Source organism: Meles meles, chromosome 7 (assembly GCF_922984935.1).
Source record: "Meles meles chromosome 7, mMelMel3.1 paternal haplotype, whole genome shotgun sequence".
Taxonomy (NCBI): Eukaryota; Metazoa; Chordata; class Mammalia; order Carnivora; family Mustelidae; genus Meles; species Meles meles.
This window is the reverse complement of record NC_060072.1, coordinates 5,502,367-5,781,739: the sequence shown is the minus strand read 5'-3', so window position 1 is coordinate 5,781,739 and position 279,373 is coordinate 5,502,367. Positions and strand designations below refer to the sequence as shown.

At 56.6% G+C, this 279,373-nt stretch overlaps 6 protein-coding genes across 12 annotated transcripts; 3 read left to right on the top strand and 3 right to left on the bottom strand.

The window, feature by feature from the left end:
- Window positions 1-21,273: 21,273 nt before the first annotated feature.
- Window positions 21,274-37,886, top strand: BIK (BCL2 interacting killer). 5 transcript variants are annotated; one of them, XM_046010833.1, is made up of 5 exons: window positions 21,274-21,332; window positions 34,374-34,514; window positions 35,843-35,950; window positions 36,650-36,767; window positions 37,351-37,886. In XM_046010833.1, the coding sequence occupies exons 2-5, from the start codon at window positions 34,381-34,383 to the stop codon at window positions 37,438-37,440; spliced, it is 450 nt and encodes a 149-aa protein (XP_045866789.1). In that variant the 5' UTR covers window positions 21,274-21,332; window positions 34,374-34,380; the 3' UTR covers window positions 37,441-37,886. The 5 variants fall into 5 exon arrangements, with proteins under 5 accessions (XP_045866789.1, XP_045866785.1, XP_045866788.1 ...); XM_046010829.1 differs by lacking the exon at window positions 37,351-37,886 and adding an exon at window positions 37,071-37,342; XM_046010832.1 differs by lacking the exons at window positions 21,274-21,332; window positions 37,351-37,886 and adding exons at window positions 24,692-24,709; window positions 37,071-37,342.
- A 3,576-nt stretch (window positions 37,887-41,462) lies between these two features.
- Window positions 41,463-50,594, bottom strand: MCAT (malonyl-CoA-acyl carrier protein transacylase). 2 transcript variants are annotated; one of them, XM_046013382.1, is made up of 4 exons: window positions 49,900-50,594; window positions 48,201-48,288; window positions 45,376-45,593; window positions 41,463-42,723 (listed from the first exon to the last, which is right to left on the bottom strand). In XM_046013382.1, exons 1-4 carry the CDS (start codon window positions 50,317-50,319, stop codon window positions 42,310-42,312), a joined length of 1,140 nt encoding a protein of 379 aa, XP_045869338.1. In that variant the 5' UTR covers window positions 50,320-50,594; the 3' UTR covers window positions 41,463-42,309. The 2 variants fall into 2 exon arrangements, with proteins under 2 accessions (XP_045869338.1, XP_045869339.1); XM_046013383.1 differs by lacking the exon at window positions 45,376-45,593 and having other exon boundaries at window positions 42,511-42,723.
- On the top strand, window positions 50,318-51,600 carry LOC123946293. Its single transcript, XM_046011768.1, has 3 exons — window positions 50,318-50,438; window positions 50,592-51,108; window positions 51,317-51,600. The coding sequence occupies exons 1-3, from the start codon at window positions 50,318-50,320 to the stop codon at window positions 51,540-51,542; spliced, it is 864 nt and encodes a 287-aa protein (XP_045867724.1). The 3' UTR covers window positions 51,543-51,600.
- Window positions 51,601-55,855: 4,255 nt separating this feature from the next.
- Window positions 55,856-66,547, top strand: TSPO (translocator protein). The gene is made up of 4 exons (XM_046013128.1): window positions 55,856-55,942; window positions 63,653-63,866; window positions 65,480-65,618; window positions 66,108-66,547. Exons 2-4 carry the CDS (start codon window positions 63,685-63,687, stop codon window positions 66,294-66,296), a joined length of 510 nt encoding a protein of 169 aa, XP_045869084.1. The 5' UTR covers window positions 55,856-55,942; window positions 63,653-63,684; the 3' UTR covers window positions 66,297-66,547.
- Window positions 66,548-70,219: 3,672 nt separating this feature from the next.
- TTLL12 (tubulin tyrosine ligase like 12) lies at window positions 70,220-87,240 on the bottom strand. The gene is made up of 14 exons (XM_046013127.1): window positions 86,746-87,240; window positions 82,892-83,064; window positions 80,846-81,044; window positions 80,043-80,202; window positions 79,823-79,956; window positions 77,531-77,607; window positions 76,092-76,208; window positions 75,806-76,000; window positions 75,388-75,499; window positions 74,542-74,693; window positions 74,067-74,148; window positions 72,101-72,169; window positions 71,465-71,603; window positions 70,220-71,209 (listed from the first exon to the last, which is right to left on the bottom strand). The coding sequence occupies exons 1-14, from the start codon at window positions 86,923-86,925 to the stop codon at window positions 71,058-71,060; spliced, it is 1,941 nt and encodes a 646-aa protein (XP_045869083.1). The 5' UTR covers window positions 86,926-87,240; the 3' UTR covers window positions 70,220-71,057.
- Window positions 87,241-99,145: 11,905 nt separating this feature from the next.
- Window positions 99,146-237,969, bottom strand: SCUBE1 (signal peptide, CUB domain and EGF like domain containing 1). Of its 2 annotated transcripts, XM_046013125.1 has the most exons (23): window positions 237,784-237,969; window positions 233,978-234,109; window positions 215,792-215,920; window positions 185,970-186,104; window positions 160,173-160,298; window positions 156,040-156,156; window positions 153,307-153,396; window positions 138,124-138,240; window positions 131,649-131,771; window positions 129,489-129,605; window positions 127,832-127,954; window positions 118,944-119,063; window positions 118,557-118,661; window positions 117,586-117,699; window positions 116,654-116,791; window positions 115,762-115,965; window positions 112,519-112,680; window positions 111,041-111,208; window positions 109,449-109,610; window positions 107,878-108,075; window positions 107,062-107,214; window positions 106,630-106,709; window positions 99,146-104,718 (listed from the first exon to the last, which is right to left on the bottom strand). In XM_046013125.1, the coding sequence occupies exons 1-23, from the start codon at window positions 237,869-237,871 to the stop codon at window positions 104,566-104,568; spliced, it is 3,054 nt and encodes a 1,017-aa protein (XP_045869081.1). In that variant the 5' UTR covers window positions 237,872-237,969; the 3' UTR covers window positions 99,146-104,565. The 2 variants fall into 2 exon arrangements, with proteins under 2 accessions (XP_045869081.1, XP_045869082.1); XM_046013126.1 differs by lacking the exon at window positions 153,307-153,396.
- Window positions 237,970-279,373: the final 41,404 nt, after the last annotated feature.

Sequence of the window (279,373 nt, the reverse complement as noted above, 5' to 3'; positions counted from 1 at the left end):
GAGTCCCACGTTGGGGGTAGAGATTTCTTAAAAAAAAAAAAAAAAATTTTTTTTTTTTTTTTTTTAGGGGCACCTGGGTGGTTTAGTCATCAAGCATCTGCCTTCGGCTCAGGTCATGATCCCAGGGTCCTGGTATGGAGCCCCGCATCGGGCTCCCTGCTTGGTGGGAAGCCTGCTTCTCCCTCTCCCACTCCCCCTGCTTGTGTTCCCTCTCTGGCTGTGTCTCTCTCTGTCAAATAAATAAAATCTTAAAAATAAATAAAAATAAATTTTTAATTGAAATTTGTATGTATAAGCATCACATAAAATTTAAGAAGCATAAAAATTAAAATTAAAAAATTAAAATTAAAAAGCATTAAAAAGTCTGAAAAAATATGCACAATACTAAATCGTTTTTTTTTTTTAAAGATTTTATTTATTTATTCGACAGACAGAGATCACAAGCAGGCAGAGAGGCAGGCAGAGAGACAGAGAGGAGGAAGCAGTCTCCCCGCCAAGCAGAGAGCCCAATGCGGGACTCCATCCCAGGACCCCGAGATCAAGACCTGAGCCGAAGGCAGAGGCTCAATCCACTGAGCCACCCAGGCGTCCCTATACGAAAGCCTTTCTAATATTAGTTGTAACTATATTTTAAACGCTTGCTGATATAAAAGAGTCCTTCTGGGGCACCTGGGTGGCTCAGTGGGTTAAAGCCTCTGCCTTCGGCTCAGGTCATGATTCCAGGGTCCTGGAATCGAGCCCCACATCAGGCTCTCTGCTCCGCGGGGAGCCTGCTTCCTCCTCTCTCTCTGCCTGCCTCTCTGCCTAGTTGTGATTTCTCTCTGTCAAATAAATAAAATATTTAAAAAAAAAATAAATAAAGGAGTCCTTCTTTTTGGAAGTTGGGATAGAAGGTAGTTTCTCTTTTTACAGCCTATATTTTTTGCCTGAATTTTAGGAGTGCAAAAGTACTACTTTGTAATTTTTTAAAGTTTAAATAAAATAAAGAAACAAACTGTTTTCAATTTTGAAAGGGCAGACTGAACATAATGTACTTCTCTTCACACCCCGAAATCTCACTGAAATGACAGAAGAAATAGAAAAATACAGAAGATAAAATCATTCAAGAGTCTAAATAGCAAAGGCATCCAAATAGAGAAATTCCCCTAAAGGTTAAAGGTTTTGTCTTAAGGGCACCTGGGTGGCTCACTGGGTTAAGCCTCTGCCTTCGGCTCAGGTCATGATCTCAGGGTCCTGGGATCGAGCCCCACATCAGGCTCAGCAGGGAGCCTGCTTCCCCGACCCCCACCTCTCTCTGCCTGCCTCTCTGCCTACTTGTGATCTCTCTCTCTCTCTCTGTCAAATAAATAAATAAAATCTTTATTTAAAAAAAAAAAGGTTTTGTCTTAAGATCATCTGTCTCTTCCGGGCGCCCGGGTGGCTCAGTCTGTTGAGCATCTACCTTCGGCTCAGGTCATGATCTCAGGGTCCTGGAATCTGGCCCCGTGTCAGGCTCCCTGCTCTGCCTCTTCCTCTACCCCCTGCTTGTTCTCTTCTCTTCTCTCTCTCTCTCAAATAAAATCTCTTTTGAAAAATCGTCCGTCTATATCAGGCCATCTGTAGTTGCTAAGGACAGATTTGCTCTATGGCGTTGTCCCTGGTGCTGGTGGGTCCGGCAGGCAGGGCAAGATTCATTGCCCACATCAGGGATTCCCCTGGGTAGAGCGACATGGGAGCTGTGGACATGGGAGCTGTTACGTCGCGGTGTCACAACACAGGTAACTGCAACTCCGGTTTGTATGTCTTGAAGGGTAATAATTGCACAAACTACTAAGTTGAAATTGTGCCAATGTAAATACATTGGTTGTTAAGTTCTTTTCAAGGGCATTATTCTCTTGAAATGCTAAGGTATTTAAATTACAGAAACAGCCTTTACCCAGAAAAGATCAGTTTCCAGACGGGGTTTCCGCATAAATGCCCATCTCTACCGATCTGTGACATCGCTCCGAAACTAGAGGAGATACTCCCGACAGACAAAATACTGAGGAATTCTTGCCAGATGATGTAAGAACAGATGAATGGGGCAACCCCCCGTAAAATGAGGACAAATATTCCCAAAGAAGCAAAAGAGGGCCGCTCCAAAAAACGTGCATTTTCTGAACAAAAAACCCTGGAATGCCCTGGAGATAAGAAGCAAGAGGGAGTGTGGGGAAAATACACGTGCGGACAGTTGGCCAGAAAGTTTATTAATGGAATGAATGAATGGGCGGTTGGTCTGCCTCCCCAGAGAGCAGTCTCACATTTAGGCTGAGGCTGTGGTCTTCGACGACTCAGGCCACCATAACAAATCACCAGAGACTGGTTGTCTTCCACACACCACGAACTGATTTCTCGAAGTTTTGCGGGCTGGGGAGCCCAAGATCAAGGCACAAGCAGATGTGGTGTCTGCTGAGAACCCCACTTCCTAGTTCATAGACAGTCTCCTTGCCTGTGTCCCCACGCGGCAGGAGGAGGCGAGGGAGCTCTCTGAGGTCTCTTTTCTTTGTATGGGAACTAATCCCATTCATGAAGGCTCTACCCTTGTGACCTAATCACCTCCCAAACGCCCCACCTTCCATCAGCATCACACTGGGGATTAGAATTGCGGCTCCTGAATTTGGGGGAAATGTAAGCATTCCGTCCATCGCCCCATGAGAATAAATAGTTCTTAAAAGACAGAGTTCAGGGGCGCCTGGGTGGCTCAGTGGGTTAAAGCCTCTGCCTTGGGCTTGGGTCATGATCCCAGCGTCCTGGGATCGAGCCCAGCATCCGGCTCTCTGCTGAGCAGAGAGCTCTGCCTACTTGTGCTCTCTGTCAAATAAATAAATAAAATCTTAAAAAAAAAAAGCAGCTCAGACAGAAATATTAAAGAACACAAAGGCACAAAACTCAGCAAAAGGAGATCTGCATACCAAGGAAATAGAGTTAACAGAGTTACTATTCTAGGTCAGGAGATAGCAAACCACCGGCCAAGTCATGCCTGCCATATTTTTGACAATTCAAGAAAACTAAGACCGGTTCAATGATTGGACAAGAGAGCACAAGAGAGCACACTAACTTTGAACCGCAATTAAGCGAAATCTATCCCCCTCCTGGTCCCCGCCCCCCCAAACTCCCTTACTCTCATTGGTGGACCTGTATTTACTAAAAAAGAAAAAATTACATTCAATCATGTTTTTAATTTCATCAATTAAAAAGTGAAAATTTGGGGCACCTGGGTGGCTCAGTGGGTTAAGCCGCTGCCTTTGGCTCAGGTCATGATCTCAGGGTCCTGGGATCGAGCCCCGCATTGGGCTCTCTGCTCCACAGGGAGCCTGCTTCTGCCCGCATCTCTCTCTGCCTGCTGCTCTGCCTCCTTGTGATCTCTGTCTGTCAAATTAAAAAAAAAAAAAAAAAAAAAAAAAAGTGAAAATTTGTTTAAGTTGTGAGTGGTACAGCCTGGATTTGAAGCCCAGAAACCCGACCATTCACACTATTGCCTGGAAAATAAAGGCCACCTCCTGGAGAGACTGGTGCATTTCCTAGCCTTGATGGGAGGACTCCCCCACCCTCCCGACAAGCTCCTCCAAGGGTCTCACCATTTCCACTCAGCGCCATCTAGTGGAACCAGCGCGACGCGCAGCCCCGGGGGCTCTGAGTTCCCACCCACCAAGGTGCGGTCACTCCGGGCCTGGTCTCTCCAGGGGCTCCAGGCCTCAGTGTTCTGTCCCTGTATTTATTGGGGAGGGGGGAGCACAAGCAGGAGGACCTGCAGAGGGAGAGGAAGAGGGGAGCCCGACAGGAGCCTCAATCCCAGGACCCTGAGATCATGAAATGAGCCGAAGGCAGGTGCTTAACCGACTGAGCCACCCAGGCGTCCCTGTACCCTCCCACTTTTTACAAAAATTACGGCAAAATAAATATAACATAGAATTTACCATCTCAACCATTTTTAAGTGTACGGTTCAGGAGTGTTAAGTGTATTCAAACTGTCGTATAACTAATCCCCAGAACCTCATCTAACCTTGCAAAACTGAAACTCTACCCAATGAACAATGACTATCCGGGTCCTCTCCCCGCCCCACCCCTACCCCAGGCAACCGCCGTTGTACTTTCTGTCGCTTCGAATTTGACTACTCGAGCGACCTTATATAAGTGAAATCAGACACTATTTGTCTTTTTGTGACTGAACACAAGGCCCTCAAAGTCCCATCTGTGTTATGGCAGGTGTCTGGATCGCGTTCTTTTTTTTAAAGGTGAATAATATTCCATTGTGTGTATAAACCACATTTTGCTTGTCCATTCATCAGGCCACGGGCATTTTGGTTGTTTCCACCTTTTGATTACTGCGAATAACGCTGCTCTGAGCACGGGTGTGCAAATATCTGTTCAAGACCCTGCTTCCAGTCTTTCCAGATATCTACCCCGGAGGGAGCCGCTGGCTCACGCGGTAAGTTAATTTTAATTCTTTGAGGAACCACCGTACTGTTTCCCACGGCGGCTACCCCATTTTATATGCTCACCAACAGGGCACAAGGATTTCAGGATTTTTTCCATATCCTTGGCAATACCTATTTTCTGGGTTTCTTTTCATTTTTGTTTTAAATAGCAACCATCCAAATGGATGGGATAAAAAAGCAGAGTCAAGGACTTTGATGGAGCCCCAGCCCCTTGCTCTGAGGCATCGTGACCCCCTCCCACCCCCGTGCCACTGTAGGAGCCGGGTCCTCACCCTCCCCAGGCCCAGGATCCAACCACCCACTAGCACCCAGCGCTGCCCCAGGGCCACCCCCAGGCTCTGGCTTATGGGTGTTTCTAACTCCCCAACCTCAGCACCTTGTGGAATGGAGGCCAGAAGGCGGGGCTTGGTGGCCAGACAAAGGGGTTCCAGACTGAGGGGCTGTGCACCGGGAGCCCAGCTCTGGCTTTGTTATGACCATTTCTGGCAAGTGGGGGGGGGGCGGGGTTGGGGGGGGAGGTAGGGGTTGAAGTCCTGAGAGCAGGCTGCCTGGCCTGGGGCCAAAGGAATAGAGTCCGCGGGGGGGGGGGGGGGTCAGAAACGGGGAGAACAGAGATGGGGACGGCGTGGAAAGCGGGGTTACCTGCTGGAAAGGGCCGGCCCCCGAATAGGCCCTTTCTAGGAGTGAGACACAACCCCCGTGGGCTGTGAGCTCTGTTTAGTGGGTCGTGACCAACATTAAAAAGCAAACATTAATTCATTCAACAAATAATTACTGAACGCCTATCCCAGGCTCTGCTCCGGTGGGAACAGCACACATTCCTGCGGGCAGAGCGAAGGATAAGCTGGTAGATGAATAAAGGCAAATGAACCAACTGGTGTATGAAGAGATACTCGCAGCTCTGCTGGGCCAGCGACTTCTGACCTCCCCACACCCACACTCGCGTCTGGCCTTCATCCCCTCCATCGTCTGCAAGTTTCTCCTGCCCAGTCCCCTTTCCTTCCTCTCTTTTCTTCAGAATCAGTGGTGTGTCTTCTCTGACCCAAGCCCCTTGCACACCTGTCCTTTCCGGCCATCCCCTGCCATGCTGTCCCCCAGAGTGTCCCTACCTCCTCTCCCACACACCAAGGCCCCCTCGAGGTCCACATGGCTGAGCAGGAAAGAGCACTGGATTGGGAGTCCCACCGGCTTCCCTTCGAATCTCAGTTGCGCCAGCTCTCTGGCTGCAGAACCCTGGACAGAAAACGCAGTCCCTGAGCCCCTCGCTTTCCTGTCTCACGACCCTTGTCCCAGGCTTGGCACATGACCGGGAACCTGGCCTAGGAGTAGTGGGAAGGGCCTAGGATGCCGCGTGGCCCCGTCCAGGAGCCTGGGCTTGTGGGAGCTGGGCCCAGCTTTCCTCCTGTGCCTAGGTCAGGGCTGGCACAGGGTAGCTGAATGAGGAAGGGGTTTGGGGACCCCTGGGTCACATGGCCTCTCCAGCCTCATCTAGCTAGGTGGCCTGGACCAGAGACAGCCGAGGGTGGAAATCATTCACCGGCAACGTGGGCCTGAGAGGACCTTACGGGGTCGAAAGCCGTCCGGCTTCTGTGCTACCCTCCGGAGACCATCCTCAATGCCGGGAGCTGGCGGGAGGCATGGGCTGTGTGCTAGTGAACAGCCGGCCGGCCAGGCCGTTTCTGTGGGGGCCCAGTTTTCCCTCCTGGCCCCCCTCCTGCCCTTCCCTCCCATTCCTGAGCCTGCGGGGACCTTGCCCCCATTGCCCTCAAGTTGGGATCCCCCAACTGTCCCCTCACCCTGGGGGGTCGCAGGTGTTCAGACCCTCCAGCAGGTGAGGCTGAGTAGGTGTTTGTTTGGTCAGCGGTGGAGGAAAAAACAATGACCAAAGAATCGATTTATATCCCTGAAAGCCGCCCACAAGCTCTAGTTTTGAATACTTCGCTTCCTCTTTAAAACAGAACCATGGAGGGGGGGCGGTTTGCAGGCCACGTGGAATCCCAGGCGCAGGGGGCGGCTTCTAGTAGCATTCATGTCACTGTTATTATTCATTATTAATGAAAGAGAAGCACTCAGATGAGGACCCGTGTGTGTGTGTGTGTGTGTGTGTGTGTGTTCCCCTCACGACAAGCCCCGGGTTTGATGGGCAGGGATGGGGGTTGAGGAGTCCAATGGAGTCCAAACCTTCCCTCCAGACAAATCTCAGATTCGTGGGAGATCGCGTGCCCCACCCCACCCTCAGCACTGAGCCAAAGCCAGTGAGAGCGATGGGGGGGCTGCTTCTCCCAAGAACCGGGGTCCTGCCCACCCCCCACCCCCCGTCCAGTGCCAGTGAGGCTCAGGAATGGAGCCCTCGTCCGCACCGGTGTCCGGTCCAGTCCTCTGCGCAGGGCTCTGCAGGGAGCACTGCGGGATGGAGGGAGGGGACGCCAGATCCGGGGGGCTTTGAGCCCAAGTCCGGGGGACTCCGAGTTTGCCTCTGTTGCTCTCGTCGCCGCTGGCGGTGACCAGGCTGTGCACGACCAGCAGGGAAGGCAGAGTGCCCGTGGACGTGGAGGAGGCTGAGAAGTAGGGACGCAGCTCCGGGAACTTGGAGCCCAGGTGGCGGGAGGGGGAGGCCAGTCACCCGTCTGCCTCGCCCCCTGCCTGCGACTGCTCAGTCTGGGCCCCTCACGACTGGGAAGGACAAAGGACAGCTCCCTGAGTGTGTGAGCCCCAGGGCTCCCCTCTCTCGGTGGGTACCTGACTCTCTCTCCAGGGCCCGGGCTCTGCTCTCCGGGCTCCGGGGGCCTCAGTTTCTCCAGCGAGAAGGATCCGCGCACTTCACCTGGCAGGACTTTTGACAAGATGGGGTTTAACCTGCGCGAGGGGACGGATGCTGATGTCAGGAGCCCTCGTTCCTCCCTCCAGCACCCCCCACTCTACCCCTCACCCCTGCAAACTGTACCAGAGGCAGTTGTGCCGGACGCAGGAGCGAGGAGGCGGGCAGGGGTTGGGTGTTGGTAAGAAGACCAGAGAAAATTCCTGCCAATGAGTGAAGCTACCAGACCGCAGGCAGGAAAATGTGAGGCCAGTTCCCTGCTGCGGGGTCCGTGACGTCCGGCGGTGGCCCTCTAAGGTTGACGCCTGTGCGGTACTGAAGGAAAATGAGGCAGGCAGAGGCGAGGAGGCAGGTGGAGATGAGGAGGCTGGCCCAGGCCCCGCAGGGCGTCAGGGGCCCGCACAGACCTGGCACAGGCGCCGGAGAATATTCTCCTGGGCAGACTCCCTGAAACAGGCGCACGCTCCTGGACAGGCTGTACTGGGTATTCTTTTTCTCCCGTGCCCCAAACTTCCAATTCCACCTCCAAAACGACCCACGTATCAGAACAGGATTCAGGGCCCTAGGCCATTTGCTGAATACTTTCCCCCAGTTTCATCCTCCCCTCTGGATGCTGAGTTCCCTGAGGCAGGGGCTGTCTATACCCCGTGTTGCTCCCAGAATCACACTGCTCCGTGGAGATGCCACAGGGAGGTTTGGGAATGAATGAATGACCTTGAAATTGGGAATTGGACATACCCGAGTTCACAGTTTTTTTGTGTGGAATATTTTTTGGTTTTGTTTTGTTTTTTTTGCAGTATAACTTTGGGGCAGTTGCTAACCCTCTCTGAAGTCAGCTTCCTCATCTGTGAAATGGGTTCACAATATACATTTCACCAGATTACACAAGAGAAATAGAATAGACCCTCCCAGACCCAATGCAGACTAAGCAGTGAGCCTCCAGCCCCCAGTGGGCACCCAGCCCAGGCCTCCTTCAGGCTCATTGGCTCCCAGAGCGCTCAGCCCAGTCCTTGATGGAGGTGATCCTTCTTGCCACCTGGCTTGGCTAGAAGCTCCCTCCTTTTTTTTTTTTTTTAAGATTTTATTTATTTATTTGACAGACAGAGATCACAAGCAGAGAGGCAGGCAAAGAGAGAGGAGGAAGCAGGCTCCCTGCTGAGCAGAGAGCCCGATGAGAGGCGCAATCCAGGACCCTGGGATCACGACCTGAGCAGAAGGCAAAGGCTTTAACCCACTGAGCCACCCAGGTGCCCCTAGAAGCTCCCTCCTTCTGAGGCAAAGAGCCAGACTGGCTTGGATGGTCCAGCCTCCATACCTCTGCTCACACCATTCCTTCTACCCAGACTGTCCTTTAGCGAGGATCTGGGAGCTAGGACATATGCGTTTGGCACATTCTGAGATACTTACCAGGCTGCCCTTCGAGCCGTGTCTATGTGTGTTCCCAGCACAGGTGCCCAAGAAGAAGGGGCTCCCCATCCCCCACGCCTTTGCAACACCGCGTGTCATCCAAAGCTTGATGGCTGGGTTGTACCTCTGTCGCTTTTATTTGCGTTTCCTTCATTTTAGTGGGACAATCATAACACATAGACTTCCTCAGAAGAGAGGACAAGCAAGATGACAGATCTTGAAGGAAAAAGAAGTTTCCAAAAACCTGTGGTCCCCACCCCCCCGCCCTGGTTTCTTCTCATTTTCCAAAGCTGGAGCGGGGATGTTTGAGACAGCTGTGCCTAGCAGTCCCGAGACAGGGAACCCTGCAGGCCTGGAAGGAGACACGAGGTCCCAGTCAGCAGCACCCTCCCCCATCACCTGTCCGACTTCACTTTCCTCCTCTGTGAAATGGGAACAACTGTACTTGTCCCATAGGTTGTGGTGTCCCATGGGTTGGGAAGGGCTAGGGAAGGCGACAATCACTCATCTGTGAACCACACAGCTACAGGGCACAATGGAGTGAAAGCGTCCCTGGGCCCCACCCTCTCGCGGTGTATGGACCACAGGAAGCCGGACTGGGAGAGGTCCTTCTTGGGGTGCCCCATCCCCCAGAGCAGAGATGTGGGCCGCGGCGGCCCGGATGGTGGGGCCCGCCCATCCTTGTGCAGCACGGGTGTGCGCCCTGGTCGAATCTGCTGTTCTGTTTTGAAAAAATCTGCTATCTCGCTGATAAACTCAGCTGTCAGAAGGGATGTTATTTCTGGGCGAAAGGAGATTCTGCACGACCAGGCCTCCTTCCTGCCCGCAGCCACGTGGGCCTGGGCCCTCCTGCCAGACCTGACTTGAGTGATAACCGGGGGCCTTGAACCTGCCCCTGGCAGGGAAGAGCGGTGGCCCCTGCTGCGGGTGGCCCGCAGCCCGCTGCCCGAGACCCCCACCATGCCTCTGCGGCGCGTATCACCCCCTGGCTGACCCCGGATTCCTGGAATTGTCTGATGGAGCGGAGGCCTGTTCTCCGTCCCCCTGACAGGCTGCGTGAGATTAGGTTATTTTGGTCAGCCGAGCCTTTTGGTTTTTTGGCCCGAGCGCGCGTCTATTAAATTCTCGCGGCCCTGAGTTGAGTGGCCTGGCTGGTTGAGCCTCCGTAATCTGCTTGAATGCACGGGTCCCGTTTTCGGCTGTGATGCTCTCCCTGTCCCCGGCGAAGCTGGCCCCTCCAGTTCCAGGACAGGCTCGCCCTGCCAAGTCCTCCTGGCAGCCGAAAATCTGGGACTTAATTAGAATCCTCACGCTGGGCTGTTTCGAGTCTGATGCAGTGGGCTTTGTTCTGTTTAATCTCGTTTTGTAGGATCACGTTTTAATTTACATACCAAAAAAACCTTACAAATTGCTTTCAGATCGTAAGAACTCAGCAGGATGGGTGTTTTATATATACGCAACCCGCGATCACCCTCCGTAGTAGCCCAGAACGTTCCCCTGTGCCCCTTCCAGCCCGTACCCACCCCCGCCTCCAGACCTCACCGCTAGTCTCCCTTCTACCACCATAGATTAGTTTCACCGGTCGTTGAACTTTGTATAAATGGACTTGCACAGTACGTTCTCTCCTTACGTCTGGCTCCTTTCAGTCATCATAATGTCTATTAAAAAGTTATTGTTTTATGGCCAGAAACACAATAGATGTTCACTGGAAAACTTGCAAATAATGTACAAGAAAGAGGTCGAAAAAAACTGCTTGATAACGTCCACGCCTATTAATCAGTCTTGACCTTCTGGTACGTTCCTTATAGATCTTTCAAGGAAAATGAAAAATATTCTTCAACTTAAATCAACTCATATGATGCATAGGATTCTCTAACATTTTTTTCTCATCCAGCCCAGCAGAGGTACAGATGTCTGTCTGTGTTAGCATGTGTCTGTCTATCTCAAACTTTCCTTGGCTGCGTAGAGACGACAAGGTTTATCCCCCGCTGATGGAGACTTGGGCTGGCCCCCGTACTTGATTTTCTCTCGTTTACCCATCTCTCTCACTCCCTGGACAGTACACTTCATAAGAACAGAAAACTCAGGGCGCCTGTGTGGCTCAGTGGGTTAAAGCGTCTGCCTTCGGCTCAGGTTATGATCTCAGGGTCTCGGGATCAAGTCCTGCATTGGTTCCTTGCCCAATGGGGAGTCTTCTTCTCTTTCTCTCTCTCTCTCTCCCTCTTCCCCTTCCCTTTCTTGTGCGCTCTCTCTCACTCATCCACTCTCTCAAATAAATAAAATCTAATAAGTAAAAATAAATAAAATAACAATAAATTGACAAATTGCTTTCCAGAAAGATCTGTTTAATCATGTGTTCACTCTACTCATTTTTAGTGAACACCTACTCTGTGTCAGACACGGTCCCAGGTGCCGAGGGCACCGCAGAGAGACGTCTCCGTGTTCGCGGAGCCTGTGTGCACCCCCCACACACTGGGAAGGCCTGAGGTCACTTTCCCACTGCCCACCCCCACTCAGTTCCCACGTGCTTTTGAAATACATTCCCCGTTGGGTGAGAAGGGACATCTCCTCAATGGGGACTTGTCTGTTTTGAGAGAGAGAGTGCACGTGCCGGGGGAGGAGAGGGGCACAGGGAGAGGAAGAAAGAGAGCATCTCAAGCAGGCTCCGCACCCAGTGCAGAACTCGATGCGGGGCTCGATCTCAGGAGCTTGAGTCAGATGCTTAACCAACGGAGCCACCCAGGTGCCCTCTCATCAATGTTTTTTTTTTTTTTTTAAATATTTTATTTATTTATTTGGCAGACAGAGATCACAAGTACTCAGAGAGGCAGGCAGAGAGAGAGAGGAGGAAGCAGGCTCCCCGCTGAGCAGAGAGCCCGATGCGGGGCTCCATCCCAGGACTCTGGGATCATGACCTGAGCCGAAGGCAGAGGCTTAACCCACTGAGCCACCCAGGCCCCCCTCATCAATGTTCTTTTTTCGTCAATGTTTTTAATTACATTTCGATTTCCCTTAAAGATGAGGATCATTTTATTCATTTTCCAGCCATTTGTATTTTTTTTTAAGATTTTATTTATTTATTTGACAGAGAGAGAGAGAGAGAGAGAGAGAGAGAACATAAGCAGGGGGGGAAAGGGAGGGAGAGGGAGAAGCAGGCTCCCCACAAAGCAGGGGAAGCCCGATATGGGACTCGATCCCAGGACCCTGGGATCATGACCTGAGCTGAAGGCAGTGGCTTAACTCACTGAGCCACCCAGGCACCCTGGGCCACTTGTATTTTATTACTTCCTTCAACACATATTTTTTGAGTGCCTACTATCTGTTAAGCTTTGTTCTAGGCTCTGAGGCCACAGTAGTAAAAAAAGGAAAAAGGTTAGGCATATTTCCCTGTCCTCGTGGAGCTTATAGGCCAGTTGGGGGAGACACACAATAAACAAAACTAAGAACCACAGGGCCAGGTAAGAGACAGTAAATGCAAGACAGGGAGTCAAGATCACAGTGTTCAGTGGGGACAGGGGATGGGTCCCTGGCGAAGGCGACGTTTGAGCCGAGATGAGAAGAGAAGACAAACTTGGCAGATTTCTAAGGAGAGAGCCATCCGGGCAGAGGAGACAACAGGTGTGAAGTCACTGAGATCCCTGAACCTGTGTTTGCAGAATAGCACGGAAGCCAGTGTGGCCGGAACAGAATGAGCAACGGTGTGAGCAGGTGAAAATGAGGCTGAAAAGGTAAAATTGGGTTGGGTCAGGTGGGGCCTCGAGGCCTTTGGCTTTTACTCTGCGTAAGAGGACCCGGGGTGTATGTGAGCGACGGAGGAACGCGGCGCACTAGGAAGGACCCACTTCCTACGGGGGTGTTGGACGGGGTGCTCACAGGGTGCCCGCTGTTGTGATCCAAGAGAGCCAGAGCCGGGAGAGAGCTGTCCTGTTAACATCCGGCTTGGGACATCCCAGAGTGTCCCCTCTGTCACATTATATTCACCAGAACTGAGTCCCCGAAGAGGGGCGCCTGGCTGGCTCAGTCGGTAGAGCACGTGACTCTCGATCTTGGGATCGTGGGTTTGAGCCCCACATTGGAGGTAGAGTTCGCTTACAAAAGGAAGGAAGGAAGCAAGGAAGGAAGGAAGGAAGGAAGGAGTCCCTGAACCTGGCCCACATTCACAAGGGAGGCGTGAGGGAAAGAACAGTGGAGGACAACCCTAGGGTCTCCAGCCTGAGCATCTAGAAGGATGAGGCTGCCATCAGCCAAGACTGATGGATGTGAGCGTGGGAGGGGATGAACCAGGTGGGCCAAGAGGGCCTTCAATGCCTCTTGCTGGGCGGGGAGATGAAGCAGCCTCCTTGACGTCTGTGGGTTGTCCACTTCTGTTCTTCCCCGGAGTTCGTTGGGGCCTCGGCCCTCTGTTTTTGGACAGCTCTGTCCCAGCTCTTGGGGGCACTGTGGTCCTGCCTTGCACCGTGGCCTCCCTCCACAGCCCCGAGGCTCTGGAGCTGGCCCTGGATGCTCCCGCCAGCTCATCGCTCTCAGGGGTCCTGGTTGAGCAGAGCGGGTGTGAGGCTGCCAGGAGGCCTTGGGCCCTGCCCATTCCAGGGGTTGCAACAGACAGAGGACCCTAGAAGGCTGGAGGGCAGGTAGCCTTCTGTGAATCCTTCGCTGTGTGGAGGCTCCCGCCAGAGTCTGGGGAGAGATCTGAGGGAAATGACAGCCAGGGTAAGTAAGCTCTCTGGGTATCCAAGACATAAATCAAGCAGCTAAGAACCAGCCTTGTCTTTCAAAAATAACCCTACTGGGGCGTCTGGGTGGCTCAGTCGGTTAAGCGTCTGCCTTCAGCTCAGGTCGTAATGTCCAAGTCCTGGGTTCAGTCCCACGTTGGAGCTCCGTGCTCAGTGGGGAGTCGGCCTCTCCCTCTCTCTCTGCTGCTCCCCCTGCTTGTGTTCTCTCCCTCTCTCTCAAGTAAAATAAGTAAAACCTTAAAAAAATGATCTGGGGCACCTGGTGGCTCAGTTGTGGGCGTCTGCCTTTGGCTCATGTCATGGTCCCAGGGTCCTGGGATCGAGCCCCACATCAGGCTCCCTTGCTCGGTGGGGAGCCCGCTTTTCCCTCTCCCTCTGCCTGCTTCTCCATCTGCTTGTGCTCTCTCTGTCAAATAAATAAATAAAATAGTTTTAAAAAATATTACTACTAATAAAATATTATATAATTATATGTTATATAATCTATAATATATAAAAATATTATATAATAATAAATATTAATAATAATAAAATAATCTTACTGCCATTGACTCTTGCCCCCAGAGCCCACTTACGGCCTGGATAAGGGTCTACTTGGCTCCAGGCTCTGGGCACCCAGGAACTCTCCCCCACCTCCAACTTCCCCTCAATCTCCATCAGCGTCCCAGAGGACTCACAGATGCTTGACTCTGGCCATTGAGCTTGATCTCAGTCATCCCTGAAGCTCCCTGGGAGTTCCCAGAGCAGCCAAGTGCCCTCCGCGGCCACACAGCCTGGACTCCATCCAGGTTCCTGTGTCCCAGGCCTCTCGCGGCTGGCTACGGGGTTACACAGCCCCGCCCTGATCTCTGTAGACTCTGCCGACACCTGCCCAGCAGCAATTCCAGGCAGGGCTGGCCTCGTGTGTGTGTGTGTGTGTGTGTGTGTGTGTGTGTGTGTGTGTGTGTGTGTGTGTAGGGGGTGGCTCTTAACCCAGGGCCCAGTGGAAACTCCCCGACCCCCACCATGTCCCTGGACTCCCAGGGGTTTGCTTTACCTTCCTCGAGGGGGACAAACCGCCTTCCGTTTCTTGAGAATGCTCACACCTCCTCCCCACAAAGCTCCGCAGACAGCAGCGTGAATATCTGTACATACTGCCCCCCCCCTCCGGGTTGTAACGCAGCAGGACCTCCCCCTACCCTCCCTTAAAGAAGAAAAGGAAGCTTCGAGCTGTCATAGAAACTATTTTAAAATGTGGTTCGAGGGGGAGAGGTGATGTAAGGACCGGGGAGGAAGCAGACCTAAAATAGGGAAGCCCGGAGGTGCTCACAGAGTCCTGACTGAGCACTTCCTCTCTGAGTCCTGAACACATCGTCTGGCTTAGTCTCCGTGGGGAGCGGGGTTCAGACAACAGACGGGTTTGTGAAAACAGAAGGTTCTGTGGGGGAAGGTAAAGCAAAGCAGGTAACAAGGGATGCAAGTCGCCCCACCAGCTACGGAGTGACCTGGGACAGTCATGACAGTCTCTTCCGGCACCGGCTGCCTTCCTCACAACAGCCCTATGAGCTGAGTGTCCCTGTCCCCGCTTCCCGGCAAGTGAGAGAAACTGACGCTTCCAGGCCTTAGACTGTGTTCCTGCTCACAGAGCTGGGAGCGGAAGCCCCCACCCCAACCCCTGCCGCATCCCAGTGCAACCACACCTCTCTGTCCTAGGGCTCAGTGGGAGCGCTGAGCCTCAGTCTCCGGGCCTGCAAAATGGGACCGTAGTGAGGTTCCCAGAGGCTTCCCAACAGCTCCATCCATAGAGGGCCTCGCTAGCTGTGGGGTACAGCACAGCAGGGCCAGATGTGCGGACAAAGTGGAGGGAATGCTGCCCGCCAGCTGCAGGGGGGGAGGCCAGGTGCAGGGGGGAGGCCGGCTGCGAGGGGGAGGGGCAGCTGGGCCTTTCCACTAGTTGGATGGAGGCTAGGCCCTCTCAGAGACTCAGGCCTTCATTTGCCCTCCAATACCAGTTCACATGGCTGGCAGGTCCAGTTTCTGAAGATCTAGTCCTTCTCCTGCTCAAAGCCCTTCCATGGCTCCCCAGTACCCACAGGGCAATAGGACAGAACCCATCTTACTCTTTCGGTCAAAATGCAGCCCCTTCTCCTAGCCTTCAAATCCAGCCCTTCAAAGACCTCCTCTTCCAGGAAGCCTTTCCTGATATGTTTGAGTCCTCTCTAAGGAGCTGGACTCAGTTTTCCCTTCTTTTCCGTCTCCTGAGGTCTAGCACTTTCTGCCTGAGACCCATTATGTACTTTCGTCCTGGTCTTATCTCACTTGGAGCTAGGGATTTGCCATTGTCTCCGGCCCAGCTCCACCCTGAGACAAAACCAATCTTCATCCTTGTTTTTAAAAAAAAAAAATTTTTTTTTGGATTACCAAGTTAATACACATCTGTAGAGAAAATCTGGAAAATACAGAAAACTACAGAAAAGCACAAGGCAGGAAATTATACCACTTATCCTTAGGCCTAGAGATGACCACTATTCCCATTCTGCAGTCCTATATTTCTTTCCAGACTTTTCTTTTTTTTTTTTTTTTAAGATTTTGTTTATTTATTTGACAGACAGAGATCATAAGTAGGCAGAGAGGCAGGCAGAGAAAGAGAGAGAGAGAGAGAGAGAGAGGAGGAAGCAGGCTCCTCACTGACCGGAGAGCCCGATGCGGGGCTCGATCCCAGGACCCTGGGATCATGACCTGAGCCGAAGGCAGAGGCTTTAACCCACTGAGCCACCCAGGCGCCCCTCTTTCCAGACTTTTCTATATGAATTTTTTCAAAAAGTGGGATTGTACTGGACACATTGGTTTATAAAAGTGTGTTATTTCATTTAATAGAACATGTACCTCCAAGATACCGCTTCTTTTGCGAACATGGCAAGTCAACTCCTTGAGAAAAAGCCTCCGGGCTCCCTGACCGCCTGCTGCGTGCCAGGCGCCACCCTGAGGGCTTCCTGTGCTTTTGCTCCCTCAGCAGCCGGGGAGGTGGAACACTCCAGAAGCACTTGGCTGTGGCCATACAAGGTATCGAGGCAGGATCCACGTTCAGTGCTGAGGGATCCTACGGTCCCGGGTCTCACTCACCAGGCCGCAGGCTCCCTCTCCAGAAAAAGCTTATATTATACCCCACATGAGATTCTGCTCCAATTGAAGGGGTTCAGACTTCCTGAAGCCTATCTACAGACCCCAAGTTAGACAGGACGGAGGGACCTGGGTTCAAGCCCCAGCCCTCTCATCTCCCGACTATGTGGCCTCAGACCCATTAGGATACCTCTCTGACCTCAGTTTCTTTATCTGTGCCATGGGGACACCTACCCTGCAGGGGTGCAGGAGGGTTACATGAAATCGCCCCGGCAACACGCCCAGCCCACACAACTCTCGACAGCCTCTCACCCCGCAAAGGTGCCCCCACAAAACATCCACTGGGCTGACGCGGGTGATGGGCTGCTGGGAGGAGCTGGCCCGCCCGGCTCCTGGAACTCCTGGCAAGGACCGCGGGTGTAACCCGGGAGAGAACAGCAAAGCCCTTTAATGGGTCCCTCCTGATATTACAAAGCCTCTCAAAGCTGGAGAATTTTCCAGATAAGGCGTCCCAAGGCGAGGACAAGTGTCTGGGATGGTGACTGGAACGACAGGACCGTTGGAAAAAACCTCACCAGAGTCTGGTTCCCCCACGGGGGCCCTGGCCACGGAGGCTGGTACTTCGCAGACATACCTTCTTGGCCAGCCCTCTGGGATGCTGCTAACTCTTCCTCCTCCCCTCTCCCGCTCTGGGCAGGGGACCGTTCTCTCCTATGGAAGGCCCTGTCCTCGGTTCTCGGTCTGTGCAGGAAGTCTCCTGTGGCCATCCTGGCTGTCCCTCCTTGAGCACCTGTGTGTGCCGAGCTGCCCAATGTCCTGTCTTCCTGTTGGCTGCTTTCTCCTCCGCCAGCTCCAAGATTTGGGTGGGGGCTCCCTGCTGGCCCGGGTCATCTCTAAACCCCCGTCAGCTACCACCCTGCCTGCCGTCGCTGCCAATCAATATTTGTTAAATGAATGATCCCCCAAAAAAGTCATATCAAGGACAAAACTCGACCCTAAGTGGGTGCCAGAGGAACTACCGGATGGTGGATCCCTAAACCACTGAGAGAAGGGGTCACAGCCTCAGCCGGAGGGGTTCAGCTGGTGCCGGAGGATCCGAGGCCCCTGGAAGCAGCTCCTTGGGGTGGAGGACCCCTGGGAAAGAAGGGGCTGTCCTCCGGGTCATGGTGTTCTCTTACAGGGCAGGATCCACAGCCTGATGGCCCTGGGACAGGCCAGCAAATCCCTATGGAGAAGGAAAAAACGGAGTCTCGGGAGGTTTGCGCCCAGCTGTAAAGGGGTGAAAAGGGTACAAGGGCACTGTAGGATGTGGGACCAGGACTCTCTCTGCTGCCCAAGGGCTGGCTGGGTGGTCTTCAGCAATTGGCATCCTTTTTTTTTCCTTTAAAGATTTTATTTATTCACTTGACAGAGAGAGAGAGAGACAGAGAGGATGGGGGGAGAGGCAGAGGGTTAGGGGGAGCAGATGCCCTGCTGAGCGGGGAGCCCGACACAGGGCTCCATTCCAGGACCCCGAGATCATGACCTGAGCCAACCAGACACCTAACCCACTGAGTCACCCAGGTGCCCCTATATTTTTAAAGCTTATTTATTTAAGTAATCTCTACACCCCATGTGGGTCTCCAGCCCAGGACCCGGAGATCAAGAGTCACACGCTCCTCTGACTGAACCAGCCAGGCCCTCCAGCCTCCTTTTTGAGAGCCTCAGCTTCTGGATCTGTAAAATGGGGCCATAAATCTCTTTGGGTTGTTCTGGGACCTTTGATGGGTGCTCTGGTGTCTGTGACACCAGGATGGCCATTTCTGCTGCAAGAGGAGGTTGTGAGAATTACAGGAGACAATGCAGAGTGGTCAGCCATGGGACTGGGGGACCCAAGCAGGCAGACAGTGGTGCCTATCACCCTTCTCCTTAGTGTTATTGTTGATTTCCTTAGACGTCTCGCCTGGGGCTTTTTCCTGGGCTAATAGGAAGCCAAGGCCAGATACAGGCCCCATTCTTTTTTTTTTTTTTTTAAGATTTTATTTATTTATTTGAAAGACAGAGATCACAAGTAGGCAGAGAGGCAGGCGGGGGTGGGGGGTGGGCAGAAAGCAGGCTCCCCGCTGAGCAGAGAGCCCGATGCGGGACTCGATCCCAGGACCCTGAGATCATGACCTGAGCTGAAGGCAGAGGCTTTAACCCACTGAGCCACCCAGATGTCCCCCCCCAGCTTTTTTAAAGATTTTATTTATTTATCTGACAAAAAGATAAAGAGCACAAGCAGACAGAGAGAGAGGGAGAAGCAGGCTCCCCGCTGAGCAGAGACCAATGTGGGGCTCAATCCCAGGACCCTGGGATGATGACCTGAGCCGAAGGGAGAGGCTTCACCCTCTGAGCCACCCAGGCGCCCCTACAGGCCCCTTATTCAGAAAACTTATTCAGAAGTTTTCGCCTCCTCCTCAACTATAGGATCAGCCTCTTATGTTAGGACCCTTGCAAAGCAAAATATTTTCACCCACCCCTCCCTTGGGGACTTCTGTCCCCCATCTATCCCGGATGGTGCCTTCAGCCTCGAGACCCCTCGGGAAGCAGTCTCAGCAGAGAGGTCACGCCTTTTTTGGCCCAAGGGACCCAGGGTCATTGCTTCCCTTCTTTGAGGCTCAGAGGATGCACTTGGAGAGGGGCTCCATCTTATAGCGCTCCTCACTCCTGCCTGTAAGGCAACCCATGGCTCTCGAGAGAGATGGGATGGTGCTGGCTTTCTGGAGCTTCGAGGAGATATGACCTGGGTGGTCCTCAAGGGATTACAAAATCCGAAGGTGTCCAAGAGCCTTTAGAGACGGGCCTTGAAGTTTAAAGTCTGTTGGTGTTTACTAAGGATTATCTGTTGGTGGTCACAGATCAGATCTCCTCGGATCCTCCCTACAGCCCTGGGGGGGTGGGCTGGCTCAGCCCATTTTCCTCCACAACACTGAAGGAAAACTGGGCATCACTGCCAGTCACTCCAGAAGTGGGAAGAAGGGATCAGGGGCCCCCAACAGGTAGCAAATGGCAGAACTAGGGGGGAGGGGAACTCCCTTGGACCTGCTGTTCCTCCTCCCTCAGAGCCTGCAGGACTAAAGGTAAACAAGCCTTGTTGTTGTGTTCTTGGGAGGGTGGTTACTTTGTAATCCCAGCCTGGCCTCTGCCTTCCTCCTCCGCCTCCTCAGCCAGGCTCTAGCACTCCACCTGCGGATTGTCCCTCCCTCTCCCTAACCCGCGGCGGGCTGATCCCACCCTACGAGAACCTTTCTGATTCTCCTTACCTCCTAGGGGCTCTGCACCCCCCCCCCCCATTTCTCCAGGCCCAGGAGCCTGAAGGCAGCGCTGGCGTGGAAGGTGGGGAATGGGGGTGCGGCGGTGGTACAGCTGGTAGGGTGGGGTGAGGGGGGTGTGGGATGCTGCTGATGCTGTTTCTACCAAAGCATCACTCAGTGTTCACATCTGTGAGATAGGCTCAAAAATACCTGATTCCGGGGGCACCCGGGAGGCTCGGTGGGTGAGCCTCTGCCTTTGGCTCAGGTCGTGATCCCAGAGTCCTGGGATTGAGCCCCACAAGGGTACCTCTGCTCAGTGGGGAATCAGCTTCTCCCTTTGCCTCTGCATCCCATCCCCCCCCCCCCCCCCCCCCCCCCCCCCCCCCCCCCCCCCCCCCCCCCCCCCCGCCACTATGCTCTCTGTCAAATAAATAAAATCTTAAACAAACAAATCCTAATTCCAGGTGGGGGTCAGGGCCAGGCCGGGGCGGGGTGGGGGTGTGGTGTGGGCAGAAGGAAATGGGGAGGTTTTTTTTGGTTTTGTTTTAGATAATCTTTACTCCCAGAGTGGAGCTCAGAACGGTGATGGGAGTTTTAGGAATCACCCCCTCTGACGACTGAACCAGCCGGGAGCCCCAGGAATGAGTTGTTGTTTTGTTTCTTGGGTTTTTTTGTTTGTTTTTTAAGATTTTATTTATGTACTTGACAGAGCGAGCACAAGCAGGGGAAGCAGCAGGCAGAGAGAGAGGGAGAAGCAGTCCCGGCTTCCCGCTCAGCCGGGAGCCCAAGGTGGGGCTGGATCCCAGGACCCTGGTGGATCCCAGGACCCTGGAATGAGGATCCCAGCCGAAGGCAGTTCGTTAAGCGTCTGAGCCACCAGGCGCCCCAATGGAGAGTTTTTAATGGGTATAGAGTCTGCTTTACACGATGGAATTGTAGAGACGGGGGGTGGTGAGCACTGCACGCTCTGTATTCAACGCCACTGAACAGTCCACTTAAAAAAGCTTAATACGGTAAATTGTGTTGTGCGTATTTTACCACCATAAAGAAAATCGAGAAAAACAGAACAAACCTAACTCCCCAAAGGGCTAGCGCAGAAAGCATGACTCTTTGAGGGGGAAATTCCCGCTGTCCTTCGGTCCTCTCCCACGCTCGGTTTTCTTATCCGTAAAAGGGACTTGGAAAAAAGCACCGAGCCCTGAGCGCCCCTTGGCGGGCGAAGGGGACAATCCGTGTCAAGACCCTGGATCATACACCCGGATTCGGCCAGCGGGTGCGTCCACTAGGCGCGGGCCGAGTGCACCGCGGGGCGCAGACGGCTGGCACTCCACTTGCCACCCAAGAGCGGGGCCGGATCCCGAGCCGCGGGGCGGCAGCGGGAACTGCAGTGGCGGCTCCGGGGGCGGGGCGGGCCGGGGGCGGGGGGGGGGGCGGGCCCCAGGCCGGCGGTTTATAAGCTCGCGCGCCGGCCGACGCCGCAGACAATACACCTCCCCGCCCGAGCCCTCCGGCCCACCGCGCTCGCCGCCACCTCCGACGCGAGGTGAGTCCGAGGCCCTGCCGCGGCCCTCACCCCGCTGCCCTGCGCCCGGCCCGCGTCCGGCAGATGGGCGCTCAGGGTCCTGCTCTGGGTGCCGAGCGGCTGGAAGCTTGGGGACCGGTGCCCAGGATTTTCCGTCCCGGGCAGCTGTTGGGTGTGTCCCTTTCGGGCGACCTTTCGGGACCCCGGCTCCGAAACGCCGTCTTCCCGGCGAGGTCTGCAGGCCCCCGCCGGAGATGGCCGCAGCCGCGGCCCCAGCGGGCCTCAGTCTCCGCGACCGTGCAATGGGGCGGCCCCCGAATGCCCCGTCGCCCCGCACGGCCCCTCGGCGCGGCCTCCCGGGGTCCCACTCCCACGCCCTCGGGGGGGGGGGCGGCAGGGGGGAGGCCGTGCGGGCCGGGCCGGAGCGCGGGGAGCGCCAGCCACGGGCCGCGGCCGCACAGCCGGGTGTCCCCCCGAGGCTGGGAAGATGGCGTCGGGCGCTGGTCCCCGCGGGGACCCGGGGCGCCCCGAGTCGCCGCGCACCTGCGGAGGGCCGGAGAGCGCCTTTGTCCGGAACAGGAACTGCGCGCCGAGCGGGGCGCGGCCGCCGCCCCGCACCTGCCCTCGCCCTGCACAGGTGCGCCCCGCGGGCACGTCCGGCCTCGCTTTGCAAACCGGAGCGGCCCGCGCGCTGGGCGCTGCAGTGGCCGCGGGCGTTCCATGCGGTGACCGGGCGGGGTCCCGCCGCCAGCCCTTCGCGCGGCCGAAGCGACCCGGGGCGGAGGGGCGGGGGGGACTCCAGGCTCCGCACGCTCTCCCGAGCCCCGGCCTCCTGGGCGCGAAACCGCTTTGTAAACCGTTAATCGTTACAGTAATTTTCGCCGGCCTGAGCCACTCCGGGGGGCGGGACGCTGTTGTTGCCGCTGCCGCGGCCGCTGTAACATTTTCCCCGAGCACCCGCGCTGGCCCGGCCCTTGGTCGGCTCTTCTGCCTGAAGCTTCGCTCGGGCTCCCCAGGAAGGGAGCGTTATCGGCGTTATCCTTCCCGCGGGAGGAGGGCGGGCCGTTGAGCTCTGTGCTGTTCCGAAGCCGGAGGCCTCATTCACAGGTGGAGAAACTGAGCCTTCGTTCCAAGAGGCAGCATAAAGGCAGGCGGAGCCGTTTTTCTGGGAGCCCCAACAAAAACTCTCCACGCAGCCACCTCCCAGCTGTGTTGTCTTAGACGGGCTACTCCACCTCTGAGCCTCAGTTTGTCCCTTCTGCAGAATGGGTCCGTGCGGTTTCCCACCCAAGTGTTGGTGGCTGATCGTGGCTTCCCTTAGAGCGAACACTTTAACCTTATTTCTGATTACCTTGGGCATGCCTTTGGGGTAAATTCTCGGAGTGGCACATTTTAGGCGGTTATGGGAATGGCTTTACACTTTGTTCCCTAGGCGGTCTGAGGCTGCAGCCGGTGGGGCCTTCGCACCTGGCTGTTGGTGCTGCTCTTGTCCACAGCTCCGGCTGTTCTCCACCCTTCCCTTCCCGCTCCCGGATTTGGGGATTTCCCACACTTTTAAGCTCAAGGTCACGGGGCTGTCACTGATGGCTTTAGCTGTGGTTCCTTCAGCTTTACCAGTGTTAACGTTGTATATGTTTATTTGTGCTTGTTTTTGGTTTAAAGTGTCTAGAGCATCTGGTGAGACTGGCTTTCAGTCTGTGCCTCAGAGCTCTCCAGGGAGGTGGGGGGCTATTTAATCAACCTTCTAAGCTGGCTGCCAGGGGATTTATTTTATTTTATTTATTTATTTACTTATTTTGGTGGGAACTCTGTCAGCAAGGATGTTTCTCCAAGCACCAGGGGTCCTGTGAGGCCCTTTGTGGGATGGAGTGATACACTTAGCAGCGTCCCCCTGGGCTCCTTTTTCCCTGTCTCCGTTCACTTGCTTGCCTCCTCTGAGAAGTCCTCCCAGACTACCTCATCTAAAGGTGCAGCCCTTCCTCTCTTCCTACTGATTCCCCTGTGCAAGGACCTTATTGGACCGTTTCTGGATGCTAGAGACAGATTGAAATGACCCATTTGTGGTCCTTTAGCGTGACAGTAGTTTGCAGCTCCTTGAGAACGGGAGACCAAGGATCCCACTCAGTGAAGTATCCCCAACCCATGGCGCGGCCTGGGCACATTGGGCAGAGGCTGGGCGGAGGGCCGTATGCAGGTTCGGTGTCCAAAGTTTTATTAGGGGGTTGGTAGGTATGAAAGCTGAAGTCTCTGAGCTGAAGAGAAACCAAAGAGCTACACGAGCCCATTTTTTCTCTTCTGCTCGGCTGACATACAGAAGGGGGTGCTTGGGGCCTGGCTCCATCCGCTCGTTGAGTCTTGAAGCTGACCTAGGAGGTGTTTTCCCCTCTCCCTGGAAAGCATCCTGTTTTTAGTGAACCTATGAAGTTTGTAGACAATTCATGGCTTCTTGCTTCCCCTGCCTCGAGCATAGTGGATCCCACGAGAGTCCGGCTGTTTTTTTTTCTCTCTGCTCAGAACAATTCCAAGAGGCTTCAAGGAAGTCCCAGGCACGCTCGGGTTTTGTTGTCGGCAGCCACCGGGAAGCCTGCCGTGGGTCGGGAGTGGACACGTGGAGCCGCCCCCTAGTCTCTTTGTCCTGCTGGGGCCAGGCCCTGGGCGAAAGACAGAGCGTAAGCAAATAAGGCCACAGCCCTCTGTTCCTCTTTGGCACCTCCCCGCGGGGAGGCCGGGGCTGGTGGTCAGCGGGCGCCGAGAGGCAGGCCCAGGGAGGACAGCTGATTTCCCTAGTGTCAGTATTAGGGTGTGACAACATGAAACACCCGCTGGGCCTTGCCGGGCCCTGCATGGTAAACCTGTTTTTCTGGAGGAGGGAGAAGACAGCCCATCACCCAGACTGAGAGGAAGTGCGCTCGAGCCGGAGCCACTGGGGCTGGGGCTGGGGCTGGGGCTGGGGGAGCATCACTGGGATACAGACGTTTAGAACTGAGCACTCTTGCCCCTCCCCCCCATGTTGGCATTTGTGTGTCTGTGGCTTGGAGCTCAGAAGAAGCTAGATCAAGGTGAGGACAGAAGCTGCCCAGTTTCCTGTGTGCGGACGATGATACATCAGGAAAATCCCGGCTCTCACTGAGGTGGTCAGCATGGTGTGCGCGTCTCCTGAGCTCACAGTCCTAGTGGCGCATTAGTGAGCGCCAGCTGTGTACGGCATTCCCGTCTCTGCCTGCTCCTCACAGCAACACTTCCTGCTGGTGAGGGTGTGGCCAGGCCAGGGCCTCTGAGGCCCGGACTTGGCTGTCCCTGTAGCTCCCTTGTTCTGTTTTAAACTATACTCTCTGCCCCTCCCGCCCCGACTGTCCCCGTGCACTAGGTCCCTGCTCGGAGCTGCAGCAGACAGACAGGTAAACATTTAATGAGACTAGAATGGGCCAAGTGCCCAATCCAGGTTTGTTTACCGAAGGTGCTGGGACGGCGCAGATGAGGAACAATGAATTCTGGGCGGGGAGGGGATGGGTTTTGGGCCAAGCCTGTGCCAGCCGCCTCTACCAGCCTGGGGGAACAGAGGGGCGCCAGTAAAGTCAAGTTAAGGGTTCAAAAGGGCCGGGGCAAGTCCAGTGAGGGACTAAGGACTTTGTCCCGGGGAGGAAGTGGGAGCCCCCAGAGCTGCTGACCGGAGGGGGTGTCAGGATTCAGTGAGTCATTGAAACTGCTCTGCCCTGGGACGCCTCGGGGCTCAGTCGGTGAAAGCGTCTGCCTTCAGCTCAGGTCATGAACGCTGGGGTCGTGGGATGGAGCCCCCGTGTCAGGCTCCCTGCTCATGGGGAGTCTGCTTCTCCCTCTCCCGCACCCCCTGCTTGTGTTCACTCACTCTGTCAAATAAAATCTTTAAGAAAGAGGAGGGAGAGACTCAAAACTCTGGAATAAAGGACCCCGAGGGCTGCATCTGTCTCTCTTGGCTCCTCAGAGCTTGAGTCTAGCAGGCACAATCTTTTACTTTAAATGCTTTATTTTTTAATTAATTTTACTTTTTATTTTTTAATTAATTAATTAATTTTTAAAAAGATTTTATTTATTTGACAGAGATCACAAGCAGGCAGAGAGAGAGGGGAAAGCAGGTTCCCCGCTGAGCAGAGAGCCTGATGTGGGGCTCGATCCCAGGACCCTGGGATCATGACCTGAGCTGAAGGCAGAGGCCTTAACACACTGAGCCACCCAGCGCCCGTTAATTTATTTTTTTAATGATTTTTTTTAAAGATTTTATTTATTTATTTGACAGAGATCACAAGTAGGCAGAGAGGCAGGCAGAGAGAGAGAGGAGGAAGCAGGCTCCCTGCTGAGCCGAGAGCCCGATGTGGGGCTCGATCCCAGGACCCTGGGATCATGACCTGAGCCGACGGCAGAGGCTTAACCCACTGAGCCACCCAGGCGCCCCAATGATTTCTTTTCTTTAAAGATTTTATTTATTTATTTGACAGAGAGATCACAACTAGGTAGAGAGGCAGACAGAGAGAGGGGGAAGCAGGCTCCCTGCTGAGCAGACAGTCGGATGCGGGGCTCGATCCGAGGACCCTAAGATCAATGATCTGAGCCGAAGACAGAGGCCCAACCCACTGAGCCACCCAGGCGCAGTAATCTCTGTACCCAACTTGGGCTCAAACTCACAACCCCAGGATCAGGAGTTACATGCTCTACCGACTCAGCCAGCCAGATGCCCGCAAAACTTCTTCTAAACACATGCTTCTCAAACTTAGAAACTACAGGCTCAAGTAGTATCTTGGCCGCTGTCCTTTCTGCTGGTGATGGAAAAGCAGATGGGCCCACTTGGGTCCCCTTTCGGGTGTCAACTGGGAACCCATGGGTTTTCCTCGCGTTCCCTCCATCCCTGTTTTCTGTTCACGTCGTTGGAGCTGTGCATTACAGCACCACAGACCAGGAGGCTTGTAAACCACAAAGTCATGTCTCACAGTTCTGGATGCTGGAAATCCAAGGTCAGGGTGCCGCTGACTTCCGGATCCTTGAGTGAGGGGGACTGGGGACCTGAAGGGAGCTCCCCAGGGCCTAATCCCATCAGGAGAGCCTGCCAGGTCTAATCCCTCTCAAAGGCCCAAGAATTTGGGAGTGGACACAAACCTCCAGGCCACGGGAAACGGGTGTAAAGCCACTTTCAGAATCCGTCACCGAGAATTCTTCATCCGTTCTGCTTTCTCCGGTTGGGGGGATCTTTATAGGTATTTGAGCGGGAAAGGACCTAGAAAGAAAATCTTCCCAATGTTTGTTTTGCAGACAAGGAATGAGGGGGTCTAGAAGGGCCAAGGAACTTGTCCAGAGCCAAATGGCCATGCTGGACTAGGACGCAGGTGTCCCCCTCTGTAAGTAATGATCAGAAACAGTGAGCCCTGGACATTTGCATAAATGGCGTCCCAGTGGCTCCTCATCTCACTCCTGTCACTCAGCAGCCAACCAGGACTTCAACCTGTTGTTGCAGAACCACCTGTGGCCAGCCTGTCCCAAGTGTGGATTCGGGGAGGGCGAGGGGGTGCCGGTTTGCCTCATTTCCACTAACGAACCTGAGTGCACTGAGCCAGGCGCGGTGTGGGGCCCTGGGGTCCTGCTGCCGAATCCGGCCTGAGCATCTCCCGCCAACCTTGGACCTGAACTGGGTGCACGACCCAGATCGCACCTCCCTGGAGCTGAAGGCCAGGTTTCGTGGGTGTGTGAAAAGGGGCTTCACTTAGACCTCTGGGCCAGCCTCTCCGCTCCCGTGCTGGAAGGCAGGATGCTGACACGACACGGGACAAACTGGCTCTGGCAGGCGTACAGGGCCCCGGTCTGTTGGGTCCATCGCTATCGGATTCAGCGGAAACTATTTGGCATTTCAGGCCTCAAAGCAAGGCTTTTTTGGGGATGGTCAAGGCGGCTTCCCCCCCCACCTTTTTTTTCAATTCATTTTTTAATTTTATTTGAGAGCACGCACAGAGAGAGAGAAGCTGACTCCCTGCCAAGTGGGGAGCTCAACATTGGGGTTGATCCTAGGACCCCAGAACCCTGGGATCCCAGCCTGAGCCAAAGGCAGACACTTAACCAACTGAGCCACCCAGGTGCCTTTTTTTTGCTGGTGGGCGGCTTCCTTTTCATTCCGCTGTCGGCCCGCACTGCTGGGCGGTGTATTTTTGGAGCCCCGTGGTGGGGAGCTTGATTGCATGGGCAGGAGGCTCTGAATTTCCGTTCTCCCCCCCTCCTGGGTCCCCATCTGTGAAGTGGGGCGACTTCTGGGGGAGGCTAGGCTGAGTGATGCAAATAAGGACACGGGGTCTCCAGGAGCAGTCACCTGCAGGCGGGAGAGGACAGTCCTTGCCCAAGGCCATAGAGGCGGGCCTAGCCCACCCGTCTGGTAGATGGCTCTGCCTGCAGCACCTGGTTTCCGAGTGACTCAGGCCTGCACCTGCGCTGGGGTTCTGGCGGGGGAGGGGGGGCAGTGCCGGTGAGGAGGCAGGATTGAGGGGCTGTGGCACTCTGGGCCCATTCCAGGATGACACTTCCCGAATCACTGAGCAGCCCCCACACCCCAGCACAGGTGAGTTTTACCTGAAACACCTTTCTTCTCTCTCCCTCTTTGTTCCTCCCTGTCTCTTCCCCAGTTGCTTCTCCATCTCCAGGGAAGTGAGCCCTGCCCACCTGGGAGGAGCACTTTCAGGCATCTGGGGTTCCTGATGGTGGAGGCGGAGGTGGGAATTTCCCACCAGGTGGGGCAGGCTGGTGGGGGGCGGCTTGATTCCTGAAATAGACCTTTAAGACAGACCTTTTCCAGGGGCTTCTGGGTGGCTCAGTTGGTTAAGCATCTGCCTTATGGTTTCAGCTCAGGTCATGATCTCAGCGTCCTGGGATTGAGCCCCCACCATCGGACTTCCTGCTCAGCATGGAGTCGGCTTGAGATTCTCTGCCTCTGCCTCTCCCTCTGTCCCTTCCCCTGGTCACACATCTCTCTCTAAATCTTTTTTTTTTTTAAAGAAACTTTTTTATTGCAACTTCAGCTCTCTTTAAGATTTATTTATTTATTTGACACACAGAGAGACACAGCAAGAGAGGGAACACAAGCAGGGGGAGTGGGAGTGGGAGAGAGACAAGCAGGCTTCCCGCCGAATAGGGAGCCTGATGCGGGGCTCGATCCCAGGCCCCTGAGATGACGACCCGAAGCGAAGGCAGATGCCCAACCATCTGGGTCACCCAGGTGCCCCTTGCTATATTTTTGGAATCCACGAACCCAGCACATGCACGGTAGTAAAAGTTCAAGAACCGAAGAGCAGAGAGTTACACATTCAGGCCCCTTCCCAAGTCTGTCCCAGAGAGACCCCCTCTCTCCTAACCTCCTGCCTCTTCAGGAGATGACCTCTGCGGATGGAGGTGTTTGTCTGTTATGCCCTTTATGTGCACACAGGGCTGCAGGATCGCAGACTTCCCCGCCGTGTGCGCGGAACCACGTGACTTCCAGGTCCCCGCACGGGAACGCCTACAGACCCCCCCCCCCCGCCCCGCTCATGGTTTTCAGGGCCACTGGGTACCTGCAGCGGGACATGCAGGATGCATCCTAGAAGTGAGGGGTAGGTGCACTTGAACTTCAGTGGCTCCTGTCTTCCACTCTGCTTTGTTGATGCCTTAGCCAGCCTTGGAGCCCCTGCTGGGTGGCAGGAAGTGGGCAGCATCCATATCCATATCTCCCTCTTAGCTCTGGGAGGCTGTGCTGTTTCCACGCTGGAGAGCCCTCTCTGAGCCAGGCTCAGAATCCGGTGACTGGTCGTGGTGGCACCTCAGAGCTGGGACTGGAGCCTGGCTCTGTCTTGCTGAGGTCTGGGCTTTGCTGCTCGAGCACACTGGCGCTGTGACACCGGGTGCTCCCTAACCCAGCGCACCACCCCGGTCCCCCGCAGCGGCAGGGCTGGTGGGGGGGCAGGTGTGGGTGGGAAGCTTCCATGGAAGAATCTGGTGGCTGCGTCTCAGCTGGGTCCACCCAGCCGCCGCTGGCCTGGCACCCAGGACTTTAGGGACCAGGCGCTATTCCTGGAACCCCCAGGTGTCACCGGCTGTTCCTGCTTGGCCGCCAGCATGCAGGGACACACAGGCTGGGCTGGGGGAGACAGAGCGGGCGCCTGTGCCACGCCGTTACGTGTGGGGGAGGTCATACGTCATGGGCAAGTGCGCACAGGCAGTTGGGAGCCTGCGCGCGCTCTCCATCTCCCAGCCCCACAGGTGTCCCTGTGGCTGTGCAGGCGACTCTCTTCTACCCAGAGGTGGGGTGGGCATCCTGAGCTCTGTGGGTAAGAGCGTGTTCCTGCCGGCTTTTTTTTTTTTTTTTTTTTTTTAAGATTTTACTTATTTGAGGGGCGCCTGGGTGGCTCAGTGGATTGAGCCGCTGCCTTCGGCTCGGGTCATGGTCTCGGGGTCCTGGGATCGAGCCCCGCGTCGGGCTCTCCGCTCAGCGGGGAGCCTGCTTCCTCCTCTCTCTCTGCCTGCCTCTCTGCCTGCCTGTGATCTCTGTCTGTCAAATAAATAAATTTAAAAAAAATAATAAATAAATAAAAGATTTTACTTATTTGAGAGTCAGGGAGCCTGAGGCTTGATCCCAGGCCCTGGGTTATCGACTCTGTGTAACTCTGTAACCGACTGAGCCGCCCTGGCGCCCCCGTGGGCTCTCTCCAGAGTGTGTCGGCAGGTGCACGCGTGGGCTGCAGCTGGGGTGGGGACACGTGGCCAGGTGCGCCTTGAATGGTCTGAAACTGCTTCTTTGCAAATCTGCTGGGAAAAAAAATGCTTAAAAACAGTGCAGGCTCAGGGGCCAGCAGCTTCCTTGGTGCTGGGCCGTGTTGAGTTATTTGACAAATGTGCTCTGTGTTGTGGGCTGGGGGCCAGAGACGAGTGACATGGCAGCTCCAGGTTCGTTGCCTTCTGGGGTGTGGGGGCGCTGAGACAGGTTCCAGCACGTGGTCCTCACAGCAGCTCCCGGAGACGTGAGGGAAGGGGGGGGGGGGCACAGAGAGTGTGCTCGAAGCCACAACAGTGGGAGAAGAGCACCCCACTGTGGGGTCGGTTAGAGATGGGAGGGGGAGCCCCCCCCAGCCTGGCCCAGATGAGCTAGGAAGGCAGGGCCAGGGCTGAGTTCCGTGGGGACCGATAGGAGTGCGTGGGCAAAGGGGACAGGATGGCGGGCCAGCAGCAGGGGCGGGGGCCTGACCTGTCTGCATGCTATCCTGCTGACCTGATAGCAGCATGACATGACCCCCGAGCGGAGCAATGACCAGGTCAGGTTGGAGAGGGGCCGGCGGGGAGTGGCGACTGGGCAGCCGCAGTGAAGCTGGACAGGAAAGGACCGGCACTGGCCTGCCGTGGCGTGGTGGGCCGCCTGCAGCGACCTTGCCGCCAGCTCCCTGGCCACACTCTGACTTCCCCCACTCAGACCTTGAGCCCCAAGGCCAGCCCAGGCCGGGCTGGTGGGTCTTTCCATGAGAACCTTACCCAGGGCTTGGATTGGGGCCCAATAAGGTAGGCGCTAAAACCTCAGCTGGGGTTAGAACAGGTGGTTGATACTGGTTCTTGCCAGGAAAACGAACCCCATTAGTTTGGGATTATTCTCCCCATTTAACGGATGAAACTGGAGGCCTTGCCTAAGATTCCCACTGCAGCTCAAGTGAGTGGTTGGGTTAGAAGGTTAACCCGGGCAGGATCCCCCCAGCTGTGTACGCGGAAGCACCTCCCCACCGCTCACCCAGCCCCAGGGCTTGTCAGACACGGGTCTCGGGCCCCATTCCCACTTGGTGCCCAGGGATTCTGCGACTGTCTCTGCTGGAGGCCGAGGGATGCTTGGACCGTGGGTCAAGGGGAGGCTCAGAGGCCACGTCCAAGCCCAGAGCCTGGGGCTGGTGTGGAGGGCCGGGGGGGGGGGGGGGGGGGGGGGCAGGGGGATGGGGGGGCGGGGGGGGCAGGGGGGTGGGGGGGCAGGGGGATGGGGAGGGCGCTTGCAAAGGAGGGCTGGGACTGCTTTTGCTGGGAAATTGCCATTTGCATAGTCATCAAGCCCCCTAGGGCCTGGGGGCAGCAGAGTGGGGGCTTGTCCCCAATCCTTAAATGCTACCCTTGGAGCTCCAGGGCACCCAGACCCCCAGCGCGCGCCCTGTGCGGTGTCACAGTTCTGTCTGGCTTCGGTACAGTTTTACGTTTTTCTCTGTCAATTTTAAAGTATTTTTTTTCTTTAAGATTTTATTTATTTGACAGAGATCACAGGTAGGCATAAAGGCAGGCAGAGAGAAAGAGGAGGAAGCAGGCTCCCTGCTGAGCGGAGAGCCCGATGGGACCCACTGAGCCACCCAGGTGCCCCTTTAAAGCATTTTTTTTTTTTTTAAGATTTTATTTATTTGACAGAGAGATCACCAGTAGGCAGAGAGGCAGGCAGAGAGAGGGGAAAGCAGGCTCCCCGCCGAGCAGAGAGCCTGATGCGGGGCTCAATCCCAGGACCCTGAGATCATGACCTGAGCCGAAGGCAGAGGCTTTAACCCACTGAGCCACCCAGGCGCCCCTAAAGCACTTTTTAAAAAAATCAGATTTCATTCCTGACTAAAAGCCTCTGTACCTGTCCATGCGTATCTGTCTGCTACCGTATTTTCTGGTTGCCTTGTGGTTATTGATTTCTGTATGTCCATCTGGTATCTGGCAACCTTGAAACTCTTGATGGTTCCAAAAAGTGATTCTCAGGACTCCTGGGTGGCTTAGTCTGTTAAGCGTCTGCTTTTGGCTCAGGTCCTGGGATCGGTCCCACAGGGGCTCCCTGCTCAGCGGGGAGCCTGCTTCTCCCTCTTCCCCTCCCCCCCGCTAGTGCCCGTGCACCCGCTCTCTCTCTCTCTCAAATAAATAGATAAAACCTTACATAAAAAGTACAAAAGGTGGTTCTGTGTTTTCTGTGTCTGCTAGAAGTCCCTCTTCTGTCTCATCAAAATAATCACGTGGTCCCTGGCGGCTTCAGTGTTCTCTGTCTTTCATTCTTCCAGCCGCTTCCTCTCACTTGCGGGGACCGCGTCTCACTGAAGTCAGCTCGTTGCCGTTTGTGCTGGTGCGCTGCCCTGACCCCGCACTGTTCTCCTGTGTGGAGGCTCCCTTTTCTGTTTTTATTACTTTATTATTATTATTTTCTTATTTGACAGAGACAGCGAGAGAGGGAACACACGCAGGGGAGAGCAGAGGGAGAGGGAGAAGCAGGCCTTCCGTTGAGCAGGGAGCCCGATGCGGGGCTTGATCCCAGGGCCCTGCAATCATGACCTGAGCCGAAGGCAGACACTTAGCGACTGAGCCACCCAGGCGCCCTCCTTTTCTGTTTTTAAACAAGCAAAACTGAAGTCTGACGGCTGGGTAGGGTGTCAGCGCCTAGGCTGGAGGTGGGTCCCTAGGGCTGGGGTCCTCGCTTTTAACTGCTGCCTAGCGATCTGGAACGGAGGTAGAAGGGTTCCGCGCTCCCAGCAGTCCCTGTGCTGTAGTAAAGTTGTTAGCAGCATTTGGGGGTTTTTAGAAACGCCCCCTGATCCTCCTCGTGGGGCCCAGGTTCATGCTGGTCTGTTGGTTTTGGGGGGGGCGTCATTGCGGGGTCTCAGGCCCGCACGCTTTTTAACCCTGTCCGCAGGTGCTGCCCTCACGGACCCCCGCCACCGCCAGGACCCCACAAGGGAAGGTGCTGTCCTTACAGGTGCGGGTGGCGTATGTCAGGCCACAGGCTTTTCGTGGCCATCGTGGCTGTGTTCACATGTCTGATTTCTCCAGCCCTCACTCCTGCTGGAGCTTGTCTTTCAAGCTGGGCTTTCATCTGGAACAGACCTGAGACTACCGGCTTTCCCCTAGGAAACAGAAACAGCCCTCTTGAGACAAATCCTGGGCACATATTCTCTCCGGAACAGTGCCGTTCTTCTGTACCCTGTCTCAAAGGCCCCGGACCCTCAAATACCTGTCTGTGCCCTCGACGACATCGCAGTGCGTCCATCTCTCTTGATCGTGTTTTGGACGCCCTGGTGACTATCCTGTCTCGTCTCGCCCCAAGACACCTGAAGTGTCCACCCTTAACCTCTGCGCCCCATGAGCTTGCGCCCTGGCTCTGTGTCTCCAGTCACCACGCTTTAATGGGGAAAGCATGTCATGTGCACACTCCGGCCTACACTCCTCATCCCGGGTGGGCACCTGTGTGTGTCCTGCCAAACGTGAACGCTGTCCACCCTGGCCTGGGGAGCAGGGGGACTTGGCTCTGGCCCTTCTTGGCTTCATCGTGAACTTTTCCAGGTCTCATCTTAATGAATATGTACCTTGAAGGTGAGGGATCCAACAAGATAATGAGAGGGTCCTATCCACTCAGAGCAGGCTAATGGGAAGAATTACAGAATTTTTAAGAGCCCAGGACAATAAGACAGTGGGTTGATGTGCAGAGGTCCCTCAGCATCACACAGGTGCTAAGTGACAGCTGGGATTTGAGCTCAGGTCTGTGGGTTCCATATTCGCCGTTATGTTCTAGCCCTAAGTCTGTTTGGTATAGTGTGGGCTAAGTTGCGGTGACCTCTGTCACGGACTCTCCTACTCCGCTATCTCAGGGGACAATTCCGACGTGGGAATCCACAGTTGTAACAGGAGGGCCTCTGGCTGCAAGGAACTGGAAACTCAGTGAGTTGGGTGTTATTTTTCCTACACAGCGAGGGTGGCTGCGACTTGTATTTTTGCAGGTGTCTGAGAAGGCCATCAGAGAGCCAAGCTCTGTCCCTCTCTCCTCAGCTTTCTTGGCATCTTGGTTATCCTTAATGTTCAGCACCTTGGTGTCACAAAGTGGCTGCTGCAGCTCCAGCCTTCCCTCCTGTGTTGAAGGCAGCAAGTGGGGGAGAGGAGCTGCCCTGGCTAAAACCCCCACATCAGACCTCTGAGACCCCGTTGCCCAGAACCGGGTTGCATGCCCACCACCAGCTGCAAGGCATGCTGGGAAAGTGAGGAGCAGGAGAGCCACAGTTGGCTTCGATGAATGAGGGTTCAATCTCTGTCTTTCTTCTCCCCTAGAGAAGAAATGTCCCACACAGGACCCCTCTCCAGGAACCTCTTTCTGAGCACCTTTCTGCAGGAGCATGGCCCGGAAGTGCTGGAGGTCCCCGGCATGACTGATCTCGTGGAATACGATGATCCGGGGCCCTCCCCTAACAGGTAGGTCCCATCAACACTCTGCGGACCCCACCCACGCCCATTTCTGGCCAGTGACCTTGGGGGTACAGTTGGAAGAGCAGGGCCCCAGGGCAGAAATTCCCCAGGTGTGCTCATGGAGGCGGGCGCCTTGGCGCTGTCAGCCCACAGAGGCCCTCGGCTTCCAGCATATTCCCAGGATGGACCTTGGGCACCGCTACCAAAATGGCTTAATAGAACCGGGTGTCTCCTGGCCCTCACTGACCATGATGCCTCATCAAGCCCTCTTGAAGAGATGGTTCTAACTTTGGAAAATCAGAAGTAGCCTGAGGAAGCCCCTTCACACACAGGGCCCAGGCTGCCGGGCCGGCCCCAGGTTCCAGGTGCTACCCTTCTGCTTTAGGCTCCAGGAGTCTCTTAGGCATTAGGGCCTGGGCCTGGGGACTGGGGCTGGCTGGGATTTTAGAGCTGGAGGGACCTGAAAATCTGCCTCTTGCCCTGTCCTGCTCCACTTGGAGATGACAACAGGGGACGTTCAGCGTGGGGCACTGTCTTCCTGAGGTCCCACGGGGTATGGAGATAGAGGTGGGACCTCAACCCCCCACCTGGGATTGCCAGCCAGACCTCCCCAGCCTCCCATCCAACCTGCGGGCACCTCTGGAATAGAGAGCACGGACCCCGGAGAGACTGGGCAGCTGGCTGGGGCTGCGCTGGGAGCCACGGGGACGCCTATCCACCTGGAAATGCCCAGATGGAATGTGGGCAAAGCCCTGAGAGCAGGAGTGAAACCAGCCCGGAGGGTGTAGGATCTGGAGGTCAGGTGTGCGTGCGCGGACCTCCTTCCCATCCAGGACTCGGTCAGTGAGAGGAGGGAACTGGCTAGCCCCTCCCTTCTGAAAAGGGTGACGACAACAGGTGGCTTCACGATTGGGGGCGCAGGGAACAGGTCCTAGAATCCCTCCCCACGAGGAGGAGGGAAAATCGAGACCCTGTGGGAAGCCAGTCCCAGTTCCGGGGGGTTCGGGAGCCCCGGCAAGCCTCCAGGTGGGTGGCCTCTCCCAGGGCTCCCCAACCCTCAGTGTTCCTTGGAGGGAGAGGAAGGCCGTGACAGGGAGGCGCGTCTGCTGTTCACGGGCCCTGATTGTGTCCCTGCCCTCCCTCCCCAGGGATGGGACCTCGCTGGTCTTTTCTGAAGCGAGGCAGGAGCCAGAGGTGGGGTGCGTGAAGGGTCCCACCTCGCTCGGTGCCGCTCCTTGCCTCCCAGAAACCTGGGGCCCCATCTGCCAGGCGGGCCCAGGTATGTGGGGGGTCACCACACAGCCGTACCCCTAATTCTCCATGCCCTCCCGCAGCAGCAACCCCGACGCTGTGGCCATGCGGCTGGCCTTCATCGGGGACGAGATGGAAGTGAGATGGATGCTGCCCCGCATTGGCGAGCTGCCCGGGATGGCCATGCACAGGTGGGCGGGCCCTGGGAGGAGACTGCTCCCCTCGCGGGCAGCCCTGCATCCCTACGCCCAGAGTCCCCAGCCCCTGCACCGTGGCAGCAAAGCAGAACTGAAGTGCCTTTCTCGGCTGCTTCATCAAGCCAAGACCGAACTTTTCCTAAAGGGTCTTGACTTAAAATGCTGACGGGAAGGTGGCGAGCTCAGCGGAGCTGTGTTTCCTGCTTGGTGGCCTCTGTCCCGAGCCCACTGTACTTTCATGGTTGGCCAGCATCTCTGTGGGTTTCCAGATGCTCAGAGGACTACTCAGGCTGGGGGTGTACGAGCCCACCTCGGGGCCACAGCGGTGTGGTCTCTTGGTCCCCAGAGAGGCAGCCTTCTGCTGGGGTGCCCGGGCCTCCATCAGAGCAAGGGACAGCTCCCCTCCAGCGGGGAGGACCTGCCTCGGGCCTGTGAGCAGTGGAGCCTTTTCCCCGTGGCCGGCTTGGGAACCCCAGACCAAACCCCCGTGGACTGGTGGGCGGAGGAAGGAAACAGGAAGTCAGATGTCGGTGGAGCGACGCTCGTTGACGGAGCCACCAGAGCAAGGGGACAGAGCGGCAGTGGGGGGGGGACACGGCCCTCTTCTCCCCACAGGGGTCCCCTAAAGGAAAGGCTGCAGCCCTGTCCCTGTTCCCGCAGTAATGGCCCTGCTCCCCCTCCCCTTTGTCACAGCTTGGCTTTTACCTACAACCAGATGGGCCTGAGAGGTGTCCTCCGAGGTTTCATGGATGGTCTCACTAACCTCAGGGAGCACATACGGATCTGGAGCTTCCTGACCTTCAGGAACAGGGTAACTAAACCTTGAGATTGACTTGCCTCCTGTACCTGGTGCTGCTCCCAGCTCTGGAGTGGCCGGTTGCCGCAGACCCTACCCTTCCCTGTTGTCTTGCCTGCTTCCCCTCTTCCGCTGGTCTTGGGCTTTGAGACCCAGGGTTCACGGACTCGGTGCTCGGCATCTTCAATGTGTTTGGCTGCTTCCACGCGTGTTCCCTGCTGTTCCCTCCCCTGGAAATGCCTCCCGCTGGCGAACGGGACTGGCCCCTCACTCATCTGCCTGAGCCGCTTTCCTGACCACTGCTCCTCCCTCCCGCAGCTCATGCTCCCACCTTCCCCAGCCGATGAGCAGCCTGGGTGGGCTGGCTTCTCCTCCTCTGTCCTCTGTCGCGTCCTCGGCCATCTCCCCACCTGCCTGTGCTAGTCTTCCTGGTTTTTGTCCCCGACCGGTCCGATCTGGAGATGCTCCTGCGTCCCCCACCTTCCCCGACTCGTCCTTCCCCACCCTGGCCTTGGCCGAGCGGGCACAGAAGGAGCCGCGGAAAGAGCACCCCTGCTCCGGCTGGAGGGCCTCACCTCTCCCCCCCTTCATCCCACAGGTGTCCCCCAACCCAGGGCGTGGGCTGGTGCTGTCCCTGCTGCTGCTGGTGGTGCTGCTGCTAGGCTGGGGGCTTCAGGTCCTCCAGTGACGCCCGCTGCTGCTCGGGGCCGGGGGCGGGGCTGGCCTCGCCCCCCCTGGCCGCCACCCTGGAGGTGGCCTTGTTGGGTTTTTGTCTTTTTAACGGTTTTCTGAGGATGCCTTTTTTATATTTAAAACTCTGAGTGCTGGGACACTACTGAGGTTTCATAGTAGTTTTTTTCTTTTTCTTTTTGTAAGAGAAATGAATTCATTATACCTCTGGGGTCGTTGCTGGTTAACTGCCCGTGCCAAGGCCTGGCTGGGCCTGCTCTCCTGGCCCCAGCCCACGTGTGGTGGCCTGTCCCGGGAAGGAGCCTTCCTCTCGCTGGGGGGCCCTGTGGCGGGCCGTGGGGGGGAGTGCTGGCCACACCCCCGTGTCTGTGATGCCCCGGGACAAAGAGAAAATCTGCTGGAATAGATTTCTGAGGGGCGAGGAGAGCTCAATAAAATGTTGGTTTCCCGCTGGTCTCTGGTCCTCTCTGGGGGTTTGTCGCATGGGTCTCCTCTTGCCCCAGGCTCGAGAATCAAGGGGGAGGGGAGACAAGGGGCAGGGCGTGCGCCTGGCCACCTGTGTGTGATCCCACACCTGCAGGCTCTTTCCTGCACCTGCTGTCACGAAGTTTGGCCCGACACAATCAGGTTTACGCCGCCTCTTGTCATGCCTGGTGCCTGAAATGTACCATTAGGGATTATTTCCTTTGGGCTGTCAGGCTCTTACAACTGGGCTGCCTCCCCTCCCCACATTTGCTCCTCCAGCACTCCCTGCTGGAACAGTGCAGCCTGGGGGGCCACTCACACAGGTGTGCTGCGGAGAAGGGGCTAGACCAGGGGCACCCACCGCGCGGGCTCAGCCCGCCCCAGACCTGGGCCTGGTGCTGTTCCTAGACCCCGTCAGGTCCTCTCTCCGGAACTAGAGCTCTGACTCCTTGACCCCCCACCCCTGCCCCAACAGTCCCCCCCGTCTCAAAAGCCAACCCTGGGCTGGGGTGAGTCCCCCGCTGTCTGCAGCCTCCTCTTCCTGTCCCCTTCAGGCCCTGGACTGGGAGAGTCTCCCGGCCCTCCACTCAGCCCCCGGGCCGCCGCGGCAGACAGTGACTCGCTCCCAGCTGCCCCTCTGACCCTCGTGACTGAAGGGACCCTCCCAGCCACCGCCAGGCTCTCCGTGTCACAGCACTCCAGAGTCTGGCCGCCTTTCCTGTGTAAATGGTCCCTTGGGGCTATGCCAGGCCCGCCCCAAGCCTCACAGGGCGAGCCCAGAGCCTGCCAGTTCCCAGGTCCTTGCTGGGAATGGTCCGTCCTGACATCCTGCTCCGCCCAAAGGACACTCTACCCCTGCACAGACACCCACCAAGTTACAGACCTGGAAGTGACCCAGGGCTTTCCCGTGTGGCTGCACTGACCCCTAGGCCCTGGGGATCCACTGGAGAATCCGTAGCTGGGGATGTGGTGAGGCTAAACCGAGATGAGCCTCTTCCAGGAAGTCCTCCCTCACCACCCGGGAGCAGCTTGCTCCCAAGAACTCGGGTCGAACTGCCCATGTGCCCACCCCTTTCTCAGTGTGGCTGGGGCCGCCTGCAGCTTCTCAAAAGAGCTTGGGGCCCTTCAGAGCGGAGGGGATGGAGAGGCCGATGCCATGGCTTCTCGGCAGGAGTCTGGGGACCCTCTCCCCAGATGTCCTAGGGTTTGCAACATTCTTCCCACCCATGGATGTCAGAGGAGCCCCTACTTTGCTAAGCTTGGCCACGGGTTCAGGGGTTGTGAAGATATGGTCCCTCAAATCTCACATTCTATTTACAAAGCACACAAAGCAGCTAAGAACTGGGGGCTGTGTTCGGAGAGCAATAAAGGACTGAGAAAATGGGGGGTGGGGTGGGTGAGCCCGGAGGACCAGGCCTGTCGAGCTGGCTGTGGAGAGAAGGAAAGCGTTCCCCAGCTAGGGGGAGCAGCACATACAAAGGCCCTGGGGTGGGAGACCTGCCCGAGCATGAGGAAGGCGGATAAGCCAGCTTGGGCTGGAGTCTGATCGACTGTCTTGTCTGTCCATGCCCACCCTGGGGCCACGAGGAGCTTGCCAGTTTCTGCACCCCCACACGAGGGGCAGCCTCCTGACCTCCGAAGCCGACGTGGAGCTGGCAGTTGACTGATCTGCTCAAGACGGCCCAGCCTGCAAGGGGGAAACTGAGGCCCAGAGAAGGAAGGGGTCAGACCAGAGTGGCACTGGGATCCTCTGACCACTGATGCCTTCCGGTCCAGCCTGCGGGGGGTGGGGAGACCAAGGCCCAGACGGGGAAAGGGTCATGGTCAAGCGGAGTATGGCTGACCCACGGGGCAACTTCCACAAGCTGCAAACAGGTGTTTAGCAACAGCGATAGCAGAAATCATCCAACCCCCAAAAGGAAGGACTGGAGGCCCATCCCTCCTAGGAAGGGGGCAGGGGTGACATGGTCACCCAGCAGCCTCAGGATCCCTAGACCATCGGCCCAGGAGGCTCCCATCTCCTGCGGCCCCTCTGCAGCGGGGCCCAGGGGCACTGCCACAGCTGGAGGGGGGGGACACAGACCCCTAGCCTTTGGGGGCCCTGGGTGGATGCCGCTGGAAACAGTGAAGCCTCTTCCCAAAGGAGGTGACGAGGCCGTAAGGGCAGGAGGCCCAGCATCTACGAGGTTTTAGAGGCTTTTGATCACGGCCCTTGGTCCAGTCAAGATTTCTGGAGATGAGGCGAGAGCTGATTCTCAGACAGCACGTGCCTAGGGAAACCCACTCCGTCCAGGCACCCAGTTCTAGGCTGGCTGAGGGAGGCAAGCCGCTGGGAAGAGAAACGGGCCCAGGGTCTCCACGGGTGTGGGCCACAAACGTGGTAGCAGCTGTGATTCCTACCTCGGGGCAGGCCAGCACCATGGGACCGATGATGGTGCGGGGTAGTCTCCTCAAGGGGGCAGACACTGGCCCAGGTCCTGCCAAGGAACAGGCCCTCACCCCGGACCCCGGGCTCCCCCCAGAACTCCCCTCCCACCCCGTGCCTCTGCCACTCACCACACTCAGTCTGCAGGGGTGGGGAGGGCGAGGGCCCATCCACCCCACCCAGGGCTCCCACAATGGAGGTGAGCACTGCCTGCCCGCACCTCCGCGTTCCCCCCTGCAGCGCTGCCAGAGACGCTGCCAGCTTTCTGGAAACAACCCTAAGGCAGCACCATACGCCCTTTGATTGCTGTTCCTTCTCCCTCCTCTGGCCTGGAGTCTGGCCTCACCGAGGAGAAGGGCCGTGCCCAGAGAAGCAGGAAGTCCCGCCACGCGGGGACACTCACCCTCCGCCGCTTCTCCGGGGCTCCCTTACGTGGGACCGCGCTCTGCAGAGCGTGACTGCGATGCCGTCCTGCCCACAGCACAGCCAGAGAACGTGAGCCCAGACTGCAGAGTCCCAGGGTCGCCGGCTACCGCAGTGCTTGGAAGAGGGTTCCCACAGACTCCGCACGTTTTAAAAATAATAGCAAGGTTCGGGCAACCCTCTGGGTCCCCTCCCTCTTGGGGAGCTCTGTACTACTCCGCAAACTTCGCTTTGCTGCCCACCAAAGATAATAACAACAATAATAGCAAGTTTCTTTGCGAATGTTTGAAAATTTCTTACAATGGGAGTTTTAAGAGCTCGCTCTCCACTGAACTCCAGAGAACACTCAGACTCAGGCCATGGGAAAGATCGGGTTCCCTCGTCCTATGCAGGGCTCTCGGCCAGGGCTGTGGACACACGTGGGCGTGTCAGGGGGATCACGACATCTGGAAGGGCTCCTGGCGCAGAGTGGCCGGGAGCCAGGACAGTGGCCCACACTGTGAGCGACAGTCCCATGCAACGAAGGCCAGTTCTGTGCAGAGGCTGACGGGGCCCCTGCTGAGAAACCCTGCAGAACTGAAAATGCGAAACCTACCTGGGATTTGACAGGTGTCTACACCACAGCCAACATTCGCGGACAAACACAGAGATCTCACACCCAGATGAGTTCCCCACTATCGCCGACGGGTGAAAAAGCCACCGAGACGTCCAGAACATGACTTCCGCTTGTTACCAGCAGAGCCACACATGTCCAGAACCTTCGTCTGCTCCCGGGGTGTGACTGTGCCACGGGAGGTCAGAGGCGCCGAGCAGACCCTTAGCGATCACCGTCCACAGGGAAACAGGGCTCTCAGCCAGCCTCCCTAAACCCTTCCTGCCTGGCAAAGGAACACTTCCCCCCGAAGGGGGGAGGCCACTCACTCACCGGCAGCCGGCAGGCGCTCAGTACCGTCTGCTGGGAAGATAAACCAATGCGGGGCGGAGTTTCCCAGCGACAGAGTGTGGGGACAGGATGGCTACCAAGGCCAGCTACGTCTGGAAGCCCTTTGCTTTCAGTGACAAAAGGGCTAAGATTCTGGCTGTGGGGGCGCACGGGCTCGTGGGGCAATGGGGGCCCCTCTGGCACTGGCCCGCCTGGTGGCCTCCCCAGTATGCCCACGGCCCCCATGTGGTGAAGGGGTAGGGCGCGACAGGCCACAGGCCGAGCCTTCCCAGCCTCCTGAGCACACCTGCCGGCCGGGTGGTCTCAGCCCGTTTTACAAAGGAGCCTCTGCCTCTGGGGTCCCTGGGACTCTTCTGGCCCTGCTGCGGCTTCCCCCCAGCCCTGGAACATATCTCAGGGGAAGAAACGGACCTGGGCAGGTCAAGAAATACTCGCTTTCGGGCTTTTTACGCGGCCTTCAAAGCACTTTGCAAACAGTGCCTCCCAGTCACGTGGACGAGGAGGCCTAGGGACAGACGGGGCAGGTCCGGGCGCCGACTCGGTCCCCTTCTCCCTCCTAAGCTGCGCCCCCACCACCCCAGGCACCAGGAGCTCCCACGGCGGGGGCCGGTCTAGGTCCCGTCATCCTCCAGCACCTCCACGTGCCGGTACGACTTCCAGGCCTGCAGGTTGCAGCTCCGCAGGACGGCTCCCAGCTGCCTCCCAGGCCCCACCTCGAAAGTCTGGGGGAAGGCCGTGCCTCTCCTCCTCTCGTAAACGGCGTGCATCGTCTGCTCCCACTTCACCGGGGAGACCAGCTGCCGCACCAGCAGCTTCCGGATGTGTCTGGGGTGCATGTATCTGTTCCCGTCGACGTTTGAGTGGACGGACACCAGAGGCTTCCGGACACCGATCGACTTTAGAACTTGTTCGAGGGGCTCCAAGGCCGGCTCCATGAGGCGGGTATGGAAGCCCCCGCTAACGGGCAGCATCTTGGTGCGCCTGAAGTGGTACTTGGAAGAATTCTCCCGCAGGAACTGCAGCGCCTAGAAGGAAGAAAGGAAGTTTTAGCCAGGGACATCTTAGGGGAGGAAATGCATGGCGAGGCAGCATCCACCGGCCCCGGTCCTGCGGACGGAAGATGCTATGGGCACGTCCACATGCTTCACCGCGCAGACAACTGTGAGGACGGGCTCCCTTCCCCTCTTTGTTCCGGTACAAACCAGTCGTGTACGTCGTGGCCCAGAAGTCCTCCTCTGGGGCCGTGACCGTTCACACAGCCCACCTGGGCAGGCGGCCCCGGTGGGGCTGAAAGGTCGAGGCTGGGGAGTGTGTCCACCCCAGCATCCCACTCCCACTCAGCCTCTCGCCATCTGTCACCCACAAAACGAGCACAATCTCAGCAGCTTCACAGGGTTGCTGGGAAGCGATGGGACGGGAGGTGTGAAGGAGTCTGACAACGTGAGAACACACTCTAGTGGGAGTTTTCGATGATGAGCCCACTACCCTTCACAGTTTCTAACAAATTTTCTTACTACGCCATAACCCTCGAGATGAAAATTCTAGAGACTCCAAGCCTTGTGTCTTTCGATCAGAAGCCCATCATCTGAGCTTGTTCTATAGAAGAAAGGAGCTCTGTCTCCTGGAAGCCAAAAGCCTTGCCTTGGGAAGGGCAGAAGGGGCCTCCCAGGCTAAGAGGCCCAAACTTGGCCCCGTTTGCAAACAACATAATTTGCAAATATTTAAAAATATTAGACATTCTTCAGAGACCCTAGGCCTCCAGGACACGGCCTGGGGCCTGTCATCCAGATGGCCCTTCCCGCCGAAGGGCTTCCTGTGGCTGCTCTGTTTGTCACTTTCTCTCTGGCCCTGTCTCTGGCCTGTCACCATCCACAGCGGCGCGGGGGCTGGACCCGCTGTTCCCGGGAAGACTGACGGTAAGTCAAGGTCCCAGCAGCTGCCTGACCTTGGGTGATTGTGCCTTACCTCTCCGTGCCTCAGTTCCCTCATCTAGAAAAGGGGGAGCACCCTAGTTATCTCACAGGTTCTCAAGGTAAACTCTGGCGCCCAAGTGCTACGTGACGGTTAGCAATTGTCTTGTATGCCAAGCCCATCCAGGTACACTGGAAAAAACCATGTGACGGGATGGCTGCGTGTGCCCCGATGGCTGTGTGTGCCCCTGGAGGGCAGGAAGGGTTCGAATGTCTGGCTGGAAGGCACTTGCTCACCCGTCTCTGTGGGCCCTGCCCCGCAGGAGGCCAACGCATCATTTCAGCATCTCCAAGTGCTTTCCACTTTTAAGGCCTCTGGACTTATCCGGCCCACATCCTAGACTGGGCCCACAGGAGTCAAGGCCAAGACCACAGCCTCAGGGCCCAGGAGGCAGAGGCCAAGGGTTTTTTTGTCCCATTATCCGTGGTTGCAAAGGGACCCTCCTGCTCAAGGAAGCCCTGCCCTCCCCTGAGCTCTTTGCTTTGGCACCGAAAGGCGAACGGTGAGAATCTGCGGGGTCGTCCACCCGCGCACCCAGCTGTCCGGGGACTGCACGAGGAGACACCAGCCCTGGTTTGGGGCCCCTCCCCACCCACTGCTGGGGTTTCCGAGGCCGTTAATGGGAACGAGCAATGAGCTCCACAAGCAGCGTGGGGCCACTGTCTCCCATCTTCCCGTCCTCTCAGGACTGTCACAAGAGACTCGCTGGTTCCGAGGAGATTCACACAGACACCGAGCATACGGGCAAGGCCTCATGGGATGGGAGACAGAGTGCTGTCGAGTGGACAAGGAAGGTTCTAGAATGAGACAGACTGGAGCTCCGTTCTGCTGCCACCATCTCTAAGCACTAGCCTCTCGCTCTGCCTCAGCTTCCTTGTGTGTAACACATGCATAGGACTCCCTCCTGGGGAGAACCAGGACGCGAGCAAGGCCTATAGGACTCGGGTGGTGTCACCAAGACATGGGCCTTGCAGCTGTAGCCCCTTGTGCGGGATCCGGCATGGACTCCCTCAGCATCCCGGGGCCAGGCCCCAGTTGCCCTTTGCCATCGGCTGGTCGCGGCCTCCCTGCTGGGGACAGCATCTTCCCGCAAAAACACCCCCCATACCCCATTCCCGGCGTCACCTCCTGAGGCCTCCTGGCAGCCAGCCTGACCCCCCCTGTGCCCCAAACATGCAGTCACCCGTTCCTGGCTTATCGGTCCATGTCCCCTCAGTGCTTGTTACAGAGGAGCTGCGTGAGAAATGTCTAGGGAAGCGTGAATGGAAGGAAGGACAGAAGGAAAGAAAAAGGACTTGAACTTGGATAAAAGCAGACCCCGAAGATAAGGCACAGTGGGGCGGAGTGACCTAGCAGGCATGGCTCCTCCTCCTGCTAAGGGAGCAACCAGAGGTTGTGAGAACCCCCGAGTTTACTACCGGAAGGCCCTGGGGATCATCTGGTCCAACCCCTTTACCTTCTAGGAGGGCTGGGTGATTTGCTCAAGGGCCTGGCCTATGCATGGTGCCGTGGGGATGGCATCCTGGCCTCTTGCCTCCCTCTGCGGGGCTCGCCCCACCTCCCAGCGCCCGGCCTCAAATCCTTCCCACAGACCACGGCTTGGCAGAGCAGCCATCACACCACCATGGGCTTCCTAGTGTGGGTGGGACAGTTCCTACGTTCTCTGTGGACTGGCGTCTAGGAAGGCTGTTCCCGTCAGCACCAACCTCCAGGTGTCCTGAGATCACCCTGCAATCAGGAAAGAGGTAGTTGGCCACCTCGCACACGGGGTTCTCTATGCCCAAAGTCCTGCAGTGCTCCTGGGCTTCCAAACACGCAACGTTGAACTTGGACTGAGGCTGGCCGAGGACAGACAACATCCCGCTGGGGACAGCTTCCGAGGCTTCCTGCATGGCCTCAGCTCGGACTTTCACTGCATACAAACCTAGCCAGAAAGAAGTGCATTTGGAAAAAATCAGGGCATGTGACGAAGGTGGGGGAAGCCCAGATCTGTGAGACGAAGCACGAGTTCACACAGTGTGCTAGAGAGGCAGACGCTGGTAGTTATCAGCAGTCCCCAGGGCCATGGTTCTCCTATCTTTATCTACTTCCCCGAGACGGCACCACCATCCTGAGAGGTGGGTGCTGTCTTTGGCACTATACACACGAAAACACGGAGCTCGCAGCCTTAAAGCTGGCTTGCTGTAGGATGGGGTTCCTTAGCCAGGTGTGATTTTGCCTCAAGGCAAGGTCTGGGGGTACTTGTGATTGTCACAACAGCCGAGTGTGTGTGTGTATGGATGCTACGGAGATCTGGGGGAAGTCAGGGATGCCGCCCCACGTCCTACAATGCAGGGCCCCACCACCAAGTTAGTATCTGGTCCAAAATGTCCACAGGCTGCCGGTGAGAAAGCCTGGTGCAGGGAGCGGGGTGCACAGGAGCGACTAGAGCCACATATACTGTTTTGGACAAGTCATGAACTTCCCGGTCAAATTTTCAGTTAGCAGAATGAGGATAATACTATCCAATCTGCTTGGATTGTTGCGAAAACTGGGAATGAAAGTTTCAATACCACCGGAGTCCCACACATCAGGCTTTACTGCCCTCACTTGGACCTGGAGAAGCTGCCGCTGCCAAGGGGAAATGAAGACCAACACAGAGCCCCTGGCACGTGTGGCTCAAGTGCAAGGTGAGGTCTGTGCCCGGGGCAGGCAGCCCCAACCATCACGATGTAAGAAGGCCTGTGACGACTGGACATCTGTCCTCCCGGTCCTGGGGGAGGGGATGACGGGGCCAAGGAGAGGTTAACGGACTAGTCCAGAGTTTCCTGGGACCAGAGAGAGGCTCTGAGGGCACAGCCTGCTCCCTTCCTAACACATATGCCTTCCCTTAGCACCTGCATACATTTGTACTGGACTCTTGGCCCCTTAGACAGACAGGGAGCAAACTGCGGAGCAAATACAATGACGGCCTGAGGTAGGAGGTAGCCGAGAACCCACAGGAAAGTGGAGGGGGCACGGGGACGTCCTCCCGTGCAGCTTAACAACTGCAAAATGTCAAGTGAGAAAACACGGGACATACACAGGCTCTCGCTCTGCATTTATGTGCGCAGAAAACTGTGTGTGTATAAGACAGTTTATTCGGAGATGAGCACATGCAGCATTTTTAGCATTTCCTTAACTGCGCTATAATGCTATTTTAAAAACACCGAACACTAAATTAAAATAAATACATAAAATACAATGTTTCAAATGTGTAGTTCACTGGTAAACCACCAGCCTGCTCTAGTTTCAAAGCTTTCCCTCCCTCCATAAAACACCCCATTAACACTCCCCATCCCCCCTGCCCTCTGCCCCCGGAACCTCTAGCTGCTGTCTCTGGATTTGCACATTCTGGACATTTCACACAAAAGGGGCCACGTCTCTCAGGCTTTGGAGGCTCATCCAGGTAGTGACACGCATCAGCCCTTTATCCCTGTTACGGCCGAAGGACACTCATTGCACGGCCGGAGCGCGATTTGTTCTGCTGAGCGGCATCTGGACTGTTTTCATCTTGGGGCTATTTTGAATGCTGTTGGGAAGGTCTGCGCACAGGTTTTTCTGTGTGGACGTACATTTTTATTTGTTAGGCATATACCTGCAGAACCACTGGACCGCACGGTAGTTCTGTGTGCAACGGCTTGAACCGTCAAACTGGTTTCCACAGTGGCTGCACCATTTTACACTCTCTCTAGCCACGTCTGCGGGTCCTTTGTTTTTCTTTCCTTTGTAAGATTTTTACTTATTTATTTGGGGTGGGGGAGAACACAAAGGGAGAGTGAAAGAGAGAAGCAGGCTCCCCGCTGAGGAAGGAGCCTGATGTGGGACTCGATCCCAGGACCCTGGGATCATGACCTGAGCTGAAGGCAGAGGCTTAACTGACGGAGCAACCCAGGTGTCCCTGAGGGTCTGATTTGTTCACATTCTTGCCAACACTTATTATTATTCTTATTATATATTTTTTAATTGAAGCCACCCTAGTGGGTATAAGGTGTGGTTTTGATCTGCACGTCCCTAATGATTAGTGATGCTGAACATCTCTTCTCATGCCTGTTGGCCGTTTCTGTATATCTTCTTTGGAGAAAGGTCTGTTCACATCCTTTGCTCGTATTTAACTACAAGCAAAACAGTTTAACTGGTTTCACTATGAGCAAAAATCTCAAGTGAAACTGGTATGCTCATGATCGAACGTTCATTTGCTTTTTCACTCCACGACTATCTGCTGGCCATCTGTTACGTGACTGTGGGAGTGGACTGAGAGCACCCAGGACAGGGTGGGGGCAGTCAAGCAAGCCGAGTTCAGGTGGCAACGAAAGAAAGAAAATCTCCGACGAACGCTTCAGGCTTAAAAGGGATTCAAGGTGAAGTCTGGTCCTCCCAATGTCATTCTCACCCATGTGCTCCCTTCTCCATCACCCGAGTGGCTCCAGAATTATTTTTGGCAGTGTCCTTAGTACCCAGTGAACCCAGCAAGAAAACACCCCGGCACAAAACCAACCCCCTTCCTGTGTACCTTCAGAAAACTCCATGGCTCCAGCAAACACTAGGGCTGCGAATTCTCCCACACTGAATCCGGCAGCAGCAACACAGTTCTCAATCACCTGCAGTGACAGATGCGGGACATGAGGCCAAGGTCCAGGGGTAGGGGCGGGGGGTTCAGTCTGGGGCTCTGCACTGCGAGCGGGCACGGTGTTCAGAGGCTCAAGGAGCCAGGAGCCACCAGCCTGGTGCTCTGGCTAGAAGAGGACACAAACAGAAGTGGCCTTGACAAGCCCTGAACCAGCCCTTTTACTGACGAGGAACTTTGCTGGCAAGTTAAAGCCTGCTGCCTGATTCTAGTGGGGCCATGTCTTCATCCCAGGGCTCTGGATCCTTCTGCCTCTGCCCTGGAGATGCCTCTCAGGCCGAGGGAGCCGGAGGGAGCTACACAGAGGAGAGAGTGACTCAGTCTCTTGAATTTGAATCTTAGCTTGAATCTTAGCTTGGGAGAGTTCTCTAACAGACAGTCGTGGCTGTCCCATCTGCGGGATGGGGAAAGGGCAGGACCTACCTCACAGGGCTCCTGGGATGACACCAAAATAATGTCTCTCAAGCGCTTAAGCACAGACCTGGCCGAGGGTAAGGGCTCCGAGAATACCACGACCACCACTTCACTAATTCCGTTCCATGTCCGAGTCTCCTTGCCTCACCCACAGAGTAACTGTATTTCCCCGACGCGGCTGTTGTGAGAATGGGGGGCAGGGTTCACAGCAGTAGCTTCACGTTTACTGTTCTGATACTGTCGAATGATAACAGCCACCAATTCGCACGATAACAGCCACCAATTCGCACTTTCAAGTGCAGTGACATCATCACACCATCCTCTTAATGGGCCCTCATTTAAGTCGCAGTTCATCCTTCTAAAATCATTTAGTAACACATGACTGAGGATCATTTAAAATCATTCAGGGGCGGGGCGCCTGGGTGGCTCCGTGGGTTGAAGCCTCTGCCTTTGGCTCAGGTCATGATCCCAGGGTCCTGGGATCCAGCCCCACACTGGGCTCTCTGAGCAGCGGGGAGCCTGCTTCTCCCTCTCTGCCTACTTGTGATCTCTGTCTGTCAAATAAATAAAATCTTAAAAAAACCAAACCAAACCAAAACCGTTCAGGGGCATAAGGAGGGCACTGATGGAAGGAGCACGGGGTGTTACACGCACCCGAGGAGTCACTGAACTCTACCTCGGAAACTGATAAAACGTTACATGTTAATTAACTGAATTCAAATAAAAAAAAAAAAAGTAAAAAGAAACACACACAAAAAATAAAAATAAATTTTAAAATCGCAGCCCAGGCTCTGTAGGTGGGACATGCGACTCTTGATCTGGGGGTCGTGAGTTTGGGCCCCAGGGTGGGTGTAGAGAATAGTAGTAGTAATAATAATAATAATGACTTTTAGAAAAATAAGTAGAATGAAATCGCAGTCCAGCCCAGACTCCTCAGCCGCTTTCCCTGCTGCTTTCCGCTCTGCAACACCGCACTTAACACGCCCAGTCTTTTATTCACCAGCCCCCTCCCCTAACGCGCGGGCTGCCCCAGCGCCGTGGCCCCGGCTCCCACCTCGGCCGGAGCTCCACAAGCCTCCGCCCACTGCGTCCCACGCGGGAGCGCGCGCCTGGCAGGTGGGAGCGCGGGCACAGCGCGTCCTCCCCGGCCGGCGGCGGGGGCGGGCCTCACCGCGGGCTGCAGGTGATGCAGCTTCTCCACGGCGGCCAGCGAGGCCACGAAGACGGCGGGCTGGCAGTGCGCCGTGCGGTCCAGGGCCTCCTGCGGCCCGTGCAGGCTCAGTTCCAGCAGGTCGTAGCCCAGCACGCTGCGGGCGGCGGCGTAGAGCTCGCGGACGCGCGGGTAGCGGAGCAGCCCCCGGCCCATGCCCACCACCTGGCTGCCCTGGCCCGGGAAGAGCAGCACCGAGCACTGGCCCGGCGGTCGCCGCGCCGCCGCCTCCCGCGGCTCTTCCTCCGCGGTCGTGGCGTCTCGCAGCAGCTCCGCCACGTCCACGGCGCGCGGCGGGGGCAGCGGGAAGTCCGCGAGGCCGCGGCGGCAGCCCGCGTCCCATCCCCGGGCCCACGCGGCCCGCGCCATCCGCAGGCTCATGGTGAGGCCGGGGCCCGCCGCGCGTTACGGGGCGACGGAAGCCGGGGGGCGGCGGCGCGGCGCGGTCCCTGACGCATTTCCCGCCGGGCGGGCCGCGGCACCCGGGGGCGGGAAGAAAAGTTCCGCGCGGACGAGTTCCGGCCCCAGGCGCGTAGGGCAAACCGCGCCGGAGCGAGGAAAGCCCGCGCCGCCCCGCCGTCCTCCCGCAGATCCTGAACGAACAGCGAACGCAGTGCCTCGCTCTTTCCACCTCGCCTGTGAGCGGGTTTGAGACGCTCCCACGTTGCTTCTCCGTCGGGTTTCTCAGCGGCGCCGCGCGGGCCGCCAGCGAGCAGCTCCGTCCGCGTCTCCCCCGCAAACCGCACGGGCCCGCGGAAGCCGCCGATTCGCTCCGCCCCTGGACGACGCCCGCGGGATTTCTCGGACGTCCGCTTCCCTGGTGCCTGACGACCGCGCGAGGACCGACGCTCCTCTCCTCCATCCTGCTCGAAGGCTCCAAGACTTGAGGCGCAGGTGGTTAGAGACGGAAGCGGGATCGGAGCAGTGCGGGGGGGCGGGTCCGGGGGGCGAACTCCGACCTCACCCCCGCGCCCCCACCTGCCTCTGCCCCTCTCGCTTGCTGCCTGCCTGCGGCCGGGGAGACAGACAGACCCCCAACACACGCCTCAGACGAGACAGATCTGCACGGAGTTACACCGGCAAAGCGGCTGCAGTGAGTTTGTCTGAGTCCCGCGCGCGGAGCCCTGACTCTCGAACTTCCAGCGCAGCCTTGCTTTTGACAAGGAAAAAGTGCGGGAGGGGCGCCTGGGTGGCTCAGTGGATTAAGCCGCTGCCTTCGGCTCAGGTCGTGATCTCAGGGTCCTGGGATCGAGCCCCGCATCGGGCTCTCTGCTCTGCAGGGAGCCTGCTTCCTCCTCTCTTTCTGCCTGCCTCTCTGCCTACTTGTGATCTCTCTCTCTGTCAAATAAATAAATAAAATCTTTAAAAAAAAAAAAAAGTGCGGGAAAGCCCTACATTCGGCGAGAGGAGATTCGTTGAACGGGGTTACGGCAAACCTAGACCACTCTGTGGCCATCAAAGACGCGGAGGAGACTCTCAGGTTAAGACGTGAGCGGAGCTCACGCTGCCTCCAGAAGCCCCTAAACCCGCAGGAGGGGAACCTCCTGAAGACCTTAATCCACAAGGACAGGGAGGACAGACAGGAAAGAACGCTTGCAAGCTGAAAAGCTGGAAGACTAGTGTTACCTGACTTAGCTGACTCCAGACTGCCAAATTATTATTATTTTTTAAAGATTTTATTTATTTGATGGGCGCCTGGGTGGCTCAGTGGGTTAAAGCCTCTGCCTTCGGCTCAGGTCACGATCCCAGGGTCCTGGGATCGAGGCCCGCGTTGGACTCTCTGCTCAGCAGGGATCCTGCTTCCCTTCCTCTCTCTCTGCCTGCCTCTCTGCCTACTTGTGATCTCTGTCTGTCAAATAAATAAATAAAAAATCTTAAAAAAATAAAGATTTTATTTATTTGACAGACAGAGATCACAAGCAGGCAGGGACAGGGAGGCAGGCTCCCCGCTGAGCAGAGAGCCCGACACCAGATCCATCCCAGGACTCTGGGATCATGACCTGAGCTGAAGGCAGAGGCTTTACCCCACTGAGCCACCCAGGCGCCCCAGACAACCAAATTCTTCTGGACAGTGTGGACAGCTGAGCCACCGTCCTCCATACAAGAGCCTTCTCAAAAGCTTGGGGACCGGCAGCTCTAGCTGCTTGTAGAGCTAAGGGCGAAAGAAAAAATAAAGAGGACTATTTGAAGGTATCTTTGAAGAACAGATCTTTAGAGCCCTGTCTCTAGTCACTGAGTGGTGCCCCTCCCTCATTCTGGCAAACATCTGGGGTTTAGCTCCGGAAAGGGTTGGATGGGCCAGGGACAGTGATGAATGTGGGTACTTGGCCCAAACAGGTGAATACTGAATGCGTGGGTGTTCTCCCCCACTAAGCTCCCGGAAAGCCAAAGCTAGACCCTTACCCTCCACACAAGGGACTGAGGGACCTTGGGGAATCTGACCAGACCAAGAGGAATCTGAAAGACATCGACAGTCCCGGAAGTACCCAGATAAATGTCCCCCCAGGTTCCAACTCACAGTGATGCTAAACCAACAAATGCCGTCCATAGACTTATTTTCTTCCCTCCTTCTAATCATGAGCAGCCAGCCAAGAATTCCCAAGCATCTGAGGAAAGCTTCTTACAAACACAAAGCAAAGCAAAACAGAAAACCCACAATGTATAGGATTTAGATACTGAGAAGAAAAAAATTGTTTTAAGAAAACCGTCACAGATAGTTGAGAGGTAAGAGAAGTTGCTGTATCCATGAAAAATGAACCGAAAGCTATATTTTAAAAGAACATTTAGAAAGCAAATAAGAATCTCTTGGAAATTAAACACAGTAAAGCAGTGGGGTGCCTGGGTGGCTCAGTCGGTTGAGCGTCTGCCTTAGGCTTAGGTCGCGTTCCCAGCGTCTTGGAATTGAGCCTCACAGCGGGCTCCCTACTCAACAGGTAGTCTGCTTCTCCCTCTCCCTTTGCCCCTCCCCCTGCTTGTGTGTGCACTCTCTCTTTCTCAAACAAATAAGTGAAATCTCAAAAAAAAAATTTCTAAAGGAAAGCAAAGTCATGTTTAACTCAAAAGTCGAATGAGAGGTGACCTTGGGGTAAACGGAGGAATCAGAATACCAGGAAGCCCCTGGGCCATTGGCAATCACCTGTTCCTTAACCTGGGGGGTGGACACTCAAGCGTCTTTTCAGTATTATTTTAAAGTGTACAGTGTTTTCTATACATTTCTGTTTGTATGGAGCATTTTACAATTAAGAAAACCGAGGCAGCAAATGTTTGTTACTGTAGAAAGAGGCATCTGATTTATTGTAAGGGGAAGAAAAATTATAAAATCATTTGTAGCATGAAGGCATTCTTGTAAAGATGGGTGTGATATGCTTAGAAAAAGTCATGCAGGGGCACTTGGGTGGCTCAGTCCTTAAGTGTCTGCCTTCAGCTCAGGTCATGATCCCAGGGTCCTGGGATTGAGTCCCCGCCTTGGACTCCCTGCTGAGCTTCTCCCTCTCCTTCTGGCCCATGCTCACGCTCTCTCGCTCTCTCTCTGTTAAATAAATAAATACAATCTTAAAAAAAAGAAAAACTCATGCAAACACTCACTGAAGTGTTGACAGTACTTTGCTCTAGGCGGTGGGAGAGGAAGTTGCTTTATTTTTTTTCCTCCATGTTTTCCAATTCCTTTGCAATAAATGTGGGTTACTCATGTAATTAAGAAAACAAATAAATAAAATACAAGGATATACTGTACTTGAATCACACTTGGAAACGGGAAGCTGAATGACCCACCGGTTAAGAGCGCAGATCCTGGGGGTGCCTGAATGGGAATCCTGACTCCAAGGCTGACCAGCTGTTTGACCCTGGGATATTCCCTACCTTCTCTGAGCCTGTGAAGTGGGGTTAATCCTCTGGGGCTTGGGAGGGTGTTTCCATACCTCGTTCCTAGATCAACCGAGTTACAGGTAGGTTTGGTTTGTGTCAAATCCTCTAGAGTTCGGTCCAGACCTGGCCACCCTGAGATGCTTAGTATATATGCCAAATGCCCGAGAGAGGCTCTGTGTTTAGTGCTATGGAGTTCAGAAGTCGTTGCCCAACTTAGAATGGGGGTGGCCCTGACTTGCGGTTCTGGAAGAGCCTTCTGGCATGACACTGAAGAAGCCATCCAACTTGGACACGTGGGCTTGCCCAGGGTGGGGGTGGGGTCGGGTGTGACCTAGACAGGGACACAAAGGTGGGAAAGGGTGGGGTGGTCAGCTTGACCCCAGGGCAGGGAAAAGGTTGGGACAGGACCCTAAGTAGTGGGAGCTTTGGAGGGTCCTTGATAGAGGAGGGGAGTGGCAGGAACAAGAGGGGAGCTGGGGGCCAGCTGGGGGGTGCGGGTGCTGCTCAGAGGAGGGACAGTGGCTGCTCCCCAGGCTCGGGAGGGGTCCGTGGGGTTGGACAGGAAGGAGAAAGCAGTAAGGGAAGCTTCCAAGACCAGAGTGGGGAGCATCTGCATGCGGACCTCCAGTGTGAACCCCTCTGACCCGTAGGTTGTGTGAGCTTCAGGAGGGCAGGGAGCCTTGAGTGTTTGTTCTTGGCCCTTCCCTTTGGCCCTGGCATGCAGCAGACACTTGGGGGCAGAAATTTCCTTGAGCCCCATGTGTAGTAGGGGTGAAGCTGGAGGAAGCTGCCTTGTCTCCTCCCCGCGGGTCTTTCCGGGGGAGGTAAGGTTGCCGTTTGGCCAAGCCACAGGCACCTCCTTACAGGAAGAGGGGGTTAGGGCTGGCAGCTTGCTGGGAGGTGTGGCCAGACCGAGTTCAGCAAGTAGGCCGGGGGCAGTGCCTGGGGCCACAATACTTTGAGGCACCCAGGGAAATGTTTTAATTTTTTTTAAAATCCAGGAACAGGGGCGCCTGGGTGACTCAGTGGGTTAAAGCCTCTGCCTTCCGCTTGGTCATGATCTCAGGGTCCTGGGATCGAGCCCTGCATCGGGCTCTCTGCTCAGCAGGGAGCCTGCTTCCTCCTCTCTCTCTGCCTGCCTCTCTGCCTACTTGTGATCTCTGTCTGTCAAATAAATGAAAAAAATCTAAAAAAAAAAAAAGAAACAATCCAGACTGGATTATGCTTGTCTTTATATCAAAGCAGTCGAAGCAGAAAGGGCTCACAATGGCCAACATGGCAGGGCTTCATTTTTCCGACTGCCGCCCGGAGGCTAGCCGCTATGGCTGGGGACAAGAGTTCACATGGTCCCCCAAGGAGCTGTTTAGGCCACTTTGGCTACTGCAGGCTGAGGGGCCCTGCTTGACCAAGTTAGCCCAAGGTGGCCAGGACAGACGCGCAGCTGCAGTGATAGAGCAGCACCCACAGGTGACCTGAGGGGTCTAAGGCCTGCTGCTGGAGGTGCCGTGCCCTTCAGGGTGTGTCCCGGCCAGCTGGAGGCCACCTCCGGCCCCTGACGGTTGCAGTCTCCCCGCACTGAGTGCCGAGCGTCTGCAGGGCGGCCTGCCCCATTACCCTGTGGCATCCTCATTAGCACCACGATGTTGTGCCCATTTTACAGATGAGCAGGTGGAGGCAGAGAGAACCAGTCACACAGTGACTGAGCCCGGACTCAGAGCCCCGCCTGCCTCGTGCCCCGGGCACCGGTGAAAGTGACTAGGGTTTTCCTCTGGCGACCTTCCTCTGGGACGGCGTTCAGGGATTTGCTATCAGGCGCTGCAGTTCCCCTCTCTGAGGTCGGTCCCTGTTTTCCCATTTTACAAACGGGAAAGGTGAATCTCAAGAAGAAGCGACCTGCCAGTGACACGGCCGGGACGGCGTCCACGGGAAGTACCAGGGCCACAGAGCCGCTCGGGCCGGCCGGGGAGGTAGAGGCAGAGGGGAGGAGGCGCGGAGCGAGCTCTCCTGCCGCCGCGGCTCCCAGCCAAGCCGGGCGGGGCCGGGGCGGGGCGGGGCCTCGCGGCCGGGGCGGGGCAGGCGGGGGCCCTGGGCCGCCACCTCGCGCCGCGCAGTGCCTTCCCGGAGCGCGTCCTCGTCGCCGGTGAGTGGGGGCCTGGCGCCGAGGGGGCGGCGGGCGGGGCGGCCCCGCGCAGGTGCGACCCCGATAGCGCCCGCGCGCCGGGACGGGGCCCGAGGGCAAACGGAGGCAGGAGGGGGCAGGCTGGAGCTGCGGGGCGGGGACCTTAGTGGGCCGCGGGGAGCAGCACCAGGGGACTCGGTACCGGGGTGGCGGGCTGTCGGGACCCTCACCTCCGCGGTCGGGGCGCCTGTGCCGCGGGATTCCCGGGGCGAGCGGGAGTTCGGAGGAGGAGAACTGGAGCCATCCGGCCCGGCCCGGCCCGGCCCGGCCCCGCCCCGCCCCGCCCCGCCCCGCCCCGCCCCGCCCCACCGCCGCCCCACCGCCGCCCCCCCGCGCCCCGCCCCGCCCCACCTCCGGCCCCCCGCGCCCCGCCCCTGCGCCCCCGCGCCCCGCCCCCGCGCGCCCCTCCTCCGCTCGGGCCTGGCGGGAAGCGGAGCCACCGGGAGGGACCCGACACTCCCGATTCCCGCCCATTGCCGTTGAGCAAGCCGGATGGCGGTGGCGGGGGAGGGCGGGGGTGGCCGAACGGGGTACCGAGAAGGTCACGAAATGCCTTGGCTCCGGGTCCACTTGAGACTTTCCGTTTCTAGGCGGGGAAACCCAGAGCACCTGGGCAGGGTATTTGCGCACAGCCCGTTAAGGCCCCGAGTGTCCTAAAACCGGGTCCCGAGCTTCCCAGTTCAGTGCTCGGGTGCAACGTCGCCGGGGAGGGGTCTGGTGTGGGCAGAAGGCGGCCTGGGACCTGCCTGCCCGTTGCCGTCCTGCAGCGGTAGGGCACTGGGGCTTCCGGCCGTGAGCACCCTGCAGAGTTCTGGGGACCCGCCTGCTGGCCGGGCCAGCCGGGGAGCCTGTCTGGCTGGCCTGCTGGTGCGTCGGGGACCCGTACCAGCCATGTGCTCTACAGCCGAGGCGGGTACGGGGGGGGGGGGGTACGGGGGGGGGGCGGGGGGGTACGGCCGAGGGAGGCTGGGCTGGGGCCTCCCCTAGGGACCGTTGACTGCGGCTGATCCGAAAGGGTACAAGAAGGGTGCCAGGGTACCTGGCATGCAGCAGGCCCTGGACCAAGAGACTTGGCTGGCAGAGTGTGGGCCTCGAGCCTCCAGTGCTTCCGTGGGGCGAAGTGGGGAGCCCCGCGGGGCCTCGCATTGGACGTCTGCTTCATGGAGAAACGGTGTTTGTCCACTGCCTTGAAAGGACCCCAGGAGCAAGGCGAAGGGGGAGGCGGGAGGCTTGTTTCCAGATGGCTGCGCAGTACACCCAGAGGGAGGCTCAGAGGGGATCCTTTGAGCTGAGGGAAACTGAGGCTCACCCAGGAGCCCCTGTGCAGGGTGACACAGTGACAAAGGTGGGCCAGGGTTTGAACCACTCGGGTTCCAGCCTCCGCTGGCTGTGTGCTGCTGTGTCAGGGACTGAATCAGCCAGAAACCCTTGACCATGGGGTGCTCAGGGGTGCGGTGAGGGGCTGGGGCGCCAAGGGAGGGAGCCTCCCTTTTCCTAAATACACTTTCGCATCTTCATTATTTTGTTTTGGAATCTGTTTCTTTTATTTGTACTTTCATTTACTTATTTCTGATTGGGCAGCCGTGCCTGAATATGCTCTTTGTGTTTAGAAAAGTAGTCGTTCTCCGTGTAGCAAATTCCCCCTTGTCCCTCCCAGCCCCACCCCGCCCCAGACCTCCTGGTTACCAGCTGGCAGCGGCCCCTTCCCGACCTGCTGGCTGGTGTACTGGGTACTTGCATAATGAAAAAGATTCAAGAGGTTCTAACGCAGATGATCAGCTGTGAGTCATTTTAAAAAAGAAAAGAGCCTCGGGGCGCTTGGGTGGCTCAGTGGGTTAAAGCCTCTGCCTTCGGCTCCTGTCATGATCTCAGGGTCCTGGGATCGAGCCCCGAATCGGGCTCTCTGCTAGGCAGGGAGCCTGCTTCCCGTCTCTCTCTGCCTGCCTCTCTGCCCACTTGTGATCTCCATCTGTCAAAAAATAAATAAATTTAACAAAAAAAAAAAAAAAAAAGAAAGAAAAAGAGAAAGGAGCCTTAACACCAGTCTGGGTACAGCGCGGGCGGAGAGAATCAGAGAAACAAACTCTTTGTTCTCTGTCCCGGGGGCAGGGGGGCAGTTTCTGCCACCTTCTGTAGGGGAGGCCTTGGGGAACAGGAGGGGCCCCCAGGGACTCACTAGCCGAGCCCCCACTTCACAGATGGGGACAGAGAGGCCTGGGAGGTGAGACCGTAGGGCCAGAAAGGGGTCTGGAGTCTCTTGGCGGGGAGCAGGACCGCAGCTACTTGAGGACAGGAGATCCTGAGGCGAGCCCCTCCCCCCCTTGGGAGGACAGAGAGGATTCAGTTCCTGTCACTGCTGCCCTTGGCTGAGAAGGGGTCTGATGCCTTATGGGGCCTGGGACACTCACTGGCGCTGGGGCTGGAGGGAGTGAGCCTCTTGGCCCTGAGAATCTTGTGACTCTGGGCAGAGGGCAGGACCGCTGAGGTAGGGTGGGAGGCCCCTCGGCCCTCTGGGCAGGCTGTGAGTGCCCTGTTGCGATGAGAAGGAGATGAGAGAAGGAGATGACAAGGTTAAGTGGCCTTGTGGCCCAGAGCTGAGGCCAGCAGACTCCCCGCTCAGGGGCGGGGGAGCCCGGGGCCTGAGAGTCACACAGACCTGGAAAATTCTGGGACTCCCTGTGCCTCGGTGTCCTCATCTGGACGGTGGGACTAGTAGTGTCCCCGGTGGAGGCCAGGAGGGTGTGGCCGCTGGTGGCCACCTCTGCAGCCGCCGTGAGGCGTGAGTGAGGTCTGAGCATCAGGGTGAGCCAGCACGATCACCGCTCGTTTCCCAGAGACCTAGAACCTTCTCCAGATCCCAAGTCCTGAGCCCTCTGCTCTGGCCCTTCTCGGCCTCTGTTTTGGAAGTGCGCCTCGGTGAGTGGCCCCAGGCCCGGGGGCGGAGCCGTGTGTGAAGCCTTCTGCCCCACTGACCGTCCAGCGCCCGCCTGGCTCATGTCTTCCAGCCTTGGGTCCGTGCCACGGGGCCGCTTCTTCCCCCAGAGGAAATGGGGCGAGTGGCCCCAGCACGGACAGCCACAGTCCCTCACTTGTCTGATCCTCGCTTGAGCCTCCCGGTGACCCCGCGAAGCAGGCAGGACAGGTTGTACCTGTCTGATGTGAGGGAAACTGAGGCCCAGAGGGGAGCTTTGGCCTGGGATTGCAAAATAAACTGGAGGCAAGCCAACATCTGGGTTCACAGTCACCACTGATGTTGATGGAAGTCAAGGGTGTGTGGGCGGCTTTGCCCTTCTGCTGAGTCCTTTCCCAGTGACGGGTGCTCCCTGACTTTCCCCGGCCCTCCCTGGGACCCCCTCCCAGAGCAGCTCTCTCTCAGGTCTGCCTGGGCTAGCCCAGCCCAGTCCAGCGGAGCGTGACTCAGCCTGGTGGGTCCCGCAGTTGGGTGATTCAGGAGCTGGGGCCACAGGAAGCTCCCCGTCTGGGCTTTCTCTGGGTGAGGCATCTGGCCTTTTTGTGTTTGACCTGTGAGCTGGGCAGACTCTCCGATCCCCGAGGCCCGTGAAACATGAAACAGTCAGGGTCTAGAAGGGGCAGCGGGAGTGGGGGCAGGAACACGGGGCTCAGATCCTGCTCTGTCACCGAGGCCTTAGGAAAGCCACCACCCTCTTGCCGGCTGTGGTTTGTTCTGCACAACAGGGGGGCTCGGTTGATGGGCTCTATGGCCCCCTTGGCGGGCAACGCAGGCAAGTCCTGTGTGGTACTTCCTGGGCATGGGCTGGGACAGGAGCGCTCCTGCCCACGGAACCTTGTGGAGAAATGTGGGCCGGTGCTGCAGTGTGGGGAAGCTCACAAATGCTCGGTGGCAGAGGCCAGACCCCAAAGGCCACATACTGTATGATTCCATTTACATGAAATGTCCAGCGAAGGTAAGTCGGCAGAGACGGAGGGCGGATTGCTGGTAACAGGGCGCTGGGGGAGGGAGGGCCCCGGCGTGGCTGCAGTGGGTGCGGGCGTTCATTTGGGTGATGGAAATGGTTTGGAACTTGGCATGGACGGTGACGGCAAGACGTCGGACGTGCGCCAAATGCCCCTGAATCGTGCGCTCTAAATGCTTCATTTCATGTTCCTCAGATTTTACCTCGATTAAAAAAAAAAACAAAAAAAAAAACAGAAGAAAATCCCGGGACAGGAACCACTGACAGTCTCAGAGCAGGAGTGATGTGGTGGGAGTGGGAGGCTCGGAGGGCCCTGGGGGCAGGGGGAGCGGGGGCTGGGGCCGGGGTCCGGGCAGGAGTCGGGGCAGTGCAGACTGTTATCCAAACCAGGACACTTCTTGTTTAATGTTTTACTTTGAGCCAATTGTAGACTTACAGAGAAGGTACAAAAGTAGTAGAGAGAGTCCTCCTCCAGCGTCCCCCCAGCGGGGACGTCACCGTGGTGTGGCCCTGGCCACCACGGCCCCCTGGAGCTCCGCCAGGTGCGGTTTTGCCTTTTCGGTGAGAATACCACAGCGCGTCTGTCCGCCTCTGCAGACCTTATCAGGGGTTCGTGCTGCCCGTGTGTCCTGTCCTGGCGGCATTCACCTTGAGCGCCTGTAGGAGGGACGCCTCAGAGCGTGTGGGGGCCGTCAGTTTGAAACTAAGTGGGTATAAAGTGGGACCGTCCCGTGTTGTGGGAGAAGGGACAAAGGGTGACACTGAGGAGACTCGAGGTCTGGCCCATTTTGGTGCCTGACCCTCCAGCCCCTCCTCTCAGCTTCTGGGCCTCAGTTTCCCTGTCTGCATGGGAGGGTTAGGACGGCGAGAAGGCCCCCCACCTGCCCAGCCTTGTCACGTTCCAGGGGAGGCCTAGGGCTTTGACCACAGCTCCTGTGGCGGCCCAAGCACTGTGACTTTGCTGCAGACCCGACATATTTGTTAGGCGGGCTGGGCTGGGCAGGGCTGGGTCCCCGTGGCTGCTGAGGAGGCCTGAGCCCGCGCCATGTGACCCGGTGGTGAGCCCACCGGGGCGGCCAGGTCCCGGGGATGTGTCTGGAGACCCAACCCCACCTGGCAGGAGCACAGGGCCAGCGTCCTCCCGACGGTGGTGAAACAGACCCTCCCGCTCACCCAGGGACAGTCCTGTGCATCCCGGAAGCCGGGGGTCAGGGCAGGAGGGCAGGGGAGGGAGGAGCACAGAACATGGGCTGCTGGGCACCCGCGTCACATGCCCAGCCCTCGACGGTCATCCTCACAGCGCACCTGGGTCTCGACCTTGGGGGATGGAGGGATTGTCCCAATTCTACAGATGAGAAGACCGAGGCCGGAGGAGGGAGGAACCAGTCAGTCATGAGAGGGCAGAGCTGGAATCTGCTTCTCCCATCGTCCTTTTTAAAATGATGCACACTGGGGCGTCTGGGCGGCTCAGTCGGTGAAGCGTCTGCCTCTGGCTCAGGTCATGATCCCGGGGTCCTGGGATCGAGCCCCGCATCGGGCTCCCGGCTCAGCGGAGAGTCTGCTTCTCCCTCTGACCCTCTCCACCCCCTTGTGCTCTGTCACTCTCTATCTTAAATAAATAAAATCTTTAAAAGAATAAAATGATGCTCATTATAGACCTTTTGGAAAACAATAAAGACAGAATTCCCACTGTCAAGGGCAGCCCTTAGGATCCCCAGCTGCCCGCTTGCAGAGGGGCCCTGGGCCGGTGCCTCCCCACTCCCGGCCTCGGGTCTGCACTGGCCGGTGGGATAAGAGGGGGTAGTTCCCGGCAGGGCAAGCAGCGCTCGCTCTGTGATCATGAAGAGGCTGTGAGTAGAACACCTTCGTGAATCTGTTAGTTTTTAAAATGCCTGTCTCTGTCATTTATTTTTTTTTTTTAATTGGGGTGATTCTGTAGTCAAGTTTATATGCATGCCTCTTTCTTTGCTTAATGTTATGTTGAGGACAATTTTTACATTATTAGAGTCTTCAAAAGCTGGATTTGGGGGGGTTGAGCAGGCCTTCATGGTCCCTGCTTGTTGGGGATGAAGGTTGCTTCACATTTCATGGGGCTTTCCGGGGCCCCAGGCCAGCAGCAGCCGCCTGTCCCCAGGGCAGCCTTCACCCTTTGCTCTGAAGGCCTGATGATTGCACGGCCTTTCCCCTGCATCTGCTGTCCCTTCCTGTGTCCCTGTGTGGGATCCCCTGCATCTGCTGTCCCTCCCTGTGTCCCTGTGTGGGAGGTGCTCACGGTCCTGGCCAGGACCATCGTTTCCTTGATCCCGGATCCGGGGGTACCCTTTCCAAGCTCTGTGTTCCTCGCAGGGACTCTCCCGTTCCGTCCGCCCTGGGTGCCCAGCCCCCACCTAGCAGGTCGAGCTGCGGGTTTGCTGAACTCGATCTGGACGTGCAAACACCTCCAGTTTCTCCAGTTAGGACCAGAGTGTGGCAGGGGGGGCCCAGCCTCCTCATTTTATGGTGGGGGAACCCGAGTCCCAGTTGGGGTGCTCACAGGCCGGGGGTCCCACAGCAGGTCCAGTCGGAGCTAGCCCGAGATGCCCGGCCAGTGTCCCCCCCCGCCCTCCCCCCCCGGCCTGCCATCACTCTGGACTCTCAGCCCCGATGAGCAGTTCAGCCCGCCGGGGCCTCACCCTCTGCTGGGCGCCTAGTAGGTCCTCGAGCAGACCTTAGGGCCGCTGGGGAAGGGGACATAGCCGATGAGCGCAATGGACAGACCTGATGACTGGGTCCCCAGCCCTCAGGGCGGCAGCACCCAGGCTGGACACAGGGCCCTTCCCTGCCCCTTGCGAGCCCTTCAGGGTGGCCGAGGGGCCCTCGCTAGTTTTGAACTCTTGCTAACTCCTGTTCTTTCCCACCTGCCACCTCTGTGAGCCTGGGTCGCAGGGTGGGAGCAGCTTTTTGACTGGGCAGAGGCTGGCCCCAGAGTGCTGTGGGACTCCAAGCAGGCTGCTTTCCCTCTCTGACACAGAGGGAAGGAAAGGTGATTTTAGGGTGGGCCTTTAGGGGGGTGGTAAAATACCTGTGTGCCTGGGTAAATCCCCCCCACTGGGCGGGGCCCAGGTAGCCGGTGTCGCTATCCCATTCTACAGAGGGGGAAACTGAGGCCCAGAGAGTTGAAGTGACTTGCCTGAGGTCACAGGGAGGTAGTGGGGAGTCAGGATTTGAGCCAAGCTCTGTGATTCAAGTTGTTGAATGAATGAATGAATGAATGAATGATTGAATGGTGAGAGAGGGAATGAGAGGTACTGGAATGTGGCACACAGGGTGTGGCCCGATGCGGGCTTCTCTGAGCGCTGGGCTGTCCTTTGGGCTGGGGAGGAAGGGCTGGGAGGCTCTCTGGGTGGAGGGGACAGGAACTGGCCTTGAATCAGAGGAGGGGTCACTTGACAGGAGACCCAAGGTCAAGGGTGGGGGTGAGAGAGAGGTACAGGATGCTGGCAGCCGGGAGAGGAGCCAAGGTGGGACCCGCTGTGGGGGTGGGGTCGCCCAGAGGCTCCTGCCACTCCAGGCAGCCTTTGGGTTTGGGGCGGGCGGGGCAGGAGATGTGGGGTGGAAATGTGCTCACTGGAGCTATTGCATGGGGCTGGCAGGGTCTGCCCGGGTGAACCCAGCCCCTTCCTGCCCAGGGCTTGGGGAAGCCTCGCCCCAGTTCTGGAGCACCTCCCCCTCACCCCACCCCTGTCTTCTCTTGCAGAACTTTCCAGAGCAGCAACCGCCACAGCAGCAATGGCCCCGCCTTGGGTGCCCGCCATGGGCTTCACCCTGGTGCCCAGCCTGGGGGGCTTCCTGGGCTCGTACTACGTCCGCGGGGAGGGGCTCCGCTGGTATGCCAGCTTGCAGAAGCCCACGTGGCACCCGCCCCGCTGGGCGCTGGGCCCCATCTGGGGCACCCTCTACTCGGCCATGGGGTAGGTGGGCTGGGCCGTCACTCCCTCGCGAGGCCGGGGGCAGAGCTTCTCCTCCATGTGCTCCTGGGGCAGCAGGCGTTTTCCGGGCCGGAACTTTCTCCTCCAGGGCGTCCAGGGAGGGGCGGGCCGGGCCGTATGGCTGGCACCCTGGCTGTTTTCGCAACTCTGGGGGGGGCTGTGTGGGGGAGGTGGCCTCTGTGTCAAGTTCAGACCTGGGCAGCTTCCAAGACCAATAGTGGCAGCAACAGTAACAATTCTCTCAGCTACCGCTGTGGAGCTCAGTGCCAGGGTCTGGGTTAATTTTCAAGACCACCCACTTGACAAGGGGCCTCCTGCAGGAAACCCTGTGACTACACCCCTGGAGAGGAAGAGTTGGAGGGGGAGGGCACCCCCTGGTGGCTCTATTGGGAACTGCACCCAGCCTGTGAGGCCAGCTCCCTGCCCTCCTTCTGGAATGTTCCCTGCATCCTGGGTCTAATGCCAGCCCAGTACAGGATGGGGCTGCAGATGCCAGGCACCTGGGCAGCAGGTAGCAGAACCCAGGCTGGATGCCATGGGGTTCTGATGGGAATAGTCTGTACAACCTGGGGGTCCTTTGGGCACCAGCCCCAGCCGTCCCAGGCCCCGCCCAGCCGGGCTCCCAGCTCTTCCTGTGTCCTGCTTTCTCCTCCCCGATCCTGGCCCAGGCACCTCCGGCTCTGCTTCTCCTTGCTTCAGCCTCCAGGCCTCCCACTCCTTCTTGGCTTTCCTCCAGTGAGATCCTGGTAAAGCCCAAATATGACCCTCGTCTCTCCTTAGTGGGACGCTGCAGAGGCTCCCCGTGATACTGATAAGGTCAAATCTCTCATGGAGTAAAGAGCTCAGACTCTGGCCCCGGCCACCTGGGTTCAAATCCTGCCTTCACCCACTGGTTGCCTGCCAAGAGATCTTAGTCACTTTCCCACTCTGTGCCTCAGTTTCCCCACCTGTAACACAGGGGTGATAATATTGCCCACTTCACAGCATTATCATGAAAGTGAAATGAGTTGGTACTTGGAACGAGTCAGAGCAGTTCCCACATGTGTACATGCTGGGGGCCACTCGTTGTTCCTGTTGGCGGCGTAACTGCCTCCCCCTCATGGTTCTAAGGACCCCCATGACCAGGTCCCCATCTGCCTCTTCAGCCTCGCCTCTCTGCTGCCCCCCAGACCTCAGCCTCCTGGCCCACAGGCCCCTAACCTGCCCCTAAGCATTTGCAAACGCTTCTTTTCTCCCCCTAGCAGACTCGTACTTGCCCACTAAGGCCCAGCCAAAATGTCCTGTCCTCTGTGCAGGCGCCCCGTCTAGGTTAGGAGCCTCTTTCTCACTCAGATCCTGATGATGAAAATGGTAGATATTTACTGAGTGTCCCACGTGCCAGGCGCTGACCTAAGCCTCTCCAGGATATTAAATCCTCGCAGCAGTCCTGGGAGCAAAAAAGGCCCAGAGAAGTCAAGCAACTTCCCTGAGGTCACACAGCAGTCAGTGGTAGAGCATAGCCGAGACACCACTATGCCGTCCCGTAGGTGAGCCTGGCTCAGGCAGGCTTTTGGTCTCTTCCCTGCTGGTGCCCTGACTGGTAGCCTCTGTTTCAGGTATGGCTCCTACATGGTCTGGAAAGAGCTGGGGGGCTTCTCGGAGGAAGCTGTGGTTCCCCTGGGTCTCTATACCGGGCAGCTGGCCTTGAACTGGGCATGGCCTCCCATCTTCTTTGGCAGCCGACAAATGGGTTGGGTAAGTGTGGCCTTGGTCCTTGGAGATGGGCTGCGGAGGAGCGACCCTTCCTTGGGGGACGTAGGGCATCACATCCTAGATGGGGGAAAGGTCTGAAGATCCAGGGGAGGGGTGGCACATAGCATCTCGCTGGAGCTTTTAGGGGCCTCCCGTGGAGCCCTCAGCTGCTTTTCCTCCAGTGGAGGAAGCTTGCGGGGTTCTGACAGCACCAGACACGCTCACTGGCTTAGTCGGAGGGTCATCGTATGGGAAAACATGACGCCTGTTGCCCTGTGTCCCTCACACGGCGTGGATCAGGCGGGGGTGATTGTCCTCATTTTACAGATGGGAAACTGAGGCAGAGAACGAGGGACTTGGCAGGGTCACTCGGGGGTGGGACGGAGTGCTCCCTGGAGTGCACCCCACGAGGGGCCAGCAGGGACACGCACCCGGTGAGCACAAGCAACCTCAGGCCTCCCTGTCCCCCGCCCCCCGCCCGTGTCTCTGCAGGCGCTGGTGGACCTCCTGCTGACGGGCGGGCTGGCAGGAGCCACGGCCGTGGCCTGGCACCGGGTGAGCCCGCCGGCCGCCCGCCTGCTCTACCCGTACCTGGCCTGGCTGGCCTTCGCGGCCGCGCTCAACTACTGCGTGTGGCGGGACAACCGAAGCTGGCGCGGGGGCCGGCGGCTCGCCGAATGAAAGTGCACCGTCCTCCGCGGACCCCAGCTGCTGCCGATCAGATGCTGCCCGGGGTGGCGGCCCGTGTGCTTCTGTGGCCGCCTGGCCTGCGGGTCTGTCTGGGTCTCGGCCCCGGGGGTCATCGCCGGCTGCAGAGGTGCCCCAGGCCGAGCCTCTGTGCCAGGAACGGTGTCCTGCGCTTCCTGCTCCGCTCCAAGTGCGCTCTCGGAACACGGGAGGCTAGAAGCCAAATAAAGTTTGTGACCTCCTGAGTGGCCTTTTTACTTGGGGGGGGTCCCCTGGCTGTGGGGAGGGAGGGGTGCTCACCCCACTGCCGGCTGTGGTCAGCGCTTCGCTGGTGCTTCTCGGGTCCCTCCCAAGACCTCTGAGAGGCGGGGTGGCCTTCCCCGGAGCAGAGCAGCCCAGGTTCGGCCCGGAGCCCACACACAGGCGCTGCTGTGTAGACTGGTGCACATCAGGCCTGGGGCTCCATCCTGTCCACTCCCTAAGCCTCCAGAAAGCTAGGCGCAGGGCATGGGCCCGTAGTCTGCCGGGGCTGCTGGCACAGGGCCCTTGCGGGCCTCGGCGGGGACGGGGCTGGGCCCAGAGCTGGGGACACCGCCCGACCTGCCCCCGGGGGGCCGGGGGCAGCCCCGTAAACACCGGATCAGCAGTGAGGCCCGGAGACTGCAGCCCCTCGCTGGCCCAGGCCTCCCCAGGTGGGGACGTGTCACCCCCAGCTTTGTCCAGGTCCAGGTCCTCTGCAGGCAGCCGCTGGGGGCAGGGGAGGCGGGCGGAGGCCTGTCACCAGGCAGGCTCCCCAGCGGGACACCCCCGCTCCAGCGGGAAGCCGCGGTCTGGGCCTCCGTTGCATCGCAGCCGGGCACCTGGGCACCGGGGGGCCTGGGACCTGTGGGCCTTTGGCGGCTTGTTTTGTCCGGCTCTTGGTCACTCACACAGGCAAACGTCTTGTCTTCGCTGTCATTTGGGCAGGCCGGGCGCTCTGCTGCCGGCTCCGTGGCCTTTGCCCTCTTCTCACATTCAGACGGACCCGGTTACAACGTTAGGAGAGACAGCAGACCACAGCTCGGCCCAGCGCAGGGAGGGGCTCTCTCCCCCGGCTGTCACCTCCGCTGGGACTGGACGGGGGCAGACTGTGCCCTGCGGGGAGCGCCGGCAGCACCTCGGCCAGCTCCCAGGCCGTTTCTCTGATGCTCCCCAGAGGACAGGGCTCCGGTGCACGACTCTTTGATCATCCTTTCTATTATTTTCCGAAGTTCTCCAAGATGGTCCGGGGTGGGGGGCCCCGAAGTGTCATCCCAGGCCCCCGTGGGCCCCTCAGATGTGCTATACTTAGCACTTACGTGCCCCTGAGACTCTGCAACCCTTTCAGTGACGCTCATGCAGACTCTTTGTCCCACTTGCTGTGGCTTTGTTCCTCTCCAGCGGCATCCCACAGGCCTGCTCCCGGCCACACGACACGTGGCCACAGAAATGGCTAGACAAATGGACGAGACAGATGTACTTAGCCATTGCGTCGGCCGCTTTCTTGTGACGCTCTCTCCCTGCCCCAGTTCTTCCTAAGTAGACCGCCTTCTTTCCTTTCCTGAGCTTTGGCTTCCACTAGCAACGTGAGGCTAGTGGTTTGATGGGAAAATCTGTTATCTCGTGGATGTGGAGTCCTTCTGCTCTGCACTCCTTCTTGGAGCTACTTGGAGCCATTGAAGTCTTAAATCCGGGCACTTGCTTCCCTCTGTAGCCAGCTGGCCACAAAGGACACAGGACAAGGTGATTCACCCAGCTCAGGAGGGCTCGGCCGGCCGGCCATCGGCAGGGAGGCAGCAGCGACTGTCAGGCGTGTGCCGAGTGCTTTAACGTTTCCATCGACCCCTGCAGATCTCTGGTACCAAGAGGTTCTAACTACGTCGGTGCCTCTCCAGGAAGGAGCTGCCATGTTTGGTGGTGTTTGTGTGGCCACGGATCATCACTGAGGACCTTTCTAGATTTTGCTGTCAGCCTCTCAAGCTTTACCTTTTGGATTTCTTTTGTGTGGTTCTGTAGAACTTTGGTACAATGAATACTATGGCTGTGACTCCCCGGTCAACTCCAGATGTCCAGCTCTTACAGATTTTGCCCTCTGATGAATTCTGAACATGGGGGCGCCTGGTGGGGGGGTTGGTCTGTTGGGCGTCTGCCTTTGGCTCAGGTTGTGATCCCAGGGTCCTGGGACCGAGCTCGGCATCAGGCTCTCTGCTCAGTGGCGAGTCTGTGTCTCCCTCTTCCTCTGTCCTTCCTCCCTCTAACCCCGTGCACTCTCTCTCAGATAAAGTCTTTAAAAAAAAAAATTCTCAACACAAGTGACCCCAGTGAAGAGAATACCAGAAAGAAGCATTTCCAGGTAAGAACCATCTACACTGCAAGCGGTCTGGTCTTTAAGCGCAGTGGGAGCCCTGCCTGATGCCCTTCCTCGGGGGTCGTCTGATTTCCACTGATGAGAGGCGCAAGGACGTCTAGAGCCTTGCTTATAATTAAGAGCCTGTTTATAATTAAGAGAGCCTGGATCATGTGGTCCTCTGATCGCTCAGAGTGTCCTGGGTAGTCGGGTTTGAAGTGAACTGGTAATGAGCAGATCCACCCTCCCTGTTGGGCGTCTGGATGAATGCCCTGGTGTGAGTGCCCGTCCAGGGGGCACAGGCCGTCGTCCCCTGCAGGGCACATGACCATCAGTATGTTGCAGGGCCTCTGCCCACCACGAGGGGGCATCACTGGGCTGGCCGGCAGTGCTCACGCCCCTCCTGCATCCGCCCCCTGGACCCTCTGGCTGTCCAGAGCAGCTAGGGTTTCCCATTACCCCCAGTCCCAGGGTGAGGAACAGGTAGGAAGAGAATCCCGTGTCCTGAGGCCCCAGCAGTGTGCGCTGAGCCAGGATCAGGGCTGGCACGAGGACAAGGCTCCCAGGTGCTGCCCGTGATGCCGAGGGGACCCCCGGCTCCGCATCTGTCCCTGCTGTATTCTGCTCTGAAACGGAACCAGTGCTGGGGAATCCAGCTTTGGGGGAGGAAGCTGCTGTGGCTGAGTGTTCCCCCACACCCCTATGATGAATCCTACCCTCCGCCGTGTGATAGTCACAGGAGGTGGGGACTCCAGGAAGGGATCAGGTCACGAGGGTGGTGCCCTCACGAATGGGGTCAGTGTCCTTACAAGAGACCCCACAAAGCTCCCTTGCCCCTTCCCACGTGAGGACACCACGAGGGTGGCCATCTGCGAACCAGGAAGAGGGCCCTTATAGACGCCGAGTCTGCCGCCCCAATCCCAGGACGCCCCCACTCCAGAACCGTGAGGAAGGAACTCCTGTCGGGCGAGGCCCCGGGTTGTGGTATTGTTACCGCAGCCCTAACGGACCCAGATGGGCACCTGGCAGCCCAAACGCCATCTTCTCTCGTTTCTCCAAGGGGACGTCTTGATATTTTGGTTTTCTCCGACAACCGAATAGGAAGATAGCTGACACTCGGCGCCGGGCCTGTGGTTCCGGGGCCTCCACACAGAGAGGGAGGCCGAGGCCAAGAAGGCCTAGTTTATTACAGTACAGGTCGCGTCAAGGAGAGGGCAGGACGCCAGCGGCTCTCCAGGGGAAAACCCAGAGACCGTGTGTCCTGCTCGCTACATCGCGGCTTGGCTGGAGGGAAGGGGTGTCTCCCCAGACGACAGCTGAGGTTCTGGGTGACAGAGAAGGTGGACAGACACAGCCAAGAGGACACACAGATGGGAGGCGCAGCCCAGCCCAGTTTTGTTTCTTGGTGTCACAGTGAATGGAGCCCCGCGCCCCACCCCCACCCACCAAGGAGGGGGCGTCAACCCCCCTCCCCCCAACCGTCAGCAGGGCCTGGGGCCACTGGGGCTACACAAAACACACCAGCATCTGACTCCAAATTTCAGAAACAAAGTTACGGAAATAACAAGAATCTTTATATTTTCCTCCCACAAATGAAAAACTAACAAAAATCCAACATGTTGACGCGAGACTCAGGTGCAAGGTGGCACCTGACGGTAACATACAGTTCTCCCTGGAATCGTCTTCCTCAGCCGTCCGCTGCCGGGCTCCACCACCCACACTCGTCCCCGAGACCCCAGCCCACGGCAGGCGAGGGGGACAGCTCTGCCATGTCCGCCGGGGTCAGGGGACAGCCTGCTCTTGCCACGGGGAAAGGCAACAGCAGCCCAAGGCCGTGGCCCTCCCGGCCGGGAACTTCACGGGAAGCTTGCTGGGAAAGGTTTGGTCAAGAGTGGGAAACAAGGCGGCGCGGTCCGGGAAGCAGGTTCCCAGATCTTCTGGGGAGCAGGGGTGGGGACCCTGACACCCCGCCCCGGCGGAGTCACGATAGGCGAGCCGGCCCCCTGGAGAAGCAGCCCGCCCAGCTCCCTGTTCATATGTGGGCTCCGCAGTGTTGCTGGGGAAACCTCGTGCTCCCCAGAACCCGCAGCCGCTAAACCCCTGGGAAACAGCAGCCCAGGAACCAGACTCTCCGGAAAAGCCCTCGGCTGAGCACGGATGGCGGTGAGGGGAGCACGGACAGGGGCCTGGGACTCAGCCCTGGGGACACCGTGCCTGGCCTGCTCCTGACCTCGGAGGGAGGAGGACCCTGAGCCCTCCCCCACCAGGTGGCACTGGGATGACAGCTCCAAGACAAGGCTGTGCCCGAGGGAGGAGGGGAGGGGTTCGCAGAAGCAGCTCCGCCCGCTGAGGCCGGAAGGGGCCCGCAGGCAGCGCGGAGCCACGAGGGCCTAGACCAGGCGGGTGACGTGGCAGCGGCTGGGCTCGTCCAGGTACAGGGTGCTGAAGACGTCGTTGAAGAAGCCCGGGTGGTACCTGCAGGCCCGCTCACAGTCCGGGTTGAAGTTCACCTCCAGGATCTGCGGCTGCATCACTCGCGTCCCTGACGGCACAAGAGCATGGCACGAGCTCCCTCCTGGCTCCGCCGCGGCCCGCTGCCCTTCCCCCTCGCGCTCTGTCCTGACCTGAAGGCCGCCCCCTAACGGTGTGCCCCCCGCCCCAGATCTCCGGTGGACCCCAGGCAGACACCATCTCAGATCTGTGTCTGTGCCCGGGGGCGGGGGAGGGCTGGGTGATCGGCTTTGGGTTAAGCGGAGGGGGGCGTGGTTTGGATTACGGGGCGGGGGCGCCCCCTCACCATCTGGACAGTTGTCCCACTTGAGCATGAGGTCGATGGCGTACACGGCCCGGGATGAGGGATAGTCGCAGAGGCCCAGGGGCGGCGGCTTGGCACACGCCACTTGGAACAGCTCCGTGAAGGCCTGGAAGATCTCAGCCTGGAGGAGGGGGAGGCCGGGCCGGGGGCTGCATGGTCTGAGGCCGGGACCACCCCCATCCCCCAGCAGCTCCTCGTGCGCCTCCCTGCCTCTACCTGAGCTGCGGCCCCAAAGCCCACGATGCCTCCTCCTCCAGCCTCGTGTCTGCACCCCTGGCTGCCACCGCCTTCTCTGACACCAGCTCCTGGCGTCTGACGACTGCTAAGCTGCCTGGCTACTGCCCCCGAGTCCCCAGTCCCCTCTGAACCGAGGTGCACGCCCGCGGGGACCAGCCTGGGTCTCTGGCTGTGCCTGTCCCCTCAGGTCTGCCATTTCTGGGACCAGGTAGGGCCTACTGCCAGCGGGCTGTCCCAACCGTGCTCCGAGTCCCCTCCAGAACACCCCACGAGGCCCGGCGTGGGAGAAGCAAGACCATGCCGAGGAGGCCAAGACTCCCACCCAGCCCACTCCCACCCGCAAGGAGAGGCCTGGCCTCTGAAGCTCTGCCCAGGACTCACCTGGACGCTCTTCCAGGGAAATTCCGGGTACTGCTTCTCGAACTCAGGGATGAACTCATCGTAGTGCACCTGCGACAGACATGCGGCCCTTTGCGCTCTGCCTGGGGCTGCCTTGGGGCAGGGAGCGGGGGAGCCTGCCTTGCCTTCACGTGGGGCTCTGGCACTCGCTGGGGCCACAGGTCAGCGCCCGCAGCCTACCAGCACCCCCGCACCTGGGCACAGATGGGAGGCAGGAGCCGGAGTCTGACTCTGAATCTTACTCTGTGACTCAGGCCAGGCAGATTTACTTGTCCGGCTCAGCGTCATCATCTGTGAAATGGGACAGTGCCCCTTGTCTGACACGCTATCGGCGGGGCTACTGGGAGGCTGGACGGACACGGCACCACGTGGTCTCAGAACTGCGCCGGAGGCAGAGGCTGGACCCAGGCCCGAGCTCACCGCTCAGCACCGGCAACAAGCACCCGAGCACGGCAAGGTCTCTCAAGCCAAGCCTTCATCCAAAACACACGGGAGCCAGCCGGCAGTGAGCTCGGGTGCCTTCCTCAAAGGATGAGCCAGGACGGGCTCCCTACGGAAGCCTGATGCTCACATCCCGTTGGCGACACATCCCCTTACCCAGAAGCTTCCAGAAAAACATGACCCTTGGGGTGCTGGAGGGGGGCACTCCGTTCTCTCAGAGACAACTTCCAACCACATCCCAGGGCCCTGCAGGTGGTGCAGCGTCCCAGGAACCCGCCTGCAACACAGCCCAGGACACGCAGCAGCGGCGCCCAGGGCACGGGCACTCTGAGGCCGCCGTCCACCCTCGAGGGCTGCTGAGACACGGGCACAGCGAGGCGTCCCCAGGAGTGTTCACTGCAGCATGCATACTAATAGCGAAAACCCGAAGTGACCTGAACGTCTACTAACGGATGAATGATAAGAACATCCCAGGACAAGAACACCCCCAGCCCCATTTAGCAGTAATGACAAATCCTGGGGCGCCTGGGGGGGCTCAGTCCTTAAGCCTCTGCCTTCAGCTCAGGTCATGATCCTGGGGTCCTGGGATCGAGCCCCACATTGGGCTCTCTGCTCAGCAGGGAGCCTGCTTCTCCCTCTCCCACTCCCCCTGCTTGCGTTCCCTCTCCCGCTGTGTCTCTAGCAAACTAAAAACAAAACAAAAAACAACTTTATAAAAAGAACAATGACGAATGTACACACGTGATGCTCAGAAAACCGTAGGAAGGTTTGCTCAGCAGGTCAGCACTCACGCAAAACCTTACATGCGCAGAATCACCATCTGAATAGTTCTGCGACATACTCATGCTGAAAAGAATCGAAACACGCCTGGAACGGGTAATTATCACATTCGGAGAGCGGCCATGGAGCCCACCTGCAGGCCTTGGGGTGAGCAGCGTGGATGAGGGGGTTGGGGGGGTGTGAGCCCTACCTCCCGTTGGCCTGAAACAGCCACCAACCAGCCAGCAGGTCAGGAGGACTTCTGGGACGATGTGTGAGGCAGCCTTTCTCCTCTCCTCCACCCAGAGCTGGCTCTGCCTCCGCCTGGGCTCAGCCTACCTGTCCCAGGTGTACTTAGCTGGCCAGCCGGGGTCTGAGGCCCTCACCTCAGAAGGAGCTCTGCCCTGATGTCTCTTCGCCCAAAGTGCCCAGACAGCGTGGGGGACAGCATGGATCCAGGATCCAGGCAGGCTGATGGTCCAGCAGCGGCAGCCTGCCCTGGGGGCCATGTGACGGGCACCGCTGTGCTGCCCCACCCCCACCGGTCCCCGTGCTCGGGGGGTGCCGGACGGAAGGCAGTCTGTGCCTCTAGCTGAGACCTGCCCGGCTCGGACCTGCCACAGGACACGGGGAGGCTACTGCTTCGAGATTAACACGGGTACCAGAAGGCAGCTGACCTGCACAGTCTGCCCAGAAGACAGGCCAAGAGGTGTGGGTCTGGGTCGTGCCTGCGTCCACGTGAACCCACCTGCTTCAGCACCACTTCCGGGTCATAGTTCATGACGGTGAAATGCTTCTCGTAGTCGTCCAGGTCGTCGAGCGCGAAGGGCCTGCAGGAGGAGTGCACGGACACAGGAGGGTCCTGAGCACGGCCGCGTCCCAGCAGGGACGGTGCTCCGAGAGACCCCGCTGGATGCCTGTTCCCCCATCGGAGTGAGGGGTGCCCCGCAGCCCCTCAGAGCTTGTCTGTGAAGACACCCGGATGGCCCATGAACGTCCTCGCGACCTGCAGCCGCTTCGTGCCCGTTTGACAGTGACAAGCGCCGTCCATGTCCCCACCCGTGGCTGACGCAGGCAGGGCGGGAACTCCTGCTGGCGGACAGGTCTGGGCTCGGCTGGGCCGCCCGCCAGGTGTGTGGCGGAAAAGGAGCTCCAGGACCGGCTTTCCGACCCCTCGATAAAGGGGGCCCCGTCGCCCACCCCCCAGCCAGCCTCCCAGTTACCGGTTGGAGAAGCGCAGCCAGAACACGTCATATACAAACAGCTTCAGGGGCTTCACCGAGCGCAGGAGCACGACGTAGCGGACGTCAAACTTGACCGGCCCCACGTCTTCTCGAAGGAACAACACTGGGCTTTCGATGTACTTGGACACGACCTAGAGGACACAGACGCAGGGTTGCGGCTGGCTCTCCCCTCGCCTGGGCCCGGAGGTGCCTTAACCTCGCTCCATCGGCATCTGTCCTCACTGGCGACAGGTTCACGCCTGTGGGACATCCGAACACGGTCCCCACATCCTGGAGAAACAGGCACGCTCCTGCTCCGGCCCCAGGAGCCCTGTGCCCTGCACCTGGCTCCTTCCTCTCTGTCTCTTCAAACCCCGTCTAGGCTGCGGCAAGTTCCGAATCTTCACCTTCACTTTAGCTGAAGGAAAAGGTCCCACTGGTTTTCAGGTTTTGAGAACCACATACGAGTTCTCAGCTATAATCCCGACTCCTCGTCCGCTGCCCGGAATCCCGCTCAGCCGTCATCCCACTGGCACGCTTTCCTCCACCAATAACCGTCCCCCCATCCCCCCAACCCGATACTGTCCCTGACGGGCTCCGCGTCACTACAGCACCCTCCTCTGGGGGCTCCCTGGCCTGGCTGCCTCCCTCCTGCTGGGCGGTCTCGCGTGGGGCAGCGAGGGGGGACTCTGAGGTCAGACACGCTTGGGACAGCTCTGGACAAGGGCTTCTCCCTCCCCACCCCCACTGGCCAGGGCACTGGAAGGAGCAGGGTCTGGGCTTCAGAGACCCCGGCAGCCGAGTGGCCCCGGCCCCGCCTGAGTCCCCGCCGCCGCACGGCCTCACCTTAGGGCTGCTCTCCCGGTGCCGGATGATACTGCACAGGCTCCTGGTGACGTGCGTGTCCAGGCTGCGGGCCAGGTTCCAGGGCTTGCAGATCCAGTGGTTGTCCTGGCCCCTGAGAGCACATGGGCTCGGCTAGGCTGTGCCCCGCACCCACCTTCTGGGGACCACGGTCGCCTTCGGAGAGGGACACCCAACCCCTCCCAGGGAGCAGCGGGCGCTGTCACAGCGCGGCTGTCAGGGGCTGACCTCACGGAGCGAGGAAGAGCTTGCTTGAGCCAAGACACGGAGATGTCCGTGGCCATGGCTCCGGCCGTGCCCCGTGCCCACAGCTCTCGGTGGCGCGGCCAGCACGCAGCGGGCGCGAGTCGGGTGGGGTGAGGCTGGGGGGTGGGGGCCGCAGGAGTGACGGGGGCCTCACCGCCTCTCCCGCTGCTGGAAGCAGCTCACGAACTGCGGCAGCTCAGTGCGCAGGTTGAAGGTGCGGGGCAGCCACGCCGGGCCCTCGGGGCCCCCGGCCCGGCGCGCGATGGAGGCCAGGCAGTCCTTCACCGTCAGTAGGCTCTCGCAGGGAAACTGGTTCAGCAGCACGTTGGGCCTCTCCTGGCTGAGCCTCCTGTGGGGCCGAGGCACACGCGCGGCTCGGGGGTGGCCAGGGGCTCTGGGGGCGTCCCCCAATCCCGGGCCTGGCGGGGGGTGGTGCTCACCTGTAGTCCTTGAAGTGGGAGAAGTTGTAGAGGATGTCCGCGTCGGCCTCGCTCTGGGTGAAGGTGAAGCGCGGGTGCGTCAGGTGCCTGAGCACCTGCTGGATGTCCGTGTAGACCCTGCAGGCGGAGTCGGGCTGAGCCGGCCGTGCCCCCGGCGCCCCGGGGACTCAGGCGCTGCCCAGCCTGGGCTGGCGTGGAGGAGAAGCCAGTGGGCGGCCGGGCTCGGGCCCTGAGGCCAGACAGGCAGGGCTGGCCCCACCCTCTCTGCTCGCCTGCCAGGTGGCGCCACCAGGATCCTTCTGACCCCAGCATCTCCCCGGTCTCTAAGATGGGATCACAGCCCAACTCACACTTGTCACTAGGGTAACACGGGATAACCCGAGGGTCTAACAGATGCGAGCCTGCCTCCCACATGGAACCCGAAGGACGGACAGAACCAGCCTCCCACTCACACACTGAGCACCGACTGCCGAGAAGGCAGCTGGAGTCCAGGGGTCTGTGCAGCCAAGACGGGTGCCCCGGGCAAGGCCCTGTTCCACACCAGTGCTCACAGCTGCCGGCCCGGCCTGGCCCCCACTGGCCCCGGGGAGAGGTGCGGACAGAGCCTGGGAGCTCATCTGCTGGGGGGGGGGGCGGCACAGAGGCAGAAGAAGGCAAGAGGGGGGCCCAGCCTGGGACAGCAGTCCAGGGGAAGAGATGAGGTGACTGCCAGGGCCAAGGCCGGCATGAAGCTGTCGGTCTGTGGCTGGAGCCTGGGGCAGGACTGGGAGGAGGAGGCCAAGACTAAGTGGGCCTCAGTGGGGCCTGTGACCCTAAGGATGGATGGGCACTGGGCCTGGGCACCAGGAAGGGCCCCTGGGCTGGCCTCAGGGAAGGGGCAGCGGGCTGGGCTGCCCATTTCTGGCTGGACCAGGCTTGGATAGTAGCCAGAGGGAGGGACTCCCATGGAGGCAGAAGCCAGGCTGGGACCCGCCTCTGAGCCTGGGCCACATCCAGTGGGCGAGCACGGCACACCCACCTCTCCCCAGTACTACGGGGCGTCTGCTTCCACCTGGCGTCCAGCCTGCCTGGCCTTGCCTCACCTGCCAGCCCGTACCTGCTGGCGCCTGCAAACCGCCCCTCCCGGCAGCCCGGGCCGCCTCCGCTAGGCGCCCCACGCCTTCACGGTCGGCTCAGGCTCCCTGACTCCTGGGGCAGGCCTGGCTGTCTTCACCCCAGGACCAGAGAACCACCCCACCACCCCGTCACTCTCCCAGCATTCTCTCTGTGATCCTAGGACTCTGCCCTGGGCTCCTGTCACTGCCGTGCCGCCGGGATACGGCAGGCTTTCTGAGCGCCTCCCCGTGCCAGACGCTGCTCTCGGAGGCGGGGGGGGGGGGGGGGGGCACGGACGACTCGGGGGAGGGGAGGCTCATCGGGAGCTGAGGGGGGCTACGCACTTGAAGACGTGGTCGCGGGGATAGGCCGCCGGGCTGATGGCGAGCGGCAGCTTCTCCTTGTTCTCCTCCAAAATGGCCTAGAAGGGAAGCAGGGACGGTTCAAGCAGACCTCCGCGACAGGAGCGAGGGACACGCGCCACCCCCCATGCTGGCGCATCAGGCGGAACCCCTGGATCACACGAACAGCCTTGCGACAGGCCCAGCAGCAGCCAGAGCCCTCGGACCACCCTCGCCCCGGGACTCTGGGGCTCGAGGCCCCTCAAGTGCCGAGCGACCCATTTGTGTCAAAAGAAAAAGGTATAAACACTGTTCAAAATTGTCAAAATCTCAGCGCTCCGCTCGCTCCAAACTGCGGGTGGCTGGGAAGGCGTTAAGCCTGCCTGGTGGCGGGTGTGCGCGTGTCTGGTGCTAGTGGAGCCCTGGAGTGCGGAGTGCCGGTCCAACAGAAGCCATGGGATGGCTTAGAACACACCAGACTCTGCGACACTCCCTCTACACTCCCTCCGAGAGGAGAGGCGGAAGGAATTCATCTCCCCTTGGGTGTGGGTGGGGCCGAAGGGGCGGAGACGGGGACAGAGGCGCTATGCAGTCCCCGCGGCTCTCTCTTAGCTCCAGGGCTCTAAGACGAGCCAGAGCCAGCCATCACGTCCTGGGATACTCAGCAGTCCCGCCAAAAGATCCCTGGGGGTTAGAGCTGTGGCCTCCCGCCACACCGCCAGTGCCCCCGCCCCCCGCCAGTCAGAAGCCGATCCTCGGCCCCAGCAAAACCTCACTGATGCAGCCACCCGACAGCCTGGCCATGCTTCGAGAGGGGCTCCGAGTCCAAAGCACCCCCCCTCCTGTCCACAGAAAGCGCGTGGGATGATAAACATGTGCTGTGTATCCCGTGATCCCGAACTCACACCAGCGACCCATGGGGCCCAGAGCACAGACCCAAGCTGGATGGTCAGATGGGGACAAGCGACCAGGATGCTCCCGGCAACTCGAGTTTGGCCTCCGGTGGGACACCCAGGGTTGGCCCTGCCCCGCCTGCTGGAGCCACCCAAGATCAGGAAGCCTCTGGCCCTAAACCACTTGGAAGGCTTCCTCCTTGGCACGCACCCATTTACTAAGCACTTATGGGTACCACTGCTCTATGGGGCTCTGAAACACGCCACGGACTCAAGACAAGTGACCACGCAGCTTCCTGCACGGACAGTCCAACCACCGCCGGCTTACATGGAATTCCCGGGAAAGGTACCAGGAGGTCCCACCACGACGGCCCAGCCTCCCCCCAACCACAGCATCCGCAGACCGGCTGACACCACAGTGCTTCCCACTCTCGCTCGAGCTAACCGGGCTGCCCCTCTGATCTATCAACCGCCGAGGCCCTCAGCGAATGTGTGATGTGCCCGCGTGGGCAGGCGGATTGCAACCGTGGGGTAAGGCCTGCAGCCTCTGCCCATGGGCTGTCACAGGCCCCCTGGAGTTGCACCCCAGCTCTCCTATGAGCTGTGCGACCTTTGGCAGGTTACTTAACCTTTCTATGCCTGTTTCCTCATCCTCAGTAAAGACTGACAGAAACGGGACCTCATGCCCTTATGCCGCAAGGACTAGAGTCACACACGCCCACGGGTGCCCACTGCAGGCTCGCTCGTGGCCCGGTTCCGAACTGCGAGCAGCCAGCAGGAAGCGGTGGCAGGAGACCAGAGGGCAGGGGAGGGTGTTCCCTGTCCAGCCCTGCCTGGTCTCTTAGTGGCCGTGTTCCTAGAGGCTCCACTTCTTCCCTGGCCCGGGGCCTCCCGAACCCTGGCGCCCTGATTTGCCCAAGAGGCTGCCACAGATGAAAAGCGCCGCCGGTGCGGGTAACAGTAGCACCGATGACGGTGGGACTCACTGGGGGCTACTGCGTGCCAGAGAAGTCGCCTGTGATGCTCGAACAGTCTTCACATCCCCGGGGCGGAAGAAACGGTACGCAGTTGGGATTTGTAACCACGCCTCGTGGCCCACACCGTGCCCCCCTCTACTAGTCCTGGCAAGGAGTCCCCGAAAACGAAGGGAGCAGCACTGACCACCAGCACCCAGCTCCGACCCTTGGACAGCACAGTCCCCGGCCTCGGGCCCCGGCACCTGGGCTGGGCGGCCGCAGGCAGCTCCTGCTCACTGCCTGAGCTCGCGGAGCCCCTGGTCTCTCGCATGTTCACAAACGCTTCACTCCCTCACACGGCAGCCAGCTGGCGCTCAGTAGCATTTGGTGGCCGAAGAACGTTCCAGAAGCCACCAGGCCCCGAGGTCAGAGGCGGACGGTCACACCTGGTAGTGCTCGTCGGGCGGCTCGGGCGTGGAGGAGCTCAAGTCCAGCAGGTCGGCGGGGACCCAGGGCAGCAGCATGCACTTCCGGATCAGAGGGTCGGCCTCCCCGTAGGCAAAGTCCCGGGTCACCTCCTCTGCATCGAGACACACGGCTCATCAGGGGGCAGCAGGAAAGCAGGGCCTGGGCCCGTCCTTTGGGGTGGGCGGGTGTGGCACTTACCGCCTGTGTCCAGGTCCCGCAGGGGCCACAGCAGCGTGTAGGCCACCTGCTGGGGCATGTAGAAGAAGGGCGCGGTGGCAAAGCTGGGCGTGTCGGAGTGCTGGACGCGCGAGCCGAACTCGTCCATGATGTACCACACCGGCACCTTCTCCTCGGCCGTCTGCAGGCAGAGCACACGCAGAAACCGTGTCCACTGGTCCAGCCACTGCCCCTTCTGTGAGGCAGCCTCCCACCGGTCCGTGCCCCCAACTCCCGGACCCCGGAGCACCTACCACGCACCCAAGCCCCTTAACCTTAACCTAACCAAGGGCCTGGACGAAGACACGCAGCCTACCGGCTACATGGGTGTGTGTGGCAGGGAGAGGACCAGGGGCACTTCCTGGAGGAGGTGACGTCTGAGACCACGAGAAACTACTTTCGTCTTCTCCAACGTTAAAAGGGTGAGGGGCTAGAGCACGAGGCTGGGTGCGGGGAGCCTGGCAGGAGAGGCGGCGACGGACACCGAGGACGTGTGCTCAAGGGACAGGACTCTTCGGATGTGAGCAAACCCGGAGGGCTTTCAGGGGATGACAGAACCCAACGGCACTGGGCCACAGGAACCAAGTCACGGGGCCCACGTCTAGAGGTCTGAGAGGTCGTTCCTGTGAGCTCAAGGGCCCTGAGAACCGGGTGGCCCAAGGCTGAGTAACAGGGCCATGAGGGAGCCCTGGGGAAGAAGGGGGGCCCCGGAAGGAGAGTCTGCTCACTTCTGGGGCAGAGGCCTCTGGGGCGGGGTCCTGGCTCCCCGGGCTGCCCCTGCTCACCCCATGTGCCAGCTGATAGGTCTGGTTGAACCGCCACATCTCCTCCAGCACCAGGTCCTCGGTCTCAACGCCGGGCAGCTCGCCGTGGAACGCGATGCCCATCAGGTTGGCCATGCGGAGCAGCAGCCCGGGCACCTGCCGCAGCTGCTGGCGCGCGTGCTCCACGCGGCACGTCCAGGCGTGGTCGATGAGGAAGATGCTGCGGGCACAGCCGAGGGCAGGGGTGAGGGCCGGCGGGGGGGGGGGTCTGCCCTGGGAGACGAGGGGGAGGAGAGGGGAAAGCCTGCAGCTGTGGCCTGGCGAGCTTCCACAAAAACCAACGGGGTCCGTACCTCCCGTCTGGGGGCCGGCGTGAGACTCAGAGGAGACAAAACACAACCTGCTGCTGTACCAAGTCCCTGTGTTCTCCCGACCGTTATCACCGATCGCTGGCGCGGCGAGTGCCTTCAGCCGCATTTGCACCAGCCGGACCGGCCGCGCCCCCCACCCCAACCGTCAGGTGCCAGCGCTCAGGAGAAGCAAATGCCGCCCACAACGGGAAGCCAGTGGTGGGGAGCATGCGAAGGGGCTCAGGCTCTGGACGCACAGCAAGCCCCCCTGCATTTGGACCTCTGTGGCCCACATGCCCAGTCCCCTGGAAGAGCCCAGGGGTGGGGCCACCGCAGAGGGCCAGGCAGGCCCAGGGCCACACCTGCCCTCCCGCCCGCTCAAGGCAGGGCTTCGGGGACACCCTCCAGAGCCCTGCTGGAACAGGAGGCTCCGGAACCCAGGGGTGTGGTCTGCCTGCTGGGCAAAGCGACCCTCCCCTCCCTTCCCCCGGGTGACAGCGAAGGTTCCAGCTCTTGGGCTGGGGGCAAAATCGGGCAGCACTTGTTCCACTGGGCTTCTAGGACCGGACGTCTGCACGCGCAAAGCAAGTGCCTGTGCTCAGTGGTTCTGACCATGGGAAGCCACGCTTCAAGGTGGGACAATGCTCGGGAGGACCGTGCCATGCACAGCAGGTGTGGGGAGAGGACGAAGCTGGAGTCTGGCAATCAGGGGAGACTCAGAGCTCTGCAGGGAGAAAGGCCCGGGAGCGGGGAGGGCTGGGGAGTGGGAGGAGCCGAGGCCAAAGGCAGGACTCCGCTTGCATACCCTCCGGAGCCCCCCTGGCGGAGGTGTGCGCTCAAGGGTGTGGAGGGGCAGTGAGCTCCTGTGGCTGCGGGGCCCAGGCCCCAGAGCAGGTGCACTGAGCTGAATGTGACCGGTGAGCCTGCAAACTACTGAGTCAGACAGCCCGCAGGTGGAGGGGACCGGGTGCTGTCGTTCCTGAGTGACCGCTCCCGCCCCTCACAGGCTGCTCTGCAGAAGAGGAGGCCGGCCAGACTTGTCCCTGAGGAGCTATGGACACAGGGGCCTGGGGACCCTGAGAGGCCGGCAAGTGTCCTCTCCAAGGGTCCAACGAAGTCTGGCAGACAAGCCCACAGGCCTACCGTGGCTGGAGGCGGAATCCCAGGGTCCAGTCTTAGCTGTGCCCCATATAGCCCGTGGCCCAGGGCCACGCCAGGCCTGCTCTGGGCCCTGGTGTCCTCCCGAGGAATCAAGGAGACCACACTGCTCACACAGCCTGGGCATAAAGCCCTGGGCGAACCTGTTACAATTCCTGGGCTCCCTGAGACTGGGATTCAGCAGGCCTGGAGGAAGGTCCTCCGAACCATCCCGGCTCGCGAGTCAGGCTGCCTGGCGTTCCACACCGGCTCTCGGCCAGCTGTGACTTTCCGCAGGTCCCTCCCGTCTCACTGGTAAAATCGGCACACGTCACCCCTGTGCTGTGGGACCCTACTGATGCTGGGGAGGCTGCTCTCAGCTCTGTCTGAAACATGACTCACACGGGAACGTCAGCAGCTGTCGGGGCCAACCCGACCACGGGGCCCGGCTGGAACCTCGGGTGGCCCCGAGAGCCTGGGACGCGGCAAACACGAGGGCCTGCCATGGCTGCTTCTCTCCAGAGGGGCCCGCGCTGAGGAGCACGGCACGGACCACGGGCCACGGGCCTGCAGCTCCTACCTGTTGGGGTCGGCCGCCTGGAGCCCGTTCTCGCTGGTCACGATGACTTTGTAGCAGAGCTCGCCGCCAGGGTTGGGCCGCTTCTTCCGTGCTTCCCGGGCCTCCTCGCCCTCACTCTCCTCCTCCATTTCCTGCACTTGCATTATCCCGAACATCTCCCCGGCGTCGAAAACCTGGGGCCAAGAGCAGGGGTGTTGGCAGACTCCCCAGGCCAGAACCCCAGCCTCACAGAGCGCCACACCCTGGCCTCGAGGACCGATCCAACCCCTCCGGGACGCAGGACCTGTTTATCACCCAACCACCCATCTTCCGGGTGGGGAAACTGAGGCTCCAGGAGATCAGCCAGAACCGCGACCTAACCAGGGTCACCAGCTACTGTCCCGGGTGTGCTCAGAAGCGGGCTACAGGCACGCGTGGCCAGGCCAGAGGTGAGTCTAAGAGCTGGGATCTTGGCGGGGCCGGGGATCTCACTCCAGTCCTCCAGCAGGATGGCAGAGGCGCCCCAGAAGGAAAACAGGTGGCTGAGAACCTCCCACAGCCACCGCGCCAGCCCTGCTGAGCAGCAGTTTGGGCCTGCACAGCGTGTGCTCTGGGCTGGTCTCCTGGGGTGCTGGGTCAGAAAGATAAGGGCCTTGGTCCTTGAGTTTCCTTGCCAACCACACGCGGCTGAAGCCTAGCCGGCCTGCCCCCCTCAGCCACACTCCCGCACTGTGTGTCTGCCGCCACCTGACAAGGGGCCTTAGGACAGATGCTGGAGCCAGGCCGTGGGGCCTTGAACAAGTCACTGAACCACGCCGGGCCTCAGTCTCCCCATCCATACAATGGGAACAGCAGAACTGACTCTCCAGGGTTGTGGGAAGGATGAAATGATAAAGACATCAAAGGCTTGGAGGAAACTAAGCTCGGCCCATGCCCCGTGAGCACGCCACCACCATTCTGCTGCTGAGAGCAGCCTCTCCCTGGGGAAGAAGCACCCTCGGCCTTCCAGGCGAGCTGAGTGTTCAATCGACAAACAGTGCACCGACAGTCCCTGGCACAAGCAGGGACTCGACAAAAGCCAGTTCCCCGAAACCCACTTCTCAGGACCCTGACAGAAGCAAGCGTCACGCAGATGCAAACCAGCTCCCTAGTCAGGCACACACCGCTTCTCTGTGCCGGGTTCCAGCCTGTGAACCGCTCGCCATCTTGCCCAGGGAGCCGGCGCCGATGGCGGAGCGAGGTGGGAGGCCCAGGTCCCCGGTACTGGAGCCTGACGGGAGCTGAGCGGCACAGGCGGGGATGTTCTGAACACGGGGCTGGGGGCAGTGGTGCAAGGACCCGCAAGGACCCCAGGCCGGGGTACAGAAGCTGAGGGCAGGGAAGGCTGTGGAACCGGTGGAGCATGCCAGGGCCCTCCGAAGACAAGGGGAGCTGCCTCAAGCCAGGATCCCTGAGCAGTCAAACTGGGGGGCCGGGGGGCTGGGGTGCTACCTTCCCTCCAGGACAGAGCTGCTGAGATGACTGGAATTCAGTCTGGGTTTCAATCTAGAACCCAAATCCCCAGTTCTCGTCCCCAAATTATATGGGAGGGAGGGGGCACAGTGAGGTACCCTAAGGCCTTGGGGACAGAGGGCCTGCCTCCCCCCCCCACTGTGAAATAAGGGGGACCACAATCCCTCCATGGAGGAAAAGCCCCTAAGAGGTATCGAAGGGGAACGGCTTTAGCTGGGAAGTTCCTGCTGGGAGGGAGAGTTGGAATTGATCTTAAAACACTCCCCATCGGGCGCCTGGGTGGCTCAGTGGGTTAAAGCCTCTGCCTTCAGCTCAGGTCATGATCCCAGGGTCCTGGGATCAAGCCCCACATCGGGCTCTCTGCTCAGCAGGGAGTCTGCTTCCCCCCTCTCTCTCTCTGCCTGACTCTCTGCCTACTTGTAATCTCTGTCAAATAAATAAATAAAAATCTTTAAAACAAAAACAAAAAAAAAAACAACAAACAAAAACCATTCCCCATCCTTTCCAACTGATTTGAGGCAAAGCACCAGGGCCACTGGCCTCACGGGGAGGTGGAGGTGCCCCATTCCTGTTGGCAGGTGCCCTCCCCCGCACCTGGGCCCAGGGGAGAGCAGCAGGTTTCACTGAGAACAATGGATGCAGGTTCTGGGTCGAGTAAAGTGATGACTCACAGCTCTGCCCATAACCCCTGACGGCAAGGGAGGGTCATGGAAAAATACTGGCTGCCCCCTCGCAGTGCTACAGCAGCCACGGCAGCGTGGACGCTGCCCTCTGGTGCCTGCCCTCCATGGGCTGGTGCCCACTGATGCTCGTCTCAGGTCTCCCCACTCGGTCCCCTCTAAGACTGTGGGAGCTGGGGCCCTATGCCATCATCGGGCATTCCAGAAGGAGACTCTAGCTCAGATGGACCAGGGTTGCCCGAATGAGGGTTTACTGCCCAGAGGCCGGCTGGGCCCAGGGGGGTTCCCACATTGTGTGCCTTTCACCCAGAATGAGGACCTTCTTATCCTAACAAACTGGGAGAGGTTCCCAGCAGATGCCTGGGACCAGAGCCAAGGGCTCAGCAAACACTGGTGGAGTGGAGGGCGAGTCATACGGGAAGGAGATTCACAAGAGGCAGGGACATACTGAAGGCCACCGACACTGTCTTTTTTTTTTTTTTCTTTAGCCACGATGGGTTTGGAGCAAGAGTTACCTGGCGAACCCTGATTTAACACAGAAAACCTAGCCGAGAAGGTGGGTTCTGTGGGCTTTGTGGGGCGGCTGGGCTGGGGCGACTACCACTTCCTGGCTCTGGGGCTCCACTTCATCGCCTGCCCCAGTCTGTCTAGGCCCCCAAGGCAGCCCCCCACCGGAGAAGAGCCTTGTTTCGGCTAAGGCCTCCCTAACGGACCTGTGTATGTGCTCTGGCTTCAGCAGCTGGGCAAATGACCCCAAAGCAGGCCTGCTCATTGGTCAGTATCCATGGGGCACCCCCCTGGAGGCCCAGCTGGAGAAGGCTGGTGGGCAGAAGGGAGCCCACTCCACAAAAGGGCAGAGAATCTAGGAGCATGGGAACCTTTTCTTTAGCTTTCCGTCTCCCACAGTCTGTTTTCTTTCATCCGCAGAAATGAGGGTGACGGGGGATCAAATCAAATGATGAGACAAGAAAGGATTCTGTGACCTGAATAGTTAAAGCCACACACACTCTCGGGACATCTACTCTCCCTGGAGCGGGCAGTGGCTGAGAGCGAGGGACAGGTTCCCAAGTCTGACAGGCTTTGGGAGGCTCACTTCCTCCTCCTGTGACTCAGTTTTTTCAACCGCATCCTGGGGACGCCAAAGCTGCGGACGAACTCCGGGTAGGTCCCGACACACCAGGGGAGCCGCGCACAGCCCGGCCAGCCCCAGACACTGGCAGAACCGGGCCAGTGCCGGGTTCTTGCTGCCACTCTTAGGCCCCAAAGTCTAGAAGCTCTTAAACCGCCGGGGAGGCGACGTCTAAGTCGGTCACCAGGGCACTGGCGCTCTTCACAAACACCCCCCGTGCGTTTCTCCCGCCGCGTCCACGCCGCGCCCCAACACGGTCACGCCCCCGGCCTGCGCTGCGCGGCTGAGGCTTCTGCCGCCCGGCAAGGCGCTCGCTCCCCTCCCGCCCCGGACACCCTCCCAGCCCCGCGCGCACCAGTCGTCCCGGGGGCCGCCGGCCGCCCCGCAGCGCCCCTGGCCCGGCCTCCCCGCGCCGCGCCCCGGCGGCTCTCGGCCAGCGGCCCGCCCGCAGCCACGCCCTTCCCGGGAGAAGGGTCCAGCGCCGCCCGCGCCCCGGCTCCCCCGGCCCCGCTCTGCGCCCCGGTCCTCCCTGCCGGCGCCTCGCCCGCCCGCACCTCGTGCTCCAGCTTGTGCAGGAGGCGGCCCCAGTAGCGCTCGGGGACCCCGGACGCGCGCAGCGCCGGGCCGTGCAGCGCCGCGAACTCGGCCCGGGCCCGCGCGTCCTCCTCTGCAGTCCGGTCCGGGTCGCGGCGCTCCCCGTTCTCCGGGTTCCCCGACCCCGCGTCGGCGTCCATGGCGGCAGCGCCAGCGCCGAGTCCCACTCCGCCGCAGCCCGCCGGCCCGGCCCTCCGACTCGGCCCGCCCGCGCGCGCCCCGCCCTCCTCCCGAGCTCCCCGCGGCCCCCGCCCACCCCCCGCCCGGCGCCGGCTCGCGCGGGCCGCCGGGAGCCAGGCTCCGGGAGCCGGACCCGGAGCCCGGAGGCCCGGCCGGCCGAGGGGCGCGTGCGCGATGCGTGAACGCGCGGGCCTGCACGGGGGCTGCGCGGGCGTGCGGCGCGTTGGGGGCTTGGCGCTGCTGGCCTGTGCGCACGCGCGCCGGCTGGGGGCGGTGTTTCCTCCCTCGCGCCCCGCGGCTGCCCCGGGGGATGCCGGGAGCCAGGTTGTGCTGCGTCCACGCGGTCGGAAACGGAAGAGAGTCCACGCACCGTCCGGAAAAGGGACCTGAGGCCTAGAGACTGGGCTGTTCACGGCGCGGACTCGCCTTTGACGCCTCGCAGAGCCCGGGGGTGGGAGGGGATCTCTGATCTTCTGGACGATCCACCAGCTTTAGGAGCTGCTGAGTCGTGGCCCTCCGTAATGTCTGCGCGTTTGGACTCGCGCGTGCGTTTGTTCAGTTGCGCCCGCGGTGGTTCTTGCCCGTGGCGGCGTTGCGGAGGCAATTCCAGGTGCAGTTTGCAGAGTTTCAAAAACCGGGTTTAGGACGTTCGGTTCTTCCAAGGTGTCCCGCGTTTCCCTGTCGTGTTTGCAACTTTGCAACCGTTGTCATTTGCTCAGAGGCGCGAAGGCTGCTTGCTTTGTTTGTTTTGTGTGTGTGTGTGTGTGTGTGTGTTTGGTGCTTTCGTTTCTGAATACTTTGATTAAAAGTTTTAAGTTGTGTTTAGATAAAATGCGGTGGTTCCGGGGACTTGTTCAGTCCCGGCGGGACATGTAACGTTGGTGTGCAAAGGTTCACACTTCCAAAGCACGGTTGGTGAGGCCACAGGGGAAAAGCTCCTGCCGTGCTAAAGGACCTTTGTGTATCGGCCACCAGCTTTGTCACGGACATTTTGTACTTCCGTTACTCTGATTACGAAAAAATGTGAATTTTGACAGCTACGGTTTCTAATTCAATTGCTGTAATTTACAGCTTGTTTGGATGAAATTATTAACCACATCCAGTTCCAAGTACACTTCTGGTCTGTGGGGTTTTTACTTTAGTAAACACCTTGGTCTCTTCGTGCTGTGCCCATTGAACTTTTTTTTTTTTAAAGTCTTATTTATTTATTTATTCGATGGACAGAGATCATGGGTAGGCAGAGAGCCAGGCAGAGAGAGAGAGAGGAAGCAGGCTCCCCGCTGAGCAGAGAGCCGGATGCTGGACGCAATCCCAGGACCCTGGGATCATGACCTGAGCTGAAGGCAGAGGCTTTAACCCACTGAGCCACCCAGGCAACCCCCCCATTGAACTTTATATGAGCGGTATCGTTGCCCAAAAAAAAAAAAAAATGGCTTTGGTGTTCACCTTTTGAACTGAATTTAGCTGAGTAGCATTTTTAATTTTTTTATTTTTATTTGTGTTTTTAAAGATTTTATTTATTTGACAGACAGAGATCACAAGTAGGCAGAGAGGCAGGCAGACAGAGAGGGAAGAAAGCAGGCTCCCCACTGATCAGAGAGCCCGATGCGGGGCTCGATCCCAGGACCCTGGGATCATGACCTGAGCTGAAGGCAGAGGCTTAACCCACTGAGCCACCCAGGCCCCCCTGAGTAGCATTTTTAAAAAACGATTTTATTTATTTGAGAGAGAGGCAGAGATAGAACACAAGCAGGTGGTAGGGCAGAGACAGAGCGAGCTGCTGACTCCACGCTGAGCAGGGAGCCCAATGTGGGGCTCGATCCCAGGACTCCAGGACCATGACCTGAGCAGAAGGCAGACACAACCAACTGAGCCACCCAGGCACCCTGAGCTGCTTCGCGTTCACAAAAAGGTTGTGTGATGTGATGTGGGCCAGGAGTGAATGGTCAAGAATTCTTCAGATGTTTTCGGTGCAAGAGGGTGTTTTTATTAAAGCACAGGGCAGGACCTGTGGGCAGAAGGAGCTGTGCTGGAGTCCTGAGGAGCAATGGATTATGTACTTTTAAGTTGGGAGGGGCATAGAGGTAAAGGAATCTCCAAATGGATATTCATGTGTTTCTAAAGAGTTAAAGGACCGTGAAGATCTAGCTGTTGTCCAGCTAAAGTTGCTTTTTGCCTCTAGCAAAGCATTAAGACAGTAGTGAATTCCTTAAGAATGTCATATTCTGCTGTCTCAGGTATTTATGAGGGGGCTGCAAATTATAAGGAAATTGGGGTGCCTGGGCGGCTCAGTGGGTTAAGCCTCTGCCTTCAGCTCAGGTCATGATCTCAGGGTCCTCAGATTGAGCCCTGCTTCGGGCTCCTGGGGAGCCTGCTTCTCCCTCTCCCTCTGTTCCTCCCCTTGATCATGCTCTCTGTCTCTCAAAAAAAAAAAAAATCAATAAAATCTTAAAAATACTTTAGAAAAACGAGTGAAATGAGTGTAGAACAAGTCCTATCCTGTAAATGAAGTCACGAATTCAGGAGCGGCGGGTCAGCCCACTTCTGCGCTGCACCCGTTAACCCATTTCTGGACACCGTCTTTGAAAATAATCACTGACTTTTGAAAATAAATGGGATGCTTCGGAGTCAGAATTGTGTCATCTGGTGTGGCTTGTGGCTAGTGACGTCTCTTCGGCCCCCACAGTAGAAGCTAAAAGCCAACAAATATCTTGTGGAGGGTTCAGTTTCATAACTGGCTTTGAGAAAGGGAGATTCAGAACCGATTTTTTATTTTATTTTTTTTATTTTTTTAAAGATTTTATTTATTTATTTGACACAGAGAGCACAAGTAGGCAGAGAGGCAGGCAGAGAGAGAGGAGGAAGCAGGCTCCCTGCGGAGCAGAGAGCCCGATGTGGGGCTCGATCCCAGGACCCTGAGATCATGACCTGAGCCGAAGGCAGCGGCTTAATCCACTGAGCCACCCAGGCGCCCCCAGAACCGATTTTTAAATGAAACATGGACGCCATTTCTGTAAGTGTCCTGCTCCTGAAAAGATGTACTGCCCAATCAGAACAAAATACAAATAAAAAACTTCTACCATACATGGGCCAATCTGCTGCAGCAAAATGTTCAGACTCGGGGGGCGCCTGGGGGGCTCAGTGGGTTAAAGCCTCTGCCTTCGGCTCAGGTCATGATCCTGGGGTCCTGGGATCGAGCCCCGCGTCGGGCTCTCTGCTCAGCGGGGAGCCTGCTTCCTCCTCTCTCTCTGCCTGCCTCTCTGCCTGCTTGTGATCTCTTTCTCTCTGTCAAATAATAATAAAAAAAAAATGTTCAGACTCAGCTGCACACCCCGGGGCAGGACCACTCAGTCTCTGTTTCCCACGCACAACTCGTGCATGCACAACGACCCTGTAATTTCCCCAAAGCCCCATGCACCTCGCAACCTACAGGACAGCGCACAAATCGGGTGGTAGGTAGACAGGGGCAGCGGGACCTCCCAGTGAAGATTTAGTACGTAACGGTATTATATTGTAACTCAGTGAGAATTATTATCCATTTCGCTGACCTGATCATCATGAATAACAACTACATGATATTATTTATCATGCATTACAGTCTGGTGCCCATGTAGATAGCATACGTCATACATATAGTAATAATTTTACGACGAGCAGCGTATGTTGCACTAGCTGGAAACCTACTTGTCCTCTTTGATACCTCCAACCTCCCCCTCCACCTGACTCCGCCTGCAGTTTATCTACTCCAAGGACAGTAACTCCAACTGGGACTGGCTTACCGATAAAGGGTATTTACTGACTCACACCGCATTATGCACTGAATGTTTGTATCTCCACAGATTCGTGTGTTAAAGTCGTAACCCCCCAGTGTGACGGTGTTTGGAAAAAGGGCCTGTGAGGAGGTGATAAACGTTAAATGAGGTCAAACGAGTGGGGTCCTAATCTGACGGGGCTGATGTTCTTACAAGAAAGGGAATAGATACCAGAGCACTGTCTCTGCCAAGTGAGGACACAGTGAGAAGCCAGGAAGAGAACTCTCACTAAGAACCAAACGGGCTGGCCCCTTGATCTTGGACTTCCCAGCCTCCAGAAAACCTATTTCTATAGTTTACGCTACACGGTCTGTGTCATTTTGTCATGGCAGCCGGAGCCATGCAACACATAGGCGTTCATGTGGGCTTCAGGTCTGGCTTGATCAAGGGGCACCCAGGCATCGCGAGGATCCAGTTTTCCTGTCTAGTCTCTCGGCTCTGCTCTTCTCTGGACTGGCTTTCCTCTCTGATCGGCTGCCCCCTTGTAGCCATAAAGCAGATGCATCAGCCCTGGCCTCCCTCCTCTCAGAGGTCACTCCTGCTGGGAAGGGGAGCCTGAGTGTCCGTGTTTCTCTCACATGATGGTTGGGTCCTATGAGCATCGCTGACCCATCCCTCTGACAGGGCAGGCCTGTTTCGCATTCTCTTCATCAAATGCAAACCCAGTGATATCAGGTCCCCACTTGAAATCTTGTGTGGTTCCCCAGTGCCCGGGAATAAAAACCCAGCCCTTTGTGGGGCCTCAAAGGCCCTGCTGACCTCTCCAGCCTCCTCTTAGCACGTCCTCCCTCCGTCTTTGACTCCTGCTGCTCTGGCCATCTCCAGCACTTGCAGGGGGACACACAGCCTCCGTCTCGGGGGTTGTGCTGCTCCTTCTGCCTGGTGGCCCTTGCCCTCTGCTCCCCTCCTTGATTCCAACTCCTTTCTGGGGTCTCAGCTTGAAGGGGTGTCCCCTTGAAGAGTCACTGACTGTGCAATCTGGTTGACGTTAACTCCTGTCTCTGCTTCCCTCACCCCCAGGGGAAAAGAAAGGGCAGAGAAAGAGGAAAAAAGGAACTTCTATCTGCAAAATCGCAAGCCTAGGGTGAACTTCGGCCCCTGAAAGCTTCTCCTGGGGACGGCTGTGCTGGGAGCACCCCCGGGAGCCTCAGCGCCCCTTTACCTGCTGCTCAACTGAAGAGGCCGCGGTCGGCTTCCAAGCGGAGGAGGGCCACGGGCAGGCTGCAAGCTGGGCTCCGGGCTGGTCTCCAGGCCGGCAGCTTCGTCAGGAAGTGTGTTGCAACCCACGCTTTGGCTCTGCTGTCCTGTAAAAGACTGAACGCGTCTGACGCCGGAGCGTGTCGCGTGGTCAGCCAACAGCGGCGCTGCCCCTTCCCGTGTCACAGTCCCTTCCACCTCCGGGAAGGAAGTCCTGGTGCGGGAGGGGACGTTGCTTGCTTCCAGGCTTCAGAAACTTCTTTCCTCACGTGTCCGCGTGTACGTACACAGTAGGTTGTTTAGTTCTGCTTGCTTCTGAGATCAAGGATACGATGTGATGTTCTCAGGAAGCTTTCATCTCGCGCCACACGGTGACGTTTTGTCTTGTTTAGATTGGAACGGGCTTTGCTCCCATCTTCGACACCAACGGGTTCTCCACTTCTCTGTGATTCAGTTTGGTTCTGACACCGTCTACCGGGAGTCAACTCAGACCCCACAGGTTAAGGGCTCAGTCCCCAAGACGGCACGCCCTGGAGACCCCCGGCATGTCCCAGGTTGTCAGCTGCGCTTCTCACCAACCTGATATCAATTCAGGGGGTGCCCATGACCTCCTCCTTGGGTCTGATGATTTGCTAGAACGGCTCACTGAACTCAGGAAAGTGCTTTATTGACTATTCCTGGCTTATCATAAAGGGTACAATTCAGGAACAGCCAGATGCAAGAGAGGCATAAGGCAGAGTCTGGGGTGACTGGGTCGGTGAAGCGTCTGTCTTCGGCTCAGGTCGTGGGATCGAGTCCGCTTCGGGCTCTCTGCTCAGCGGGGAGCCTGCTTCTCCCTCTGCCTCTGCCCCTCCCCCTGCTCATGCTCTCTCTCACAAAATCTTAAACAAAGGCAGAGTCTACCTTGGGAAAGGGCTATATGCCACCCTCACAGAACCTCCACGCATTCACTGACCTAGAAGCTCCCTGAACATAGTTATTTGGGGAGCTTTATAGTGATTTTATTATGTAACGACTGTTGAATAAATCATTGGCCATAGGTCGGGGGGTGGAACAGGAAAGTCTGATCCTATGGTGACCAGCCCCACCCTGGAGCTCTCCGGGGTCCAGCTCCCAGTCCTTCATTAGTATCCAAAGACATCATTCTGGAGACTTCCATGGGTTTTAGGAGCTGTATGCCATGAGCTGGAATAAAGACCAAGTACCTGTTGCTTATTGTATCAGAGAACAAATTCACACCCCATGACGTTCGCCCCTTTGAGGTATACAATGCCGCGGGTTTGAGTGTGTTCGTTGTGGGAGGTGGGGTCGTGTGCAAACATCGCCAGGGTCTAGCTCTTCCCAGGAAAACTCTCCACTGTTGGCAGCCACTTACCCACTTTCTGTCTCTAGGGACTTGCCCCTTCTGGATGCTCATCAAATGGAATCACACAGAATCTGGCTTTTGTGACTGGGCGTCCTTCACGGAGGATTGGATCTGCAGAGTTCATTCCCCTGTAACTTAGCACGGGTCGGTATGTCATTTCTTTACATGGCTGAATACTACCGTCCCCCTGTGTGGGTCTCCCACACGGTGTTTGTCTGTAGGGAAGTTCATGGGCGCTTGGGCTGTTTCTACTCTTTGGCTGTTTTCCTTTTTTTAAATTCAATTCAATTTATTTATTTGTTTGTTTTACTTTTTGGGTGTTAACGAGTCACCCTGCGGTGAACATTCGCGTACACCTTTTCGTGCCAACATTTCGGTTTTCTTGGATGTACACAACCAGGCGTGGAATTGCTGGTCACAGACCGAGTTTAGTAACTGAGGACCTGCCAACTGCTTTTGCACATTGTTGTGAAATTCATTCCTAAATATTTTATCCTTTTTGATGCTATTGTAAATGGATTTGTTTTAAAACTGGGCGCTATGGGCGCCTGGGTGGCTCCGTGGGTTAAAGCCGCTGCCTTCGGCTCAGGTCATGATCTCAGGGTCTTGGGATCGAGCCCCGCATCGGGTTCCCTGCTCAGCAGGGAGCCTGCTTCCCCCTCTCTCTCTGCCTGCCTCTCTGCCTACTTGTGATCTCTGTCTGTCAAATAAATAAAATCTTACAAACAAACAAACAAACTAGGCACCATGCCCGGGTGGAGCCCGGGGCAGGGGGGCTTGAACTCCCAACCCTGAGATCAAGACCCGAGCTGAGATCAAGATTCGGACCCTCAACCGACTGAGCCCCCCAGACTCCCCTAAATGGATTTTTTTCCCTCAATTTCATTTTCAGATTATTCATTGTTGGTACATACGTTGTAGTTTGAATGTTGGTGTGTTGGTAACCAATGGCCAAGAAAGAATTCTGTCAATATCTTCGGCGCAAATGGGGGGTTTTATTAGAGCACGGGGACAGGATCCACGAGCAGGAGGAGCTGCTGCCCCCCAACGCCCCGCTTTAGTGAGGAGCGACTGATGATACACTGGCGTTGGGGGAAGTAAAGAGAAGGGAAGTTTCAAAAAGGATTTTCATATGCTATAGAAGACACAAGGGGCACCAGAGGCCTTGCTTACTGTCAAACCAAGCTTGTTTTTCCCTCTAGCAAGGTGCTAACGCCAAGACAGTAGGGAGCTTCCGGGGGGAAGGTTGGCTGCTCTCTGTCTCCTCAAGCACTTGTCAGTGGGCTGCAGGTTATAAGGACAATTTTATCTACTTCCTTCTACCTTTGTTTCCTACGTCATATGAAAATGTAATTGTTTTTTGAAAGATTTCATTTATTTGAGAGAGAGAGACAGAACACGTTCACAAGCAGGGGAGGGGCAGAGACAGACTTGCCGCTGAGCAGGGAGCCCGATGCGGGGCTCGATCCCAGGACCCTGAGATCACGACCTGAGCTGAAGGCAGAGGCTTAACCCGCTGAGCCACCCAGGCGCCCCGAAATGTAACTGATTTTTGCAGGTTGATCTTATCCCCAGTAAACTTGCTGACCTCATTTATTAGCTCTAATAACTGTTTTGTGGATTCCTTAGGGTTTTCCATGCACAAGGGCGGGCCGTCTGTGAATGGAGACAGCGTTCCCTCCTTCCTTGTCTCATTGTCCTGGTGAGAACCTCCCGTACTGCGATGAGAATGGACACCCCGGTCTTGTTTTTGTATATCACATTTTTTAAAAATTTAATTTAAATCCCAGTGGAGGGGCGCCTGGGTGGCTCAGTGGATTAAGCCGCTGCCTTCGGCTCAGGTCATGATCTCAGGGTCCTGGGATCGAGCCCCGCGTCGGGCTCTCTGCTCAGCAGGGAGCCTGCTTCCTCCTCTCTCTCTGCCTGCCTCTCTGCCTAGTTGTGATTTCTCTCTGTTAAATAAATAAAATATTTTAAAAAAAAATTTAAATCCCAGTGGAGCTAAGCTAGCAGTTACGAGAGTTTCAGGTGTAGGACATGGTGATTCCACGCCTCCCCACATCACCCGCCACTCCCCGGGACAAGCTGCCCTTGCCCGGCTGAGTGGCGCTCAGGGCAGTGGGACAATCGCGTGTCCCTGCTGCCATCGTCCACTGACAGACATTTCACTTCTGTAAACGCGAGGCTGCGGGGCTAAGAGCCTCTCCGTCTCCACCCGCAGAATTCACCCGCACCCCCTCTGACTCTCACGAGTCAGGTTTCATTTTTGCCAGCCCAGCGCCACAGCGGGGTCCGTCTGTTGGCTTCCTTCGCGTTTGTTTCTATTAACGGGGCCGCACATCTTTTCTAATGTGGATCGGCCGTCCCCCTCCGGGGCCGCCACAGCCCAGGAACAGGCCAGAAGGAGCTGGAACGGGGGCCTTCTGCTCTTTGAGGAACCTGGAATTCCTCTTGGACTCGGTGGGCTGGGGAGTAAGTCCACTCACCCCACGTTCTCGCCTCTTTGTGAGCTGGGCTGCGCGCCCTCCCAGCTCCTCTTCCAGCCTGAAAGAAGCCTACTTTTTTTTTTTTTTTTAAAAAAGATTTAATTTATTTATTTGTCAGAGAGAGATCGAGAAGCAGGGGGATCAGCAGGCAGAGGGAGAAGCAGGCTCCCCGCTGAGCAAGGAGCCCGATGTGGGACCCGATCCCGGAACCTTGAGATCATGACCTGAGCCGAAGGCAGACGCTTCGCCGCCTGAGCCCCCCGCGCGCCCCTGAGCCTGTGCTCCTGGGATCCTTGGGGGAGAAATACGGTAGAAGCGTCTGGCGTGCTGTGTGTTCAGCCGATGTCATTGTTTGCTTCTTAGACTTTTTAAACATTGTGGCAAAATACACGGAAGACAACATTTGTTATAAAATAACGTTGTTATCTTAATCATTAAAACATGCATTTTGATGGCTTCAAACACAATCCTACTGCTTACAACCGTCGCCACCGTCTGTCCACCTCCAGAACATTTCCGTCTTTCCTAGATTGAAACTGTCCCCACTGACCTTCCCCTCGCCCCGTCCCCAGCCCCTGACGCCCACCACTCTGGTTTCAGTCTCCTCTAGGAGACGTGGGAAACAGAGGCAAAAGGACATGGAGATAAAATTAAATCACTGACAAATACTTGAGGAGACAGATTATAACTTTCCTCCAGGAAACTCCCTACTGTCTTAATGCTAATGCCTTGCTAGAGGGAAAAGCAACCTTGGTTTGACAATGAGCAAGCCTCTGGTATCTTGCATCTTCTTTTTTATTTAAAAAATTTTTTTAAAAAAGATTTTATTTATTTATTTGACAGAGAGGGAGAGAGTGACAGCGAGAGAGTGAGAAAGGGAACCCAAACAGGGGGAGTGAGAGAGGGAGAAGCGGGCCTCCCGCTGAGCAGGGAGCCTCATGGGGGCCAATCCCAGGACCCCAGGATCCTGACCTGAGTGGAAGGCAGATGTTGACTAGAGAGAGACCCGGTGCCCCCTCTTGTGTCTTCTTTAGCATATGAAAATCCTTTAGAAATTTCTCGCATTTCCCCCAACCCCGAAGTATATCATCTGTTGCTCCTCTCTGATCCCCGGTGTGGTGGGGGGCAGCAGCTCTTCCTGCCGAGTCCCGAGGCTTTAATAAAACCACGAGTTTGATGGAGGCATAATACTCCATTGTATATACGACCACATCTTCCTTATCCATTTGTCTGTTGAAGGGCATCTTGGCCCTTTCCAGAGTTCGGCGACTGTGGCCATCGCTGCTATGAACATCGGGGTAGAGATGGCCCTTTTTTTGCTACATCTGTGTCTTGTATCAACCCGGACGGGACTGGAGGAGATTGTGCTGAGTGAAATAAGTCAAGCAAAGAGAGTCAGTTATCATATGGTCTCACTTACTTGTGGAGCATAAGGAATAGCACGGAGGACATGGGGAGATGGAGAGGAGAAGGGAGTTGGGGGAAATCAGGGTGAGACGAACCATGAGAGACTGTGGACTCTGAGAAACAAGCTGAGGGTTTTGGAGGGGAGGGGGGTGGGGGTTTGGGTGAGCCTGGCGGTGGGTACTCAGGAGGGCACAACTGCATGGAGCACTGGGTGTGATGCATAAACAGTGAATCTTGGAACACGGAAAAAATCAAAAGTTTAAATAAAAACCAAACCAAACCACTAGTTTGCACCAAGGGCCTCTCAAGAATTCTTTCCTTGGGGCACCTGGGTGGCTCAGTGGGTTAAGCCTCTGCCTTCGGCTCGGGTCATGATCTCAGGGTCCTGGGATCGAGCCCCCCACCCCCAATCGGGCTCTCTGCTCAGTGGGGAGCCTGCTTCTGCTTTCCTCTCTGCCTACTTGTGATCTCTCTCTCCATATCAAATAAATAAAATCTTAAAAAAAAAAAAAAGAATTCTTTCTTTGGACGCATGGGTGGCTCAGTCGGCTAAGTGTCTGCCTTTGGTTCAGGTCATGATCCTGGAATCAAGCCCTACATTGGGCTCCTTGCTCAGCAGAGAGTCTGTTTCTCCCTCTGACCTTCTACCTGCTCCTCCTCCTCTTTCTCTCTCTCTCTCCTTCTCAAATAAATAAAATCTTAAAAAAAAAAAATTAGGATGCCTGGGTGGCTCAGTCGTTAAGCGTCTGCCTTCGGCTCAGGTCATGATCCCAGGGTCCTGGGATCGAGCCCCGCATCGGGCTCCCTGCTCAGCGGGGAGCCTGCTTCTCCCTTTCTCACTCCTCCTGCTTAGGTTCCCTCTCTCACTGTGTCTCTGTCAAATAAATAAAATAAAATAAAAAGACTAAAAAAATTCTTTCTTGGCTATTGCCTCCGGACCCCACTGAACCTCACCTACATGTGAAAACGACACCCTAGGGACCTCGGGTAAGTGGAATCACACGGTATTTCCCACAGGAAGTGGAATCTGCTGCTTGTGACTGGCTTCTCGCGCTCAGCACCAGGTCCTCCAGGCTCATCCTGCTTGTAGCTGGTGGTCGAGCCCTGCTCGCGCCGTGGAGGGACGCTGCGTTTACCGGCTCATCGCTGACGGACGCTTGGGTTGCTTCCCACTGTTGACTACTGTGAGTCATGCTGCTATGAGCACAGGTGTACAAATATATTTTCGAGACCCAGCTTTCAACTCTTTTGTGTATATTCTAGAAATTTCCTTAGACATTTAAATCATTGCGTTAAACCAAAAACCGAACAAAATGAGCTGGAGTAACCTCTGCCGTTTACTGTCACTTGTTTGGAATATTAGTATCACTTATGAAATTGCTTTTTTCTCCTGTCTAGGGCCTGATGCCGGAGGCTTCTCCGCATTTCTGAGGAGAGGATGGTTAGCAGCCTTTTTGGCGGTCTAGGTTTCTTTGAGAATCTGATGGAAGCCGGGGGTCGTATTCCCAGAGAAACACATTCGCGTGAGTGAGCAAATACGCCACTGACTGTGTGTCCAGCTTCGAGGGGTCCCAGATCCCCCAAGGCTCACGGTGACCATGACTCTGAGATCAAAGCCACGGCGGAGAGGCGAAGCTCTCACTCACGCCGCCAGGCATGAGAAACAGTGGACCTGGAGCTCAGACGGTCCACCTCCCTGCGGTTCTCCTAGGAACACCTCTGTCCCCGAACTTCGGGTGCCCTTCACGTGCGGATTCAAACCTACTGCTTTGCCTTCCAGAAGCTTATGGAAGCTCCTTTACTTGCAGTCCTCAAGGATAGCCAAGGAATGTCTGAAAAGATTTTTCTTTTGATTCTAGTTGCCTTTCTGCCCCGGATCATGACCTCTGATGAATGAAAGAAAGGAGCAACATTTAGGTTCGTTTCCTGTTTATTATTAAAGTGATTTCCACAAATGTTTAATTACATGCATATGTATGAACACGATGGAGAAGACAAAACCTTGAATATTCAAGGCAACTAAAAGAAAACCATGATTGTGCCGGTACAGGTCACTCTTGCAGACAGAGGGGCTGCCAAAGTGCCTGGACGGCCGGCGGAGGCTGGGGGAACGAGGGCCCAGCTCTCTGCTCCTCTTCCCCCCTCCCTAGGCCCCTGTCCCTCCCCCCCAGGCTCCCCCCGTGGTGTTCAGATTTCCCATTTCAAGAGCGCTATGGGCCGGGTCTGCCCCGGCTGTTCAAGGTTCTAATGTCAGCGGGCTAGACCTTTCCTGGGGATCTCCGTGGCCTCTGGACAGGGAAACAAAGTCCTGGGCATCAGCGAGCTTTCTTTTTGCCCCTACTTTTCAGCCCACGGTCTGCTGAGGGACACCCGCATTGTCTCACGGTTGTGTGCCCAAGCCGGCAAGAGGGGCCGACGGCGGGCGGGCAGCATCTGTCCGGGGGTAGCGCCGGGCTGCGGCTTAGCTTGCCCCATGGGCCCGAGTCTGAAAGGACACGTCCGTCCCTTCCACGCAGCAGAGAAGGCAGAAGCCGGGCTTCCTCTGAGTTTCTAGTGCTTGTTCCACAGGGAGGGGAGGTCACTATGTCCACACCTCCTCCGCCTCCCTCCTCTCTACCTGCCACATCCCTGCCCCGGAGCTCCCCAGCGCGCTTCCTAATCCATACAATTCGGTCGTGGATATCTCACAGACAGACGGACATCTCCTACCTTGGGTTTCGATGGGCTTGGGTTTGAGTCTCATTTCCACCAACTACTAGCTCTTTCTCGCCTGGGGCATGTCACCGGGCCTCCTAGAGCCTCCCCCTCCACGTCCGATGAGTGTCGGGGCCCGCGCACCCCGCAGGGCCCTGAGGATGGCCCCCCGCAGCCCGGTGACTGGGGGGACTCAGGCTTTCACTGCTTCCTGCTGAGACTCGAGGGGCCCAGTTTCAGAGGGCTCATCCGAGGGCTCGGGGGTTCTCAGAGAAACAGAGGGTCCTGCTCTTTCGGGGCCTCCTGTGCAGGGTGCTGGGAAGGAAGGCGTGGCCATGCCTGCAGTGTCTGGGCTTGGGACTGGCCTGTCCCCTCCCGCCGCCCTCGCCAAGACACCAGGCAGCCTGGACACAGCCCACTGCAGCTCCTCCTGGCCGCACCTGTGTCGGGCATACAGCAGGTGCTCAGAACTGCGCCTCCAGGGGCAGCCATCTGGGAGAACACGAGCTCTCTGCTCTGACGTGTGGACTGGTTATGTCTCTCAAACGTCAGTCCTTCTGCCTTTGGCCAGAATGAAGTTGGCTTGGTGCTGTCACCCGGGTCAGAAGGGCTGAGCGGCCCCATGCGGATCCGTGGTGAAGAGAGGGGCCTGTTGTGTGTGTGTTGGCGGGGGGGGGTGGAGGCCGCTGTCCTGGGCAAGCTGGCTGAGCTCTTCTCCGCCTCTGTCTCTGCTGGAGGACGGCGGCCACATCCTGAGGCCGGGCGGGCGGCAGCTCCTCCCTTGGGAGACGGACCTCGGACTCCTTCGGTGACCTGCTCCGTCTGCCCGCTGTCCAGGGTACTGGGACAGGAACACTGGGCTCTGTCCAGTGCCAGCCCCAATCATCTTTATCTCGGGGACCAAGAGGGACTTTCCAGAGGATTCTGCCAGCCCCATGGCTGTGGCCTTTCTTTCTAGGAGCTTGGCACACGGTAAGCACTCAGCAAATGTTTGCTTGGTGACCTAAATTAGCTCAGTATTTAATTTTCCTCCTGAGTGTGGTGGATGGAGGTGTTCAGCTAATTATCCCACCCCCCACATGTCACTTAGGTGTCCATTCTAGGTCCAGCAGGCTGGGGCCTCTTGTCATGGAAAATAGGTGATCTTGGCCAAGTCCCCAGGGGAACGAGGGTTCAGGTAGGAAACACGGGTTTTAAGAGATTGAAGGAAAGAAGATCTGTCTTTGGGCTCTCAGAAGCGGCCTGTTGGGGCCATTGCTCTGTGGTGAGTTTTTGGCCCGGGTTACAGTTCTCTTTTATCTGCGTGTCCCAAACCAACGGACGGCAGGAGGGAAAGCTGTCTGAGGCTGCCACCTTGGGCCCCATGGCCTCCTCGAGTCTGGTACCATTCTGTCTGCCAGGATGGGCTGGCAAGGACTGCCCCTGGGGAGCCAGAGCTGGGCAGAGCAAAGTCGCCACCACCGGCCAAGGCCACCTGTCGGGGCGAGGGGCACAGAGCCTGAGACTAAGTGGAGAGCCCGGGGTGGGAGAGAGGCCAGCACAACGCCACAGCTGAGAGGCCCTCCCTGGCTCAGGCAAGAGCAGAGCCGGGGAAAAGCAGCCTCATTCGGAGAGGCAGATGAGGTGACCCTGATGTTCCCTCGCTGAGGGCCCAGATGGCCACTGGACCTTGAGGCCAGTTCTTTTCCTTTCCTTGGCACGGTGCGGGGCCGAAGGGCTTCTTCCGGGTCCGCCACTCCTGGTCCCGCCGCCACCCGGCACGCGGCGCAGGGGCACCTCGGTCTTCCACTGGCCGCCCTTGGAGAGCCTCCCCGGCTGCCCCACGAGGCGCAGAGCCAAGCTCCTCAGGACTTCCAGGCTTGGCAGCTTTCAGTCCCGGCCAGCTGGGCAAGATTTTGCTTCCAGAAGCTTGATCCTTGGCTCTTTGCCTTGGAGGGATCGACTGGCCCGCCGCGGAGGGTTCGAGCCACGCGAGGGGCGGCGGTGGGCTGGGCTGGGCCTGCGGCTGCTTGAGGCCAACGTCCCATCCAGAGGCAGGCCGGGCTCCTGGCACAGCCCCTCCCTCGGGCAGCACGGGCCTCCCGCACCCTTGTCCTGAGCTGTTCTTCCCCGGGACCCACTGCGGGGACCTGTCCTCTCTGCGGCCCGTCCTTTCTACCTCCACTCGCTCCAACCGGCCACCAGCCTCCACAACACGGGAACATGGACAAACGGGCTTTGTTGCCCGGGAGCTCTCCTCCCGAGCCACCGGGCTCCAACGACGGGGGACAGATCTGGTTTCACAGGTGGGACCCTCAGGTTCCCCAGGGTGGGGCTGAGGGCTGACATTAAGGATAGACCCCACTCCTGGCCTTTGAGTGCCCCTGATGGGAATGTGTGGGCAGCTGGCACACTGGGGTAGCTGGCTCCCTGGTACCTGTGAGGGCGAGGGGCCCCACGTTGGTCCTGCTCTGCCGGGGGAACACCGGGCAGGTCTGACCACAGTGGCGGGGAGAGCCATGGACCATGGGGGGGGGCTCCCACTGGAAGGGCCGGTGGGTTAGTGGGGTTTGTGGGTGGCGACTGTCTGAAACCACCCAGAGGGGCGGCACGAAGTTTTCAAGGAAGGTTAGAGCTCTTCTGGTCCTCTATGTTTTGAGAACATCATAAAAAACCCCGCCCCGGGTGGTTGTTATCGGAAGCCTGTTCTGGAGGACACTCATGTAATTTCTGGGGATAAGCAATGACTCGGAGGGAAGACAGGGGTCTTTCTGGAGACCGAGGCTGGACTTCTAGGCCTGTGACCAGGGGACGGTGGTGTGGGCCGGGACAGAGCTCAGGGCTCACACTGACCTGCCCACCAGGCCCCTTCCAGACCTGAGTCGGATTTTGGCAGCGAAGGCGCTGGTGGCAGCGTGTGTCGAACTGACGCGGGCGGGGGCAAGGAAGGATTTCTGAGCCCCCAGCCCTGTTTCGTATTGTGACATCGCCCCCTGCCTTGTCGTCGACCCCCAGACCCTGGTCGCCTGGCCCCAGGCTCCACCATCAGCGGCGTGCCATGGATGGGTCTCCAACGGAGCCCATTGCTGAGCGCGGGTGTGGGGGCAGGAGGAGGAGACAGCCTAGAGGCACCTGGGACAGGTGACGGGTTCATTTTAAGATTCTCCCACGTGTTTTACAACTGTGAACGTTTGCTACCCTAAGGACACAGACTGCTTCCCACGCATGGCCCACAGGCGGCGGCAGCAGCCGGTCAGCAGGCGAGGACTCAGAGCGGCAGGGACGTTTCTGGCTGTGTCCCGGTGCTGGCTTCCTGGCCGAGGGGGACACCATGCGACGGGGTCAGCCTCCGGCCTTCTCTTCTTTAAAGACAGACTCTCAGAGGGTCGCAGCGTGGCACAGCACAAAGAAGACAGCGCTCCTGGGGCCAGGCCTCCCACGCTGGCTGCCCGCCCTCCGTAGCACGTTCTCCTCACTGGTAAGATAAACGGGTGGGCTGCTGCCCTCTGAGGTCTCTTGCGGTGGCCTGTGCTCACGTGGTGACAGCCTTGTTTCCCTGTTTCCCTGTGGCACCAGGCCATGGCACAGACCCCAAGGTCATGGCCTCAGGGCCAGCACAGGTCCCTTTCAAGATTTCCTGCTGGGCCTCGGTACCCATAGGAAAGGGCCCAAGGGGAAACGGCCTTCTACCACATTCCATCAGAGGGCAACGCTCCAGCAAAGCATCAGGGCCCAGTTCCCAAAGAACGCGTGTTCCAGAGCGTGTCCAGAACCGGTGCGTGCTCTCCCCGGCATCACAGAACCAGGTGGCAAGCACCTGGGGGGGCTTCATCGCTCAGGGAGGCTGGGGACAGCTCGGGAGGGAAGGCGTGGGGCTGCGGTTCATATTTACAGTTACTGAAAAGGATTTTCCTAAAGTACCCACAGATAGAAGTATATTATATTTATATTTATATTCATATATATATAGTACTTAATTAGATGCTCTATCAAGGAAAAGCACAAATCTACAGTGTCCTCGGCTGGCAGCTCTTCTCTGTCCCATCACAGAATCCTTGGAGCTCCGCCACGTGGCGCCTGCGTCCCGGACCCACGGCTGGAGGACAGGGGTGGGTACCTTTGCCGGTGCAGACACTGGCTTATCCAAGCTCCCCAGACGCCCTCCCACACCCCTCCTCCCACAGCCTGGCTTCCTGTCGCAGATCATGCCTCCCAGAGCCTGCCTGCAGACAGAGGCAGTCGCGTCCCCCTCTCTCCTGAGGCATCAGGCGAGGCCACATGTGACCCCCAAACGTGCAGCTTGCCCAGGAGCTGGCTGCGCGGCGGCACAGAGTGTCCCGGCCCAGGTGGGTCCGCTGGCGCCGCTCAGGGAGGGTGCCCTCCCGGAGCGGAACAGGCCGAGGGAGGGAGGGAGCAAAGCCGCCTGCCAAAAGCAGTGTTTTCCCAGCTGGTGACCTGAGGAGCGCGGCGGCCCAGGGTCTCCGCCTGGATGTGGTCTCACCCCCACAGGCTGGTCCGTGTTTCCGAAGGGCAGCTGCTGTGGTAACTTCCCAGGGCAGCGTGGAGGCCCGCAGAGCCGCCTTCTAGCCTCTCCTGCGGAGGGAAGGCGTGCTCCCCTCCTCATCGGGATGCCCGGCCAAGCAGGGCAGCTTGCTGGCATTATTTGTAGGGCCGCAGGAACCGGGACACTTTGGAACGCAGCAGCTTGATGAAGGACCGCGGGAACATCTCCTTGGACTCCTGGGCTGTGTACTTGAAGTAGTTCTGGGGGTGCGCCAGCACGTCGAAGAGGGCCTTGATGAGTTTCTTGTCCTGCAAGACACGGTGAGGCGGGTGGGGAGGCCGAGTCAGGGGCCGGGCTGCAGGCCTCTTTGATGTCTGCGGCCCTGGAGGGGCCTCAGGGCTGTCTGCAAGGATGAGGGGGGAGAAGACTGCGCTGCTGGGTGGGTTTCAGACCCCAGGGCCTCTCTTCACCATGAACTGTTTTTTTGATTTTTTAAGATCTATTTATTTTACAGACAGCCCACACGATGGGGGAGCGGCAGAGGGAGAGGCAGAGCAGAGACTCCCCGCGGAGCACAGAGCCCAGCCTCACTGTGGCTTGATCTCCTGACCTGAGCTGAAACCAAGAGTTGGACTCTTCACCGACGGGGTCATCCAGGTGCCCCATTTTTTGATTTAAAAAAAAAAAATAGTTTATTGGTTTTAACTTTTGGTGTTCTAATAGTATTTTATTTAAAAAGAGTTCTGCAAAATCAAAGAAAACAAACCACCGCATTGAAACCAGAGGACATGGAGCGGGGCAGAGGGTTTAGAGGCCAACAGTGAAGGTCGGAAAGCTGAGCCCCCTGTAGAGGCGAGCACACGCGGCGTCACGAGAGCTGGGAGGGAGCCCGGCCCGCAGCGGAGCTCAGGGCAGGGTGCTGAGAGGGTGCAGCTTCGGGCACCGGCCAGAGGCTGTCTGCATCACGTCCCAGCATCAGGCCGGGACCTCAGGCACATTTGCTGTCCAGGGTCTGCTCTGTCCTGGCGCACACTCACGCTCTATCATGGACATGCGCGACCTCGCACCCTCGCCCTTGAGAAACATCCCCCACCCCCGCGTGTGCTGGGCACGGGGCCCATGCTGGGGACAGCAGGTCAGGCAGGAACTCCTGCACCTCCTCTGTCTCCAGGGTGGCCGGGGCCCAAATGATCCTAGACCACAGCTGACGGCAGGACCAACAGGTGCCAAAAGCCAGAGGCACGTGGGACTCGAAGGGTCTGTGATCTGCCCAGAGGAGGGATGCCTACGCTGAGAGCAGGACAGGCGGATGTCCACGGAGGAGAGAGGCCTCCCTGGGAGCGGAGGGAGTGTGGAGGTTGGAGAACGACTTCAGAGGCAGGAGGGGGCCATGCCCAGCTGGGCCTTGTGGGCCAAGGTTTTTGTCCTGAGTGACGGAAGCACTTCTAGTTCCGCAAAGATGCTCCTGGCGGCAGGGTAGAGCCGTGGGCAGAGGGCCAGGGTGGCAGGGGAGGGGCCAGGAGGATAGCCGGCATAGTCGGCCGGATGGACCAATGGAGGCGCCGGCACGAGCCTCCGGTTCCCCCTGCACGGATGGGCTCCAGCTCTGCTCCTGGGTGCAGCAGCATCGGGGCGAACCTCTCTGCTTACAAAGTGCCTACTGCGTGCAGGACCGTGCCAGACCCGGGGCTGGAAGACCCACCCTCTGTGAGCCACCCCTGTTTCTCAGGGGGCTTGCCCAGGGCCACCCCGCTGGGACGGGACAGCCAGGGAACCCCACCCTGCTCCAGCCCCGTCCACCTCAGCTCCCAGGCTGGGAGTGTTAGCTCCCCAGACGCTGAGCTGGGGCCAGACCCCCAGAGCCCAAACAAATCCCTGGGTCAGGGCCCAGCGCTGGCCGGTGCCTGCCGTATGACAGACATAGCGCCCCTCGATGACAAGGTGGCTCTGCTTCTTAAGGTCACAGCAGGACGAGGGGACAGGCGGCCCCAAAGGTGGGGGCGGATTCCACCGAGTTGAAGCTCCCCCCGCATCTCACAGATGAGGGAAGCGAGGCCGGCAGCTGGCGGGGAGCCCAAAGGCCAGTCAGCAGGCCCTGTGCTGGACGCCACCAGGGAGCTTGTCTTGGGCTCCTGGTCTGCAAGGACAGAGGCCTGGAATCATCACAGGCCACCATCCTGGGACCACACGGACCCTTGCCCATAAAGAAGCTCACTCACTTTTAAAATTTCCTGGTGGTTCTCCGAGGCGTAGAGCCGCCCATCGCGAACGATATCTTCTATCAACTGCTGGTAGTCCTCTGTGAAACCCACCGGCAAGGGAGGAAGGCAGGTGAAGGCGCCAGACCCCGCCTGCTTCCCCCTCCCCTTCTGCCCCCGCCTCCCCCTGCGCCACGTTCAGACTCAGACCTTGGCCACGGGCACTTCTGCCGCTGAACCTCTGTACCCTCCACCCAAATTGTTTTCCTTGAGGCTTGGCTGGCTAGAAACTTCTGTTCAACCCTCAAAACCCTGCTTGGGCAGTACAACACGCTGAAGGCCACAGTCATCACTCAGGGCTCCGCCGCCTGCACCCCCCCCCCACCCTGCATGTGTCTGTTGCCTCCGGGTCCGCAGCGCCAGCCTGGGCCGGGCGCGCACGGCCGCACTGACCGTCGTAGGTGACGTAGGGCACTTGGAACCCTTTGCCGCTGTTGCCTTCATTGGATCTGAACTGGATCCAGAGCTTCCGGGAGCGGGAGGTGAAGGCGATGGGCCTCTCATAGGTCTGGCAGGTCTCATAGGTGGTGATGGACGCGGGTGATGCTGGGGACAGAGCAGGGCGGCTGAGCGGCTGGCTGATCCACAAGCCTGCCCTGGCCCTCGTCCTCCTTCCGCAGGCCACGTGCTTCCCCCACCAGGTCAGCCACCCAGTTCCCACGCCCGGTCCCCCAAACAGTCCAGCTCTAGGCTCCACCCATGTTACCTCTGCCTCAAACGCCGGTGCCCACCCTCAAGCCCAGTTCCTACTCGTCCTACAGAGCAGGTTTCTGGGCCTTCTCCTCCAGGAAGCCTCCCTGACTGCTCCATCCTCACACTACCATGTTCCTGCTCTGCCCTGGTGAACCCTTGGTCACCGCCCCTCTCTGTCGGGTTGTCCCTGTCTTTCTCCAGCCAACTGCTCCCCCAGGACAGGGCTCATGCCCACACCCAGCACAAGCCAGGGCTGGGGTGGGGGGTCACAGTTGGGAAGTCCCCTCTCCCTGTGAGCCTGCTGACCCCGGGGTGTGTGGGGCTGGCCAAAGGGTGCCCCACCTCCTCATTGCTCCCCGGGCAGCCTTCCTGAGGTGCCCTGAAGGCGGGAGGAGCTGACCTCCTAGAGTTCAGCCCCGTGAGCAGACGGTGGGTCAGAGGTGGCTGTGAACCCCCTCCCCCGCAACGGGTGACCCTGGGTGGCCCCTCCGCTGCTCCGCCTCCACCTGCGCATACCGCTCTTCCTCATGACCAGGACGTCGCCGCACTCGTCCTCAACGGGCAGGAAGATCTCGGGGACCACGATGAGGATCCTGCGCTTGGGGGGCGGCGAGATGTGCCACACGCACTCGGCGTTGGCCGGGTAGTCGCCGGGGTAGTTGGGGGACTCGATGTAGCCTGTGTAGTCGCCGAGCTCGCCGCCACAGTGCTGGTCTGTGGGCACCGGGGCCGCACGGGCCTGCTCAGGCCTGCTGCACGGGGCACGGGGAGGGCGGGCCCTGACAGCCCCGCGGCCGCCTCCACCGGCCTCCCCACCAGCTAGCCTGGCCCTGGGCCACTCTGCCCACGAGGTCATCCTCCCGGGGGGCACCCTGTGACAGACCTGCCCGGTGTCGGCTCCCCTGCCAGCCCTGCTCCTGCAGGCGGTGGTATGAAAGGTCGGTGAACCCTCCGACTCGTGAACCCCGGTCTTCTCTCTCCCTCCGTGCCCTCCATGCTCCCTGAGGGCCCGCCAGGGGCCCGGGGTGGTCGCCCTCCCTGCCAAGCGGGAGGGCTCGGGGACAAGCAGGCAGCACAGTGAGGACAAAGAGACACGCTCCCCTTTGTAGGTAAGCTCCGGAACCCTTAAGAAGCCAAACGCAGCATCTCTGTGAGCTAAAGTCTCCCAGCCTCAACATTACAAAAGAAGTCACCTTAGGTCTGCAAAGAGAACTGAACCGAACACTAAATACATACAATTTCCTTATGCCTTTTCGTTTACAAAACCCCTCATATCAAAATTCCTAGGAAAACTTTCATGTTTACCTCACCTTCCAGAAGCTTCCCTTTTTGCTTTCTCCACTTTTACTCAGGAGGACATTTCGACGCTGCCTCTGTGGAGCCCCACACGGTGCCTGCTCTTCTGTCCCCAGAGGCCATGAGCCCCGCGGGACCCCCTGGGGAAGTGGGGCAGCTTCCCCTCTAGGGTTTAGTCCCCTTCATGGGCCTTTGGGCTGTCCCAGACATGGCCAGCAGCACAGGGAAAGGGGTAACTGGCCAGAAATTGATTGGGGGAGGGCACGCCACCAGAAAATCTGTCCCAGATGACCCCAAAAAATGAATTAAAAGTATCTAAAGTCAAGTCTGTTACGCCCAGATGACTTGCCGGGGAAGCTACTTCCCACGGCGTCTTATGCTGCCCCCATTTCTCTTGGCTAAACTGAGCTCCTCACAGACACGAGGAGGCCGGCTGGGCTTCCTCTCGCGCCTCCACACCCATCCACGCTTCGTGTCTGCTTCCCGTCCCCTGGGCTGGTCTGTGTCCACTTGGCAGCCCAGCCGCGCACGTGCCTTCAAGAGAGGCATGGCCTGGTCCTCAGCCCCCGAACCGCAGCCCCCCGCCATGGGCCCGGCTTTCCCCTCCACAGACCCGGAGGCCCGGGCAGACCCGCCGAGCACAGAGGCACGGGGGCGTCACCCTGAGTGGACGCGTGGGTGTGCTGGAGCCGGGCGGGGTCCCTGGGGTCCCGTGGGCACTGTGTGGGGTGAGGGCTTGCCCCGTCCCCAATAGCCCCCCCCGCCCCAGCCGCGGGGAGAGCTGTACCTACTTTTGCAGTGCGTGACGTTGGTGGAGCCATCGAAGTCCGTGCTGGTGTCGCCCGGGCAGGTGATGCAGTGGTTCTGGCCAAACTCGGGCTGGTAGGTGCCCACGGGGCAGCGGATGCACCGGTGGGTGGTGGTGTTGTAGTGGTGGCCCGGGGAGCAGTGCACTGTGGGGGGGTTGCAGGTGGGAAAGGGCAGGGGACTTTCTCCCCAGCGCCTCCCTGCCCTCGAGGTCTGTCTTGGTGCCGAGTTCAAAGCCCTTCTTGACCACCCACGCGCAGTCCCGTCCACGGCTGTGCGGAGCATGGGGACCGCCCAGAGCTGGGCAGGGAGCTCTGTGACTGAGGCCCGCCCGCGAGGGACATGTATTCGGGGACAACAAATGGGACGTGAACTGTTGTAAGGCCGGGTGTGCGCTGCTCAAGGGCTGTGGGGACCTTGTGTGGAGGCTTGAGCCCTGTGGAGCCAGCTGGGAGGCGATCTGGGGGGAGGGAGCGGGCGTGGCCAGGGGGGAGGTCACAGGCCATGGCCATGAGCTCCTGGGTCCAGGGGTCATGCCAGGCTTCGCTCTAAGGGAGAAGGGGACCTGGAGGCACCGCATGGTCCCGGTGAGGGGTGGGCGGGGGGCACAGGCAGCAGTCTCCCCAGGCACCTGGTAGGACGGAGCTGGTGTGAGCTGGGTGGGGGGGGCACTGTGTGGCCAAGATGAGGGGCTCTGGCCACGTGGGCTATGACCGGGGCTGTCCCTCAGTAGGAGGGTGTAGCACTGAGTTCAGGACAGAGGCGGGGCTGGGGACGGAAAGTGGGGTCACTGGATGCTCTTTCTATCCTGGCTCCAGAGTCACTGGCAGGCCGGGGACCCCAGCACTACCAGCCAAGGGGGCGGGGTGAGGCTGAGCGGAGCCTGAGGCCACGGGGCTGCGGGAGATGCCGGCAGGGAAGGGACTTGGCTCCAGCCTTGATGGGAGCAATGATCGGGGGGGCGGTGGGTGAGAGTCTGACTAGAGGGGAGAGGAAGTGTAGTCCACACGCTCTTTCTACAAGTTTCGCAGTAAGGAGCAGAAATCCTGGCAGGAACCGGAGGAGAGGTGGAGTTTTCTCTTCTAGAAGGGAGGGTTCTGTCCGTCTGCCCCCAAGGATATCAGGGTCAGCGGGTGGGAAGCGTCGTCCCAAAGGTCTTGGCAGGGCGGTGGCGTGTGCAAGGGGAGGCAGTGCCATCAGGGGGATTTGGTGACCATGCAGGGGAAGGTGCGGCTGGACAGCAGGCCCCCCCGGCCCTAAAGGGAGGGTCTCAAGGGAAGGTGAGACGGTCCGACCTTGTCCCACTGCCCTTACATTTCTTCATCCCCCAAACGAGCTTTCCTGTGAGTCAGGTTCAAAGCTCCCATCTGTAACCACTGTGCCTGCCTGGCTCTCCCATCTGAGACCCTCGGGTGGGCTTGTGTGGTCCCTGCTGTCCCTGTCCCAGGTGTGGCATGGTGCTGGTCCCGTGTCCACTGCCGGGAGCTCCGGGCCACGCCTCAGCTCTTGGACATCGGCCATGCGGGAGAGGAGCGGTGTTGAGGGAAAACATCCCGGCACAGCTCTGGCTACTCACCTTTGGCCTCACAGTCTTGGAAGGAGACCGTGCCCTCGTGCTTGGTGAGCAGCCCCCCTCCGCAGGAGAAGCAGCCCGTGCGCCCAGGTTCAGGCTGGTACGTGCCCACAGGGCAGGGCTGGCAGGGCCGGAAACCATCCGGGGAGAAGGAGCCTGGAGCGCACTGGCCTGCAAGTCAGGGGTCATGGCTCAGGCTGGCGGGAGGTCCAGGCGCCTCAGTCCAGACCCTGCTCTCAACCCTCACCTGCCTGGGGAAGGGGACCACGGCTAGGGGTGGTGCTAGGGGTCGGGGGACCTGGGAAAAGGAGCTGGGCTGCCCTCCCCTGTCCCGGTCCGGATGCTGCCTGCGGCTCAGGCACTGTGGGGCCTTGGCCAGGCCTGGCTTCACCTCTCCCACTAGCAAGAGCAGGTGCTTTGCTTCTCAGCTGGGACGTGCGGACCCCACAGGTGCAGGGGAGAGGTCAGAGGAGCTGCCCCCTGGGGGAAGGGCCACACTGCGCCCTCCACATGAGGAACCAGGCTCCAGTCTGCAGGGCTGGGCCAGGCGGGGAGGTGGGGGGGAAGTCTGGGAAGTCCCTAAGGGCATGGCTGGGACCGAGAGGGGACAACACACCCAGCATTAAGTTGGGGTGCAGAGGGTGCTTTGGCATTGAGTAAGGGGTGGGCTGGAAGCCCTCTCGGCCCAGACCCTGAATTCTCTGCTCTTATCAGTGGCCGCTCTCTGCTCTCAGTCACTGGCCCTGCTAAGGGCAGAGACCACAGTCTCAGAGGGCACAGCCAGGTAGACTGCAGGGACTCAGGGTTGGGCTCTGATCCCGTCTGTACCCCAGAGAAAGCTGGCTGGTGGTCCCCACTGTCCCACCCACCCACCCTCGCAGGCACACTTTTCCCCACCCATTGTCTTGGGTGGTCCCCACGATGGCCGGGGAAGGGAGGCTGTTGGGTGGGGGTGTGAGCCCATACTGCAGATGTGGTTAAGTGAGGCAGTAAATGGAAAAACTCTTTGCAAACCAAGTTGTGCTTGGTAAACGGCCAAAGGGCTTCCCAAACCATTCATAGGGCAAACTGTAAAGTTCTTCACGTGGAGAACGTCAAGGATGGTGTGGGGCTCCACACCATGTAACACGTCTGGTCAACCATATCGCACTACGTGCCTCGTTACAGACAATATGTGGGCCCATAAAAGACCAGGTGTTTGTAAACCGCAAAGTCCTTTCCAAACCACGTGCTGCTGTTCTCGGGTGCACTAGGCCCAGCCCGGGGCCTGCTGGCACACAGATGCTTTGCGGCCCCAGTGGCCTCTGTGAGTGTGGCAGCCTGGAAGTCATGCCAGGCTCTGCACATGGCTGAGAGCTTTATGGAATATCACTAGGGGTCGGGCCCTGGCTTTGAGGACCTCAGTAGAGACAGGAGGTGCCGCCAGATCCCCCCACCGCAACCCCCAACCCCTCCTCCCTCCAGGGGCAACCCGCACTCGCCTCCACATTCAGATACGTTGCGGGCACCAGCCAGGCCGAGCCCGTCACTGCTGGGGCACGGCGTGCAGCTGAGTTGGCCGTCCCCGTCCTGGTAGGACCCCGGTGCGCATGGCACACACTGGCCGGGCTCTCCGCTGAAGTAGGTGCCAGGTGCGCAGGCCACTGCAGAGGCAAAGTGGAGAGATTGCCGGGGGGCAGAGATGGGGAGCAGTGGCCAGGCGCTTTGTCTCCCGGTACCTCAAACCCAGGCTCTGTCCCCCAGATAGAGCACATCCCTCATCCCTTTGGCTCAAAGATCCCAGAGGGGCCCAGGGCCGTCTCAGGAGAGCTAAGGGTAGGAGCAAGGCAGCAGCCGTCTGTGAAGAGCCCGGAGGCCTGACCCTGGTTTCTGGCCCCGTCCTCGCTGCTCCCGCTCAGCCCTGAGGTCTCTCTCTGCCCTGTGTCCTGCCCTCCAGCCCTGCCCCCTCAGCCTCAGTCCCAACAGTTTCCTGGCTGTCCCATGGGCGTTGTGGCCAAACCGAGATCTCCTACTCTCCCCGTTCCTTCTCCATGGGGAGGAGTGGCCATGTGGGGACAGTGTGCAGAGGGCATGGGGGGAGTGACAGAGGCAGGGAGGCCTGGTGGCGGAGGCCAGAGGCCGTGTGGTCGGCTGCATGTAGCAAACCGACGCATAAGAAGACTGACTGAGAAAATAAGGAGAAAATAAGAAGGGAGGGAGCCGGAGGTTTCCTGGAGAAGCAATTTAGAAACGTGGAAAGAGGGGAGGTTAGAAAGAACCCTGAGCTATTGGACTGGAGACACTGGTGTGAATGTATGGTTTTATAAAACACACACACACACGCACGCACACACCCATGTACCCAGAACACCGTGCAAATCCATATACACGCCCGTGTTTAATATACACCCGTACTCGCTAGCTCTGTCCGGTGAGCGCCTGGAAGGATGGACGCTACATTAGCAATGAGGATCCCAGCTCTGGCTTCTTCATATTTTCCTCCTCTTGGGGTCCCGGGGTCCCTGACTGATTGCGAAGGCTGGGGCAGGGGAAGTAAAGGTTTGGTGCCCTAGAACCCTCAGCAAGTGACAGGGGGCATGTCTGAAGGACGGGGAACCGGCCTGACTGGCTACACCGGGAATGACCTGAGCCCTGAACTGAGTAACGCTAGGCTTGGATTACAGCCCCGCAAAGAACAGAGGAGTCGCGGAGCCCACACTGATACACATACACAGACACGTAGGTCCTCAGATACATCCGTGAGTGAGGGGGAGGGAAAGCTCTTCCGTACAGAACGCTAACGCACGCGGACAAGGGCCGGCCGGAATAGAGGACACCGTCCAGTAACCATCGGAAACCGGCAGCTTTGGCGGAGCTGTCACTGAGTGCGATGGCTGCGGCTGGGCCGAGGATGTCTGGTGCTGAGCAGTTAGTTGTACAGGCTCAGAATTCCAGCCCCAGCACATCCGCCTCAATGGCAGAAGGAAAAGGGAGGGGGAAGGACCTGTAGGGGCCTGGGTCAGTACCCGACGCCTCCTGACGGGGGCGCTGAAGAGCAGGCATCGAGTGGGGTTTTCCGGCCCAACGGGTCATGGAAATGGGGGATGCAGCCTCATGAGGGTCAGCCTATGGCAGGAGGACAGGAGAGGCAGGGAAAGAGCCAAGGACTGCTCCACACCGAAGGAATCTGGAGAGACAGGACACTGAACGTGCGGGACGGGGACGCTGTGGGAAGACTGGGAACTGGAATGGGCTGTGTGGGCTGGACGTGCTCAGGGCAGCACACAGGGGAACCCGGACGAAGAAACCGTGCACGTTTCTTGTTCTGCCCCGCAGTACTTCCGAATGTTTGAAATGATTTCAAAACAAGAAAACAGAAGAAGGGGGCGCCTGGGTGGCTCAGCTGGTTGCACCTCTGCCTTCGGCTCTGGTCACGATCTCCTGGGGTCCGGCTCCACCTCAGGCTCCCTGCTCAGCGGGGAGTCTGCTGCTCCCTCTCCCTCTGCCCCTTTCCCTGGTGTGCACTCTCTCTCGCAAATAAATAAATAGATAAAATCTTAAAAAAAAAATGACATCACCAAGGCCCTGCCCTCCTGCCGCGCTCTCTGCACTGCTTCAGCCGGAGCCCCTCCTTCCCCCACGCCCCTAAATCCCACCTCTTCTCCAGCAGCTCCCCAGTTAATCTCCTGGCCCAGCCTATGCTTTGTGCCCCAGGTCTGTGGCTCCAGCCATCCTAACCATTCAACGTCTTCACAGGGATGACTTGCGTGCCTGAGCGAGTGAGCACAGACACTCTGTCTCCTCCAGCCGCGCCTTCCCCAGATCAGAGTATGATGCCGCTTCTGCCCCGTGGCCCTTGGGGGCTGCCCTCGAAGCCTACTTCCTCCCAGCCACCCCTCCAAAGTGCTCTCTCTGTCTTGTTCCTTCTTGTCCTGCTGCCAGCCCCCCACTCCCCGTTCAAGACTCTACCGACTCCCGGTTGGCCTCCCTTCCTCGGTCCTTGCTCATGGGAGCCTTCCCCTGATGAGAGAGCGATAATGTTCCTCTACTTGGAAACTTCCCATGGCTTCCACCACACCGGAGAAGCACCATGGCCCTGCGGCAAGGCGCTGGGGTGTCTGTACGTGAGGTGTGGGTATGCCTGCCTACTGGCTGCCGTCCTTCCCCGGTAAACATGAAGCCCAGCAGAGCAAGGGCTCCGTCCATTCTCCTGCAGGCAGCCAACGCGGCTATCTCTAGACCGGTCCCCTCTCAACAGTCCCCGGCCTCCCGGCCTCCGGGGCCTGGACATGGGCTGGCTGCCCCGCCCGAGCTCCTGCTGTGGGCCCGGCCTCATCTGCTTCCTGACAGCCTGTGCTCACCCCGGGGCCCCTCAGCTCTGTCCTCCAGCTCGCACGCTGCCTCTGCTGGGAAGCTCTCTCTAGCCACGGAGACTAGTCCCCGCGCCCCTTCTGCTCCCCTGCTGCAGCTGAGCTGGCCCACGCTCTCCCTGTCCTACCCGTCCTCAGCACCGTGGCGAGGATTTTGTGTGCAAACGTTAGCCCAGCAAGAGCCTTGCCAGGGCATGGCACCAGGCTGATGCTCTTCAAATGACAGCCGTGCTGATGAGCGTGGGACTGCTCGTCCGGCAAGCTTTTGTCTCGCTGTCCCCTCCCAGTGTGTCCGTTGCCCCGGGCCCCCCGTGGGAGGAAGGGCAGAGAAGGCTGGCCAAGTGGGCATCCCAGTGGCCACGGGCAGGGACGCACCGCATTTCCCGTCCTGTAACACCTGGCCTGTGCCGCACGCCCCCTGGCCCTCCAGGGCCTTGGCCGGCCACTGGGCCATCGCGTACTCTGTGCCTGCGACCTGGACGGAGAAGTGCTGCCGGCCGAAGGACTTCCGCAGAGTCTTGATGGCGGCCTGCAGGCTCTGCTCGGCGCGCTTCCGCACGCAGTCCGCCTCACACGTGTCTGCAGGGGCAGGAGGGACGGTGACTCGCAACCCTGGAGCAGCCTCTTCCCTGACCTTCCCCCGCCCCGCCGCCAGGCCTCTGCTCCCAGCACGGTTCACGCAGCAGCTGGGGGCCGAGGCACCGCTGTGGCGTCCATCCAACAGAGGAGGAGACTGAGGGCCCGAGAGGTGTGACCTGCTCAAGGCGACACCGCAGATTGGAGGAGCCAGCACGAGGACCCTTGTCTGGTCCCCTCTTTCCGCAGTGCCCAGGGCTCCGCACACACAGCACGGGGCCATGGGCAGATCTCAACTCTCTGTCACAACTCAGCTCTCATTTACAGCCAAGAGGAAAGCACTGATATGAAACACAAGCCAGCATTACAAGCCCCCTTCTGGAACCTGGGAAAGATAGGCCCTTGTCGCTCTTGTTCCAGAAACTCTACAGGCATGAACCTTCCCAGGCCCCAGCGAGGGTATTGACGGGGTGGAGAGAGGTGGTGCGGCTGTCATCATGGGCCCCTGAGCCCTGTCCCTCTCATTGCCCTGGGACTCCTATTCCATTCTGGGTGACATGGCGCCTCCCTCCTCTGCCTGGCTGGCTGGCCTCTGCCTCCAGCTCAGGTGGTCACCAGCTTCATGCCGGGCAGACCCTGCCAGCCCTCCCAGGCCCCTGCCCTCCCCGAGGCCGTCCAAAGCCTCACGCACCTGACGCCTCTTCCATCTTCGTCTCCACCTCGAACTCTGCTGTGATGTGGGTCACCTCCTTGGATGGGGACTTTTTGCCACGGCGCCTCTTCTTAGAGGAGTCACATTTGAGGGTCACAAAGGTCAGGTGGCAGTTTTCTGGACAAAGAAGGGACCACTATGGCAAAGGTGGCACAGGGCAGGAAGCAGGGTCCTCTGGAGCCCTGCGCACAGATCACCGGCAGCGAGGCTTCTGCGTTGTCTAATCGTCTGCGGTGCAGGAGGGAAACCGAGGCCAGAGACCAGGCTGGCTCGAGGTCTCATGAGGGGCTGGTGGCTGAGCCAGGCCTTGCACCAGCCGTCTGAGCCCCTCACACTGCTGCCCACGGAGGCACTCGTGCATACTTGGTCAGCGACGCTGTGCAGCTCGGCTCCATGGGGCTGGGCCCAGGTTGGGTCTGCCTGCGGGCTGCGCTCTGTTAGCTCTGGGGAGGAATTGATCCTAAGATGTTCAGGAATCTTCACGGAAACAGCTGGGGCGCTCTTCTCCTGGGCCCTTCTCACCGAGCTTTCCCCTGGAAAGCCTGGAACGCCCCTCTTGGCCTCCCTCATTCAAGAATGTGTGGCCGAGTGAGGCCTGGGAGGCCTTCTGGACAGTTAGGCTGCACACCAACACCTGCCCTGGGGAGCTCATCTAACCCCGGGTGAGGTAGGGACCGTGGGCCCCAGGAATGCTGGGGGACCCAGATTTTCCAATCAAACACTGCCCTGGGACATCACCACCATCTACAGTGCTCCAGGCCTGGCTCCTGGGGCTTAGGGACCATGACTGTGGGGACGAAGAGAGGTCCCCATCCTTGGAAACCCAGCCCCGCTGGACCCCGGGCTCCCAGCTCTCAGGTGCGGGGACCCTCCACCCTTGGTGTGGCCTGGCACGGGGGCAGCCCACTCACCCAGCAGCAACTGCCTCAGGGCTTCCTTTGCTGGCTCCCTGCCGTGGGGTCGGAGGAGGCACTTGGCGTCTCGGATCTTGAAGCGGGCCTTCTGCCTGATGGGGGCAGGTGCACCTGGGGAAAGGCCAAATCCCCCCAGGTGGCAGCCTCTCCGGTGGGCAGGGAGGGGGTGCGGCCGGGGGCCACAGAGGAAGTGCCTGAGCGGGAGGGGGTGGCTAGTGGGACGACCAAGTCCCTGGAGGCTGGGGGAACCCCGCTGTCTCTTTCCTCTCCTTGTCCGGCCTGAAAAAGGTGGGAGCATGGATGCTGGGGCCATGCTCAAGCGGGGGGGCCACCCAGCTGGGGATCTTCCGTGCAGGAGGAAAGGCAGGCCTCCTAACGCCTGCCCCATTGCCCTGGGCAGTTCAGGTGGCTCCTGTTACTAGGAAAGGGGGCAGAACAGAAGAGAGAGGGAAGCAAGGAAGGGAAGGGGCTTTGAAATAGGACAGATGCGCCGAACTGCTGGTTCCTTCCAAGGGCAAATCCCAGCTGCCTGGATGAAGAACCTGACCATGGCAGATCTCGGCATCACCACCCGCTACACGCCCACCGACGCCCCCGTGACATTGAATTCAACTTCCACAGTACACAAAGCTGCCGAAGACGCGCCCGCAGGCAGGGGAGCTGGCGCTGTGTGGACCAGGACCCGGCTGGTGGGGCCCGAAGGGCACAGGTCTTCTGGGCCCTCAGGGTCACAGCGGAGGCGACTCGCTTCACTGGAACGGAGCCAGAGACCCGAGGAGTCCTGGCATGTCAGAGTCACCACAGACCGGAGTGTGGTCCAGGGGTCCCAGGCCGTGCCAGGCCGGCCCCAGGCCAGGAAGCTCTTCCCTAGGCAGCATCCCTCCCCACTGTCCCGCTGGGGGGCTGGCTGTAAGGTCCGGGGTGCAGCGGGCGCAGCGGGCGCCGGTGGCGCGGACAGGCGGGGCTACCTGAGCAGGTGCGCCCCACGCCGGAGCTGGTGTCGTTGCGTTTTGGCGGCGTCTTGCCCTGAAGACCCGGGATGCCGCAGCTCAGGCTGTAGCTGTTCTCTGAGTCTGCAGAGAGGCCGGGGGAGAGATGGAGGCCTCAGATCCTGGAAGCCTCAGAGGGGTCACTGTGGGAGGGAACGAGCCCCCCGTGCTTGTGGAGAGGAACGCTGGGGTCCACAGGGAACCAGACAGCGGGCCAGGGTCTCTCAGTGATCAGGGCCGGGGGGCCTCATTCCTAGGTTGGGCCCCTTCCTGGAGAATGGCAGGGAGCATGGGGTGGACCCCAGGGAAGGCAGGCCCCCCCGCACCCCACCCCCTCATCCCTTCCCGGGGTCGGCCTCGGGTTACCTGGCACGAAGAGTGAGTGGGCTGGGCAGGAAAGGGAGCAGCTCTCCACACCGCCCACCTTGCTGCAGGACAGCTGGGGCCAGGGGGAGGCTTTGGCACGAGAAAGGCACTTGCCCGTCTCTGAGGAGGGGAAAGACATAAGAGAGGGCTGGAGGGGGCTAGGGTGGAGGCTTCTAAAAGCCCTGCCCCTGAGTGTGGACCACCGGGGACTCCTGCCACATCCCCACCCTGTGGCCAGATCCTGGGGGGAAAGGTCTAGGAGACGGCGGGGTCCACACGTAGTCGAGCCCAGAAAGCTGGCTTGCTCCCTCCTCCCTCTGACCAGTCCAGGCTGTCTATGAGAGTGCTCGTGCCATAGGCCCAGACCAGAGGGCAGGGCTGGATTCTCCAGAGCAGGGCCATGCCCCTCTGGGTAAGGGAGCAGGTGGAAATGACATGGGGTTCTTGGCAGTGACCAAGCTCTGATTTATGTGAGGGTCACTAGGAACCCCTCCTTGGGGCAGCCACTGGACACATCCATTAGGTGTCCGGAGAAGTTCCAAACTAAGCTCCTCAGGGTTTCATAGGGGTTTTTTATTTATTTACTTATTTATAAAAATATTTTATTATTTGGCAGGCAGAGGGAGATGCAGACTCCCTGCTGAGCAGGGAGCCTGGCATGGGGCTCGATCCCAGGACCCTGGGATCATGACCTGAGCCGAAGGCAGATGCTTAACCGACTGAGCCACCCAGGCGCCCTTCTCAGATGTTTTTAACTCTTTTGCGGACTGACAGGTCTATAGCCACGGTAAACTCAGAACTGATTTCATCCCCGTCTGGCTGGTCAGGGATGCAAGCCCCTGGAAGCATCCCCCGCAGGCTGTCGTCAACGCTCATGTCGCTCGTGGGAGTAGGCTGAAGCCGGGGACTCAGCCAGGAAAACAAATCGAAGTGGGAAATTGTCAGTGTGGGTGATTTTCAACATGTGGCTCAACATCTTCAAGGAATCTTAGAAAGTTAACAATCTAGAAATGAAAACAGACTTGCAGCCTCCAGATAAAACAGCTGGCCCCCAAGTAGACACAAGGCCGAGTCCTCTGTTCCCAAAGAATCGGGAAGTTTCGAGTAAAACCACCGGCAGATAATGCAAGACACAAGGGCCACGAGAAGAACCAATGTTCCCGCTGGTTGAGAAGCGGGAGAAACATCTACAAAACTTCCAAGGGAGACCAAAGCCCAGGACCGTCCCTGGACTTTCTCCAGATTCCTAAAGGGACTGTCACTGAGAGCTGGCAGCTCTGTTTCCTGGCGCCAGCGGGGGACACTCATGGGGGGAGCCAGCCCAGCCCAGCCCTGAGCATCCTGGGGGCTCTTGCTGGGTGCTCTCACTGGGACCCCCGAGGACACAACACGCTGATAGCTCTGGCCCCAGACCATTTCTCAGGGTGGTGTTTGCCTTGAAAAGCTTCGAGGGATGAGGGAACATCTCCTCCTAGAGAAGGAGCCCACTGGCTCTGTTCACCATAGGAGTGGTGAGTTTCCCAGGCTGGGTGGCCCTCGGCTGTGATGTCATTTCTCTGCTTGCATGGCATCGAGGGGGCACAGGGGACTCGGGGGTGGGGCAGGGGGACCCACACAAATGTGCTCTCTACCCCGATCGCTGTGCTGAATACTGACGTCCTTTGTCTCTGGCCCCAGGGTTCTGGGATGTCCCGAGCGAGCACCGGGAAGCAGGTGCAGCTGACGAGCTGCCTGGAGGCAACATCTCTGATCCCACCGTATGTACTCACTGATCCCACCACCGCGAATACCAAAGCCAGAGAAAAGTTTAAAGTCACCTAACAAGCACGAGGGAAGGCAAACTGACAGGCGATAAGCAAAAATAAATAAATAAATAAATAAATAAATAAATTCATTTGCCTTAAAGTAAGAATGCCTGGTTGTGGGAGAACACGATGGAGATAGTGAGAGGCCGCTCCGAACGCAGACAGGGAGTGGCAGAAGGCTGGGGGCCATGACCTTGATTGGCTCTGGTTTACTAAAACGACTGAGCGGGGGGGATACTCTTGACAAGCCTTGGTTCTTCCCCAAGTTCCAACGTGTAACTGCTCCTTGGGAGCCGTTCCGGGAAGACAGCCCTCCCTTCCGTGGATCAAAGCCCCTACCCGTGTCATGTGGCAGGGTTTCCTCTGCGAATGGACCCACCAGCTAAAATACGACTCCAAATAAATACACCTGAGATAGACCTGGGAGGTTATTTCTAGAAGTCCCAGAAAAGTCTCCTACACATGATACAATTTCTAGTGGCTAGGGGTCTTCACATGCATATCACGCATGATTCAAAACAGGATCCCTGGGGCAAAGTTTCCACAGCATCGGCAGAACAGACGGAACAGGGCCCTGGAAGAGTCCAGACTGTCATAACTTTTTTTTTTTTTTTTTTTTTTGGTATGAACACGCCAAAGTTAGGTCATGCTCTCAGGATACAAGCTCAACAACACGGCGAACATCCATGACCAAGGCCTGTCCCCCGCTGCCTCAGGGCAAGGCCTTGGCTAGAGTAGTTGGAGCATCTTTAGATCTTGTCCTAGAATCACCTTTAATCCGAGGGTACCATGTGCAGGATGATCCCCACTGTGAACTGAGAGCACCCAGCATTTTTTCTGCTTGTCATTGAACTAATTATGGTGCCTGGTTCCTTCATCCTTCTCATATTACCGCTGAGCAACTCCTACCCTTCCTGATGGAGAAACTCATCTCTCTGTGTCTGTACTTCAGACGCGCTCATATCCAAAACAGATCTTTTGGACATTCCACACCAAGCCCTGACTCACTACTGTTGGTTGATGGCATGTATCTTAAAAATGAAGAGACTTAAAAATTCATGTGGAAACTCGGGTAAGTTCAAGAACAGCCAGATCAACCCTGAACACAAAAAACGACGCTGGAAGGTTCTCACTTCGTGACGTAAACACTCACTGTAAAGCTACGTTAATCAAGACAGTGGGATACGGGCATCAGGACAAACGGATGAAAGGAAAAGAGAGCCCAGAAATAAACCCACATATTTATGGCCGATGGATTTCAAGAGGATGGCAGGATAATTCAACGGGGAAAAAGAATGGTGTTTTCAACAAATGGCACTGTGACAACTGGCTTTCCACAGGCAAAACAACGAAGGTGGACCCCTGTCTCACACCATATACAAATTAATTTGCAACGGATCAAAAGTACAAGAGCTGAAGTGTAAGTCTCCCTAAGTATCAGATCTAAAGCTCTAACAGAGTTCTCAGAAGGAAACAGCTGTAAATCTTTGCGACCCTGGATTAGGCAGTGGTTTCTTTTTTTTTTTTTTTTAAAGATTTTATTTATTTATTTGACAGACAGAGATCACAAGTAGGCAGAGAGGCAGGCAGAGAGAGGGAGGAGGAAGCAGGCTCCCTGCTGAGCAGAGAGCCCAATGCGGGACTCGATCCCAGGACCCTGAGACCATGACCTGAGCTGAAGGCAGAGGCTTTAACCCACTGAGACACCCAGGCGCCCCCTAGGCAGTGGTTTCTTAAAAATGACACCCAAACCACAAGCAGCCAAACAAAAAAAAATTGGCAAATTGGACTTTATGAAAATTAAAAACCTGTAGGCTTCAAAAGACACCATCAAGAAAATGAAAAAAGAGCTCATAGAATGGGGAAAATCCCCTGCAAATCATACATCCAGTAAGAAACTTGTGTCTAGAGTATACGAAGAACTTTAAGAACTTTTATAACTGAATAATAAAGACAAGTAACACAATTAAAAACGGGCAAAAGAGCTGAATAGACATTTCCTGAAAGGAGATCTACAAATACTCAACAAGCACAGGGGAAGGTACTCAACACCACTGGCCGTCAGGGAAATACAAACCCAAACCACCACGAGAACCCATTTCACACCCCCCACGATGGCCGTAATCCAAAAGTCAGAAAACAGCAAGGGTGGGCGAGGACGTGGAGAAATCCCACATTGCTGGTGGGACAGCAAAGGGCACAGGCTCTTTGGAAAAGCAGGCAGTTCCTCAAAAGTAAAACCCGGCGTAAGGGCACAACCCAGCAACCGCACCCTGGCACACACCCAAGCAAACGGCACCGAATGGGACTGTTCACAGCATCGTTCTTCATGGCGTGCCCCAAGCTGGGAACAACCCACGTGTCCATCAACCGATGAGCGGACAACCAAGATGTGGTGTGAGCAGACAGCGGGCTCTCATTTGGCTGTCAAGAGGAGTGAAGCAGTGACAGGCACTCTGACATGGGGAACCTTGAAAATACTACACAAATGGAATAATAAGGCCCCATGTTGTAGGAGTCCACTTACGCCAAGTGTCCAGAACAGGGAGATCCGTGGAGACGAAGTAGATGATGGTTGCCTAAGGCTGGGGGTCGAGGGAAAATGAGGAGTGACTGCTTTGGGCTTAGGGTTTCTTTCTGGAGTAACGAAAATGCTCTAAAATTCATTGTGGTCACACATTTCTGGGAAATTTCTGGGAAACACCACTGAACTGCACACTACGGGGAAGGGGTAGGACATGTGAATTACAGCTCAGTGAAGCCGTTACTAAAAACGAAAAACAAAAGGAGTCAAGACGACACTTGGTTGGATTTATAAGACCTGTCCAGGCTGGAATCAAGCCCTCCTGACTGGCTGAACCTTTGGCCATCTCTAGGACACGCTCTGTTGCTCAAGATCAAGGGTAGCTCTGTGTACCGATTGCTGTAGCGTTCAACTTAGTGGCGCTCTGGAAATGGAGGTTTACTGCCCATAACTGCAGCTCAGAGGTCACAGCACGAGGGATGGAAGTCAGAGGCCCTGTTTCCTGGATCATCATGCTGCGTGGACTGCTCTGACCGTGATCTCTAGGCAGGACTTCCGACAGACAGCACAGAGACACGGATCCGTGGAAAAGGTGTGTGGATTCTGTCGCAGACACACGCTGCGTTTGCCTTCCTACTCTGAGAAGGAGCCAAGGGGAGCAGTCGCATTGCAAGCACCGAGGATGGTATCCCAGTGAAGCCAGGGCGGCCCCCTGGACCCACCAGACCACCTCACGTGGCCATGTGCGAATGTTTCCTTTAAGACAACTCATCCCAGGGGTGGGGGCGGGGGACAAGCTGGCTGTGGTGTCAGACGATGGGGTGAGACTCTCCCAGGCCAGTGGAGGAGATGAGCGGTTCAAGGCTCACCTGTAGTCGGCAGAACCCTGGGTACCGTGTAAAGACCAGAACAAGCCCTAAGGGACCCTTAGGTCCCATCTGGAGATGGATTTTTTTTTAAAGATTTTATTTATTTATTTGACAGACAGAGATCACAAGTAGGCAGAGAGGCAGGCAGAGAGAGAGGGGAAGCAGGCTCCCCACTGAGCAGAGAGCCCGATGCGGGGCTCTATCCCAGGACCCTGAGATCATGACTTGAGCCGAAGGCAGAGGCTTTAACCCACTGAGCCACCCAGGCGCCCCTCCAGATGGATTTTATGGGTGATAAATTATGCACTCATGATAGCACATTTACTTTCTGGATGAATCGAAGCAGTCACTTGGGGGAAAATGCCACGCGTATAGGAGCTAAACTACTACCAGGTCTTGTGTCCCTTACCTGGGATGGCTCAACTTAGTCACATGCAGCACCTTTTACTGGGAGGGCTACTCATAGATCACTCAGAAGTTTCACTGTCTTTCTACCCATATCTCTTGGGAACACAGAAGTGGATTTTTCAGAACTTACTAGGAAGTCACAACTTACAGACCGTTGACCGCTGTCCTTGAGAGAACCCTGGAAGCGGACAGCGCACCTAACCAACCATTTCCCAAGATTCTCAGGACGGGCAAAAGATGATACACTGGGACGGCTCTCACCCAAGGCCACTGGAATAATTCTCCCTGACGTTTGCAACTACTGACTTCCACGCACTCCCCGGCAGACCCTTGTTCTCGGTTCTTGGGCTCACGCTCTCCCACCTTATGTGTTTAAGGTCACGCACCGCTGACCGGCTCCATTATGCTTCCCCCTCCAATAACTGGCCTGGATCTGGGCCTTGTTAGTGAGAATCACCATCCGAATACTTTAAATCAGTCCTCCCATGTATTGCTAGGGAAATTGATATTGAACGGCGGTATAGAGTACGTCACACAAAGCTTATTCACGACGACATTGGTTGTGGACAAACACAGGAGTGAAGGAGAATGCCCACGGGCTCGGGGAGGCAGATTCGGCTGTCTTGCAGCGTAGCAGGCTGGTTCTCACAACGACACCACAGACAAAATCCCTACAGCTCCACTGGGGTAGATCCCATGTGTTATATGGGATCTGGCTCGTCAAAGTCCCCTGGGACCACAGCTGACAGTTCTGGGGGGCTATCAGTCTGTTCTGATTCCCCAACCCCTCAGTGAACGAGGCCTTCTTGCAAACGGTCTGAGGACAGAATTCCCTTCCGAGGGACACATATGAGCAGATCGTGGAGGCTATTGGTCCCACCCCTAGGAACTGGGCAGCTCCAGCGATCACCAGGAAGGTGCCCCTTGCTGTGGATTCTATAAGACAGCCTATGGTGTAGGGTGGGGGGCATCCTGGACCAGGCGGACTTCCTAGGGCAAGCGCTCAGGGGAACAGTGAGAACTTGGATTTTCTTCTGACCAATCAGAGGAGTCATCACTGCCAGCCCTTCCCTTTGGACCTGGATTCACAGCAGAGGTGAGGGGAGACAGTCCACATCGAGGTTACAAGGGAAAGCAACCTGCACGCTGCTGGCAGACTCAGGGAGTTGGTGGAACCAGTTTTCTTGGTCAGCCCTGGGAACTCTCGGGTCCTGGGTCTGGAGGGCCTTCCAGAACCTTCTAAGAATGTTCTAAGTCATGCCTGTCTGTCTTAGTCTTCCCACATCTAGTACCCAGAATGTTAACTGTTCTATGTAGTTGCTGAGATCCTAGCAGATGACTTGGGAGAAATGGGATAAAATCACACTGACTGTGACCAACAATCAGACTCTTGGTGCAGGGTCGGTGGCCGTGTGAGGACCCAGACAAGGCCCAGTGGCCGCTCCTGAAGCTCTGACTGAGGGAGGGATGACCGATAGGGTGCTGAGGATAAAAGCGCCCCTTCCCCATACGCCCAGAGAAAGCCTGCTGGCCGGACAGCTTTGGCAACAAGTCAACACCAGACCCAGCACAACCTCATCGATCGGCAGACACGCCTCTGAAAGCCAATCCATCCACGACTTTCCAGGCTCGGAAAGTCAGCTAATAGATGGCAGATTCACTCAGTGCAGGCTCCGAAGACAGGTCAACCCATTCAGCCTTAGTACCCAGCACGAGCCATGCTCCCGGGACGTGCCCCACTTAAGGCTGCCTCTCCAGCATGGACAGGCTCCTTCCTGCAACTCAGGACGAGACCAGCGGGGGGCTTTGCTGCCCAGGAAGGCCTGAGCAGCGCAGCAGTCCTTACTGAAATAAGCAATACTTTCTGCATAAATTTTATATCAGATGCTAAGTGATGGGATCCATTCTTCGATACTTCCACTCATTCATTCGACAAGTATTTACTGGGTGCCTACACTTGCCAGGCTCTGTCCTAGGTGCTGGGGATACAGCAGAGAACGAGACCGGCAAAGGTCTCTGCTCCACGGTGGAGAGCAGGCATATGCTGTGTCTAACGGCGGGAAGTACAACAGGAGGAAAGAAAATGAGGAGGCAGGGCGTGGTGGGCGGGGCGCAGGGAAGGCCTCCCAGAGCAGACAGCGACAGGGGTGAGGAGCCCTCCAGGCCAAGAGGGGAGCACCGGCATGGCCATGTTCGTTGGGGGTGGGCAGCAGCCTCAAGGTCACCAAGGCGGGCGGGGAGCGGGTGAGGGAGAGGGAGAATGCCATCAGACCAGGGTCCAGCAGCCTTTGGGCCATTCTAAGAACTCTGGCTTTGCTTCCCCATGAAGAGGAGTCGTGGAGGGCTCTAAGCAGAGAGAGAAACATTCTGAGATTCAGCTCTTGGGGGTGCCTATGTGGCTCAGTCGGTTAAATGTCTGACTCCTGATCTCAGCTCAGGTCTTGATGTCAGGGGCGTGAGTTCAAGCCCTGTGTCTGGCTCCATGCTGGGCACGGAGAAAAAAAAGTTTAAAAAATAAAATTGAAGGCTGGCTCTGGCTGCCTTGGGGATGTTAGGGCATGGCTGGGCAAGGATCTAAGCCATTTCAGGGCCGTGGTCCCAGCATCCACAGCAGGCCCGGCACGCAGTGGGTGACCACGTGTTCGTAGAACCAGGGAATGTGCGGGCTGTCCAGGACTTGGCCTGGAGATGCCCCAAGTTCTCCGGAGCCCACCAGCAGAGGACACAGGAACCCTGGGCTCACTGGGAGCTCCCCTCCTCTTCCCCTTCTGGACCTTGTGGGGCCATTGGCCTGGGCAGGTGGTGGGGCTGTGGAGACCCAGGGGCTCCCCTCTAGACCCTGATGCCGCTGCAGCCCGAGCAGCCACCCCCTTTCCTCCCCCAGGTTCCAGGGCAGGACCAGGGGCAGATGGGGGAGCCGAGGCCTCTGTGCCCTCCGGGCTTCCAGCTCCTCCTGAGCCCACAGCTCTGGCCACACACTGACCCTCAGATCCTCACCTCTGTGTCCCCCTCCCCTGCAGATCCATTTCTGTGCCTCTGGCGGACACCCAGAGTGCCCTCCCGCTGATGTCCCCTCCTCTTCTGCAAGTCCTCCTTCCCGTTAGCCCCCTCCCAGCAGCAGGGATTCCCTGGCAAGAACGCCCCTCCCTGTTGCTCAGCCCCTGCTCGCCCCTCCCTGAGAGGTCACTGCCCTTCCCATCCAGGCATCTGGCGGGAGCGGGGAGGCCAGCACCCAGGCCCTTCTTCGGGGGTTCCCGCGACGGCCCACCCCAGGGCACTCACCCACACAGTCCTTCCGGTTCCAGTGGAGCCGCCTCCCCGGGGGGCAGACGCATTCGTAGCTGCCCTTGGTGTTGACGCAGCCCTGGTCGCAGTGCCCGTTGTTCATGCTGCACTCGTCCACATCTGGAAGCGCAGGTGGGAGGAAGGGCATCAGGGCGGGAGGCTGACTGGCAGGGCGGGGCCACCCAGGACAAGAGGGCCGAGACTCCCTTGACCCTGCGGGCTGCTGGCCACGCGTGAGATGCAGACAGGCGGCCGCACGCGTCACATGCAGGAGCGCGCACCCCCGAGGCGGATGGACACAGACGGCAGCCCTCCCCCTCCCCCAGCAGTTTGCCGAACTCCTGCAGCTGCACCCGGATGGGGGAGGGCAAAAGGCAGCACAGAATTCAAGTGGCAAGCAGGTCTTGTGAGGCAGGAGTCGCGGGTTCTCTCTTGCTGGGGCTTTGGACAGGCTGTTTCCCTCTGCACAACGGGCCCGGTGAGAGAAGCCACCTCCAACGCTTCCCTCGCGGGCCACCAGGGAGCCAGAGCACCGATGGAGACGGGGAGAGGGACTGGGCCATCCTCATGCTGGGATGCCGGGCTCTCAGCGTCTGGGCGCCTGCAGTTTGGGAGCGGCAGGCCCAGCAGAGCCAGTGCCCAGGCTTTTGGGGTCCTTCCAGAAGAATCTGTAACCCACCCCAGGAGCCTCTTCCCCCCAACACCAGCTGTGCTCGATCACTTCCCGCCTCACCCTGTCTGACCTCCACGGCTGCCCAGCAGAGGGAGTGTGGTCACAGGAAATGAGACCCTAGGACCTTGGGGCCATTCTTGGCTCCCCCACTTTCACCTGCCAGGCCTGTACACCTCCAAGTCCCATCATCCGTAGCTAAACACTTCTAGAACCTTCCCCTTCTTTGCACACTTCCCACCCTGCCCGAGCTCAGTGGCTCTGGCTCCCATGCCTGAGCAGTCTCCCTGCTGGTGCCCTCAGTTCCACTCTCCTAAACATGCGGCAGCGAGAGTGCTCTCTCTCATGACCTGAACATGCCCACGGCACACCTCTACTTAAGCCCTCCTTCGCATTAGGAAGAAAACCCAAGTCAACTGCACGCCTCACACAGCCCTGCTTCCTCCGTCTGCATCGAGCACCACATTCTCCTTCCCTCCCGGGGCTCTCCCCACTGCTTCTGGGTCTCTCTGTGCCACCTCAGTGCCTTTGCATATGCTGATCCTTCTGGCATCCTGTCCTTCATCTTGACCCAGAAGCTCCTCCTTTAGGAACTCCAACCCCCTCCCCGACACCCATCTCCATTTGCAGCCTTTCTCCGTCATCACCCTCTCCCACTGGGACAAATCGTCTGTGGGATTCTGTGTAGTGGCCGTTCTCCGTTCTGGACTGAGGTTCCCTTGCAACTGCCGTTTCCAGGGGCCTATGCCCACAGCCTGGCCGGAGGCCTGACACTTAGCAGATACCTGCTGCTCCCCGCCCCCACCTTCCCACCTTTGCTCTCAGCTGAGCCCCTCTGACCACCAGAACCTGGCTTTGCTTAAAAGTCCCTTCCAGGCCCTCTGGAGTCAAGGTCGGGGTCAGGGTGTGGGGTGCAGCCGAGGTGGCCGTGCGGCCAGGCGCGTGCCTCAGGGGGGAGGTGGCCCTGGCGGGCGGGCTGCAGACCTCCGCAGTGGGTCGTCCCGTAGAGCGTGTAGCCGCGGTGACACAGGCACTGGAAGCCGCCCGGGGAGTTGAGGCAGATGTGGTCGCAGGTCCGCTCGAAGGAGCACTCGTCGATGTCTGCGTGGCCACAAGGAGACAAAGTGCAGGGAGGAGCTTCAGGGCGCGGTGGGTGGGGCATGGCCTGTCACTCACGCAGTCTCTCAACACACAGCCGCACACAGACAGCCCCTGGGCCCTGAGGCGTGGGGCACAGCCAGTCCACAGTGAATGTCAGCCTTCCGGTCATAGCCTGGTTTTCCAGTCTGTCTCCAAGAACCTTGCATCTCTGGGTTAGAAGCCACTTCCCATCTCTTCGGGGGGTGGGCAGGCTGGAAGTACTCTGGATACAAGGTCTGATGAATTTCTGCCTTTTTCCTATCTCACATTCTAGTGTGATCAGGACGAGTATTTAATCTGCATCTTCAGGAAACTGCGAGGGGCTTGCTTGAGGAGACAAGTGAACTGGGACACAAAACCAGGCCTTTGGGAGGCTGACCACACTGTGTTTTCTGGCCACTCCAAGAAGTCTCTTGAGAAAACAAGGAAAACAGCTCAAAGAGAAAAGGTATGGCGGGGGGGGAGGGGGATATGCCACCCCTAAGGGATAACAAGAAAGCCTTGATGGTACATGAAATTTGATCCTGAGCTTCCTGGCAGCCAGGGTAAAAAAGGAAAAAGGGTCACAGAGTGCTGTTACTGGAAAGGAGGAAATGAACAGCATGCTCACAGAAGACAAGTCTGTCCTGGCCGTAAATTCTGAGGAAAATGGCTCTCATGGGACAGCTGATGGGGGCTCCCGAGGGCAAAACAGCCACCGACCTACCTTTCCATGGGCACTGCTGTTGGAGGTCATTCTTTGAATATATTAGCTCATGGGACTACACACGTTGATGATATACGTGTGTTTGTAATAATCTAGCACAAGGAAGGAATCACACTGGGGTGCTCAAAGGAGGATGTGATCCCTCCCAGCAGGGGAATCTGGGAAGATCTCCTGGTACTGGTGGCACCTGGACTAGACCTTGACGGATGAGACTAGCTTGGAAGTAAGGAGTGGAAGTAGCGGAAGGGCACTCTGAGCAAAGGCCGGGAGGGGGCGCACGGGGCCTCCAGGGAGTGGAGAAGACTGGCTGGAGCCCAGAAACAAAACATCAAGGCCTCCTCCTCAGTGGTGTCCCTCCGGTCCCACGGGGCAGCTGGGGGTATAAAGTCAAGGGCCCTCCCTTAGGCCTCCACGAACTTGGCAAGGCAGATGGAGAAACTAAGTCAACGTGCAGAGGAGTCTGGAGACGTGACGTGCTCCCAACGGGCCCACATGCTAAGGGGAAGACAGAGCCAGGAGACCCACAAGGGAGGAAGAGGCCAAGTCAGGGAGGAGGCTGGGGTCACAGGAAGAGTCCAGGACAGGCTGGCCCCAGAACCCCCTCACCGGTCTTCTGCTCTTGCCTTCCTCGGTGTCCTCGGGAGAGCACATCCCTCGTCCCTGAGGGCCAGTCCTGAGCGGCACAGATAATGCCGACTCGGCCACGTGCAGCCTGCCACTCCTCTGGGAAAATGCCTATTCAGCAGTGTCCCCTCCCCCAGGAAGCCTTCCCTGACCTCTCTTCCCACTGCCCATCCTCTGGGCTCTCACTGCATCCTGCATGTCTCTCTCCTGGGCTTGGGCAGGACTGTGACTCCGGGCTTCTGCCCAGACCTCACACCATGCCTCGAAGGCGCCCAGGAACCCTAAGGAAGAGCTGCAGGAGAGCGCCTGCAGTGTGCCACGCCGTCCACCAGGTGGCGGCAGCCCACCTCTGGAGCCAATGTCGGGGGGCGCCACCAGGAAGGACAGGGTGCCGGAGCTGATGAGCTCTGCCCCCCCGCCGCCTCCCTGAACACACACACTCTCTCTCTCTCTCTCTCTCTCTCTGATGCACCTCCAGGCCTTAGTTTCGCATCCATAAAAGGGGCGGGTTGGACTGGGTGATGTGAGGACCCCTAGAGTCATGAAAGACAGAGAAGCTGGAAAGGCCAGTGGGGGCTGACACGCCCCGGCCCTCGCCCCCCACCCCCACAGGTGCCCGCGCAGGCCCGGGAAGGGCGGGCAAGGTCGCCGGGTGTGCACGGGGTGGGGCTCACCTTGGCACGTCCGCTCGTCGGTCAGCAGCTTGTAGCCCTTCCGGCAGCCGCACTCGAAGCTGCCCACGGTGTTGCGGCAGAAGTGGTCACAGCCCCCGTTGTTGGCCAGGCACTCGTTGATGTCTGCGGGGCGCCCAGCGGGCAGGGCGAGGCGAGTGGGCTGGGCTGCCAGGTGGCGGGGCCCCTGCCTCCGCGACTCCCTGCGCCCCCTGGCGCCCCGGCCTCCTCCGGCCCCCGCATCCCCATCGGAGTGGCCCAGGGGCCTGGCTTGCAGCAGCGGGGGGCAGGGCGGGAGGCTGAGCTACGCTGCCCCCCGCAATTTTGTGAGCCTGGGCGGCACTGGCGGCCAAGAGAGGAGGAAGTGACGGCTGTGTGCGGGACAAGACGACAGGGATGGGATCGGGACGACACTCGGGGAGGCGGTGCAGCCTGGAGCGGGCCGGCTGCTTCCCCATGGCTGTGCCCTGGGGTGAGCTACTGGGCCCCGGAGCCTTGGCTCCCCCACCCTGGAAGAACACCAGGAGGAGCTGACGAACTAGTGGTCCTGGGCTGCTTGTGCTGAGTGAGCTCTCAGTCCGCAGTCTGTGGGGTTACTGCCCATTTTATGATGGGAGACGGAGGCTTGGGAAGGTGACCGGTGTTCCCGGGCTGGCTGGCGTCCCCCTCTAATGCCGCCTATTGGTCTGAGCAGTTTCTAACTGCTGTGGCGGGACCCTGGGAGGTCACCGGGCCTAGCCCCATGCAACAAATGGCCCCTCCCAAGCAGCCTGGCCAGGTGGCCTCTGCTTGCATATCTCTAGTGATGGGGGGCTTTCTCCCTCACGGCATGGCCTGCTGCAGACGCATCACAAACGTCCCCCCGACTCACTCGACTCACTCGTGAGTTCCTTCCCGCCCCGCCTCCGCCTGCTTCTCTGGGCTTTGCTCTCTGGGCTCCAGGCCAGCCAGGCAGACTGTGTCGTCAGAGACCCTGGCCCTGAGGTGCCTCTTTTGACTCCACCGTTCCTCCTGGCCCCGACCCCAAAGCTCCCCATGCTGACACGACGCAGCACGTAGTAGCAGAGCTTTCGCAACGGGGTTCTCACCCTGATTTGGAGGCGCTGGGAGGAAGCGAAGAAACCAGAAAGGACTCCTCCGAGTTGGTCATTGGCCGTGTCTCCGCAGAGCTGCTGACTTGGACCCCCGCCCCCGCTGCGCCTGTCCTGAGTGTGGGGACCCGGGTGCTCTGTCCTGTGTAACTGGCATCACCGTACGAGCAAGGTCCACCTGCCCGCTTTGTGCTGAGCCCCACGGAGGGGACTTTGTCCCACCCCGGCGACTCCAGATCGCGGACGGCGCCTCACCTCTTTTTCCGCAAACCAAACAAACTAGACCCGACACCCGCAGGACAGTCCTAAAGCGGTATTCCCATAGAATGCTCCCCAAAAAAAACCCCAGCTGTGCGGTCCTGAGCAAGGCTGAGGCGCCCCGTGGGCAGTCCTCAGAGCCTCTGGGAGGGGATGTGGCCTAGCCCAGGACCACTGCAACCAGAGTGGCTTTCCTGGGGACCCCCTGTGGGACCAGGCGCTGCGGGGTGCAGGGCACCCAGCGGGCATGCTGCTGCATCTCCTTGCCCTTGGCTGTCCCCCTCTCCACCCCAGGCACTTCTACCCCAAAGACCCACTCTGTTTGCATGTTCTGGTGACTCTGGCACCAGGAAGGTGGCAAAGGAGGGGAACCCGAGGTATTCCCCATTAAGGGAGGCCTTTGGGTTATCAGACCTGGCCCTGAATCCCGGCTGTGCCGCTGCCTGGGTGACTTCACGCCACTGAATACAGTAGGTGCTCTATGTGTGCTCGCCAAGGTGATGACCACTAAAAACAATAACTTCTCAAGTCTGGGAATTCTGCACATGCGTGTGTTCTAGGAACAAAAATGCCTATGGGTGAGCCCAGACCCCACAGCAGGCAGTCAGACCTTGTGGTGCTCACTGTACCTACTGGGCACCAGCTCATCCTGGTGCCCAGGCCAAGCACTTTCTGTCAAAGTCTTGTATGATCTTCAAAACACCTGGGGGACCAGGTCCCTCATTCTACAGAGGGGATCGTAGCTACACGTAGCAGCCAAATTGGGGCCCAGCTCCAGCTGTCTCCAGAGCACCGTGCCGACCCCACAGCCTCCAGAGAGTGGACATTATGTTCAGTTGAGGGCCTGTCCTGGGTGGAGGCTTGGGCATCTCTGTCATCCTCTCTCCTTGGGAATTATAGGAAGATGGGGAAATTTCTAGCTAAAAGCCTCTGGCAGGAGAACGGAGACCGGTCTCATCTCTCCCGGCTAGCTGTGTGATCCTGGGCAGGGAAAGGCGCCTCTCTGAGCCTCACGTTCCCCATCTGTGAACTGGGCTGGGAACAGGTGCCTCTCACAGACTAAATGTGCAGAGGGGGCCTGCCTCCTCAGGAATGCCTCAGGCCTTCTGGAACCCCCAATCCTGTCCTCATCCCCATCTGGGCCCGTCAGCCGCGGGCTGTCACGACAACCAGACAGGCCATGGAAAGCATGTTTGCTTGAGGCCAGGCTGGTGTGGCGGCAGCCTGGGGGGCGGAGTGGGAGAAGCACCCCTTAGCTCTAGCCAGGGTACAGTCACACAGCCCCTGGACCTTCATTCTGATGGGAGCCTGGGGTGTGGCCTCTGCCCCTCTCTCCCCTTCCTGCCCTTCTAAGGCTCTTCTTTTTCCTCACTGTGCCCACACTGGTCCTGATCCCAAAAGGCAGCTAGCAGACCCCTACCTGTTTACAAGTCTCCCGTGGCCCCCAGGCATCCCAGGATAAAGGGCCAGCCCCTTTCTGTAGGCCCTTCCCTGGGCATCCTGGGCCTGGGTGTCCTGCCTTCCCCTTTCTGCATGCTTGGCTTCTGCCTTGGCGGCCCAGACTCCGGCGGCCTTACCCAGTGCGGCCCCCACATGGCATGGCCCTGGAAACAGCTGCCTCCCTGGAAAGCCTTCCCTGACATCCCCTCCAGAGTTGGCTGTCCCCTTGTCATGGACACAGATGGGGGAGCTGGCTCCTGTCTGGGGCCCCCGGACCCAGTATGCGGCCTGCACCGCGTGACTGCCCGCAGCATTCACTGAGGGGATAAAGAATGAAGGAGTCGGAGTGGCTGAAAGTAGGGTCGGGTCTTGGGCCGCTGGGAACCTTCAGATGCATCAGCCAGTCTGTTCAAGCATCGGGGCGGGGGAGGGAAGGGGGGTGGGAGCTATAGGAACACAGAGAAGGACAACGGTTCCTGCTCCCTTCTGTCCATCCCGCTGTGGGGGCACAGCACGGCACCCCAGGGGCCATGTGGAGGGCTTCCGGGTGAGCGTGGGCTGGCGTTGCCCTAGAGCAGCCTTGTGGGGAGGGCATGCTGCTGGGCAGAGGGCAGGTGAGGGAGAAGAGGAAACAGATGGTGGGTGGGAGTTCTCTCAGACTCTTCTGGAAGGTGCTGGGAGGAGGGGCCGGTGTCTCTGAGGAAATCCAGGTTCCAGCTCTGGGAGTCAAGGCCCCAGACCTCCTTCCTCTCAGAAGGGCCGATCAGCAAGGTGCCCCCTTCCCAATGTCAAGCAGGTGCAGCACCGAACAGGGAGCCTTGAGGCTGGACCCCTGCACTGTCCACACTCTTGAAACAGAGCTTGGGACACATCCTCCCACTCACACCATGGCTCCTGTGTTTCGGGCAGAATTACCCCCACTTTCCCATGTGTGTCTCCACCCGCCTGTGTGACCCCTGTGTGCCCGGGGCCTTCAACTCCGGATTTTCCAGGACCTTTGTTACCTTCACCCTCCAGCCATTGGTCTTGCTTCACAGTGGCTTGTGGCTTCCAGGATACGCTGAACCTTTGAAATCACTCCTTTGATATCCCTTCTGGGCCCTTGCCAGGACCAGGGCTGCACGCCCACTGCGGAGCCGAAGCCTCGGGGCCGGGAATTCCCAGCTGGGCTGGTCCTGCCACGTGCCCGCGCCCTGACCTGCCTCTCTCCGGTCGGCTCCAGGGAGCCTGGGCTGTGCGCGAGGCTCTGAGACGCCAAGCCTGGAGGTCAGTCTTCATTTTCCAGTGTTCTCTGATTTGAGGACGTGATGCGGTTTTTGACTAGTCCCACAATCCTTAAATTCTACCTCCAAGGACAATATCCGATACCCGGATATCCAGGACAGCATCTCATCTCCACTACCGCGGCCAGCACCTGGGTCAGGTCATGTCACCTCCAGCCGGGGTGAAGCCAGCGGCTGCCTCGCTGCTCTTTCAGACCCTACCCTGAGAACCCTGTCCAAGCTGTGGTCACGGACCGGCTCAAAATGGAAACCCAAGCCGGTGCTTTCCCTGCCCGGGAGTGTCTGGGGAGCCTGCCAAGGTTTGGAAGAATGAAGGGCCCAGCCCCCCCAGCACACAGTCCCTGCACCATCTGGCCTGGCCTCCCCCACGTCTCACACACCTGGGCACCCTGGACCCCTTTGGGTCCTCGCACCCCTGGCCATGGCGCCGCTAGAAAGGCCGCCAAGATGAATGCTGCTCCCCATGGCCTCCCAGCCCCGGCGCAGGGCGGGCTCCGGTCCTCGCCTGCTGCCAGGCTCTACGTCTCCATCCAGCACCAAGCAGTCAGTGACGCAGGTATAGCTCGTGATTTTAAAAACGGAGAAACTGTCTTCAGCATCCGATAGAGGATCTCCAGGGACAGGGAAGGTCTGGTTCATTCACCTGTCTCCCCAGCCCCTGCACACGGGGGCAGCCCAGAAACCCCATCTGGTACGGCAGTGAATGAGACCTGCCTGCAGGGCAGGGGGTGGGGGGAATCTGGCTGAGGGCAAAGGCCTGAGCAGGGGCAGCCCTTGTTAAAGGGTTGGAGTGGTTCAGGAGGAGCTGTGGGAAGCAGGGTGGGGGGCTCAGCGGGGTAGGCCTCCGGCTGTGGGGAGCTCCCCGCAGCACCTCCCATCCCCCAGACATGAGGTGGAGGTGGGGTGGGGACAGGTGCCCCCCAGCCTCCCAAAGGCCAGCATAGTCCCCCACAGGTGCTCGGCTGGGGCATGGCTGTGGCACAGACAGCTGGGCTCCTGGTGCCAGCTCCCAGGGCCTCAGGTCAGGGACCGAGCTGTGCCCGGCCCTGCGGTCCCATGCCCGAGAGGGAGGTAGCATGGTCCGACTTTACCCTCTTCTGCCCCAGCGCTGAGGGCACGGGGCCAGGCCTGCTGTGTCGCTGCCGGCTGTGGGGACGGCTGGGCCCGCGGGGAGCCCTGGCCCGTCCCCCTGGCATCCGGTCCACGTGTTGCGACTCGGCTCCAAGTGGGCCGAGCAGGGGCTACAGAAGGGCTTTATTTTCAAATAAACAGGTGGGAGGACTGTTATTTCTGTCAATAATCCCTAGTTTCTTCCCAGCAGAGCAGCTAGGAAGGGGAAGTCACATGCTATCTATTTTTACAGGCTTGAAAATAGCCCCCCTCGGACTATTTAAAACCTACGGAAGCCTCTGCTGTCCGCATCTTCACCCACTGGACTCAGGGAGTTCAAGCCCCTCCGTCCTTCCACTCGCACCCCTCCAGCCTGGCCGGCTCCCCAGCAAGGTGGGCGGCAGGGGCCCACGGCTGCGGGGGGGGGGACTCGCAGGGCCAGCCTGGCACGAGGGGCTGCCCCTCCCTCCCTTGCAGGGGCACTGTCGGTCCCCTCTATTCCCTGCCCAACGGCTGTGGTTGCTCAGGGCTCCTCGGCCGGGGCTGCGGGGTGGCCTTTCAGTCTCCAGAGCCCTGACAGTTGTCACTTCTCTGCTCCCCTTGCTTCTTGTTTCCTGAGGGAGCCCTAACACCCCAAGTGCCCTTGGAGGGACTCAGGAACTCTGTGGGGGTGAGCCAGGGAACCAGCAGGAACAGAGAAAGGTCTACCTGCTCTCTTGCAGAGGCTGGGAGACTGGCCCGTTCCCACAGGCTTCCCCTCATCCTCCTAGAGCCTCATTTCTAATTGCAGATGGAGGTCCTTCTGCCTCCCCAGGTCCTAGTTGAGAGCCCCCACCTGTCACTCCTCTAGCGACATGGACACACAGCGTCCGCATGTTTCTACCGGTGGCAAGAAGACAATCCCACCCCGGTACAAGGAGACCGGCCCTTCCCAAACCTCCCTGGGTTGTGCTGTTGCCCCAGCTCTGCCAGATGCTACCACGAGCTTGAGGGTGAAGAGATGGCCGACCCCCACCTCTACTCCACCCCCCACCCAGGGCCACAATGAATCACTGGGGACCCAGGAGTTCCTGCAGTGAAGACACCGCTAGCCTAGCACAGCGGGCAGCCCTTTCCTTGGACAGCAGGACCCTAACTTGAAACCTGGGTAGTGCCCTGGTGTGGACCCTCCCTCTTGTCGGCCTCTCCAGCAGAAGTACGGCTGACCCCGGACTCCCCTCTACCATCACAGGCAGCCACGGTCACGTGCAGCGAAGCATGCAGCCCCCGCCCCTGCCTGAGTGGCTCTGAGCTGACCTTTGCATGTCTTCCCGTCGGGCTGCAGCGTGAATCCCACGGGGCAGCTGCACCGCACGCCAGTGGCCGTGTCCCTGCAGGTCCGGTCACAGCCTCCGTTGTTTACCGCACACGTCTCTGGGGGTGGGGAGACAGAGATGCTCAGTCTCCTCCTACGGAAGCCACCTCCTTTCTCCATCCATGGGAGGACCAACTGAGACAGGAGACCTGAACTGGAGTTCTGAATTCCCCTCTAGCTGTGGGCTTCCCCAAGCCTCAAGCTCCCCATGTGTAAAATGGGAGAATGGCACCATTCTTGTGGGGCTGCCGCTGAGGACCCACTGTGATGATGATGGTGGGTGGGTAAAGGTCTGAACGCTCCAGAGGGCTGTGCTTGAGGAAAGGTCACTGCCAACAGGGCCGCGCTGCGGAGATCAGCGTGGCTGGTATCTAACTGCCTAGGGCCAGCTTCCTAAATCCTTGTCCTGCCCGGACTTGGATTCCAAACCCAGACTCGCAGTCCCTGGGGCTCCCAAACTGGTCTCTGCGTGGACTGGCTTGTGGTCCTGGCTGTTTCCAACAGGGGGTTCCCCGAGCCCGTACACCATCCATCACCTTGATGAGGCACTAAGCTCAACATCTGTTCTCACTGAGCCATAAGCTAAAGGCGTCTGGTTTTTGTCCACTTGAAGCTTGTCTAGTGTTTTTTTTCCCTTTGCAAATTCAAAGGGCCTGGAATGGCTGGGGCAGAGCCTAGGTCACCGAATCCGTCGTGTGGTGAGAATGATCCTTCCCAGGCCCGGAGAAGGGGCTGGCAGAGCTGGGTCACCAGGGCGCAGGTGGCCCGCACACGGAGGAGCCCATTCCTAGGCCTCTGGGCCTTTCGACCTGGGTTTCTTCCCGAGCAGCTGTGTGCTTTGATCTTGTGGGAACCGTGCCTGAATGGGCTTCCCTCTTCTCTTCGTTGTCGGGAATTGAGGAGTCAAAGGCCCCAGCTTTTAAAATCCAAAACTCTTTGCCTGCCCACCTTGGCTTCCTCTGGGCACCTGGCCCCGTGGACATTTTCCCTGAAGGTTCCCCTAAATTGGTTTATTGTCTGTCCTTCTGTGGTGTCTGTATTCCCAGAGGAGTGATCACTGAATACACACCCCAGTAGCCAGGAGTCCCTGCTGCTCATTATACCAAATTCATGATGCCTTGCCTTTGAACTTCAATTTGTGTGTGTGTGTGGGGGGGGGTTGGGTAGCAGGGCAGGGAGCGGGGAAATCTGGCTTTCCCTCTGTGTGTACGTCTGCATCTCTGTGATCCTGCCGGGTGGGGCATAGCAGGCGGCGTCCTGAGTGTTCTGGAACAGGGGTTGGGGTGGCAGAGGGCCCCCGACCCTGCTTCTCGAGGCTGAAGTCTTCGCCATGATAGGATGAGCCGTAACTACTTGTGAAAGGCGAGTCTCCCTGCCTCTGACTCCTCCTAGTCTGTCTCTCTGTGCGTCTCCACCAATCTTAGACCCCCAGCTGGGTGTGTGCAGTTCTGTGAGTTTTCCTGCCTGTGTGTGCACTGGCCCAGCGGCGTGGAGGTCTCTCATGGGTTGGTGTCCCCAGGCCCCGCTCAAAGACCACCTCTGCAAGGAGCTTCCCAGGCCCCAGGTGCAGAAAGAAGGCCACGGCCCTTCCCTGTACCAGGTTGGCCTTTGTTAGCGGGAGCCGGGCTCTGCCTGGAGTCTGGCCTGCTCGGGCCCTCTTGTCTCCCCACCTGCCTATTTACTGGGGCAGCGGAGGCGGGCAGGACAGAGTGTGAGCTTTGCCCTGTCGCTCACGGACTGACCCAGGTAGGCTACCCCCGGGCTGGACCGCGGCACCCGCACCTGGCAGGGGAGGACGACAAGCGTTCCCTCCCGGGCCGGAGGTGAGGATCAAACAGGTTCCCTGCTCGAAGCGCTCGGTCTGGGTCCTGGCATGTAGTAGCTGCTCCACAAATGGCAGCTGCCCTCCTGGGCTTAACCAGAGAGGAAATCCCGCCTCCCAGCCCCACATCAAAGAGCCAACGCAGGCTCCAGGTGCTGTTTCAGCCTTTCATGTGGGAGAGCCCCTCCGAGGGCCTGCCTGCTCTCCAGGGCCAGGGAAATAAGGCTCAGGCCCCGGACAACTGGGACTGGAACATAGCTATGACCTTACTTGGGGACAGTGACGGCGACTGGGCCTCTCTGTGGGGAGGTGGGGTGCGGCTGTGTCCCTGAGAAATGGACCTGGCCAAATGGGCTCCTGTTGGCCCTTCACATCCCTGGGGATCTGGGGGGACTCGGAACGTGGCCTTCCAGAACTGACGGGACTCAGCACACACAGGGCAGGCGGAGGCCAGGAGGGGGCTGGGGTCGGCATGGAGAGTCATCCACTCTCTAACTTCTCCCCTGCACGGTCCACACGTTTAATCTCCTGTGTTGCCCCAGACAACGTCTGGGGCCTAAACTTCACATTCTGAGCGAGGGGTTCGGGGGCCCCCGGGGAAGGCCCCGTCAGAGTTCTGGGTGCTGACACCATCACTCCACAGCACTTGGTTGTGGCAGGTCCCCTGCTCCAGTCCCAGCGCAGCCTTCCAAGCCTCACGTCCCCCAGGCTCTCAGCAGCTCTGTGAGGCAGCTCCCGCCCCTTCCACCTCCCTGGCAAGGAATCAGCCCAGGGTTGTGCGTTAAGTGGCAGAGCTGGTGGGACCCGCTGGGTCCGACTCCGACCCATCCGACAGCCTGAACTCTGCAGTCCCAGCGCCAGCAGGTACCACACTCTCTGCATCCCACCCTGACAGCTCCTGTTCCAGCGCTCCCGGTCTCTGAGCGCACTGCCCCCGGGGCCCCCAGGCCTGGTCTTGGTACTTCTTTAGCATCTGATGCCAGCCCCTGCCCTTAACAGCTGCCGTTCTGGGCCTGGCGACCAGAGTCTGCCTTTGTGACATTCATAGCCTTGCCAACGGTCCCTGTCTTCCCAACCACTGCCTCACTCTGGGTAGCCGATGCCTCTAGGCTCGTGAAGTAATGCTAAGAGCCAATACTGAGGCCAGGCCCTGTGCTGGGCGGGGGAGGGGGCAGTGCACCGAGCAACCAGCCTCCAGCCTGTCCTCTACGCTGTCCAGGCCACTGCTCCTGCCAGGCCCCCAGCGTCCCCTCGACAGCACAGGGTTGGTGGCTGTGTCCTTCTGAGGATAGCGGATGTCTACGGCACGATGCGAGATGCACAGAAAGAAGGATGACACAGTCTACCCAGTCCTTTGAGCTCAAGTGGGGTTTGGGGAGTGAACTCTACAGTTACAGGATGGGCCAGCCTGGGTGGCACTGGGAGCTTTGTGCCTGGGAGTTTCCAAGCGGAGGCTGCTGGGAGCTGCTGAGGGAGCTCCCTGTCCTGGATGGAGCATCAGCCTGGGACCCTCCCCCCCGACCGCTCTCTCTGATTGCCTCAAAAAGCAGCCTCACCTCCCTGCTTCCCAGGACTAGAGGCACCCAGGCCTGGCACTGGGTCGCCACTGTCTCAGATGCAGAAACCAGGCAGCCTGTCCTCTCCTCTGACTGCAGGATCCCCCGAAGGCAAACAGCAAACACGGGCTGGGGACTGCAGTGGTGCTGTCTCTGGCACGCAGGGTGGGGGTGCAGATGGGGTGCTGCCGCTGCCCGGTGAGGCCACACCCCATCCAGGAGCACATGCTGCCAAGGGAGGCCGGAATCCAGGCGCCAGACCTTCAGGGGTGCGAGGGGGGAGGGCAAAGCCAAACCCTCAGAGTGCTGTCCCAGGGAACTGAAGACTTTCTTTCTGGACTCCGAGAGCCCTCTAGTCTCTCCAAAAGAGCTACTGGGTCTTTCCAAAGCCTCTCCTCTCCCCCTGGAGGAACAAGGGGAACAACCCCCCCAGGACACAGTCCTCTACAGCCAACAAAGGATCTTCTCATCTATTGGCCTTGCATCAGCCCCAGAAGTTGGCTTCTTCTGCAGGCAGAGAAACAGAGGCTCAGGGAAGTTCAAGGACTCGTCCAGGCAGGATCAACTACCCATTGTGAGATCGCATGCAAAGTGAAAATGAAGGGCCCTCGCTTAAATATTGAAAATTTCAAGACAGAGGCAACCCGACACTCAACCAGTTGGGGGCCCTTCTGAGAGTAGGGCCCGGGGCAAATCTATGGGTCACGCATCCGTGAAGCCAGCCCCGTATCTCAGGTCTCTCCACTACTTAGAGAAGCCAATATTTGGACCCAAGGTTGGGGGACTCCCGACGGATGAGTGAGCCAGACCAGGCCAGAGAGCCAGGTCTTGGTCGGGGGCCTCCAAGCAGCCGGCGGTGCGGCAGTGGAGATGGGCATTCATGGTGCCTGGTCTCCTTCCCAGCAAGGGGGGCCAACTCTTACCCTACGCAGCCGGGCTGGAGGCAGGGGAAGCTGGGCTTGGGGTGGGGGTTAAAGCGGGAAGGGGCTGGGAGTAAACCCCTTTTCAGCAGGTGGAAAAACCCGACATGTGTCACTAGGCCAGTCTTTGGTCTTTTCCCCACGGAGGCAGAGCAGATGGGAGCAGGGGAGGCCAGCCCTGGGCTGGGACGGCGGGCTGCTCTTTGAGCTGGTGCTGCCTGCTTGCTCCGCCCTAGGTCTGGGCCAAGGTCTGGGCAGGCCTGTGGACAGTCTCAGTCGTAGCACAGGGGCAGAACGCAGGAGCTGTGGAGTCACAAAATGGGGTGCACACCTGGCCGAGGGGCCTCAGGCGAGCCCTTCTACTCCTGGAGTCTGGGCTTCCTGACGTGCGACATGGAAGTGACGGCATTTACCACGGAGGTCGTGCAAGGCCCAGACAAGTGTGGACATCATGGTGCTTTGTAAATTGTCCCAGCAGTGACCACAGGCTCTGTCCCAGACCTCCGCGTGCAGAGACTTAGCACCGAGTCTGTCGCGGCTTCACCTGAGCTTCTGCTCTGGCGGCGCAGATATGCCTCGGAGAGTCCCTGGGTGTCTGGAGACCTCAGCTTAGTGGGGCAGCAGACGGGCTCCCTGCTCTGTCTGAACACCAGCTTGGGAAAGACTCCCTGGTGCTGGGCGGCTGAGAGAGAGGAGCAGAGCTAGAGAGCTAGAGCGTCTGACACTGACCCAGGCCTCAGGGCAGACAGAATGGGGCCTGGACTCTACTGGGCCAGGAGTCCGGGGTCCCCCTCCCCCGGCTCACCCCATCGCATCCAAGCATGGGCTCCACAGATGGCTCCCGTGGCCCAGGCCCGTGCGCCCCTCAAGACTCAGAAGGCCCCTCCGAGTTCTCCTGAGCCCTGCTGGCTCTCTCAGGCCCCAGGCTTCTGTTCAGGCCGTTGTCTCCCCCAGAGACCACTCACTCCCCAGGAAGAGCTGTGTCACGGGGACCCCATGCCCAGCACAGGACGGATTTCTGCTGAAAGAACAAGCCCCTGGAGGAAGGAGGTGGGGCGAGGTGACCAAGCCCCCGCCCTATGCTGGGCCCTGCAGGGGGAGGGAGCCCAAGACAAGCCGCCAGCACAGAGGACCTGCGAGTATAGCCGCCTGCGAGTGTAGCCGCGCCAGCCAGGGGCACAGGCACGGGGCGAGGAGGAAGCTCACGCGGGCTGACTGCAGGCTGAGCAGCGTCCCCTGGCTGAGAGCGACCTGAGGAGAACTGGACGTGGGTCCAGAGGCCCGAATGCCACACTTAGTTCCCGATACGCTGGGGGACTTTAGGCAAAAGATCCTCGGGTCCCTGGGCTGTGGCTCTCCCCCGTGGTGTGACTGGGAATCCCAGGAACTCCAGGCTTGTCTCCAGGGCACGGGTCAGGGCCGGCTCCGGAGGCTCTGATCGGTGGCTGAGCTGTGAGCCCCAGGACCCACAGAGACCCCGTTGGCCCAGACATCTGCCCTGTCCCCTGCAGGCCCCACCCTGGTGGCAGGAGGAGCCCAGAGCTCTTGCTGCCACCTGTCTAGGCCTCAGTCAGGGTTGGTCCACCTGCCCTTCTGCTGCTAAGACCAAGGGAAGCCCGCTGGGAAGAGGGGTTAGGCCCTGGCTCTCCCTGCCCAGCAGCGGAATCTCTGCCTTTGCGCTCTCCTCTCTCAGCTGATTCCTGAGCCGTCCGTGGCTCCTATCACTTTGGGATAAAAGCCACGCTCCCTGGCAGAGGTCCCACCTCTTTGTGCCAGCCCCACTGACCTGTGGGTGGCCCTGTGGCCTGTAGTGGGCCTTGCCAGCAATGGATGACCCTCTGGCACAATGAGCCTGCTGGTTTTCTCGAAGTCCCCTGGGCAGGTGACAAGGGTCGGGCACCCAGCCCCTCTGCAGGGAGTGGGGAGCAGGGCTCATCCCTGTCTGCCGTCTGCCACCCCTGCTCCTGACCTCACTGCCTTCCCTCCTCTGCCCAGTGACCCTGCTCTGCCTCGGCTGGCCGATGCCCACTCCTGAGAGCCGTCCGCAGAGAGCGGCTCTTGCCTCTGGGGGGAGAGGCACCATGAGGGCTGGGCGCTGGGTGACTCTGTCCTGGGAGCACCTGGGGCTCTGAGGGAAGCTGGGCCCTGGGGGACACCCTGGGAAAGGGGGTGCGGGGAGCCAGGGCGACTGTGGAGGCCAGGACAGCAGCCCCAATAGGGAAGGGGCTCAGGCTGGGTCCCAGGGGAAGGGGGAAAGGAGGCCTTGGGAGCCCCGCTTGCCACCCAGCACTGCTCTCTGTCCCACTGGAGGCCAGAGGGCCCCTTGGCCTGTGGTTCTCAAAGGGTCAGGCCGACCTTGAGGGAGCCTGGCGGGTTCTGGATGCCACCTCTGCAGCCCATAGTGGGTGACCATGCGACCTAACCTGGGCCCTGTGCTGACTCCCGCCCAGCTGTGTGGAGGGAACAGGCCCTCAGGCCCGCACCGCCCCACCAGCTCCATTTACCTGGGACCTGGCCGGGCTGAGGGCAGTTTGCTGTCAGTGTCAGTGGAACTGTCTTCTGGAGGCACTGGGCAGGCCTGTGATCTCGGGGGTGACACCCTCTCATGGGCCTGCCTGCTGGGTGCTCAGAGAGCAGGGCCCTTCTAGATCTCAGGGACGGTGCCTGGCAGTCTGTAGCAACAGGCGTGGGGGCCGCGGCAGAGAAGAGGCTGACCGGGAGTGAGACAAGCAGACCTTGGGGAAGTTTCTTCAACCAGAGTCACAGCAGCAAGACTTCTCCTGGCCTCTGGCTCCTGCCTTCGCTCTGGCTACTAAGGGGAGGGGTGCTGCGAGCAGACAAAGTGGGGCTCACGTGCACCGTCTTGCCGGAGGCCATCCTCAGGAAGGAGCGTGAGACCATGACGCCCATTCTACAGCAGCCTCATGAAGGCCCAGTTCGTGACCCTTCCTCGGCACTGCCTTGCCCCTCCCACCACGTGGGACCTTCTCAGAACACCCACCACCAGCAGCAAATGCCCTCTGAGCCCTCACATGCCAGCCGCAAGTCCCCTGCCCACCGTTCCCTGGAGGGAGTGTGGCGTGGCTGTTGGGATTCAGGGAAAGATAGGGCAGAGGACAGCCTGGGGCCGAGGGAGGCAATGCCCAGCATCCATGCGCCCCTCCTCCCCCTCCTCCCCTGGGACTTCCTAGGGCCAGTGAGGCTGGCACATGGGTTCTGTCTTCCCTCTCCGAGTCCTGGCCTGGGAGCTGGGCAGCTCCTAGGCTGGGCAGACCTCACGAAAGGGTCCAGATTGCAGGTGCCTGGCTGGCCGCTGAAAGGCCCTCGTTCACCTCGCTGGTTCTTTGGGTCCCCTTTCCTATGGCACCACCACCTCCGACCTGATCGAGGTCAGGCGGGCCCCAGGCTTCTCACTTCATGGCCTGGGCCGAGCATTCCAAGGCCCCTAGGAAAGCACCAATGGCCTGGGCAGGAGAAGCCGGGAAGAAAGAACGGAATGTGACAGGGCAGTGCCTTGTGCCACACATAGGCCAGGCGCCCCTCATCGAACATCTCATCTGAGCTGCTTCGGAATACAGACTACAGCCCCCTCGCTTCTAGCAAAAGAGAAAACCAAAGCTCAGACACGTGAGGTGCCCCCGGCCTGGAGACGATGCTGGTCACCGGGGAAGTCAGGACAGAGCCCAGGTCTGGCTGCAGAGCCTGGGCCTGGACACCAAACTGGAAAGAATCACTGTCAGCAAAACTCCAATCACGTACCTCTAAGAACAAACGCACGTTCTTCCAACAAAGGTACCGCCCGCGGAGCCACCCGGACCAATCCCAGCTTCCCTGGGACAGACCCGGGAGTCTCGCTGCGGGAAGCCCTGAGCTCTGGCTACCCCTTGGCCGAGAGGCAGCTGCCGACGCCTGGTCTGCGGCCAGTACTGGGCCTGCCCGTGGCGGAGCCAGCCAGCCGCCCTGGAGGCGAGGGTGGGCCCGAGGAGCTGAGCGAGCAGCATCCAGGAAGGCTGGACGGTTGCCTGCCCCGGTGGCTGGGGCGCGAGGGGAGCTGTGGGTGGCTGACTGGCACTCCCAGTCACTCCGCTGTTTCTGCACACGGGGGCTCCTCGGAAGAGCGCCGACGAACCAAAGACTGTATTGGTAAAATAAAGGTGCCCTGGACTCTGTGGCTTGGACTTTAAGCTCCAGGACCCTCCTGAGGCAGGGCAAGGAGCCACGTCAGCCAGTACACGAATCAGGAAGTGGGCCATCAGGTGGCAGAGGGCATCGGGGTCACATCCTGCTGGGCTCTGGCGCCCATTTGGACCAAATCCTGCGTGGCCAAAACACCTAGGGAAGGGTGAAGGCAGGACAGGGAGGGGGCTGGGGACAGGGTCTGGAGGCCCAGAAGGAGCACGTGGGGGTCGAGTGTACCTAGCTACTGGTGGGATGGGGCGGCATGAGGAGCCGCGGGGGGCAGGCAGCCTCTTACCCGAGGGGCGCCCCTTCAGACAGGCTATGTCGGTGGGGAGCTCTGGTGGCGGTTCAGGGTGGGGGCTGGCTGTGGGGGCGCGCAGGCTTCAGGGCTACGTCACAGGGAGGTTTGGGGGGCTGCTGCCACAAACCAGGAGGCATTTTGCACAAAGCCTGGGAGCTGGGCCAACCACTGAGAGTCGCTCTGACTGGGCAAGCACTTGCCCAGACACCACCATCCCAGCCGACCCTCGTCACAGCCCCAGAGGCTGGGGAAACACGAGGTGCTTTTAAGTTCTGGCAGGGGAAGGGACTTACCAAGGCCATCTAGGGGGAGAGGGCAGCACGGCAGGCCAGGTGTCCCCATGCCCAGTTCTCTGGTCCACGCATGGTCTCCCCCAGGGAAGCCATGAACATGCACCTCCAAAGAGCCACGTGACCCTGGCTCATCCCTCAGCCCCGCTGAGCTGGGCCAGCTCTGCCAGGAGATGAGGATGGCATTATCTCCCTCAGCTCTCGGGGGTGACCCCAGCTGCCCGCCTGAGCACATCGCTCTCTCTGTAACACCGTTCTGTGCTCCTTGCCCTCTGCCTCCAGCCGCATGAGCACCCTGAGCCCAGGCCCCAGCTGCGCCACCACGCACCGGCTTCATGCCGTGGGATTCTCTACTGGCCGCTGTGCCTCCAACACCCCTGCCTGCTGCGAGTTCTGAACCCCAACCTCTGGGCCTGAGCCCACGCTTCCTGCTCGGTTCACTCTGACCCCACCACTCAGGGACAGCAGCAGGGACCCCCCCCCCCCGCATCTGCAGGAAGTGGGGGAGGGCTTGCCTGCACTGACCTGTCTGCAGAGGGGCAGGGCACACACGACCTGTAACTGTCCCCCTAGCCTCGTTCTGGGGGCTGAGAGAAGGGCATTCAGAAGGATGCCTTGTGTTAGCTGTGCCCCCCGAGGGGACAGCTCCCCTGGTTTTTGCACTTTATGAGATAAGCACACAGCCTGGCTAGAAGCCGATCCACACTTCATCTGGGGCCCAGAGAGAGGGGAAAGCACTAAGGCCTCAGGCTCCAGAAGAAGCCGAGGGGCTCATGGGTGAGCGCTCTGGGCCTCTCCAGGACAGGAGTAGGACCGGTCCCTCCAGCCAGGCTTGGGCTTTGGCACCAGGAACCCTGGGTCTGGCCAGAAACACTGCGAGGCTGGGGTGAGTTATGCCTCTTAAAGCCGCAGCTTCCATCTGGGCCAGCCGATGCCCTGCCCATTCTAGTCTGCGGAGCCCTGCCAGCAGCCTCCCTCCTCCCTCCACCCTCCCCTGGACTACTCAGCCGGGTCACCATGACCCACCTCCTCCTCCCACCAGCCCTCAGGGCATGTGGGGTGTGTGTGTGTGTGCGTGGGCGCACACGCGCGTGTGTCTAAACTGAGGGCAGGACCACTGTGTGTGTGTGTGTGTGTGTGTGTGTCTGTGTGGCTAACCGGAGGGCAGGACCACAGCCGGGGGCTCCAGCTGACTAGAGAGCAGTCACCCTTGGCAGCAGTTCATGGAGAGGGAGGAAGCCTACCTACGCTGGTTCTTCCTGCACAAGAGCCCAGTGCCTGGAGCTGGGCCCAAGGTCTGCCCAGCCTTTCCCTCTGGCTGGCCTCCTGCTGAGCACCTGGCCTGGGAAACTGCCCTGTCTCATCCCCTCCCTCATCTCAGATCCCCGCTGCCAGGCTTGCCCAGGGTTCCAGATCCGCCGCATCGCCCCCTTTCTCTCCCAGCTGGACACCCGCCTGTGGGAACGGTGAGCAGCGAGGCCCCACTCGACGCCAGGCATGTCCTCCAGGAAGCCTTTGTTCATGCTCTGTGCCGACCGGCCTTCCCCGTGCTCCTGCTCTGGGCCAGGCCCTGTGCTGTGCTCCCGGGGGCTGTCAGAGATGGCAAACCTGACCTCTGCCCCAAGTCGGGGAGCCCCAGGCTTGGGATAAAAGAGGGTGTTGGTAGAGGAGGGGCAAGAAGCGGGGATAAGGGTCCAGTAACGAAATGGGTAACGGAAGTCCGGTTACGTGTGGACAAGCCTTTGCCGGGTAGAGCCATGTCAGATGGCCCCTGGTGAAAAGTGGTGGGTGGTGTGGCCCAAATGGGAAGCTGCACGTGCAGGGCTTCTAGGAGGGGACTTCCAGGAGGTGACTGATGGGTGGGCCTGGAACCAGCATGGGGGGCGTGTGGCGGCCTGGGGGAGGAAATCAGGAGAGGCCCGGGGATCCTGGAGAGGATGGCTGTAGAGAAGAGGTGGCGGGTTGGGGGACAGCGGAGAGGGGAGCCGGGCAGGAGTGTGAATGTGTGTGATATCGGCTGGACCTCTCAGGAGGTTGTATGGTTAGATGGGGCTGGAGAAAGCACGGGGCTCAGACTGCAACCCCCAAATGTCAGCCGTGAGCACAACTACCCTGCTTTTGCCTGGTCCTCCCCGGCCTTCCAGGGCTCCAGCCCCTGGGCCCCCTTCCCGGAGCTCTCTCAGCCGCTCCTGTCTGCTAGGCCCCTCCGCATGCTCACACCACTCTCTGGGAGCCCTGCTAGGTGAGAGGGTTATGGGATCAGGCTGATGCAGGAAGGGAAGCCCGGCTCGAAGGGATGATGGGGACAGGCCGCTGTGGGATGGAGGGAGCCAGCTCCTGATACCTTTTTGGGCCTCCGTGTCCTCAACTGTAAAATGGGAATCGCTTTAGCGCCAAGCCTCAGGGTGGCTGGGAGATGAGTGAAGGCTGGGACAGAGCAAGGCCCAGAGAAGCTGGGGTTTTCGGCTAACTATTGCTGTACTCACCGGACCTGGAGCACCTGGCTCCCCTGGGCTCAGGGGAACCCCTAGGTGGCTGTGAGGACACATTCCAGTCTGGAGGGCTGATGCTTCTCAGCTCCTGACTTAGGGCCCCAGACTTGGAGTCCACAGACCTCAGACCCTGGCGCAGACCACGGTGAGGAGGAAGAGTCCTCCAGAACGAGCGGGCTGATGTGCACGGAGGCTGCTGAGGAAGGGGTGGGTGCCTGCTCTGGGGGCGCCTGCCAAGGCTATAAGCCTGGGGCGGGTGGGGGGGGTTCCTGCGTGGACCTCCGCATCCCATGCTGCCAGCGGCCCCTGTGTCCACCCCTGTGCCCCGAGATCAGTGCACCGATCGGTGGAAGTGAAGAGGGTGGACGGGGGCTCTGCCTCTGGAGCTCACAGCAGCCAGCCTGGGAGTTTCCTCCCAGACCGAGTCTGAAGCATTTGTGGTCAAGAGTTAACAGTCCCCTGAAATGTCCTTTTCTTAGTCCTCCATGATATTACGTGGCAAAATGGACTCAGCAGATATGACTAAATTAAGACCCTTGAGATGAGTGCTTGTCCCGGATAATCTGAGTGGGCCAATGCGGTACAAGATTCCTTAAAGGTGGAGAAGGAAGGTCAGAGAAAGAGAGCCTGACGGAAACAGGGTCAGACAGATGCAATGTGGTCGGCTCTGAAGACAGGAAGAGGCCGAAAACCAAGGAATATGGGTAGTTCTAGAAGCTTCTAGAGCTTCCAGAACAAATGCAGCCCTTGCTGACACACTGACTATAGCCCGGTGAGTCCCAGGTCCAACTTCTGACCTATGGAAGCTGCTGTGCTGCTGCTGCTGGAAGGCACTAAGACTGCAGTACCCTGTTAGCAGCAACAGACAGCTAACACGGCATCCATCCCATGCGCACGTGGGACTGACTGAACACCTGGGCTGGCAAGAATGACCCAGGGTGGCTCAGCAGTCTTGCTAGGACTGGGGTCCCAGGAGTGCATGGTAAACTTAGCTGGGTACTCAGGGGTTCTGCACAAGTCAGCCAGATACTTGAAATTTATCACTCCAACCCTCATACTCAAATATTTTAACCGATTTTAATGTAAATCAAACATCTGTCACGTAGTTTGAGCCTCTTAAAGAAAACATAACTGCCCCCGTTCTTAGCCTGTGCTCAGTGACTGGGGTTAATTATAAATGGCACTTGCTGGGTACAGCTGAGACCCCAAGGCTGGGGCAGGGCCACTTAGCCCCGAATGGCCCCCGGCTGCTCTGCTACAGGCCACCACCCTCCCTGTGACATGGAACCGGGGGTGTCACCCTGGGCCTGCAGAAGCAGTCTGTCACTGATGTGGTCACCAGAGGAGGGAGGTTTTTTCCAGCCTGCGGGGCCGAATGGGTTCTAAAGGGATGTCTGAGGGGATTTCTATAACGAGAGGTGGGAATTCAGGGCAGGCCAACTATCAACCTTTTCCCTAGCGCCTTCTGAGCCCTCCAATTGGCTCCCCTGACGCTGCCTCCCAAACCTGGAGTGAGGGTACCTGTGCGCTCAGCTCATTCCTTCTCACTTCCCTGACCCCGCTCCAGGCTAGCACCCGCCGACTGCAATTAGAAAAAGCAAGTCCACAGCTCCTCTCTCCGCCTTGCCGTCACCTGCTTGCCGCGAGTTCAGCTCGGCCCTCTTCTGCCGCCACCCTCCTGCTGGGAGCTGTACAGGGCCTCTGGGGACCCAGTACCTGCCCCTGCTCTGCTCTGGGGCTCTGGTCTTGGGCAGCAGTACCGACCTCTCCCAGCAAGTGAGGCTGGGGCTCGGCGTGCCCTCAGAGCACCAACAGCTCTTAGGTTCCCACCACCCACCTCCAGCCACCTTTCTGACTTACACCTTCCAGGATGGTAGTAGGCAAACCTGTCTGCTGGGGCCTTCAAGCCCACTCCTTGGCCATATCCATCCCTTCCTAGGCCAACCCAGACAGCCCAAGTCAACATGACAGCCCTGCCCCGAGAACTTGTCGAGAGGGGCTTCCAGACAAACCTTGCCCCATCTGCCTATTACCAGAGGTGAATCTTCCAGACTCTCTGAACCTCAGTATTCTTGTTTGAGAAACATGGCTATGGCCTGTCCTGCCCAGCACGGACCACAGGCTGCACAGAGCACCAGCAGCCAGCCCGGATCTCCTTTGCTCCTTCAAGTCCCACTGGGGGAGATGGGCTCAAGCTTAGTCCCCAACATGAAAGGTCATATTCCTTCCGTGGCCCCGCTTACATCTCCCTTTTCCCTGGGTGCCTGGACTCATTTGAGGTCCATATGAGGACCATAAAAGTAGGCGACCTCTCCAGGACTCTGTGGCTCTGACTTCCATGGTCCTGTGACCCTAACACAGCCATGAATTTAGGATTTAGCTAGGCTCTGCAGGGTAGTATGTGACCGTGGGCAACCCAGGGTACCCCAAAGAGCCTGTTTCCTCCTCCAGGACACAGGAAATGTATCACCTGGCCCCACAGCTCCCAAGGCTGCTATAACCTATCAGACTGCCACAAAGAAGGTTGTGACGATCCTAAACCACCCTACAGCTCTGCTCCAGAGGCCTGGGCAGCTGGCACCATCCAGGGCCCAGCAAGTGCAGAACCACAGAACTAAGGAGCAGACTTGCTCTGTGAGCGAGCAGCCATCTCCCCCTCCTTCTCTTTCCTCACCCTGCCGAGGGTCAGCCACACCCGCAGGCCTCCCAAGCCACCCTGAGCAGCGCCAGGGTTTCTGGGCAAGACTCCCTAGAATCTGGATCCAGCCCAGGGTCAGTGTCTGGAGTGTAGCCCACATCACACCTGCCTCTGCTCCTTGCGCAGAGGCAAGTGGGTGCCTGAAGTTCAGGGAAAAGTGGGCCAAGGCTGCCCACTTGCACCCACCTCAGGCTGGGTCGTTCACCGAGTCAGGAGCCTGGGGACCAGAAGGGGTTGAATGAACCTTATTTTACCCGGGGCCTGCCAGATGGCCTGAACAGGCCTGTCCCCTCTGGGTAGCAGATTTCCCAACTACAAAGCCAGTCCTGAACCGAGCTGTCTTTCTTGCCCTGAATGTGGCTTCTCTCTGGAAGGAGATGGGAGAGGTGCCGTGCTGCATGAATCCCCGCTCTATGCTGGCGGCCCCCGTCGCTTCTGGGCGTCCCTGTGCCTTGCTGATCCTGCTTATGTACTGCGATCAGAGGAACGCAGAGCAAACGTGTCCCCCGCAGAGGCCATTAGGCACTGGCTCTGGGCCCCTCGCCACACACACGCACGCACACACACGTGTCTGATGAAGGGCGTAAACGTTAACAGAGAACACGTCAGTTCCCACGGGGACTGGAGCCCCCCACTCACACGCAAGTGTGACCACACGCACGTGGGCACACCGCACACAGCCCCCCCCCACGCACACCCCGTGCGCCGGCACGCACACACGCACGCACCTCCCGTGCGCCAGCACGCACGCACGCACGCACACCCGCGCGCCGGCACGCACGCACAGCCCGACACAGCAGCACGCGCATGCGCACACACGCGGACAAAGGCGCGAGCACAACAAAGGAAGTGGAAGAAAAGTGTTACCCATGAGGAGCCGCCGTTTCACCCGCTTGTCCACATCAGCTACTGACGTGGCATTGAACTGAGAGCGCTCAATTGCAGCCTCATCCTTCTCTAAAACACAAGTAAGGGACAAACACGGAGCCGGTGGTTAATGACAGCCCACTTCCCGCGGCCCAAGACAGTCAGCCTCTCGGCGTGGCGCACACACAGCCAACGCAGCATGCCGGGCCGGGTGTCCGCGCCGAGGGGCGAATCCCGGGAGCCTCCAAGGTGGTGTGTTCGGGGCAGGAGGCGGCAGGGGTGGGGGGTGCAGAGCGGGGGACGACCACACAAGGGCACGGGTGGGACCCAGGGCCCCGCGGTGAACACACAGAGGCGGCGGCTGAGGTCAGAGTGGACAGACCCAGCTGCGGTGGGGGCGGGGGGAGCACAAAAGCACACACACCCCCTCAGCGCACATGGAGGCAGAAGTGATTGCAGATGCCCCCTGCTCAGGCTGGGGAGGCAGGCACAGGACAAGGCAACATGACAAAGGGACAGGGTCACGAGGTCCGGTGATGGCTGTGCCTGGACAGCAGATGCCCTGTGTCAAGGCAGGAAAGTGTGTCAAACACTCATGCAAAGTTAAGAACAAAACATAACAGAGGAATGAACACAGACGCAACAATGGATCCAGTCGAACAGACAGAAAGAACAGGGGTTCGATTTGGGCAGCGCTGGTTGCCTGCTTGTCTATAGAGGACTAGAGCGAGACATTCAAGTGCTTGAGGAGGGGCTGCACAAATGGGTCAGTCATTTTAGGAGCGTGCGGAGAGGCAAGTGGGCGGCCGGGGAGCATTCTGGCCGCTGGGCAAGACGCTTGACCAAGATGCTGCCCGTGGAGGAGCACGTGAGGTTAGCTGTTTGGCGGCCCTCTGCTCAGTGGGACACACGTGGAGATATTTGCTCTGGAGAGGGGAACCTAAGCAGCAGTGAGCAGAGACAGAAGGAAGGTTCTCCTGGCCAGCAGAGGGCAATGGCCCAGGAGCTGGGTCTGGAAGAGGGTTTCTAGGGGAGGGGAGGGGAGGAGGGGGGTGAGAGAGGTTACGTTAGAAAGTAGATCCAAGCAGGGACCTTCACATGCAGCAGACACTAAAAGATTTAAAAAAAAAAAAAAAAGGAGAAAGGATGAGGAGTCAGGTGGACAAAGACAAGATGTGTTAGACGAGGCTGGGTGTGTCTGGCCGGCAGCTGTCTGCCCTGGTCCCGTGGCCGGCAGAGCCGGCTGCACTGCAGACACAAACAGTGAGGGAGACCCAGCAGACGAGACAGGAAGGGGCCGCTGGGCCTCAGAGGCCCCCGGCAGGACAGAGGAGACAGGGAGAGAGGTGGGAGAGGAGGTTCTAGATGGGATCAGGCTGCAATAGAGACACTGGTCTGAGACCAGGTTTTGCTTTGAAAAAAAAAAAAAAAAAAAAAAAAAAAATTTTTTTTTTTTTGGTTGTTTGGTTTGGTTTGGCTTTTGGCTCTGAAAATAATTAATGAACGTCAGTTATCAGACAAGACAGGCAATCAGGGACCATCACCAGAAAAGCAGGAGGAATGAGATAAAATGAAACCAAAACGGCCATCTGAGAGGAGACCACACAGAGGAAGGGGAGAACCACGCGGGCAGCAGCTCCCGGGACGATAGCCGGGACTAGGGTGAGACGCTGGTGGCCTGCCCGCACCCTGGCACCCCCACCCGGCTCTCTGAAGTACCAGGGAGTAGTCACAGGGACAGAATGCGACAGCAAACTCTGGCTTCACGGCTTTGCTTGCTCGCCACCCCTTTTTTGTTACTTCAAAGTCCCTCCAGAAATATCTTCAGAGTCAGTAATAAGAGATGGGGCCCCCATTAAAAAGAATACATATGGTCACTGCCTGTGGGCTTCTGAAGTGGCCCGACACTGAAGAGAAAGAAAGCAGAGGATGAACAAAGTTGGATGGGTACCAACTTTGCAATTCTTCTTTTTCTCAGTTGAAAGATATGCGGGGAAAGACGCTACTACTGATTATGGCATGAGGTAACCACAGAAATTCTAGCTTCCTCCTGCAAATATGGACCAGGAGGAAGGAGGTGCCCAAACTCAAACTGAGACTCCACGAGACAGGAGGGGACAGAAGGGGCATTGCTGAGAAGAGACTCTAGCTGGAGAAGTCTGGCAAGAACCCCATTAGCTCAGGAGCGGAAAGCAGTTAAGAACACCCAGAACCCCTTGGGACTCTTCCATCCAGTCTCCCCTGGTGTAGACAGTGAAGACTTAAAGCTGCTTTCTGAGAAAACCTCCTGGTTTTCCAGGCTGGCGGTCAGCTCCTGTTGCTAATGGGGCTGATATGCAGGTTAAATGAATGCGCCACGTGTCCCCAAATCAGGGGAAGAAACCCGTATGCTTTAAAACAGAAGCTGCCCTCCTGCGGCACAACCCCCCTCCTCCCCGCAGACCACCCCCACGTTGAGGATGAGGACCTGCAGAAAACCCACAGTGACACAAAGCAGAGGCGCTTGGTCCCGGGTGACTGGGCGGCCCTTGATAAGTCTCTCCGGAAGGCTCCCCCCGGGGACGTCTGCCAGCCCCGTCAGTACTGCGGGGTGCTCCTGGTCTTGTTCCCTCATGCTTCCTTCTTGGAAACTGGGACATGGTGGGGCGGTGCTGGCGTGCTGGCCAACTTCGGGGCCGCAGGGCGCGCCCTGGCGGGGGTGCAGAGTGGCCCGAGGCAGAGGCGTGTACTCACCAACGCACGTCCGCGCGTCTGAGTGCAGGGCGTACTTCTGGTGGCAGCCGCACACGGGGCCTGCGTCTGTGTCCTCGCAGCTGTGCTGGCAGCCCCCGTTCCCGTAGTTACAGGTCACTAGTCAGGCCCCGAGTGTGCGTACGCGTGCATGAAAGGAACGACAACAAAGACGGTTAGTTCATCGGTGTTGGTCGGTTCTCTCAAGGGATGGGGAGCAAAGTGATGGCTTAAGGCCATCAGGGAATACAGGCGCACATTTCCCCTGGACTGCAGCCCCCGCAGGGCCTCGAATGGAATGGCTCGCTCTCCTGATGGGACCTGGGGTGGGTCTGTCCTGGGGACAGACCTGGGTTATGTGGGCTTCAAACAGGGCTGGCACCAGCTGACAGACTCAGAGGGTGTCAGGTGAGGACAGGGACAGGAGAGATCATTTTCTCCTTCCTCTGTCCCAGAGACACTCAGAAACGGTCTGTCTTGATGGGACAAATGTCTGTTAATGGCAGGCATCCTCCGCAAGGTGGGGGAGGGTGGCAGGGGGCCCGTGCTGACAGGGACACTCGTTCAGTTCTTGCCCAGCTTGCTCTCCTCTGCCCGGTACTTGGGCATGAGCAAAGATGTCCCCGCAGAAGTCTCGTCGGTCCTAGTCCCAGCAGCCATCTTAGCCTCTGTCCCCTCACAGCCTGGGTCCTCCCAAGGCAGTGTCCGAACAGACGGAACCTGTGCAAATGAACGTCAGCTCACGTGCACTTTGGAAAGTGACCTTTTATTTAAACGCGTTACATAGTTTGTTTGCAGGGTCTGTGGCCTGGAGGAGCCGGAGCCCTGCAGCCCAGAATCCTGAAATGTTTTACAGCATCAGCAACCTGGGCGGCTGGAAGGGAGCTGGACAGAAAGGAGCCAGTCTGAAGTAGGAAAAATTATAAATGCAAGTTACTTTAAAAGAAAACCGCTTGTTACCACGTTTTAGGATGAGTGGTATTACCGAAGGGGCTCCCAGACCTCTGTAAAGCAGCCCTGCTTTACTCCGCTCACAAGACAACCCTAAAGGTGCTCGAAGATGCAAAAATCAATCTCAGACCAACCAAGCCGAAAGTTCCGACTTGGCAGTTGGGGTTAATGATGTTCCATCAGGTTGATGCATGGCAGGGCCGGTGCCAGAGGGAAGCCATGGGTGGCAGCCCCCGGAGATGGATCCCAAGCATTCCAGAACTTCGTACCGCAGCTGCCTCTCCCAGGTGGTGCTCTCCCCAGGGGCACAGCACACAGCCTCCAGGGCGTCCGTCCCCGAGTGATGGTGGCGGCCCTGTCAGCCTGGACACGTGCCATCTCCCTGCCAGCTAAGGAGGACACGAAGAGAGTGGTTCTGCTCAGTGTCCCAGACGCTGTCCTCACGACCAGAGAGAGGCTCTAGTGGGCTGCCTCTTCCAAGGGGAACTAATGTCCCGTCCGCAGGAAGGGTCCGACTTCCGGGACGACCGTTCAAGGACCTGCAGAACCGTTCCAGCTCCCTCTGGCCCTTTCTCCAGAGGAGCATCTCTTCTCTCAGTTTTCCCGGGAGCCCAGAGACCTGCAGTCACATTCTCTCATCTCTGAAACAGCTCATCTGCCTGGGAAGAGCCCCAGGGAAGCCACGGGTATAGACCGGCAGGGATCTCAGGTGAGGGCAGAGCCCTTAGAACAGCCCCGCCTTGGTCCGGACATCACATGCCCTTCCAAACCGAGGAAAGCCCCACTTCAGACCGGGCAGGGGTGGAACACCGCAGCTAGTTCTTTCCGAGTTCTGGGCTCCCGGCCATGGGCCGAGTCCTGCAGGTGACTCTAAGGAGGATGGAGGGCTGTCTGAGGCAAGCCGACGGAGGGCCATGCTTAGGGTCCCACACCCCCTGCTGGGGTTTGTGCATCTCATGGATCCCAAGGGCCGAGCTCGTGAGCACCTAGAGCCTACAGCCTGTACACGGTAACAGTACGGGTGCTGTGGGCTCTGGGATGACCAAGAGAGGACGGAGAGAACCCCCTCCAGCCCTGGAGTGGGTCCTGGACTCTGGAGAGATGAAGGAGTTTGGTGCAGGGGCCCTGTGGTCCCGCTGGTCCACAGAGGCTGGCTAGGCCAGGCCCCGGCCCCCACCCCAAATCCAGATCTAGAATTTCTTAGAGTTAAACTGGCCTCCGGGGCTAGAGGGAGAGCCTGAGAGCTAACCTCACATGACCTCGGCATGCGGACCGCACAGCAGGGACCAAAGCTGACCAGACTGCCAGCCAGCTGTGCGGGCCTTTCCCAGGAGGGCAGCAGGGTGCTCGCCTGCTCCTTGGCCCCAAGGCTGGTGGCCGATTCTCCACACAGCTGGACGATACCCGGGCCCCGAGCCAAGAGGCTGGGGCTGCTGTTTCTTTCACCAGCAAACATTCAGGGCAAAGGCTTAGCTCTTCTCTGTCGGGGGTGGTGGGGGGCTTCTCCACTCACAACACTGCCTTCCTTGTCCCTGACCTCTCGGATCAGGCTGGCCCCTTGGGAGATGTTCTCTGAGCAAAGCGTCCCCTTGCCGTGCTCATCTCAGACAGATCAGTCAGTTCCAGCCACTTGCCTACGGCTCTCTCCCCAGCACCCAGCGCAGGGCCTGGCCAGTCTGGCCGAGTGAAGGAATGCTCTTTACTTGTGGCTGAGCCTTTCAACAAGCCTTGGCCGTTGTCCGGAGGACTGGGAATGCTGGAGCTCTTCGCTTTCTGTTCTGCCGAGTGGCAGCAGGTTTCTCTGTAGCAACAGGAACCGTCTGATGTAGAGGACGGGAGGTCCTGGCTGGAGTCCCGGGGCTGGAGTCGGGCGCCTGCCCGTGGTGACCGCGTACACATTAATCTGTGTGATCCCACAGGAAAGCCCAGGAACAAAGAGGAAGGCTGCTCACATCTCAGAATATACCTGGCCAGAAGGGAGCATCTTCACGTGGGGGAGTGGACAGATCATGAGTGGGGGCTGGAGCATGGTCTCCGTGGAGACAGGGGCGGTGTCTAGTGCATGTGGGTCCCTAAGACCTCGCTGACTGAGGAGGGCATGGGTTGGGAAAGGTGTGGCTCGTGCCAGAGGAAGCTGATGACAGCCAAGACAGCCAGACTAAGGATGACAAGCCGGTGAGGGCCAGTTGTTTCTTGTCCACAGAACGAAGGCTGGGAAAGCAAGGCCCTTTTCTTCGCGAGAGCTGGGCAGCTCAGTGTCCCATTTCCGGGGCAAGTTTGGGTCTGCTTCTCCACTGCAAGCTGGATTTCCATTTCTCTGTATCAGAAAGCGGGCCTGGAATGAAGTCCTTGTCTCTGGCCAGGTGCGGGCCGGGCTCACACCGGTCTCTCTCAGCTCTTGGTCCACACAAGCCAACCCGGCCTCAGCACAGGCCGCCCCTCCCCTCCCCACACAGCTGCTGGGAGCTGGGTCTGAAGCTCTCGAGGGCTGTGAGTGTGTTCAGCCCTAGTCCTACTTCATTTGCCGTCTCCCACTGCTCCTGCGGAGCTGGGGGACCACATTAAGAGGCTGCCTAACAACACCCGAGCCCTGCCGCCTGACCTCCGGCCTGATCTTGGATGGCACCTTTGGCCAGAGGCCTCGTTCAACCCAGATCTCTCTCACAGGGCATCACCATTTACGGCGGGCCCTGCAGGGGCAGACTGCAAAGTTGATCTTTGATCCTGGAAATAAGGTCAACACAGGCTGGGCTGGGACTCCCCCCGGACCCCCAATCCAGCTCGTCTCCTTCTTTCCTACCCTGTTCTACCAAGAAGCCCGAGCTTGTAGGCCTCTGTGCACAGGCCCCCATACCCGCTGGAGAGCTTGGGCTCAGGGCCTGTGGGGCTTCGGGCTGGGGTTACAGCAAGCACCATGAGGCTCTTTAGCAGGGTCCTGTGCTGGGGCTATTGGTGGGGTATGCTGGGGGGGATAACACCGTGTCTGGAGTTCACAACCCCCATCCCTCGTGCCTCCCCATGCTTCTTTGGGGACCTTGCCCTCCTTTCCACCCCAAGGTGCTGAGAGCCCTCCCTGGGCAACGTCCAGCAGACTGGACAGACCCCCACCCTCACCCCCCATCCCTCATAAAGCAGCAGCAGGAGACGCGTGGGGACGTCTGACCCATTTGCCTCCATCTACCTACGTGTGCAGTCCTTCTGGTTTTGGGCAAGGTCAAAGCCGGGCCTGCAGTCACAGGCCACCCCACCTTTGGGCGTCTCCCGGCAGATGTGGGCACAGCCGTGGTCTTTGTTCATGCAGTTCATACCCTCTGGGAAGAGACAGACGAGAGAGGAGTAGGGGACCGGGGGAGGGAAGAGAGAGAACATTTTAGGCTGGAGAGAGGCGGCCCATAAAATGTCGCCATCAGACACAGTGCTCAAGGGCTGCCCTTCGCAAACCCCCCCTCCCCCATGCCAACACACGCCAGGGTGAACGCCTAGCCGTCCACGAGGGGAAGCAGGGAGAAACCACGGACACCGTGCCAGGTCTCGAACCAGGGCTCACTCTGAGAACAGTGCTGTGAAGGCCTCCAGGGAACCCACGAAGAAGCGTCCCTTCCCTGGGTCAGATCACAGAACCTGGTACGGCTCGGGGGTTTAGACTGTTTGTTCACTAGGGCGGGTGGGTAGGGGGAACACGGCACCTTTCCATCTGCCCAGGGACAGCACGTGCCCCACTGGGGCAGGCGGAGACTTTGGTTTCAGACTGGGCCCAGGGCGGGCGCTGACAGTCAGGGGACTGGGTGGGTGGGCAGCAGCCCTAAGCAAACAGGCCCTGGCGGGCTGGCTCTCGTTCCCCGCGAGGCCTGTCCATCCGGCTTGGCCACCTCTCACTGCATCCCTGCACAAGTCAGAGGCTACCGCCCTGGTCTGCTGGACCTCGGGCTCGTCCTCAGCAGCCCCACAGCCATGTCCTGAACTACTTGCCACCCACCTCCCCTCAGCTGCCCGAGGGGGTCTCTCTCTGCCCCTGGTCACTACAGGGCTCCCAGGACCCACGGAACCCTCACCCCCAAACGCAGAGCCCTGCACCACCTGCGGCTGGCTCCAGCTTCACTGCACATCCGTGCCCCACGGGGCCTGTTCCCGGTCCACGAGCACACGTGTCCCCACTTCCAAAATGCAGTTCCTGCTGGTTGACAGGTTTCCTTTAAAGGAAAATGTCTGCCAACCTCAGCACGTTGTTCTGTGAAGCCTCACCTGAATGGGCAGCCGGCAGCAGGCCTCCTTGCTGGTTGGGAGGCCTCAGAAGGGGGAGATAGCCCCGGGGTGCCAGGGCTGGGCCCCCCACTGCCTGCTAGCGTCCCCGCCCTCTGGCTACAGCGGCCGTGTCACCTGGAGCCCGTCCCTCTTGCCCTGGCTTAGGCCCTTCCAGCTAGTTCTCTGGGCCGGGCTTGGAAGCCGGGTCCCTCACAAGGCCGGCTTTTTCCTCCTCTCCTCCCAGGCTCCCCGAAACTCTACTGTAGTGCCAAACCCTAGGCAGCGGCAAAGTTCTGGGCACGTGCTGGGCCCCTCACCCCTATAAGGCAAGCATGCCTTTCAGAGGTGGGAACGCCAGGGTTAAGACAACCTGTCCGAAGGCCGATGGGGCACTGAGAGGCACCACCAGGACTTGGACCAGTACCTCAGGCTATAAACCTCTGTCTCCCTCCTGCCCCCAGAGGCCTTGTGCAGTGCAGGGCTGGGCTGCCCTGGGTTTCCAGGGCAGACACTGGGGACCATGAACACTGAGTCTCCAGAGGCCTGGCCTCCACTCAGTGCACGCTGAGGGTTACACCGAAATGTGCTCTGAGGGCTCGGGCATGACAGGGACAATGAGGGTCCCCTGGCTGGGACCCAGTCACCCCTAGTTCCTGGGAACCCCCGCCCCAGGAGATGATCTGCCCTCCCCAACTGCCTGGAGCAGCTCAGACCCCTTTCAGATGACCCCGGTTGATGTTTATCTTCCTAGTGATTTGTGAGGAGTTTCCAGAATTTATGAGGTCATCAGGGGTCAAGTGAGAGGTCATAGGTCACAAGTCCATCAAGAGGCTAAAGGCAGATGAAAGGAAGAGCTGCTGTCTGCCCACACGGCGCCCCGAGACCTTACTTCCATGTCCGGTCCGAGAGGAGCCACCCCTGGACAGAGGGGAGGAAGCCACAGACGGGGACACACGGCGGCCTCCTTTCCCCAAGGTGGCTGCCCCACGGGCCAGGACCAGCTCCGTCTTGACCCTGTCCGCTGTAAGCACGGGTGTGGGACAACGGAGATCTGACATGCGCTTGAGAACACACACACCCAGCGGCTACAACGAAGATTTTTTAAAAAGTCTGAATTGAAATGAAACAAAGAAATGGCCCTGAGGGAAACTGCCCTGTGCTGGGCGCGCTGACCTCTGCGCTCATCTGGATTTCCCTCTTCCCCGGAGCACGCCGCTGGACTGACGCAGAGTGGGACGAACTACCCAACAGCTGAGCGACCGAGCACTCTGGTGCCGGGGCTCCTCGCTGGAAGCTTCTGGTGCGTGTGGAGGGACGCCCCCTCCTCTCCTGGAATTCCACAGCAGCACACGGCACCTTGCAGGGCGGCATGGGAGACACAGTGGGCAGCGGAACGACGGGCGGGGTAGGGACGGTCTGGGGCTGGTGTGGCATTTCTGGGGTGTGGGTGCTCCACCACGGTCAACGCCAAGCTCCGGGGGGAGGTCCCCGGAGGTGCAGTGGGGGAGGGGGCACCGGGGGCCCTTGCGGGCCCGCAGGAGGCAACCTCACACAGAAAGTACGGCTCTCTTGGGTCACAGGCTTAAGTCAGGCAGCTCGGGGTAGGAGTCTGGCCTCCTTACTAGTTGTGTGTCTCAGAGAAAATCGCTTCTTTGATAAAGTGGCCATGATCATCTGTGCCTCACAGACAAGGCAGGGTGGGTATTCTGACCCTAGATCTTTCCATGGGGGCGCCGACTGCAGAAGGCTGGAGCCAGAGAAAGCACAGCTCCTCGTGGGGACCTTGGCTAGGCCGGGCAGCCCCTCCTCAGGTAAGCTTTCGGTTGAGGGGCTCTCCTGGGCCACGGAGACATATGCAGCCTCTCATCAGGTCTCCAGAGACAGGCTCGCTCAAAGACTAACTGCTCTGAGGTGACGGCCGGCAAGCGGTGGTCACCAAGTGGCCTCCCAGGCCAAGATCACGGCTGTCTTAATGGTGGGCTGAGTCCGCCATCACCCTTCACTCCCCGCTTAAGTGGCCCTTCTGGCTCCCCCGTGCCCACAAATGTACAAGGACTTGTTCCTGCCTCTTTGCAGCCTCGTCTCCTGCCACCAACGATCCGAACTCTACTGCCCGCAGTTCCGCACTGCCCACTGGACGTCCCCGGGAGTGCCCCATCCACGCCCCTGCCTCTCTGGTCTTCCACAGACAAAATCCTGGGCCTCTCTCAAACCCCACCAGTTCCACGGGGCTTCCTGACTGCTCCCATGTCACCTCCATGCCACCGCCCCGCCTTGATCTCCCAGGGCCACCCGGTGGCTGGCCCAGGCGATCGATGCCACTCACACAGGTCTGTGCTTTCCTCCTATGCTGGGAAGGGCCCAAGGGGCCCTGTTTCAGCTCAGGCTTATACGTGAGGAAGAAAGGGAGATTGAATTTCCATTCCCAGCCAAAGAAACACAACTTACGAGAAGCACTGCTAATCATCACTAACCATAAATTTGTCACTGGGGAGCTGATGTGGCCCTGAACGTTGGATGCTAAACAGAGCCTAAGGCTTTAGAAGTCACTCGGCTTTCTCCCACACCATGGACTTGCCATGAGGCAGTCTTTCTTCCTGAGAATCTAGACTTTTAATAATGAGCCAAGATGTTGACGTTTTGCTGACAAAGCATAATTCGGGGCGGAGGGTAAACCAGTGTTCCAGTCCAAGTCGATCTGGAAGCAAGCAGTGGGAACATGGAGCCGGGAGGGTGGGCCTCAGGCTTGAGTGTGTCCACGTCAGTGGGAGAGGCGGGCAAGGCCCCCCATCTTCTACGTAAAGAACCGAGTGAGGTCACATGACTCACTGAGGCTCTCCCCGCCGGGCTCCGGAGCACAGGGCCCTCCTTCTAAAGCCGAGGGCAGGGCCAGCGCTAGGTCCCCAGTGGAGAGGGCTATGGGACCCCTTTACATTTCTGACGATTACATTTTTTTTTCAGTTCTCACAACTACGGAGGAGCCTGAAGAGTTTCTGTTCAGGGGTTGACACGCCACAGCTACTCATGTTTACTACAGCAGAAATTCAGTGGGGGAAGCTTACATTTAATAATTTGTAACGATAAAAATTTAAAAACGTATTACATGTTAACATTAATTTTTTAAATTAGAAACCGCATTTTCCAAAGCAAGGGCAGGGCTGGCTGAGAGGAGGGTCCTTGCAGAGGAGGGGTGGGGGACCGGCACTGATTCCTGACCTGCTGTTTGAATCCCTGGGAGTGAGGCTGGGCCTCAAGCCACGTGTCCTCCGCACCCCCCCCCCCCGTTCTCCAGGTTCTTGTCACTTCTTGTCTCCACTGGGTAAGGGGGTGTCTCAGTTGGCTGCGCCAGCCGCAGCCTGGACGCTACAGGAAGTGGTCAGCCCGTGGTGGCACTCCAGAAGGCGCTGGCTCCGAAGGGCCAAATGCCACCGTGTCCCTCCTCCAGGAAGCCTTCCTCGGCCCCCCAGCCCAGTCAACGGCCTTCTGGACACCTGCGTTCCCCTCGCTCACAGCACTGACATGGTGGCCATGTTTCTCCTCCCTGGTCTTCCTGTGACTCTCTGAGCAGCCCCTGAGGGCAGGCTGAGCTCTGAGCCTCTCGGTCCTCACTGTCCAGATAGGTCCTGCCTGGGACGGGATCCTCCGTGTCCTCACCGCGAAGGGAGGGCAATGGAATAAGCCTTCCCCTCCTCCACGAGGGGCTGGGACACAGGTCTGGCCCTCACACGCCAGCAGCCGCCACCAACTGCCGGCCTCACTGAGCCTGGAGCCCTCTCAGCCTGACAGCTTCTGGAGGAAGCTCCTCCGAGCTGGAGGCCATCAGGGTGTCACCCTCACATCGGCAACCATCGCAGAGATGGTCGCAGCTGCCCAGCCTGAGGGGCCGAGGACTGGGGTCTGCTCTGTGCTGGTAATTCAGCTCCTCATCCGCTGGAGACACAGAAGCCACATGACCTTCCCCTGGGCGCCGGGGCCCACTGGCTGCTGCGGGCCACGAGAAGATGCGTGTCACAGTGGCGCAGAGCCACAGACTGTCAGGGCTGGGTGGAGCCCGGCAGTCCTGTCCATCCGTCTTGCAGCTGCGGAACGGGAGGCCCCGAGATGGGACGTGTGTGTCTCAGACCACACGGCAGGACTCCCGCCCAGGCTGCTGGGCTCCCGGATCTCCCCCACCCTGCGGTCCCGCACCACGCGGGGGGGACCCAGTAGGCCGACTGGCAGCAAGCTCTTCCTGCGGGGAGCAGAACGGGGAGCCTGGCGCAGAGGGTGGTTAGTGGGGCTGCGACTATTAACGGTCTTCAGAATTACGAACCTATTCACATTCGAGGCCAGCGCAGACGCTTCTTCCGCCGTGAAACTCTCTGGGCAGCCCCTCATGGAAGCACATAACCCCTGGCCCCTGGGACCTTGTCGCAGCTGCCCCTGAGCACAAGGGGGAGCCTCAGCTCCCCTGCAGAGCCACCAGGTGATTCTGCCCGTGTCACCGCTCTAGCCTTTGGGAACAGTGCGAGGGTCCCCCGAGGAGCCTGGCCCTCCCACCCTTCATGCTTGTCCTCTGCACCCCGCCCTCCCTCGGCAGCCTCACCACAGCGGCCTCTGGCAGGCCTGGCCCACACGCACCAGGACTGCTCAGAAAGGCCGTGGGCTCTCAGCAGAGCAAGGAGAAGGGTCCATGCGCCAGCCTACGACAGCCATGCCACCGGCCAGCGCTGAGGGGCGTCTCTGCCACAAACGTGCTTTCTCTGGACTCCCCTCACCAGCTGCCTGATGTCTTCATTCTTGCAGCGTAGCTCAAGGCCGGACCCCGCAGACCAAGTCTCCTGGCTCTCTGTCTCTCCCTTCCAAATGGCAAAGTGCAGATGGGGTGGGAGGCAGGGTCCACTCTGTATGTCCCCCTGCGCTCGTCTACCTGCCGTCACCTCTCCCACCAGCCAGAAAGCTCCTGTGGGCAGGGAAGGTCCTGTTGCTGCTACATCCTGCTGCAGGGCCTCCAGAGGGCTAGGTGAGCTGGGGGCCCGTCCCAGTGCTCGCCACCATCAAGGCACACTGAGGAAGGGTGTGCCACTCCCAAGAGGCGTAGGGGCCAGAACCCGCCTGTGTTGTACCTCACTGAGCCTCTGGTCAGAGACCTTCTTCTCTGGGTCTCTCTTTTCTTCTTCTTCTTCTTTTTTTTTTTTTTTTAAAGATTTTATTTCTTTATTTGACACACAGAGATCACAAGTAGGCAGAGAGGCAGGCAGAGAGAGGGGGAAGCAGGCTCCCTGCCGAGCAGAGAGCCCGATGCGGGGCTCGATCCCAGGACCATGGGATCGTGACCTGAGCCGAAAGCAGAGGCTTTAACCCACTGAGCCCCCAGGCGCCCCGGGTCTCTGGGTTCTTAGCTGGGAGATGGGCTTTCCTATCCTTCACCTCCAGGGGTTGTCGTGAGACTCAAACGAGACAACTATGTCATGTGTGTGGCACAGGCCGGGTTCCTGACTCATCCTCCCTGGTGCTACAGGCAAATCTTTGCTAAGCCACCTCTCCCACCCCTGTGGGGGAACTTCAAGGGACCTCTTTATCCTTGTCTGGGTCCTTAGTGCCCAGCATAGGGCCTGAAAGAAATACTAGGAGAGCAAAGGTAGGAGAGAAGGAGGGAGGAAGAGGAGGAGAGAGACAAAGGCTGCCCAGCCTCAGCGCACCTCACAGAGAACTGTGAGCATTCTGCAGCATTCGCAGCTGTGTGTTCTATGAAACAGCCCCTCAGGAACCCCACAGCATACATTAAAGGCTCTGAGAAGCCCTGCAGTCACTGGTGTGACAGGCCCCTGTCTCTCCTCTAACACAGCCCCACCCTAAGATGACCCATGTCAGTTCCTCGTCACCTGGCAGATGAGCCTGTGGTGGCCCAGGGACCGAGGCAGAGCAGGCCTGGGCAGGGGATGGGGGCCTGGAGCCTGCTGTGGCTCCCTCGGCCTCAATCCCAGGGAGGGAGAAGGTGGCACTCCCTCTGCCCTCTTCTGGGAGGGCTGTCCTGCGGCCAGTGAGTTGACAGGCAGGACGGCCAGCACGGCTACTGCCAAGGGTCCGTGAATTTAATTAGGGGAACAGTGAGGCATGTGAGCCACTGGATACCAAGCACTTCTGCGCCGGGGGATGGGTCCTGAAGGGGCTTCAGGGTCCTTGGCTCTAACCTCTGCTTCCACTCCACCCCAGCTCCTCTGAGGGGGCCAGACCCCTCTGCCCAGCTCTGGCTGGCACATGGTTTCCACTGACGCCAGTCCTCAGGCTCCTTCAGAGCAGGGGCCAAGCCCAGGCCTGGGCACAGAGTGGGTTTCTCTGAGCCTGCAGAACCCGAGGGCCCCGGCACAAACTCTGTCCTCCCAGGGCTCCTGCTTTGTACCACATCTGCTCTAGGGGGTCAAACAACAAGATAGCTATCCCTGGGCCACGTGCGGCCTCCCCTGGCCTAGCTCCCCGTCCTGATACGGGGAGTAACCACACAGTGCCAAGTTCAGCAGAAAGCCTTATTTACCTCCGTGCCTAGAGGGGAAATAAGATTGAATTTCAGAGTCGTTTCCAGAAATCCTGGTCCTCAGGGACTTGGTGCCAGGCAGGCCAGGCTGCTCGCCAGGTCGAATCTAATTCGATCTAACCCGTCCAAATCCAATTATGTTCTGCAAACGTGGACCGAGTGTCTCCTTGTGCCCTGTCCCACTGCTATGACATGGGCGCAATTTCAGATTCTGCCACTTGCCGCGTGACCTTGGGCAATCACTTCCCACTGAGCCTTAGTTTCCCTGCCGTGTAACGGTGGCTCGTCGGAGGCCCTGCTTCGCAGGTGCTCACTCAAGCCACCTTCCCCTTCTTGGGCCAGTGAGGCTACGGACACAGGTGAGAGCTCCAGGGACGGCACCCGCGGCCAGGGGAGCCACGGAAAGGTTGTCAATGGGGCGGGGGTGCGCTTATGTGGCAGGAAGATCTGTGGATGCGGCAGGCAAGGGCAGCCGCCCCGACAAGGCTGCAGGCCGGAAGCAGGTGGGAGGCTGCTGCCATTACCCTGAAAGGAATAAAAGAGTCTGGAGGGAGGGCAGTGGCTCTGGGGAAGGGAGGAAGGCTGGGTTTGGGATGCAATTAGGAGCCCCTTTCTCTGACTTTTCCAGAACACATGGTGTAGGGAACTTGGGCTCTAACAACACTTTCATCTAACTTAACCCTGCTCACAGGCCTGAGAAGCAAGTATCACCATGTCCATTTCACAGACAAACAAACAGAGGCGGGATCTGGGTGGTAAAGAGCAGCCAGGGCCACACCATGCCTGAGCAGCAGGGCCAAGTCCCCAGCCCAGCCTTTTGCTCCCCAGAGCCCAGGACTTCCTCGCCATGTCCCCCTACCCCCCATTCTTGCCTATTCTGGGCCCTGGGACAGGCTCTGACCGCCCATTTTTCCCAAAGGCTTTCTAACATTTTTGGAGATTCCAAGAGAGTGTGCACAGAGGTAAACGATGGCAGAATCTGCCTGCCCCAACCCATGTGCACCTCGCGTCTTCGGCAAAGCAAAGTTCACGAATGCATCTAAAGCAGGGCAGGGGGAGGCGGGCCCAATCTGTTTGTACTTCAGAGCTGGCCCTTTCTCCTCGCCCTGGCCCAGGATAACAAAGCCGGAATGTGTGCCTCCCAAGGGTCGTCGCTATGGCGACTTCATCAATAACATCATTTTCCGCATCCATGTCCCTTAACCACAGGGGAAAGGAAGGCAAGCTGGGAACGGCAGAGCAGGGGGAAAAGAACACTTAGCCCACTCCACCCTTCCCCCACCCCAGCAGGAAGGGATTTTCCTCCCCTGCAACCTCATCAATAGAAAACTGCGGAGCCCAGAAAGAGGCTGGAGCCTTGGGGCGGTGGGGAGAGGCTGCTGCCTTCCCCAGCCCAGACTTGGCAAGCCGTCTAAGCGAGGCAGGCAAAAACAAACACGGGCTCCCACACGCTTTGAAGGGGGATGAAGCCAAGAGGGAAAGGTCCTGCCACCTTTGAAGGGGGAGAGGAACGGGAGCGGTGGCAGGGACAGGCCTGCTGGAGGGGTCACGGCGACAGCCACAGCCCGGGTGCTGAACTGTCTCACGCACCGTGGGACTCTCCCCACTGATCAGAGGAGGGCACTGAGGCACAGAGAGGTTACAGCTGATGTGAGGTCATGGGGGCCTGGATCTAGGGGGTCCGGCCAAAAGCTCGCTGCGGGCTGGTGTCAACTACAGCTACTGTTAGCGAGCACTTACTGTATTTTTTTTTTTAAGAACTATTTATTTATTTGACAGAAAGAGAAGCCACGAGTAGACAGAGAGGCAGGCAGAAAGAGAGGGGGAAGCAGGCTCTCTGCTGCTCAGAGAGCCCAGTGTGGGCCTCGATTCCAGGACCCTGAGATCATGACCTGAGCTGAAGGCAGAGGCTTAACCCACTGAGCCACCCAGGCGCCCGTGAACACTTACTGTATACTAAGCCCTTCACGAGAATCATCGCCTGTAAGTCTTACGGGCACTCCTCAGAGTAGACACGGTTATCCCCACCTCACAAGTGAGGAGAATAGGGTGAAAAGAGGCTCGATGACTTGCCCAAGGGACACAGAGTGGACACAGAACGGGTTTCATGGAACCTGCACTCCCAGGCACTTCCAGGAGGTGACAGACAGTCAGGCTGAGGGGAGGGCCAGGGAAGCCCAGGTTCGTCCCCTTCGGTTCCTTAACTTTCCCCATGGCGATCTGGCGCACTGGAATGACCCAGCCTGTGTCTCCCCCCTGCCTGTGTCCACACGGCCACATCCTGTCTCTCCAAGACAGCTCAAATGCCAGCTGCTCCAAGCCGCTGAGCTCTCCCCTGACCCTCCCTCCCGTGTCCGCGTTTCTCAGACCCTCTGCCTGAGGCTTGCCGAGGGCCAGAGCATACCCTGTTCATTCCCGACTGCCCAGGGCCCAGCCCCAGGCCTGGCACAGAGACAAACACTAGACGGCAGGTCTTTGTAATGTCACCCTGCATGGCAAGTAGCTTTCTCCTCGTTTCCAGAGTTTACAGAGGTTAAGCAATTTGCCCACGGCCACTTAGGTAGGAGGTGACACAGACCAAAGACCTGCCCTTCACAAGCTACAAAGGAACTTTCTAGAGCATAAATCTGACCGTGTCTTCCCACTGCTAAAAACACATCGATGTCCTCCCAAGCGCCCCAAACGCAGTGCCCACAGGATTAGGCTGAGTTCTCAGTATGGTACTGAGGTCCTCCTGACCCCACACGGCCTGCGGTGGCCCTCGGTAACAGGGACACTCTCAGTCTGCACGTCCTGCCCTCCCTTCTCACCTTGGTGCTTTCAGGGATGTGGTTCCTGGGACACAGTCCCTCCTCCCGGGAATGGTGGCTCCGACTACGTTACTTGAGACTGTGTCTGAATGTCACCTCTTCTAGGAAGCCTTCCTTGTCTCCATCCTCCTTCCCGGTCCCTGGGCTGCGTTTGGGGATTGGCCTGGGCCTCTGAAGCCCTCGCACTTCCCTCTCTCAGAGCACCTACCACGCTAACTCTAACTGCTGGGCTTGCCAGGCTCCCCGCCGCCTGCCCCAGACTAGGGGCTCCTGGAGTCACCTCTTAACCCTGGTGCTCCGTGCGGGGCCTAGCCCGGACTGAAGGCCTGAGAAATGTTCTGTGCCGGTGAGGGGCCTGGGCTTGGCCACTCTGGGCTTTTGACTCTGCATCAGAGCAGGGGCCAATGCCCAGGCAGGAGTACACGTGTCTGCAGGCCCAGAGCCGGTGGCGGCCTACCGTTACGGTGCCGGCTCGGCCCTCGTATGCCTACCCGCCCGGTTCGGCCTGGAGCCCTAATTACACTCTGACAGTATCTGCGCTTGGATGGTGCTCTGGGAGCCTCTCATGGCAAGGCCTGGGCTCGAGTGAGGACACAGGGCTCTCCCTCCTGCCTTCCGTCCCTGGAATTACATCATCCTGGGCAATGCCCGGCCTGGCCAAGGCGCCAGCAGCTGGCTTCCCCAGACCAGACCCCCGGCTGACCCGGAGCCCAGCCCGCTGCAGGCTGTATTCCAGGGGCAGCCCCGCCCAGGGAGTGGGGGTAATGAGGACTGTGGGCTTCCACTTACCCCGAGCTCCTCAGGGCCAGGCCCCATGCTAGGCCCCTTGCATGCACCCCTGACCGTCTCTCGCGACTCTGAGCGCCAGGTCCTGTCAGCAGTCCCACCTGACAGGGGACGATGCTGAGGTTCAGAGAGATCTCCCGACCTGAGTCGTGGGGCAGGGACTGGAGGCCCTCTGGCCAGCAGGCTGAAGGCGGTCCCAGCCCCTCACCTCACAGCGCACCTACGGCCTCCTGGGATCCCCTGGGCTGCCTCCGGGGCCCTCAGGGGACTCAGCTCCCCTCCTCCTCCTGGCCTGCACCTCACTGCCTTCGTCAGCATGACCTTCCTCACTGTTCCCCCAACACCAGGCAGGACCCCTCTGCCCTCTCGCCACTGCCCCTCCTTCAGGCTCAGTAGCCCCCATCAGGGCCCCAACAGGACTGGCCCTTCCGAGCTGGCCTCTTTCTCTGGTGCAGCCATGAAAGTCCAACCCTCCTGTGACTGGACTCCCAGTACCTTCCACGTCCCTCTGCTCACTTGCCTACTTGCTGCCTCTTTCTACGAATATTGAGGTGGGGTCTCCTTTATACCACACCTCGCCACAGGGCCGGCCGGCTTCTCGTCTGTGCCTTTCACCCGCGCTGCTCTCCCAGGGGCCGACCACCGTCGAGCCCCTCGTGGGGGTTCAGCGTGCACCTCAGGGCGGTGGGTTCGAAGCGTGCTGCGGGCAGACGAGGGGCATGGCTCCGCAGTGAAGCTGCTCTGCTTTCAACGACATGCGCGCCAACAGCCAGGGCGGACTGCGCTTCTGCAGAGCCAACACTGGAAGGGGCCTTGGAGACCCTGTAGACGAAGACTCGCCTTTTCCGTTGAGAAGGCTGAAGCCGCTGGGACAGGGACCTGCCCTGGCTCACGCAGCTGTCAGCGTGGGAGCCACACAGTACCTTTCGACGCTCAATCCTCTGGGGCTCCCAACACCCCAGCTCTCAAGTTCGGCCTTCTCGCTGCCACATCGGATGGTGGCTCACGAGGCACGGCTGGCTTGGGGATGGCCACCAGCCCGTAAGGCGCGTATGCTTTCTGTAAGCCTTTGCAAAGTGCCACCTGCGTGAGGCTCTGTGTGGAAGCCAAGGGCAAGGCCGGCGGGCTGCCGACCCGCAGCTGACACTAAGTGCCTTGCCACGGCTGCTCCCTCGGTGGCCTGTGTACACGGACATACGGACAGACGGCTGACTGGACTGCTGAGACCGTGGCTGGCTCCTGGCATCCCAGGCGATGCCGGCCTTCCCTCGGCCCCCACGCCGGGGCCGGACCAGTCCTGACACTGGGATCCTGGGAAAGCGGTGTCTGTGAGACAGGTGGCAGCGCCCAACAGCCGGGAGGACCGTGTGGCACTCCGTGCAGGCGTGCGTGGGCAAACACGTGCGGAGGCGCTGAGTCCCACGGGAAGGTGGCGTCACTGTGGGGTGGGCCTGGCTCCTCAGCTCGGCCTCACACCTCCCATTTTGGCCCATTCTAAGGCGTGTGGCCCTGGAAGTCGTGGTGCTTCCTGCTCTGTGACTCAGGTGTTCAGCGAAGGCGGCCGGTGTCCCCGCTCCCCTCCCCAGGCTGGCTCTGCAGCACCTGTCCCCTCTTCACGCTGGCCCCTGGGTCACCTCCCAGCACCCCCACCCACCCCTTCCGACCCCCTGAAGTTCCCCCGCTGACCACTAGGTGTCACCGTGAGCACAGCCAAGCCTCTCAGGCCCGGCGTTCTGGGACCCAGAGGATATTTCACTCCCTTGAGGCTGGGGAGGCCACATAAGCACATCGATGGCTGGTTAAATCTGGATTTCAGGTGAGCCACAAAAACTTCCAAGTATTAAGTATGTCCCTAATGTCGCACGGGTCATACTTACACGAAAACAGTATTCTCTGATTATCTGGAGCCCAAACATAAACGGTGTGCTCTATGTTACCCGGCAACCGTATCCCTCCCTCCGTGGGGACCCCCCCCAGGAAGCCGTGGGGGTTCAGTCAGCTCGTGCAGCCCCCAGACCACGGCCTGGCCCAGACCAGGAACAAATCGTTTCTCTCTCCCGAGAGGTGACTAGATGGAGGAAGCCGAGCTGCCGGCGGGGCCAGCGTGCCAGCCTTGAGAGAGTTCCCGCAGCAGCCCTTGGGCACCTGGGAGGAGCAGCCAGTACGAATGCGGGGGACATGCTGGCAGGAGATCCTCTAAGGACATGAGCAGCTCCTAGCACGTCAGCCCGGGCCTCCCCTCCGCTGCCTACCACGGGGTGGTGCCCGCCACGATGCCCACCATGGGATGGTGCCCGCCATGGTGGCTGCCACGGTGCAGGGGAGCAGAGCAGGGGCTCGAGAGCCGTGGCCGCTCGGGCTCTGTCTGGCTCCGTCCCAAACCAGCGGTGCCGCTGCCCTCCCCGCACCTCTGTTCCCTCCCGTGCGCACTGTGGTGGCAGGTGTCACTGCCAGGTGTCCTTGAAAAGGACAGGGTATCAGCGCTCGGCACACAGGAGGGCCCCAGCAAAGACTGAGTATTCTCCGTTTCCCACAAGCTCGCAGCAAGGGCAGGTACACGGCCTGTGGGGGCTTTGACACTCTCACGCTTCACTCTGACTCGAGCGCACGGCCAAGCTGTGGCTCCGCTGGGTGAGCAAACGTGGGTGCGTGCCGGCTCCACCACTGTGTTGGGGGCCCTGGGGACAGGAGGACAGCGCTGGGGCGGCGGTGCCCCAAAGAGGAAGCAGCTGCGGCAGAGGTACAGAGACAGTAGTGGCAGGGGGAGCCCCTTAGCTGCGGGCAAGCTCGGGCTACCCTGCCGCAGGGCCGTGGCAGAGGGCGAGCTGAACGCAGCTGCGGAGCCAGCCCGACCACGGCCAAGCCCCACGCCCTGGGCAAGTCCTCGCCCGAGGCTGTGCGTGCTGTTCACACGAGGGGCCCGATGCCGCCCACAGGGCAGATCCAGATCTCCCTCACGACGTGGATCCCATCCCGTCCCATGCCACTCAGCACGTCTCCTCTGCCTCCTGCCCGGCATAACACGTAAGAACCACACCTGTGTCCTCCTGAGGAGCCCGCACACCGGCACCACCAGAGAGAGGGCCGAGCCCCTTTTACCTTGTGGCGCACACTGAGAGAAAGACGTGCAAGCCGAGTCAGAGATGGCTTTCTAGAGGAGGTGCAAGCAGCTGGGTTTTGAAGGATGACGACGAGTTCTCTGAAAGTGAGGGGATGGGGAATGGCACTCGAGGTGGAAGAAACAGCACAGTCCAAGGCCCATACTGGGCCAAGGGCGTATGCAACAGGGCTCCCTGGTTCTGGGGACAGCAGAAGGCCGGTGGGCAGGGGGTTGGGGAGGAGGGGCAAGGCTCGGAAGGCAGTGCAGGCAGATGTCTGGGGGAGAAGAGATGGGCTCGTGTGGCTGCTTCACAACATGCACAACAAGGAGAGGATCACGCGCAGGTCCTGAATGGAGAATGACATGGCTGGTGGGGGTGGGGGGCGATGGAACCGCGGCTCCGGTGGCCATCAGAAGGTCAAGTGGGACAGGGAGGCTCAGGAGTCAGCCACTGCACCAGCTCAGCACGGGGGTGAGGCCGGACCCAGAGTTGGGGCCCCTGTGCCACAAGGGGCTCCAGCCTGCGGGCCACCCCTGCCCCTACCCTCCACCTGTTTGTTCTCAGCAGTACCTTTGGTCTTGGGAGTCAGCCGGACCTGGGTTCCAGTCCTCACCGTGCCCCTTACTCACTAGGCACAGATGTCTTTGCTGCTCACGGTCTATTTTCTCCCCCGCCAAACGAGGACAGCAAGAGCTGCGCGGCACAGGATCGCTCTCAGGATCCGACCGCCGCAGCAAAGTACGGGCTCAGTGCCCGGTGCACAGTGATGCCCGGCAACAGCCGATGATGTTGCTGTGCTCAGGTCGGCGCACGCCATCGGGGCACTCAGGGTTTCCCCAGCTGTCCTCATAAACAATTCTTTAAAGAATACTCATGTTTGCCCCACTTTACAGACTAAGCAACTGAGGCCAGAGGGCTTGTGGTCAAGAAGGGAGCCAGGGCCAGAGCCAGCTACCTGTCTGCTTGGTGCTCACCGTCTGCCCTGCGCTGTCCCCTCTGGGAGGCCTGAGGGGCTGCAGCAGGGGAGATGCCCCTGCCGACGTCGTGTCAGTGCTGGGGTCCCGGTGCCTGGCCAGGGCTGGCTGGAGGCCAGGCCAGGAGAAGGGCGTGAAGCTGGGCTCACCAGCCAAAGGAGTTGTTTATGGGGTGGGAGGCTCGTAAAAAATAATGGGCTGGATTTATTGTCCCCGCCTCAAGGGCCGTTCCGGACTGCACAGGGCCAGGCCAGGCCCTCTCCGGCAGCACCATAAATCTTCCCGCTAAATGCGAGAGCTGGTCATTCTCCCGCCCACCTGGTCCGCAGCAGGCAAGGGGAGCGAGGAGAACCTGTGCGCCCCCTGCCCTGGCCCCTGCTCTAGCCTGGCCGGTCCACCCCAAGGAGCAGCCGGAGGGGTTGCCCTGAGGCAGGAGTTGGATTCTCCGGTGTGGCCATACTACTTCCCCTCACTGAAAACAGAAAGTTCCCACCACCCACACCCACAGGGTCCCCAGCACCCAAAGCTGATGACGGAAAGCTCTGGCACTGGGCCGGGGATATTCCTGGGCCTGCAGGAGCCACGCTGGAGCCCCCCCGGGTCACGGCCTGGCCCAGATTCCGTGATGTGGGAGTCACATCTCGGGAGGCCACAGGAGCCCGGCAGCCAGGCGCACTGGCAGGACCTCAGCCGCGGCATGTGGCTGGGGTAATGAGAAGGGACTGGGGGTCTGCTCGTTGGCTTGTCCACTGGAATCTGGAGGTGGATGGAGCAGCAGAAGAGAAACTGGCTTTGGCATCAGAAATGTGTCCGTCCCCCACCCCCCTGCCCCGTCCTGAGTATTGTCTCACAGGGTGGCCCAGCTCAGCATTCCGTCTAGCAGTGGGGACGACAGTGCTCGCCCAAAGTGCTTCCCAGGTGGTTACAACTGTGGGAGAGACTGGGAGTGTAAGCTGAGCGGCAGAGGGCCCGGGGTGAGCCTAGCAAGGGAGGGCACCTGCTGGCTGAGAAGGGGGTTGGGGGATAGAGTCCAATCTGCCTGCAGGCCAAGGCCAAGGGCAAGTGAGTGCAGGAGGGCAGGGTGGAAGGCAAAGTCCAGAGGATGGTCAAGGACCAGCCCTGGGGGAGCGTGGAAGGAGGGTCCAGGACAAATGTCGCTGGGCCAGGCAGAAGGTCGTTGCCGCCAGAGGCTGCTCCTGGGGCCTTGTTGGCCCTCTGCTCTGACCCATCCCCCAGGGATCTGCCCAAACTCCCCAGCAACCCTTGCCAGGGAGCTCCCTAGTCAGTTCTTAGGCAGTATGGGCTTTGAGCAGTGGACGCAGGGCCTGACAACAAGGCGCACTTGGCCTCCTTGGAGTCGCCTGGCTGTGGCCCGCTGGAGGGCCGCATCCTGCAGGGCCTCTACTGCGCCCTCCGGGAGTCTGGCTGGAAGGACTGAACCTGAAGGGCGGCACCCAGCAAGCAGGCGGTCTCCTCTGCCGCCTGAGTGAGCCCAGCAGCCCTCCCCGCCGCCCGAGGCCCCTGTGCCAGGGCCCTCCACACACGGACACTCGGGCCCATGGCGCACGACTTCACGTCTGCCTCCCCCGGTCTGCGTGCTCCGGGAGGACGGGCCCTGGCTCAGAGGTGGGGTTTCTGAGCACAGCGGATGGGGGAGCCCAGCCCCTTTCCATGCCTGGTCGCAGGTCACCGAGTGAAGTAAGGACGGCAGAGTGCTGTCCCCGAGCCCCCAGAACACATGCAGGGGGATCAGAAACGCCAGTTAATTATCCCAAGCCCCCAAACCCTGATGGAGCCCCAGATTTCCGAGTTCTCATACCAGTCAACTGCCAGCGACCTGCTCCCGCCCCAGGCTGACCGCGACAGGGGGCCAGCGCCTGCCCTTTGCACAAGTTTCTCCCGGACATCTGTGAATCAGGACCCCGACTGAGAGGGCTGGGACGACCTGCATTTTCAGCGTCCCGGGAAGGGCGGCTGCTTCTGAGCATCCAGGCTCCCCTCCAGGGCTCCGTGGGTTAAAGAGGACACGGCCCCACCTTGCCCGCTGCCAGCTGCCACTGAACTAGTCCGCGCTTGCGGGCAGCAGGCCGCTGCAGAAATCCCTGCCTCCCCTGCCTCTCCCCTTTGCCTGGCCACCCTCCTGTCACCTTCCCCTCACCCTCCTGTCACCTTCCCCTCACCCTCCTGTCACCTTCCCTCCACCCTCCTGTCACCTTTCCCCTCACCCTCCTGTCACCTTCCCCCATCCTCCTGTCACCTTCCCCTCACCCTCCTGTCACCTTCCCTCACCCTCCTGTCACCTTCCCCATCCTCCTGTCACCTTCCCCCATCCTCCTGTCACTTCCCCCATCCTCCTGTCACCTTCCCCTCACCCTCCTGTCACTTTCCCTCACCCTCCTGTCACCTTCCCCCATCCTCCTGTCACCTTCCCCCATCCTCCTGTCACTTTCCCCATCCTTCTGTCACCTTCCCCTCACCCTCCTGTCACTTTACCTTATCCTCCTGTCACCTTCCCCCATCCTCCTGTCACCTTCCCCCATCCTCCTGTCACTTTCCCCCCATCCTCCTGTCACCGTCCCCCATCCTCCTATCACCTTCCCTCCACCCTCCTGTCACCGTCCCCACATCCTCCTGTCACCTTCCCATCTTCCTGTCACCTTCCTCTCACCCTCCTGTCACTTTCCCCTCATCCTCCTGTCACCTTCCCCCATCCTCCTGTCACCTTCCCTCCACCCTCCTGTCACCTTCCCTTCATTCTCCTGCCACCTTCTCCTCACCTTCCTGTCACCTTCCTCCCCTCCTCCTGCCACTTTCCCTTCATCCTCCTGCCACCTTCCCCTCACCCTCCTGTAACCTTCCCCCATCCTCCTGTCACCTTCCCTCCATCCTCTTGCCACCTTCTCCTCACCTTCCTGTCACCTTCCCTTCATCCTCCTGCCACCTCCCCCTCACCCTCATGTCACCTTCCTCCCCTCCTCCTGTCACCTTCCCTTCTCCTCCTGTTACCTTCCCTCCATCCTCTTGCCACCTTCTCCTCACCTTCCTGCCACCTTCCCCTCACCCTTGTGTCACCTTCCCCACCCTCCTGTCACCTTCCCCTTGTCCACCTTTCTGTCTTCTTCTCTTCAGCCACCCTCCTCTCCACCCACACTGCCCCTGTGGAAGTTCTGGACCCTGATGGCCAGAAAACTGCTTTCTCTCTCTGTCCACCCCAAGGGGCTCAGTGACAGTCTCAAATGGTGGGCCATGTCCCGACCCCCAGGACCGACAGTGGCCCGTAACACTCACAGAAAGTCCAAACTCCTGCTGAGCAGCGAATCCCGGCCCTCTGATTTGCACCCACTTCAGGTCTGGTTTCAGGGTCCGGGACTCACTGTCCGACAGGCAAGAATGACTGCTGGGACACGGCCTCTCCTGGCCAAGCAGAACAGAGCTGAAATCTTGGCTATCAGAGGACCCCCGGCCAGAGGGGAGGCCAGGTCAGCCGGACGGCCCGTGGGGAAGAGGACAAGAGTGCTGGGGGCGGGAGCAGCTGGAGACCCAGACTCCAGGCGAGGCTGGAAGCAAAATCCAGAGCAACCACATCCGAGGAGCATGAGGCGCACAGAGGAGCCCGGTGGGAGCCGCCTCCCCGCAGGGCACAGATGTGACCTGACATCGGCGCAAAGCTGGCGCCCAACCCGTCAGGCTCCATCAGATGGCCCCAGAGGGGGTGGTGCTGTTCTTTACCTGCTCCAGGTGATTCTAGAACTCGGGCCCAGGACGGGTCTGTGTCTGTGACCCTGTAGTGGTGGCCTGCACCTCTGTCTCGGGCTTCTGCCTGTCTCTACGGCCCACTTTGAGTGGCTTTTCAAGGTCAGCTGCTTCTGATCCATTACTTTCAACCAAGGCCTGGACCCCGATGGTCCCAGCAGACTCTCACCCTTTCCTTCCCTCCACAACCCCCACAGCCCAGGCCCCTCCCCAATCCTCCAAAAGACCCAGGCCCACTGCCCGCCCACTCACCCTCTGCCAGTTGGCCACCTTGGGGGCCACCTGCTCTCGGGGGCTTCTCCCACACAATCCACCTCTCCGGGGGCTCCGGGCCCCGGACGGCGTTCCCTCTGAGCCGAACAGGCCATTGGCCGAGCCCCTCGGTGCTGCTGCCCAGGGCTCACGCTGACCACCCAGCATACCAGGCCACACCACGTCATGCCCAGGGTGCACGCTTGGGCACCACAACCGCAGTCCGGGGTGCTGAGCACCGGTGGGTGAGGAAGTCCCTCCTCTCTTTAGAAGCCCATGTTCATGGCTAACTGAAGAAGAGGCGAACTGTCGGATGGTCGTGGATGCTTTAAGTGGGGGCAGGCAGCCCCAGGAGGTGGTCAGGATCTGAAGCCAGACTGCCCGGGACGGGGGGTGGGCAGCCCTGGGCAGCCCGTGACTCTGGGCACAGCTGCACAGGGGAGCAGCTAGCAATTCCCTTCGAAGTTTCAAGGGGTTAAATGAGGTAATATTAGGGTGACCTGAGGCCTCGGATTGCCCAGGACAGTCCCAAGTTATCCCTGCTGCCCTGTTACCATGAATCATGCTTCCTTTCACTCTCGAGGCGTGTGGTTTAGACACAGCCTCGTAGAGCCCCCAGCGAAGAGAGGGAGAGAGCTGGCGCTGTGCCCAGCGGCACACTCAGCTAGGCCGTCACTGTGACAGTGGGAACGCTCTTCAAAAACGATTCTGTATTTATTGACGCAATCTCTCCACCCAGCGTGGGGCATAAACTCGCGACCCCGAGATTAAGAGTCATGTGCTCCATATGTGACTGAGCCAGCGGGCGCCCCTCTGATGCACACTGTGGAGTGCCGGGGGGCTCCGCGGGTCTGCACCCCGTAGGAGGCACAGAACGGCGTGCGCACGTCTCCCCGGGCTGGTGCCACTCTGCAGAGGCGGAAGACGCTCTCTAGTGGGGAGACTGGGCGATGCGTTCATGGGACCTCTCTCTACTATTCTTGCATTTTCTTATGAATCTGTAATTCTTTCACAACAAAAAGTTGAAAAGAAAACCTGTTGTTTTGTCTTCAGCTACCCTGGGGTATTTACCCTCACAGACTCGTAGATGAAACGAACAGACTCCAACACTATTTCATGTCGAGTTCTGAGAGAGAGATTTAACAGAGGCCATCCTGGCACAAGGCCATCATCCAGGGTATAGCTATAAGCTCCGAAACAAGCGAGAAGGTTCCCATGGGGCAGACAGCTGGTGTGAAGCCCAAGCATGTCCCCGGCGAGCCCGGAGCCCCCAGTCTCCGACAGTGTGGGCGCGTGGAACAGCCCCCTCCCGCCCCCGTGGTCTTCCCAGTGAGACCCACTGTGCGGCAGTAGGGCGGAACGGCTGACACCCACCAGGGAAGCTCAGGTGTGTCTGGGGACATTCAGCACCGGCACAGACACTGATGAGCATTCTCCCTCGCCCGGAGGGTAGTGGCTGTCTTGGTAACCCCAGTTCATAAAGGTTTTGCGAACTATGCAGAGAAGAGGTAAAGGCCCACGGGGGGAGCCGTTTCAGGAAATTTCCATTCCCTCCATGCTTCGTGAAGCACCTGTGCCATAGGGAGCGCTCCCCTGTGGGGACCTGCAGGTGGTGCCATCGGAGGAGGAGTCTCTGTTGTCCCTCAAGGCCTCCCCTGGGTCTCACGCAGCCTGGGCCAGCTGAGCCATGTCAGAACCCTCTGCATAGTCTGCCTGGGCTTTGGGGCCAGACTGCCAGAGCGACTAATAGGCAACCTTGGGCAAGTTGGGGAACTTGTGTGCCTTGGTTTCTTATTCCGGAAAATGGGCTCACTTAGAGCTCGTGCATGAGAAGTGCTCAGTGTCGATGTCTGGCAGGCAGTAAGCGCACGGGAAATGCAGCTTGTGCTATGAGCATCATCATTTAACATCAAGCAAGCCGCGCTTTCCTGTTCCAGGCCCCACCTCCGATTTTTGCTGGAGCCAGGGTCTCTCTCGAGTTCTGTGAGACAGTGCACAAGGAAAGCACGAAGTTTCCTAGCTGCACTGCAACGGGCTCGGAGGCATATTAACCGGAAGATTGGAGGCACTCAGGTAAACCCGTGATGCCCCTACGGGGAGAGTGCCAGGCTGGCATTGGCTCGGCAGGGGCCTCGGGTTCCCGGGGCGGGGGGGGGGGGGCGCAGAAGCTCAGCTGCCCTGAGGCCCATTCCCATGCATCAAACACAGGGAAGGAGGCACCCAGGGACCCACCGGACACCTGGTACGAGGATGAATGAAACGCAGCCCGCAGACCCCCAGCTGATCGGACCCGCGCCTTTCTGAGCACCTTCTCCTCTTAAATCAACGCTGCTTAGACCGAAAGAAGGAATTCTTCATTGGGAGGAAAGAGACAATTTTACCCAGGAGGCATTACCTTCTTGGAACACAGACGTGACATAAATTTAAGAATAAAGAGCAGGCATGGGAGAAAGAGAGAGAGCTAGAAGGTTCTGGCTCCTTGGTGGCCCATCCACTCTGGGACTGGAGAGGCTCCCAGAGCACACGACCACCAAGGCGGCAAGGCAGGCTGGGACTGCCGGGACTGGCTGCCAAGAGACTGAGTGGGAGCAAATGCAGGCCACAGTGGTGCCAGAAACAGCACCCGTGTCCCCTCCCGCCCAGTGCTGGCACACAGGGACAGCTGCCACCCCAAACTGAGCCTGAGTTCTAAAGATCGGAAGAAGCTGCCTGGGAGCGGCCACCCCTAGGGAAGGGATTGCATTTGACTGCTTCAGAGCATCTCCCTAATGGCTCCTGCACTTGCCTGCAAGGGCTCACTGGTCCCAATTTACAGAGGAAGAGACCAGAGAGGCAGGACTGGCTGCGCCGAGGTCCCATGCGGGTGGAGATGGAGCACAGCTTTTCAGCCCCAGCCTGGCCAGATCCACGTGCCTCAGGCCAGGGCTTGCACGGGTGCCTAGGAAGTGGGGACGCTCAGGAGGGCCGAGTCCCACACCCTTGTTTCTCGGCCAGGCGCCTACACTGACCCCGGCTGACCCTGCTCATGCATCTAAGCCCCTCTAATCAGAAGCAGCCTTCGCGCGTTTCTCTCTGCTCTGCGGAGGCTCTGAGAAGCTGACGGCATTGGGGAGAGTCAGGTGGCACGAGAAGTCTGACCCGCCGGACGGCTCCGGACTGACCCGCCGCACGGCTCTGGACTCACGGCTGTCCCAGCAGCAACAGGGATCAGAGGACACTTAGGTGCAGAAAAAGCTGGGTCCCCGCACCCCGGACACTCTGATTTTGAGCTCTAACAGTCGTTCCTCTGGTTGACACACAGTTGTGGTGGGCAATTGTCACGGCCAGTGGAGGCTCAGGAGGGAGGCAGCTTGCCGTGCACTTAGCGGGTCCTCTTCGGACCTTCCACATAGCCTTTGGGGACCCTGGAAAAGCTGCCATTTGTCCCTCAGGAGGGGTCCAAGATGGTGTCTGCTGCTTTTTAGACTGACTCGTTGCCCAGATTTAAAAATTGGGAGATTCATGGAACGTATGGGTAGCTCATGGGTTAAGTGTCTGCCTTCATTTGGCTCAGGTCATGATCCCCGGGTCCTGGGATCGAGCCCCACATCACGCTCCCAGTCTCCCTCTGCCTTTGCCACTCCCCTGCTTGTACACACACACACACACACACACACACACACACACACTCTCTCTCTCTCTCTCTCTCTCTCAAATAAATAAAATCTTTAGAAAAAATTCAAAAAATAATATAATTTGGGAGAGTCACACAAAAATCCTCGTAAGAAAGGGACTTCTTTAACCAATATGCTGGTTGGCGCTGGTTAACAAAGATTAGGGTGAGGCCCCCAAATCTGTGTTCCAGCTAAATCTTAATTCCTGGCTCAGGATCTGGCTCCCCAGGGCCTTTGGGAAGAGTGAGGCGTGTGGCCTCAAGGCTCCACCATATAAGTAATTTGAGGTCCAGTATCTGAGATGCTCTGAAGACCTCCACTCACCGCACCAGCACATTTCCTAGGGCTGCCCTCTGCATGAGATCCAAACTCCTACCCACACTCTACCAGTCTCACGAGGTCTGGGCCCTGCCAGACTCTTCGTCCTGGGCTCCCCTCCCCTTGGCTCGCGGTGCTCCATCACCCTACCCTTCAATCTGCTTTTCACCAGAGCCTGGTTCATTCCTACCTCAGGGCCTTTGCACACACACTGCCCGGCATGACACCCCCCCCCCAAACTCCTCCCACAGCTGGTCTTGCTGGTCATCTTGTTTCAGCTCACATGTGGCATATGCCTACTCCTGTCTCTTCCTCCAGCTTCCCTCTTTCCTCCTCACCAGCCTCGTCTCATCACAGCTGAAGACCTGGGCCGGAGTCCTGACTCTGCCCCTTCCCTACGGTATGACCTTGGGCAAGGCTCCTAACTTAACTGCTTTGGCTTCCTCACCTGTCACAGGGCTGTAACATCCCTGCCTCACCAGGTTGCTGCGAGGGCCTGGCTCGGAGTGAGCACGGGACCCGACAGCAGCCAGTGTTGCTGCCCCCACACGGTCACAGCCTCCCCACCCTACTCTTCTTGTGGCATCTGTAGCCGGACGGATGCCTCCAGGCCAAACCAGGCCCGGGTCACAAACAGGACACAGCTGTGGGCTCTCATCTTACATCGCACTGGCTCCCCTCTCTGCGCGCCCTCCTTGCCTGCAGGGGCCTCGCGACCTCACCTGGAGCCCTGCTCGTGGGAAAGCCGTTCTTCAAAGGAACAGAGCACGTACAACCTGGCTGGAAAGGAAGCTCAGGACACCCTGGCCTCAGGGACTTTATAGCTTGCTCAGAGCAGTCCCCCTGTAAAGCCCCCTCCTTGATGAAAGCAGGAACCCCCTCCCACCACCGCCGCTCACTCACTTCCCCATAAATCTGCTTCTTATAAAACTCGACTTGGGCGCCGGGTCCTCCTCTCGGGCAGCTCGACCCCACAGCCCCACAGGGTGGCCTCGCGGGCGCGGGCTGCCAGGAGGTCCGCACAAGGCAGCTGTGGCGAGTGGCCAGGGGCCACAGCGCTCGGCCTTCGTGTCCTTCTGGGGACACAGCGGTCTGGGGACCACCAGGTTGGTCTTGTCTCTGAGGAAACTGCCTAAACAAGCACCAAGTACGGAAAGGCAGCCAGGAAAGTAGGTTTGCTTCTTTGCCTTGGGCTTTGTACTTTTAAGTGTTTCCCTCTTTTCTTTCTCAGGAATTTGCTCTCTGGGAACCAGCACACCCAGCGCCCCTGAGCCCTGCCTCGCAGCCTCTGTAGCTCTGGCGCACGGCACACCTCACACCCGAGCTCCCGTCCCATCCTCCAAAGACCCCGCTGGGTCCGCGCCGCGTGTCCACTTTGCGGGTGAGGGAGCTCAGGGGTTCAGGGCAGGAGGGGCTTCCCCAGCTGGGAGCAGCAGAGCTGGGGTCACACGTATCAGGCTGCCCCGGAGCCCAGGATTTGTCCCCATCTTTCAGTGTGAGCCCCTTCCCGGTCTCCTGCCGGTGCCACAGACCGCAGGCCAGGCCCCTCGAGCACCTCCTCCTTGGGGCTGGGGCTCAGGCTGCAGCCATGAGGCTGTCCTGGCCTCCTTCCCCGTCACTCTCTTTTTTTTTTTTCCTTACTAAACTTTTGTTTTAATGGGTCTTAAAATTCTATGACAAATTTCTGGCCAAGCTGTTTCCATTAAAAAGTACTGACTGAAAACAGATAACTTAAAACCAGCACTCTCTTGACCACACACAAAGGCCAGGCCCCAGGACTGCAGGCTCTCGCCCTCGCCACAGCCCGCTCTGCCGAGGCACACAGCCCGCCTCGGGATTCCGGACCTTGCCTTTATGTCAAGAGGGATAGGCCTCCAAGCCTCCGCAGATGCTGTTCCCTCTGCCAAGAAGCCCCTCTCCTCGAGGCACGTGGGTCTTGCCTTCTGGCCCGCTGTCTCACCTCACGGTCCTGCTGCCCCGGGCCCAAACTCTGAGCAGCCTCCCCGGAAACCAAGGCCCTTCACCTGCTGGCCTTGGCTGGAGGCCAGGCTCGGTGCCAGCCTGGGGCTGTGCCCAGGCTCCTCCAGCGCTCCGGCTGGCCCGCCACCGCCCCCAGCGTCCAGACGGCGGCAGGCTCCCGACCACAGGGACCCTCTGCCAGCCGGTGACCCCGTGAACGTGCGGGGACCGAGAAATTGGCACTCGGCCTGGTCAGGCCTCCAGCTCACTCTGGGGAAGGGGACCGTGGGCGCTGGGGCCCCACTCCTCCTGGCCACGGCCGGCCTTCAGCCCAGAAAGGAAAACAGCTTCTCTGGTCACGTCTGCCCACTCGTGGCCCCACCTCGCCTCCACATAAAAACACCGCGCACACCGACAGCCCCGGCGCGGCGGGCGGCGGGCGGAGCTGGGAGGAGCTCCGTGCAGAACCAACACCAGAAGCACAAAACGGCCATTCAGGCCGCCACCAAAATTCCCTGCCCGGGCCCTGAGGCCCCCGGCATCAAGACGCGGCGAAGGGAGTTTGCGGGGCCGCCTGCGTCGGGGGGCGGGGGTGCCCGGCGAGCACGGGCAGAACTCACCGTCGGAGCGGTGGATGCAGGTGTGCTGGTTGTCGCTGAGGAAAAAGCCGCCGCGGCACTGACACTCGTAGCTGCCCATGGCGTTGACGCAGATCTGCTGGCAGCCGCCGTTGTTGTCCTCACACTCGTCCACATCTGCAAGGACACAGAGACGGACACGGATGCGATCAGTTTCCCCAGGCTGCGCAGCAGGCACTGCCCGGAGCGGCACTACGGTGACCCTCCACAGAGGTGCCCCGCGTGGTACTCCTCGGCGGTACCGCACAGAGCGATGCTACAGCAACACTCAGAGGTGCGCCGCACGGTACTCCACGGCAGCGCTGCACAGAGAGAACCAGGGATGCTGGTTCCACCCCGTGTGGTACTCCACGGAGATGCATCCTCAGTGATACTCCACAGAGGTGCCGCGTATGGTACCGCACAGAGCCGTCCTACAGTGATACTCCACAGAGGTGCTCCACGGTGATCTGGCACAGAGCCGTCGTATGGTGATACTCCCTGGAGGTACGGAATGCGTTACTTCATTCAGAGCGCGTACTACGGTGATACTCCACAGAGGTACCCCGTGTGGTACTCCACAGCGACACCACACAGAGCTATACTGCGGTGACCCTCTCTAGTGGTATTCCACAGCAGTACTCTATGCTAGTAGTCCACGGACATACTCTACATGGTACTCCGTAACAGTACTCCCCGGAGTTACTCCATGGAGGTAGAGAGTTTCAATGGTTGCAATGCCAGCTGACTCTCAGCATCCTGTGTGACCCGTGCCGTTCTGAGTATCTGACCTGTCCTAACCCCTTTAACCCTCACGGCAACCCCGTCCATCAGATCCCGGTAGATGAGGAAATTCAGGTCCGGAGGGGCCAAGTCCCCTGTCTCGAGGTCGCACCTGGCAGCAGACTCCTAGACTGCGATCTTCCTGACGCTGCTGGCCTCTCCCTCTCTAGGAAGACGGTGCAACCAGTGCTGTCCGCCCCCAACACACGGAGCCGCTCCGACCCAACTCTAAGGCCCTCGCTTTCTTCAATCACACCTCAGATTCAAGACCAGTCACCCAAGACCTGGCAGCCAGGGAGAGGCCAGAGGACAGGTCAGCCTGCCTTCCGCCTCACAAATTGATTTCAAAAGTCTAGAGAACGGGGAAGTTTTTCAAAGGCCCTCACCTCTGGCTGCCAAGACAGCCACGGAAGGTGGCCAAGTAGTCTTTCCCACTCTCCGGGAGAGACAGACCTCAGGGCCGACACTCATTTTCAACCAGAGGCCGCTGGCACAAAGGGTGCTCTTGGCTGAAAAGAGCCTTTATGGAGTTCTGGTCTTGAAGAGAACAGCATGTTTCAATTACCAGAGTCATAACCCCAAACCGTCAGTTTGTTTAATGAAAGAAGGGCTTCTTAAACCTTAATGTGCCATGTCTGTATTGTCATTTTAATAGGCAAAATCATGAAACCACAAAGGCAAGGTGAGCTACTGGCTGCTTCTAGCCAATCCCCTGACCCCCAGCACGCACATACACAGGCGCACACGCACACACTTTGGCAATGAGCTTTTCATACGGTTCTTTTAAATACAGCTATCATTTAGTGCTGGAACGGAAACAATGTGAATATTCTTCACATCTGCCCAGGTCAGAAGAACCAGGCAGACTGACCTGCACTGAACCAGAAGGGGACTCAGCTCTGGAACGGTGTCAGCTGGGTCCCACTGAGGCTTAGGGACCGTAGCCCGCTTCACCACCCGAGAGACCACACAGCTGCCTGAGGCCGGGGCTGAGGCAGGCCGTTGTTCTCCGGCCAGCTCAAATGTCAGCTGTGTGGCAGCCTGGAGGGAGGCAGAGCTCTGAACTCTAAAAGCCACCAACCGTTACAGCTAAAATGGGGAAGGTGGCTCTTGCTGAGAAGAGACCGAGTGCGCGCGCGCACGCTCCCAGGGGAGCTGCGAAGGCCAGAGAGGGATTATTCGGAGCACCTCACAGACTGACTGAGTGACGGCTTCCTCAAGGCCCAGTGCCAATGTCACCGTTGGGGGGCTCCTCCCCTCCCCCTCAGTAGTGTCCGCCTCCGGGGGTCTGTCCCCTGCCTGCACTAGACCATGAAGGGCTCTAAGCCAGGCACCAAGTCCTGCTCCCCCTACCAATGACAATGCAAAGTGAACATCCCTCAGTGCTCCTTACGCGCCGGCGTGGGCCTCACCAACACCAGCTCACTCCATCCTTGTTGCCGCCCCGACGGGGACGCCCTGAGGTTGTGGGATGCCTCCGTCGTACAGATGAAGACACCAAGACACAGACGGCCAGAGTCGCTTGAGCAGTCGCACAGCTGCTCGGAGCAAAGGCAGGACTTGAACCTGCTGTCCGCCTTCTGAGCACGAGCCTTTGCCCCACCCCGAAGCCGGCCGCGCCAGCAAGCACATTCAGACTGTGGCTATGAAGAACCAGCTCTTCTGAGCGTGGGCTGGAGCTGGGTCACCTCGAACGTGTCTGCGAACCCCTGATGCACATGCACAGCCAGAGCCAGCCTGCCAGGAGCACACCTGGGGTTCCGTCCCATCTCCGCGCCAGGGACGCCCCACAGAGGCACGTGTGGTGGCCCGCGCGTAACGGCGAGACCTGCTCGTGGCACTCGGCCCCGACCCCTTCGAACCACGTTCTTTGCTCTCCTTCCTGTGGTTCTCACATTCCTTGTTCTGTGCCTTGGCCTCCCCAGCTCTAGCAAAGGTGCAGTCGGAAACCAAACAAAATAGAGGCCCTTGAGTGCCGAATTCATGGTGTGAAAACACTACTCGGACCCCACTGTGAATGAGCTCCCCGGTGCCACCCATCTGGCCTGGCCCCTCGCCCCACGTCCCTGGGAGCCGGGAGCCGGAGGGCTGTTGACGCTGCACATCGACAACTTCAATGAGCTGGCGGAGCGCTGGGCCTTGGGACAGCGCTGTTTACACTAGCCGGGAACAATGACTCTCCAGCGCTGGTGAATAATTTGAAACAAATGCAAGGCCGTGTAAACATTTCTTTTCCCCACTCCCAAATGACAAAGCCCCAAGATTAAGCAGGAGGGAAGAGGGGGCTGCCTCCTCTGCACCCTTTTGCACTGTGGTCCAAACGCAGGCCTCCCTCAAGCTGGGCAGGAAACCACAGTCTCAGAATCCCTTTGGGTAGCCTGTGGTCATGACCAACTTCTCTAGGGCTGGATGAAGGGCCTGATGCCCACTTACACCCCTCACGCCCCGGGGCTCAGCCCCCAGAGAGCACTCATAGTGAAGCCTGGAGAGTGGCCAGCGGGAGGACCTGGGTCCGTGAGACGGCTACCCACGGGCCTGGGGGAGGCTGGGTTGACCTGGGGCAGAGCACTATGGGAAACACCGAACCCCCAGCCCTCCTGAGGGGGGCAGCCAGGCACGCATTGCTCCTTGGCCCCCGCAGACTCAGAAAACTCTTTGATGAGAGGTCCCGCATGGCCAGGAGGGAGCCTACATCTGGGAGTCAGACAACCTGAGTTCTGCCTCTGGCCCGTGGCCTGTGGCAGGTGCTCAGGCCTCATCTGCGGAGGAAATGCAGACTGTTCCCCCCAGGAAGCCTTCCTGGATTGCTGGAGGCACATAGCCCTCGTCTCTCTCTCCCTTGGAACTGTTCTGTGCACGGATGGGCCCTGGTGGGGGAGTCCCACCCCACCACGCCCCTACCAGGGAGCATCGGGGTCGGCTGCACAGGGCCGGCAGCCCGGACAGAGAGGCCAGGACTTGCAAGCGGGACGCGCAGGGTCTGTCTTCACAGATCTGCACCAGAGCTCCACGCCGGGGGCAGGATTCTTACCAGACAGATTCTCACATGAGAAAACGGAGACCCCAGGAAGGGAAGAGATATGCCTAATGCTATAAAACAGGAAGAAGAGGGAATTGAAGCCAGATGAGTGTGGGTCCAAAGCCTTTCCCCGCTCTTCTGTGATCTGGCTTCTCTCAGTAAGGACACTTCAAGACCAATCATGGCGACCAGAGGTGGTTCCCTGGGTGTTTCTGCGTAATACACCAGCCGTGATCTTATGTGCTCGTGTCTCCCAAACTCCTAGTCTCTGAAGTCTCCCTGGTGCCCAGCAGAAATTGCTCACCGTCTATGCCCGGACTTGCCCTGCTCTGGACCTTGGGCTTGGTCATCCTGTATCTGCTCTGGGCTGAGGAGAGACCCGAGTCTCCCCTATATGCCCACCCCCAGTGGCTGGTCAGACCGAGTAGGCGCTAAGGAGTAGCAGGATAAACTGAATGGCACCTGTGTGCTTGTACATGCCAGCGATGGGGAGCTCACTACCTACAAGGTCAGTCCCCTGCTGCAGACAGCCATCCTGGGTCCTTCTGGGCGCACAGAGGGGTGCATTCAAGGCTCTCCACAGTGTGCCACCTCTCCTGTAGCGGCACCCACTTCTGGTCTCCGAACATACCCTCTGTTCACACTCGCCTTCGTAATGCACGCACGTACCTCCTCCTGGGGTACCCTCTCCCTCCTCGTCCAGGCTGAAGTCCTTGCCTCCAAAATTCACCTGAAATGATTTTGTTCATTCATTACCTCTACAGACCTCGAGCACCTGCTATGTGCCGCCAGGAGCTGCCGGGCGTCAGTGAATATCTCCATTAAGTCCCCGTTCACCAAGCTGCTGCGGGACCAGCCCTGAGCACAGAGAACAGTGGCGAGCTGGGTCCAGGAGGGCAGGGAGATTCGTGCCATGAGGCTGCAGGACCAAGAGGTGTTGTGGAAGCAAAGCCTTGTGAGCACAACAGGGCACAGGTGGGGAAGAGCCAGTGACCCCTTGGGCAGAAGAGGAGCTCTGGAAGCTTCGTGGCCCGCACACCCCGTTGAGGAGACCCCAAAGGCTCTCACAAACCCTGGTTCTCTCTGGACCCCACTGACCCCCATACCCATCAGTGCTGCTTGGGGAAGAAGCCCGAGCACCATCAGCCAGTGCGGCCTTGGGCAGAGGCTGAGCCCGTGTTTGGGGAAGGCATTCCGTCTCTGCACCCTGCTGGAAGCTCATGGTCCTCCCTCTTCCTTTACGGCCACAGCAGAATGAATATTCCCAGGAGTCAGGGAGCTCCTGGGCACAGGGACTTAGCTGCAGAGCAGAGAGGAGGGCCTGTGGGTTTGGGGGCAGGCTCTGGGCTCACAGTGGGAAACTCTCTTCACTGGCAACGGAGGAACGGGGGGATATACTGCGGCGGCCAGATCGCAAAGCCCCCGCTCTGTGAGGGTCCTGTGCAGCCCTCTATCATGGGTGCCTGGACCAGCCAGGTCATTCTCTGCAAGGCCCCGGCCAGTAGCTGCCTCCCTGCCCGCCCTTGGGGAATGTGCTCTCCTCTTGGACACACACATACACACACACACACACACACACCTTTGTGCCATGACGACTGGCAGAGCCCCTCTTTTGGGCTGGGGTGTGGCCGGCGGGCAAGGGTGCAGGGAGGGGAGGGGAGGGAAGCTGATCTGTGGCTGGTCACAGCCTCAGGGAGCTGTTTGCTGGTGGGGCTGCGGGGACACCCTCAGAAACAGATCATCCCGAGGCAGTGTGGGATAGAAGACACATGGCCTCTGCTCTGGCCAGGCCGCTCCCCAGCCCGAGGCCCAGAGTCTCATTCATTCAGCCAACAGCTGACGGAGGATAGAAGGTTCGAGGGAGGGAGGGAGACTAGGGTGCCAAAGGGGACCTCACTCCAGCCCTGCCCTAGCCCCCATCCCAGCCACTCTGGCCTGAGAAGCCCCCCGCCCCCACCACACACCTGAGCAGTCACCAAGGCTGCCGACTTTCTTACGGCCTTGCCCGTTTGTTTGCCTCCATGACCGTGGCACCGTCCTGGCTTGGGCCGCAGTTCCCACCCAGAGGCATAGTCCACATGCCCCTCCTTGACCTCCAGGCCTCCGGCCACCTCTCCCAATCCTGGCGGCCAAGGTGACCACGCTAGCTGAAAGAGGACCAGCACCCTGCCACCACAGACCAAGTCCAAACAGAGTCCCTGGGGTCAGGTGTCCCCACCTGACGCTGCAGGCCTGACAGGAGGTGTGGGTGCTGGATCAGGGAGAGAGCTGCCAGTTGTGAGTCTTGCCCAGTTCTGCTGGGTGTGCCCATTGCTCACGGGCACAGGCCAGCCAGCCAGAGGGCTGTGTCTGGGATGGGCCCATGCGCTGTGATGGCCACAGTTGCTTCCCAGCAAGGAGGTTTCCAGAGCCGACACCAACACGCTGCAGCTCGATCCGGTTCCGGAAGGCCTCTGCAGGCAGGACTGTGGTTTGCCCCTGAGGTTTGCTTTTTGGCCCAAGGTGCTAGTGTTTATTTTTACTAATAGCTGACTGTTTGTCCTACTTTGGGCCAGGAATCCAGGTTTTCAGCTATTTATAATAACTAAAAATTACTTCTGGATCCAGCTTTGATTGCTTTGTGTTTCCCACGAACGTTTCACGATTTGAAACAGAGACTCTGTGTTCTGCTTGGGCCCCGCCCATGTTTTCCTGGCTGCCAAGAGCCTACTATGTGTCAGACCCTGCGCCTGGCTCCGGCATTGCAGACCCCCAAGAACAGAGGTAGAGGCCCTGGCCCATCACAGGAACCAAACTTGACCTCTGACCCTGACAGCTCCCTGCTGGTCCCTGAGGGCTGAGGCCCCAGCCCTTCCCTGGCCCCTTTGAGAAGGGAGTCTTAGGCAAAAAAGCCTCTTGGCTATCGAGCGGCTCTTGCAAAATTGCATCTGATGAGTTAAGTGTAAATAAATGCGAACCAGATGGACGAGATTTCGGGTAAAATACACATGGGTCTTAGAGCTTTGGGGCCTGGGTTCTGCCAGATCCAGGACACTCCCTGAGCTGTCAGAGGTACTGGCAAAGGCAGGGGGGAGGTACGACTGCGGTCCCCTGGGACCTGTCCGCTTCCTGGTCTGGGCATCAGCTGGGGCCTTCTCTGGGGCGCCTGCCAGCTAGATGTGAGAGACACGGGGTCTCCCACTGTAGTCCTGCTCTGACACCGAGCCCCTCGGGTTGGGCCTGTGTCCAAGCTTAGGAACCAGAGATCAGGCACATGACAGGTAGGGTCAGCTTTCCAGACTTTCAAGCTCACTGTTCACGTCCAGACCGGAGGAGCCGGCCCACAATAGGACATAGCTCTGCTGAAGATGTTGGCCTTGACGCTCTGGTCACCTCATCCCTCATCTGGGCCCCACCTTCAATCCCAGCAGCTGCCTTGTGGTCCTCCAGGGAGCAGCCCTGACTGTCCCTAAGGACTGGAGATGCCGCTGGCCACTCCTCCTGACGACAGTCTCCGTGAGGTCTCCCTGTGACCTCTACCATCAGGTGCTCATCCTTGCCTTACCAGCTGGGGTACAAGATTCAGTGAGTAACCTGCTGTGTGACCTAGGGCAGGTCGCTTAACCTTTCGGGACCTTGGTCTCCTTCTTTACAGAACAGGGATAATGGTTGCCTTAACTTGTATCGGGAATTAAAGAAAAGAACGCAGTAAAGCACTGAGCACGGTGCCTGGCACACACACAGCGCCAACAAATGTCACCAACCGGTGAGCGCGGACACTGCAAGTGCTTCAGAGAATCATTGGTGTGAACTTGCCCTGGGGGACGATAAGGTCCCTTCCAAAGTGGAAAGGTGACAATAAGCCGCATCCTAAGGGAGCCCTCGGCCTGTGGTCTCCAAGCAGGACAGCTTCAGCTTCTGGAACTGCTCCCTCCTGACACAGGTGTGGGCTAGCGTGCCACCCTGTCACCCCCTCCCTGGGGGACCCCAGCCTATCAGGTGCTTAATGTGGGCCCCAGAACTGGACACGGAGCCCTGCACACGCTACCAATTTTATTTGTCCACATAGTCTTAAAGACTTCTTCTTTTTTTTTTTAAGTATTTATTTATTTTACAGAAAGAGAGAGAGAGACCGAGTGGGGAAGGGCAGAGGAAGAGGGAGAGCAAACCTCGAGCAGACTCCTGGCTGAGTGCAGAGCCTGATGTGGGGCTCGATCTCATGACCCTGAGATCACGACCCGAGCCAAAACGAAGAGTCAGATGCTTAACTGACTACACCACGCAAGCGCCTCTCCACTTAAGTGAGATATGATTCACAGTACGTAAGATTCACCATCTTAAAGGGTACATGTCAGTGGTTTTTAGTACATTCACAAGGTGGTGCGAACATCACTGTGATCTAATTCCAGAACATTTCCATCACCCCAAAAAGAAACCCTGTGCCTATGATCAGGCAAACCCAATTTTCCCCTCTCCGCTGCTCCTGGCAACCGCTTGTCTACTTTATTTCTCTATGGATGGGCCTATTCTGGACATTTCCTGTCAGTGCAACCAAACAGCATGTATTCCTTGTTGTCTGGTTTCTCTCACATACCATGATGTTTTCAAGGCCCATCCACGGTGACGCATAGGTCATTCATTTTTACCCCTGAATAATATTCTACTGTTGGGAGCGACCCATTCACCAGCTGATGGACCCGCGGCTCGTTTCCACCCTTCAGCGGTTGTGATGAGTGCTGCCGTGAACGTCGTGATCAGGTTTTTGTGCAAACGTGTTTAAATCCTCTCGGTGTAGACCCAGGGGCAGCACATCGGGCCACACGGTGGTTTCACGTGTAGCCGCTGGAGGAACTGTCCAACCCATTTTCCACGCGGCTGCACCGTTTCCCGTTCCCATTAGCGAACCACGAGGGCTCCGGAGTCTCCACGCCCTTGCCAACGCTTGTTGTTGCCCCATTTTTTAAAATTAGAGCCATCCTGGGGGTGCGAGGCGGTGCCAATTACGGTTTTGATTTGCAGTTCCCTGACTGGTGTGGAGCGTGTCTCCGTGTGCTTGCTGTCCATCGTGCGTCCTTCTCAGGGCAGTGTCTGCCCAGTCCCTGGCCCACTTTGACACGGGGTTGCCCCTCTCTCTGCTCTTGAGTTCCGAGAGTCCTTCAAACACCCCACATACCAGCCCCTTGCTGGATGGCGGCAAAGATACCTTTGCATTCTGTGGGCACTACCTTCTTAAGGCCGCCTCGGGAAGCACTACGCCCTGGGAGCTGCACGCCGGCGGGCTCTGGTCTGGGACAGGCCACCCTGTCCCGTGGCTTTTCCTGCCGCCTAGCTGCCAGCGCTGCCCACACCTCTGGGCTCGCCGGCTCCGCCAGCCTCGGGCGTCGGCATCAATGGCTGCCCCCCGGCCTGCACTCAGACGGCCAAAGGCATGACCAACCTAACGCAGCCCTCGTCGAACTGCTAATTCGACCTCCCCTGGGAACGGAACAGAATCAAGCAAGGCCTGGCTCTGCCCTCAGCCTTCCCATCCCGGCCAATGGCAGCACAGCTCACTGTCACTCCAGCTGCGACACCTGGTAGTCAGCCAGGGTCCCTGCCTTGCCCACTCCCCACGGGGATCCCGTAGCAGGTGCAGTCCCGACAGCTCTGCCCACAAACACATCTCCTCGCCCCCGCCCCTCAGGCCCAGCTCCGCTCCTCCCTGGTCTGGGTTATGGCGGTGGTGTCCCCACGGGCCTTCCTCCTGCCACCCTGGTCCCGCCACCCCACACAACCACCTCTGACAGCGTCAGCCAGCTGTGTCATGCCTGCCTGCGCGCCTCCAAAGGGTTCCTGGCCGGCTTTGGATAAAACACAAATGGCCTTCCCTGGCCGACCAGGCCCAAGTGAACTGTCCCCACCTCGTACCGGCCTGCTCCCTGCTCGCCCGACTGCCGCGTATGACAGAAAACTACAGGATACTTGCAAAAGAAATGGAGGAAGACACAAAGAAATGGAAAAACATTCCATGCTCATGGACTGGAAGAACAAGTATTGTGAAAATGTCTGTGCTGCCTAGAGCAATCGACACATTTAATGCAATCCCTATCAAAATACCATCAACTTTTATTCAAAGAAATGGAACAAATAATCCTAAAATTTATACGGAACCAGAAAAGACCCTGAATAGTCAATTACTGTGCGTGGCCTCCCCGACGTCCCTCGACCCCAGCGGGCCTGTTCCCACCTGGAGGCCTTGGCACTTGCTACTCCTCCGCCCAGAATGTTCTTGCTTGACCTTGGCAGGGCTGGTTCCTCCTTACTCAGACCTCAGCACCCACGCCCCCTCCCTGAGCAGCGCCGCCAAGCCACGGAGCTGCTCCATCCCGTTGTCCCTGCCGTCTCCCTGCTGTCTTCTCTGTCTCCCCAGCGGACCCAGAGTCCTTGACAAGAAGGGGGACCATGGCTGTCTTGAGTGTTGCTGTATCTCAGGGTTTGAAATAGTGCATGAGGCACATAAGTCACGTTTGTGGGCCAAGTGACCGACTGACAACTACCAAATGTGGCAGGGGGTGGCAGCTCTGGCCTGGAGGCTCCGGTGCTGGGCCTGGCCCATAAGGGATGCCCCGTGTGGCCCTGAAGGGGCTTCCCGGGGAGGCCGAGCTCCAGGATCCAGTCAAGGAGGGCAGCTCCAGGTGAACGGGGAGAGTGAGTGCTGGTCCGCGGGACAGCAGGGTGGAGGCCATCGGCTCGTCAGGAAGGCGAGGGGTGGCTGGTCAGAGAGGAGCTGTGTTCATTCATTGGCCTGCTTCAGCCCTGCCCGGTGGGGGTGAGGGCGGCATGGAGGGGGCGCGGGTGTTCCTCAAGTCCTGGCAGCCTGTGAGTTTTGCTGCTCCGTGGGTGCGTGAAGCCAGGCAGGACTCCTGGCAAGCCGGCCCGGCTGCCAGTGCCTTTGTGGGTGCGAGGACGAAGTCCTCAGCTGAAGAAACCGGTTCTAAGTGCGAAGCAGGTAGAGAGGTACTGGCTGGGAGACAGTGGGGCGCCCTCCTGAAAGATTCCTTGTTGACCCCCGTCTCTGTCCCTCAAGCACACGGCCAGGAGAGGAGGCTGCCGGGGACGGAAGGGGAGCCACGTCCCCTTGGGCTCGTGCTCGGCACCGGGCATGCTCGTCGCAGTGTCACTAAGCCGCAGCCCGAGGCAGCGCCCGAGTGTGACCGGGAGCTCCGAGGGGCAAGCGGCCTACCCTCAGTCACGGCACGCCAGGGACAGAGCCAGGATGGGAACCGGACACGTCCAGCCCTCCAGCCTCAGGCCTGCGACAGCACAGCTGGGAACATGACCCTGGCTGGGCATCTGTGGAAGGCACTGGAACTTTAAAAAATGTCTTTTGATGGGGATCAGAACAGAAGACTGGAAAGAGGGAAGGGGAGGAAAACCAAACAAACAAATCCTGGGACCAAAGAGAGACGCTCTGAGAGAAGAAAGGGGAAATGCTCTGACAGGATTCCTCGGAGCATCCTCAGAGATAAAACAGGCCCCGCCGGCTGCCTCCGCAGACCCGGGCGTGGGGCGGGCAGAGGGAACGCGCCACCAAACCGAGGAGGGCCTCGGAGCTCCCCATGCCACCCGGCCGACACAGCCCTTCCTGCCGCCCTCTGGCCAGGTCAGATGACCGACTCCCAGCATGCGCCTCCCTGTCTCGGCTCTGCCTGGAATTCTGGACTGGTTCTTCCCAGTGAGACTCTACATTTTCTTCCACCTTCCAGGCTGTCAGCCTCTTCCTCCTTCCCACCTGTGCCGTCCACACATCCGTCAGCGCCATCGGGAGTTCTCCGTGAACGTGGGGCCCCCGGCGTGTCCCAGTCCCGGGGCCTCCTGCCCACCCTGCCCGGCTCCTTAGCTGGGCTTGCTGTGAGCTGGCTCGCTCCTTCCCGCACGAAGCGGGTCCTCGCTAACAGGCTCTGGCTGGGCCGTGCAGCCACAACAGGGTGAGAAATGGTTTTGTGCCAACAAAGTCGACACACTTCAGAAGGCTGTAGAGAGGCTGGAAGAGGGCAGATGTGGAGGGTGAGTGGGCACCGGGGAGCTTCGTGGGAAAGGGGGCGCTGAGAGTGGCTGGAGTACTGGAAAGACCACCAGGACCCCCGCCCCCCACCGCGGCCAACCCCATGTTTTCTGGCCCACTTGCGGCCACTTCCTTTCCATGGCATTTGTCCCTTCAAGGACCTAGCATGGCTCCCTATTACTTGCCCAACAAAACTGCTTTATTTGAAATCCTGTATTCAAGGTGCCTGGGGGACTCAGTCATTGGGCGTCTGCCTTTGGCTCAGGTCATGGTCCCAGGGTCCTGGGATCTAACCCCGCATCGGGCTCTCGGCTCGGCAGGAAGCCTGCTTCTCCCTCCCACTCCCCCTGCTTGTGCTCCTTCTCTCACTATGTCTCTCTCTCTGTGTCAAATAAATAAAATCTTTAAAAAAGATAAAAAAAAAAAATTCTGAATTCACATGGAATTCTGAAAAACAGGGGCAACAATGGATCGATATCCCTACATTCTAGCCACGACACCTATTTTGTTTCTGTATTTTTCATGCACCGGTTTTCTCCTGGTGCAAGCAGGTCACACCGTACACCGTAGGTGACCTTTGCACCCTTCACTGAGAGCTGAGTTAGGGTGTTTTGCAGGACTCAGTCCTGGTACCCTTCTCACCTGCTGCTGGTCCAGGGGACAGGGGACCCCTGCCCCGGCCCTCGGGGCACTCGTCTCTGTTCCGCTCTGTTAATGAAAGTCCCCGTGAGGGACACAGGGCAGCCGCAGTCCCTTCCATAGTAGGATTCTCTTCCTTGGATGGGTTCCCTGAGGGAGGGTCCCAGGTCAAAGACTGACAGCTCAACCCCTCTCACCACTCCTGGCTGGACCGCCTTCATCCGCTAGTTCTGCCCCCTGCGGTGTGCCTGTGCTGGCCGCTGCCTTCGCTGAAATCACTTTCTTGCGCCGTTGCCACCCCGCAGAGGCCCACTGGCGCGCAGCCACGCCTGTCCATCCATGCGCTCTCTCTCTCAATAAGGACACCACGAACACATGGTCAAAGCCTGCCCTCAGGGAGTGGTCCGGCCAGTGGGGGAGAGAGGAGGGGAGATCCGTGCAGATGAACCAATGAGTGTGGTCTCTGAGGGCTGTGAGACAAAGAGAGTGTGCGTGTGAGAAGGCTCGTGAGGCCGCACTGAGGGGTAGGGGAGCCCCTCCCTCAGCCACGTGAGGACCAGGGCGGGGAAAGGTGGGTTCAGTGGTGGGACGCAGGTGTGTGTGCAAGCGTGCGTACGCATGTGTGTGTGCGCAGCGAGGCTGAAGCAGCAGGCAGGGCCCTGGCGGCTGTGGAAGGGGGCCGGGGGCCAGGCATGAGTCGACGCTGTACCCAGCACGTGGCCAACCATGACCCCCGACGCGCGCGCATCTGCAGGGACACAGCTCCACACCTCAGGCCCGGAGGGCGTCTAGCCAGCAGAAACCCCCTGTTGATCCACCACCCTCTACTCCTGAGTCCCCTCTCCTACCTGGCTGAGCCTCTCCCCGTCTAGGCTTTGCACATGCTGTTCCTTCTTCCCTTCGCCCCATCTCCACCCCCCCCTGGTGACCTTTCAGCCATTCCTGGCAGACGAGCTGTCCCCTGTGCTGGGTGTGGTATTAATTACATCGTGGACAGCACTCCGGAAACATTCCTGCACACAGCCTAGAGCTCCTTGAGGCCAGACGTCCCATGGAAATCATCTCAGGACCCCTTGACCTGGCAGATAAGGGCACCCGAGGGGCATCAGCTGTTTCAGAGGTCACGCACCATCCCTCCTGGGTGTTTCTAACCAGCCCACCCGCCCCAGCAGCAGCAGCGCCCACTTGCAGGCTGCCGGCTCTCACGTCCTGGGCTCTGATTCCAGTCCCACCTCTTGGCCAGATGATTACGGGTCAGGAGAACCCCGGGAAAGCACTGTGCACACCCGAGTGCGTGCCCGTGAGCACATCGCGTCAGAGTGGCGTGTGGACGGTACTGGGCAAGAGCGCTGAGACAAGAAAACTGCAGAGCTGGGCGGCTACCTTCGGTTTGGTCTAGTGATTTCGCTGAGCATTTCTGTATAATCGTGTGGAAGATGGACACGTAAACAGAACTTTCAACTCTGAATGGTGAGGACTACAACTGCCGTCAGTCCGAAAGGAGGCGGGGAGGCAAGAGAGCCCTGGAAGGGCGGGGAAGATGTGCAGAAGGACAATCTGGAGGGCTCAGGACAGGCAAGAGACAGCCAGCTCTCCAGGCAGAGGGAAGCACAGGGCTGCGAGGTGCCTCAGCTGAACCTTAATACACATGTGGAGCCAAGACCAGGCTGGCAGTGCCCACACCTGGAGGGGCCGGCTGCCGGGCTGGGGAGGTGAGCTCCAATGGCAAGGGGGTCCCCAGCAAATCCCACTCAGGGGGACTGCCACGAAATATTGTCCCAAATGAGTGCACTGGCGCCTGACGCCTAGATGGCCAGTGGCTGAGCCAGGGGAGGGCAAGTGGCCTGTGGGATCCTCTCCTCCATTAAGGCAGCCTGCGAGGTGACTAAAGCCCCCGACCAAGCCGCTGGGCGGCTGCCATGGCTACCCTCTGCCCACAGACCGGCGTGCCAGCTGGGCAAAGGCGTCTCCGCCAGCCCGTCTATTTCCAGCCGCATGCGGTGGGGACGAGGTGGGTGACAGGGCGGGGTGGTGCAGCGGGCCATACAGGGAGCTGGCTGATGGCCAGCACAAACAGCCAGGGGCTGGTGCCGGGGGAGATGGGTCATTGCAACATCTGTCCAGAGGCAGCCAAGGCCCAACAAACGTCCAGGGTAACCCCAAACCCCGTCAAGGGCCCAGGCTGCTCCAAAATAAGTGAGCTGGCGGGCAGAGGAAGTGCCGGACTAGAGATTCTGGGATGCCCGCACTTGTTGATCTACACGCCCTTTTAGGCACACGGCTCATCTCTGGTTTGGGACGCGTGTTTTGGTGGAAGGGTGTTTTTAAAGAGTCTTCACCAGACACTTATTTTTTATTTCTTTCTCTGCGCTCCCACCAAGCCCCTGGCACACAGACTGCAAATGAGATGGAGAGCGTCTGTCTGCCTGTCCCGTCCTCTGAGACTCGGTGTTTTTCTCTGCTGTTCAAGCAACTGGCATGCTCTGCCCGGGGACAGGGCAGGACCTCTTTCTCAAGCCACCAAATCAAGACTTAGTCAATGGTGGGGCTGGCACAGGAGGAGGGACGAGAGATTTCAGCCCATTCGCACCTATGGGAAGGGCAACCATGCGGTCCCTGCCCCAAACATTCAGCCAGAGGGAGTGCAGGAAGGAGGCGGGCAGCGCCGCTCTGGATGCCGACCAGGCACCCCTGTGCTTTCACAAAGATCACTTCGAGGTATTTCTGTAGCCCCTCTCCCTGGGGAAAGAGCAGACAGCTAGCCCCAAATCACTGCTAGGAAGGGAGCCAGGAGCCAAGTCCCCACCGCCCCTGGTTTGGAACGGAGACTAGCAGGAGTCAGGCGTGGGGCTGGAGACACAGGGCGTTGTCGTCACACAGGCTGCTAGGAGACGTCCTCAGTGGGGCTCTGCAGCTCTGAGGGCGCTGATGCTCTGCCCCTGTGGCAGTCTGCATGCCCACACTATCAGATTCTGCTCCTCTGGGAGGTCACAGTCAGGCACTCTGCCCCATGCCCCAGCCACCTGCCATCCCTCCATCACACAAATGAGCTTGTGCTGGGCCGGGCGAAAGGAGCAAAGTCATGCCAGAGCCCGACCCCACAGGAGCTCCTGAGGCCATAAGGGAGACCTCAGATGTCCAGTGACAAGCCTGGGGGCTGTGGGTGCCCAGGGGAAAAGTGTGCCACTTAAAGAAGGCCTTTGGAAGGGGCTGATGCCTGAACCAAGTCCTGAGAGACGAGTGGCAGTCAACCAAAAAAGCACGGGGAAGGGTTTTGGGCAGAAGGAAGAGCAGAGGCAAGGACGCCGCAGAGCAGGACAGGGCAGTGTGTTTAGGGGGATGAAAGCTGTTTGGCCTCCTGGAGATGCCAGTTCTGAGAAATAAGAGAGAGGCAGACAGGGACTGCGTCTGGCAGAGGCGAGGAGGACACAGCATAGGGCTCAGCCCCTGTCCTCAAGGACGTGACATGCCACCAACTCATCAGATCACAAGATGCTGAAGAGAGAGGCGCTCTGGCACCACAGCCCACTGGGGGTTTCCAACAGCGCTGTAGGACCCGAGGGGCCTTTCCTCGGTGGGCAGGAGTGGCAGAGGGAGGGTACTCCCCGGAGAGCAGGACTCTCATTTCCTGCCAGCCCTGCCTCCCATTTCAGCCTGAGCGGCAGAACCACTGCAGGATTCTGCTTGAAACTACGGGTTCTGCTGCTAGAAATCTAAAAGCCACGGTCACATTCCATCCTTCCTTTCACATAGGATGGGGAAACTGAGGCACAGAGAGGCAGGGAGTTTTCTAAAGTCCCCGGACAAGCCCATGGTCCAAAAGGGCCAGACTTGGTATACTGCCTTTCCACCCAGCACCGCCTGGTCCCTTCTGCTCTCCCACACCCCTCCCTGTCCCCATCCTGTGCTGGCTGTAGGCGTGAGGCCACTGAAGGTCACTCTACCCCTGAAAATGCCCCATGTCTCCATCAAACCCCCTCCCCACCCACCACTCCATGATCTCCCTGGTCTGGTGGTGGTTTGGGGAAAGCAAGAAGCCCATTTATAAAGACACACAAGTGCCCAGTGGTTTTCTTTTTCTCAGGCCAAAGAATTTCCACCAGAGGAACAGTGGTAAAAACCTGGACAGGATGGAAAAGTGGGCCTGACCCGGCTCATGCCTCCACGGCAAATCCCTCCAACCATGGGTGTTCACATCGCCTGAAGGTGGGCTGAGAGTGGGGGAGGGGGCAGAGGTAAAGAGAGCAGGAAGAAACCTCTGGAGTCTACCTGGGAAAACACTGGTGTTTGTGGAGTGAGTATAGGACTGTCCGATGCGGTTTAGTTTTACATTGAAATGGTTGGCATTTTTTTCCCAGCAAGAAACGCATTTGAGCTGTTGAAGTATAAAGACAAATAAACAGAGGCAACTAGAGCCTTCATTAGGGGTTTGAAGGAGCAACACATTGTCTCCAGCTGTCCCCCAGCATGAGAAGGGGCGCCTTCAAAAGGGCCCAGGCAGCACGACCCTTTCATCCTGCCAGGGACCGTCCGGCTGCCGGCGCCCGCCGTGACTTCCCCCGACGTGTGCAGCTGCGCTCCTGGGCCCCCTCGGCGTCCCCCGAGAGCCTCTCCTCCTCCTTTTAACCCTCTGCGTGACGGCCTGCAGTGTTACCTGCACGTCCATGTCCTCATCTGACCGAACGGACCAGGATCGTGCCGTTTGGTAGAGAAATAGGAGACATGTCTCCAAGGTCACAATATGAGTGTGGGGCAGAGCTGGGATGGGAAGCTCTGGGGCCACAGGACCCGTGTCAACAGATGGGACCGCATCCACGTAACAAGGGGAGATTTCTGACCCCAGGAGGGTGGGGAGGAGAGGCTCATCTGGCAGGAGCACCATGTGGAACGGGAGGGGTGGTCCCCAAGGGGCTTCATGCACAGCCCACGCATCTTTGCCTGCTCGGAAAGCACATCTATCGTCTTCACGATGTACTCTGACTTTACACGCTAGGAATGAGTGAAATTAGGTAATTCACATCTGTCTGGCCCGGTATGTGCCAGGCACTGGGTGTGTGTTCACATAGCTGATCTCCCTCAGTGTCTGCCTCACCCGTCAGATAAGCTCTGTGGTTAGCCCCGAGCTAGAGGACGTGGAGGCCCAGGGAAGTGAAGTTACTTGGTCAAGGTCACACAGCAAGTGAGTAAGCGACAGATCCAGGATTCAAAGCTAGGCAGGCTGGTTCCCTGTCCTTCTTGAGGGCTGGGCCTGTGTCATCTAACTCCTAGTTGCGAGCTCAGGGCAGATGCTCGTGAAATCTTCATGAAATGAATGAATGTTAAGAATTCCAGCTTTCACCGCCACCTAGAAGCTCCGGACTCTCACATCCCCCTACCCCAGACCTGACGACTCCACTAACTTCTGAATGGGCACACCATTTCCATTGGGATGGCTGTCGGTCATCCCAAAAGAAACATGGTCAGACTGTCTCTCGAGTCCTCCCTTCCCCATTCTAGCCTGTCCTGCTCCCAGGTTGCCCAACTGAGCCACAGCACTGAGCCACCCACATACTCCAGGCAAAAACCTAGCAGTTGGTGTTGGTTTCTCTTTTTCTCTTACCTTTTCCACTGAACCCATCAGCAATTCCTGTGGGCTCTCCTTTCAGATATATTCTGAATTCAACCACTTGTCCTCAACTCCACCACTGGCACTCCGGACTGAGTCACCGCCATCTCTGACCCTGACCAAGACCACCACGGTGGTCTCTGCCTCTTCCTCCCCAGAATATATTCTCCACTTTGGGGCCAGAAAGTAAATCTCTTTAGGTTAAAATGTCAATCAGATTATGTCAATTCCTAGTTAAAATCTCCCATGGCTCCCAGCTAATTTAGAATAAAATCCCAACCCCGTTCTAGAACCTGGAAGGCCCTGCCTACACCCTGACTTCAAATCTTCAGTCCCTTTCCCTCAATCTCGGCCTCCAGGCACACCGACCTGCTCTAAGACTCACCAAGGGTGCCGCCACCTCACTGCTCCTCTCCCTTCTGCCTGGAGGGAAGGTCCTCCCTATTATCTTCTAAAGGTGTCTTCCTCCTCCTCACTGAGGCCCTGTCTTGTTGTCCCTCTGCCCGAAGGCGGGCGAAGCTTTGTAAAGGCTTGAGGCTAGACCATAAAACTTCCGCGGATGCAGCGGCCATGCCGTGAGGAAGCCCACACTGACCCGTGCGGAAAGAACACATGGAGAAGTCGCCCCAAACGTTCTGGCCAACAGCCAGCATCAACCACCAGACATCAGCAAAGATGCTTCCAGATGATTCCAGCCTGCTGTCAAGTGCTCCCCAGCCTGGGCGTCTTCCCAGCTGAGGCCCCAGACCCCGTGGAGCAGATGAGCCATCCCTGCTGTGCCCTGTCTGAACTCCTGCCCCGTGGAGGCCAAAAGCTGACTACAATGGCAGTTCGTGCCACGCAGGGCGGGGTGGTTTCTCGAGTGGCACTCGTGACCACAGCGCTACTCTGTCCGGCGCCCCAGCCTTCTCCCTGTCATCTTTCATCATTTCCACTGGAGCTGCCCTGACTGAACTGTCCTTCCTGAGCTGCGTGTCGGCGTGTTTACCGTCCCCCCTGCCCCCCGGCTGCGGGAGTTCACACGTGTGTGCCTGTTGCTGCCTTCGTTCACCACTCCCTGGTCTCTTCTGCACTTGAAACCGCGTGTGGCCCATGGCAGGCGTCCTGCACAGTGGTTTGGACTAAACAGGCAAACACGAGGTGGAAGGCTTTGGTGTCACCGCTATCACAGCCCTTCTGCCTGTCCTCACAGTCGTGAACACCTCTGCCTCTCTGATGCTCCTGGGAGTCCTGACAGAGATGCCCCGATCTTTGCCCCGAGCCCAGTGCGGCGGTCTGCTGAGCGACAGGGCCCAAATGATGAGACACCTTGATAAATTTGCTTATTTTCTTTCCTTTTTTTTTTTTTTTAAAGATTTTTATCTATTTATTTGACAGAGAGAGAGAGATCACAAGTAGGCAGAGAGACAGGCAGAGAAGAGCGGGGAAGCAGGCTCCCCGCCGAGCAGAGAGCCCGATGAGGGACTCGATCCCAGGACCCCGAGATCATGACCTGAGTTGAAGGCAGAAGCTCAACCCACTGAGCCACCCAGGCGCCCCACAGATTTGCTTATTTTCTCATTCTCCAAATACTTATCATATGCCTAGGATATGCCAGACATCGCGCACCGGGCTCTCAGGAGGAAGACAGGGGATGAAGAAGACAACTTCTGCCATCAGGGGAAGCAGAGAGAGCCACAGCGGTGGTGCGTACAACGTGCTCACCAAGACTTCAGGACAAAGGCAGGTGAGTGACAAGAAGGACCTCACCGGGTCCTCGCTGGGAGCAGCTGTGAACAGCAGGGATGTGCAGAAGGACTCCGTGGGTTTAAGGAAGGCTGGGCCAGAGGGCAGAAAATAAGCAAATCTGTGGGGTGCCTGGGTGGCTCAGTGGGTTGGCACAGGTGAGAGCGAGGGGAAAGGCTGACAGGGCCCTGGTGAGGGGCCTCATGAGCCAGTGGGCAGATGCACTGGGAGGCCATGAGAGAGTGAGTTCTGGAAGAACAGGGCTCTGCAGTCACACGGGGTAAGACCAAAGCCTGAGAGAAGTTCCAGGGTGACACAAAGCTCCTACACAGGTTGGCAGGCTCTTGCCTTGGCCAGGGGAGGCAGTACAGGCTTTGGGGAGGAGGTGCCCTTGGGAGGAACTCTCTGGAGCCGGGGCTCCCTCTTGGCCCCTGGCATGCCACCCACCTGCTCGGCTTGGCAGATGCTGGGATTTCTGGATGTCCTCCATGACTCCCCAGCTCATATGGGGTACATCCCTAACACCCCAGGGAGGGAAGCCAGCCCTTCCCTGAACCTGATCAGCCTCCCCGAGCTGGTGCTGTTCCGGGTGCTGTGGAGCAGTGGGGTGGTCAGAGACTCACAGGCTTGAGCTGGCAAATGGTCCCAGCACTGCCACTTAGTTTCCTCATTCATAAAAAAGGGCCATGAATGGCTTCTGCCCGTGGACACCGTGAGGACTGACTGAGGGAACGTGAACACAGTGTCTTGTACAACTCCGGGCATGTGGCACAAACTCCAGCCCGGGTCCCTCATCTCACCCAAGTAGAACTGCCCACCTAGCACAAGGCCGGGCACACAGTAGGTGCTCAATGAGCATTAACAGGAAAGTAGCCATCTTGTTAATAAAACAACTTTTCTTTGGGACCTGGCTACAGATGACTTCTCTTCATCGGGGTAAAAAGTGCTGAGAAGCAAGTTCAAAATTCAAACCGTGAGCAACTTGAGAAACATATTTTTCAGTAAGTCAAGGTAAAGACTGGGTCGAAGAAAACATCTGGCTAAGTGAACTAATGGCTTTAGAGAAAAAGGACCCTTGCTTTGTGGAGACGGGAAAAAATTATCCACTGCTGGTTTTAATTTAAGATGAAAAAAATCTTATTCTATTAGCCTAAATATTGCTCTTATGTCCAATTGCATGGAGTTTGGAATAATATTTTTCAAACAGAACTACTGCTATTTCAAGTAATTACAATACTAAAAGCAGTCATTTGGGGTTGAGCAAGGATCTCATCATGGTTTCAATTCCCTCTGGTGTCATTTTCTGTTATATTTGAGAAATTCCTCAATAAAGATGTCAAATAGAGAGAGGGTTTTGCTCCCCAGAGGACAGATTTGGCCACCCTCCCAGGCAAGCCATCTCTATGAGAAAATAACCTCTTTTGCTCAAAAGAAAAGGTTCAACTGTGAAAACTCAGGCAAGAAACTAACCCCGAAGCCATCAGCCTCATTTCTCCTAATTAACTCAGAATGCTTTTTGTACTCTGCTGATCAGGATTTAGTCCAGCCATCATCCCAGAGGAATTCAGTAGTGGTTGAGAGAGGAATGTTACAGCTGGACAAGACTCCTGACTCAGACTCCTGGAGACCAAAAAACAAGAGATGCGAACGGCCTTCACTGTCCCCGATGGGTGATGGGTTGTGAGTGGGCTCCTGGTGATGGACCAGAGAGGGTCAGGACTGCACAAGGCAGCAAGAACAGAGAATCTTCCAACAACTCCATTAGCTTCCATGGCCACTGAGCACAGGGCGGGCAGGCCCTGTGCTGGAAACTTCACCAGGAAGCATGAACATGATCCCCACTGAGACCAAGCAGGTAATTAAATGCCTGAAGCTACTGACTGTGAGCAATAGGGCGTGGTGAGGAGTATAGCCAGCAGGAAGTACATACCCTCTCCAAAGTAGGTGGCTGTGGCCCAGCTCCTGTCAGTTGCCCTAGTCCTACACTGAGAAGTGGGCAAGAGGTACCCCTGTCCTGGGCCCTACACTTTGGGGGTCCCTGCTCTACCTCCCGTAGCTACAGCCCTCCCTGTGGAGTAAGGAGCCCGCAGAGCATCATGGGCATCTGGAACACAGACCCGCCCTTCTAGATCACAGTTGGGGTATTTGAGACCCGACAATTCCCTGTCCGAATGGCCCAAGTCTGTTTTCAGAGGGACAGATGACCTTTAGGACCAAGCAGTGGAGAAAGGAAAGGTGGTTTGGGAGCAAATGGCCAGAGCTTGAACATTCAGGTGAGGGGGTCTTCAGGCTCCTGTGGTATAGGATGGAGTCAGCCATGAGAAGGACCAGGAGCGGGCACTGCCTACACGACCACTTTCTGACACAAAACAAGGAATCCCAGATTTGAAATTCCAGTGTAGCCTTCTGCGTCATTAGAAAGGAGTATTTGTCAAGGCAGAAAAGACGGAATATATTCTGGCTTTGAAGCTTTCTCACTCTACCATATTTAGCCATAAGTATGTGCCCATACAGGCCTCCATTTGCAGTCCTGCCCGAGGTCCACAGTTTCAGGGGTCAGGTCACTGTGGACAAGCGGGAATAACGCTGGAAATACTGATTTTTATGTGACATCCCTTGCTTTTATCCAAGTTATTTTTATTAGTTATTTTTATTTATTTGTTTATTTTTAAGTTTTTATTTTAATCGCGTGGTGCTCATCACAACAGATGTGCTCTTTAATCCCTGTCATCTGTTTCTCCCACCGCCCCACCCACCTGCCCTCTGGTAACCATCAGTTTGTTCTCTATAATTCAGAGTCTGTTTCTTGGTTTGTCTCTCTCCCTCTTTTTTCCTTTGCTTGTTTGTTTTGTTTCTTAAGTTCCACATGTAAGTGAAACTATGTGGCATTTGTCCATCTCTGACTGGCTTATTTCACTCAGCATGATACTCTGGCTCCATTCATGTCATTGCAAATGGCAAGACTTCATTCTTATTAATGGCTTCTTTATCCGTTCATCAGTTGAAGGACACTTGAGTTGCTTCCATCTTTTGTCTATTGCAAACAATGCGGCTATAAACACGGAGGTGCCATAAACATTACTGCTTTCGTATTCTTTGGCTAAATACCCAGTAGTCTGATGGCTGGATCATAGGGTAGTTCTATTTTTTTTTTATTCATTTATTTATTTACAGCATAACAGTGTTCATTGTTTTGGCATCACACCCAGTGCTCCATGCAGTACGTGCCCTCCCTATTACCCACCACCTGGTTCCTCAACCTCCCACTCCCCCCACCCCCCCGCCCCTTCAAAACCCTCTGGTTGTTTTTCAGAGTCCAAGGGTAGTTCTATTTTTAACTCTCTGAGGACCCTCCATACTGTTTTCCATGGTGGCTGCACCAGTGTGCCTTCCCACCCACCGTGCATGAGGGTTCTCCTTTTTCCACAGCCTCGCCAACAACTGTTGTTTCTTGTGCTGTTGACTTTAGCCATTGTGACAGGTGTGACGTGATGCCTTATTGTGATTTTGGTTTGCATGTCCCTGATGATGGGTGATGTTGAGCATCTTTTCATGTGTCTGTTGACCATCGGTATGTCTTCTTTGGAAAAATGTCTATCCATATCTTCTGCCCGTTATTAAATTGGATTATTTGGGGTTTGGGTGTTGAATTGTATCAGCTTTTTATATATTTTGGACACTAACCCTTTATCATATGCCATTTGCAAAGAACTCCTCTCATTCCGTAGGATGCCTTTTAGTCTTGTTGATTGTTACCTTCATCATGCAGAAGCTTTTTACTTTGATGCAGTCCCAATAGTTTATTTTTGCTTTTGTTTCCCTTGCCTGAGGGGACCTACCCAGAAAAAAAGTCACTATAGCTGATGCCAATGAAATTATTACATGTGCTTTTCTAGGATTTTTATAATTTCAGTTCTCACATTTAGGTCTTTAATGCATTTTTTATTTATTTTTGTGTACAGTGTAAGAAAGTGCTCTGGTTCCATTTTTTTTTTACATGTAGCTGTCCAGTTTTCCCAGCACCATTTTCCCCCCATTGAATATTCTTTCCTGCTTTGTCACAGATTAATTGACCAGATAATTATGGGTTTGTTTCTGGGTTTCTTATTCTGTTCCATCGATCTATGTGCCTATTTTTGTGCTGGTACCATTCTGTTTTGATTACCACAGCTTTGTAATAGAACTTGAAGTCTGGAATTGTGATGCCTCCAGCTTTGCTTCACTTGTTCAACATTGCTTTGGCTATTAGGGGTCTTTTGTGATTCCATACAAATTTTAGGATTATTCTAATTCTGTGAAAAATGCTGTTGGTATTCCAACAGGGGAATGCATTAAATCTGTAGATTGCTTTGGATAGTATAGACATTTTGACAATGTTTGTTCTTCCAACTCATGAGCATGCGATGTCTTTCCATCTCTTCATGTTGTCTTCATTTTCTTTCATCAGTGCTTTCTAGTTTTCAGAGTACAGGTTTTTCATCTCTTTGGTTAGGTTTATTCCTAGATATCTTATTATTTTTGGAGAAATTGTAAATGGGATTGCTTCCTTAATTTCTCTTTCTGCTGCTTCATTATTGGTGTATAGAAATGCAACAGATTTCTGTAGATTGATTCTGTATCTTGTGGCTTTACAGAGTTTGTTTATCAGTTCTAACAGTTTTTTTGTAGAATCTTTAGAGTTTTCTACATAGAGAATCATGTCATCTGCAAATATTGAGAGTTTTACCTCTTCCTTACCAGTTTGGATTCCATTTATTCTTTTTGTTGTCTGATTGCTGTGGCTAGGATTTCAAGTACTATGTGGAATAGAAGTGGTGAGAGTGGACATCCTTGTTTTATTCCTGAGCTCGGGGGGAAAGGCTCCCTGTTTTTCCCACTGAGAATGATGTTAGCTGTGGGTTTTTCATACGTGGCCTTTATGATGTTGAAGTATGTCCCCTCTAAACCTTTGTTGAGGGATTTTATCATGAATGGATGTTGTACTTTGTCGAATGTTTTTTGTGTCTATTGGAATGATCGTAAGATTCTTACACTTTCTCTTATTGATGTGACATATCAGGTGATTGATTTGTGAATAGTGAACCACCCTTGCATCTTGGGAATAAATCCCACTGGATCATGGTGATTGATATATTTTTTAATGTATTGTTGGATTTGGTTTGCTAGTAGTTTGATGAGGATTTTTGCATCTATATGCTTCAGAGATACGGCCTATAGTTCTCTTTTTTTGTGGTGCCTTTATCTGATTCTGGTTTCAGTGTAATGATGGCCTCACAGCATGAATTTTGGAAGTTTTCCTTTCTTTTCTACTTTTTGGGATAGTTTGAGAAGAACAGGTATTCTTTAAGCAGGTATTCTTTATCTTCTTTAAAAGTTTGGTAGAATTCGCCTGTGAAGCCATCTCATTCTGGACTTTTGTCTGTTGGTGGTTTTTTGATTACTGATTCAATTTCATTGCCAGTAGTGGGTCTGTTCACATTTTCTATTTCTGCTTGTTTCAGTTTTTGTAATTTATATGTTTCTGGGAATTTGTCCATTTCTTCCAGGTTATCCATTTGTTGACATATAAGTTTTCATACTATTCTCTTATAATTGTTTGTATTCTGTGGTATGTGCTATTATTTCTCTTCTCTCATTTACGATTTCCTTTATTTGAGTCTTTTCTCCTTTTTTTTGATAAGTCTGGCTATAGGTTTATCAATTTTATTACATTTTCAAAGAACTAGCTCCTGCTTTCATTGATCCATTCTATAGGTTTTGTTTGTTTTTATTTCATTTATTTCTGCTTTAGTCTTTATTTTTCCTTCCTTCTGCTGGTTTTGGGTTTTGTTTGCTGTCGTTTCCCTAGCTCTTTTAAGTATAAGGTTAGGTTATTTATTTGAGATTTTTCTTGCTTCTTGAGGGAGACGGGTAGTGCTATAAACTTCCCTCTTAGAACTACTTTGGTAGTATCCCAGAGACTTGAACCATTGAGTTTTCATTCACCTGTTTCCATGTACTTTTTTATTTCTCTGTTTATTTTCTGGGTGACTCATTCATTGTGTAGTAGCATTTTATTTAATCTCCATGTATTTGTGGTCTTTTGTGGTTGACTTTTAGTTTTATAGCATTGTGGTCAGAAAAGATGCGTGTATGTCTTTGATCTTTATTAGAATTTATTGAGCCTGCTTTTGGGGCCTAGAATGTGATCTGTTCTGTGACATCCCTTGATTTTTAAATGTTGACAAATCATTCAATGAGATGACAGCGACAGTGATGATCACAAAAACACCGGGAGGACAAACGTGTCTGCAGGCTGGAGGAGGATGGCAGGCTGCCTGCTTGAAACCTCCATGACAGCGTGATGACAGTACCCAGCACCTGTGCAAAATGTGACATCTGTACATGCAGCTCTCCAGACCTGCTTTTTTATTTAACCATCACGGCGCCCCTCTGAGACCAGGATTACTGACCCATGTTGCAGTTAGGGGAACCTGCTTGGAGGGTTTGAGGAAGTGGTCCCAAACCACTGACTCATGAGTGGTGGTGCCAGAACCTGAGCCTAAATCTTCAAACTCCAAGTCTGGCTTCCTCTTCCACCATTCTGTGTCTGCCAACACTTATCCTGATGCCATATCAGGCACTGTTATCTCTCACCACCTGTTATGGAGGAGGGATGTGAGGCTCTGGGGGGTCATGTGGTCAGCGTGGGATGAAGATGGTTGGAACCATCCAACTAGCTTCTCTAGAGCTAGTTTTGTCTTGAGAAGGAAAAAGCCCAAACAAAAACACGTCTGTCAGGAAGGTTCTGCCCTCAGCTAAAAGCAGAGGAGCAACAGAGAAAGCCTTTTCTCGGCTGCCGTATGTGTGAGTTAGAGCTGTGTGAAGTTGCAATCTGTGCTCGGAGGTGGGGGTTGGGGAAGTCTTACCCAGTTCTTTAAACTAATCAGTGTAAAAGAATCTTGTAAAAACAAAAATAAACCCACCCAGACTCTGCCAATAGTCGGGAGGCACTGGGTATACCTGCCATCATCCAGAACAAGGGTATTTAGGAACAGGTGGTCTCGCGCAGGTAAGAGTGCTAGGACGAGAAAGGGAGTCCTATGGGTCAGACACAGTCCAGGGAGAGCAGATGGCTGGCTCTGGCCTTCACAGGCCTACCCCAATGCATTTCTTACTGAAAGCTGGTGAGCAGGCTCGATGCCCATGACACTATGAGTGCTCGATGCTAGGCCTTCTGTAGATGTTCTATAGCCAGGATCTCATTCAATCCTCACGAGATAGGGACTATGAATTCCATTTTACAGGTGAGGAAACTGAGGCACGGAGGTGAAGTGACTGGCCAAACGGCACACAGCTGGTAAGTGGCAGAGCCAGGACCTGAGCCCAGAACGGGCAGTTCCCAAGGCCTGTCATCTGGACCACTGGGTGCTCCTGCCTGTTGTCTCAGGGATATCAGCTCTGCCTTCCCAGACTAATCAGGTACTGAAGTGAACTCCTGCTGTCATCTGAAACAATGGCAACATTGACAAAACTCAGGGCTCACGCTTTGGGAGGATTAAACAAGATAACGCTTGGACCATACTTCACTTGGTGTCTGGCACAATAAAGGTCCTAGGGCACAGCCCCAATCTTTACAATCTAACCAAATGCCCAGCCCCCTGCTGCAGCCTCCTGGCACTCCTGCCGCCCAGCCTGAGCCCAGTGCCCAGGAGCCCCCCATGGCTCTCTGCACAGGCATGCCCTCGTCCCAGCCAGCTGCTCCCCAACCTTCGCAGATCTGTTCCATGCCACCTGCTCTTTGAAGCCCCCCTGGGGAGCCACTCCATTTCCAGCCCCAACCCCACCCAGTGCAGGGGCGTCTCTTCACAGAACCCTCAGGGATCCCACAGCCTGCTGTCCGGACCTCCATTTCAGCCCTTATTCTGGGTATAATTACATGTTCACAGATCTGTTTCCCATAACAAGTCTGTCTGAGAGCCAATATTCACTAAACAAAAGCAGCAGGGAAATCTACAGCTAATACACCGCTGGGAGGACAGGTTCCAGAATACTCGGGACGCCGCACTTGCCATGCTATGCACCCACAGGCCAGCTGGCAAGGCGAGGTCCGCCGAGCCCTTTCATGAAGTACCGCACCGAAAGCCATAAAAACATCCCAATGACCCTCTGACCCAGTCATTCCATTTCTGGGAAGAAAGGTTAGAGGAAACAATTAGGAAATTAAGAAAAAATATATTTATGCCAAGAATCACACCTTGGGATTCTGAGGGTAGGAATAAAACAAAAACAAATAATTTATATGTCCAACCACAAAAGGGAGGCTGAGTCACCCAGAGTAACAGTAATGCCTGTTTGTTGATGATTTGTGCCCGGTAAATGCCAGTCACTTCGCCTCACCATGTCATTTGTCCTCGCGCACAGCCTGGTGAAGTAGGCACCATCGTCATCCCGCTTTCCAGCAGGGAAGCAGGCTCAGAGGTTGTGACCGGAGTGACGGCTACTAGCAGGGGACTGCCGGGCCAGGCATGCCTCTCGGCAGCAGGACACTGTCTCAGTCACTGCTCACGAGAGCCCAGGACGAAGCAGCTCTTCATCCTCTTCCTTTACCAACAAGGGACTGAGATTCTGAGACAAGAATAAGGTATCCACAGCCACACTCCTGCCCAGTCCACTGTCTTACCTCCTTGGCTCTAGCTGCTGGGACCTGTGTCACTTAGCAGCCAGCAACAGAGGAGGGCCTGGGGGACAGGCACAACTGCTTCGAGACCCCATGCTCTCTGCCATGAGATGGTCCTCAAGCTGCAGATGGCAAACCACCTCTGTTACAAATTATGTCCCCCTAAGATGCTGAAGTCCTAAAAACCAGTCTCTGTGAACCTGTAACCTCTGTTGGAGATAGGGTCTTTGCAGAGGGGTCACAAGCCTCGGACTGTGTCCTTCTAGAAGAGGGGAATTGGGACACATGAGCAAAGGCCATGCAAAAGCATGGGGAGACAATGATCTACAAGCACAGAATGCCGGAAGCTAGCAGAAGCCAGGTGAGAGGCCCAGAGCAGACCCTCCCTGGAAGCCCTCCAAAGGAACCAACTCTGCAGACAGCTTGACTACAGACGTCTTGCCTCCAGCCTGGGACAGAATGAACATCTGTTGTTTGGGCCACTGAGCTTGTCACATCGTTACAGCAGCTCCGGCTCACTAGTCACTTCTCACACTATGAGACGGCTGGCAAAATGGTGATAACAGGGGCTGGGGTGGGGCTGGGGTGGAGGATATCTGGGGGGCATGTGATGGGGGCCACTGAGTGCCCCCACAGGAAACCGCATCTGGGGGCAGGGAGGGCTGCGAGGAGACACACCAGCACAACAATGCTGCTTTCTAATTTCTCTCCTTCTTCCCCTGCACGTTCCCAACTCAATCCAGCAAAGCTTATGTTACTCTTCTAAATTCCATACAACTGGCTTAAATCTATGTACTTGAGCCATGAGAATCTAGAGGTAGATGAGAATCCTTGGGATGGGTCACTGTATTCCCCCAATCCAGACATTGAAGCCCTGACCCCAGGACCTCAGAACGTGAATTACCTGGACACAGGGCCTGTCAAGTGGTAACGGGGTTAAAAATGGGTTGTTAGGAGTGGCCCCACTCCAATAAGACTGGTGTCTTTATAAGAAAAGGAGATGAGGACACACACACAGAGAGGCAGAAAGAAAAAGAGGGTGCACGATAAACCAGCTCCAGGTACGCCCAGATTGGAATGCTACGTGAACACATAGCAAGAGGGCGGCCATCTGTGAGCCAAGGAGAGAGGCCTCAGGAAAACCACACCTGCCAACATCTGGCCCCCAGCCTTCTAGCCTCCAGAACTGTAAGAAAAATAAATCCGTGTTGTGGAAGCTGACCAATCTGTGCCGTTGTGTGCCGGAGGCCCCAGCAAAGTAACACAAGGAACCAGAGGAGGGTGAGCCTTCCCACCACCCCCAGCACTGTAGGCTGGAGCTGAGGGACCGGCAGGGCATGCTTAGCGAGCCAGGCACGGCTGTGTCACTCACCCAGGCAGTTGTGTCCATCATGGGCCAGCATGAAGCCGTCAAAGCAGGTGCACCTGTAGTTCCCTGGGATGTTGATGCACTCGTGCACGCAGCCCCCGTTGTAGTAGTCATTCTCACACTCGTCGATGTCTGCAAAACGAGGGTCGGGAGAGCGTTCAGAGAAAGGGCCTGGGGGTCCCCTCTCCCTGCTACCTCTGAAGCCACCAGGGTGTGAACAGTTCGGGGATGACTCAGTAAGTATCTGCTAAAGTCCTTGCTGGGCGCTGGGGCCCCAAAGATGGCAACAATGAAGAGCCTGGCTCTGCAGTAAGGCCGGCCCCCTCCCCCCGGGGCAGCACGGGATGCCCTCACCACAGTGAATTCGGCAAGAATTCACCCCCAGCTCTGCCTCCCTCAAAAGCCTCTAGACAACAGCATGTGGGGACCCTGTCTAAGAACCCCTGAAACCGGCTCTCTTCAGCTCAGGTGAAAGCCTCCCAGAGATGGAGAGCTCATGACTTTGTGCAGTGCGGAGCCCTGAATAAAATTAACCTTGCACGCCACCGAGAAATGTAACCTCAGGAACGAGAGAGAAATGCACAGACTCCGCCCAGTTTCCTTCCACAGACGGGCCTGAAGCCTGAATTTCTAGGGCTCCAGAATCCTTGTTATAACAAAGGCTTCTGTCTCTGAACAATGGCCAGTAGCCTTTGTAAAGGTCACTCTTTTTGCTGTTTTAAGCCTGTTATCAACATTTCCCATCAGGGGTTAAAGGGCTATCCGTTCTGGAGCTCCAGACAACTGGAGACCTCGGAGAGTAACAGGAACGGGCGACACCCAACGAGCGGCTTCTATACCCAAGTCCCGAGCAACCCCGTCTGTCACTCTCTCCTCACCCCGCAGGAGCTCAGGGAGGCGGGCACCGTCATCCTCCCTCCAACTTTACACGGGCACTGAAGAGAGCCGGGCCCAGGGAGGCCAGACCCCAGCCCAAGGGCCACACACCTGGGAAGTGGTACGAGTGGGATTCGAGCCAGACAGTCTGGCTTGGGAGCTCCTGGGGGCCCAGGCGACCACATCTCTGACAGCAGCGAGCCGCGGGCGACGAGTCCCAAAGAGAACCGCCAGCTTTGCCTGTGGACCTCGGTAACCCCTGCCCAACCTCTCCCGGGGCTCGCTGTCTCGGCACACACCTTCCCTGCCCTCCACAGAAAACCCGTGACGGCTGCGAAGAGGAAGCGGAAGCGGAAGTGCCCACCTCGCGGAACCGGAAGTACCGTACTTGGCGGAACCGGAAGTGCCGACCTGAGCTCAACCGGAAGTGCTGCACAGCAACAATTAGTCCCTCCCCTCCAGGGTCAAAGAGGGAGATTTGAAGCCCTGTTCCAGCTACGAGCGCTGGCCGGATGGAGAGAGGGCACTGTAGGCAAGCCTGGCTGCTCCTTTAAGGGTCCCAGGAGCTGGCACAAAGAGACCCCAGGTGCAAACTCCCTCCATGCTGGTCCTGAGGGCAGAGCTACACGCAGTGGAGGAAAGCCATGGGGGGCCAATTAGAGTCGCAGATAGGAATGTCCATTGGAAAACTGCTCACTCAGGAGGTAGTGAGCTCCCTAACCCCAGAGGTGACCAAGCACTGTTCAGATATCTGCCGGCCGGTAGAGGGGATAACTTCAGTGGAAAGGGCAGCACGAAAATGCCAGAAAACAGAGCCTGGGCTGTGCGGTCCGCTTCTTGTGCCCACCCATCCAGATGAGGGGGAAACAAAGTAGCCTGAATCTCCAAAGGAAAGAGACAGAAGCTTCCACCCAGCCCAGCTGCAGCGGCCGTCAGCATCAGCTGGGAAGCTGGCTCAGCTCTGCAAGTCCTTTGAATGGTTTTTCATCAGATTTAATACGTTGAGATTTTATTTTTTATTATTTTATTGTTATTTTATCATTTTTAAAAGATTTTGTTTATCAGCAAAGAGACAGCAAGAGAGGGAACACAAGCAAGCAGAGTCGGAGAGGGAGAAGCAGGCTTCCCGTAGAGCAGGGAGCCCGAGGCTGAGCCCGAGGTCGGTTTGATCCCAGGATGCTGGGATCGTGATCTGAGCCAAAGGCAGACACACTTACCGACTGAGCCACCCAGGAGCCCCAGACATTTTAAATAACATCGAAGGGGGATATAAGCTTTTATGTTTGAAAGGGCACAGAGGCGTATGAAGACTGAGCTATTGGTTACTTCTCATTCTCTGCAGCCCTGACCTTTTGCCAAAGCCCCAGATAAACCAATCTGACTGCTTCCCGCCCCCCACCCCCGAATCTCCCAGACACTCCAAAGGCAACATGGCCTGACTTTAATTCATCAACCTGCACTTGACTTGGCTTCCTTGTCCCTGTGAATATTGTTATCCTTCCACCTCTCCACAGACATGGAATCAGCTACCAAAGCATGGTTTTTCTACAGCGTTAACATGGTTGCAGTGTGTCCACTGGGCACCCATTCCACCACCTGCTCATCACGGCCATCATCTCTCATCCAATCTCAACCAGCAGCCCCAGACCATTCCCTCCCTCGTTTCTTCATGTAAACAGGTGGCTCAGGAGAAAATGGCCTGGTCCCAACTCTGGAGTTGCAGCCTGGTTGTTTAACACAAACAGTATATGTAGCAGCAGCTTTTCGTCCCAGGGTGGGCACATGACTTAGGTTGGATGAGTGAGAATGAGGGGAAGCACTTTTACTCCATGCTTGGGTAAAAGAATTCTCTCTTGCTCTCAAGTTGTAGCTCCGAAGGAATTAAGCAGATATTTACTGAAAATACACACCAGGCCACTTAATTTTCATAGCAACCCTCTGGAGTGGGTATGTTAACTTCATTTTATGGGTGAGCAAACTAAAGTGCAGAGAGGAGAGGTAATTTCTCAAGGTCATATAGTAAATGGTAGGGCAAGGGTCAGAACAGAGGTCTTTCAGTCTCAAAAACCTGTGTCCTTTCTAATAAGTTAGAACACCCATGACATGCCAGGCATTGGCAAATTACTATATACACATTATTACACCCTTGGTACATCTATACTGTGTGTTGAGGAAGTATTATCTAATGCTCCAAGCACCCCTTTATCCATTCATCCTTCCATTTGTCTGTTCATGCTAAAATCTGTTCATCTAAATATCCAGTCAGCTGACTATCCTTCCATTTATCTGATCACCCATTATTCACTGGTCCATTTATCCAGCCAAATATCTACCCATGTATCAAATATGCATCCACCCATCTACATATGTGGCCAGACACACTCATCTTTTCATTCATCTAAACATCTAACCATCCATCCATTCACTCATCCATCCATCCAAACATCTAAACACCCATCCATCTATTCATTAATCCAAACACCCACACATCTACACGCACACACACACATACACACACACACACACACACACCCCTACCCACTCACTACCTGTCTATCCATCCACTCACCCATCCATCCATTTACATATGGATTCATCCATCGACTTCTTCAAACATGATCCATCTAAACATCTTACAAAATACACACAATTAGATTTAAAAATAAAGATGGTGGGAAGAAGAAAAAGAAATGAGGGTTGAAGAATAAGAGAAAACTGGTGAAAGTATACAAATACACTTGGTAATTCTAGCACAATTTCAAAAGTTGGCCACAAATATGGCTCTAAGCTGCCCGGAAACCAAAGCAAAGAGGAAACTCAGAGTCACCACATCCATAAAATGCAATTAAACTGGTTTGAATGGTGGTGAGGTCTAAGAAAAATGTCTCTTCCCCTGGTTAGGATAATCATATGCCCCGATCTGCATGGCACCTTTCCACTTTATGCTGTTGTCCGGTGTCATTATTGACAGCACACTTTTCACTCTCAAACTAACAACCCATTTGGTCACCATACCCGGAAGGCTTTATAAAGATATTGCTGAATAATCAATAAAACAACTCTAGCCTTTTCCTTCCCGGGAACCCTATAGCATGGGCCACAATAGATGCCAGTAGGCAGTAGAGTGAAGGAATATTCACTGCTCAGACCTCTTCCCTTAACCTATCTCCAAAGGATTTCCCCCAAATCCAAGCATCTCTTAGACCCATCAGTTCCTCTCCAACCCCCAGACCTGATGTGCTACCACGGGCTTCCTAGACCGGCCTGCAGCATCTGCTTACAACGAACCCCCCTCCCCTGATTTCTGTGCCTGTGTGTTGAATTTTTTGTTTAATCATGTGAGCCTCCTCCTTTAGTTAAGAAATAAACACAAACAAATCAACCAGAAAAAGTCTCTGCCAAAGTGAGTGGATTTATTTCTGTTAAAAAAAAGTGTTCATGAGCCACCAGGCCTGGGGGAGGGCCCACAGGCCTCCAAGATGCCCAGCAGGCTCAGACCACTTTTTAAGGACTGTTAAAGCCAGAGAATGAGGAACAGGCGAATGGGGTAGGGAGAGGGTGAAGGAATGGAGGGGGACAGAGCCAAGCTCTCTGGATGTTTATTCTTGAAGGACTATTGTGAGCTGAATTGTGTCATTCCCAGAGATGTACTCATGCCCTAACCCCCAGTATTGTGAACGTGACCTGATTTGGAAATGGGATCTTTGCAGATGTAAGCAAATTATGGTGAGGTCATGCAGTAGGGTGGGCCCTAATCTAATGCTTGGTGTCCTTAAAAGAAGAGGGAAATCTGGATACACACAGAGAGGATGTTGGGACAGAGAGGAGAACACCATGGCGAAAGGCACAGAAGGAAGACGGCCACGTGATGACCACGGCAGAGATCGGAGGGAGGAAGCTGTGTAAAAGCCTGGTGTTAATTATTCCCATTTTGCTGATACAAAGGCTGAGGCATGCATGGCTGAGCACCTAGTCTCCAGGCCCCGAGCCAGTGGCGGTGTTCGAAGGCAGATTCTATACCCGTTGGAGCCATATCCTCAGCATGCATGAGATGAACACTTTCCAGAAGGACGTCAGGTCCAAAAAGTTATTAAGGAGGAAAGTGGGAAAGGAGACATCATGTGCCTCATTGTTTTTTATTCCCAAGGTGTATACCTGCCCTGAGGGTGAGGGACGGCGACAGGGACCTGAGTGCTGGGGATGACAAGTCCAGCACTCACCCTAGCCATCCAGGCTCCTCTCAAGCTTGGATTTTTTTGTTTTTCTGTGGTTTTTTTTGGGGGGGGGTTATGTTTTCATACTCAACAGAAAACAGCTCCCAACATCTCACAGAGCAGAGAAAAGCAGCACAGGAGCGGCTCATTATGGGATTTTTAAAAGCACACAGTGTCATTTTTCCTGTAGTAAGGGCAGCAAGCACACGCGATTGCACAGCTGGGGTTGTGTGCCAACAGTAGCGGTTTGGAACTCGGATGGAATGAGTTTAGCCCTTTTTTTTTTTTTTTTCATTTAATTCAAAATTGATTCTCATTGTGCCATAAAATATATATTTATTCTGTGGTGCCTGGGTTCTAAAAGATTGCATTGCAATGTCTCAGAGCTCCTTCTCGTTTTGTCTTCATACTATTTCAGAGCCTTTTCCTAAAAATCAGGACTGACTGCAAAAGTTCTCAAAATGAGGATTTTTTTTAACGTTCCCTGCTCTTCACTTTCAGAGATCATTACTGAAAAACCTCTTCTCATGTCCCTTGAAATTGGCATTTTTCTTGACATTCCTTGAAGACATTGGAGACCAAGTGCTCTCGCAAAGGCCCCTTCCCTGGCTAGGCGCTAGCCTCTCTTCTTTGTCTGGGAGCTTTAGGAAAAACCGTGCACTCCTCAGATCAGGCAACCATTCTGGGAGAGATGTATGGCTTAGGAAGTTGAGTCCTTATTGGTGAATAAATCTTAATCCGGTTTGTTGGCTAATTACGCTCGGGGGAAGGTAGTTTCGCGGGGCCGCCTAGCAGGAAGGATTAAGCCTCCTGTCTCCGGTGGCACAGGGTTAAGCTCTGGGTTTGTAATGATTGAGTAATGAGACGCGGCTCTCTGTGGACCCCTGGCAGGTTTCCCTTCTGCGGAGACAATGCCAGAAGTGGGCCCAGCAGTTAATTATGGGAAAGGTCAAAGGTCATACAAAACCAACACACATCTATATACTTTTTCATTCCTCACTGCGCACAATGACCATGGCTCAGCCAGAGGGTGGGAAGGCCCTCCCCACTGCCTACCTCGTGATCCCCAACGACCATGGGGTCCGAGTGGCTTGCCGACCTCCCCCAGGGGCCACCACACTTCTGCTCACGCCGTGCCCTCGCCTGGGGCTCCTTCCTCTTCACAAACACCTCTGTCCATCCGCAGGTTGAGCCCCAGCATGGTCTCCTACCTGCTACCTGTGCCGATTTCCTGGCAGATGTGACTCTTCCTTGTCCTCTGGACCCCAGAGCCCCATGAATGGGCCCCAACATTACTCTTGCTTGCCGTGTACCTGTCTTTTGGGGCTGTGAGTTCCACAGGGGCAAGAACTGTGTTCTGTTCAGTGTGAGCTTTAGAAGGAGCAGAATGTGCTCAACTAGAGTTTACTCCACACTGAACAAATGAATGAACCTCCGTCGACCGACCCCCTCCCCCGGCATGTAGACGGTATGCCGGCCCCTCGCCCATGACCACCCTGAGAAGTACATACCGGCATCTTTATTTCGTGGCAAGGGAGACCAAGACCCAGACAGGTTACCTCTCCTGCCTGAGATCACACAGCCAAGACAGGTGGAACCAGAAAGGGGGTCAGGACACCGGACTTCCAAGTTAATGCTGTCTTAGTCACAAAGGACCACATATTGAAAGATTCCATTTATATGACATCTCCAGAAAGAGCAAATCTGTCTAGACAGAAAATAGATGAGTAGTTTTCTTGGGCTGGGGAGCTGGGGAGCGACGGTGAAGGGTACAGGTTTCTTTTTGGGATAATAAAAAGTTTCTAAAATTGACTGTGGTGATGGAGACACAGCTCTGCAAAGGTACTAGAAGTCACTGAACTGTACACTTTCAATGAGTGAATTGCATGATACGTGAATTATATCTCAATAAGGTTGTTACTATATATATATATATATATATATATTTTTTTTTTTTAGAGAAAAAGAGCATGAGTGTGCACAAGCAGGGGGTGGGAGAGGGAGAGAGAAAGAATATTAAGCAGGCTCCACACCCAGTGCGGAGCCTGACATGGGGCTCAGTCTCGACCCCGAGATCATGAACTGAGCCAAAAATCAAGAGTCGGCCGCTTCACCAACTGAGCCACCCAGGCGCCCCAGATGTTTACAGTTTTAACAACTTAATGCCATCAGTGCTATCTGCTGCACTGGCTGGGTCCCTGGCGCTGTGCCCGGCCGCAGGGCAACACAGGATGCTTATTCTGAATCGGCCTCAAATGCACCTGCCTGGTGTGGTCTCATGTGGGTATGTGGCTCTCAAGCCCCAGGTGGAATCTTCCCACCAAACCAAAGGACAAGGACCAGTTGATTATTCCCTTTCTCCCTCAAAAAGGCCTGGAACCTTTCGCTGGGGGGGCTGTTCCCAGACTCTGACATCAAGCCTCAAGGACCTCAAAGCAATCTGGTTAAAGGAAAGCTGATCTGTCAGAATGTTCTAGATGGAAGTGAGGAGGTGTCCCCCAGGCTGCCGACTCAGAGTTGAGGCCACCAACCCTCCCCTCTGCCAATTACAGGCATGGCTGTTCTCCCGTCCCCTTAGCAAAAAGCAGGGGAGAAGCCCAAACCACCAAGCCCCACCAAGCCCCCCCAAACTGCAAGCTCCGAGGGGCTGCTGCCCAGGCCCAACCACCTGTGAACGCAACAGGAGGACACTCAGACACACGTAGCTGCTGGAAAGCCTGAGCCGCCACTCAGAATGGGTAAGCCGGTACCCCCAAGAGCTTCTCCGATGCCCCTGCCGGATTTTATAAGGAGAAACCGAGCCCAGAGAGGGGCACTGAGGCTCTAAACTTATCAGCAAGTCAGGGGCAGACGGCAACTTGAACCCAAGGCTTGACCCTCTGGGGCCGTCCCGTAGGCTCAGGGCTCAGGGCTCAGGCCTCAGGCCGACCTGAGCTGGCCCGGCACAGTCGGCATCCTTCTTTCTCTCTCCAAACGCCCCGTGCAGTTTCTCTCTGACACACGGCAAAGCAGTGGCAACTCCCCGCCAGACACCAGCTCAGCTGCAAATGCCTTTACCCCTCACCACAGCCCAAGCAAGACGGTTGAAGTTCCCTTATCACAGCAAAAGAAACTGACCCTCGGAGAGCTCAGAGATCACCCAGCTAGTAAGAGGCGAAGCCGACACTGGAGCTCGGGCAGGCTGGTTCCAGACTCTGCCCTCCTAGCCTTGACACAGTCCTCTGGAGACTTTCCCTGTCTCCGTGACCCGGGAAGTCAGGGCCCCCAGTTCTTGCTGAGGATCAAGCCGCCTCCCTGCCTTCTTCCCTCCTGTACCAACACTTTCTCCGGGCTGGCCCCCCAACCCCAGGTCAGACCCTGGCCACAAGGAGCTGCCAGCCTGATGGGGGACCATGACCCAGACGCAGACAAATTCATCTAAGAAGAGTTTCCTCTGCCAACACATCAGCCAGGCCCAGGCCTATCTACGGGGCTGCCAGTGGGAAGGAACAGGAGACTAACAGTCCAGCCTGAGTCCATCTGCCACCCCCAGAGACTAAGCCAGCATTAGGCACCATCATGGCAAGGAGGATGCTGAAGAAGGAGGTGCCCACCAGGGAGTGGGGTCGTGGGGGGCCAAAGGGACCTGTGATCTCCTAGCTCTGGCCCTGAACTCTGCAGTCAGACTGCTCGGGCCCAAGAGGCCCACAGACACCCTCCCCCAGGTCACACCAGGCTTGCACCCAATTCTTTCCAGACCTACGCCTAGCTCTACTCCCCCTGGGACAAGGGGCAGGAGGTCCAAACAGGAGGAGGGTGGTTCCCGGAGAAAGGAGTACATCCCAGAGCCCTGGAAGGGAGTGGGGAGTGATCGATACCAGAGCTGTTATTAGTCAGGCCAGAGTCCAAGCTGGCTGGCTGGCTGCGCTCTTAAACTCTCTCCTCCCAGGACTGCAGCCCCGGCCCATCTGGAGGACCCCCTTGGAGCGCCTCTGAGGCCCCATGACCTTGCCCGCACACACAAGCCCTCTGGCCCTCTTTGTCTCAAGGCCTTGGGGGAAGACTGCCATCCCTTTCAGTAGCATCCCAAAGGCCGACAGGCCCGTAGTTTATTTTCTTAGAAATAATGGTTTTTTCTGGTTAGCATTCCTCAGATGGAAAAACAAATACAGCCACTGTAATAAGAAGCGGCCAAAGAGGAGGAGAGAGAGCCCAGAGGAAGGGGCAGAGGCTGGGCCTGCAGGGGTGGGGGCAGGGGAGAGACCCTCTAACCCTAGGAGAAATAGGGATTTAGAGGAAAAGGAAAAAACCGCACGCAGGCCCTGGTCTGCCTTCCACACACGCTCCCTTCTCCTCCCACCTCTGCTCAAATGCACCCTACCAGGCAGGTGCCATTGTTCTGACCAGCTGGATCAGGAACCAGGCCTCTGGAAGGTTCAGTCACTCACTGGACTTAATGATCAGCCGAGCCCAAAAAAGCCCTCTGCATCCATCTGCAGATGGCTTCCCGGACCATCAGAGCTGGAAGGAGCGTCTGCTTTCCTGACCAACGCCTCTCCAGGGAGCCTCTCCAGTTTCTTCCCTCCCAAGGCAGAGATCTGTGCTCTCTCTTCTCTGCCCCCAGTCTGGTCTGCATTCTCACGGCTGCACTTCCAACACTGGCTTATGTTCACGTCTTTCCCAGTCCCGACTCTCCCATGGACCAGCGAGTTTAGGAAAACATGTCTTGGCCTTGGCACCAAGCCTGGCACAGAGTAGGTGCTCAGGGAACATTCTCAATGCTAAGCTGAATCTAACCCAACGGATGCATTTTACAGATGGGTACACTGAGGCTCGGGAGGCGAACTTGCCTCCAATGCTTAAACACCAGTGGCATGACATTTTCATTTCTCCTTCTGAAAAGGAAAATTCCAAGCCCAATCTCTGCAGCAGAACTGGGCCCCCTTGGAAGCAATGCCATCTAATTGCTAGCTGACAGCAACTTGGAATTTTAAATCACATTTGACTTCTTCCTGCCTGCTGGTGTGCTGGACTAGAGGGCTTTCATCTTCAGTGGGGCTCACACGTTAGCATGTATAATTGCATGTTTTAAGACTTGAAGAAGAATTTCCCCTCCTCGCCCCCACCCCCGCAGCCCACCTCCTACTGCCTTTCCTGGCCTCCCAAAAAGCAGATTTTTATCTGGAGTTTCAATAAAGTGTGCAATAATGATGAGGAAAGTGACTTAATAAGGTCGTAGAGGTTATTCCCTAAAAAGGCCAATTGGTTTCAAGTTTTTTGTGGGTTGTTTTTTTTTTAAGTTTCTGATCTTAAACTAAACAGATCACCAGGTTTGTTATTAGGAGTTTTGTTAAAATGCCTAATACCATGCCCTGTAATCTACCTGACTTCAGTAACTGACAAGGAGGCGGTGGGGATATAAAATTCAGGAAGTGGCTATTTACACTCATTACATACACGCTAATTTTGTGATCTCCGATGCCCACAGGTTGTCATTTTTTCCCCTTTGCATAAAAAAGGGGGAAAATAATAATACATTTGATATTCTGTGGCCAAAACAAAAGGTTATTTCCCCCAAGAGTTTTAATTATAGCATTCTGGAAAAGGCCCGAGTTGGAACTTGCAAGTGGAATAAATGACTTGAATAAATAAGTCTAAAAAATTAAGTACACATAGAAGGGGTGATGTGCACTGCCGGTTCAGACTAAACAGTGATTATCAAGAGGGTCTTAGTTATTTAAACAAGCCGTTTGAGGGCGGTTTGCTCCTCGTTTGGGGCCTGGTCCTGATTATAAACGAGAGCTTTTAATTAAGATTAGTAAGACCCAATTCAAGCTATAATTTGGTCCTTTTCCTTAGCAAATATCTATGAAAACAAAGCAATTAAGGTTAAATGAGTTGAAGCATTTAAAAGGGATGAAATGCCCCCTCCTTGCCCCTGGCCTGCCCCCTCAGCCGAAGGAGCAAAAACAGGCCTGACTAATTCAGACCAGGAGGCCAACATAGGGGTATGGTGAGCTGGGGGATGCATAGGCTTAGCTTATTGAAAAGAGGCAGGGAAATAGAATGTGCAAAGGTCCTGCGGTAGGAAGGAGCTGGCAAGTTTGAGGAATCGAAAAATGTGTGATGCTGTGGTGTGGTCGGGGAGGTAAAGGCTGAGAATGACAGCAGCTCAAAGGCATTAGCTGAGTGCTGGGCTCAGCCTGAGGAATGTCCTCTCTCAGCTACATGGATGGGTGGTGTGCTTTGAGCCACTCGCGTTCACAGAGCCTGGCTCAGATGAGCTGGTGGCAGCAAGGGAGCGATATGAATAAAGGAAATGGGCTCTGCAGTCTCTTCTGACTCCAGAGCTAAGGAACGCTTCCCACTTTGTTCAGACAGGCTGCTGCGGACCTACGCCATGGCCAGGACCCCATGGGTGCCTAGGGTTGGGTCTAGGCCCTGCAGCTTCTCAGCGGGGTGATCTGGCCAGAGACCGACCTCCCTGGGTCCAAGTACCCCAACCACACTCTGCTACTGGCCTACACCAGATGTCCTCACACTAACCCCTTCCCTTGTCAGGCCTTAGCTTCCTCACCTATAAAACCCTCCAGAATCTGGAGGCTCTGCGAGACTTTTCCTGGTGTCCCTGGGATTTACAATGATCACTCACTATCCACTGATGCTTGTTCTGGACCCAGCCGTAAACGAAGTCACGTGGGTCACTGCAACCCAGTGTCACAGGCACTCTGAAGAAGGGATGCTCACAGCTAACATGGGCAGCATGGAAGTCTTCCTGGGAGAAGTAACTGCTGAAACTCACCCTCTACCCTTTCGCTCAACAGCTGCTTTCCAAATTCTGGGCCAGGCCCAGCACTGGCTTCCGGGGGATGGAGCAGAACATGTCACAGACGCTGTCCTTGCAGAGCCCACATTGCAGGAGGAGACACAGGGAAACATAAATGCAGAGATGTATGGACACAAGTGAAGGGGTATGTGGGACGGGGGGGTGACAGAGAGCGCTGGTCATCTTTAGAGCATGGGGGCTCCCCTGGACACCCCTTCCAGTCCCTTCTAACCACATCCATGAGTGTACCTGGAGTTACTTCGGGTTCTTTCAAGATACAAATGATCAAAAAAACACGGATTTTTTCCTCAGCCTTGCCTGGAGCCTTTTGGAACCCTTCGAGGCACCTCAGCCTGGCAACGGCAAGCCCCCTGTGTGGAAGCCTGGTCATCATCACACATGCACTGGCCACGTAGCAAAATGGCCTTGAAACAGTGATGAGAAACTGTCCTTGGACTTGGGGAGGGGGTCAGGCTCCCTAAGCTGCTGGCTTTGCTGAAGGGGTTTTCATAGCCAGCAGCAGCTTCAGGGTGAAGCAGTTAAGGGTATGAAAGGCTCAGCTGGCCCCTCGCAGGGGTTCCCATAACCTGGGTCCATTTCCCGTGAAGAACTAGTGAGCTCGTGGAAGCCATGGTCTCTGAGCACACTTTGTGGATAATCTGTCCTCTGTGCTTATCACAGTGAATGGCAAAGTCTATCAGATTTGTGGGATGGGGTGCTCACTCCCCCAAGACTCCAACCCCAGCCTCTGCACAGCCCCACACCGGCTCAGCACCTGGGATGAAAGGGCCTGAGAGGGAAATGGGTTTCCTCTAAGGTGGAAATTGCTGCCTGGAGGGGGCTGTGATCGATTACTGGTGTCTGCTCTGGCAGAATGGGGCAGCCTGTTTGCCAGCCCAGCAGTAGGTTTCGTGGAGCAAAGGAAGGCCTTCTGTCACTTGTCATTTTTATCGTGCATTCTTGGTGAATGGTCATTTGTGAATGGCCAACGTGTCTGTACATCTCTATGGGGATATGGACATATGCATATGGTTTATCCGAATAGTCCATCAGCCAGAACACCCCATTCCCATTTCCCAGCCATTTTAGATCCCTGCAGCTGTTGGAAAAAGACTAAGTTTTACCCCTTTTCATCTAATGAACAACATTATGACCAACATTATCATGAGCATCAACATCAACACGATGACAACGATCAATATCACCATCATTGCCATGATCAGCATCACCACCATCATTATTACCACTGTCATCACCAACAAAGTCGCCAACATCCTCGTTCTCATCCTCAACATCGCCATCATCATCATCACCACCATCACCACCATCATCATCATCACCATCATCACCATCATCATCACCACCATCAACATCATCATCATCATCACCACCACCATCATCGCCACCACCACCATCATCGCCACTACCACCATCATCACCATCATCATCACCACCATCATCATCACCATCATCACCATCATCATCACCACCATCATCATCACCATCATCACCACCACCATCATCGCCACCATCATCATCACCATCATCATCATCATCATCACCATCATCACCATCATCATCATCACCATCATCACCACCACCATCATCACCACCACCACCATCATCACCATCATCACCACCATCATCACCATCATCACCATCATCATCACCACCATCATCATCACCATCATCACCATCATCACCATAATCACCATCATCACCATCATCACCACCACCATCATCACCACCACCACCACCATCATCACCACCACCACCATCATCACCATCATCACCATCATCATCACCATCATCACCACCACCATCATCGCCACCATCATCATCACCATCATCACCATCATCACCATCATCACCATCATCACCACCACCATCATCGCCACCATCATCACCATCATCATCATCATCATCACCATCATCACCACCACCATCATCGCCACCATCACCATCATCGCCACCATCACCATCATCACCACCACCATCATCGCCACCATCATTATCACCATCATCATCGTCATCATCACCATCACCACCATCACCACCATCATCACCATCACCATCATCATCATCATCACCATCATCACCATCATCATTACCATCATCATCATCACCACCATCACCACAATCACCATCATCATCACCACCATCATTGCCACCACCATCATCACCATCACCATCATCATCACCACCAACACCAGCATCAACACCACCAACATCACCATCACCACCATCAACACCACCATCACCATCATCATCACCATCATCATCATCACCACCAACACCATCATCATCATCACCATTGTCACCACCACCATGACCACCACCATCACAGGAACAGCAGGTAAAGCTCACACAGTGTGTCCTAAGTACCAGGCTATGTTCAAACGCTTTATGCACGTTACCCCACCTAATTCTCACACTATCTCTGTGAAGTAGATATTATTGTTACCTCTACTATATAAACAAATGGAGTCGAGTAACCTGTGCGGTCTACACGGGCAGGATGTGAACCCAAGACATCTGGGTCCAGAGTCCATGCTTTGATCACTGTGCCCAATGGCCTACTGACCATCTATCCCACTTCCCAGAGCAGAGAGCCACAGGCAGCAGTATGAGAACGGGGCCTACCAGACCTGGGCTCTGGTCCCAACTCAGACAAGATCCCCACCTCCTCAGGCCTCCATTTTCCCATCCGTAAACGAAGGAGGTGAATGAACATCTGGACGACCTCCAAGCTCCCTCGGGCTACCACTGCACGTGACCTGCCAGCCCCTCCAGATTTCAAAGCCTCCAGAAATCTCTGCGTGGTCCTCCTGGGGGAGCTGGTGGGAGATCTGATGGCCCATGGGGGAACACTCCAGTGGGCTCCATTAATTCCGACTGATGCCTGTCCTTACGGGTGAGAAAAACCTCAATGCCAGTGGAAAAGTGTCCACTCAGGTTCCCAGAAACCCTCACAGAAGGTATAGGGAGTGAGTGGCCAAATGGTGTCCTCTTAGTTCTTGACCACTAGTCTCCATACTTTTCTTTTTTTAAAGATTTTATTTTATACTTTATTTCAGAGAGAGAGAGCGAGAGAGAACATGAGTAGTGAGTGGGGCAGAGGGAGAAGCAGGCTCCCTGCTCAGCAGGGAGCCCAATGTGGGGCTCGATCCCAGGACCCTGGGGTCATGACCTGACCCGTAGGCAGATGCTTAACAATTGAGGCCCCCCCGCTGCCCCCGGGCACCCCAGTCTCCATACCGCTAACAGGGCGACTCCACAGGTACCGACTTACTTACCACCCATAGGACCCTGTTGATGAAGAATTTCTACAGATGTGTAATTTCAGCTCACGCAGCCTGACCCAGATCCAGAGCCCTTCGAGGAGAAGGGCCGGGTCGCGCTGTCATTATCGCCCGAGGTGAGCTGCGCGGAACCATTTTCAAAGGTCTTCACCATTGACGCCATCGTTAAACGCGTCTGTTCACACCACCTCTCCCAGCCGCAGCCACAGCGAGAGGTGGTGAGAACAGAAGACAGAGAGGGTGACAGAGACAGCAACGGCACCGTCATCTGTGGACCGAGCGCATACTCCGCTCTGAGTGCCTATCGCGAGCCGGGCACCGTGACGGGCAGGCCTGGGGTTCACCGCCTGGCATTTCATTCCATCTTCAGGAAGGCTTACGGTGAGGGCTATTTTGGGGCCATACAACCAAAGGAGAAACCGAGGCTCGGGGGGGCAAACAACCACCTAGACTTTCACGTCGGAGGTGGGCTGCAACCCCAATTCCCACCCAGAGGCCGGGCCCGTTCTTGCTTTCCTCTGCCATTAGACAGCGTGGAGAGGACACTGTGACGACAGCGAGTCCTCCCATGGCCCCAGAACACCCCCTTCCCTGCTGACCGCACAGCCCTTCCGTGGGCAGTTTCGATCTATGTGGCTCCTCACCTCCCAGGAACTCTAGTCTGGGCAAAAGAGAGCCAACTCAGACTAAACCTTTTCTGCACACCCATGCTCATGCCTGGCTCTGCCCCTCAGAGTGGGGAAGATGGGGACAAGCCTGAAAGGCAGTCTGGGGGCTCACTGTGAGCCTAAGTTGGACAGGTGCTGTGTGGTAGACCTCAATGCTGAGCCCATCGCCAGCCCTCAAGTGGGCTCACTGTTCAGCGCGAGAACAAGACACATAATTATATCCAAAGGCAGAAGTGCTCTGAGGGGGCATGGGGTGGCGCAGTTGGTTAATTGTCTGACTCTTGGTTTCAGCTCAGGTCATAATCTCGGGGTCATGAGATCGCGTACCGACTTGTGTGTACCGCTCTGTGCTCAGCATGGAGTCTGCTTGATATTCTCACTCCTTCTTCTTCCCCCAAAGAAAGAAATAAATCTTAAAAAAAAAAAAAAAAGGTGCTATGATGGAGAAAAGCACTTACTGTGGCTGTGTGTGTGTGTGTGTGTGTGTGTGTAACTGTGTAGAAGCAGAGGTATCAAGGAAGGCTTCCCAGAGGAGGCAAATCTAAAGTCTGATTAGGAATTGGCCAGGACACAAATGGTAGAAAAGGAGCTCCTGGTCAGGGGAAGACCTGTGCTGAGGCTCAGAAACATGGAGCGGCGTGGTGTGTGGGTTGGTGGCCAGGACATGAGGGCCATTTGGGGTTTCAGGAAGTGAGGGGCAGAAGCCAGAGCCAGACTAGCAAGACATGGAGGCCCCTGGCATTTCCAGAGGCACATTCACAAGCCTCTTCCTCTCTCATTCTTACCCTGAGCCAGCGAGTCTAACCCCCAGCCTGGGCTCAGGCAGAGTGGTGAGCTAAAGCTGGACTCTGGAGGAAGTCAGGGAAATAAGCAGAAGAAAAAGTGTGGGCTTCCAGGTCTGGGGACAGCAGGAAGGGACCCTAAGGAGCTGGGCTGGAGAAGGAACAGGCTGGGTCAGTGGCTTAACCAAGCAGAGATAGAGGACTGCCCTCGGCCCTCCCTTGCCAGAGCCCTGGGCCTGGAGCAGGGAGCAGAGAGCCAGAAAATGGTCACATTAGAGCCTCACATGTGCCACTTGGAACCTCCAGGGCCTGCCAGCAGGGTCTTTGCTCATGACCTGGTCTATCTGACTCCAGCCAGGCCTCCTTCCAGAGGTCTGTGGGTATGCGCCAGCTCCCCACTCAGTCTTCTGGGCCCCAATCAAGGCCAGAGATGTGGCCAAACCAGGCACGATGCAGACCATTGCCAACTGCCCAGTATTCAGCTCTAAGAGACACCCAGCAAGTGAGATGGATGAATCATGTCAGTGTTCCAAGGAGGCGTATCTGCATCTCCCACAAAGCTCCAGCTCCTGCAAAGCTTTAAAGAGAAGGAATGGGACCCCATCATACTCTCACGGGTCGTTTTCCTAATACGAATTTCGTGCTTTGGGAAAGTAAGCTGGCAGGGCATGGGGAGAAGCAAACGAGAAGCTAGGGAGCCAAGGAGGGGGAGTCCAGGGTCCTGGGGTTCAGTACTTGCCGTGCCCTGTGGGACCTGGGGGCTTGTTTCTCTCGGGGCCTCAGCTTTCCTCATCTGCAAAGTGGGGACAGACAGGGAAGATTCGGAGCAACGATTCTCAGCCGGCTATGCGTGCGGGACACGGAGAGAGCAGCTTCCAGCTCCGTGATGATGGGCTTCCCCAGAACAACACAGAATGGCCACACAGCCCCTCCCTGACAGATGCTCCCCTGAGTTCCATCCAGTCTGGGGCGTCCTGCTTTCAAGGACAGCCAAGGCTGCTCCTCTCTCTCTGACTTTCAGCTTGCCAGGGAGGGAGTTTCCAGCACCAGATAGTCAAACCCAAATCCCAGGTGCAGGGAAGAAAGGCTGGACAGACAGACAGACAGACAGACACGGCACAGATGTATGTCTTTGCCCAAGCTCTTGTACTTGAGCCAGCCCACGAAACCTGTGGCTGGCTACTAAGCAGGTCCTTTGGGGAAGCTACAGACACAGGGTGGGGTGGGTGGTTTCGAAGTTAGGGACCTGGGGGAAGGGTTACCCCAGGCCTTTACCCCACACATATCCAGTCAGAGATAAGAAGGATGAACGTACCAGTCAACACTTCATCTCATTTAAAATAGAACAAAAGTTTCAATTCCCGGGTGAGTCAAGTACCCCGCGACTCCAGATTCCTCCCTCCAGGGAAGCAGCTCAGCTTCCCAAGAAGCCCCCGGCTCCCTCCCACGGCCAAGTGAGGCCTGCGCTGCCAGCGGGCATCGGCCACATACGGCGGCTGTGGCGGCCCTGGGGTCTGGCCAGGAGGGCCAGACTGGGCTCACCTTCACACTGCCTGCCTTCCCCTTTGTAGCCCGGCTTGCAGAGACATTTGTAGGACTTGGGCGTGTTCTGGCAGATGGCATCGATGTGGCAGTCATCTGTGCCCTCCGAGCACTCGTCCACGTCGGCTGGCCCTGGGGTGGGTGGGGGAAACAACTGGTGAGATGTGGTCCGTTGCGGGGGGGCAGGCGGTGATGGCTGGGGAGCAGGGAGCCCCTTTTGCCCCCCACCTTCCATTGATCGTTGGGGTAATTAACAGTAATAGCCATCACACGACAACCCGGCGTGACGAGTGGTGACTGGTAGCATTTTGGGGGCAGCTACTCTGTCCCGGACACAGAGCCACCTGAATGTGGCCTCCCATTTAATTTTCATGACGGTCCTATCAAGTACATCCATTCCTCCCGCGGGAGAGATGACAAAAACCGAGGCTTAGGAGCACCGCCAGGAAAGCCTCTCCGTGTGCCTCGCTCTCCCCACAAGCACCATCCCTCCTCCAGTCTCCTGATTCTAGAATTCAGAGCCAGAAGGGCCTTGGAGGAATTTAAATCTATCCCCTTTGGGTTACAGTGGGGGCGGGGGGGGGGGGGGCGGGAAACCAAGGCTAGAATGGAGCCTGGAGCAGCGGCCAAGCCAGGAGGCCCAGGGTGGGTGATCTCACCCAGCTCGGCCCCAAGGCTGTGGAAATCGAGGATTCTTCACCCAGTTTCCAGGCCTGACTGCAGCGGCCAACCACAGAGCCAGACCCTCAGCAGGGCTGACCCAGCTCACCTGTGGTTCTGACCTCCCCATCCTCTCTCCTCTCCACCTTAGACACCTAGGACCTGGCTCTCAGATCCCAAGTTCCCAACTCAAGTTCAGTCTAGGTTTTGAGGGCTCCTGGCACTCCCCACCTCCCACCCTAACTCACACATTTACACCTTCGGTCTAAAATAGCTGTTGGCCGAAGTAGAGCAAGATAGATCCTGTGTTTCTGTCTATCTCTCTCTCACTCTGCCCATCCCTCTCACTCTCTCTCTCTCTCACACACACACAGCACAGAGCTCAAACAGGGAAAAGGACCCTCGGGACACAGGATAGCATAGCCGGAAGAATTTGAGTTATAGGCCGGGCTACAGATGAGAAGACTGAGGCCCAGAGAGGTCTGTTGTAGGTCAGTAGCTCATGAGGGGCAGAGACTGGAGCTCAGATCTGGAGCTTTCTATGGGCTGTGTTACTTCCAGCTAGCCACGAATAAAATACAGATGGATGACAGATAGAAGGGCCCAGAAGGGCAGCACAGGGAAACCTCAGCAGCTACTCCTAAGGTAGCCACCCAAGGGCAAGGCTGGGGATGTGCTGGAGAGACCTCCTCTCTTCCTGACCCCAGCCTGCCCCTAAACTGTCTGGTTCTCAAGACTGTCCAATCTGAATTACTCCCCTGGCTGGCATCGGGGTTCTACATCTGTGGGGGGTCTCTCTAAAAGAACAAAGCTCCTCTCTAAGTCTCTAAGGGCTGCAGCCTCCCCCAAAGGAAGAGAGGCATCAACAAGAAGCCTAAGAGCAAAAGTTCCCTACACAGTCACGCACACGCACGCACACACACACACACACACACGCACACACACACACACACACGCACACACAGCAGGTGGTGCCACTTTTCAGGGTGGTCGTATCTGCTCAGGTCGCAGCCCATCCTCTACAGCTGCCCCAAGGAAGGTGGAACAGGAGCCAGGAATGGGCCAGAGCCAGCCACCAAATGGTTAGGGACCAGCGGGAATGTCAGACCAGCAGAACATTCCCTTCTGGGGACGTGACAACACAAGGACCCTCATGCAGGCTGAGCATGGCCTCCAGAGCAGGAAGCCAGAGGCCAGGGAGGGCCAGTCTGCATCCTTCCAGTGGGGAGGCCGAGGGCCACTTCTGAGACAGGAGCCGCAGGGAAAACGGGCCACAGATGCACATCCCAAGGGTCAGTGCACAGGAATGAGGGGAGGGAAACTGCCTGGGGTTCTGGAGTCCCTTTTGCCCCGTATCCCTAATCTCTGACCTAGGCAGGTATCCTCGTGGGAAGGGAAATGGATGAACGTTAGCCACGGAACTTGGCGGGGGGGGGGGGGGGCGAGACACCTCCCCACACATCTTCTAAACATGTCTTTAGGTGGAGGCTGGGGAGAAGGAGTGGAGCCAAGGCCATTTGTTCCCCTGGTCTGACCTTGCTCCCTGCCCAGGGCTGAGGACTCCCTCCAGAGGGCAGCCCAACCCTTCCGTGGCCTCCCGCTGCTTGCTTTGACTGGTTTGTGTCACAGCACAAGGCTTTCAGGGAGGTGGGTCACATAGAGGAGGGACAGAGAGGTAGAGAGAGGCACACGTGAAAATAGCCAAACAAGGGCAAAGGATCCTAAAGTCTGAGAGAGACACCCACAGACACGGTGGGGGCTGAGGGCGGCAGGGCCCAGCCTCCAGGGGCTCCAGCTGCGGGAGGAGTTTAAACTGCCTGGCATCCTCAGGGTGCGACTCCCAGGAATAGATTCCTATGCCACCAAACAGACTTCGGGGAGCCCAGCATGGTAGTTGGGAGGAGGGTGTCTAGAGAAAGCCAAGGACAGCAGAAGCAGGCAGGGTACGCGCCCACCCCTCAAGGAGAGAGGGAGGAAACTCCTCGGAAGCACACTGTGGGAGGAGACACTGTGCTTTCGGCTTTGTGGGAGCACCCCTTGCAGACAACCAAGAGAGTGGGAGGGGAGGGAGAGGGTGCAGGGAGCTCCTGTGAAATCCTGTTCCCCTCCCCTGCGCTGCTAGCCTCTTCTGCCCTCCCCAAACCATGCCCTGAATGCTTGGGATCCGGGATGATCCCGTTTCTTCCTTCAGTGCCTCTTGTCTCCCTCTCCTGGGCCTCTTCCCCTGGGTCCAAGCTCTGTCTCCCCTCCCTCTGGTTCCCATCCATCTCCTTCGCTCCGTGTCAGTCCCTCTGCCCCTCCAGTCCCGTCTGACTGTCTGTCTGCCCATCCCTTCCCAGCCATGTCCACTTCTGTCTTTCCCATCCGTCCGTCTGGCTCCCTCCCTATCCCCCACCCCCAAGCCTTCTCGCCTCTTTCTCTGCTGTCCCTCAGCCTCCACCTCTGCTCCTCTCTCTCCCTTCCCATCCCTTCGTCCGCGCCTCCCATCTCCCTTTATCTGTCTTTTTCCTTCCAGCGGCCCATTTGCCTCCTTCTCTCTCCCTTGGGTTTCCTCCTTCCCCTCCGGTCTTCTGGTCTCCTCCCCACTCTCCGCGTCTGTCTTTCTCTGGGATTCTTTCTGTGTCCTTTTGTGTGTTCCCTCCGTGCCTCTTTTTCTGTTCGTCCGTGCCCCGATCCACCGCCTCCCCCACCCCCTTTCTCTCTAGGTCAGCCCTTTCCCCCCGCTCCCCTCCTCTCCGTCTCCCCCTGGGCCTCCCTCCGCCCGCACGACGCCCCTCTTCCCTGGGGGAGCGCCCGTCGGGCTCCGGGGTCCCCAATCCCTCTCGCCTGCGCTCCGAGCGCCGGGGCTCCCCTCCGCCGGTCGTCGCGCTTTCTTTCTTCCTCCCGCCCCCGCACTCCCTCCCCCGGGGCCCAGCCCGTCCCGCCCCTGCTGCGGCCCCGCCGGGTTCCCGGAGCCCCCCCCCCCCCGCCGGGCCGCCGGGCTTCGGGGAGGGGGCGCCCGGCGTCGGCCCCAGAAGTTACTTTGCAAAGAGGCGGGGCGCAGCGCGGGACCGCACGGGCCGCAGCCCCCTGGACGGCGCGGGGCGGGGGCCCACCCGGGACCCCGCCGCCGCCCCGCGCCCGCCGCCCGGCCGCTCGGGGCTTACCTGGGAGCCCGCTGCCCCCCGCCAGCCGCCCGCGCGCGCCCAGGGCGAGCAGCACGCACAAGTGCCAGCGCACGGCCGCGGCGCCCATGCTCACTGCGAGCCTGGCCGTGCCGGCCGGGCGTGCGGGCGTGCGGGGCGCGGGGACCCCTGCGACCGGCCGCTCGGCGAGCGCTCCTGGCTGCTGGCTCCTCGGCCACCGCTCGGGCTCCCGGCCACCGAGCCGGCGCGGCTGACGAGCTGACAGCCGTGCGCTCATTGGCCCGCGGCTGCCGGGGGCGGGGCTCTGCGCGCGGCCGACCAATGGGCGCCGGCCGCCGGGCCGCGGGGGGTGGGGCGGGCGCGGGCGTCGGGGGCGCCCCCTCCCGTCGCAGCTGGCGGCAGGTTGTGGGGTGGGGGCCGGGACCCGCTCCGGTGGCCGCGGGGTGCACATTCTCCGTCGGGCTCGGGCTCGCTCGGAGACTGCTCCCTTCCCCGGCCCCTACCCCCACGCCGCCGTGTCGAAGTCGCCGAGGGTGACCAACCCCTCCGGGGGCAGCACTCCCACCTCCCCAGCACGCACATTCTAGGGAGAGGCGGGGGCCTGCCCTGCGGCCCTCAGAGGTAGAGTAAGAGATGGGAATGCTGAAAGCAGAATTGTGCGCTCACCCAGCGGGGTGGTGTTTATTGAGAACCTACTGTGCGCCCAGCGGGGGCACTGCAGCGGTGAATGAGCCCGAAGGGAAAGAAATCATGAGGTTCCATTAAAAATCGACTTTCAAAACAAACTTTTTACCACTCCCCAAAGGACAATGGCTCGTCAGTGTGCTTGTCATAGGACAGCCGCAGGATCCGCATCCAGAAAGTTCCCCGAAGGACAATGCCACTTTGCAGGCAGTCCCCGCCCATGGTGCACCCCGCCTGCGGGCTGACCCCCTAGCCAGCCAAGTTGGATGCTCTGAGTATTCAGGGTCGGGGGCCTCTGCAATGACAGCCCAGGGGCAGGCAGGTGACGAGCTGCGGGCTGGAGAAACATCACTGTCCTTCCACCCAAACACTGCTTTGGCCTGCTCTGGGATCTACACCTGACACTTGCCGGCCTTTGGGCCTGAACCCAGACCCCCCCCCCCGCCCCCCAGGAGGCACAGCTGGAAATAAATAGCCCCTCTCAGCCCCAGGCAGGACGCGTTAAGGGAAGAAAGTTCAGCAAACCCCAAGGCCCATCTCCTTGACAACCACCAATAAGAGCTCCCTTTTTCTTCTGCTCTCCAGGCCCCACTCAAAGACAAGACTTTCCTCTTTTTGTCCACTCTGCCCGCCTGGGTCTGCGCCTAGCTTTCCTTTCCGTACCAGCTCCCTTCCCTGCCCCCAACACACACGCGCGCGCGCGCACACACACACACACACACCCCTCCCAACACACATCCTCAGGCATACAGACACACGTTCTCTCTCTCTCACACACACATATGCACGGACACACACTCACACGGCCTTCTGTAGACAATCCCTGCTCTTCTGGAAAGTTCCTCTGCATCCAGACACCCTTACTCCCAACCTGACTTCCTATCACAAATAACTCATAGCAGTGGCCTGGTGGCTGAGGCAAAGGGTCCCGAACATGGGGGGACCAGACAGGGCCAGCTGTGGCTGTCCAGGATGGGAGAGAGGTGCTTCTCTCTGCCTCCTCTAAGACTTTCCCTCCGCATGGTCAGTCCTAGCTGGTGGTTTAATTTGGGAAGACCCCCTTATCTTTATAGGCTTTATTTTGTCCTCCTCCCAATTGTGTGGTTTTATGTTCTGGGGGGGAGAAAGCGCCCTTAGAAACACACATTGTCTTGTGCATCAGTGACAAGGGCAAAGCAATGTGAGTTTGACGAGGTAGGTCCTTTTTGGGAGCTTTAACTGACCATAAACAATGCCTAGGTGCCTTCCAAGCTTGACAGCAGCAGGCTCTGTCCCCCTAGATCAAGGAGGGAATGGATGCACAATCTTTTCAAATTGTGACCCCTACAATCTGAGGGCAGCTCTCACCCATCCCAAGTTCTTGTCTCTAGCCTGCCTCCTGCAAGGTGAGAAGATGGACAAAAGGTGGTTCCTTCCAGGAGACTGCGGTCTGTGCAGAGGAACTCGGGAGCAGGGACGGGGATGGAGAAGATACTTTGTGGGGATAGAAGTCCCCACAAAAGGGATAAAGACAGCAACAGAGAGACAGGTGCTTACTTCTGCTCCTGGGGTGGTTAGGGAAGCATCCTAGACCCTAGAGTTGGCTACAAAGTATGAGAAGACTTTCCTGGTGGTCAAGAGAATGTTCCAAGGTCCACTGAAGAAGGTGGGGACCGAGAAGTGAGTGTTCTCGAAGTCCCTTGCCAACTGTAAAGCCCTGCGCCTGAGTGCTAGTGACATGGGGGAAAGCTGCCCACAGAGATGGCATTTGTGAGGTGGACCTGGCTGGTGGGACGCCGGCTAGGGGCATCTCGGAGCCTCTGGAAACTGAACTAGGAGAGGAGAGACCCAGGGATGAACCTGACAGCCACTTTGGGAGGGAACACTCCATAGCTCCCTATCACCTTCCAAGCAAGCCCTCAATGCTCCGTGCGGCTAACAAGGCTCTGGCAGCCGTCCCAGCCTCGTGCAACCACGGGGGAGGAGGGCGCCACACACATCCTGCTCTTACACCCCTGAACCTTTGCCTCTGCCGGGAGCCCTTCATGTTTTCCTTCACAAAGCTCACCCCTTCTCCGCACACGCCTTCATCCTGTCCCCTCGCCAGGCGTAGGGCCTCCCCTGGGCTCCCACACATCTGGGGGCTGCCCCTCAGAGTCGGACTCACCTTGGGTTTCCCGTCTGCCTCTTCCCAAACTGGGGGTTTCTGAAGGCGGGGCTCACACCCCATCTGCATCTGGGGCCATAGCGCCTACCCCCCCCCCCGCCCCGCCCCGGGGCCTAAGAAATGATTGTTGAAGGAAGGAACAAAGAAACAAGACAGACTCCACTTAATCAAGAATTTGCATCACTCCGGGGAGTGGTTAAAGATTCTTTGGCTATGTGATGGGGTTTGGGGGAGTGAATCCAGCTGCCCGCGCCCTCCCTGCCATCCCATCCTCTCTGCCCTGTGGGGAAGCTGGGCAGGCTGGCAGGACCGCGGTCCTCTGGGGCCCTTTGGCTCCCCCTGGTGACACCTTGTAGAAGTCCCAGGAAGAAAGAAGGCAGAAGAGGCTTCCTTCCAGCACACCCGCAGTCTCTGCCCCCTGGGTGTTCCTGCTGACCCCAGTCCTCACAGAAAGAATACCTTACTTTAAAAAGAAAATTTCCTCAAGAAGTCTCTCGATTAATAACAGTTGTGAAAACTCTTTGAGAAAATAATGTTCTCTGCAAGCATAAAGTGTCATTCCAAGACGTTAGAGGCTTTGTTGTCCTTTCTTATTAAAAATGGGGTTTCATAATAATCCTGCATCATGTTGCACATTTTTTTTAATAAAGGGAAAGGGGGGAGGGGCAGCAGGAGAGGGAGAGAGAGAATCTTAAGCAGGCTCCATGCCCAGCACAGAGCCTGATACAGGGCTCGATCTCACCACCCGAGATCATGACCTGAGCTGAAATCAAGAGCCGAAGGCTTCACCGACTGAACCATCCAGGTGCCCCCATGTCGCACACTTCTTTAGACCTTCGAGGGGAATCTCCTTTGCAATCCTCCCGTGACTGTGGGCCCCACAAGTTGGGTTTCTTGTAACAGCCCCAAATTCATGGGGCTGATTTTAAGTACCACCCAATTGTTTTTTTTTAAGATTTTTTTTTTAATTTATTTGACAGACAGAGATCACAAGTAGGCAGAGAGGCAGGCAGAGAGAGAGGAAGTGAAGCAGGCTCCCTGCCGAGCAGAGAGCCTGATGCGGGGCTGGACCCCAGGACCCTGGGATCATGACTTGAGCCGAAGGCAGAGGCTTTAACCCACTGAGCCACCCAGGCCCCAGTACCACCCAATTTGAAGCTCTCTCATCTTTCTAACAGGAGCAAAAGAATTTTTCCCCGTGTAGGATAGCGGGACCTCACTTTTGGGAAGGGCTTGAGGAGAAGTGGAAAGCGAGGGGTCACATGACTCACCTGCACGCCCACATCCCATGCCAGTGAATCCTAGGGGTGGCCCAGGCCACACTCCTCATTTTACAGATGGGGAAACGGAGGCCCAGCCTCACAGATCTGCCACTCCCTCAAGCACCTCTGCCTGGGTCACGTCCCCTCAGGTCCCCCTGCCTCTGGAGTGGCACGCCATGCTTCTCTCCTCACCACCCACATCAAGTCCTGTCAGCTCTGCATTCGTGCCTCTCCTCTCCGTCCCTTCAGCCCCCGGCTTTGTTGAGACAACACCAGCTCTCACCGGAATGACTCCACAGAGGCTCAAACTCATCACACCAGGCTTGCTGGAATCAGCTTTCCAAAGGCCAACCTGACTTCTCCACTCCTGTCTGCCTACAGGACAAAGTTCACCTAAGACCCGGGAGGTGGGGCCCCGTGGATCTGTTCCTCCTCAACCCTCTGCTGGTAGACGTCCATGTTTCCTCTCCACTCCATGCTGCCTCACACCTCTGAGCCACGGCCCACTCCCTTCCCTCTTCTCCCAATGCCCTTCCCACCCATGTGTTCGGCAGACCCAGACTCAAGGCTTGGCTCAGATGCCCTGCCTTCGGAGCTTCCCTATCTGGCTCCAGGCTTTGGGGAGGGAATCCAGCTGCCCACTTTCTCCTGGCCATCTCCATCCTCTGTGCCCCATAGGGAAGCTGGCCTGGCCAGGCAGACCACTGTCCTCAGGGGCTCAGTGTGGGTGATCTGGGGCCCTTTGGCCCTCCATGATCCCCTACCATGGGTACTGGTTCAGCTTGGAAACCTGGAACGGATTGGTTAATAGCTCTGTCTTCTCTTTAGGTCAAGGTGAGCAGGTTAGTTAGACTTCCCGGTCATGTAGTGTGCTTTCCAGACCCCAAGGCCCAGTAGTGAACAGGTGGCCCAGGGTGGGCCATTCCTTGTATCCCACGCCCCCGGCACATAATTGGTCTGGGCAAGGATTTGTGACTAAGCCGAGCCAATCAGATGACTTCCGTGGGAGTCTCTAAATGGGCTGGTGGGCATGACTACTTCCTATGGGGGCGTGGAAAAAGGGTGGGGTGTCCAGAGCTGATTCCCTGTCCAGGGTGACTGTGGTTCTGCCACGGTCTAGACAGCTGGACTGAGAGAATGGACCCACCAGTCAGAGAGAAGCAGAGGGGAGAGATGAGGAGGGAAAGGGAAGAGAGAGAGAGCAAAGGAGAAGGGAGGGGAAAGGAGGGACCTGATAGTGTTGAGGCCCTGGTTGAGTCATTCCTTCTGCTCTTAAGACAATTGTTTGTTTCTGTCTCTTGAAGCCAAAAGGGTTCTGCTTAAATGCATGGGATTGGGGGGTGTCTTCCTGAACTGAAACCATTGACGAATGACATCCAGGCCTTGTCCGGAACACCTGACCTGTATCAATTCATGTAATTCCATGATCATCAGAGGAGGTAGGTGCTGTTATCCTCATTTACAGATGTGGAGTGTAGCCCAGAGAAGTTCAGTGACTTGCCCAAGACCACACAGGAATAAATGAATGAATGAATGGGAAATGTTGCCCTTGGTCACCAGCCCATCACAGTCAAGATGCGAGGAGACTGTGGGCTCCTGATTCCCTGTCCAGGGTCCCTTGACCCTCCCTCTGACCTGTTGTCGTAGATGATCTGCAGTGGAGTAGAGGGAAAGAGCAGAGGGTTGACAGATCAGGACCCGAATTCATGCACTGTCAGTCGCTTGCTGTGTGGCCTTGGGCAAGCCGCAGAAGCTCTCCGTGACTCAGGATCCTCATTGGTAAAACCAGGAATGCTTGAGGATCTCCTAAGATCATGTTTGTAAAGTCCCGGGTACAGAGTCAGCATTGAACGCACAGTGACCAGCTGGTTCAGTCATCCAAAGGATGTTTATCAAGCACCTGCTTTGTATCGGACACTGTTCTAGGTCTTGGGGATACAGTAGCGAGAGGGCCAGGCTGGATTCCTCCCCTCATGAAGTTCACGATCCGTTTGAGGGAGGCAGACAAGAAGAAACGAGAAGTAAGAGAAGCCCAAGATAGAGACGAGGGCTCTGCGGAGGGCTGAGGCTGGGTGGTGGGATATACCGATGGTGGGTGAGGACACTGTGTGTGGGGGGCGGTCAGCAGAGCTCTTGCCCAGGACTGGATACTTGTATCAGGACCCAGATCTCAAAAGCAGCCTCCATGCCAAGGTGAGAAGTCTGTCTCAGACAGTCACAGAGTGGACTTGAACTTTAAATTATCTAAGAATCCTTTTTTTTCTTTTAAACTACAGTGGACCCTGTTCTGCGTCCCTCATTAGGATGACCCGTGCTGCCAACAATATTTAAACAGCACCGCGGGAGAGGTGTGGGCTTGGGTGTGCTTCAAACAAGGGCACGAGTGTGTTCTCACCCATGCCCGACAAATGCTCATTTGTACAAGAACATCTTTTGTGTAAAAGTCACACTTTTTCCATATAAAAGTTCTATCTGCTCAACACAGGAAAGACCCAGAGAGGATGACAATGAACCTTTTCCTAGATTCCTTCTAGTCTTTTTTCTGTGAGCATACACATTTAAGAAATAAAATTAAGATCACATTACACACATAGCCGATTTTTCTGACCTCTGTGTTTATTTGTTTTAAATTTGTAGTCAAGGGGCGCCTGGGTGGCTCAGTGGGTTAAATCCTCTGCCTTTGGCTCAGGTCATGATCCCAGGGTCCTGGGATCGAGCCCCACATCAGGCTCTCTGCTTAGCCGGGACCCTGCTTGCCTGCCTCTCTGCCTACTTGTGATCTCTGTCTGTTAAATAAATAAATAAAATTTTTTAAATAAAAAAAAATTTTGTGGTAAAATATACATAACAGAATTTACCATTTCAACCATTTTTAAGCATACAGTTCAGTGGCAGGAAGTACCTTTATGTTCTTGTGTGACCCTCCCCACCACCCATCTCCAGAACTTTTTCATCCTCCCAAACCCTGTCCCCATTAAACACTAACTCCCCGCTCTCCCGTCTCCCCGGAAGCTGGCACTCACCATTCTAATTTCTGTCTCATTGATTTTGGTGCCTCATATAAATGGAATCATACAATGTTGGTCCTTTAGGTCTGGCTTGTTTTACTTGGCGTAATTTTTCAAGATTCGTCCATGTTGTATTATAATCAGAATTTTACTCCTTTTTAAGACCAAAATGATATTTTTCCCACACGGAGAGCATATTTTCTTTATCTGTTCACCCGAGGATGGATATTCGGGGTGTTTCCATCTTTGGCTACTGTGGATGACTCTGCTACAAACAAGGGTGTGTAGATACTGGCTTGAGTCCCTGTTTTCAGTCTTTCCAGGGGATATCTCACTAAAAGTGGGATTTCCGGATCACAGGGGAATTCTATGTTTAATTTTTGAGAAACTGCCCTGATGTTCCACAGACACTGCACGTTCAGCGAGTTTTGATGGACACGCACACCTGTGTAATTTCCACCACAATCAAAATAAAGAACACTAACCACACTCCCCAAATCTCTGCTTGCCCTTCCCATCAATTGCCCTGACCCCCTGGCTCGGGCGACCACGGGTCTGATGTCTTGGACTACCTGTTCTTGAACTTTGTAAAAAATGACATCATGCCCGGTGAGCTACTCCTCTCCTCTGACGTCTTTTCCACAGCACGCTTTTCCAGTTTCGTTCCACACCAACAGCTTTACCGCCCGCTTCCTCTCATTTCATTCAGAACCATAAGCGTTACATCTTATTTTCAAAGAAATTTTACAAACTGTCTATATAGTACTCCGTTGCAAGGATGCACCATAACCAGTCTAAGCTGATGCTCATTTTTTCCTGTTATAAACAACACTGAGTGGAGCATGCTTGTACCTAAATCTTTGCCTGTGTCCCTGATCTTGGCTTTGAGATAAACCTGGAGATAGAATAACCGGGAGGAAGGGAACCAATGGCTTTTGTCTCCTTGCATCGCTTGCCAAACTGCTTCTTAGAAAGGTGTTACCATGACCGGTCAATGTCACCTCCTTAGTGTTCCTTGAACCTGTGGACCCAGAGCCTCAATGTCCTCTGCCCTTTGGGGTCACTCCCTGGCACTCTCCCCTGGGCGGCTGCCCAAGGTGCTACCTGCCTGAGTTGCAAGCCATCCTCAAATCCCAAGACCGCACGGTCCTCTAAGGAGGCGGAACCACTGGGAAGCTAGGCAAGAGCCTCGCGGTGGCACATGGAGCAGAAGCCTTGATACTCAGTCCAGAGTGAGGACCCCGTGAATGCATTAGGGGTCACTAGTCCTTTTCCCTGCCTTCTGATGCCAGTGCCCAGCACGTGGTCCAGCAGAGGAGGCTCAGAGAATGCAGGTGTGGCTCTGGAATCCCTTCAAACCTGTTGTTTGGGCTGAGTCGCGGCTGTGGAGTTACACCATCAGGAGCACTGGTGCTGGTCAGCGACATCCCAGGGTGGGTCTCGTGGGATCCAGAAGGAAGTCAAGGGCTCTCGGCCCAGAGACCCACTGTTTTCCCACCCTTGGGGCCCTTTCCCTGGGTGGCTATTTAATGGCAGGTGCTAGCCCTTCGCGGGTCCCAGGCCTGGTCTAGTTCAACTCAAGAATGTCCCTAACACAAAAGAGGAGGGGCTTGTGTGACCATGATAAAGGTCTCCCACAGCCGCCCACGCCGGGCTGCAGACTGACCGGGCTCCTGGTGTACAATGAGCCTTTATGGCATTCTTGCCTGCAGTCTTATCTCTCAGGAATGTTGGGGGAGTGAAGAAAACTGGCCTGAGAGGGCTTGACCAGGGGACCTGGGCTCTCCGGCTCTGCCCCCAAGGTCAGCTGAGCTCTTTGGTAACGAGTCTCACAGGGCAGGTCATGCTGATCGTGACAATGGGCATTTGTGCGGGACTTTCCAGCTTACCAGACTCATTCACACCCATCATCTTGTTTGATCCTCATAGTCAAAGGCTGACACAGGCGTTTTATAGCCTCCATTTTGCAGATGGAGAAACCGAGTCCAGGAAAATTAAGTACCCCTCTCACCACCGCCCGGCCCCCAGGCTGTGCTGGTCCCACCTAAATTGTTAGAGAGAGAAAAGAGATCCTCAGTTATGCTAGTGCCCAAGAGAGATGGAGGAAGTTGCCTTTCCTTTGGAAAGAAAGGATGCCCGATGCTAAGATCACAGGAAGAGATGTGGTCCCTGCTCATGGTGAGCTCAGGCTGGAGAGGGAGACTCTGGCAAGTGAATTTGGCAGGAAGCAGTCAAGACTCCAGCCAGAGGGTCCTGTTTCCCCAAATCCACCCTTGTTTCTCTTTGCTACACTGCAGGTCTCTGCAACGGGCACATGAACTGGTTTTAGACCCGGGTGGACACAAGTACATATACGTAACTCGCTGTATGCCCTCAAGGAAATGCCTTAGCCTCTCTGAACTTCAGCTTTGTTGTATGTGAAATGAGCATGAAAAGCTCTCATCGCAGGGGCTCAGGGAGGGAGAGACCAGATGACACATATATAAAAGTCCCTGGCATGGTCATTGGCATACAGATGGCACTCAATAAATACTGACCTAAATTTTAGATAGGCTAGAGTGCCAAGAAACAGATGTAAAGAACAATGGGGGGGATGCCAACCTGCGTGAGATGAGGACACGGCTTGCCAGCAAGGAGCACAATTATCAGTGACAGAATGTGAGTCTTGGTAACTTCAAGTACACGAGACCTGTTGCGAGGAGGTGGTTATCTTTGGAGGAAAAAAAAAAGGACAACCTAAAACACAGGCCTCAGAAAGAACAGGACAAGGCAGCTTCAGAGTTCAGGCAGCAGGAACAAGGGCCACGCTCTCCGGGCCCAGGATGAATCGGCTTCAAAGATCTCTGTCCTCGAGTCAAGATTCAAGTTCCCAGGAGGGAGTCTCGTGGGTCAAGCGAGGGTCCCGTGCCCATCTTGGCCAGGGTGGATTGGATGCCTTGCCTGACGAACCCACCAGAATGCAGGCTAGAGGAGGCTGGGGAGTTTCCAAGGGAGGTGCCAGAGCCAGAAGAGGCATAGTAGATATCCGCTTGAGGAAAAGAGTAAGAAGGAAAAAACAAAACTCTGCTGAGGACCTGCTCTGTGCCTCCTGGAGGGCTTCTGGGAGGAAGCAGCATTGACACCAGACCTTGAAGTGTGGGGAGAATGCCACTCCCCAAGGGTGCTGGGAGAGGAAAAGGGATGCTGTCCTCAGTCACCATCCTCACGAAGGACTTAGTGAAGGATGTCCCTCCCTGGAGCCTAAGGGACAGTGGCATTTTTGGCAGTCCCTCTCCTGCTAAGCCAGTGACCTGGCTCTAACTTCCTTTTTGGGTTTTTGGTACTGGATAATCAATCCACAGAGCTTGGTGAGATGAAAGTCACAGCATCCAACCACTACCATGAAACGACTGTGCTTTTGTTTGGGTCACATTCTGTTAGAGTGACATGCAATCAGCCATTCAACAAACATTTACCAAGCACCCACGGCTCCTGCTGAGCTGAGTGTAGCTGAGCTGTGCCGAGCATGGTTCTTGGTATGGTTTCTGTCCTGCAGGAGTCTAGAGTCTCGTCAGGGATAGAAAGAAGTAGATAGTTACCTCTGAGAGAGATCTTTGAGGCCAGTACAAGGCTCGGGTTAAGGTAAAGGAAGGAGGTGTCAAAGCAGCAGGCCTGATGGGATGGAGAGGAGGGCATGTGTGAGGGTAAAATTTCACAGAAGAGGTAAGGCAGGTTTTGTCGGATGAATAGGAGTTCGACAGGCGGCTGGTAGCTGAAGGACATTCCAAGTGGAAGAACAGGTGCAAATCATCCCGAGAAACAGGGACAACTGCACATAAGTTCCTCAGGCCCAGAGGCAAAGCCATCCATGGACAGTGTCTGGTTCCCCAGGAGCTCCGGGTCTATCCTGAAGGTGGTGGGGGAGCCATGGGAGGACCCTAGGCAAGGGAATGACCTGGCAGATCTGTGTTCTAGAAAGATCTCTCTGGCTTAGGTGGGACGCCATGAATAGGGTCAAGGCATTTGTTTAACCCTACCCTGAAGTCTTCTTTGCAAATGGTTCTCCCTGAGAGCAAAAGCCCGCTACTCTGGGGAGTCCAAGGTCAAATCCTCCTAGGAACAACCTCACTTTATATGCACCTCGTCCTCTTGGAGAATCCTCCCAGCTATCGGCTTTTATTAAGGGCTCTAGAAAAGCCTGCCGCAGAGACGTCCTATGTCTTGGCTTGGCCCCGTGTGCTTCCCATTGGTTTGAACACAGTCCCTCACCTCCTTTATTTTAATCGTGATACCCCTATTAAGCTTCTTTGGGACATTCTTTGAAGAACAGCCTAGACCCTTTTTGACTACAATGGCTTCAAAAAACTGGTCTCAAGTAAAGGTTGGGGTCCTCACCACCGTGGACCCGGGAACCTCTAGATCCCCCGTCATTCCTTGCCTTTTGGCCACAGGAATCCAATTCAGGGGGCTCCATTTTGAAACGAGAGAAAGGACTGGAAGAATCTGGTAAAGGCTGGGGCTGGTCACGTTTCCTGCTGCTACCATTCACCCAATTCTCAATACCCGCAGCTGGTCACGACCTCACTTCATGAACACCCTTGCCTTGAGGTGTGACTATCTCTACTGTACAGATGGTGAACCTGAGGCCCAGAGAGGCTAAATGACACGTCCAAGGGTTTCAGGGTAAAAATACCGCAAGGTGCGTACCCGGCAGCAAGCATTGGAGGACACTTAAATTCTCCACAAACTAACAGTGTAAAGAACTTGGAAATGTGAAGCTGGGTGCGGGGAGGAGGAAGGAGCTCAGACCTATCCCAAGCTTCCAGGTGGCGGAAAGAATGAATTCTTGAGGGACGGGAGTAAATGTGCAAAGGATGTGAATTGGCAATTTATGGGGGAGGAATTTCTAAAGCAGAGGATCCTGCTGGAGAAAAAGAAGTCTGGCTCCACTCTCATCAAAGGGGTCACCTAGGTCAAGGGGATTGGCAAAAAGACAAAGGTCAACAACACCCAGTGCTGAAGAGGTTTTTGGGAGACAGGCAGTCCCAGACACGGTCGCAGGAGGAAAATTGGAGCGGTACTTACCAAGGGCTTATCTGTCAAAGCTTGAAAGTCCCCTTTCTCGCCTCTAGGGAGGGGGGGGGTAGACTGGGAGGGCGCACAAAGGAAACTTCTGGGGGTGCCGGAAGTGTTCTATGTCTCGGTCTGGGTGGGATTATGCAGATCTACACTTACGGAGACTGTTATGGAGCTGAACAGTGAAGATTGGCCTGTATCTTGCAAATCCATGCACGAGTCCTATAAAAAAGGAAAAATAAAATAAAATGCAACAACCTTTGAGACGACAGTCGCCCATCCAGGAATCTACAGGGTAGGTACGGAACCCTGGGAGACAATCCAGCTTTCAGCAGGGAAATGGCGCAGAGTCAGTCATGACAGGGACACACCAGAATCTTAACACGCGACCACGGGAGAGCTTCTGGAAAGAACGTTCCTGCTATATTGTGACAGAAGCAAGTTTAAAACAGGATCGGTTTGTGAAGCTGTGTTTGCAAAAGCGCAACCAAAAATCGCTCTCTGTGTGGGCCTGTGTTTGGATAAAGAAGCCTCAGAAAGCGACATCTGAATGTTAACATCATTTTCCTCCCTGGAGCGGGATTAAGAGCGCCCCGGTGGGAACTTTCTACCGTGCACCCATAGTGTATCGTGGGCTAGCTTTGCAATCGGCATTCCCTGCTTTTGCGATGAACAACAACAAATCCATGAAAATAAAATGAATCAGTAGCGATGCTTGGCACATAGTAGGTGCTCACGGAGTTTTTGCTGAAGACAAGGATTCAGCTGTTTGTGGGCTCCAGCGCCTTGTCCCTCAGTTGGGGTCTGCGTGGGCCAGCCACCTCTGATGCTGACTGGGTCCCCCATTCCCTCTCCCCACCCTCTCAAGGGGGCTCTCAGGGGCTCGGATGCTGCTGGAATGGATGTCCGGGAAGCTGGAGGCTGGCGGCCACATTTCCCTGGTGAGGGACTTGCTTGAAGGCCAGAGCTCTGTTTGGTTGGCCCCAATTTTTATTTGTGGGGAGATTAAGGGAAAATAAAATAAAATATTTAGAGCAACCCAGCCCTCCTTTCTGACCACGGAGGGTGAGTGGTGGGGCCTGGGGCAAACGCAGCTGCCTGCGGCATTGAGCCGCAGGGGGACAGAGGCAGACTCCGCGCCCCCGAAGTCCCCGAAGTCCCCGCAGCCTCCCGCCCCTCCCGGGCCGCCCCCCCGCCCCCGCCCTGGGCCCCGCCGAAGACTTTTTGAAGTTGATCAATGAAACATGTTTTATTTAAGGGCCCGTTGGTGCGCGGGGGCTCGGGGAGGCGAGGCCTTCGTTGCATAAAGGAAGAGTGGGCGGACTCGGGGCTGGGAGAGAAAGGAGGGAAAATCACAGTTCCGTCTGCTCCCTGGAAAATAAAGGGGGAGAGGGGAGGAGGAGGAGGGTCGAAATTGTGGATTTGTTCAATAAAGAGCCCGCGGGGAGAGAGGTCCGCTCAATCCTCTTAGTCCGGACAATGTAGGGCCCGGGCGCGCGGATTCCACCCCGGGATCGAAGGGCCGTGGGCTGTTTAAATTGCTACTTAGGTTTCCAGCTGCTTTACCAGTGATTTGCCCAACTTAATAGCTCTTTAAGGCTTGAAACAAGAAAATAGCTCTTCTCACGACTCAAAGGAGCGGCCCTGGTTAGTTCAGACGGCGCCCATTGTCTGAGGCTTAACCCCTTCCCTGGGCCCAGTCCCCTCCCCCACGGCCCAGACTTTGTCCTGCTGGAGACTGTTTATCCTTTTAACATGCTGGTTTTCCGGGCCTCCGTCCAGAGGACTTCTAAATAAGTACTTATTTGAGGGGACTGCCTGTCTGCGGCCTTTGAGCATCCCCCAGCAAATTCATAACAGATAGTAAGAATAATTATTAAGGCCAGAGCGCCTCCTTAGTGAGAACCTACTATGTGCCAGATCTTGGGTCAACGTTTTTCTTCACGCATCCCGTTTCATTCTCAAACTCGTCTGCGGAGGAGGTGGGCACTGTGCTATGATGGCCATCTTATGGATGGGGAAACTGAGGCACAGAGGAAGGAATCATGTAAGGGTGTACAGCAAGGTCAGGGCTGGCCTGATTTCCAGGGACCAGACTCCTAACAACCAGCCTGCTGCCAGTTAGCGTGGAAGCTTGGACTGGTTAGGAGAGGGGACACTTGGGGTGTGGGGGTCCAGCATGGGCACTTAGAGGCAGCTGTGGGGCCCAGTGTCCAGGGAGGCTGGAAGTGGGGGTGGGGGCTGGGAGTGGCAGGAGAGGATGGGACCATCCAGAAGGTGGGGGGAGGGCTCTGACCTCAAGGCCCTGTATCCAGAACCTGCCCTTGATTGCATGAAACCAATTCTCCATCTACCACAATTTGACTCGAATGTGCTAAAAACAGCAGTGGCTTCTCCCCTCATGAGAGTCAAACACATAAACTGTAAACGTGAGCTACCATCATCATCATCACTGTCCCTGTCATCATTACTTCTAGATAAGAGCGCTTGGTGCTGCTGTATTTCCCTCCGTCTTATTTTTCACACGTATCTACATACTCAGAGTGGTTGTAATTACAGTACGCCCTACTTCGGATATGTATACTTTTATCTTTTCTCGAAGATTCACCAAGCCAGAAAGCTTTGGTGAAGGCTTGTCGATTTTCCCTGTGGACGCTATGCCCTTCGATTCTTACACCAGATTACACACGTAGATTATATGCAAGGGCTTATAATCGTGCAAAGGAAGTCTTTAGAGATGGATGGGAGAACTTTGCAGGTGAACAAAACACAGAAGAGGAAAAGGTGCCAGATAAGGTGTATGTTCAAGACACAGTTTTTTGGGAGTGGAGACTGTGTATCTGGCCAGACCACAGAAGGAGGTGGGGCCAGAACCCGGAACCTCAGGGCTAGAATCCGTCCAAGGGTTTAGCTTTACTCCTCAGGTCATGGGGAGCCATGGATGGTTTCTGAGCAAGGGCTGTGACCAGATCAATTCTGGACGGCTCACTGCTGAGACGCCAAGAAAGACAGCCCTGGGGTCCAGCCTGCCTCCTGGCAGAATAACGTCCACTTCTCTAACAGAGTGGAAATTGGCTTCCCATCCTTCTTCCTTGGGCACAGTTGGGAAGTGCAACCCAGCCCGGTCCTTCCCGGACTGGGCCACGCTGAAGCCCTTCAGGTGACTGGTCTCTGGTGTATAGGAGAGAACAGAGATTACCTCTTATCTGCCCCTGCAGACTCTCACAAGTAAGATCGCTTCCTTGTCACTTGGTGAGTAGGTTTAAGATTTTATTTATTTATTTATTTGACAGATAGAGATCACAAGTAGGCAGAGAGGCAGGCAGAGGGAGAGGAGGAAGCAGGCTCCCCGCTGAGCAGAGAGCCCGATGTGGGGCTCGATCCCAGGACTCTGGAATCATGACCCGAGCCGAAGGCAGAGGCTTCAACCCACTGAGCCACCCAGACACCCCCGGTGAGTAGGTTTAAAAAGGGCCACTCTCATTCAGTCCTCTTATTTTACAGATGGGGAAACTGAGGCCCAGAGTGGGGAAGGGGGCATGCCAAGAATATCATGGTGGGTAAGTGGCAAAGGCAGAACCGAGAAAAATTCCTTACATTGGTACCATGGTTTGTTATGCCCATCCATTTCCATCCAGTCCCTCGCATCTTTTTTTTTTTTTTTAGTAACACACTTAAACAAAATGATGGAAATGTTATAATTCTTGGTGTTGGGCCAGAATATAAATTGCGGTAATGCTGTGGGAAGGCAATATGGTAATGTACATCAACATTTTAACACAAAGTTCCATTGACCCACCAGTTCCATTGCTGAGAGTCGTTTCCACAAATAGATTCACCCGTGTACGCAAAGATGTATGGGCAAAAGGACGTTCATCACGGTGCTGCTTTGCATACCCAAAACTTGGGGGGAAACTCTAAATGTCTATAAATGAGGACTGGTTACATACATTTCACGACGGCCAACCGTGGAGCATTACATAGCCATCAAAAGGAGTGGACCAGACCAATCCGTATTTCCACTAACAGTGTTTGAGAAGGAGTATTTCTCCAGAAGCTTGGGGATGTTCAAACTTTAAAGTCTTCGCTCGTTTGACAGGTTAAACAAAGAACATCCAATCATTTTTGCTCACATCTAGTAATTAGGAGGGAGGTCAAACACTTTCCCATATAGCTATTGCTCACTTTAAATCGTTTTCCTGGGGATTTCCTTTTCATATCCAGCCTTTGTCCCTTTTGCTGTTCGGTTTCGAGTCTTCCTCACTGGTATGACTGTTTTCTAAATTAAAGCAATTAATCCCAGGGAATGTCCCTCCCTGTGTAGCTTTCCTCATGGTGTTGTTTTCACTTTTTCCCTTCATTCAGGAACTTCAAATTTTTTATGTGGTCTTACTCTTTTAACTTTAAATTTTTGGGTTCAGAAGACATTTTTTAGAAATAGTTCTCCTTCCCTTTTCTGATTTCCTCCATCGTTTTGAAGCCTGGGAAGTTCTTATCCCTCCAGAGAGCTGGTCAATGTTCACTTTTATTTTTGGCCGGTCTTTTGAGGATTTGGTCTGCTTTATAGACAATTTATTCATCCGTATATTAGAAAATGCATTCAAGGAAAAAAGACAGTCTCTTCAATAAATGGTGCTGGGAAAACTGGACAGCGATATGTAGAAGAATGAAACTCGACCATTCTCTTACACCGTACACAAAGATAAACTTGAAATGGATAAAAGACCTCAACGTGAGACAGGAATCTATCAGAATCCTAGAGGAGAACATAGGCAGTAACCTCTTCGATATCAGCCACAGCAACTTCTTTCAAGATATGTCTCCAAAGGCCAAGGAAACAAAAGCAAAAATGAACTTTTGGGACTTCATCAAGATCAAAAGCTTCTGCACAGCAAAGGAAACAGTCAACAAAACAAAGAGGCAACCCACGGAATGGGAGAAGATATTTGCAAATGACAGTACAGACAAAAGGTTGATATCCAGGATCTATAAAGAACTTCTCAAACTCAACACACACAAAACAGATAATCATATCAAAAAATGGGCAGAAGATATGAACAGACACTTCTCCAACGAAGACATACAAATGGCTATCAGACACATGAAAAAATGTTCATTATCACTAGCCATCAGGGAGATTCAAATTAAAACTACAATGAGATACCACCTAACACCAGTTAGAATGGCCAAAATTAGCAAGACAGGAAACAACGTGTGTTGGAGAGGATGTGGAGAAAGGGGAACCCTCTTACACTGTTGGTGGGAATGCAAGTTAGTGCAGCCACTTTGGAGAACAGTGTGGAGATTCCTGAAGAAATTAAAAATAGAGCTTCCCTATGACCCTGCAATTGCACTGCTGGGTATTTACCCCAAAGATACAGATGTAGTGAAAAGAAGGGCCATTTGTACCCCAATGTTTATTGCAGCAATGGCTACGGTCGCCAAACTGTGGAAAGAACCAAGATACCCTTCAACGGATGAATGGATAAGGAAGATGTGGTCCATATACACAATGGCGTATTATGCCTCCATCAGAAAGGACGAATACCCAACTTTTGTAGCAACATGGACGGGACTGGAAGAGATTATGCTGAGCGAAATAAGTCAAGCAGAGAGAGTCAAGTATCATATGGTCTCACTTATTTGTGGAGCATAACAAATAACATGGAGGACATGGGGAGATGGAGAGGAGAGGGAGTTGAGGGAAACTAGAAGGGGAGATGAACCATGAGAGACTATGGACTCTGAAAAACAACCAGAGGGTTATGAAGGGGCGGCGGGGGGGGGGGTGGGGGGGTGGGAGGTTGAGGAACCAGGTGGTGGGTAATAGGGAGGGCACGTACTGCATGGAGCACTGGGTGTGATGCCAAAACAATGAACACTGTTATGCTGTAAATAAACAAATAAAAATAAATAAATTAAAAAAAAAAAAGAAAATGCATTCAAACTTATATTTTCCCTTACAGTCTCCCAACTCTCTTTACTCAACATTCCTTCCATTGGTCATTAGCTGGAGAAGACCGTGTTGTGCTTTGAGCTAGTTTTGTGTAGGAAAGACAATTCTGTTTTCCACTAATTGAGTATTTTAATATTGGAGAGGACTTATCCTTGTCTTTTTGAAAATAACCTTTGGATTTCTCACTCATTTGTTCCAGCAAATGAATTTTATTTTATTTTATTTTTATTTTATTTATTTGACAGAGAGAAATCACAACTAGGCAGAGAGGCAGGCAGAGAGAGAGGAGGAAGCAGGCTCCCTGCGGAGCAGAGAGCCTGATGTGGGGCTCGATCCCAGGACCCTGGGATCATGACCTGAGCTGAAGGCAGAGGCTTTAACCCACTGAGCCACCCAGGTGCCCCAAGCAAATGAATTTTATTATGGCCTCTGTGTATCCTGCTTAGAAAGATCTTTCCCCCCTAAGATCCCTAAGATTATAAATAACTTCACCTATGTTTTCTTTAAGAGTTTTTATGGTTTGATTTGTGTGTGTGTGTGTGTAGTTTAAATCTTGGATGCGTCTGGAATTTATTTTGGTATAAGGGGTGAGGTAGGGATTCAACTTAATTTTTTCCAGATGGCTGACTTCCAGTTATCTTAATACCCTGCTTTGACTAGTATACCTCTTTTCTCTGATATGAAATATGAAATGCCTCCTATTTTTCCCCCACATGCTGACTACCCACATATGTTTCCACAGATTTCTGTTCTCCGGGCTGGACTGGGCGTCTAGTTCTTTTCCAGTACTAAACTTTAAAAATTATTGTACTTTCATAATATGTTTTAACATCTGGTAAAGCCAGTCCTGCTTCATTAGTTTTGTTTTTCCTTAGAATTTCCCTGGCTAGTCTCACATGTTTATTTTTCCAGATGAAATTTGGTATCATTTTGTCAAGTTCCACAAAATAAAAGAAAATAAAGCCCAATTGGTTTAAGGGTTTTCTTATTAATGAGCATAGTCTTGTTATAGATTATTTTTATTAACCTTTTGCCATTCACTTTGTTGTCAGTCTGTTTTTTCTCATCAAATCCCCCCCACCACGATTTTTTTTTTAAATATAGTCAACCCTGTTCTCCTTTTCCTTTAAAAACAAATCTTACAAATTTTAAAGCTTGGAAACATCCCATTTCTCCAGCGGTGTGGTCAATATTCACTTATATTTTTGGCCAGTATTCCTAAGATTTGATTCGCTTTATAAGCCATTTCTATTTTCAGCGTGTGTTAAAGAGGGGAAGCACGAGTCCAAGCTGATTTTTTTCTGTGCTGCCCCTTCATGGTTCCTTGTCTCCCAAAGAGAACGCTATCGAATATTAACTTCTTCTGCGTGAGAAGGCTCCTCGGCTCCCTATTCGGTCCCATCCAGGCCTGCTCTGCAGTTTGATCCAGGGCTTAATCATCAATTCTAGCTTCCGAGAGGGGCTGATTGCTTGCGTTTCTTAAAATATTCTTTGGATTTCTCACCCTTCAATTCCCAAAATACTCCAGCCTGCGTGATTCATTTGGCCCCACGAGAACCCTGTGAAATAAGCAAGAACCATTAATTCTGCCGGCCACGTGTCCGCCTGGGCTGCGGGGCTAAGCGACGGACCAGATGACACACGGCTGTCATAGCTCTGGGGGAACAAAAGCGTTCCTTTAGGATCTGACGTTCCCCCGCCAGGAAAGGACTCTGGTTAGCAGCAACTTTGGTTGTTGAGTTTGACACGAACAGGAAGAGAGTGGGGATGTGCGTGTAGCCCGCATCCGATCCTCAGCCTCAGACTGTCGGGGCCTGGCACCTGGGGCTCTTCAGGGGAATTTGACACCCACAACTGTGAGTCAGTGTGGGGCGCCAGGGAAGCGGGGCAGGGAGCCCCATCTGGGCTGGAGTGGGGGCGCGAGAAGGGATGAGGTCCCCGCATGCCTGAGGCAGGCCCTGGATGCATCCGACTTTGTCTCTGTGACCTCGGGGGCCGGGAGGGTCTCTGGAGGGCCCGGAGCTGATGTCAGCCTGTGCCCACATCATTAGCGTGTGTGGTGTCAGCCCTTGGCAGCAGGGCTTCGGGAGCTGGGTTTTGGAATGAGGGGCCAGACCTAGCATCCCTGGGAGGATCCCTCATTAGCCACTGACCTCGATGTGTTAGCAATTGACCCCGGTCCTCGAATGAGGGCGAAGGTCCATGCAGATGGGGTCTCAGCGGCCATTCCCCGCCAGGATCTGCATCCGGTCTGGGGCCATTAACCCCCCGGCGGGCGTTTGGTGGAGGGGTGGCCCTGATGATGCTGGAGGGCTAGAGGGGCTGCTACCCGGTGACCCGCAGAGTCACTGGGAAATGAGAAATAAAGTGACAAGCCCCGCCCCAGACCCGTCCCCCGCCCCGCCCCGGAGGGCCGCTTGGTTGAGGATCAGGGAGACGTTGTTTATTTCTCTTCTTTATTTTTAGCATTTATTTTGATCAAACGTATACAGGCAAGTAGTTCTACAAGGTTTGCTCAGAAAAACAGCAGTCTCCTGCCTCTGGGGCCTTGGCGGCTGGCTTCTCTCCCCAGAAGGCTAGCATTTTGCTGTTCTCTGCCTCACCCCTCACCGTACACCTCTTCCCCACGCACCTGTCCGCAGAGTCTTCAAGTCCTGCTCACCTGTGTCCGGTCATGAAGGGCGTGTGGTCCTGAGCCTCCTTCCCGGGATCCAGTCCTCCTCCCGCCACTTACCAGCTGTGGGATCCTGGACAAGTTACTCAACCTCTGGGCTGACCACCTTGCCCCCCTGCCTTGCTGGGCTGGAGCTTTCCAGGAGTTAATTCACCTAAAATATTCGCTTCATTTGAGTAGGGTCTGATAGACAAGGGACTCCGCAGTGGTAAGAGGAAAAGGCTGTGGTTGTGACTACCTTCTCTGCACAGTGGCCCCCCTGGCCCAGCTAATAACTGTCTTGGCTTCTCCTTTGCTTGGTTTTCTATGTCGTTCATTCCACCTTGAACTTTCCTCACAGGACTTTCTGGATGCTCCAGGCCTTCTCTCCTGAGGCTCCCCAGGCCTGGGCCCTGCTGCTGTCCCAGGGTCTCCCTCCCCTAGCGGCAGGGTCATCCCCTTGCCTTTAACTATTTCCTGTATCCCAGGATTTGCCCCCTCATCCTGGTGAAGTGTGTCCCCTAGTAATCTCCTGAGGAAGACTATAAGGAAAGTGGGGTTGATGCTCCTTTTCCGGAGTAGTTACGTTCCGTAAAGTCACCAGGCAATTGACCCAGCCAACAGGGAACGCTCACTTCTGGGAGAAATACAGGGTCAGGGTCCTCCCTGTCTATGGTCACAGCATTTTCATCCACTGATCAGTGACTAACCTTATATTATGCATGTTTTATGTGTCCTTTCTACTTGAAGACCACTTAACCAATAGATGTTGTAATTCACTAACCTTGAACTGACGGCCAACAACGCTACACCGAGTCGGAATGAAGCACGTCTAACGCACCTGTTTCTCTATAAGGCACGTCGCTGCCTTCCTGTGCTTGGAAACCCTGGACAGCTTTCTAGCACTGTGCTTGGGATCATTTAAAATAGCAAGATCACCAACAAAAAGCCCCCAAATGTGAAACATGCAGCATCAAACAGAAGGCAGAGGGACACTTGCCTATGGGCTGACGCTGGGGCAGAGAGTCACTGCAGGCTGCTCTGTTTTGTTTCGGTTTTTTGTTTTTTTGTTTTTTGTTTGTTTGTTTGTTTTTGCCACTCTGTACGTGTCTGCAAATGACCGTCGATGCACCGTGAGGGTCGATTTTGAGGTTACAAATAATTTTTAGTGAGTAGATGAATTTGCACGCAAGGAATCTGTGAATAACGAGGATTAACTGTAAATGTCTCAAGACCCCACGTACTGAAAAGATCTTCATTCTATCCTCACCCAGGATTGATAGCTTGTCTGGGGAAGGAAATCCAGCTTGGAAATCCATTTCGCTCAGCACTTTCCAGGCCGTTCTCCCGTGTCTGCTGGACGCCGGTGTTGTGAAGAAGTCCACGGCTATTCCTGGCCCTCACGGTGGCCCTCCTCCCTGGAAGCTTGTGGGAGAGGACAAGGGCCTCTGCCCCAGCGTCTCAAGTTTTCATGATGATGAGCCTTGGCATGGGTGTCTTTTCATGCTTTGATGGGTCCTTGCAATCTATAAATTTATGTTCTTTTGTTTTGGAAAGTTTCCCAAGTTGTTGATGAATTCTTCCCCTCCATCTTCTCTGGTCTGTCTTTCTGGAACTTATTTTAATTGGACATCATGCCTCTTGCTCCGTTTTTTTTCCTTCCTGTGTTATTAGTTAGATTTTCCCAAGAGGGAGAGCCTATCTATATCTTATTGGTTCCCTATCTATCCAATCTATCTTTACACACAAAACTATGTAGGCTTGCCCCTTGGCTGCTGGAGTTGGGAAGAAGGTGCTGGGTTTTTAACTCTTCCTTGGGTGGATGACCAGTCAGTCTTTCTTCTCATTTTAGGCAAACCCCATTTACCTCCTGGTACAGCCTGTCTCCAAGCCTTTTGGAGATTGCTGAGTAAGTCCAGTTGGTCTTAATTTTCCTCACCATTGTCTGGAGAAGTCCCTTCACGGTTCTTTTTGGAGGGGTTTGGGAGAGAAAATGTAGATGTAGGTATTGTTGGATTTGCCACCTTTCCTGAAAGCCCCTGTTTATTTCTTTAAATGTCTGGCCCACTTGCCCATGAGTTCCTTCAGGATAAGGAGTGCGTCCAGTTCATTTCCAGGTGCCCTGACCGAGCACAGGACCTAGCCTCAGCTCATAAGAGTTGGATGTTTTTGTTTGTTTGTTTCTTTGTTTTTTAAAAGATTTTATTTATTTATTTGACAGACAGACATCACAAGTAGGCAGAGAGGGGGAAGTAAGTCCCCTGCTGAGCAGAGAGCCTAATGCAGGGCTTGACCCAGGACCCTGGGATCATGACCTGAGCCAAAGGTAGAGGCTTTAACCCACGGAGCCACCCAGGCGCCCCCAGTTTGATGTTCTAGAAGAGAAAAGTAGGGCTGGCCTCCCCGAGATCTCAAGCCAGGAGATCTGAGTACAAATCCCAGTTCTGCTACTGACTCAGGGAATAGGACAAGTCATCTTATTTCTCTGTGCCTCATTTTCTCCATCAGCAAAATGGGTATACCTAGACTACCTCACGAAGTTGATATGAAGGAGAAGTGAGAAGGTATGTATGTGAGCATTGACGGAGCATCAGACCACTTTGGAGGTTTAGCTAATGGTGGGACTGAAGGTAGGCCATCGGGATTAGAAATGAGCCGCAGGGAGGGACTCTAGGATCGGAGGTCAGGAGAGCTGGGCTGGAATTCTGCTTCGGCTGCGGCTTTGTTTTCTTAAATGACTTTAATCAAGTCTCTTGATTATATTTGATTTCTTTCTTCTTCTTTTTTTTTAAATAAATATAAACTAGGAGAATTCATTGTGAGCTCTCCTGAACTAATTTTATTTTATTTTTTAAAAAGATTTTATTTATTTATTTGACAGGGAGAGAGAGATCACAAGTAGGCAGAGGCAGGCAGAGGCAGGCAGAGGCAGAGGGGGACGCAGGCTCCCCGCTGAGCAGAGAGCCTGATACGGGGCTCGATCCCAGGACCCTGAGATCATGAAATCAGCCGAAGGCAGAGGCTTTAACCCACTGAGCCACCCAGGCTCCCCTCACATTTGACTTCTTCCCCTCCATCATCATCATCATCATCATCATCATCATAAGTGCTGATGCAACAACAGAAACAAAAAAAGGCTGGCTCTGTTGTTGGGAGCGTGTGACTCTAGATCTCAGGGCTGTGAGTTCCAGCCCCCCATGGGAGGTCGGAGATGTTACTTAAAAATGAAATCTCTGAAAAAGAGGCAGGTTCTATCATACAAGAAACACTTACTGCGCTTTAGGACCTTGCTAAACACTGTGACTGTATACGATGACACGTCCGATTTTATTTGATTGTTAGAACAACCTTATGGGGGATGTTGATTAGTATCACTTCCGTTTTATGTTCAAAAGGTGGAGGGTCCGGGTGAGCGAGTGGCCCAGGTTGGGGAGCTGTGGGGTTAGGGCCGTGCTTAGCTCCAGGGTCTCGGGACGCTTCCCAAGCCCTGAGGCCACACATTCAGGGACCAAGAGGCTACCTCGGATTATAACTCAGGAGATTTCCTGAGTTTCTGACCCTCATTTTCACTGGTTTTAGCTCACAAGCATATGAAGGTGTTTTTTTGTAAAGTTAAAATACACTTTCACGAGGTTGGCGGATCCAAGGCAGACTTTGAGACACTGTTTGGCTTGGCACGGCTTCCAAACGTCTCCCAGCCACTGTTGCTCCATATTTCTTTGCGCCGGGACCAAGATCAGAAATAACTCAACTGTGAAAAAAATACATAAGCTTGCCAACAGCCCCTGAAGAAGATGAATTGCTAGGGGGTTATTTTTCCCCCTTGAGTCAGAAGTGTGAAGGTAGGTGGGAGGAGGAGCAAGGTTTTGAAAGACCTGTGTATATTTAGGTACAGAACACGTTCCATTTTAAGAAAGATGAGCACCGTCAGACAGTCCGGCTCACTCCCTGCCAGGCTCTTGACGCCCGGCAGCCGAGCCTTCTGGTCAGGACTGTGGCGGTCCACAGGCCCCAAATTTGGTTGGTGTGATTCCAACTGGCAAGAGGAATTTTCATTTTGTGGCATTAAAACTTGTTATTTTGCTGGTCAGTTTTGAAGCTCTCTGTGACCATATCCTGCTTGAACTGGGGGCCCCGGGACCAAGGCAGGGCTGTGATGAGCAGTGGGTCACGTGCGGATAGCCTGTGCAAACGACGTCCTTCCCCCCGGCACTCCAGGAGGCTGTGAGACAGGCCAAGGGCCCTGGCTGTGCCTGTGTGGCCAGAGAAGGTTAGATGTCATAACGAAAGTGCATTCATTCATCGTCCAACTAACCGCACACATTTCTCAGGAGGCTTCATGGATTTGTGTCCACATCAGGATGGAGAACTCTGAGCTTCCCTTCGTCCTGGCCCTCGAGGAGCCCACAGGCTTGTGCGGAACTCAACCACAACAAACCCACCGATAATGACAGTGTGCCGTCTGGTGTGTTAAAAGGGAAGAACAGACTAAAGGGGAGTTCTGGAAAGTTCTCACAGAGAACATCTGTTTCTGGCCTTCTGCCAGAGTAGATACCTTTTATAACTCCTCTGATGACAATTAACATGCTGGATAAAATACTTTTAAAAAGATTTTATTTATTCATTTATTTGAGAGAGAGAGAGAGAGAGAGAGAGAAAGAGAGAATGCACAAGGGGGGGACGGGAGATGGAGAGGGAGACTCCCCACTGAGCCGGGAACCTGATGGGGTCTCCATCCCAAGACTCTGAAGTCATGACCTGAGCTGAAGGCAGACACCTAACCAGTTGAGCTACCCAGGTGCCCCAAAATATTTTTTAACTCTTTTTCCCTTTTTCTTTTTTAAAAAACATTGCTGAATTGATAGGAAAGTAAGTAAATGATAAATTTCCAAAATGAAGCAAGGTTGGCTGTGTGAGGTGCAAGGAACAGGAGGTAAAGACCGAGTACCACCCAAGAGGAGGATCCACCAGGAGACCCCTCAGAGCTGGAGTCCAGAAGGGCCACATCGAGAACGCAGGAAAGAATGTACAAGAAACTTCATCCTGCAGATGGAATGGAAAGGAAAACTACCTCTGCTGACCTTGACCTTGGGTTGAGAGAGAAAAATAGCTCTCTTGAGAATTTGTAATCACAAACTGGCCCTCCCGTAATTTCCAGTTTGAATTCATGCAACTTGTGTGGTTCGAACAAACCCAAGCAGAGAATTTCACTTAAGGTGACCCTGCCTGGTGGTGTCTCCAGTCAATGGGTGGGGACGGGCCCTAAAACTCTCTTGAGGAATTCAACGACAAGTCAGCCTTAGAGAATATCCACAAATAAGGCTCCAAAGGAAAGGAACAGCTCTCAGTGAAGAGACTTCCCAAGGCGATGAAAACACCCAGAAGAAACAAGAGACAGTAGAAATAGAGCCTTAAAGCCTTTAGATTTGAAATTATCATGTGCAAACTACAAACCAATTTAAAAGAACTATTTCTGTGTTCTTGAAGAAATAAAAGAGAAGTTTGAAAATATGAGCTGGGAATAAGAGACTGTAATGCACAGCCAGATTTGGAAAAAGAACCAAAGAAAATTTACAGAGATGAGAAATAGAATGCTTGGAATTTGAAACTCAACAGACAGATTGAAAAGCAGATGAGATACAGCCAAAAAGAGGATCAGTCCACTAGTGGAGCCAAGGGGACTATCCAGAAGAAGAGAGGGGGCCCAATGTACATCTCTTCAGAGTTCTAGAAGGAGATCGTACGATAGCGGAGCAGGTGATACATGGAGATAGTGCCCGATAACTTGGTGGAAATGGTGTAGATACCAAACCTCAGATCCAGAAGTCCATTGAATTCCAAGTAAGGCAAATAAAGAGAAATTCGTATGTAGACACACAACAGTAAATTTGCGGCATTTCGAGGAAAAAAGGGAAGATGTTAAAAGCAACAGAGAAAACAAGAGTCTCTCAAAAGGATCAGTTGTTAGGTTTACAGCTGATTTGTCGCTATCATCAATGGAACCCAGGAGACAGTGGAATTGTATCTTCAATGTGCTGAGAAAAAGAATAACCATCATGTTAGAGCTCTGTACTGTGCTTTGGGAAAAGAGTACAATAAAGACATATTCAGACAAGTAAGAGCTGTGAGATTTTACCACTGAAGGATCCTTCCAAGAGAAAATTCTAAATGTAATGTACTCCAGGCAGAATAAAAATTATTACAGAGGAAAGGCCAGATATGAAAGGGAAAACGAGCAAAGATATTGGCAAATATTTGGAGGGAAACTAAGAAAAATGTGGATGGTATGACTCCACAATAATAAGGTCTAATTTATGGGAGGGAAAAACAGGCTAGTACTAAAATACTGGTTGATACCATATAATTTTGGAGGAAGTGGTCAAAGTTAAAGTTTTCAAGTCCCTTCCATTATTTGGCAGGAGGGCAGCTATACTGATTAAATTTAGACTTTGTTAGTTAACTGCTCCGTGTTAAAATAGCTAGGGGAAGCATAACAAATTAGTCATTGGATGTATAATTTTTAAACAGAAAGAAAATGAACAAAAGAAAAATAAGATAAACATCGCAAATGATTGGAAGGAAGGCAAGGAAGGGGGCTGGGGACAGGGAAGGTTAGAATGAATAGAGAAAATATTATGAGACCATAGAAATTAATCTTATCAGTAATATACATCAAAAGACTAAACTCTTTAGCTAAGAAATGATTGTCAGACTGGGTTTGTAAAATATCTAGGTCATGTTCTGTTTCTAAGTGACAGAACTCAACCTTGAGGACGCAGAGCTGCTGACGGTCCAAGTACAGAAGAAATATCCTAAGCAAATACTAACTCAAAAAAAGTTGCTGAGGCTTTGTACTCAAAAGTAGAGTTGGGTGTCTGGTGGCTCAGTCGGTTGAGCATCTGGCTCTTGATTTCGGCTCAGGTCATGATCTCAGGGTTGTGGGATCGAGCCCCGCATTGGGTTCGGAGCTCAGTGTGGAGTCTGCTGTCTCTCTCCCTTTGCTCCTCCCCCTGTTCCCCTGCTCCCCTGCTCGCTCTCTCTCTCAAATAAATAAAGAAGTAAATAGATAAAATCTTTAGAAAAAAGGTAAAAGTAGACTTCTGGAGAGAAGAGCATTGTTAGAGTTAAGATGGTACTACATAATGATACACGGCAGCTGTAACCGTGCTTAATTCACATGGGACTACCATCACAGCTGCATGAAATAGAAACAAAAACGCAAACAATAAGAAGTAGGGACACACCCGCCTTCACGCTGGGCTGTCTTTAGGCCATCTCAGCGGAGATGCAGAAAGTCTGAAGAACACAACTGCAGGTTTAATGTGAACAGATGTAGATTATAGAATCCCAAACACAGGCTTCTCAGGCTCTCAGGGAACATTCAGAAAACACGCCGGACTATACAGCTGACCTCAATACATTTCAAAGATTAGGGTTGCAGCCTGGATCTCCCAGTCCGACATGGAGATTGGGGAGTCAGAAGTTTGTGGGGGAACGGTCCTGGGCCTGGCCGCAGCGAGAGGGAGGGAAGGAAGCAGGCTGGGAAGCAGGAGATGCTGAGCTGCAATGCAGCAGCAACAGCAGCCTTAGCCAGCTCTGGGGAGAGTTCTGCTGCGGGGCCGTCCTTCAGAGGGGTCCTCAGTTGGGGTAAGAGCCCTGACCTAGATGTAGGTCGCCCTGTTGGAAACCCAGAGCTGGTGCGTTGCATTAAGAACATGTAGATTACGGCCTGCTGAATGAAGAGACACTAGCTGCCCACGCAGGGTCGGGAGGCAACTTCTGTGGCATCTGAGCTCCTACTCTGGGGAAGTGGAAACCCAGGGGTCATTCTGATTGAAGGTGCAGTTTCAGGGCACCCACACAAAGGAAGTAGAGTCACGAGATTTGTTACTTACCAGTCTCAGAATGGGAGCACAATGAGCCGGGGAAGGGCAGCCCTCCGTCCCAGATCTACAGCAAACAGGAGACAGAAAGGAGATAGCAAGCCCCTATTATCTATAAGGTGGTTAGGGCAGAGGTCACTAGGATTCCCAGGCTCAGCTCTGAGTGGTCATTTTAAAAGATGCCCCGGGAGAAGCAAGGTGGGAACTGAGGCAGTCCCAGTCTTTCTCTGAATGTCCAGATTCTGGGTGAGAGCAGGGTGGTCACACTGTTAAATGCCTGAGTATCAGATTGGCTGTGTTCTCAACACAGCTGCCCTTGGAACAAGGCATGGCTTGTTTGGGCAAGGTCATTTCTTCAGCCCAGGCAATCCCCAAAGGCTGACCGTTAAGGGCCACCTTGTGGGAGCTCCCCAGCAGCTGGGGGAGTAAGTCCTTCTCTCCAGGTGTCGGACACACCTGGGCAGTAATCACAGAATCGAGCCCTTGTACAGCCCATGTACATGGACTGTATTCTCTGATCACAATCCAAAAAACTCAGAAGCAGACAACCAAAAAGATAACTAAAAAAAAGCTCAGACTTCTGGGAATTTGAAAACAGACACCTAAAACAGACTCGCAGGCAGAAAAAGAACTCATAACCAAAATTAGAAAATACTTAGTACTGACCAATAACAAAAATATTTGTGTTAAGCCTTATGAAATGTAACTGAAGCAGTACTTAGAGACTTCAGAATGCGGAACGCTTGTATTGGCAAAGAAGAGATGGTCGGAATTAATGTGCTGAGCATCCAAAAGTTAGAGTGAGAACAGTCAAACCCAAAGGAATCAGATAATTAGGATAAAAACAGAAATTAATGAAATAGAAAACAAACACGGAGAGAAGGATGACTGGAAGCAAAAGACGATTCTTTGAGAGGACTAAAAATATTAGATCTCTTACAAGATTGATTAAAAGAGCACAGATGCATAATACAGGCATGAAAGAAGAGACATCATTATAGATTCAGCACAGACTAAATGGATAATGTAAAGATATTGTCAATTACTTTTATGCCATAAATGTCTTGAAGAAACAGTCAGATTCCTAGAAAAATACAATGTGTCAAAATTGACTCAAGAAGTAATAGAAAACCTGAACAGTCCTATAATTATTCAATAAATTAAATTAGTAGGTTAAAATCTTCCTTCCCTATAAAGAAAATTTCAGTGCCAGCTGGGTTCATAGGTGAATTCTGCTAAATATTCAAAGCACAGATCATGTCAAGCTTACCCAAATTTCTACCCAAAGTGGAGAAACGAGCCAGTCAACGTACTTTATCCTGATCCTCAGTAGACGGTATACTAAAGAAAAATTTCAGGTTAATTTTACTCATGAACATAGACGGAAAACTTCTTTTAACATATTAGCACTGTGAGGGGTGCCTGGGTGGCTCAGTGGGTTAAGCCTCTGCCTTGGGCTCAGGTCATGATCTCAGGGTCCCGGGATCGAGCCCCGCATTGGGCTCTCCACCTGCTTCCCCCTCTCTCTCTGGCTGCCTCTCTGCCTACTTGTGCACTCTCGCTCTCTCTGTGTCAAATAAATAAATAAAATCTTAAAAAAAAAACATATTAGCACAGCGAACCAAGATACAGACTTAGCTATAGAGGACAAATTATGGTTACTGGGAAGAGCTGGGCGGGGAGAGGTGGGGAGAAAGAAGTAGGGAGGGAGGGGGGAGAAGGGGAAGGGGTAAACAGGTGATGGGGATTAAGAGCTGCATTTGTGCTGAGCTCCGGGTGTTTTACCAGCAGGAAGTGCTGAATCACTATACTGCACGCCTGAAACTAATGTTACACTGTATGTTAATTGGAACTTAAGTAAAAACTTCAAAAAAACCCCAAAATATCAGCACAGCGAATTCAACAATAATAATTGAAAAAATATAGTATGTCAGGATTAAATTGTGTTTATGTTATGAATGCAAGTCCGCCTAATTGTCAAGGAATTACTTAACGTAATTCTTTGCATTAACAGTTTTTTTAAAAAAAATATTTTATTTATTTGACAGACAGAGATCACAAGCAGGCAGAGAGGCAGGCAGAGAGAGAGAAGAGGAAGCAGGCTTCCTGCCGAGCAGAGAGCCTGATGCGGGGCTCGATCCCAGGACCCTGGGATCACGACCTGAGCCGAAGGCAGAGGCTTTAACCCACTGAGCCACCCAGGCACCCCTGCATTAACAGTTTTAAGGAAAAAACACAGTCATCTCATTAGATTATAAAGTTCAGTACAATTCAACATTCATTCATTATAAATATTTCATATAAGCCAGGAATTACAAGAAATGTCCTTAACTTGATAAGGAGAAACATATCTATTTAGATATACAGAGATAGACAGAGATGCTATCACATACGAATGAAGTCTTGAAGTATTAACTTTAAAATCAGAAACAAATCAATGATGCCAATTCTTTTCAATGCTGTGCTTAGGTTCTAGCCAGAGCTGTAATAAAACAAACAAAAAAAATAAATAAAAGACATAATGATGGGAAGAGAGCAATAAAACTAATACTATAGATAAATGGTAGGATCATCTATATAGAAAACCCCCCCAAAAAATCTCCCAATAAATTATTAGAATCAAGCATCTAGCAATTTTGTTAAATATATAGAAACACAAAAAGTCAATTATATTTTTGTATGTCTTCAATTTTAGTTAAAAATGTAATTTAGAAAGGATACCATTTAACAATGCTAACAAAAATATAAAATACCTGGGAATTAATCTAACCAAGAATGTGAGAACTCCGTATAGAAAAAATTATAAACTCTAGAGTGAGATTTTAAGGAAAATCTACACAAATACAGAAAGACACCCTGTTCTTGGATTGGAGGACTCAATATTTTAAAAACTCAATTCTCCTCAAATTAGTATGCGCAGATTCAATGCAATTTCGAAGAAAATCCCAAGAGAAATTTTTATAGTATTGAAAAGCTGAGTTTAAAATGTGTGCAGAAGAGAAAATGTCTAAGGGTAGCCCAAACTTTCTTGAAGAACAAGGAAAGAATTGTTCTATGAGATATTATAAAGTTATAAACATTGAAACAGTTAAGGTGTTGTTTCATAGACAAATAAATCATCCATATGTGGAAACTTGCTTTATGTCAGAGCTGGTATTTCGGATCGTTGAGGAAATGGCACCAGGACAAATGGGTATCCATATGGGAAAAGTAGATCCTTTCCTCACACCATACCAGATCTGATGTGTTATACTGATACATAGCAGGCAACTTACCTAAGAGGACAATAAAGGAGAATATCTTTATGACTTTGAGTAGAAAGGTAAAGGAAGGGTTGACCAAATTTCACTACATTAAGATTTTTTGAAAATCAGAAGTCCATTGGCAGATGGCAGAGACCAGCCACGGAGCTGGAGATGCCTACAACTTGAATAACCAGCAAAGGGTTATTATCCAGAATGGATCCAGAATTCCCGAGAACCAATAAGAAAAAGTAAACAGCAAACAATCCGATGGAAGAATGGTCAAAAAATAAACAGCATTTCACAGAAGTAGAAACCCAGATGGCCTGTAAACACATGAGAAGAGGACCGACTTCATCAGAAATTAGGCAAATGAAAATCAGAGCCCCAGAAAAATCCCTGCACGCTCAGCACTTGGACAAGATTTAAGACCTGTGACAGAACCACGGATTGGGAGAGGTTTGGAATAATAAGAACTTTCCCACACACTAATAATGGTACGGTCACTTTGGAGGGCATCTCGGCATTATCTCAAAAAGCTGAAGTGACCCAACGAAAATCCTCTGTCGCCCAACAGTTCTGCTCCTCGGTGTGTACAGGAATGGGAACAGACGAAACGAGATCGGAGCTTTAAGTAGGAGTGAGGTCCCGTTGCAGGAGGAGCATGGAATCCAAAGATTTAGTCTAGATGCAGCCTTCTACCCCCCAGGGGTAACAAAGACGTGGCGTTAAAGTGGATACAGCTCTGGGATTCTGGAAGATTCCCCAGCAGAGAAGGTGGGAGCTCACACAGCGCCGGTACGACAGCGAGCAACGGGGAACGGGAGGGTCATCGACTCTATGGTCCGGACACTTTCGTTCTTCACGAGAGTTTAGACCAAACCACAAATACGGTCCACCTGTAAGGGGCCAGCCTCAAATTCAGGAACAGGCAGCCCCATGTTTTGGTGGGGGGAACTCCAAAAGGTAAGCAGGTCCTAGAGGTCCACGCCCGCTCTGAGTCATCTCCCTTTCGCCAAAGCGGGTCCCTGCAATTGGCAGACTGTGGCACTAGGCACCACCACCCCAGACAGCTGAAGCCGAGGGGCCAGGCGGTGGGAACTGGATGGGGAGACCAAGAAGGGGGTGCATGGGAGTGGCCATGATCGTGCATCAGGTTGGGGATGGAACTATGCCCACACCCCCTACTGGGGACAGGAGAGGAAACCCAAGTAACTCTCCTCTGTGGCTGCTCCGCCCCGAGGGCTCCAAAGACTGTAGTGACCAGACAGGTGTCAAAGAAGGGCATTGTGACCTGAGCGTAAGAAATGGCATGCAAACCCACGGTGGCTACACACCAACCCCTAGAAGTTGCCTCCTCTCCCATGAAGGAGGTTGTCTCTGATTTTTTTCTTCAAATTGGCAGCCTGCTCTGCCCAGCTGTCTCTCCCGCGCTTTCAGGAGCCCATGAGGGCAACCCAATGCTCGATCGAAGATGATATGGGGACCTGACCTCAGAGATGCAGCAGGGAGTGGCATGGCCGGTGTGCGTTCCAAAGGGACAGGATGACACCTGTCATCCTGAAAGGTGGGCCTGGCGAGAGTTGACAGGGCATGGTGAGAGTCTGGGTGTGGGGTTAGAAGGACACAGAAAAGTTGAGTTCCAGGTTTGAGGGACTCTGTGCAGTGGGGTCACTCGCCAAAGGGGGAGGCAGGAGAGGGGCTTTGGATAGGTTGCGTCTATGACTGGCAGTGGGACACCCCGGAGGTGATCGTTGGTGGGTCTTGGTAGCAAGCAACCCAGCTCTCTTAGGACGATGGTGGGACTTTAGAAATGAGGGACAGGAACCAATATGGTCTCTGGCTCTGCTCCTACCTTACCCCAATGTGAGACCTTGGACAAGTCATGGCAGCCTTCTCCAATCTACTCATCATCACGGAGACAGACACCCACCAGGCTTCCACTTCTTCCATAAAATGAAAAGTTGAACTCAGCGGGTCAAGGATCAGTCCCTTTTTGCCCTGCCATCCCAGCCAGATCCCACGGTGCGAACGGTCTGTGTTGTCTAAACGCCGGGCGGAAGATGTGATGTCCGGAGCCTGGGCTGCCTCATTGGGGTCACACACCCCAGACCCAGAAGACCTTGTGAAAGCTTCAGACTGACGTGAGCACCCCTCCCACAACTTCTCTTATGGGCTCACAGCTCATCGTGAGGGGGATCCTAGGGACCAGAGGGTCAGATGTCCCCTGCTCTTGGAGGTCCCCTCATCTGCTGTTCCAGAGTCTGTGTTTATGTACTTGGGGGTGTCACTGACCATCCCTTAAGGCGTGGGACAGCCCTCAGACAATAAAGAATGATCTGACCCATAATGTCACTAGCGAGGCAGAGAAAGCTGCCGTATAGGACGTCGCTGCTGGGGAGACCCGGGTTGTCTCAAACGCAAGTGCCTCTTGAAGCCCAGCCGCCGCAGGAATGAGTGTGTATGTGTGTGTGTGTGGAGGGGGCGAGGTGAGGGCAGTGGTGCCGAAGGGGACAGAGATGTCCAGCCCAGCTCGTCACTTCAGGCAGGTAGGCTGGGCACCCTGTGTTGCCAGATGGATTTTTGTTTTGTTTTCCAAAAAAGCCTAGAAATCTGAATTTGGGTACGAAAGCTGATTTTTAAATGCTGGCAGCCAGTTATAATTTTGGGAAAACTCTGTGTAGGTTGAACAAAACCGTAGACTTCTCGCTCTGTGCCTGGTCCTGCCACGACCCGACCCGGGCCCCCTCTCTCCCGCCAGCCTCCCAGTCCCAGGCTGAGCTCAGCCGGGAATGGACGCGCTCACCGAGAGGCCCCGTGATGGCCGGGATGCTGCTGCCCCCCTGTGGCCACGGCGGGGAGGTGCCGGCTGTGATGGGGATAAAGGGGTGTGGACTTTCCACAAGGACCCAGGACCCACGGTCCAGGCTCCTCCCTCGCCCAGTGGACGCTGACATCCCCTAGACCAGGCTCTGATTCCGGAGCTGCCCGCTTGAATCCAGCTCCAACCCAGCACAGTGTGACGCTGGGAGGTCGCCCTCCCCGTCAGGGTTGGCTCCCCTGAGAGCTAACCATGCCCCCCTGCCTCCGACCCTCCCACCACCTGGGGGACACGCGCGACCGTCATCCTCATTTCACCAGAGATGAGACTGGACGTGAATGGACAAGTTAGGTGGATTCCAACCTGCCCTTTCTTCCGCCACGTTTATAGAAAAGTGCATTAACTTACCCACTAGGGGGCTTGGGATGCCCGCTCTGGGAGGGTCTGCAGATACAGCGAGGGGCCACAACCCACAGAGGGAAGGGGCTCGGCCTGGAGGTCTGGTCTACGGAGCCCTGCTGGTGGCCTAGGGTTGCATCACTGTCCCAAAGGGAGGCAGAGCTGTCTCGGTTGTTGCAGCCAGGTTTGCTTTTACGGTCCAAATCATTTTGGCTTTGGTCTCCCAAAGATGGGCCACCTTGGGGAATCTGAGGACACCCAGCCCTGCTCAGGGGGTCTGTGGGTCTCTGCACTCACTGACGAAGGGAGGCGGGGGAGGAGGATTGTAACACTCTGGTCAACCTAGGTCTTGAGAAGGTCCAGCCTGACCCCTTGCTAGGCAGAATAGGAAACAGGCCTGGGAGGAGACGGTGAGTCCCAGCCGGCCCAGGGACCGCCACTCCGGGGTGGGCACATGCGATGAAAATGGGATGGGGTGGGCAGAGCAGAAGCTGGCCTCTGGGGGACCATGTTTGGGGACTTCACGTTCTATCTGCTCATCCCTTTATGTTTTAAAAAAATTATCTATTTGATAGCGCCAGAGAGAGAGAGAGCACGAGCAGAGGGAGAGGAAGCAGGTTCCCGGCTCCTCAGGGAGTCCAAAGCGGTGCTCGATCCCAGAACTCTGGGGTCATGACCTGAGCCGAAGGCAGACACTTAACGGACTGAGCCACCCAGGCGCCCCTGCTCATCCCTTTAGATGGGAGAAGAGCACAGCTTCCTGCCTGCAGGGCGCACGGGGACCGTGGTGATCTTGCTGGGCACCGCGTCACCAGCGCCTAGCGTTTGGTGATTGACACACCTATAGAGTGACCCACTTCTGACATGTAAAAACGTCCCATCTGTGAACGGCACGTGAAACAGCTGTTGTGAGAAACTTCTGGCAAGGAGGAGGCTGCGCTACCCTCCCCCCTCCCACTCGGGGCCCCTCAGGACACGCCTGCCTAGGGCATCGGAGTCCTGAGCGTGGGCTCAGGTGCAAGGACCAAAGCCGGTGCGCGTCTCCCCTGCGCCCGGCAGGTGGCGCTCGTCCCCACCCGCCTGCCGGTGGGCGCCCCGAGGTCGCCGTGGGTTGTAGTTGGGGCGTCCCATCCCGGGGTTGCAGGGCACATGTGCTCCCAGCTTCCCGATGGCGCAGCAGACTTTTGCTCCTCCTTCAAGGCCTCGCTGAGGGGCAGCTGCACGTGGGAGTGACTCTTCACTCGGAGCCCTGCCTGGCATTTGTCTGGGGAAGGTGCTCACAGGGGACCTGAAGACAGGAGGGACGCTGGGGAAGCCAGAAAGGAGGGCCCTGGCCGGTGGAAGGAGGGACGATCCCTGGGTCTCGTGTTACATTTGTTAACAATGAGCAGATGTGTAAATATATAAAATCCTGGTTTTGAATAGGTAATGAGGGAGGGAGGGAAGGAGGGGGAGAGAAAGGAAGAAAGCAGAGAAATCCAAGCAGTACAAAAGGGCATTAAATAAGAACTCGGTCTCTCTCTTCCTCCTCCCTCCCAGCTCCCGACCTACAGGCCCCCTGTGGCCCTGGCTTCTGAGCATTCCTCCCAAGGCATCTACCCAGACCTGCGTGTGTGTGCAGGTATGTGTGCATGGGGTGTGTGTGTGTGTGCGTGCGCGCGCAGAGCCACGACTGTGTGGGAAGAAATGGTCTTCTCTCAAAAAACCCCTTTTTAGCCAGACAGACTCGGGTTTGACTCGAGAAAGATCTTCTTGGGAGCTCATGGGAGTGGGGAGCAGGTTGGAAATTTGACCCCAAGTGGGTGCTTTCAGGGCCTGACTCCCAAGCCTGCGGGCAGTTTGCAAAGCCCCCCTCTTTTTTATTTTATGCTCAACATTGTGTTTGGGGCTCCCAAAGTTCAGTGGGAGAGTATTACGATTTCCTCATTTTACAAATGGGGGCCAGGCCCAGAAGGACAAAGGGACAGCTCCGTGTCACATTGCCGGTGGCAGAAAAGCTGGAGAGCAGAGGTGGGTGTCCTGACAGCCTCCCCATCCCCCACAATTTTCTAGCTACCAGTGGTGAGGGAAAGGGCAGAGGACTTGGGGGCTCTGACCTCTGTGACAGTCAGCGTCCCAGGGATGGGCATGTACGTGGGCACCAAACCAGCCCCCCATAGCCAGGCCCTTCCAGTTCCAGGGATCCTAAAGCCACTTAGCGACCAGCCTTCAAAATATTTTCCTCTTCTCCTTCGTCCTCCTTCTCCCTCCTCCCTCTTCCCCGCCTTGTCAGGAATCTGTAAGGAGAGTGGAGAGCGGATGATAATTGCCCCCCACGGAACTCACCTGCCATGAAAGGGTGTTAAATAACACGCAATTTACATGTCTTCCCTGTAGGAAATTATAGAATCAGAGCTTTCAAATTAGCAATAGATTTTTCTAATTGAATCTATTTCCCGGACGGCAGGTGAAGTGAGAAATGATCGGGTAGTTCAGTTTCCCCTGCAAATGGGCCACCAGACAATTGAAGGAATTAAATGCTTATGAAAAGTGCAGGTAAAATTGATATTATATTTCTGGGAAATATGTCTGCACAATGATGGTGCAGGTGCATTTGTGTCCATAGGATCACTTGCGTGACAAGACAAAGGGTGTCTGTGCTCGAGGAGGAAAGGGGATGGATCTCGGGGTGGGGGTGGGGGATGGGAACTGGCTGGTCGTCCTCCGCTCCCTCCCCTCTCTCCAGCCAGTTCTTAGCACACAGCCAGGCTCCGGGATTTGGGCCTTGCTCTGGTGTGTCTTTCTGAGCTTGTTTTCTTCATCTCTGCGTGGTAACCACAGACGGTTATGTCGAGGGTCAGGAATAGGTGAGACAATGCACGTGAAGCCCTTAAGATGGTCCTTGGCGCATGGTAGGTTCTTGATAACATCAATATGTCTTCCTAGTATTAGTATATGATGTTTGCCTTGTGTCTTGGTTGTGTGTTACTCGTTAACTACCACAGTATCAGTGGCTTAAAACAACATGCATTTATGATCTCATGGTTTCTGTGGGGCAGGAGGCTGGGGAGGGCTTAGCTGGGCCCTCCCAGCTTCAGGGGTTCCCCCAGATTAAAATCAAGGAGTCGACCCAACGTCTGCAGTCTCACCTGGAGGCTCGAGCAGGGAAGGATTCACTTCCGAGCACACCTAGGTGTGGGGGGCATTCAGCTGCTTGCTGGCTGTTGGCTGGCAGCTGCCCTTTGGCCCCTTGCCATGTGGGCCTCTTCCAAGATGGCGGCTCAAAACATGGCGGCATGCTTCTCGAAGCCAGCAAGGGAGGGAGGCTGCCAGCAAGACAGAAGTCATCACCTTGTGTGACCTCATCACAGAAGTGAGATCCATCGCCTTCACCATAGTTCCTGGTTAGAATCAAGTCACAGCCCCTGCTCAGACCCAACGGAATCGGTGGGAGCCTTCTTAGAAGCTGTCCACCACAGCACTACTCAGGGCCCTGGGCACACATTTGGGTACCGGGGGCTGGCTGCCTCCAAACCAGCTGGCTGCGGTTCCTTGCCTATGGGATGACCAAACCCACATTCTTCTTCTTCTTCTTAAGATTTTATTTATTTATTTGAGAGACAGAGAGCATGAGCAGGGGGAAGGGCAGCAGAGGAAGAGGGAGAGGGACAAGCAGACTCACCACGGAGTAGGGAGCCATCCATGGCGCTCGATCCTAGGACCCTGAGACTATGACCTGAACCGAAGGCAGATGCTTGACTGCCTGAGCCACCAGGGGCTCCTCAAACCCATATTCTTCTTTTTTTTTTTTTTTAAGATTTTATTTATTTACTTGACAGACGGAGATCACAAGTAGGCAGAGAGGCCGGCAGAGAGAGGAGGAAGCAGGCTCCCTGCAGAGCAGAGAGCCCGATGCGGGGCTCGATTCCAGGACCCTGGGATCATGACCTGAGCCGAAGGCAGAGGCTTTAACCCACTGAGCCACCCAGGAACCCCTCAAACCCATATTCTTAAAGGGTCTGGGCTATGAGTGGTCCTGCTGGACTGGGTAGTTGTCACTTCCCTTGGATGTTTTTCTAGTCCTGGGCCACCTGCAGGCACAGGGCGCTCAGACTCCTGGGCGGTGTCCACCCCACGATGTGCCCTGATCTCTAAAGCTCTTTGAGGCCAGGAGTCAGCACAGCCCTCGAGTCTTACTCGGCGCGGGAGAAATCTCACCCGGGGAATCACCCAGCTCAAATCAAACTCCCGCACCTTATTCATTTAGGGGGTGAAAGAAGGATCAGACCTTCTCAACAAATTTGGAGTCTGCAACATCAGTACGTGAAACCCTGGCCTTGGTACAGAAGAACCTACCACCCGAGGAGCTGTCACGGCAGCAGAAGCCTGGACGGGCGAGATGCTGACACGGCGGAAAGACCGTACGAAAGGCAAAACCCTCCGTGAAAATGCCGTAGGGCAAAATACCGCTGCTGTGAAAATAAGCTCAGGAAAGTGAAAACGAAAATAAAAATAATAAACGAGAAACAGTTTAGCCGCGCTTGAGAAGATCAGCCAGGAGGCTGAACAATCCGGAAAATCTTACCCTTGAAAATTATACAATGTCGATGAAATTCTGGAAACGTTTTGATCCAGAAACAGGTCGGAAGGCTGGGCCGGGAGTCCTGTCGTCCATCATGTCGCATACCGTGTCCCCACCAGGCACCACGTGGATCGCCCGCACGAGGGGTCACGGAGCTGGGCGCAGGCTGTTTCCAGCATCCAACAGCAGGGCTGACCCAGCCCCTATGCCCCTTCCTCGAGAGAGGAACCTGAGGACAAGGACAGATACTTCCCCTTCACGGAGGGGACAGGGGTGTGGGGCTTCATGCGACAGCAGTAACGAGGTGCCCAAGGCAGAGTTTCCGGTGCAGAGACTAGGTGGGCCTGCCCTGGGCTCACCCTCGAGAATGAAGGTCCTCTTCGGTCCACCCGATCCTGAGCCCAGGAGCCCAGAGCAGGAGGCGTGCTCGTGCCCTGGGGCCCAGGGGACACAGGGGGAGGGGACCCTGCCATGCTCTGGGCTCCTGCGGTCAGCCCCGGGGTGGGCAGCTGCAGCTGAGAGATGGGAGGGTTTAGAGTGAAGGAAGTCCAGGCAAGAGAGTGGGGGAGAAATGACTCTTTTCGAGCACTTACTGTGTGCGTGGCCCTGACGTCCGTTACCTAATAGAGACTCATAACGAGCCCATGGGGAAGGCATGAGTATTATTTGTCCATTTTACACATGAGAATACAGGCTCAGGGCAAGGAAGTCCCTGGTGTGATGCTGCGCGGTGGGCCGGTTTCGAGCCCATGTCTGTCTGTCTGTCTGTCTTCTGCGCCTCCAAAGTCCCCCTCAGGCGCGTGGCCTCCTAGTCTGATCTTCCTTTGGATCCTTTCCTGTGGATTAGTCCCCTCCCCCCACGCCCCCCAATTTCCCCTCTAATGAAAAGCACCCTTGTCTTCCCCTTGGAAACTCTCCCTCCAGGGAAGGGCTTCGCTCCCCTCTGGCCCTTTGTCCTAGACCTCAGCCTCCAAGCTTTCCCAACCTGGGCCTGGCCAGCCCCCACCCCTTCTCCCCTCCTGGGCCCCATCTCAGGAGGCCCCGGTGAGGTCATTCCTGTGTCAGCAGGAGCCGCACAATAGGGGCCAGGGTCTGCTTTCTGCTGAAGAGGGAGACTTGGGGTGGGGGCGAGAGGCAGGGGCCTGCAATTATGGGTTCCACAATGGGGCGCTGTCAAGGCGGCCTCTGCCAATTAGAGCTGCTGCAGGGAGCTGGGGGAGGGGGAGGGCGCAGGGGCCAGGCAGGCCTCGAGGATCAGGTCAGGTAGGCTCTAGACTCACTGTTCGCCCGTGCATGCATTCATTCGTTTACCCACATGCGCACATGCGCACACACACGTTCATTCATTCATTCTGCTAGTACAGTCTGGGCACTTACTACATGCTAGGCGCTGTGCTATAAACAACGGGGACCCAGCAGAGCACAGGCGTAGGCAAGACAAGCAAGAAAGAGATAGATATGCGTGACAGATAAACGTGAGTCACATTTATGAGGCAGGGGCCACCATGGCAAGAAGAGAGCGTGAGATCACAGAAAGCAGCAGGCAGGTGGGTGAGGGGCAATATTATGGAGGTGGTCAGGGCAGGCTTCTTGGAGGAGGTGGCATCTGAGCTGAGACCTGGTCAGCCATGCCGCAACCAGAGGAGGAGCGTTCCAGGCAGAGGACATAATAAATACACAGGTCCTGAGTTCGGAGCCTGCCTGGCTGTGTGGGGGCCAGAAACATGGCCTGTGTGGTTGGAGGGTGGGGTGGGGGACAGGGAAGGGGAGAAGAAGGGGGGCTGTGGGGTATTGGAGCTGGCTCTCATAGGGTCCCGAGAGCTACCGCACACAGCTGTTCCCAGCTCAGCGTGTAGACTGGTAGCTTGAAATGGACCATACTGGGAGGGTTTACACCCTGGAAATCAGCAAATGCCACAAATCAGGGCTTTCTCCCTGGGG

What these genes read in the sequence shown, in the direction of transcription:
- LOC123946293 (XM_046011768.1), top strand. Translation starts at nt 50,318, where the DNA reads ATGGTGAGGCCGGGGCCCGCCGCGCGTTACGGGGCGACGGAAGCCGGG. An exon ending in ACCCGGGGGCGGGAAGAAAA is followed by an intron (nt 50,439 to 50,591) that starts GTTCCGCGCGGA and finishes AGCGGGTTTGAG; the next exon opens with ACGCTCCCACGTTGCTTCTC. An exon ending in TTGCTTTTGACAAGGAAAAA is followed by an intron (nt 51,109 to 51,316) that starts GTGCGGGAGGGG and finishes AAAAAAAAAAAA; the next exon opens with GTGCGGGAAAGCCCTACATT.
- TSPO (XM_046013128.1), top strand. Translation starts at nt 63,685, where the DNA reads ATGGCCCCGCCTTGGGTGCCCGCCATGGGCTTCACCCTGGTGCCCAGC. An exon ending in ACCCTCTACTCGGCCATGGG is followed by an intron (nt 63,867 to 65,479) that starts GTAGGTGGGCTG and finishes CCTCTGTTTCAG; the next exon opens with GTATGGCTCCTACATGGTCT. An exon ending in GCAGCCGACAAATGGGTTGG is followed by an intron (nt 65,619 to 66,107) that starts GTAAGTGTGGCC and finishes GTGTCTCTGCAG; the next exon opens with GCGCTGGTGGACCTCCTGCT.
- SCUBE1 (XM_046013125.1), bottom strand. Translation starts at nt 237,871, where the DNA reads ATGGGCGCCGCGGCCGTGCGCTGGCACTTGTGCGTGCTGCTCGCCCTG. An exon ending in GGGGGGCAGCGGGCTCCCAG is followed by an intron (nt 234,110 to 237,783) that starts GTAAGCCCCGAG and finishes CACCCACCCCAG; the next exon opens with GGCCAGCCGACGTGGACGAG. An exon ending in GAACCGGAAGGACTGTGTGG is followed by an intron (nt 119,064 to 127,831) that starts GTGAGTGCCCTG and finishes TCCCCTCCTCAG; the next exon opens with AGACGGGCAAGTGCCTTTCT.
- TTLL12 (XM_046013127.1), bottom strand. Translation starts at nt 86,925, where the DNA reads ATGGACGCCGACGCGGGGTCGGGGAACCCGGAGAACGGGGAGCGCCGC. An exon ending in CAGGCGGCCGACCCCAACAG is followed by an intron (nt 81,045 to 82,891) that starts GTAGGAGCTGCA and finishes CTGTGCCCGCAG; the next exon opens with CATCTTCCTCATCGACCACG. An exon ending in CGCCCGACGAGCACTACCAG is followed by an intron (nt 77,608 to 79,822) that starts GTGTGACCGTCC and finishes CTTCCCTTCTAG; the next exon opens with GCCATTTTGGAGGAGAACAA.
- BIK (XM_046010829.1), top strand. Translation starts at nt 34,381, where the DNA reads ATGTCCCACACAGGACCCCTCTCCAGGAACCTCTTTCTGAGCACCTTT. An exon ending in CCGGGGCCCTCCCCTAACAG is followed by an intron (nt 34,515 to 35,842) that starts GTAGGTCCCATC and finishes GCCCTCCCGCAG; the next exon opens with CAGCAACCCCGACGCTGTGG. An exon ending in CCCGGGATGGCCATGCACAG is followed by an intron (nt 35,951 to 36,649) that starts GTGGGCGGGCCC and finishes CCTTTGTCACAG; the next exon opens with CTTGGCTTTTACCTACAACC.
- MCAT (XM_046013382.1), bottom strand. Translation starts at nt 50,319, where the DNA reads ATGAGCCTGCGGATGGCGCGGGCCGCGTGGGCCCGGGGATGGGACGCG. An exon ending in TGCATCACCTGCAGCCCGCG is followed by an intron (nt 48,289 to 49,899) that starts GTGAGGCCCGCC and finishes CTGTCACTGCAG; the next exon opens with GTGATTGAGAACTGTGTTGC. An exon ending in AGCCATGGAGTTTTCTGAAG is followed by an intron (nt 45,594 to 48,200) that starts GTACACAGGAAG and finishes CTTTCTGGCTAG; the next exon opens with GTTTGTATGCAGTGAAAGTC.